Source organism: Manis pentadactyla, chromosome 2 (genome assembly GCF_030020395.1).
Source record: "Manis pentadactyla isolate mManPen7 chromosome 2, mManPen7.hap1, whole genome shotgun sequence".
NCBI lineage: Eukaryota > Metazoa > Chordata > Mammalia > Pholidota > Manidae > Manis > Manis pentadactyla.
The window spans coordinates 159,520,022-159,808,379 of NC_080020.1; the positions used below are offsets into that span (position 1 = coordinate 159,520,022).

At 38.0% G+C, this 288,358-nt stretch overlaps 4 protein-coding genes and 1 long non-coding RNA gene across 7 annotated transcripts; 3 read left to right on the forward strand and 2 right to left on the reverse strand.

The window, feature by feature from the left end:
- The first annotated feature begins 6,182 nt into the window (after positions 1–6,182).
- LOC130682555 (RNA/RNP complex-1-interacting phosphatase-like) lies at positions 6,183–19,030 on the forward strand. Its single transcript, XM_057497019.1, has 5 exons — positions 6,183–6,442; positions 7,864–7,939; positions 10,851–10,982; positions 16,068–16,128; positions 18,895–19,030. Exons 1-4 carry the CDS (start codon positions 6,342–6,344, stop codon positions 16,101–16,103), a joined length of 345 nt encoding a protein of 114 aa, XP_057353002.1. The 5' UTR covers positions 6,183–6,341; the 3' UTR covers positions 16,104–16,128; positions 18,895–19,030.
- LOC130682671 (uncharacterized protein C2orf78-like) lies at positions 17,187–25,705 on the reverse strand. The gene is made up of 4 exons (XM_057497530.1): positions 25,606–25,705; positions 23,353–23,478; positions 19,861–20,547; positions 17,187–19,053 (listed from the first exon to the last, which is right to left on the reverse strand). Exons 1-4 carry the CDS (start codon positions 25,703–25,705, stop codon positions 17,207–17,209), a joined length of 2,760 nt encoding a protein of 919 aa, XP_057353513.1. The 3' UTR covers positions 17,187–17,206.
- A 39,947-nt stretch (positions 25,706–65,652) lies between these two features.
- Positions 65,653–195,629, forward strand: LOC130682556 (uncharacterized). 3 transcript variants are annotated; one of them, XR_008995772.1, is made up of 9 exons: positions 65,653–65,675; positions 113,636–113,806; positions 125,210–125,320; positions 126,153–127,193; positions 145,270–145,330; positions 159,747–159,796; positions 189,426–189,463; positions 190,729–190,820; positions 193,661–195,629. It is a non-coding gene; the product is annotated as an uncharacterized LOC130682556 (long non-coding RNA). The 3 variants fall into 3 exon arrangements; XR_008995773.1 differs by lacking the exon at positions 145,270–145,330 and having other exon boundaries at positions 126,153–126,321; XR_008995774.1 differs by lacking the exons at positions 145,270–145,330; positions 189,426–189,463 and having other exon boundaries at positions 126,153–126,321.
- Positions 195,630–227,461: 31,832 nt separating this feature from the next.
- Positions 227,462–232,098, forward strand: LOC130682672 (RNA/RNP complex-1-interacting phosphatase-like). The gene is made up of 2 exons (XM_057497531.1): positions 227,462–227,659; positions 231,946–232,098. The coding sequence occupies exons 1-2, from the start codon at positions 227,540–227,542 to the stop codon at positions 232,096–232,098; spliced, it is 273 nt and encodes a 90-aa protein (XP_057353514.1). The 5' UTR covers positions 227,462–227,539.
- A 6,202-nt stretch (positions 232,099–238,300) lies between these two features.
- Positions 238,301–250,910, reverse strand: LOC130682673 (uncharacterized protein C2orf78-like). Its single transcript, XM_057497532.1, is given in 6 exon segments — positions 238,301–239,867; positions 239,940–240,205; positions 241,016–241,088; positions 241,090–241,703; positions 244,521–244,577; positions 250,391–250,910. Coding segments are annotated over 6 exon segments (3,045 nt in total). The 3' UTR covers positions 238,301–238,352.
- Positions 250,911–288,358: the final 37,448 nt, after the last annotated feature.

The following is a 288,358-nucleotide window of genomic DNA, read 5'->3' on the forward strand; positions in this document are numbered from 1 at the left end:
AGGCAGCTCAAAAATGGTCTGTGAAAGCGAGGAAAGGAGAGTGGCTTGGGGGCTTATGGTAGTTCCAGGGTGAGGCTGGGGCCTGAGTTCCTGCACACAGCCTGGGCCTTGCTTGGTTTGACCTTCTCACTGGCTCCAAGGGAAGAAGTACTCAGGCTTTCTTAGCAGATTACCCACGTGTAGTGCAGAAGGCACAAGAGAAGTGATGGGACCTCAAAGCTATTAGCAGTCAAATATCAAAGTGGAGTCAGTGTTTGTAATAGTTTTTCTGGACCTGATCTGGTTTGTTTCATCCTCATTATATAAACAATACAGTTCATCCTACTCTTTCTCAACATTTAAAAATGTATGTGTATGGGAAGGATTATGAATGTTATTAAGAAGTTGGACAAGTTAATTTCTGTGACCTGAGAAGTTTCCTTAGGTAAGCTTTAGATGTATATTGTTACATGTAAACAATATTTTGTTTACAAAATTGTTAGATGTAACAATATGTATATTGTTCCATATATATATTTAATGTTAAGAGGTAAAAGTTATGAAATGACTCAATCATTCTCTTTCTATGAGTCAAGGCCCTTGATTGCCCTTGGAGTAAATGACTTGCATGGAATGAATGTTAGAATGTATTCTGCAGCTAGGAAATTTTAAAGATCTATATGTAGACATGGTATCCTCACATTAATTTCAAAACATGAAAATTATACCATGGGTTTATTTTAGTCATTCACTTTCTAACAAATGTCAGTTGGACACCTACTATACACAAGGCTCCAGATCTTGGCAAGTCTGAAAACACTTGAGTAGTTCATAGGCAAGTTGAAATAAGTATCATTAGAAGTTCCCAGTCATTCAATATTTAATTTAGAGATTGGCAGGTTTGACAAATAATATGTTTTATTATATCTATCTCACCTACCATACCTCTATTCAAACTTAAAAACTGGTAGAAATTGAAAGGGAGAAAATGAACCACAGGATGTGTTTTTTCATCTCAAACACTGAAAGTCATCACACATTTTTGTGCTCTGGGAATATATATCATTTCACACTGTAATGGAAAAATGTACAGAATCCCAAAATCTCATAGTTAGAAGGAGATCAATGAGGCATCTAGTTCAAACTCCTAATATAAACTCCTTTGTTCACAATCCCTGCAGTTGGACAACAGATATCCATGTTCATGCTTCCAGTAACAAATTTTCACACTTTGCCAAGACAGGTCCTTCTGTTATTTTTCAGAGTTGGGAAATTCTCTCCTCCTTTGGCTTCAATGAAATCTACAAGTCTTATTATCCTGCTGTTCCTTCTGGTGAATCCTTTTGATTCTTCTTTCGTGCTACTTTTGCTGTTATTAAGGGTTTTGATATGGGCCCCCTTCCCTTCTCAATCTACACATAGTCCCTGATTAATTTCTTCAATTCCCATGGATTTGACACCAAATTCTAATATATGCTGCCCTATCATTACACTAAATTTCAGATCTCCCTCTCTCATTGGCCCCTGAATGGTATCTTCTGAAGGTTCTCAAGTTCTTAACAGCCAACATGTCCACAAGAGAATTCATTATTTTCTACCACAAACCATGCCATCCCTCCTATGTCTGCTATCTCCTAATAATATCAACATGTTCTTTGCTCAAACCAGAAATATAACCACTATCATCAGTACTTTATATTTCCACAAACCTTGCCTGTTTCTCTTTCCTAAATAATTCTCATGTGAAGTCCTAAGAAGCCACAGAGCATAGGTGCTAAAGATCCTTTCTCTAATGGAGACTTCCTGGCTTTAAATCTTGGTTCTTTGACTTAATACGTTAACTTTTTCATTCTTTGAATCTTATTCTATTAAATGGGGCTAAGAACACTAAGCATTCTTACTTCAAAGGATTGTAGTGGGTTGCTAAGTATAAAATTATTGGAACAGTACATGGTGCACAATGAGCACTTTATGAATTTTAACTATCCTTTTAATTATTTTCTGCTCTTAATTCCCATTGACATTTTCCTAGGTTAAATCCTACATCATCTCCCAAGTGCTATATTGGTCTCCTATGGTTTCTGATCTGTCTCCCTTCATACTGTCTATACTAAAGCCAAAAGATATGTTTACTACTATTGCTAGCATTCAACTATGACCCCCTGGTTCTTAATAGTAGAGATTCTAATCTCCCTAAGTTGAAGCTTAAATTCCTTAGCACATCTGCCTCTGCCTTGCATGACCTGATCTCTGATTACCTCTCGAACTTCACCTTATACCACCTCTTCCTTCGCTTACTGTCTTACAATTCCTTGAGCCATTCACCTTCTTCTTATGTTTTTGTTGACCACTGCAATTGTTGGAATACTCTTCCCATCCTACTGACCCTCAGTGTAGTACCTCCAACCTTTCAATTATGTCCCTCTAGCATGTGTTTCAGCACACTATCCAGTTCTTCCTTATCATAGCATTTTTGTCATGTCATACAATAACTAATTTTCTTGCCTGTAAAATATCCTTGGAGATACTATCATCTCTAATAGGACAAAATGAGTGGCTGGCATATAATACTATTTATTAAGTACGTATTTAATGAAGAATACATTTAACTAGGAGCTTCCATCCTGTACTATGCATCCTGCTTTTTTTTGCATCTGCAATACACACTCCACTTTTCATATTAATATCATCTCAATCATTGTAGTCAGGAATGTTTTGCCCTACTTGAATCTCTACTTTATGTTAAAGTTCTCCAGTTTATTGTACAATTCTGTTATGATTTCTGCCATCTCACTACTCCACAATACTCATAATACTCTAGATGAATCCAATTGTAAGTAAATCAAGTATCCCAGTTTTGCTCAAAACACGATAAACTATTGAGAACTGAGATACTTGGCTTATGTAGAAATTGTTGCTTCTACGCTTGTTTGTATAACATACTCTGACCAACCAAAAGCTCTATTTCCTTTTAATGAAAAATTAAATTCTTCTTTCTTAAAGTGGAGTATCTTTCAGAAAGTGACATTTGAAAGTATTAGAACTCTATACCCACCCTAAACATTCCTATTTTAATCCCTACGTGAGCTCTTCACTGGATAACACTTTATTAGACAATGTTGTCTTGCCAGTGGGTTTCAGCCCTGGGCAAGTTCACTATAGATTCAATGAGACTGAAAAAATGACAATGGAGCATTCTTGGGGTGAAAGCATTTATACCCAATTTTATTTCCATGGTGGCAGGTCAGTCACTAGAATCCCGTCCACCTAGAGCAAGCCTGCATGCAGCAAGCCGGTCTCTGCCGCTGGGCCTCTCTGCCCCTACAGCTGTCTCAGTCTTGGTCCTTGGCACCGCCACCAGTCCAGTCTCTGCTTTTTTACAGCCTTGCAGCCCTGCAGCCTTGCAACTGTCTAGAGCACTGGGCGGGGCTCTTTATATATAGTCAATAACAACATTTTGCCCACATGTGTGTAGTGAGCAAGACGACCAGGGTCAGGTGAGAATCCTGGCCACAGACACCTTCACTTTCTCCATGAAATATCAAAAGTATTCTATGGAAAAATAACTCCATAGGCTCTCAATTGCTGTTACTTCAATGAAGAATATTCCACAATCCTGACATTGGGAAATGCCAAATTCAAAAAGCTTCTTTACCATGGGAATTCTGAAAACTTTAAATATATTAATGAGCACAGAACATCTGAGAGGGTGGATAAATATGTGGCTTTCCCTTAGGATTACTTGACCTTGGAACCCTTTTGTGAGCAGCACATCATGGGATTAGTGTAAACTCCATTTGGGAAATGTATTTTTCTAAGTAATAGATCTCCTTAAAAACAATAAAATGCTGTGTAGAACTTTGTTAACTGACTTCCCTAATGACCTTATTAGGAGGTATTTTAATACTCGATGTGACTGAAACAAAGCATAGCATATAGTCTCTCCTTATAAACAGATTTAGAATTCAGACCCACTTATAATCCCAACTAATCTGTCTTTTACTTGGGCACTTTTCTGCTAGAATAAACTGGTTCTTTTACTTATGGATTTTTTTCCCCTCTATGTCTTATCAATGGGTTTCAGCCCTGGACAAGTTTACTATGGATTCAGTGAGACAGAGAAATGACAATGGAACATTCTTGGGGTAAAAGGGTTATTACACAGCTTATTCTTCCAGTGATAGGTCGAGCACTAGAATCATGTCTGCATCCAGCAGTCTGCAGATCTGTAATCATCCTTCATCTCTGCCTCCACCCAGAGCACTGGGTGGAGCTCTTTATATAGTGACTCAGTCAATAATAGCTTATTGCCTATGGGTGTGGAAGTATTAGTCTAGTAGTAGGCCAATTACATCATCAAATAGGTTAGGGTCAGGTGAAGATCCTGGTGATAGGAGCTTCCATTTTCCCCATAGGTAGCTTTCTTAATGCATACAGAGTTTGAATTATGTCCAAACTCATTTTTATGCATTTTTTTCTGACATCATTTTGTAAAACAAATAAAAATGATTACAGGGAGTCTAAAATCCCTTCCAACACTGTAATCAGTTGCATGGATCTTGTAAGTAAATTACTTAGACAGGATAAGCCAAAGTCCATGTTTGATCCTCTCTGTTCCCTTTCTCACCAGCATTCTTAATCCCTGTCTGAGAGGAACCTCTGGCCTAAAAAACACAGATGAATGAATGGTATCTCCTGAGGCCAGTGATTGACCAGGAACTTGTCTACTTAGATAATGAAGGCAGTCCATATTTATCTGTGCTCTTTGGTGATATATTTTTATTTCACAGTGCCATATATGGTGTGGGCAAAATTGCATTATTTCCAGAATCTCTCACCTGGCTTAGTGCATCTCCATATCAATAGGTGTTTCTAAGGGGTGGAGAGAAGTAGCCCATCTCTGTATCAACAGTAATTACAAGGGTGAGAGAGGGCATATCTGGATCAGAGAGGTTGAGTGGGGCCCCCTCTTCAGCAGCCAGGTCATGAGAGACACACGGGACAGCAGAAGTGGAAGACTGCTCATGAGCAATAAATGGGTTTCTCCCACTTTATTTCTCCCTTTGACTAAGTTCTATTTCAAAGTTATTTTGCCCCAGGACTTCCCTTCTGGAGTTACACATGGTAGAAGCAATGGGCCTAATTTCCTTCAAGGAAAGAGGAATGTCACATATGGAGAGATCTATTTTCCATTTATGACACCAAGTTCTTATCATTTTAATTATTCACTCTTATTTAATCCAGACAGATTCAACATCTGCTTTGCTATTAGAGAGATTAAAATATATTTGAGTCCTTGATTTAAAAAAAGTCTCATGCATCTCAGAAGAGTTCATTATGTCATTTGTAAATATGGAAGAATCTGTTTGCAAAGGTACATGTTTTTCTTGATGGGCAAAGGAAGAGCATTTTTAAAAGCAACATTTCCCCTGAGAGTTCTAGAGAGCATCAGTTCTGCAGGATTTAGTTAGGTAGTAAATTGAAAAGGCATTGTGTTTGAGCATTTCACAAACCCAGGATTAAACAAAGTGAGATAGGTTTCTTGACTATAGTTTCTGACAGCCTTTAATGTTCACGTGCCTTGTGAATTTCCAAAGTTGGCATGTCATATGCAACGTTTCCTGAATTTAATTTGATCCTAGAAACCTCTTTGGCTGTAGTGGTTGCTGGAGGCAAATTCTGGCGCGCTGAGACCTCCACCCCTTAAGATCCAATCACCACCGACCAGATGGTCGCCCACCCCTTAAGAGCCAATCACCAACGCAGAACACACTCTTACCCCTACTCCTTCCTCACCCAGGAGCTGCTGCTCCCTCTCTCCTGGGGCAGCCATTTTCACTAACAAATAATAAAATCTCTTGTGTGAGCCCCTGTCTCCTGAGTTGTTCTGGGGTAAGGAGGGTCCCGGCGAGATTCCCTTTCATATAGTATGGTGCTTTTACATAAAATAGAGGATACCCATGTATGTACAAATAGGTACTTAATATATTTAAATACATATACAGTAAATGTGAATGTAAGCCCTTGGAAAATGTCCGAAGAACCCCACGAGGAAATGGAGGAGTGGGACTTGACTTTGATCCCATGTCCTGTACTACTTGAATTCTGGCAGGTGTGCAAGCTCATCGACCTGCGCTACCCACCGCTGGCTAAGGAGGGCGCTGTGGGCTCCTGCATCCATTCGGCCTCCGCGGGGACGACATCACCTCGGGCGGTGCAAGCATGCGCAGTAGAAGGAGCGGAGGTGCTGTGGGTGTTGCTACCTAAACTCTTCCGGTCCGAAGTCTTGTTCTGGCCGAGAGGGAGCCGAACTGGCGGTTTTGGGGCTCTTGGCGTTGGGTGGATGGCGTCTTGGGGCCCAGATGAGCCAATGGGATCCTGCCCGCTACGGCTGGGGCCAGAGAGGCATCTTTTCCGGACGGCCCTCCGGCGAGAGGAAGGGTGGAAGCCACACCCGCGAAAGGTGAGCCGCCTCGTCCCGGTGCGGGCCCGTCCCGCTCGCAGCTCCAGGGCCTCGGTAGCTGCCTGAGCCCTGCCGCTGCGTGTGGCCCGCGCGCCTCTTCCTGGGAGGCTGTGACGCTTTCGCTGCTCTGCTCACAGTAGCTGATGTGGACAGTGTGATTTTTTTATTTCTCCGCGGGCCCTGGTTCCCCGGGTGAAATAGAGAGGAACTGCTCTTTAAGATGGGACTGTCAGTGTTGGGGCCACCCCTTACTTACCAAAATGGAGGCCCCCGCATTCCTCAAGCTGCGCTATTTGCCACAAAAAATATTAACAAGAGCAAAGGTCGAATGAAAAATCTACCAGTACAACCAAACTTTGACTGAAAAAAACGTGTGTTGTTTCCAGGAATCGCAAAGGGCATACTGTTGCTTTATAACAGGTCTCATTTGAGAACTCTCCCTCTGTATATTCAAATGGTTAATTTTGAGGCTTTGCTTTCAGTGAACTCTATTCCTTGAGATCTTGCTTTCCGCCATCTCATGGCTCATTAAATCCCCTTCGTTTTATGTCCTGAATATCTTTTCAATCTGTCCTCTCTCCTCCATCAGCATCCTAATACAGAACTTGCCTGATTATTGCTCTTAGGTCCTAATTAGTGTATATATTTATTGATTCTTGTTTCCGTTCACTCCGTTCTTCACATAAGACATCTTTTTAATATGCAGCTTGGAAAGTTCTCGTAAATATCGCACAAAAGCATTGCTTTAGGAATAAAAACAAACTCTTTTCCATGGCTTTCAAGACTGCGTGGTATAGAATCCCCTCTTTTTCCAGGCCCATCTTGTGTCACTTTTGCCCTGACTTTCTATACTTAAGATATGCTGAATTAACCTTAGTTAATTCTATATAAAATCCTACTGCAGGCAGCTCAAATACTACCTTTTACTTTTACCCCTAGCCTTATTAACTGAAGTTCACGGCCCCCTTGTCTATCAAATTTTCTTTTAAAATATGAACTTGAAGTTCACTACGGCTACATTTGATGGCATTGGTTGTATTAGGACTAAAAATAAAGTGTAAAGTGAAAGAGTTAAACTGTTTCAGTCAACATGTGTGTATTAATGGCACCTTAGTGTTCAGGATTGGGCTAGATTTTATTGGGGATACAGAAGTTCTGGCCGCCTCTGGTTTTAGATGTGTCTTATTTGTTGAACCCTTTGCACTGTTGTGTTGCCTTGTCTGTTTTCGAGATGGGGAAGCAGGAAGAAGGGGAGTATAGGTTGATACTGGGTGGGGTTGAATAGGTGGAGCAGTAAAATGCAGAGTAGAGAGAAGAGAGGCCCTACTTTTGGGTTCTGCTTTTCATTGTCAAGGAGATTTCATTCTATGCAGAGAGACTGGCTGACCTAAAAATTGGCTAATAAGAAAATGTATTGATAGGTGGAAAGTCTATATCACAGTTGGACAGTGGATTCCAGGGACCTGTTTCATTGCCTTCAAAGTTCCTTTGGAAAAGGTAAGCAGTATTCTTTAAGAAATCCAAATTCACCGTGTAGAACACTGGTTCTCAACCCTGTCACACCCCATTTTCCCTTTTTTGTAGCAAATACTTTGTAATACCCTTTGGTATACTGAAATGAAATTCATCTAAGTACAATCTACTTCCATTCTTAATTTTAAAGAAAGAAAACAATGTACTATAACATAAAGAATAAATAAGATAAAGGAATTCATAATAATGTAGTATGTGTTTACATTTAATAGGTAAATGGCCATAACTATGCTAGACATAAAGAAATAGTTACTTGTTCCGTGAAATCAAAAAACTAAATGTGGCCTGATAAAGGTGAGTTATTTTGCCTAAGTGGCCAGAGTTTCCATAAGAACAGCTCTTACTTAGCAGATTTCCAAATAAAGCAAAGCCTTCACTTGGTTGATAAGGTGATGACTGTCTTGGAAAATGGATTATACATTAAAACTGCAAAAAAAGAGCCTTCATGTGTATTCTTGAAGTTTGTTTCTAAGGCTTAACTTACGAACAGATTTTTCACCTACATGAATGTTGACTAGAACATTCAGAAGTCATTAGGGGGTAAGACACATTTGTAGGACTGTTATGAATTTGGCCAGATGCCTGGCATCTATGACCCTATGCACTAAATGCCATTGAGACACCTTTGTTACCACTGTCACAACCCAAAAAATAACCTGATCAGTATGGTCATGATTTCAGCATGGAAACTCTGAAAATTGAACTAAGAATGGAATAGGTGGGGAAAGCATTTGACTGTCATAAAAAAGGTGAGAAGAGGTTCATGTCACTAATTAAACTGCCCAGCATAGTGTGGATGTGTCTGTGGAAGAACTCAACTTCTAATGTATGGGGAATTGATGTAATTTGTGACTCATAGGTCAGGGTTCCTTTTTTTTTTTTTTTTTTTTTTTTTAGATATTTATTTTTTATTGAAGGGTAGTTGACACACAGTATTACATTACATTAGTTTCAGGTGTACAACACAGTGATTCAACATTTATATACATGATAATTCTAAGTATAGGGTTCCTTTTTTACTTGCTATGTCAGTTCTTTTGCATCTCTGTACTTAAAAACTTAGTCGTTTCATAAAGATAAACATATGGTTCTTATTTACATCCACCAACCCCAAGCATAGTGTTTTTTGACGTATAATAAATACTTAACAATTCTTGCTGAATGAATGGACTCCCCAGGTGCATTTGCAGTTCCTGAGGGGTTGCTCCTGTATTCCTCCTTTCTGTGTGATCGTCCCAACGCCTCAGTTGCCTATTCCATGGCCTCTAAAAGTGGATTCCTGGGGTTCCACAAGGGTCCCTGCTCAGTGCCTGTCTGGAAGTCCACCAGCAAGAGAAGCACAGGGAGACTCTTCAGTTCCCTTTCCTCCACGTGGCCCCAGGTGTCTTGCACACTGTCATTATGAAAAGCCTCTCCTGGCTCTGTGTACTCAAGTAGTTTTATTCAATGTTGGGATTAAGGTACCATAAAGGGGATAACAGGGCTGTAGAACCACTCCCAGTGCACCCCCTTTTCATACAGTAGAGTCAGGAAGATGAAATATCTCTGTGTGACAATGAAATGTAACATTGGTCTCCTGTGTGTTTTATGGAAGTCACCAAGGAAAAGCAGCCTCAGTACTTGCCAGTCTCTCCTCAAGCACACTGGAATACAAGGGAGAATATGTTAAATGTCAAATACTTGCCATGGCGAGAAATTTCTAGGAATTCAAAGGAGGGGAAAACCGTAAGAGGGTTATTCAAGGAAGGCTTCCTAAAGGATTAACACAAATTGGTTATCTGAAATTAGTTATTATTCAGATAGCTGAAGGTGGTATTTGATCCATCAGCTCCAACTTTGTGAGAAACTGGAGAGATAATATGCCTTGATGTAATTAATTTACTCTTCAAAACTTACAGTATTATGCAGAAGACTCAACACCATAAATCTGTCAAATCTTCTTGCATTAATTATAAATTTATCATCATCTCAAATAGGCTGATTCTAAAATTCATATAGAAGAATAGACTTAAGTAGCCAGGAAATTTCTGAAAAAGAAGAATAATGGTGGAAGGGGAACATCTAGCTGTACCAGATATTAAGCTATGTTAAAGTGTTGCTGGACTATAGGTGCTTTTTAGGGCAGTGAAACTATTCGTATGTCACTGTAAGGGTAAATACTTGTCATTATATACTGGTCAAAACCCATAGAATGTACAATACGTTGAGTGACTCATAACATAAACTAGGGACTTCAGTTGATAATGATAGGTCAGTGCCGGTTCATTGGTTCTAACAAACGGACCACACTGTTCTGGAATATTGACGGTAAGTCTTTGTCGGGTGAAGGAGAGAGGGTATAATTGGAAGCTCTCTGTGCTTTCCACTCAGTTTTTCTGTGAATCTGAAACTGCTCTAAAAACTAGTCTGTTAATTGATAAAAAAGTATGTTGCTGGCACTTGAATAACCAAACATAACAGTATGGAAAAGAGCACATAAGTAAGCCAAATACATAAAAAAATGTTTAGCAATAAAATCCACCCTTCACATACATAAATATTCTAGAAGTATTTATAAGTGCCTATTTATAGGCACTCCCCTTGGAGCTGGAGATGCAGTGGGGGGCAAAACTGATGTGGTCCTTCTGGAAGTTTACTGTCTGGCTGGGAGACCAACGTGAAACAAATAAACACAGAAATAAATTAAAGAAATGAGCTTATTTTCTTCCTCTAATCTTTCTGAAAGAAAGCATTATACAATAGTTTGTAACTTCCAGAAGAGTGGAAATTTTCCTTTGCATCTCATTGTTAGCATCACGGGGCTTGAATAAATGGGTAATAAAATAAAGGATATTAAGCACCCATCTGCTCTTTCTTATATCATTCTCTCTGCCAGAGTTTTGAAGAGAATCTTGCTCCAGAAGAATGTTTTTCCCCCTTGGATCTTTTTAACAAAGTCCAAGAACAGAATGAAGAACTTGGACTGATTATTGATTTAACATATACTCACCGCTATTATAAGCCAGAGGTAAGTGAAACCCTTAATTGAAAAGAACCTTTCAGATACTGTATTAGTTCATAGTAATTCAGTAGTTATCATCTTACATAGGTGAATTCAGTAAATATCATCTTACAGTAAGAGCTCCCAATTATACCCTCTCTCCTTCACCCGACAAAGATTACCATCAATATTCCAGAACAGTGTGGTCCATTTGTTAGAACCAATGAACCAACACTGATCTATCATTATCAACTGAAGTCCCTAGTGTATGTTATGAGTCACTCAACATACTGTACATTCTATGGGTTTTGACCAGTATATAATGACAAGTATTTACCCTTACAGTGACATACAGAATAGTTTCACTGCCCTAAAAAGGCCTTCTTTCAAGGATAATAGTTCAAAGAAGGAACCAAATGGTTTCCTTAATTATACATTTGGCAGTCAGCTTTGTATGTGCTTAAGAAATGCTGTAAGCTTTCGTGTTCTCTATTTTGAAAATGAAGTAAACCTGTAGTAAGAATAGCAGTAGTCTAATAGAAAGGAATACCTCGTATGTCCCTAGCACTTATTTTAAGCAGTTGCCTGAGCATGTGTGAGCATCAGAGGAAAAGACAGTTCTCTCAGTGGCATGCTTTCTATTCCTAATACCTTTTGCCATTGATACAGAAACCCGTATAATCTGTTGGCCCATGTAGCATATCAGTGGGAAAGAATTTTCCTTCTGACAGTTGCATGGACTTGGGAGACAATGACACCTAACGTTTGTTAGTATTTGCATAGCAGTTTGCCATGTAAAAACTGCTTGCACATACACTGACTTAGTTGATCCTTGTAACAGTCCTTTGCTGATGAGGTAGTAGTACTAATATCCCCTAGTGATTGTCTTTCTGTGATATTAGCAGTCAGTGATGATTGATAGTTTCGTCCATTAATTTGTTTGGGGCTGTGAGAAATGGTGAATTCTGTTGTTGTTTTCTTCATTTATTAGCTGGGTATATTTCCATCAAGAGAAGTTGCCCCTCATTATCTATTTGGTTGCCCAGTTGTAGTGTCATGATTCTTTCCTTTTATTTAACAGTTTTCAAAATAATGAGCTGATTCACTAGTATCCTGCAGTGGTGACCAATGGGATTTTGTTTTGTTTATTTATTTGTATCACTGTGGACTCCATTGCAGTTATTATTCTTAACTGAGGCCCCGTCTTTGGCCAGTTGGAGCTTCTCAGTTAGGCTCCTGAGTCCTTTTTTATCAGAGCTGGGTCAGAGCTAGGAAATGTGTCTCTGTGTTTGCTTTTAAAATAACATACATCAAAAGTTCACATTGATACTTTCCGTTTAAGTTCAGAACAACAGGATTTTCAGTTTAAGTTCAGAACAACAGGATTTTCAGTTAAGCTCTTCTGTCTTTTATCAGTACCTACTCTCTCCCACGCCAAGAATAGCAGTTCTCAACACTGAAATTTGCTTTGTCTCACAATTCAAATCCAAGTTCTTCTCTGACTCATTCTACTTAAATCACAGCTGCTTTGTGGCCCCTGAAATGTAAAATATTAGGTAGAACTATTTATGTAATTTCTGGTGACATATACATTCATTCACATGGACTTTGCTTGCAGTTTTATGTGCCTATTGACTATCCATCCTGCAGTTTTAATGAAAAGCAAGTGATACTTCCAGGTTGAAGCAGCTTTGGGGGAAAAAATGGCTCTTTTAGCAGAATTACTGACATGCCAAGTTTATTATAAGCTCTTGGTTTTATTCTGGCTCCTCTAATTCATTTTTAATTCTTTCCCTAGAGATGAAATAATACCCATTTTCATTGTTTTGCATTATAGGACTTACCAGAAACTGTTCCTTACTTAAAAATTTACACAATTGGGCATCAGGTACCTGATGATGACACTACTTTTAAATTCAAATATGCTGTTAATGGGTTTTTGAAAGAAAATAAAGATAATGTGAGGTTTTTTTTTCTTACCTGAACTTCAGTATGCATTGTGAATGGGGTTGGGAGTTTTTAATATTTTTAATAGTTTTGCCATTGGGCCTATTGTGTTTAATATTATTAAAGTGGAAATGTCAGGTGTCAGATGCTAATAGAGTGAGGTGTTACTTCTTCTTATGGGCACAAAGTTAGCTTGGAAAGTGATTTTAGTGAGAGATATGAACTGAACTAGCTTATTCATCTATTTTTTAAAAATTTGATTGGGAAATATAAAAATGTTCTTTTATATATTGGTTAAGAGGTGGGACTTAAAGGAAAAGATAAAGAATCTCAGGGTCTTAGAGTATATAAAAGAGACAACAAAAGGCGAAGTTTTGGAGTGAGACAGACCCCTAGAAGTGAAACAAATGGACCAGTGGAGTGGCATCCTCATCATGGGTATTTAAGATATTCCTGCTGTTTTTCCACTTTGGATTCAAGTGGGGAAGGACACTGCCACCTCTTACTGTCATTCTGCGGACAGAAAGAGCTTAAAAAGGCCAGTGTTTTCTTGTTCCTGCTTTAAAGTCTACCTTACTCTGTTGCAAATAGATCTTAATAGCTTCTGAATTTTAAGGATCCATGTGCCTTTTTCTGGCATCTCACTATCAGGAAGACTATTGCATCTGTCATATTTTAAAACTGAGGTCCCTTGTCTTTGGAAAGTGACTGGCCCACAGCGTGAAGTGTTCATTTGGCCATCTTTCTAAATTTAGCTTGAGAGATATACACTATTGAGCTGGACAGACAGTAATATTGCATATGTGTGTGTGTATATATATACACATATCAAAAGGGAGCAGGGGAAAAAGAATAGAGATGGCAGTGGGAAGTTAGGGGATGAAAGAGAGAGACAGGAGTTTTAAGATTAACTTTTAAACTACAACCTTGTCATTTAATGCGGGCACTGGCTCTTAAATATCATAAGCCCCATTCACATATCTTCCCTACACTTTGACTTTAGAACTTGAGAGGCTGAGCCTTGAGCAGGGCATCTATAGAGGAGGTAAATTTCCTAATTTGTATAAATTGTAGTTACAGAAACATCACCTCTTAAGATGTTAGGGAGCCGCTGCCAGCTTGCTCGCTTCTTCAGGCTCCTTTCCCTCGAACTACCGATGGCATCCCGTCTGTTCCATGAGAGCTAAAGGTCCCTGAGAGTGCCCGAGGACACATTGGTAAATCTCGGTCCCTCTCGGGTGTAGTCGTTGCCCAGGCTGGCCCCGTGTTGGTCGTCTGCCCCCATGGTGCTAACTTGACGGGGCTCTGCCGTAGCAGTCTCGGGGCCTTGCTTATCATCATCCTGGCCACCTCTGTGATAGGCCCCTCCACAGACACCAGCTCCCAGATGAAGAGGACTCGACATTTTCCACCGTAAAGACAGTGGGTTAATTATAATAAAAGAATTAAGTGCAATGGGAATATAGAGGAGAGACTGAGGAAGGCCTCACTGAGGCAGCATCTAGGCTAGGTGGTGAGAGAATTTCACTAAAATGAGGAAAGGACAGCCCAGGTATCAGGAAATGTACAAAAGCCACAGAGCTTGGACATGTGCCATGGAGAGGCAGCCTCTGCTGTGTGAGGGGGTAGTGTGAAAGGGCGTGGAATTCATATGTGCACTTCCAACAAATATTTATGTGATACCTGCTAAGTTGAAGGCACTGTTGTGGGAAGTAGGAGCAGAGGACAGTTCTTGCTCCTCCATCCTCTGCATTCTAGCCGGGGAGAGAGAATGAAGTGAGTACATGGAATTTCATGATAATAAGTGCTTTGGAAAGCACCAAACAGGATGGAGAAGGGAGGGAGTGTGCTGGGTGGTCAGGGAAGGTGTATGAAGATGTTGTTTGAGCACAGCCTTAAAGGAAATGAGGAACCAAGCCACTGGGTATTAGAGGGGTGGTGGAAAAGTGTCCTAAAGCAGAGGGAATAGTGGTACAAAGCCTCTGAGGCACAACTATGCTCAGCATGTTTGAGGACTAGTAAGGAAGTCAGTGTGGCTGGAGTAGGGAGGGAGCACTGAGTTTAGAGCAGTAGAAAATGGAATCAGAGAGGCTGGCAGTGGGCAGGAGGGAGGTGGGTCATGCAGGCCCTTGTAAGCCATAGTTTGGATCATTGTGGAATTACAGGTCAGTTGGAGACACAGATTGATATCTGTTTATAAGAGTTCTAAATGCTATGCTCAGAGTGTGGGCATTACTGTATGCTAAATGAAGATTTTTAGGCAACGGAGTAACCCAACCAAGTTTACATTTAGGAAAGATAACATCTTCCATATGGAGGAGCAATTGAAATAGTAGCGATTAGAAGTAGGGAGGTAGTAATCCAGACAGGAAAAAACAAGTCCTCTCTTATCAGACACCAGCTAGTCACAGACCTACGCTTTGCAGGCGTAAATGAAAAACTACAGTTTTAAATTTTAATTTCTTTATAATGCTTTTAAATGATGGACTAAGAAATTCTGTGGCACACTTGGAGAAATCTTAGACTTGATTCTAGACTTTGTTCTGTTTGCCTGCTGGGTAGCTTAGACTTACGTATTTCCAAGTCTTGCTTTTTCATCGTAAAATAGGGGCAGAGCTGTTCATCTGAGTACTTGCCAGGGTGCAGGGGCCCGTGGCCTGCGGGGAGCAGGCAGTGAGAGGAGGAGCTGAAGCACCTTGGGGCCTTGAAGGAGTGCTATAGGACCTGTTTTTTTAATAACTCCGCATCAGAAGTGAACCTCCCATTTGTGTCACTCAAAACCAGATTTCATTCTTCTTCTACCCTGTTTTGTTTTTTTCCCACTCCCTTTTCCTGTACTTAAATCAATCACTGATGGGCGCTCTCTAGGAAGACAGATGGGTTTATCTCAATATGGTTTAGCTGTTTGGACCTGAGCAGGCCTTCTCCCGTCTATACCCTTGCGTCTAACTGGGGGCTCTTCACAGTTTCCCAGAGAGTGAATTTTGACTTGGTATTAGATAATTCTTTATAGTATGTTCCTAAACACAAAATCACATTCCCCTTCAGAGTTACGCCTTTTCAGGGTAGTGGTAGTGTTGTGTGACTAAGAAATGTCACTCTCCAGAAAGGCGCATCACTTGTTGGTAGTGTGCCGTGACTTTAACCCTATTCCCTGTTTTACAGAGAAACTTATCGGCGTCCACTGTACCCATGGTGTAAACAGGACTGGCTACCTCATCTGCAGGTGAGTTGCCAACCTCGAGAGGCAGACCCTGTTCCAGTTGTTTGGTTTACAATAGTAATGTAAGCTGGTTGCAGAAAATCAGCGTAGAAGCTTATGAAGGAGAAAGCAGTCTTACCCTCACGCAGAGATACCACCGGCAATCGTGTAACCTGCTTTTTCACACTTTAAAAATGCAGACATAAGCATATACATGTACTTTAATGGTATGATATTTATTTACTTATTTATTTTGAGAAGGGATTTTATTTTTCATTTTTATTTATAAATTTTCAATTGAAGTATAGTTGACATACTAATTTCAGGTTAATGGTATAATATTTAGACATCCTCTTTTATAATTTAGTGTATGGCAGATGTCTTCGTATAAAAGTCTTTGGAGACCTCATTCTTTTTTAAGGTTGCTTTGCTCCTTCGCTTACTGATGACCATAAGAAAGTCATAAGTTGTTGATATTATAAAATATTGAAGTAATGAATATTCCTGTATGAACATCTTTGAATACATATATACTGTCTTCTCAGAGACCATTTCACTCAGAATGGAATTTCTGAATCAGAGCAACCCTTGTGTTTTTGTGGATGTTGCTGCACTGTGCCAGTTTATGTTCATTCAGAAAATATGTATTAGGCATCTTCTTTGTGTAAGCACTGTGCTGGGTGCTGGCAAAAAGACTTGTGTGACTTTGTGGGCAGAGAGACATGACCACCTTCTCTGAATCCTACCAGTCTAGAGAGGAAATAGATACTCGAGAATCACATAGTTGCCTGTAGAATTACAACCCAAACAAGTGTGGAGAGGTATATCTACATGTGAAAACTTATGTCTATGTGTGGAAACATATCTATCTATATCTATCTACTTGTGGAAACATATCTATCTGTCTATGTGTGGAAACTTAAATCTATCTATGTGTGTAAACTTATATCTATGTATATCTATCTACATGTGGAAACATATCTATCTATCTACGTGTGGAAACTTTTATCTATCCATATCTATCTATCTGTCTACATGTGGAAACTTATATCTATCTATCTGCATCTGGTATCAAAAGTGGCACCAACAATCCTATCATCTCTTACATTATTATATAGCCATAGGAGTCAGCAATTTCCATCTCCTTTTCCCTTTCAATGAAAAACTGTATTTTCCCCAAGGAGGTGTATTTGGCAGCATTCTCACGCTCTTGTTGAGCCTGCCTCTTCATAGCTTCCCGCTCTGGCCTCTGCTCTTCTGTGACGGGCTCTGACACTTCTGGCCCAAGGATGTCAGATATCCTCCATGGACGTGGTATGAAGAAGTAGACCTCTTGGTTTATATATGGGCTTTTAGGCTTGGGTGGAGGCTTGTTCTGGGGCACAGCAGTGGGAATGGGCTCCTGCTGGAGAGAAGTGCAAGGTAGTGTTCTGTAGGGTACAGGTCTAGAAGCAGCAGACTTGGTGACACTAGGCTGGGTAGACTTGGTCAGGTCTCGTTGGGTTGAGTTGGTCGAGACTGGACCCAGAGATGAGCAGGCAGGATCTGTTAAAGATGCAGGGGCTTGCTGGGATGAATTGACTGCAGTAGACAGAGCTGCATTTGTAGAGCCAGGCTGGGTAGAGGACGCCAAAGCTGGCTGGTCTGAGGCCGGAGACCGTCGCCTACAAGGAACTCGGCAAACTGGAGACCTTTCCTCCGTCAAAAAATACAAAGGCACAAATTTGAGCTTCCCAGGAGGTGGCAGTTCACTCTGAGATGGAGATGGACACTCTTTGTTGACACTGCCATCTGGTTTCTGGTCTTTGACATGAGTTCTCTGAAGTCTTTTCCCCTCACGTAGAATATTCAGCTGTGGTTTGGTGACCAGAGTTGGCTGGGGGTCTTTGGGGTTCCTTGAATTTCCCAAGTCCTGGGAAGAATAGAATAGAGGTTTCTTATCAATCCTCTTCCCCAGTGCATGAAAAACCTGCACAGACTCCAGCATGTGCATGCCTAGCCTGCTTAGAGGTGTTTCGAAGTTCTCTTGGCTGAGCTCAGGTTCATCTTTCTTCCGCTTCATCCGGGGAATGGTTGGCTCTTTTTGTGCTTTGACTTTGTTTCCAGACTGCTCACCCTCTTCAGCTTTCTTGGAGTTCCTTTTTCTGGTTCTTGTGGTCTTCTGTGCACTGCTCCTAGTTTTTCTGGTCCTCCTTGGTGCAGTGATTGGAGATTTGCATCTAGAACGCTTGGACTTGTTTGCAGGGGCCTCATCACCATCTGCAACATTGCAGATATTCATGTCTCCCTCCGGTGCCTCGGGAGCACCACTGAGAGGCTCAGAGGCTTCATGATTGTTCTTCATTGCTTGACCAGAAGACCTCTTTTTTGCACATGACCTTTTCTGCACCTGGTTTAATTCGGTGGCTCTGGTATCTTGGGTTTTGCTCATCTTGGGACCTTTGGACTGAATAAAGTTTTTCAAGGAACTGAAGAACTGAGGAAGGTGACTGTCTCCTGCCTGGTCAGCAACGTTTGCAAAACTGCTGTTCGATTCGTTCTCTTTTATAAGTGTGCCTTGGTCCTCAAGGCTCAGGCTGTTGTTCCCCAGATCAATGTTTTCAGAACGAGGCTGCTTCTCTAGGTTGAGGGGATCAGTGCAGGCCTGGAGATGGTGAGTATCAGGGATGTGTATAGGCAGTAGTACATCATCTTGGTTTTCTGCTGTGATCTGGGAGGCATCCAGAGGCTTCAGAAGCTTGTTTTTACTATCCTCCAAATTGTTATTCTGTGTTTGTTCCTGATTTTTAGCTGGAGGAAGTGTCGAGGGATTACCAGAACCGTGCACTGAAGCTCTCACTGAAATGCCTCCAACCTCAGGTGGTGGGTTATTCTCAAGTGTCTGGCTATGTGGATGTTGTGGCAGACAAAATATCTGGTGAGGCTGCAAACCCCGGGAAGTCTCCATCACTACAAAGGAACAAAGAAGAAGTCAGTCTTTGGTAAGTGAGATGCTTCTAGATGCAACACAGAAACCATGCACTGCTCAACATGGACAAGACTTTTCTACTAGTTCTTAAGAGTCATGGGCAGCACCCTGTGCTAGGAGATAGAGGAGGCAGCTGTTCTAGTTCTTACTGCTGATCATTTGATGTCACTTTGCTTGGTTTCCTTTGTACTTCATAGGACTTTTAGAAGACAAATAAAAGGTAAAAGTGATTTTTAAAATATGAAATGTTTTACAAGGCCAAGCAGTCTTATATGTAGTCTTCAATAATCCTATCTTCTTTCCTGAGAAGTTAAGAAAACCTCACCCATAGACTAAGAGAGAGAATGGAGTTCTTCCTCATGAAATATGTAAGCAATGACAGATTCATATCCTGCTTGTTTTGGACAAGATCCCTGAACAAAAGGTCTTAAATCCTGGTGTCAATTAAGAAAGTGAGGGAAAGTTAAACTGGTACTAGCACAATAAGTGAAATGCCTTCCAAAAATCAGGACTAGATCAGGAAAAGGGAGTTCCTTGCAGTGTGGGAGTGTGCAGGGGGAGTGATGAGCTAGGGCCGTGAAAAGCATGTTATCCCTTGGCATGCTCTCTGTGCTTGTGGCATAGATGACCATCACAGTGTCCTGCCTTCCCACCTCCATTAGGTCTGAAAATGAAGAGCACTGAGAGAGAGTGGTGGTTATTGAAGTCTCAGGACCTGAACTCTACCTATTTGACCTTTCTTTTGAATGCTAACCTTATTCCTCTCCATACGTGCTGTTTGCACTCACCTTGAAAACGTGTTTCTGTGATGGTTTGAGTAGACACGTAGTAGTGGATTCCAGATGTGGAGACTGGTGGTTGGGTACCTGCGGGCTGAATCTCCTGCAGTACCGTCATTTCTGGTCGAGGGGCAGAGGCCCTACTTCCTGTATTTGTCACAGAGCCATAGGATTGCCAGCAGGGGACAAGTTCTCCAGATCGCAGAGTCCCCGTTGTGCCTTGATTGTAATAATATATCTGGCTCCCTTGCTGGTAAGGATGTGACAGACTATGTCCCTGATTTAGCATCTGGGTTGGTATTCCCTGAACAAGCCTGCCAGGAAGTGATGGATACACAGGGACCATGTAGTTGGCATACGAAGTCTGAGCATAGTGAGTTGCCATACTCATGGCTCTGTTCTGGTTAGTGACAGTCATAGTGAAGTCTCCGACTGAAGTGGAGATCTGGCGCTGGCTGGTAACTGCAGACAACATAGTTGTGCTGGGATGTTGGTAAAGGTAGGCAGTACCCATGAGTGGCTGGAAAGAGGTGCCAGAGGCTGATGGCGGCAGCCATGTCGAACTGGCAGTGGGAGCAGAGACTCTGGAGAAATCGCAGACTCTTCCTGTTAAGGAAGAAGCTGCATGGCTCACCACAGGAGCAGGGAACTGCAGAGAATGTGAAGTTCCAAGTAAAGATGGATTTTGGAAATTTTCTGTAGGGAAAAAAATCAGTGAGGTTGAAAATTCTGTGTCAGAGTAGCAGCATTACCTTAAAGTTGCTGCTATCAGGAAGACTGTAACATCAACTCACTAGAATAGCAAGAATCAGTGCCTTTCTGCTGGTTCTCAGTGCTGGAGCAGTTTGGTATCCTTCAGTACTCACTGCCCATGCTCCCAGCTTGGGAAGATGTGCAGAAGACCCAGGAGAGGGGTTCCTAAAGGTTCTCTAGGCTAGAAGCAACCTTCTCCCTGCCCTTCTTCCCTATGAGCCTGCATTAGTATCTTCTCCTGTGCTATTTCCTAGAATTAAAGCATTTTAGAACTGGGAGGTCCCTCAAGAACTTCTAATACTCTTGTTTTACAAGTGAGGAAACTGAGGCTTAGAGAGGTCAGATGGGCTTGTTCGAGTTCTTCCAGTATGTTAGTGTCATTACCAGGTTAAAGGACCCTAAGTATCCTGCCTTCCTTGCCAGGACTCTACTCTGAGCATTACACTGCCCAATACCAGAAGAAATAAAACTTTTCATATGGGCACCCCCCTTTTTTTTGGTCCATTGGAAAATAGCACTTCTGCTCCCATTGTAATCCTCAGTGTCTCAAGAGCAGTTCACATGCTCTTACCCAGAGTTCACATATAGCTTAGTCCAGTTGGTAAATTTAAGCAGTCATTCTTACCCTCTTCAAGCCAGGTTTCTGATCCTCCCTCAAAATGACTAACTGAGAGTGAGTTTCTCAAAAAGTGCTTTTTGAGAGAAAAAAGTTATTTAAACTCTGTGAGCTTTAGGTTATTCTTCTATAAAGTGGTTATAATAGTAACAATAATGACAGTAAAAATTCATACATGGATAAAAGTGATATTACATATGATTTATATAGAGGAAAATATAAGTTCTGGAAAGATAATGAGAAAAATTATGAAAAACATATCACAAAACTAAAAAAGAAATATGGAGATACTAATGGAAACTGGGGTATGTATGGAGCAAGCATTAAGCATAAGTTTACTATTAAATGGAGTTCTGTATCGTATGTGCAATACTATGAAAGTGAATATTGCCTACTGTATGTTAGTGAGTACTACTGACCAACAAACAGCCCACAGTAGAAGGTGATTTTGAATGAATTCCTAGACAGTACATTCAGACAGAGAAGATAATATCAGTAAAAAGTTGCATAAACAGCAGCTAAATGCAATAAATGTGTAAGTACAGGTAGCTACAATTTTTGTAGAAAAATATTTCAGTAAAAACTGAGGCAAAGCAGAGAGCAAGATACTAAGTATAAAGGAATTCCATTATTGTGCTCTTTCATAGCTGTCTGAATATTAGCCAGCAAGTAACAGATATCAAGCCTAGTAGAAATCTATATATTTCAATTAATATAATCACATAAGAGAAGAGAAAAGAACACTTAACAAGTATCATGAAGGTTTTAATATTTATCTTAAAATCTACATCATAGTCTTCAACATCCAGGAAAATGTCCCCAAAGCCCAGAAAAACCATCATGGCTAGAATTAAATTAAATTTTTTTAATTTAGGAAAACACAAAGGACTGCACAAAATTTTATTAGATAAATGTGGAATTAAAGTTGTGGGGCTTGATTTTTCCTTCTTAGAATAGCTAATATCTAAAAGCAGATAATGGGTGTTTATTAGTGTGCTCTCTGTATTAGGAAGAAAATAACTAAAGATAGAAAGCAGTCTTGACTTGGAACTTACTTATCACAAAAGCAGTTAGTCCTGATTCAAGTGAGGAGATAACATTTTTTAAAAAGACTTAATTTTATTCTTAATAGGCAGAACATCTACATAGTTTAAAAATCAGAATGACATAAAATAGTGAAAATTCTGTTTCCTTCACTCTCCTAGATAACCATTTTAGTTTCTTGTTTATAGGAAGCATGATTTCTAAAACATACTTCTAAAATGTTTACATTCAAAACTGTAAGGTGTCATCTGTGGTTCACAGAGGCAACAGGAAAAAACGAACAAGCTCCTTGTTTCTGATGTGATACCCTGTCTGGCCTTACTGTCCTTAGTCTACTCATGGAAGCATTTGCTTAAGTCAACTGTGTTCTGCCCTGCTCTGAGCAGATTTCATTCTATGCTTCTGCTTTAATTTAAAATCTTTGATTCCTTCAACATTCCACTCAAACTGCTCCTTTTTGATGAGAGCTGCTCCATGCTTGCCTTCATTCTTATATTTTCTCTACCCTCTTGGTTCCTGTTGGCCTGTGCTGATGAAAACAATCTTCAACTTCCTTCCTTTTGAATAGCCCAGTACTCTCTATCCTCTCTCCTTACTTTCTCTTTTCACCTAGTTTAGATAGAACACTCCAAAATGTGTGGATAGTACTTTTTGAACATCATTAAATTAAAAATAGTTGATTTGAAACTTTAGTGGAGGGAGGCCACTACAGATGATACATCTCAACATATACTGCCAGTTTCCTACATCACCTTGTTTTCTCTGTTTCTGTTGAAGCACTTTCAAGATACCTCTGATTTCATTTTCTACATTGGTGCCCTTTAAAACTCAATATTGGAAAAGAAAGGGTCCAGAGAGAAGTAATCTGCCTTCCTAATGTAACAGATGAGCAAAAAACAGATTTTCTTGGAGAGTCAATGACTTTTCCAAAGTCACACAGCTAGTAAATGTCAAAGTCAAAACTGAAATTAGGTCTCCAGATTTCTAGTTTGACACTTTCCCCCATTATTTCATGCTATTTTAAGTCTGTACTACATTTAGGGGCAAAAAAAATGTAATGAAAATCTTTAAAAAGTTCCTTTCCTTACCAGACATGGTCAGAGAAGAAGAGGAAACAACAACTGTAGATATAAGAGATGAGGATAATATAGTAGATGATATCTCAGTGACTGAAGCCAAAGAGCACGTGTGTCCAGGATGAAGATCACTGGTCACTGGTCACTTGAGATGATCCAGGTTTGTTTATAAGCAGCTCCATGGAAACCCCAAGATTCCAGCAGGTGTGGTAGGTTGGTGGGAGAACGATGTCACAAGCAGGCAGTGTGAGGTAGCCAATATGGAGGTCAGATTCCCAACTAGAAGGCAGGATTTGATGGAGGGAGTAGTAGCAGAGCTGAAACAACATCTAAATGGCTGAATCTGTGAAGGTGAAATCCTAGAAGAAGGTGTGATAGCCTCACTTCCCCCCAGGATCTTATGTTAGAGAAATCATGTCATCATGTCAACATTTCTTATACATGTTCATTACTATAAAAAACTAATTATTTATAATATATTTTATAACATATATGACACATTTTAAATTATATGTACTGTTCATTCATATCCTTAGGAAGGAGCAACATTTAGGTTGAGCAGTTACACTTGTTCTGAAATCATATCAGTTGATGTGTTTAATGCACTTGCCCTTTTTTCGGAGCACAGGAAGGGATTAAGGAGCTCTTTCTGTAACTTGGTTCAAGAATTGGATGAATTTGTTGAGTGCACCTTGTGAGGAAAGATGTGGTCCAAGGATCTTTCCTTTTAGTTTCTTCTCCTTGAATCTGATCTTCCTTGGGCTGCGCTGGGGTAAGCCAGGTTGCACTTGCACCTCTATTCTGCTTTCCTTTTTTTCTTCGTTGTAGGCATTGTTTCTGGGACAAGCCTTGATCCGGCAGTCTCACGCTCATGGATGTTACTTTCTGTCAGCTTCCAGCAGCAGGGGTGCTGTTTTTAAGTGCCTGATCCTTCCCAATTTGAGCTCTGCTCATTAGATGCAAACACCAGAGAGCTAGAAGACATCACTGATTGCAAACCTTTCCTCTTCCAGCCTTTGGTTGCAGTTCTTTTGACCATAATTTGTTATCTCTGGCTTGTTAGGCTGCACAGGTATCCTGCCATCCCACTCTTTTATACACGAGAGACATTGCTGATATTTTCCCTTTCCCTTCTCACATAGTAAAACCAGTATTGCATTTAGAGTAGCCTCCTCCCCCCTTGCAAACAGGTAGGGTCTTGGAACCCTAGGATTCTCTGCCTGCCATGCTTGGGCCCAATGCAGGCAAGCTGAGGAGGAGAATAGTTAGAGAAAGAGACCATTCCTGGAGAGCAGGGAACAGGCAAGGTGAACAGACACAGAAAGAGAGATTAGTGTGGCTTTTTCAGTTTCTATAAGAATCAAGTTGACACATTTTGAGCCTCATGTTAACAGAACAGACAGTTCAAAATATATGTAATATATTTTAGGTAGCTAGATAGTGCAGCAATTGCTATGAATTCTGTACCCTGAAGAGAATAATCATAAATATATTTTCCCATCTTGTTTGATGTCAGAGTACCTCATTTCCTCACTCACTGGTATGTTTGTACACTATAGATGGTTTCTAAAAAGCTCTTGTTTTGTCTACACGGTTTCTCCTTCTCCCATTTTCAAGGAATCCAGCATTGTATGACATATTGCATGTTTTCCTGTTGATGATTGTTTATTTTGAAGCATCATGAGCTAACCTGACTTGATGGATTTAGTGGAGAGATTTAACAAGGAGCCTGTGAAAAGGTAATTTTGGTGAGTCACACTGTGCATGCAAACATAAGGACAGATGCCTGCCCTCAGTGGCTGGATTGCTTCTGTTTTTGCTCCCTGTTTAGTGGAACTCACTAAGGGCTCTCTGTAACTGTGATAAAGTGAATTAGGGCTGAGTACCTAGAGATCTATGTGGTGGAAGCTGGTTTGGTGGAGGAAATCTATGCATCTGTTCCTTGGTGGTACGCCTTTAGAGGTGCCTAGATTGATCTGTCTAGGGACTTTCCCAGTGTGATGAGCAGGAGGTATGTGATATGAGATGGCAAAAACCCACATGAAGATACAGCATAGATGGTTCTTCTTTTTCATTTATAGGTCACATATTCATTTTTAGACACATATTTCACTTATTGGCTTACTTTTCCTATTAGGAGATATGAGTCTTTTCAGTGATGGGGAGTGATGCTTATTTGAGAAGAGATTGTGAAGGGTATTGAAGTGTAGAGAGAGAACTTAAGCTTAGAAATTTTTCCCAAGATTTTCTCCCTGAGCTTCATACCTCTGAAGCCTCCTTCCATGATATTAGTATGTAACGTGAGGCTAATGGCATATGGTAAATACCTGCAAGCCACATCAGTCTCCCTTTTCTCCACTTCCATGGGAATCAAGGGCATTGAAAGGTAAGGCAGTTTAGTTAGGTGGTGTAAGATTGGGGTATGTGTGGTAAGACAAATTCTGGTAGCAGTACAATGTTTACGTATTGAAATATTCAGTTCCAACATTCAATTCTATTTAAGCAAATCCTTAATTAGGCCTTTCCTGGTTCTCAGCCTTTGTAACTATTTTCTTTCTATAGATCCAGCCTTTTGTTGTTAGCTGCAGGCTCAACATGTCTTAAGCTCTATAAGAATCTTAAATGTAGGAGGAAGAACCTATAGAGCTTTGGTCTAACACTCTGGAACTTAGCATTAAGCCCTAACCTGACCTAAAGACTTATTTTTATATTTAGGTATTGTCTTGTCCCCAGACCCACCTCCTGTATTTTGTACTCTTCGGGATAACTGGGACTGTCTTGGTTTAACATAACAAGTCCATCCACGCCTGAGGCTCTTCCTTACTGTCTCCATTGCCACTTTTTGATTTGATTTAAGACTGAAATCCCTTAAACCCCCAGGGTTTGGTACCTGGGGGCCCTACCAGATAGCAGTAGATTTTGTTAGTGTCAATTATTTGGTGGTTCAGTGCTCCAGATATCCCTCATTCCTATATTTTCCATTCCACTACATACCTATCAAGGCATTCTTTTACCTCATGTTGAATGCAGTCCCATCCAAAGACCCAATCTTTGTTAGTTCGCATGCTTTCTGGAAACCCTGTTATGCCTCAGTCTGGATTTTCTTGTGTCAGCTATAACTGAGTTTGTTTCCACTTCAAGCTTTATCTTTTAGCAAACTGGAAGTGCAGGGTCAGTACAGGTTTTCTAGTTTCTGATAGATTTATGTTACAGTTTGTATATTGTCATGTCTGTAGATAGTTGTACCATTTTTACTTTTTGGTCTCTACATGCCTATTGGTGATTTTTTTCATGAATTCTAATATTTTATGATTTTATTCTAAAAAGGTATTTTTTCATGAATTCTAAAAGAATATTCAGCACCAAATTTGAATTGCCTAATTGTAACTTTGCAAACTGTGCTGTGCTAATAATTTATGTCTTTTCTTTTTCCAAATAGCAATTTACTAATATTGACCCACTTTTGATTATTATAATTAAAATTGTAAATGCTTATGTATTTCAACTTGGTCAGAATATGACTGCTCCACCAATGTTAAAGCTAGTGATCTATTTACCCACTCATTCATTCAGTAACCCTGGCTTTTCTGACACTGTTTTCCGAGCTCTAAATATTTGCAAAGAATACTAACAGTATGTGAAAGGTACTTTCGGGAATTAGTAAAAAAATTCACTATTATAATTTTCTACAGTTTATCTGGGATTTAGTACTCTACTCTGCCTTCAGACGTACTGTAGGACATGCTGCCTTTGCTGTCCCACTGTGGCAAAATTCAGAATTTTTCTAACAAGTACAAATCCCTATGCCTGATACTGTGTGCAAATTTCAGACTCAAGCTTCATTCTTACCTCTCTGTTATTTCTTGGTGTTTTCTAACATGTAAATACATACTTATCCATGTCTAGCATGATACCTGGCACCTGACCGGAACCCAAAAGAAGGTTCACTAAGAGTGGGAATGTAGGTTGATACAATATTTGTAGAGAGTAGTTAGGCAGTATCTTGCAAAATTTTAAGTTTGCATATCCTTCATTCCAGCAATTCTACTAGGAATTTACATATAGTTGTATACATGTGTTAGGCAACAGCAAGCAACTAAAACCCCTAACTAGGCACTCCTCTCTCTGAGGTCGCCTGCACTTTTTCTCTAAGTAACTTTAAATAAACCTTTTACTCTGCTTCACTACTGTGTCTCTGCCCTTCAATTCTTTGTCGTGGCGGGACAAGAACTGAGGAAAGCACACAAGGCTCCCCGAACACATATATAAGGATGCTCACATTGCAGCCTATCTTTAAGGGGGACAAAAAGTTGAAAACAACTGAAAGTTACAATATTGGACAGGTTATGTAAATTGTGGTACTTATAATCAGAGGAGTACTTTGCAGCCTTTAGAAAGAATAGAAAGGATGTTTGCATAAACTGACCAGGAAAATAAGCATCTAAGATAAATAGAAGAAACTACATATAGTGAAGGCAAATTCTGGCGTGCTAAGACTCCCACCCCTTAAGATCCAATCACCACCGACCAGAAGGTCACCCACCCCTTAAGATCCAATCACCAACGCAGGACACACCCTACCCCTACTCCTTAAAAACGCGCTTCCTCACCCATGAGCTGCCGCTCCCTCCCTCTGGGGGCTGCCATTTTCTCTTTCAGACAATAAAGTCTTTTGTGTGGGCCTGTGTCTTCTGAGTTGTTCTGGGGTAAGGAGGGTCACGGTGAGATACCCTTTCACTAACCTAGATGGCTTTCCTATTGAATTGTTCAAATATTTAAGGAAGAAATGATATCAATTAAAACGTACTTTTCCATGGAGTAGAAAAAGCAAAAGGACTCCTCAGTTTATTCTATAAAGCTAAACTTACTATGATACTAAAATCAGACAGACATAATAAGAAACTCAGCCTACAGAGTGAGAACTCTTAAACTTAAATGCAAAAGTCCTCAACTAACATATGAGTGAGTACAATTGCACAATAAAAAAAGAAAATCTAATATATCCCTACAAAGTGAGGCTAGGCCCAGGAACGTAAAGCTGATATAACATTCAAAAATCAATCTAATTCACCACATCAACAGACCAAAAAAAAAAAAAAAAAGGGAAAACTACACAATTGTCTGAATAGATGCAGAAAAAAAATTTCAACAAAATTCAACGTCTTGTCTTGACAAAAATTCCCAGTAAACTAGGAATAGAAGGATACTTCTTCAACCTGCTAAAGAAGATATGTAAAATGCTTACAGCTGCAACCATACTAAACGCTAAAAGACCAAAAGATTTTACCAGAAGAATGGAAAGAGAAATTATTTCTTGTCTTAACCTCCTACTCACTCAAAACCTTAATGGAGCTCTTAGCCAGTGTAAGAAGGCAAGAAAAAGAAAGAAATGGATACTGATTGTGAGAGAATGAATAAAAGTCCCTCTAGTCATAGAAAAAATGATTGTCTACATAGAAAATCTAAAAGAATCTGCAAAAAAGCTCCTATCAAAATGTGAGCTTAGCTATGTCATGATATGTAAGGTCAACAACCAAAACTCAAGTGTATTTCTCTGTACAAGAAATGATTAATTGGAAATTGAAATAGAAAAACAGATTTAATAGAATAACATCAATAATGTAAAGTCTATCAAAATATTGACCATGACTGGATGCTGAAAATTACAAAACACTAATGGAAAATTGAAATAAGAGTTCTAAAAATGGAGAAATTATACTGTGCTCATTAATGGAAGGCAAGGCTATTAATATGTTAATTCTCCCCATATTGATCTATAAGTTCAAAAAAATTCTATCAAATTATCAGCAAGATATTTTGTAGGTAACAACAAGCTGATTATATGAGAAGACCAAAGAACTATAATAGCCAAAATAATTTGGGGCAAAAAGAATAAGAGTTATCTATAGAGCGCCCATATACCTTATCTACAGAGTACCCTCAGCTGGATGCCTCCTGCAAAAAGATTACTTACAGTAAATAACTTGAGAATTTATGAGGCATGACTCTCTTAAGAATGTCACATTGGCTATATAATTTATTTGACATAAAATAGAAATATTTAATAACTTAAATGCTCCCTGGAGGTAAGGACCCTGTGAAACCTCATGCACTCTTCTCTGCTGGAGAGTATTATATGTTACGGGGAAGAAGAATTGGAGAGCTCTCTTTTTGTCTCATCTGTGCTTAATTATCTCTATCCTAAACTATTAGTAAAGACTGATACTGGGTTCAGTTCTACCATTCCTGTGAATCTGATGTGATAATATGGTCCTTTGTGTGAGTTCACCCTGTGATTCTATTAAAATAATACAAAGGAATAAAATGCAGATAAAAAATAATAACAAAGTGAAGAAAGATAAGATGCCTTCAAATGAAAAACATAATAACATTTCTGAAAGACAGTAAACTTGCGGTAGAGTGGAGAGACAGCCAGGGATTCTGTTACTCTGTTCTGGTACTTGTAGAATAGCTTGTAATGAAGAAAGAAGGTAACTTCACTTGCTAAATATCAGGGAGACTGGTATCATGGAGGAAACTTAATCGAGAATTCTTATATGGCCAATTGATCCCTTCACTTTACTGTCCCTCAAACCATCCATAGGATTCTGAGAAGCCAGTGTCAATGACGGTGGAGCACCACGCCCTCTTCTAGTGCTCACCATGTCGCAGGCAATGTTCTGATGCTTTACGTATGTTAATCTTAACTTTCCCACCTTCTAAGGTAGGTATTATCAGTCTCACTCTACAGTGGAAAATTCAAGCACAGGGAAGTCACATAAAGCAGACAATAAGTATGTGAATCAGAATTCAACCCCAGGTAGGTTCTCCTCCAGAATCAAGTGCATGTGCTTCACCATTGTACTGTTTGTGTCTATCCTCTGTCCTCCTGCAGCAAAAGAGGCAGGTACCCTGTCTGACTACCAGTGATGGTGAATAGTTTCTTGTGTCAGCTTGACTAGGCTACAGTGGGTGTTGCTGGGCAGGTATTTTGTGGATATGATTAACATCTACAATCAATTGGTTGGAGACAAGATCATTCTTGATTACCTGGGTGGGCCTGTTTCAATCAATTGTAGGTTTTAAGAGCAGAACTCAGATTTCCCTGAGGAAGAAGAAATTCTACCGAGGGACTGTAGCTTCAGCTCCTGTTTGACAGTTTCTGTTGTGCCCTTCTTGATGTCCTGATGGCCTCCCCTACATATTTTGGACTTGCCTAGCCAGCCCCAACAATTGTGTATGTCAATTCCATACAATAAATCAGTCTCTCTCAATCTCTCCTTCTCTTTATCTATCTAGTCTGTTATGTGTGTGTGTGTGTGTGTGTGTGTGTGTATATATTCCATAGAGCTCTAGATATATATATATATATAAGTTTTCAAGTATTTTTGAAAAGGTGCTAATGCTAAATTTTAAATATTAATGGATATTCTAGAATCACAAGACATTTAAAGAAAACTCACAAACTAAAAATATAATTAAATAGGGCAAAAACATAAATATCACAGAATGCAGAAACAAAATTCAGAAATTGAGAAGTAATTTTAACATAAATATTAGTTCCCTTTATGTTAAAAGGGTGCTCAGAGAGTCAAAAGCATTAGTAACAATGTGATATTATGATTTATAAGAAATATATAATTGGTCTTCCTCTGTCTGGCATGGAGCTCTTAAAACCTTGTAATTTCCTGTGATAAGAAAATAAAGGTGCCTTCTGTTCTTTGTTGTGTTGATGAGGTATCTTGTTATGGAAAGCACCTAAGGTTGGGGTTGATACTGGAGCCAGCCTTGTGATCAGAGAGTAGGAAGTTTCAGTCCCAGCCTCTGACCTCTGGGGAGGGGAGAGCAGCTGGAGATTGAGTGCAGTCACTAATGGCCAGTGATTTAATCAATCATGCCTACATAATGAGCCTCCATAAAAATCCAAAAGGTGGTGTTGAAGAGCCCCTAGTCTGGTGAGCATGTGGAGGAGGTACAGGGAGAGTGATGTGCCTAGAGAGGGCATGGGAACTCTGCGACCCTAACCACATACTTTGCCCTATGGATGTCTTTCATCTGGCCCTTCTTGAGTTATATCCTTTTATAATAAACCAATAATCTAGCAAGTAAAATGATTCTGAGCTACTCTAGCAAATCACTCAAAACCGAGCAGGAGATCTTTGGAACCCCTGATCTGTAGCTCGTAGATCAGAAGCCTGGTAACAACTTGGACTTGTGATTGGCATGTGGAGTTAGGGGTTGGGGGCAGTCTTGTTGGACTGAGCCCTAAATCTGTTGGACTGAATGCTATCTCCAGATCGATAGTGTCAGGATTGAGTTAAATGGCAGGTCACCAAGTTAGTGTCATGAGAATTCCTTGAATGTGTGGAGAAATCACCCTCTACCCCACCACACATACACACACACACACACACACACACACACACACACACTGGAATTGATGACAGAATCGTTGAATAATAAAAGAACAAAGAAGAACTCTTAGAAATCGAAGAACAGTTATAGAATAAATATTCAGTAGAATGATTGGAAGATAAAGTTGAAAAAAAATTATATAGCAAAAGGAAAGGGCAGAAAAAATTAGAAAAAAAAGTGATAAACTTGAAATCAATCCATGAGGTCCAACTTTATACTGATGAGTTGCCAGAAAGAATTACATTGAACAACGAGGAGGGAAATTATAAAAGCTAAAGTACAAGAAATTTCTTAGAACTTAGTCTTAGAACATAGTCTTTCTTAAGAGTCGAAAGAGGTCACTGACTGTTTAGCCTCATGATTGAAAAAGACCGTTGTACACATCTAGTAGAGATAAAGAAAACAAGTATAGAAGAGTGGAAATAATCTTGAAAGAAGTGAGGGGGAAATAAAGCAGTTGCCACAAGATACTATAGTCACAAAGGGATTTTATTTTCTTCCCAGCAGCACAGTGTACATGCAAAGAATTGGAATCAAGCCTTCAAGACTTAAGAGACAGTTATTTCTCAATACAATTCCATACTTGGTCAACAAATTGTAAAGATATTCAGGCAAGTAAGAATTGAAAAAATAAGTAAATCTATAAAACCTCTTAAGTACTTTGTAGGAAGTTTATTAAGTGTGTGTCTAGTGAAATGAAGGAAGGAAGGGAGAAAGAAGATACGATTCTAGAAGGATGTCACCTAGCCTGACAGCAAAGAAGGATGATAGGGACACAGTCTACCCAGAGATTACTCAGTCCAGCTTGGGGAAGCTCTTGGTGCTTAGGCTCTGCCAGGTATAATCCACATGGGGGGAGATGTGCCTGGTACTGCTAAACCGTGGTCCATCCCATGAACATGCAGGAAGGACACGGGTACTTCTTTTTGGTTGCTTTTATTGCTCCAAGTTCTGTATACGATTGGGATCCTTGTCTTTCTCTCACCCAAACGTCTCACTGCCTCATATCCTTTTCTTTCCCTCAAGTCTGAGTGGGGTCTTGCTGGGGACTCTGCCTACTTATCTTCCAGAAAAATCTTTTTCTTTCTTTACTTTTATAGTCTTCATGTCCCCCAATCTGGTCTCATAATTTCTTACAGACAGTCCTCACATTGGTGATGCAGGCCTTTCCTGGTTTCTCATTTTGTTACAGACATTCCTTTCCCCCATTTCCTTAGTAAATTGAATGAAAAATTTAGAAGTGTATTTAAACAAATGAAGTCAATCATCAATGTAAGTGAGATTATTGGTGAGACATTCAAAGATAATTTATGAATGTGTGCTTTGATTGTTAGTTTTCTTGAGTTCTTTTACTTGTGGGTTAGTTGTTTTCTCATAAAAATATATGGATTACATTTTAAAAAGTGTTCTTCTGCCTTAATGGTGATCTCAGCACTTAGGACAGAATATGTAAACTGATAGCTTTGCACAGTGGTGCTTAAAAATACTTTCAGCCCAATCTCATTCAGTGAAGCCATTGGCATATTGTGTATGTTATTTTTGTTTTAAAATTTGTTCTCTTTATGGGTGCAAAGTTCTACATTCCCTGATTTCTATTGGTTCTTCTTCTTTTTATTTTGCTATAGTCACATATGTAAAATACAGGTTTTTTTAAAAGGGAAAACATATAAACCAGATGACAAGAACCAAAATCGAAGGAAAGAACTAGTTTTGAAATCAAGCACACATTCCAGTATAATGGACCATATAATTAATCTAAGAACAAAATGGCAAAGTCCCTAATCGTACATATATTCAGCTGGTTCTTTGTCAATTTGGTTACTAACTCAACTGTTTCATTTTGAGGGATCTCATATTCTAACAAGATGAACATTACAGGTTTTTTGCCTTAAGCCCAAGGTTCTCATAAGCCTGGATAGCAAGTACAAGTTGTGATTAGAGAAGTGTGTGTGTGTGTGTGTGTGTGTGAGTGAGATGTGTGTGCATATACATGTATGCACATACATATGATGGCCGTTTGTATATTTATATGAAAGTCTGCTATATACTGGTTATAAAAAATACTATGTAAAGGCAAAAACTGACACATTAGTTCTATGGTCAAAGTGACAATTTAGGGAATTGGATAGAATACAAAATGGCTAAGATAAGTGCTGGAGGGCAATAAAACTCTTAGAGAAGTATTGAAAGATTGCTTAAGGAAGAGAAGAGGAAGTGTGTTTAGACAAATGAACTCAAACCATCAGCTTAAATAAGGGAATTCGTGTTAGGGAGACATTCAAAGTGACAATGTTAATTTACAGATGTGTGTTTTGATTGTTAATTGATTTTTCTTGTGTTCTTTTACTGGTGGTTTAGTTGTTTTCTCTTAACAATGTACAGATTACAGGAAAAAAAAATGTTCATCTGTCTTAATGAGGACCTTACTGGTGATAAGTAGGATTTTCATAGGTAGAAGCTACGGTTAGGATATTCTTAATAGAAGATATGGGTATAATGATATGTCCATAGGAGTACTGAGTAAAAAAGTTTGCCTAGGTGTATGGCATAGTGAGATGTAAAGCTAGAAACTCAAACCTAAACCAGGGTCATAATTGTACTCATCTTAAATGTGAAATGATCAGGCAGTCATCTGAGGGTCACTGAAAGATTTTTTGCAGAGGAAGGTCACAAAGCAGTGCTAAAGGTCCCACAGTGCCAGATAGAGTGGGCGAGAGACTAGTGATAGGGAGGTCATTGGCAATGTTACAGTAGTCTAGAGATCCACAAATGAGAGCTTGGATTGAAATAGGTTGGCAGCTAGGAACAGGGAGAAAGGAAGTTTGTGAGAGACTGAGAAAGAAAAACTGACAAAAAGTGATTCGATGTTTGTCATGGGCCTGAGGAGAAAAGAGGATTCCTGATATCACTAGGCTTCAAAACTTGAAGGGGAGAGTGGCAGATTATTAAGAAAATATAGAAACCAGAAATAAAAGCTAGATTTGTTAAGCATGGAAAGAGAAAATGTAGGGAGGCAAGATGAATTGGAGAAGTAAATTACATATCATAATTTTAGAGAGAATTTACTTAAAATTATCATTCAGTTTTCTGCACTTATTTCTTGAATCCAGCAGTTGTGCAAAATTACTCTGTCATTGTTTCCAACATCTAAATATCAATGAGAATGCTTGTAGTTAAGAAATGAATCAGGGTGGAATGATATTGACAGCTGTCACTGTAGCATGTTATTATTTGACTATGTTCTACAACTTCATTAGTTGAATAGATATTTTGAAATGAAGTGATTTAATGGCACAGCTGAATATATAGCAATTTGCATAAATTATACAAAATCCATTTATGAACAGTGTACTGGAAATAGTAGAATAGTGTCTTTGTTAATTTATGTGTACTAGTGCCAACAAAATGTATTCCTGTGTCATGAGTTATGAAGGAATCTGTTTGGCTTGAAATAGTATAGTTTATTCTTATTTTCTCTTTGGAATATTCAAAGGGAGAACCTTGTCTCCCTTTGAAAACAATTCACATCACATAAGTTGACTGGTTTTCCACTTTGCATAAGGGACAGTCACAGTACATAGATAAGTGTATTACCACTGTCCATCTCTGTCACCTCAAATACATTCATGGGAGGTAACAGGAAATCAGTAAACACAAAAGAAAACAGTGGGAAATGCTTTTCCTCTTAGAAATATTATTGGATGATTTCCTACAATTTGTGCTAATATATTTATATAAATTTATGTATGTAATATATAAATAGAATGTGTGTGATAGATATCACTGATTTTGCCTATTATATTTTTCCTAGGACTTCATTGTTTTTTATTATTTATTAATCTGATACAATTACATTCTAAAATATCAACCTAAATCAATAAGTTTGACATACTGTTTAACTATTCCCCATTTATGAAATAATTGAGTTTCAGATCACTTGGAATTTCGGTATGTTTAAATTCATATTATGGGAAGATCACCAGGCTTATTGTGTCCCTGTAAATATCATTGTAAGTCAATATTTTATTATAGAAGAAAAAAGAAAAAGAAATTATTAACATTCCTAATTAGTTTTCCTAAAACAAAATTATATATAGATACGCAAAACTATAATTACTGAACTATTCAGGAAAAATAATAGTTAAAGCAGAAATTCTTTTCCATAGAGTCACTTTTATATTACCACTCTGGTGGGAAATGTCCCTTTTGTTTCCTTTAAACTATTCTTATTATGTATGTTCATATAGCTCTGAGGATATGTTCAATTCCTGCAACTGAATTATATTTAGTGCATTGTTTCAGAAATTCCCAACAAAGCACAGAGGAAAAAGGGAATTAAACTTTTCTGAGCATATGCAATGAAATGTACTGAATATTTTATATGTGGAAGTTCACCCAATCCTCTCAAAACCTGGGAGGTAACTCTTTTCATTACCGTTTAATAGATGAGAAAAATGTAAATAACTCTCTGTACCAGAGCTGAGATTCAACTGCAAGTAATATCCATTCTAATGTAAGGATCATTAGTTTAACATACTTCACCCCTGTATTTTAACCTATCTTCTACTCTTCTTATGATCATGATTTGTTGAACAATGGTTACCCTCCAGTGCCTGTATGTAATGACACCAGAATTCCCCCACTTTGTGTTCACTTGAAAGTGTATATCTTCACCACGTCGTTCCCTTTGAAATACTACAAAGAATATTTTTTAGAACATTGATTCATTGATCTTCATCCATCTCTTCACTTTGTTTTCACATTATAGTAACTAGGCCCTGTGTCCACAAAACTGACCAAACGAGTGGTACATGGGACTCTCACTCAGTTAGCAAATTCCTATGGATCTTGGAGATGAAGGGCATGCATACATCTTTTCTGTTTCTCGGTTTTTGCAATGACAGGTTCTCATTGCACTTAGAAATTAAACAAAACAATGTCAGTGAAGAAAAAAATTCTGTTTTTACTACACAAAATGTAACACGCATGATATTTAAAAGGCATCTCTTCCTAACAGAGTTTTTCTTCAGAAAGATACGTATGAACAGGGGACCAACCCCATAATCCTAGGCAGGTTAAGAAGAACACTTAAGAGGAATTTGGTCTCTTTTATTGCATTCCAAATGTCTTCTGGCTGGATGGAAAGGGACAGACGAATCCAGTGGCTTTCCAGTGCCTACTGTCATCATGACATGTATTGGGAGTAGCTTCTAAGAAGAAAGCTGGGAAGTAAAATGAATACACACAGTATTATTGATATTTAATCTGTGCTTTAGTCAGTGCGTCACCGTGGATGTGCCCAACAATCATGGAATCCAGAGGAGAGGCCCTAACTAGATGTCACCATTTGTAGGCATCCTTATATAGTTGATTATGAATGAATCAGAGAATATAAGATGAAAAGAGATAATGTGAAGTTTCTATCTAATCTGATCATTTGAACACCCAATTGCATATAAAATGAAGGCCAGTGTTGAAAACCTTTTGCACGATGCATAGGATCTCTCTTTTCTCCTTGTCTTCATGCTGATCTCTTGTTGCTCCTCCCCTCCTCATAATTTGCATTCTAGACAGAGAATTACTACTCGGTTTCCTAAAGAAGCATGTCCTTGCATATGATAGTCCCTTTATCTTTAGTAGTTATTCACTTATTTACACTTGGAATCACTTTACATCATTTTCAAAATGCAAGTCAGGCACCATCTTTCCCTTGACCCATCAGTTAGAAGTCATCTTTTCCATCTTTTGTCTTATTTGTTATACTTTTATAGAAACACATGCTATATTGTAAATACTTAATATACACAATATCTCTCATGACTAAGATGTGGACCTCCTCAGGGTAAATACTGTTCAAGGAATTTATACATAACTAAAATGAGAGATGGCAATCTATGGAGCATCAATCAATCTAAAAAGAACAGTTTCCTTAGTTTGTGTCATCTTTGAACTATGATCTAGCTTCCCAGATTTGAGCAAGTCACTTTCCTCTTTGAATTACAATTAAACTGATTTTGAAATCGAGGTGTGGTATAAAGTTTCTTAATTCTTTAACATTTTTAGTTCTTTAACATTAAAGGTTCTATAATTCCCCTGATAGTTTTCTTCTTAGATAATGAATCCACAAACAGGCAGCAGTCCTTTCATGTCCAGAAACAATTAGTAATAGAAAAGGCCAGCAATGATTAGAATCTTCCTTTGTGAGACAAAATCTTGAAAACTTTGACCCATGTTGTTGAAAGTATAGTTTTCTAATAAAAGCAGCAGAGTGAGATGAACATGTCTAGAACATTTATAAAGTCCAGCTAGGCAGAAATTATCATCATGTCAAACAACATACAGTTAGCATTTGTAAAAGAGAAACCAGGTAAAACAGTAGTTTCATAATTTTGCCCTAAACAAAAGAAATATTTGCTAAAAATGTTTTGAATCTTATGAGTCTAGAGAAAAGTCATAAAAATAACTTTATCTCTTCTCTCTGCTTGACTGAAGGCTAATAGTAATGTTTACTATTCTGGGTCTAAAGACAGGTTTTAGAAAAGGCAAGGAAAGAATCAGAATAGAGGGGAACGTTCTGACTCGACTAGGATAGGAAATAATCTCTGAGGAATAGTGAAAAGGTAAAGTTTTCAGTCTGATTCTCTCAATAAAGAAGCTTATATGTAAGAAAAGAAAAAATGTATTGAAAGCTTAATACAAATAGGAAGTAAGCCAACTATGTTCTCATTAATTAGGTATTAGAGGGGATCAAAAATACTCTGAACATGTTTTAAAGTACTATGTTGAAGGAAAACTTGTTTACCTTCACCTTAAAAAAAATTGTGTTATCCTGGTGTGGGAACAGTTATCTGGAAGACCATAGTACTGTTTTCAACATATTTCTCTATGGTTTCCATAATTATATTACTTGAGGTTTTTACAAGCAAATCCCATATACAGAGATCTGATTTTGAAAGTAGTAGATTTTGAGATATTCCAGATGTCTATTCTCATATTTTCAGAAAAAGATACACCTACTTTAGACATGTTCCCTAATTGTTTATAAATTAATATAACACAATTTTAGTCATATTCCTATCAAAACCATGCTCTTCTATCTTAACAAAAAAGGCAGTATGTGTTAGATTTGGTTCAGATGAATTCAACAATCTTAAGTGAGTATGAAAAATATTCCTTACACAGTTTCAAAGCCTCCTCTTTTTTCTTGTAAGGGCCCCAAATAAGAGTGAGTCCCTTCCAATCAATAAGAAAATAGCAGAAATTTCACAGTGCAATTTTCAGTGTTCCATAAAGGCTTAGTGTGGCTTATCACCACACTTGAACCAAAAGTTTCTAATTTCTGGAGTTTCCTCTCCTACAAAAGAAAGAGGGGATAAAACAATAGGTGCATAAGCCAGTTAAGTAATGCAAAAATCATTGCAAATCTCTTGGCACAATGAAAAGCAATGGCAAGCCCTTGATAAAGCATAGTAATTATTATTGTCATTATAGAACCCCAGTGAGAGTCTAATCATTATCATGTATTCAGTGTTAACAGTAAGCCTATTTAGTTTTTCTAAACTCAAGTATTTTGATCTGACATGTAAGGGTGACAAGTTTTGCCATATCTACTTTGCAGAATTGTGTCATCAGATAAAATGTAGGAGAGTCACTTGGAAGCTATTATGAACCTGAGGCAGAATTCAGGTGAGGTGGGCAGCTCTCAAAGTTTAGATATTCTGAAAGAGGGACGTGGACATTTCTTCCTGAAACAACTAAGGATAATCTGTCCCATTTTATTGAATCAGTCTTCCAAGTTTAAAGGCCAGGCATATGAAATTTGAAAAATCTGCATAGGTATGTCTGGAGCTCATGAAACTCACAGGACTTTTGCTCTCACTCAGTGACTGAGTGTTGGCTGCTCATTAGAATCCTCTGGGGAGCTTTACAAGCTATGGATGCCTACAATCTAGCTCAGAGCAATTTAATCAGAATCTTTGGCAGCAGAGCTGTGGATCAGTAGAGGTAAGGGTTCACAAGTAGCATGCTCAAGGAGACAGACTTAACACATGGTTAGGCAGTCATTTTTCTCTTGGCTCCAAAGCCCATTCTTTTCTGTGTTGCTTCTTCATTGGCCTTAAAATACCTGTCACCACAAGTCATTAAAAGGCATACAGTCTGAAAAGGTCAATTACTCTTTGCTCTGAAAATTCATGCTCAATTTACGTTTGTTTTCCTTTTCATAACTGGAGATGCGTTGGGGCTCTACAACTAATCTGTAATTATAAAAATTCAGACATATTCATTGACAGTTGTGATCCTTACATTCCAGAAAGAAACACAAGTTTTGAAGAAGTCACCAAAATAAACCTTCAAAACTTAAACCCTTTAGGAATATTGAAAATTATTCTAACAGCTTTAAAATAAGCAGATTCTCATCATATATTCAGCAATGCATATAAAAAGGTTACTTCTTGGGAACCTAATTAAAGCATTTAGACAGTGAATGATAAACCACTGTATTACCTAAGGGAAAAGAAAGTAAATTTTTTAACTTAATGGTCCCCCAAAGAGAACTCTTTATCTGATATTTCAAAAGGCACCACTACTTGAATGTCTTGAAAGTACAAAAAATTGTTACAAAGGTTTAATAATAGATCCCTGCAATTTTAAAAACATGAATAAAAAAAGCCAGTGGGAATGGGAATGGGAAGAGAAGGAAGTCAGTTTGAAAACCTGAGTGAAAGTTCACACTGTGAAGAGTTACAAAAAGTTTCACATACATTTTGCCATTTTTTTCAAACCAGTGGGTTCAGACTTCACATTAACACAGCTGCAATACTAGCGGCATGTCTGCTAATACTGTCTGCTGACCTCAGACTGCAGTTGCCAGCTTGAGCTGATACTTATAATGCAGGAAAATTGAAACCATAGAATTCGCACATTAAATTTCTGGAAAGGCAGTTCCCTAAGCAAAGTGTTAGAGGTTAGAGTCATCTCAGCTCTCTCCATATGTTGGTAACTACTTGGTGGTGCAGGCCAGGAAATATTTTCTGACTCCTGGGCAAAATAATTTAATGAAGAAAGTAGCTCTTTCAAAAGAAGACGATTGATATTAGAGGGCCATGGGGAAAAAAATTCAAACTATTGGTGGATATCAATTAGAAAAAAAATATACTAGAGTAGAGCTTATTTATATAAAGCAATGAGGTTTTGCTTGGCCTATAATTCTAGTATTGACAATTAGCATATCAGTTCTTGGGGTAATGCTTGCCAGTCATTAGCTTATCCTGGTAAGTATTGCTAATATATTCATTTTGTTCATAAGGAAATTGAGAATGGATGTTCTATATATGTAATGATTTTATCATGTGTGGCTGCCATGATGATTTTCTGGTGTATTTTAATTTTGGTCCAGAGAAAAGATTTATTAACATCTTCATAATAGCAATGATATAATATACATGTGTGGATCTCAAACTTGAGCATACATCAGAATAATTTTGAAGGCTTGTTAAATCATTGATTTCTGGGGCCCGCATCTGTAATGTTTGGTTTAGTCGGTCCAGGTTGGGGCCAGAGGATTTGCATTTCTAACAAACTCCCAGCTAATGTTGGTCCTTGGACTATACTTTGAGTAGCACTGCTATAAATAAAGGGACAGTTGAAGGAAAGCTAATAGAAACAATAGTGCTCCTTTGTTGGGCACTAACTCTACATCTAGTCAGAATCTCATTTAAACCTGATGAGGAAACTGAAACCCAAAGGGTCAAGAGACTATCTCAAAGATCTGTAACAAGTGGTCAAGACAGGATTTGAATACAGTTTGTCTTACTCCCAAATCTCAGAATTTAACAAAAGACCTATAATAATTGCTTTTCAATTTTCTGCATTAGCTTGTTAATACTGATTAATACCAATTTCTTTTTCCTCTCTAAAAATGGATTTGCTAAACATGGGAAGTATATAACATTGTATGTATATGACACATCAAATACTATTTCATTATGTATTTAATGTTAGATAATTCTCAACAATTGAATCAAGAAAGTACTTAGCACTGGCTCAAAATCACATATAGTAAACAGAACTTGATGTAATTTTGCTCATTCTTGCCATAACACTAAAAGAAATTATGGAAGGAATCATAAGTGATGAAAACTGACACTAAAGCTAAATCTAATAAACTAATTGAGTTTTCAATACTGGTATCTGGTGGAAGTGACATGAATAAGAAGGTAGAACTGGATGAGAAGAAATTAATAATCTGGGCTCTAGATCATATTATAGTATAGACTGATTTCAAGAAATAAGGGACTGAGAAAAAGAAGGTAGCAATTTCCTTTATGATTCCCTCACATGGATACAGAGGAAACTAATTTGAAAACTGATGGTGGCCATTCTCCAGCCCCTTGGTACCATCCTGTGAAAGAAACTGAAAATTTTTCTTTCTCCTTAAAAGTCCCAGGAGAATCTGAGGACAACACAGCTTAGATGTTTTAGTTTTCCTAAAATCCATGTCTTTAAAGTGTTGGAAGATCAAGATGTTAGGATGAAAGATGCCTTAATTGAAGCCTTTTGGATGGATGTTGTGCAAATTCACTTGAATATCTGAGGAAGGTAACTAGTTACCACATCAGGTACGAAGTGATCCCTACTAGTCCCCTTTCCCCCCTCCCCCACACTCCCATATCAGCTAAAAAAAAAACTGAACATGCCCTGATGGTACCTCATTTTAGGATGAAGGAAATTACAGACACACACAGTACAACTGAAATGGAGTAGAAGAGAATAACTTATGTTTATGTAATATATATTATGTTTGTAATATGGTTGGCAGTTCAAACCAGTATGTAAAATCTATATTATTTCATAAATAGTGTGGGGATCATTTCACTAAATACTTGGCAAAAGAATTAAGGTGGATTGTTGCTCACATGTCTAGGTTGTAGATTAATTAGATATTTGAATATTGTCAAATAAAAAACACAGTAAGAAAATAAAAGTTACAACTTAGGGATAGACAATCTTTAAAGCATGATATTAATGGAGATAAAATACAGGAACAGTTTGATAGACTTTTTTCTCTAAAGCCTCATGACTTTTAGATCAATAAATTAAAACCAGCAAAAATAGTAAAAATAAATTTGGGGAAATAATAAAAAATAGGAAGTTTAAGGTTGATATCTTTAACAGAGACCTTTGCTTATATTCATTTAGAATTATGAGAACAAACCAATAGAAATATGGACAAGGAATGTGGACAGACAATTCAAGTCCATCAATAAAAGAGACAAATGATTTATAAACATATGAAACTGTCCACAGCCTGTGCAGTTATCAAAGAAATGTCAATTAAGCAATGACTAAGCCTATTTAATTACTATGTATTGGTCCAGCTTGAAAATAATAAAATCCAGAAAATGGATAGTCTTTTCCATTTGTAATAGAAATATAAATTGTCACAACATGTTGGCTTTTGAATCTGCATGTCTATTCATTCAGTAATTTTAACTTATAGGCATTCACTACTAAGAATTTCATTACTGCCAAGGACAAAGATTTTACTACAAGGAAATGTATTGATCACTATTTAAAATGAGGAAAATGAAAAAATAATTTATTTCAAATAAACATATTAATTTGTATGCATTCCTAAACTGTTATTTCATACAACTGTTAAAATGTCATTATGGGAGAGCCTTTAATGAATAGGAACATTTTTATATCTATTTAACTGAAAAGGAAAATTTCAAGGCAGTATGTACAGTATTACTCTGTGTGTATGCAAACAAATAGGCAGTTCATTTAAGATGGCAGACAGTCCATGAATTAATCATCTCACCCTGCTAAAGTCCTTTAAAATTGTGGTAAAAAATAAAAGGCCTGGATCAACAACACCTATTAAATGCTTTATTGAAAGAAGGGAAGGAAAGAAAAACACTAGCAAGACTTTGTGTAAGAATAGTGAGCTTATCATATGCATGGACTGGGCAGTTGTGGAGGAGAGATTGAAAGGTTTAGAATGACTAGCCCAGAACTATGAAGCATGGGTAGGATATAGATTTGTGCTCACCATGGAGGTAATAAAAGGTCCACATATAGTATAAACAATCCACACTTTCCTCCCACCTCCCATCATCCAGTGACCCACAATCAGGCATTTTCTCCAAAGTAAAAATTAGACTGTTTCTGCTCTAAAAATTGAGTAAATGATCTACGGTTTGTTTCGGTTTTAATAATTACTATGTACATATATAATTTAAAAGTAAAGCAACAGAAAACATCGTTTAGATTTGGTTTTGACGAATTCAGTCCCAAGGCTAGTAGGAGATTCTTCCACAGCTGTAGCCCCAATACTTGGTTTTCTCTGTGACTCTTGAGCTCAAAATTCAGGGCCCTGAACTTGCCTTTTTTACTTCAAATCTCCAATAAGGTCAACAGTTGCCAGCCTAATCCACAATCCATGTACTCTGTATTTTCATTCTGCAACATTTAGAAAAACTTATAAAGACTTGCCTTTCATAGACACTTGTTCGGTATAGGGAAAGGGGGGATTTAAATTATAGGGAACAAAAATGTAGTCCTTAAAAATGACTTTTTCTGTAGCAATAGTTATACAGTGGGCAGTGCTGAATTGATTATAGAATCTAGTCTCCCTTCTGCCATAGTAATAGAGCTGCAGCTGAAGACAGCTGCTCAGAGCAGCTAGAAATTATATTTCCCAGCTTTCCTTGCAACTACATTCCCCAAGTGCAAGTAACTTGTCACCTTCAGGCCTGGGCTTTAAGTCACGGAATGAACATTTGGATTCCCCTGCTAGAATTTGTGGTTGATGGTTGAATATTTTTCTCCTGGCCTTGTTTTATATTTTATAGAATGCCCTTATATTTTCTGGAACAAAGATGGAAACCATCACTGGCTTTCAGTGATAATATAGCTTTTTCTCCAATATAACCTAACCATCTTTTGACCATTTCAGAGGAAAGTACAGGAGAGAAACATTGAAAAGAATGTACTCAAATCAATATATTTTAACTTCAGGTTTCAGGAATGTATTTAAATTATCAAACAGAGATATGACCCATAATAATTGAAAATATGCCAAGTTCAATTATAAGTTATTTATGTTTATATATCACATCATTTATTAAATTAGTTTAAAATTAAGTTTTAAAAAATAGTGTTGTGTATGTGAAATATATACATTTATATATACATATGCACTATGAGATATATATATGTGTGTATATACATATATGTGTGTGTGCATATAATCTGAAGGAAAGAACATAAAATTCATTTTACATAAAGAGCAATTTTAGGTCATTTTTATTTTCTTTTGTATGCTTTTCTATATTTTGCAAGCTGATTTCAATTATTTGGTATTTATGTGAATAGAAAAAAAAAAGTAATTTGAACTTTATTAGCCTGTTTGGGTTAATTAAGAAAATATGACGTATCAATATCCGTAGATTTGCTTCTCAGAGAATCTAACTTTAGCGAAGGATACAGTGAAAAACAGTTTAAATTAAGCTATTTAGCTCAGAGCAACAGATTGATTAACCTGTATTTGAAAATTAAAACTCTTCTTAAGTTAAGGTATTTTCATGAGTAATACAAAAACAAATTTAAAAACTCAGAGGAGTGAAAAAAGATACTTTGAAAAGCCACAGTTAAAATACTGTTAATGTTATTGGACTTAAAGTCATAAATTACTGGCATTATTTGAATTACACCTTGCTTTTATTTGTTCACTAATCTCCAGACTCTTACAAACAGACACTATTAATCTGCTTTTCTTTTTACACAAGTCATATTTGGGAAATGAAGCCTTGTCTCTTTGAGGCAAAGTTAACCAACCAAGCGAAGTCAGTAAACCCTGAAGAGCAAATTACAATGAACAGTGTGTTAATGGGGAGCGATGATTGAGTCACACACTTTGCCCTGTGCGAGAAGTCAATTACAACATCTAAATATAGCAGGCGGAATATAAAAGCCAGATGCAAGTAGCCCATGCAAAAAGGACACATAGCTGAAAAAAAGATGAAAATGTTTAGGAAGTAAACAGGAAGCACCTTTGGAAAGATATTTTGTTCAACCAATATTTTTGGGGGAGGGGGGGCACATTTTTTTTCATTCACACTTTCTGTCTACTTTGAAAATGTAAACTAATTTGTTTCTATAACAATTCCAAGTGATAAAATGTAGATTTTTCTACACGGCACTTCTTTAAACCTTCACTGGCTCCATCCTAGCCCAGATGTCCCTGATGCCCACACATAACCTCACTTCTCTAAACTGCCCTGTCCTGGATCCACATAGAAAGACTGAAATATTAGTAACTACTCTTCTCATGTGATTTGGTCTGGAAACCATCTTATTCATAATTGCCTTTCTTTGATACTTGACTACTAGTCCATGCATAGTACATGATAGGGATTTGATGATAGTGTTACCTGTCTCCCTCCTCATACATTCTTCCATACATGGCTGGTAAGCTTAGTTAGCCATGCTGAACAGGTTCATAAGAGACAGATAAAGATGGATAAAAGGCAGTAGAGACATGAGACCTCACTGCGTGTCTATCTTGTTACCATAGGCTCTATCTGTCGCCTAAGCTCATGGATCTGTCCTCAACACATGCATGAATTACCAAGAGGCCATGCTTGATATGTGTTTACTTAAGGTCTGTTTAGTTTTCATCTAGTGCTTTTGCTCATTGTTTCTAGATTTCTGACCCTGACCTTACATGTCAACTCTGGATACATAGCTCAAGCCTTCATTGAATTAACTCATGTAGGAGATTTTTGCTTTTCATTCCAAACCCCAAGCACACTCTTTTTCTCTTGTTCTAAATGACTGGATCCATGAAATCACAGTTGCAAATAAAAGATGTTCCTACTATCTTTGATCGGCTAGCCCAGTCTGCTTAGGCTCCCTGCCATGAAAGAGAATAGGATGCTCTCCTAATTTCAGTTTCTCCTTCCTTATTAATGAACTGGGCATCATTCAATATCAGACAAAAAAATGATGGTTGCTTACAAATCCTCACACAGAATTCCATACAATTCCCTGCTGTGAATCCCCTCTTGGATACAGGTTGTAGTCCAGAACATAACTAGTTGGGATATCACACATGGCCTTATTTAGTCATTTCCCCCATTTCTCTCTGATGATACCTGACTGTAAATACTGATCCATTCTCACGTAGGCTGCCATCCATGCTTTGAAAATTACTTTAAAGATAATTTCATGTGATTTTTGTGCCTTAAATACTTCTACCCAGCAGTTGTAGTAACTCAAATTTCAAGATTTTAACTCTTCTGAGATTCACAGAATAATGAGATCTTTGTCTTCATATATTCCTGAAACCCATCCTTCTTAGATATTCCATACCATCTCCCTTTTCAAGGACTCTGTATATGAGTCAAGCTCTTTATTACTTTGAGCCAAAGCAGCTTCACTTTCACCTAAACATGAGATAGAAAGCTCAGTGTTTAGAGTTGGAAAGAACATATGATGGTTTTAAAGCATGTGTGAACTACGCCCTCATCCCTTGGACCTGGGTGGGCTCTTTGACGGCTTTAAATGATAGATTGTGCAGAAGTGTCACTCTGATTTCCAAGGCTGATTAGAAGAGGCCAGGAAGTTTCCCCGAGTATTCACTCCTGGAGCCCAGAGCTGTCATGTTGGAAGTGTGGCCACTGTGCTGGGGAGGCTACATACAGCTGCCATCAAGACAGTACAGCTGAGTCTGCGTTTTTGGCATCTCAGCCCAAGTGCCAGACCTATTAGCAAATAAATTTTCTTGGAAGGGGCTCTGTTGGCCCACTGGTGTTCTATCAGTCAAGCATTCGAGGCACCTTGAGCTATTTAGTCATCTGTTACGGACTGAATGTTTGTGTCCCCACAAAATGTGTATGTTGAAATCTAATGCCCAGTGTGGTGGTATGTGGAACTGGGGAATCTTTGGGAGGTTATTAAGTCATAGGGTGGAACCCTCACAAATGAGACTGGTGAGCCCTTATAAGAAGAGGCCAGAGAGCTAGTCCTGCTTTCCACAGTGTGAAGCTACAACGAGACATCAGCCATCCGCCACCTAAAAGAGGGCTCTCCCCAGAACTTGACCCTGCCGGCACCCTGATGTCTGCCTTCCAGCCTCCAGAACTATGAGAAATAAATTTCTGTTGTTGAGAAGCCACCCAGTTTATGGGTTTTTTTTTTCCTGTTGAACCTGAAATAAGACACTATCTCAGCTAACATTATGGAGAAGAGAAGGGCCATTCCTATTGTGCTTTCTCCAAATCCCGACCTACAGAATCAAGGAGCATAATAAAATGTTCGTTGCCTTAGACAGCTAAGCTTTGGGGTGGCTTGTTGTGCTGTAATTGAAAACTGGAACAGAAGAGTAGAGCATATCTTGTTCCTCCATTTCATTTCACAGAAGATAAAATTAATGTTTGTCTTAAGCTTCCACGATTCTTTGACTTAAAGATATTCATTACCAAACCAACCAGTCTTTGTGCTAATTCTTCCTTTTCCTGTGCATGAATGCTCTGATGTGTGACAAGTACAATGATGGTCAGTCATCTTCTTTGCTTTCCACCATGAATGATGCAGATTAGGACTGAATTTCCTTTCTAGGCAGCAATACTATTGTTCAATCAGCTGATCTAAAAACCCCAAGGCCTCTTATAACACCTGGCAACTTCCACTTTTTATCCTAATAAATGTCTTATTATTTCCACATCACTATTTCAGCCTGTTGAAATTGTTTTCTGAATTTTCATCTTTTAGGAAATAGATTCTACAAACTCACTGTTACCTTAACATTGAAAAATAATAAATCTCCATGTCTTCATTTTAGTGGCTCTCTGCTGTTTACAGTTAGTCATGAATTTTCCATCTTATTTATATAAGGAAACAATTTTTGAAGGCAAGCATATGCAGCAAATTGAACCAGCATGTAAGCACATAATTGGAAATCTATAGCAGAAAGTTCCTCTTACATTATTTCATTTCTTCCTAGCACCAACATGATGAGGAAGATATCATTAAAGAAGAAACTGAAGCGTGGAGCTAAAGTGAATACAACAAGGTGGGATTTAAGCAAAAGGCCTGCCTTCCTGTCTCCTGCGCACCACAGCCCCAGAGTAGGACACTCAGAAGGGAGCAGTGATGACCGTGTCCAACACCTGTGTCCCTAAGTCAAGACCCACCCAAGGTAACTGACTGGAGTTTGGCTGTGCATTTTTTCTGGGAAACTGCTAAGAAGGTTGGGAACAAAAGTTATTTTCAGTCATGGCAACAAAGCTAAACACATTTTATATAAATAACGCAGAAGAACTTGTTCCAGGAAAATATAGTGGGCAAGGAAAATAACTCACACTAAGAGTAACGTACAACTTAGTTAATTATGAAAGAATGACTTTGAAGAGAGGTTAAGGATAAGAAGTTAATGCAAAAACAATTTACATCGAGCTGGTGATATGCGGCCGTGTGTGGTGAGGCAGAAATGTTACTCAGGCCATGAATGTAAGCATAGTTCTGGAAATAAGACATAAAGCCACCAAGTGATAAAAGTCTTATCTCTGTTCTCCCAACTTGCTTCTTCCTTTGCATCTTGACACTGATTAATTGCATCCCTCCCTCACAGAGTCACCTGGAAAGAGACACAGGCATAAACCTCAATTTCTCCCTTTCCACTCTTTACTTCTTTAACTAGATAGAAAGCATTTTGATTCTGCTGACTGAAATATTCAAATATATTGCCTTCTTTCCAGCCTAACTACCACCGCCAGCTTTCTCTCTCCACTCCTCAATAATAGTAATCCCAAATGTTCTTCTGTCAGCGTCTCCCCACTTCAGTCCAGGTGCCAAGCTGCCACAGTAATTTTCTGAAACAAAAATCCACTCAGTCATTCTAATGCCGATTAACACTTCACAGTGTGGTACACAACATGCCACACGCTAGTATAAAAGTGAACAAGACCCATTCCCCACCTTCAGAAACCTAAAAGTCTAATGGTTGTTCAGAAGAGTGTATCACTGCAAAATGAAAGTCAATAATGTCGAGGAAGGTATGATGACACGGAAACACATCGAAATGAAATGAAATCTACTTTTGGGATAGTTACTCCCTGTTGAAATGATAAATGTTGCTCTAACACCAACTTTAACCTTAAGATACAGTCCAGATTACTTAATAGTATTTGCATTTATTTTCATAGATAAGTTGTAACCCATCAAACCTGTATTTGAGATCTAGTTCTAGTCAATAAAACACAGTGCTGGTTTTTTCGGGATATTCTTTCACCAGCAGTGATTTAAATTAAAGATGTCAGTTCCACTAAAAGCAGCATCCAGCTATTTCACTTAATTTTTAAACTTCTCAATTTTGATTGTTAGAGGTAAAGTCTTAGTCTCACAGTTTTGGAAAGCGAAAGCCTGAAGTTTGCACACTACTTGCTCATTCTCCCCAAGTGAATGATCTGAGGGTGGTTCAGTTATTGTACATGACATTCATAGACAAGACCTTTAATGTCCCCAAGACAAGAAATTGCCTCTATTTTTAAACATTCTATAGCATTCCTTTTCATTCTGAATTTTCCTTTAGGTCTCTTTTAATTCATTTCCACTTTGGGGTTGTTTTTCTGCTCCTTTTGACAATTTTGTTATAAAATAAATCTCTTCTCTGGTTAAAAAAAACTTTAAAAATTAAAAAAACATCATATAAGAGAAGAGGCCTTAGGAAGAAAGATTGTTTCTTGCCCATCTCCAGCTCAGCTGAAGCTCACAGCAGTACAAAAAAGATACAGACTGTGGAGCCAGACATGCTTCCGGCCTCTGTTTGCTGTCTAGCCCCTCACATGCTCTCTCCTTGTTCTAAGCTATTGTTTCCTCATCTGAAAAATGGGAATAATAGTGCAGTCTGGCCCTGACAGTCTTGGGGCTTCCTTGAAATTTAACATTCTGTTAAGACTCATAGGGCATATACATACCAATATAAAATGGCATAGACATAAAGGAAAATACGTAAATACTACCTTATCTTATGTTTTCATACGTAAGTAACTAATGTCCTACTAGATTTTTTCAAAGCCATTTTCAAAGAGGAATGATGTTCCTGTTTTATTTCCCTCAATTTCGGTTTGTTAACCACTTGAGAGTGGCTCACAGGAGCAGGAGAGGAGAGCAGTGATTTGGGGTGAGATGTTAATGCTCAATCAGCAACAGAAGACCTCAGTATATCCTGGATATTGACTGCAAAGCACTATTGAATCAGAAAAGTGTCATAGTAAAATTAAGTGTTTTTGTAACTTAGGGAGATTTCCTGCAGATGGTGTTATCTTCTAGTTGTGGATTAGGTAATAAGGCACTGAATTTCTAGTTCATATGGTTGAAAAAATTGAAGACACTGTATGTCAACTACCTACCATAAGCAATAAAGGTTTGTTTTCCCTGGTTTGTTGGCCAGAAAACTGGTATTTGTCTTTTTATCAACAACTTTGCTCAGGCCAATATGGAATGTTTCAGACACCATTAAAATATTCTTGTAGCTCAAGGATAGATTCACATGTAATTGGCCCACAACTCACTTCAGGTTTATAAAAACTACCTTGCTCAAATCTCCCTCAGTTTTTTTTTTTTTTTATTCAAATGTGCTTTAATTAGCCAATATTAAGAACAAATTTATAATAACTTTTTATTGCACAGTTCTTTTCCAATAAATATTCATTTTAATCAAAGCCTTAAAAATATTTGAAAATTTAGTACAGTTAAAAGTAGCTATTATATTTAATAAATATGAAACGTCATACTATATATATATTATTTTCCAGTGACTTTTTAATTAATTTGAATAAAACATGAAATGTTTTACATAATGAGTATTTCATTCAGTATTTTCATTGACACTGTTATGAATGATATATATCAATATCTTGATAGTGAGTATGCAGTCATCTTTTAATTTGAGGGCTAACAAAAATGTTGACTGGGCCTCCTAAAAAGAACAAAACTACAACATTACATATAAGATGTAAAAACCAACTGAAAATATTTTAGAAAGTATGCTAATAAAATAAGAAAGTGAAAGTCACAACATTTTTGAAAAGATAAAATATATGTTATGTGATTTGTACATGTATATCAGGGGTGCAATAGCAATATTCATATAACAAAGAATACTGATTAAAATAGAACTATTTTATATCAAGTAATAAGTCTCTTTCATATTAGCTTATAACTGATTCTGTGTAGAAACAGAATCAAAAGTCAGGGCTTTTTTTTTTTTTTTTTTGGTGAGGGCATCTCTCATATTTATTGATCAAATGGTTGTTAACAACAATAAAATTCTGTATAGGGGAGTCAATGCTCAATGCACAATCATTAATCCGCCCCAAGCCTAATTCTCGTCAGTCTCCAATCTTCTGAAGCATAATGAACAAGTTCTTACATGGTGAAAAAATAACACCTCTTTTGATAATTATTATGTCTCTCAATTTCAACATCAATAATAAGAAAGACTAATAATGTATATTTCTATTGCTTTTATCTTCTAGGAGCACAAAGATTTTTAATAATTGTGATTTTACCAAGTGTGATGTTGTTCATCTTTGTAACAACCACACAAAGCAAATAAGTGGTAGGAGTTAGAATCACTGTAATCACAGTTAAAATCTTTTTTTTAAAGGGCCAAATAAGAATTCCAGAATAATTTATGAAATAATGTAGGATTTTCAGTTCTAGTTAGTTAGAGAGGCAGAAGCCTAGGGAACAAGCAAGGTAGAAACAAACCCAAAGAAAAAGAAAAGATTAAACACACACACACACACATGCACATCCAAGGACATTTTTAGGTTTTCCTCTATAACTAAGCATGTTATTTTTATCTTTTTAAAATATTTTTTATATTAAACATGTCCAGCATAGTAATATCAATAACAAATCAAGTAAATCACAATGAATTTTACATATTTAAATCATCAAAGAGTTTTGGCTATATAGAAATCTGTAAGTAATGGTATTACTCTGTTACATATTTTCTTAACTGGTCATTCTTGGGAAATTTTAGTATTTTTGAGGCTCTCAAAATTTATGGGTTCCTACATTTTTGCTATTATTCCTCTGAATGCCGTTTTCTGAAACTTGCCTTTGCAAAAAATTTCATCTAGTGATACAAGGGTAGCCATCATTTGTTGTATTAAATGCTTAATATTCATTGTGCATTCACAAAATGAAAAATACTTCATACTCATTTCAGAAATAGTTTGTAGGTAAATATTAATCGATACCAGAGAACTCTATGAAAAATATATATTAAGCACCCATTGTGATTATCTACCTTTGTTTAGGTTGAAATCCTCAAAGCCCATATTTGGGCTAAATAAGTGTGACATTTCTGCCTTTTTAACACAATAAAATAACATAACAACACGTTTACAGTTCAGATGTTAAACTGGTATAAAATATGATCTTGCCTAAGGTAATTATGTGCTGGTTAGCTTAATCTAAATATTAAAATCTTTGCATTTCTTATATGGTCAAAACTTGCCTCCCTAAATTTAAGTCATTGAGCCAGCCCCTCCCTGCTCCAGCTGGATATTAGGAGGAAATAAGTTATTAAAGAAAGGTACTCCACGTTTAATGTGATGGCCGAGTCAAAGCCACATGGAGAGCTAGCCCTACTCAGAACAACAGCAGTGTTGGGACTTGTGAGAGAAGTACTATCTGTCAAGGGCTGGGGGTGCTGCAGAGCACATCTCCCTCTGCCAAAGACCCATTAAGAGCCACCAAGGAATCCTTGGCATTTTCCCCGTAAAATTAGCCAAGTATCAGGCAGTAGAAGCCCACCATAGCCAAGGCCCATTGAGGTGTTACTATTATTTGTGACTGAGAGAAAAAAAAAACAACCCAGTTTATGAGACTCATGTACTTTGGGGTTATGTGTGGGCATTACAAGAAGAAGTAATGAGTGCCATTTCTATTATTTAATTTTCCCTTTATATGTCCTTTTAAATGCCTGGTATTTAAAAAAAATAACTAGATTGTTTATAAATCAGGTTTGTCTAGAAACCATTTTGTAATCAGGGTCATATTCAGTATTTATCAATTACAAATATCAACATATATCATTCTGACTCAGCAGCAGTCCTTCCTATGAAATATAAAATGTGTGAAATACAAATGCACTCATAAGAATTCAAATACACTTTTACTAACTAATGTCTTTGTAAGCACCAACACAGCATAAATAGCCTAGATATTGTAATTATAGCAGTTTGATATTACTAGCTGCAAATATAAACTAACTTTTTATCTCTGGCCATCAAGTACAGACTTTATGATGAATGCCTGCTAAGTGTTTATATGTTGAGAAAATATATTGAAGACAGTTTCTTTCGTTTCGTACCATTTTACTTTTCTTACCCAAACACTCCTGATTTTGCCATATTTTAACCCACAGCAGCCTAATCTGAAAGGTAGAAAAACCTGTTTGGCTCATGGAGTTTCAGTCTCTTTCTCCTGTGTTTCCACAGCACTGTGGCTTCCATTTCTTATATTCCAGCTATTTTCTCTAATGCCTGATTTTACATCATTGGCCAGTTTCTAAAGGCCTGGGTTTCTTTCTTTCTTTCTTTGCTTTTTCTTACTCATTGTCAGATGAATCCTAGAAGCTGGCTCAGTACACAGCAAACATTGGCTCTCAAACATATTTGAAGAATAGATAAATTAATTAGTTTAGAAAGATCCTTAAATGTCTAACTCATACTTTAAAAAGACACGTTCAAGACACCACTGTCAGGCAAAGAAACTTACTTAATTAACTATTGCAGTGTGGGGCACAGTCCTAATTTATGCACCTCCAGTGGTTTCCCTTCAGAAATAGTTACAAAAATCATTTTCTATGTCATTTTTCTGAGACTCCATTCAAATATAAATCTCTGACATAGAAGAACAGAAATAAAGATGCAGCGTGCTGATGAACATTTGTTTAATGCTGCAGACTAGTAAACATGCCTGCTCATAATGAATGCATCCATTTTATATTTTATCTCAGTGGCCTTTCCAAAACCCATGTATCAAATTTTTGTTTTGTGTCTTATGAGCATCTTCTAAAGGGAGGGAGGGGATCATATCTTATTTTCGCACTGTTTTTCTCATTGCATAATAAAGTTACATCTTATTATTGATATTTTATTGTCCCCAGGGTGAATAATTAAAAATGATAAAGGCATGTGAAACCAGGGAGCAGGTGTATGTCTCACAGTGTTCTGCAGTGTTCTTTCCATCTGTCCGAGTTTTTTGAGTTCAACTTGACAGAAATTAAATATGCTTTATTTCCTGTGAGGAATAAAGTTCTCCTGGCAGTCACCTCCAACCAGAAGGGGGAACAAATGAATGTAAGAATGAAAGTCAGTTTTTCACTTCTGCTTCCCCTGGAAATCTCATCTTCGTAAGGCCAAAAACACAGTTCTGAGGAAGCCTCAAAGAAAATGAGGTTTTCCTTGGTGCCATGGACCCAAAGTAGATGTACATTGATCTTCCGTATCTGTTTACACATACTGTCTTTAAAGATAATGAGAAACATAAACTCTCTCTATTCTAAAATATTTCACTGCTTGCCAAGGAGGAATTTTACTCAGATCTATTGCCACAGAGAGGAAGCTGAATGTTTTCAAGAGACTGTTGTTTGGATTTGGCATCTGACTTTTCCTTTCAATAAAATGGTTAAATAATACCCGCCTTACCAGAGCCTGTGAAGGCTTCATGAGAAACTAAATACTGAGTCAATGTGATAGATTAAAAATGCCTAGAATAGTTCTTCAAAAAGAGAAATTGCCCCACAAATACTAATCTCATTACTCCAGCTTTTTAAATTTTTATTTCATGCATTTTCATTTTTTAAAATTTTGATTTCATTTTTATTGTTTTGTTGCCCCCCGACCCCACTCCTTCCTTTGGGAAACTGAAAAAAATGAGAGAAAACACTCAACTGTATGTCTGATGATGGGGAAGAGGATCTCTTACTAGTGCTGATCTGATGGGTGAGAGGGTATCGGACAATAGCCAGCCTGCCAGGAACAGTCAAGCCTTTCTCCACTTCCTGTGACAGTGTGATTAAGAGAGGAAAATAAGCACCAGCTTTCTCGTGTTTCGCTTTCCTCATGGACCCACCCTGGTGGAGGGTCAGATGACAGGCAGTGTAGGTGCAGGAGCAGCCCTGCCATCCAGATGCGCTAAACAAAAGGCTCCTGTCTTTTTTTATGAGTCCAGGACATGGTGACTGGTGGGCCAAAGAAGGAACAGGAGTGAAGAAGGTATCAGAGTGGACTGCAGAGGAGGAGTATTGTCCTGTAGTGCCATTCCCTCCAGAGAACTTTAATAAAACTGTCCATGCACCCAGTCTGGTATGGGGATGGCAGGCTTCCCTAAGGGATCTGCCAGGCAAAACCTGATAACTGCCAATGGTCAGGCCTGAAAAACCACACATGGGATGCTTGTCTGGAGTTGGACTCTTCAGTTACTTTTGTGAATGTAAAATTGGAAAGCAATTTACCCTTATTAGAAAGAAAAGTACATACTAGAGAAAAGGTCCTTGCAATTCTGAATGACAGAGTAGATATAAATGACCTCAGGGAAAAAATGAACGTATCCAGTATTGGGGCATCAGCTAAGGAGGTTGGGGTACATGTACATGATGACACAGTAAGTAGCAGCCATACACGATGCACTCAAGAAATACTAATAGTGTGAGAAAATATGTGCAGTATAGCATGAAGTAAAGAATATAGAGTGCCACATTTAACATAGAGCAAGATAACTCAGTTTATAGATTTATAGATATATCTGTGTAAGTGTGTGTGTGTGTGTGTGTGTGTGCAACCTTAGATGCATTACCTGATGTTAAGTGGAGCATTTCTATTCAATTTGAGTTTGGAAAAGACTTTGTAACTTTATGAGATTTGACAGATTCTCAACCATGAGCATGGATAACTTTTACAATTATTAAATATACAATTATGCAGGGAAGTAAAACAGCTGTAAAGATGTAGTGTCTGAGCAAAAGGTGACGGAGGTGTGTGAAGCCTGCTCAGGTGTACTGTCTGTAGTACTGCTCTGCAGATGGTGCGGAGGAAAGGCAGGGCAGTCCCAGAGGAGAAGCGGAGAATTCCCTGGAACATGCCTCTCTGGGAAACCTAAATTTGCTTCTTTCTTGGGTTTTCAGCTTTCCCTTTTTTGTGTGTGACATATTATACATACAAATAATAAAGTAGTAAACCTAATGTTAATTAACTGACAGCAAATGAGCAGGGATGTTTGTAAGGACCTGGGAGGAAAAAACACTTTCTGTGATAAGAAGTGGGATTACGACCGTTCCTGACGAACCAAACCCTTCTTTAGCCCCTCCTCGTTTCCTCCTGAGCCCTGCTGTGCCTTGACTCCTCAGCCAGGCCGCTGCAGCTGAGCAGCCTCCCATCTCTCCAAGGGCCCTCCAGAGACTCGCTCACACTGCCTCTCTGTAAATGCCACCTCCGCCCCTTCAGTTGTGATGCATGCTTTTGACAAGCCAGGGGATTGGAGAGCATCACTGCACTTTTTCTACTTTATATCATCTTGACAACTTAAAACCTGCCCAAACAACACAATCCTTTCAGAATTCTAGGTTACTTTCTGATTTTATAGGGATTTGTTTTAGAGGATTAAAGGCTCTTCACCTTGGCCTTACCTCCTCCAATTCACTGGTCTTGATCCTGACATCAAACTTTATTTCCTTCAAAAAATTCAAAGGCTGAATTTACTGCCCTCTTGCAAAGCAAGAGGAGCAGATCCTGAAATGACAAGAGGACAAAGCATGCTTTTCCTGAGGTATTGATACAGAACTGATGCCATTAATTCTTGTGTTTCCTTCCAGAATGATTCTTTGTTTACAGGGCTGTTTCCTTCCTGTTCAAAATAATCCAAAGCAGAAGCAAGTAAGTTTCAGATTTACTGGAAAGCTCAGCCTATAATCACTGAGCAAGTTAATCAAGAGAACACATTTATATCGAAATGAATTTGAATTTTTAACAAATTCTACGTGTAATGAATGTAGACAACCAGGTACTCACTGACAAAGGCCAGAAGGTTGGATATTTTCTTTCCTTTTTTTTTTTAATTGCCTTTACTCTTACTAGCCATTGTCTTCACATTTGGATGGATACACAATAATGGAACTTTTAATATGTTAATAGCTTTGATGACATATCTAATTTCACTCAGCCAAGGGGAGAAATTGGTGCCTACCTTAGAGACATTTTAAAGGAATAATCCATCTCATAGGCATAAAGAAAAAATGGAGTCCCAGACTATCGGTGGAGTGTAATATTTTCAGTGAAAGAAATAAAGGGTTTATACACAGACATGAAGTAAGCAACCTGTGTCCTTTGGTTTTTCTCTGGGATTTATCTCAAGCCCATTTCATTCTCTCCTGTAGACTGTGGTAGGTCATATTTGGAGCAATGCTTTCCTGTGGCTGAGGACTGCCTGCCTTTGGAAAGTGCCAGGAGCCAGGACGGAGAGTGATGGAGGCAAGAACCTGCCCATCCATCCTGACTCCACTCTAAGCCAGGAGGAAAGAATATTTCTTAGACCCTCTGCGATGTGACGAAGCTCTTGTACCTTGGAACTGAGTCAGAAGCCCAGCTATCATTGGGTCCATTTCTTACCTTCCTGATTCATCTTCTCTAGAGGACAAGTGAGTTCAGATCCTGGGTCTACCCCTCAGTAATGGTGTGATGCAGGCAAGCTTTCAGCCATGCGCGCCATTGGTTTCTCATCTGCAAAATCAGGCTCCTACTCCATACTTCCTCTAGGTTGTTGAGATGATCAATGAGGCAATGCATGCCAAGTGGAGGCTGACACCTCCTGAGCACTGGATGTGTGTTAATCTTTTATTTGCCCCTTTTTCTCTTTAGTTCATTGAATACTATGAGTCCGGACCATTTCTTCACTTAGAATAATGATCAGTAATTTCAATATGTCAAGCTGATTGTCTCATTTCACTCTCTGTTTTACCTTCAGCTGGGTCTAGTCGTTGGCTAATAGAAATGCCATGGTATCACGGACATACTATGGATTTATCAAAATGCAGAGCATTTGTTTCTCTGATCTCCCACAGATCAAATTGAAAGCAATAAGCATTATGGTAGATTGGCTAATTTGAAAACTTGTGTCATGTTTTCATTTCATTAATCTTATTTTTATTATTTTCAATAATGTCGTTGTTTTGTTTTAGTTTATTCAGATACACAAAGTTGCTTAGTTCATGGTGCACTGGTAGCCTGGCAGACAAAGCCTTATCCCTCACTTAAGTATTATTATTTCAGTCTCCATATCTATATCCTTTGTCTCCCTCTCCTGGAAAGGCCCTGGGCTAGTCATTGCCTTGATGCTCAGATACAGCTGGTATGCTTTTTAACACAAAAAACTGACCCTCCATGAAATGCCTGTCCAGTCTCCCTTACCCTTTTGACATCCAGTTAGGCTGGCTCAATGGGAGGCACAATTGAGCAAACACAGAAAGGAGGGGAGGGGAAAGCCAGATGATTCCCCTTCTGTCATGCTCCACTTTCACCTGGGTTGACTGTGACTCCAGATCCTCTAGGCAGCCCCCTTTCCGTGAATCTAGTTCCCACCAGGCACCTCCATCTTCTCCAAGGGTCCAGCTATGCCAGCTTCACAGGTGTGAGACCCATGCAGTTGCCTCACCCACAGAAGGGCCCACACTCGGTTTAATGCTCTGTTGTCACCTTCATGAAATGCTCACATTTTGAACAAGGGGCCACAGGTTTTCATTTTGCACTGAGCCCTGCAAATTATGTAGCCAGTCTTGGTCCCAGCACCATCCAGGGAGCTCTTGCTTCACATTCCAGCTCCCAGATCATGGCTCTATGAGAGGGCCTTTGAGTGCCTCTTCTGAGGTTGTAGCTTCCCTCTGTGACCTGGCTCTGTGGTCCCAGAACACCATCCTAGGAGTGGTGGGTAGCTTCTGAACTTACTACACTTTGTCCAGTCCCTCCCTCTAACAATTATTTTACTACTTCTTTGAAATGTATTTCCTATATTAAACTACCTGGCATGGATTCCCTTTTCTTGACTAGAGTCTGCTTTATGTACACCAGAGCTAGAGTATTTAAAATACATTCTTCATTATGCGTGCATTCCTATAAAGTATATTCTGATATGTGGTTATTTAAATTCATATTAGTAACTTTGTACTGTAGATCTTTATTAATTGCTTCCTTTAAACTCATTACTGTTTTTAAAATCTAATCATGGTGCTGTATAGGTTTTACCTTTTTTACTTTTGACTGCTTTATAATATTTCACCCTTTTCAAAGATAAAATTTCTATGATCATTTTCCCATAGTAATAGATACTGAAGTTATCTTCAACTCCCCACTATGCAGTCGGATAGCAGGAGATTCCCTGTTCCTCATCCTAAGGTAATACATCAAGAGTTTTACTATTTTCAGTTTTACTATTTTACTCCTTAGTTTCTGGGGTTTTGTATCAGAGATTAGAATTAAACCTTATCAAAAGTCTTTCTGCATCAACTGAAATGACCATGCCATTCTTCTTTAGTCCATTAATAGGGTAATTTATGTTTACAAATTTTCTGATATTTTCATCTAACCATTCCAGAGATAAAACCCACCTAACTATGCATTATGTGCTTTGTGTATTATTATGTACTTCTAGAGTTGATCAACGAATAAACGTACTCCTTATTGGGTAAATCTATTTTTTTCTTGGCTTTAGATAGCCGATTCAGAGTAAATCTTGATTTTGTACTCTTACCCTTATTAATTAATTGTTCCTTAATATTTCTATCCTTCCTGTTTCTTTGAATTTACTTTGCTGTTTCTCTTACTGTTTCTTAACTTGCACACATATTTTTCTCAAAGCCTATGCTGTATGGCACATTTTTTATTTGAATTTCTTCTTTTTATTCATTATTTAATTAAGTATTTCTTCTTCAGTAGAGAGTTACTTAACTTAATTTTTTCAATGTGTATGTAGAATTTTTTAGTTATATTTGCTTTATGTTTGTTGATTTCTAATATTACTGTTTTATGGTACAGAAATATATGTATATAAAGACCTTAAACACATTAAATGTTTGAAAATGTTCCACCTTATTTTTACATATTTTAGATAGTTTGCTTTTTATCTTTTTGATATATTAGCTTCAAAGTATTAAAAGATGATACTAAAATCTCTGAATTCTAACAGATATTATCTTATTTATGATTTTACAGTTAGGTTTGCATACATTCATATCTTTTGATAATCTCTTTTCTATTATCCTTCTAGCTAATATAGCACTCCCCTCATTTTCTCTTTTGACATTTATCACCAAAAATTTTATTTTTTGTCTAATTTTAAAGTTGTTATCATCGCTGACATGTATATGGTTTATATAATCAGAGGGACTTTATTTTCTTATTTTGTAGTCTAATCCTTTTACATTTATTATAACTACTGTTACATTAGGACTTCCTTCTGCCTTTGTGTATCAGGTTTCTATATATCATATTGATTTCATACTCTCATTACTATATGCTTTTTCTTCTTTCCTAACGCATTAAATGACTTAAATTTTCTTCCTCTGATTTGAAAGTTTGTTCATTGGATATTTACTCTTGGTGACTCACACACATGTATCGTTTTATGTATGTATGTTTATGTGTATTTCTTCTTATCTCTTTCTTAAGGCATCAATATTCATTTCTTTCTTCCCTGTTTTCTGTTTGGTAAACCCCCAACCTCACCAGCTCCATTTCCTGCTCTTCTCTTCATTTGAGGACATTGTTTGTTTATACCACAGTAAGGCTTTGTCAACTTACTTATTCAGTGTTGCCTCCTAAATTGTGCTTCTTTTTAAATGCATTTCTATTTCTGTTTGAGTACCTCCTCCAAGAGCGCTTTGAAAGAACATTTTGTGTAGTAAATTGTATGAAGTCTCATATGCCTGAGAATAATATTTTGCCATCAAATTTAAATTATAGCTTTACTGGATAAAATATATGCCCACATTTCTCTTCCATCAACACATAAACATTAGTCCATTACCTTCTGGCATTGCAGTGTAGCTGTTGAGAAATCTGATTATAATCTGGTACTTATGCTATTGTGGGCTATCTGCATTTTTCTCTCTGGAAGCTTTTAGAATGTTCTCTGTATTAGATGATCTCAAATATTACAGTAAGCCTACAAGTACATGATTTTTACTTTTCTGTTCAACACAATACATGCATTTTTCATTTTCTTACAAACTGAGAGATTTTTTTATTGTTTCAAATGTCTCTTCCTTCCAGTTTATTTTCTTATCTCTTTCTGGTATATATGTGGGTGATGACACTTCTGTTTTTATAGTCCCTATATCTAGATATCCCTTTTTTTGCCAACCATTTAATTCTTTTGTGTGCCTTCTGTGAAATATCACTTGATCTGATATTCCAGTTACAAATTTTTTTCTTTGTTCTATTTTTAGGTCCTTATTTCATATTTACATTATTCACACCAGTATCTCCAATTAGTTCCTCTTCATGGTTTATGTGTCTCTTATCAATGTATGCTTTATCTGTAAAAATATATATGCTGTGCTTGGTGTACATTCAAAATTTGCATGGTTCATTATTTTTCTGATGAGTATGAAGTCTCATAAGACTGAGAATTAGGCATTCTCTTATTCTTACTTCTTTTTTTTTCTTTTATATATTTTGAGTTCCCAAGTGTCTTGGTCATTTCCCCTGTGATTTCTTACTCTCTTGGGATGTCAGCTATTTTGGCTTTATTGTAAACCCAGAGAAAAGGTGAAAAGGTGAAACCCATGGTCCTAAGAAAAGCCACCTAAAAAAAGCCTTTGGGTTAAGACTTCAGAGCCAAGACCTTCTAGCGTTCTCATCTGGTCTCAAGTCCATTTTCATCAGGTGACTGTGCCCACTGGAGAACACAGTACCTGTAGTCCTATTTTTTTTTAGACAACATTTTTTAGCATGCACAAATGTTTTCCTTATTACTTCAAGTAGTTTTTCTGTTTTATACTGGCCTGTTTTTTTTTTTTTTTTTTTGGTATCATTAATCTACAATTACATGAGGAACATTATGTTTACTAGACCCCCCTCTTCACCGAGTCCCCCCGACATACCCCATTAGTCACTGTCCATCAGCGTAGTGAGATGCTGTAAAATCACTACTTGTCTTCTGTGTGTTGCACAGCCCTCCCCGCGCTTCCCCCTCCACATTATACGTGCTAATTGTAAGGCCCCCTTTCTTCTCCCCCTTCTTCTCCCTCCCTTGCCACCCATCCTCCCCAGTCCCTTTCCCTTTGGTAACTGTTAGTCCATTCTTGGGTTCTGTGATTCTGCTGCTGCTGTTTTGTTCCTTCAGTTTTTTCTTTGTTCTTATACTCCACAGATGAGTGAAATCATTTGGTACTTGTCTTTCTCTGCCTGGCTTATTTCACTGAGCATAATACCCTCTAGCTCCATCCATGTTGTTGCAAAAGGTAGGATTTGTTTTCTTCTTATGGCTGAATAATATTCCATTGTGTATATGTACCACATCTTCTTTATCCATTCATCTACTGATGGACACTTAGGTTGCTTCCATTTGTCGACTATTATAAATAGCCTGCACTCCTATTTTTAAAGTGCCCCTTCCTTGTGTGGACATTAGGTGGCTCCTGCAGTTGGGCTATAATGGAGGCAGGCCCACTCAAAGCAGGCTGCCTTGTTCTCCCACCCTAGCTGGGCTGCATTAACTTAACGCTGCCACTCCTCCATGCGCAGTTGTTATTGTTTTCCTGCCATCAAGGAGCTAGGTAGCTTGTGTGGAGGATGGAGAGGAGCACACCAGAAAGCTGTCTGCAGCCTATCTCATCTGGCTCTTGACCCTGCTCCACATTAGGTCCCTGTTTTCTTCCCTCATAAAGAAGCTACCAACTTCTGTTTCCCCAAAGTCTTTCACATTTTGCTTTATGTTCTAGTTTCTGTCAACTCCCTTCTAACTTGTATGGTATATTTAAGTTAGTTTTATCAGCATCTTAAATAAAGACATGATCTTGTTTCCTATTTTGTTTAAAGATGCAGAAATTGTGCACATAACATATTAATAATATTTAGTAATGTACCATGTTCACTCTCTAGCAACCTGGGCTTATACTAATGCACACAAGAGCTCTGAAACAGAAGTGGTTTGTATTTGTATGAGGTTCAGATTTATATTTAAAGTTGATTGAATCTGTGGTATCGTTCAGTGATTTCTTTCTGTCTCTTTTTTTTACGTTCTGAGTGTCTTACAATTTGGAAGCTATTCAGGTGAACCTTCAGAGCTGTTTTCCATTGTTGTTGGTAATTTATTGATAATAGCTCATGACTGTGCTTGGTAGAGGAAAGTATACCAAGAAATTCTGACATTCTAAAAATAACTAATATTTGTTTAGCATTTTACAAAGCATTATCTCAGTGACTGATAAAACAAAACTGTAAAGCAAGCTTTATTATAATTCTCATTTTATGGATGAGGTATCCAAGGTTAAGAAATGTTCCTTGACTTTTTCAAAATTCCTCAGCCAATAATGGAAGTCAGGTAAAGAGCAATCAAGTCACAAGTTCTAGGATGCCCCCAATACAGTAATAAACAAGCACAGGTAGCAGGTATACTAGCAGAAGCCAAACCAGCAAAGGGGAGAAGATGCAAGGAATAAATAGCTACATATGGGTGCAAAACCTAAAAGTGTGGTCTGGCTGCCAGAATGCAGCCCCACCTATTACACTGTAAAAATACATGTAAATATAAGAAAAAGAACTAAAGACATCACATGCTTAGTTTACACTTATCTTAGCCATGGGGAAGCAGTGGGTGGGAGGATAGGGGCAGAGGGAGGAGACACACCTCAGATGCTTGCGCTACAACTTGCCATAGAGTAGAGTGTTGCGGTTTTCTACAATTATTTAAAAAGTATGTCAAAATAATGACAGTCTCCTTCTCTTCACACAACCCAGATTTCTGTTTCTCCATCGTCTCTTTCCTTCACTGTTTCTCTGTACGTCTTCCCTTCTTCCTCTCTACTTCTTTAACCCAGCAATGTCATTACATAGATGCTTCTCTTATTTACCTCTATCTTGTCTCGCCTCATTCTCCTTCCCTTTCTATCCCTAATACAGCATCAGGACCATAATTATTATGCAATGATCCATCAGGGTCACCAAAACAGTGTGTATGCCTTAAAAAAGTAAGCTTCATAGTTTTTGAGCTAATTTGACTTTATTGTTGTTTTTCTTTCTAGTATCTAGAAATTTGCATTTTCTAATTATTATTATTTCATTATCAGAGATTCTGAATGAATGTGATAAAAGTGGACATCTTTATCATTACCCTTAGGGTAACAAAAATGGTACATATTGGTTCTAGGTTTGTCATAAATAGATAAGATTTAAGAATTTTAGGTCCTTTTATCCTTACCATAAAAAGTCTTTTGAATTTATTTTGCTTTTAAACTAGAAACAAGTATTTAAAATAATACAAATTATTTTTTGATGATGTATTAAAATAATTGCTCTTAGTTTAAAATCTTTTAAGTCGGGCATAGTAATGCAGGTAAACAGTTGTTTTATTGTTGAAAAAGCCTGCCTGGTACTATATGGAACTATCATGACTCAAGTTTTGCTTCTATGTTCATAATTTAGATTGATCTGTGGATTTTCCTTTCTGTCCACTACTTGTTCAGATTGCATTTCACATTTGCTTTAGCCTTGTGGAATAAGTTGAGTAATTACTTTATAAATTTATTTTTCTTAATTTTGTTTCTAGTATTAACACTAACTTCATTGAAGTTTTGGTGAAACTTGATTACAAACTCTCTAGATCTGACATCCATTTTAGACGTAAGTTCTTTTCTTGTGTTTTCTTCAAATTCTATGATTATTGGAGTATTTTAATTGTGTTTGCATTTCCTTGTTAATGTATATTGTTTAAAAATACTAATTTAATTGAAATTTAGTGATATAAATTTGCCTGTAGCATTTTTTAATTATTTTATAACTATTTTTATTTTTGTAACAATTCTGTATTTATATGTACTCTTTTACTTCACTTCCAATTTTGTTGTTCATTTGTTTGTTTCGGTCTTCTTCCATTTTTTCTTGATAAGATTTCCTCAAGGCTAGCCTATTTTATTAATCGTATAAAATAAGTTTATTTGTATTAACCAAGGAAAATTTTTTGTTATATTATTTCACATTTTACAAATTATCCTGTTCTTTCTATCTTAAAATGTATTTTATTTTTATTCTATTTTCTTAAATCAAAATCTTAGCTGATGTGTTTTCAATCTTTCTTGTTTTCTATTACATATATTGAAGTCTGGACATTTTCTCTGCGTACTGTTGTGGAGTCTGCTAGGTTTAAATATACAGCGATTTCATTGCCATTCACTTCAAAGACTTTTCTAATTTTAATTTCATTTCTTCCTTAACCCAAGAAAATTTTAGTAGCATTTCTCTTTTTTTTTTTTTTTTTTTTTTTAAATAATTATTTTTTATTGAAGGGTAGTTGACACACAGTATTACATTACATGAGTTTCAAGTGTACAACACAGTGGTAGAACATTTATATACATAATTCTAGGTTCCAGCTATCACCCTACCAGGCTGTTACAATATCTTGACTATATTCCTTATGCTATACATTACATCCCGGTTACTAATTTATTTTACCATTGGAAGTCTGTCCTTTTTTTTTTTTTGTTGTTGTTGTTTTGTTTTGTTTTGTTTTGTTTTTTTGTTTTTTTGTTTTTTGTTTTTTGTTTTTTTGTTTTTTTTTTGTGAGGGCATCTCTCATATTTATTGATCAAATGGTTGTTAACGACAATAAAATTCTGTATAGGGGACTCAATGCTCAATGCACAATCATTAATCCACCCCAAGCCTAATTTTCATCAGTCTCCAATCTTCTGAGGCATAACAAACAAGTTTTTACATGTAGAACAAATTCTTACATAATGAATAAGTTACATAGTGAACAGTACAAGGGCAGTCATCACAGAAACTTTCGGTTTTGCTCATGCATTATGAACTCTAAACAGTCAGTTCAAATATGAATATTCATTTGGTTTTTATACTTGATTTATATGTGGATACCACATTTCTCTCTTTATTATTATTATTTTTAATAAAATGCTGAAGTGGTAGGTAGATACAAGATAAAGGTAGAAAACATAGTTTAGTGTTGTAAGAGAGCACATGTAGATGATCAGGTGTGTGCCTGTAGACTATGTGTTAATCCAAGCTAGACCAGGGCAATAAAACATCCACATATGCAGAAGATTTCTCTCAGAACGGGGGGGTGAGGTTCTAAGCCTCACCTCTGTTGATCCCCAATTTCTCACCTGATGGCCCCCCTGCGACTGTGCCTGTCTTAGGTTGTTCCTCCCTTGAGGAATCTTACCCGTCTCTGGCTAACCAGTCATCTTCCGGGGCCATACAGGGAAATGTGAAGTTGGTAAGTGAGAGAGAAGCCTTATTGTTTGAAAAAGTTAGCTTTTTACTTCTTTGCATATTTAAGCCCTGTGGCTTCTATGCCCAGCATTTGTCTTGAGGTATCTTTACCACTTGGAAGAATTATGATACTCCGTAAATTTGATATGAGTCACGAGTTCTATTTAAGGGTTGTAATTAGGAAGGAAGAAGAAAAGCTATAGAAGTAGCAGGCGGAAGAAAACATGGGAAGATTGATTATTTCTTTGATATATCTTCTTGTAGAGTAACTTCAGCATGTATAGGTTTTAAGCTACTACTTAAATTGCACACACACATTAACATAATAGGAGTATAGTTACATAACCAAAGCATATCTGTAATAACCAGCCATCTGCAGTGAAACCAAGAAAACCAGTTAGGCACCTTAGGCATTTGTGAAAACTTATCTATGATATGGTGGATATTGTCCAACTGAACTTAACAGTCTGAGAGAAATCAGACAAATTAAAACAACCCATTCCTAGGGACTGTTCACATCCCATATGTTCTTTTAACAGTAAATAGTTTGTAGTTGTAAGACTTTGGAGCGCTACAATTTGCACTTCTCCAAATTCTTGGTTGAGTTCCAACAGTATAGATCCAGTCCAATTTTGTTGTTTTACTGTATGCACAGGCCAGCTTAGATATCTCCTTCCTCATTCCCATGGCAAGTCCAGGAACTGGTGGGATGAGTGCATCTACAGCTGTGGCAGTGCGTGGATCTTTGTTGGGGTTTTTTGATGATCATCTTCTGGCATGAGTCTTCCAGAGAGTGCAGATGTTGGAAGTTCTTTTTCATATCGTATCTTAGTTCATTTTCGGGGTAGCCCAATTAGGCTTTGATCCTCTGTATAAACACAAACAGACCCTTTGCCTACACTTTTATATGCCCTTTATACCCTTGTGTAGAACTCGTTGGAGGTTACCACACAGGAACTGCCCTTTTTTTTTTTTTTGCTATCACTAATCTACACTTACATGACGAATTTTATGTTTACTAGGCTCTCCCCTATACCAGGTCTCCCCTATAAACCCCTTTACAGTCACTGTCCATCAGCATAGCAAAATGTTGTAGAATCTCTACTTGCCTTCTCTGTGTTGTACAGCCCTCCCTTTTCTCCTACCCCACCCATGAATGTTAATCTTAATACCCCCCTACTCCTCCTCCCCTTATCCCTCCCTACCAACCCATCCTCCCCAGTCCCTTTCCCTTTGGTACCTGTTAGTCCATTCTTGAGTTCTGTGATTCTGCTGCTGTTTTGTTCCTTCAGTTTTTCCTTTGTTCTTATATTCCACAGATAAGTGAAATCATTTTGTATTTCTCTTTCTCCGCTTGGCTTGTTTCACTGAGCATAATACCCTCCAGCTCCATCCATGTTGCTGCAAATGATTGGATTTGCCCTTTTCTTATGGCTGAGTAGTATTCCATTGTGTATATGTACCACCTCTTCTTTGTCCATTCATCTATTGATGGACATTTAGGTTGCTTCCAATTCTTGGCTATTGTAAATAGTGCTGCAATAAACATAGGGGTGCATCTGTCTTTCTAAAACTTGATTGCTGCGTTCTTAGGGTAAATTCCTAGGAGTGGAATTCCTGGGTCAAATGGTAAGTCTGTTTTGAGCATTTTGATGTACCTCCATACTGCTTTCCACAATGGTTGAACTAACTTACATTCCCACCAGCAGTGTAGGAGGGTTCCCCTTTCTCCACAGCCTCGCCAACATTTGTTGTTGTTTGTCTTTTGGATGGCAGCCATCCTTACTGGTGTGAGGTGATACCTCATTGTAGTTTTAATTTGCATTTCTCTGATAATTAGCGATGTGGAGCATCTTTTCATGTGTCTGTTGGCCATCTGTATTTCTTTTTTGGAGAACTGTCTGTTCAGTTCCTCTGCCCATTTTTTAATTGGGTTATTTGTTTTTTGTTTGTTGAGGCGTGAGAGCTCCTTATATATTCTGGACGTCAAGCCTTTATCGGATGTGTCATTTTCAAATATATTCTCCCATACTGTAGGGATCCTTCTTGTTCTATTGATGGTGTCTTTTGCTGTACAGAAGCTTTTCAGCTTAATATAGTCCCACTTACTCATTTTTGCTGTTGTTTTCCTTGCCCGGGGAGATATGTTCAAGAAGAGGTCACTCATGTTTATGTCTAAGAGGTTTTTGCCTATGTTTTCTTCCAAGAGTTTAATGGTTTCATGGCTTACATTCAGGTCTTTGATCCATTTTGAGTTTACTTTTGTATATGGGGTTAGACAATGGTCCAGTTTCATTCTCCTACATGTAGCTGTCCAGTTTTGCCAGCACCACCTGTTGAAGAGACTGTCATTTCGCCATTGTATGTCCATGGCTCCTTTATCAAATATTAATTGACCATATATGTCTGGGTTAATGTCTGGATTCTCTAGTCTGTTCCATTGGTCTGTGGCTCTGCTCTTGTGCCAGTACCAAATTGTCTTGATTACTATGGCTTTATAGTAGAGCTTGAAGTTGGGGAGTGAGATCCCCCCTACTTTATTCTCTTTCTCAGGATTGCTTTGGCTATTCGGGGTCTTTGGTGTTTCCATATGAATTTTTGAATTATTTGTTCCAGTTCATTGAAGAATGTTGCTGGTAGTTTCATAGGGATTGCATCAAATCTGTATATTGCTTTGGGCATGATGGCCATTTTGACGATATTAATTCTTCCTAGCCACGAGCATGGGATGAGTTTCCATCTGTTAGTGTCCCCTTTAATTTCTCTTAAGAGTGACTTGTAGTTTTCAGAGTATAAGTCTTTCACTTCTTTGGTTAGGTTTATTCCTAGGTATTTTATTTTTTTTGATGCAATTGTGAATGGAGTTGTTTTCCTGATTTCTCTTTCTGTTGGTTCATTGTTAGTATATAGGAAAGCCACAGATTTCTGTGTGTTGATATTGTATCCTGCAACTTTGCTGTATTCCAATATCAGTTCTAGTAGTTTTGGGGTGGAGTCTTTAGGGTTTTTTATGTACAGTATCATGTCATCTGCAAAGAGTGACAGTTTAACTTCTTCTTTACCAATCTGGATTCCTTGTATTTCTTTATTTTGTCTGATTGCCGTGGCTAGGACCTCCAGTACTATGTTAAATAACAGTGGAGAGAGTGGGCATCCCTGTCTAGTTCCCGATCTCAGAGGAAATGCTTTCAGCTTCTCGCTGTTCAATATAATGTTGGCTGTGGGTTTATCATAGATGGCCTTTATTATGTTGAGGTACTTGCCCTCTATTCCCATTTTGCTGAGAGTTTTTATCATGAATGGATGCTGAATTTTGTCAAATGCTTTTTCAGCATCTATGGAGGTGATCATGTGGTTTTTGTCTTTCTTTTTGTTGATGTGGTGGATGATATTGATGGACTTTCGAATGTTGTACCATCCTTGCATCCCTGGGATGAATCCCACTTGGTCATGGTGTATGATCCTTTTGATGTATTTTTGAATTCGGTTTGCTAATATTTTGTTGAGTATTTTTGCATCTACGTTCATCAGGAATATTGGTCTGTAGTTTTCTTTTTTGGTGGGGTCTTTGCCTGGTTTTGGTATTAGGGTGATGTTAGCTTCATAGAATGAGTTTGGGAGTATCCCCTCCTCCTCTATTTTTTGGAAAACTCTAAGGAAAATGGGTATTATGTCTTCCCTGTATGTCTGATAAAATTCTGAGGTAAATCCATCTAGCCCGGGGGTTTTGTTCTTTGGTAATTTTTTGATTACCTCTTCAATTTCGTTGCTGGTAATTGGTCTGTTTAGATTTTCTGTTTCTTCCTGGGTCAATCTTGGAAGGTTATATTTTTCTAGGAAGTTTTCCATTTCTCCTAGGTTTCCCAGTTTGTTAGCATATAGGTTTTCTTAGTATTCTCTAATAATTCTTTGTATTTCTGTGGGGTCCGTCGTGATTTTTCCTTTCTCGTTTCTGATACTGTTGATTTGTGTTGACTCTCTTTTCTTCTTAATAAGTCTGGCTAGAGGCTTATCTATTTTGTTTATTTTCTCGAAGAACCATCTCTTGGTTTCATTGATTTTTGCTATTGTTTTATTCTTCTCAATTTTATTTATTTCTTCTCTGATCTTTATTATGTCGCTCCTTCTGCTGACCTTAGGCCTCATCTGTTCTTCTTTTTCCAATTTCGATAATTGTGACATTAGACCATTCATTTGCGATTGCTCTTCCTCTTTTAAGTACGCTTGGATTGCTATATACTTTCCTCTTAAGACTGCTTTTGCTGTGTCCCACAGAAGTTGGGGCTTAGTGTTGTTGTTGTCATTTGTTTCCATATATTGCTGGATCTCCATTTTGATTTGGTCATTGATCCATTGATTATTTAGGAGCGTGTTGTTAAGCCTCCATGTGTTTGTGAGCCTCTTTGCTTTCTTTGTACAGTTTATTTCTAGTTTTATGCCTTTGTGGTCTGAAAAGTTGGTTGGTAGGATTTCAATCTTTTGGAATTTTCTGAGGCTCTTTTTGTGGCCTAGTATATGGTCTATTCTGCAGAATGTTCCATGTGCACTTGAGAAGAATGTATATCCCGCTGCTTTTGGATGTAGAGTTCTATAGATGTCTATTAGGTCCATCTGCTCTACTGTGTTGTTCAGTGCTTCCGTGTCCTTACTTATTTTCTGCCCGGTGGATCTATCCTTTGGGGTGAGTGGTGTGTTGAAGTCTCCTAGAATGAATGCATTGCAGTCTATATCCCCCTTTAGTTCTGTTAGTATTTGTTTCACATATGCTGGTGCTCCTGTGTTGGGTGCATATATATTTAGAATGGTTATATCCTCTTGTTTGACTGAGCCCTTTATCATTATGTAGTGTCCTTCTTTATCTCTTGTTACTTTCTTTGTTTTGAAGTCTATTTTGTCTGATATTAGTACTGCAACCCCTGCTTTCTTCTCACTGTTGTTTGCTTGAAATATGTTTTTCCATCCCTTGACTTTTAGTCTGTACATGTCTTTGGGTTTGAGGTGAGTTTCTTGTAAGCAGCATATAGATGGGTCTTGCTTTTTTATCCATTCTGTTACTCTGTGTCTTTTGATTGGTGCATTCAACCCATTAACATTTAGGGTGACTATTGAAAGATATGTACTTATTGCCATTGCAGGCTTTAAATTCGTGGTTCCAAAGTTCAAGGTTAGCCTCTTTAGTATCCTACTGCCTAACTTAGCTCGCTTATTGAGCTGTTATATACACTGTCTGGAGATTCTTTTCTTCTCTCCCTTCTAGTTCCTCCTCATCGATTCTTCATATGTTGGGTGTTTTGTGCTGTGCTCCTTCTAGGAGTGCTCCCATCTAGAGCAGTCCCTGTAAGATGTTCTGTAGAGGTGGTTTGTGGAAAGCAAATTCCCTCAGCTTTTGTTTGTCTGGGAATTGTTTAATCCCACCGTCATATTTGAATGATAGTCGTGCTGGATACAGTATCCTTGGTTCAAGGCCCTTCTGTTTCATTGTATTAAATATATCATGCCATTCTCTTCTGGCCTGTAGGGTTTCTGTTGAGAAATCTGACGTTAGCCTGATGGGTTTCCCTTTATAGGTGACCTTTTTCTCTCTAGCTGCCTTTAACACTCTTTCCTTGTCCTTGATCTTTGCCATTTTAATTATTATGTGTCTTGGTGTTGCCCTTCTTGGATCCTTTCTGTTGGGGGTTCTGTGTATTTCCATGGTCTGTTTGATTACTTCCTCCCCCAGTGTGGGGAAGTTTTCAGCAATTATTTCTTCTAAGATACTTTCCATCTCTTTTCCTCTCTCTTCTTCTTCTGGGACCCCTATAATACGGATATTGTTCCTTTTAGATTGGTCACACAGTTCTCTTAATATTGTTTCATTCCTGGAGATCCTTTTGTCTCTCTCTGTGTCAGCTTCTATGCATTCCTGTTCTCTGATTTCAATTCCATCAATGGCCTCTTGCATTCTATCCATTCTGCTTATAAACCCTTCCAGAGTTTGTTTCATTTCTGCGATCTCCTTTCTGGCATCTGTGATCTCTTTCCGGACTTCATCCCATTTTTCTTGCGTATTTCTCTGCATCTCTGTCAGCATGTTTATGATTCTTATTTTGAATTCTTTGTCAGGAAGACTGGTTAGGTCTGTCTCCTTCTCTGGTGTTGTCTCTGTGATCTTTGTCTGCCTGTAGCTTTGCCTTTTCATGGTGATAGGAATAGTCTGCAGAAATGGGACGAGTGACGCCTGGAAGGACTTCCTTTCTTGTTGGTTTGTGGCCCTCCTCTCCTGGGAGAACAGCGGCCTCTAGTGGCTTGTGCTGCGCAGCTGCGCGCAGACAGGTTTCTGCTTCCTGCCCGGCTGCTATGGAGTTTATCTCCGCTGTTGCTGTGGGCGTGGCCTGGCTCGGGCAGCTACTCCAAAATGGTGGAGTCGCGTTGGAGCAGGAGCTGCTGGGAGGCTATTTATCTCCGTAAGGGGCCTCCCTCCTCCCTGCAGCCCAGGGGTTAGGGTGCCCAGAGATCCCAGATTCCCTACCTCTGGATTAAGTGACCCGCCCTGCCCCTTTAAGACTTCCAAAAAGCACCCGCCAAAGAAAACAACGACCACAAAAAAAAACAAGAAAAAAAATTTTTTTAATTAAAAAAAAAAAAAAATTTTTTTAATAAAAAAAACAAAGGTGGTCGTTCGTTTTTCTTTATTCTCCGGTGCCAGCCTCAGGCCTCTGCTCACCGGTCTGTCTGCCCTGTTTCTCTAGTATTGGGGTCCCTGTCCCTTTAAGACTTCCAAAAAGCGCTCACCAAAACAAAGCAGCAAAAAAGCAAAAAAAAAAAAATGGTCGCGCGCTTTTCTTATGTCCTCTGTCGCCCAGCCTCCAGTGCCTGCTCACTGTTCTTGCTGCCCTGTTTTCCCAGTATCGAGGGCCCTGCACTCTGGCCCGGATGGCTGGGGCTGGGTGCTCGGCAGCCCTGGGCTCCGTCTCCCTCCCGCTCTGCCTGCTCTTCTCCCGCCGGGAGCTGGGGGGAGGGGCGCTCGGCTCCCGCGGGGCCGGGGCTTGTATCTTACCCCCTTCGCGAGGTGCTGGGTTCTCTCAGGTGTGGATGTGGTCTGGATATTGTCCTGTGTCCTCTGGTCTTTATTCTAGGAAGGGTTGTCTTTGTTATATTTTCATAGATATATGTTGTTTTGGGAGGAGATTTCCGCTGCTCTACTCACGCCGCCATCTTCCGCCCCTTCCAGTAGCATGTCTCTTATCATCCATATATATAAAATTGGCGGGTGGGGAAGAAGTGCTATTCTTTTGTTGTGAATTTCCCATTTTTCTCCTAATGTTCAGAAAAAGAGCCTACATGTTTTCTGCTTTGGGAAAACTGTTGAGTTTCTTTAATTCCCAATATATGATCTGGTTTATTGAGTGTTCTAGATTTATTTGAATACAAATTTACTTCCAGGTTTTGGTTACTGTAATTATATTTACCTCTGAGCATAAGATGGTTAATTGCTTTATTAAAATTCCCATTGTAATTTTTTTAAACTGTGTTTTCTCTCAGTTTCAAAGGGTGGTGCATAAAAGGACTCATTACAATAATAAATTTGACAACTATCTTGGACAGCTATCAAATATTTTTTAATATATTGCAACCTATTTTGATAGTCCCAGAGAGACTTACCATTACTATGCAGCTTGATAAATTAAACTTTTGATAAACACTAAATAATAATGAATATTTATTAAGCTTCCTACACAGCAGGCAGTGTTTAAGTACACATTGCAACTCTACTTGGTCAATAGTGTTATTGTTATTATTCTTCCAGTTTTACAGAGGAGATAACTGATGTAAACCATGAATACCCAAAGTCCAGTTAGTCTCAGCTAGTGAGCAAAGGAGCTGGCTTGGACTCAGACCCACAAAGAATGGCTCCAGAGGCATGCTTGTTAACTACTGCACCATGTGGCTCATTATCAATACTATTCACAGTTTTGCTTTTCCCGTGAGTTCTAATTTGTCTTTCCTTCACATAGTGTTTTTCTGGCCTACATTTTCCCATTCTTTTGTTTTCAAGCACTTAGTGCCATTTTGTTGTAGGTCTAATCCTTGTTAACATCATACAGCTAGAGTTTTAAAACCAATTTGATACTCTTTCCTTTAATAAACAACATAAGCCTCCATTCACATATTTTAACTTTGGGTATTTTGACATAATGCTACTTTGTTTTTCTATTTACTATATTCTTATTAACTCTTCTTATTTATTTTTCTTCTCAAAATTTTCCTTTCTAAGTCTCTTAGTTTTTCCCTTGTCCTAATTTTTTTCATGCCTCTATTTTCTAGGGAGTCATACACTCGCTCCTCAGTTGTCTAATTTTGTGCCAGAGTTATAACTTTTTAAATAGTGAATATTATTAATAATTTGTATATGACTTAAAATATTACTTACTTCTCCCCAAGGTTTCTTGTAATCAATTCTACTTTTTGGCTTTGTTTGCATACTGTCAGTTTAAAAATTGAACAATTTGTGCATGACCAACTTTCTCACCTTTAATTATGAAGATTACTTATCTTTCTGCCTGTATAATTATTGGATAATATTTTCACATTAAAATTTTAAACTTTCATAAGCTTATATGTTACTGTATCTCTCTCTTTAAGTTAGATATAAGACTAGAATGTTCATATTATTAATAAAATTTTCTTTAATCATTTCTTTGATTACTGTTTCTCTTCTCTCTGCACTGTTCTGTTCTGGAATCTGTTATATGAATACTAAATTTCTTTTATTAGTCCTCCCACTTTGTCATCTTAAGAGCACCCTTTTTTTATCCTTAGTAAAATTCTTCTAAACTCCTGGAAAAGAATATTGACTTGATCATATCTATCTATGTTTCCAAATTGTTGCTCAGTTTCTCCATGGCATTTAAAATTTCTCTCTTTAGTCTCCAAATAACCCACGTGGTCTTTTATGACTTCTAACCCTATGTCATAGATAAATCTTTTTCTATTATACAGACTTCCAAATTTTTATTTGTTTCAGTAAGTTTTATTTCTAAAGGAATCTTTCTTCCAATTGACCTCCTCTAACTTGATGTCTTTTTATATGTCCACTGTTCATTGGTGTGTTTGCTTTCATTGTATTATATGGAGATATGTATACAGCTCATCTATACATATATGAAAAAACATATATATGCAGTTGACCCTTGAACAATGTGAGGGCTAGGAGCACTGCCCCCCACTTGATAGAAAATCCACGTTTAACTACTAACTCCCCCAAAACTTAATTACTAATAGCCTACCATTGACTGGAAAGCTTAACGATAACGTAAACTGTTGATTAACACATTATGTATGTTATATGTATTATATACTGTATTCTTACAATAAAGCAAGCTAGAGAAAAGAAAATGCTTTCTTTAATAGTAGCAAATTTCCAAGAAATTTTCCAATATATGTGTCGTGGATCTCTGCAGTTCAAACTTGAGTTGTTCAAAGGTCAGCTGTATATGATTTTGTGAATATGAAGACTGATCTGACTACAGGTAGTGTGAGCCTTTGACTCTTCCGTGTGCAGATCACACACATGTTCGGGAAAAGTGAGATTTTTTTTGATGACTGGGAATGGGAATTAGAGAATGGTGAGCTAGGGAGGAGAGAGAGGAAGAGGTCTTAATTACTCTGCATATAATGAGAGGGGTTACTTTGCACCTCTGGTGACGTCATTGTGTCTAGGAACATTTTGGTTGCCACAACTGTGGGGAGCTACTGGTATCAGTGGATAGACAAAACAGCTCTCCACAACAAAGAATTACCCAGTCTAAAATGTCAGCAGTGTTGAATTTGAGAAACTCTGGTTCATAGGAATGCAGAGGAACTCATAGTTTAGAAAGGATGGGCAGTAATAGTGAACAGAGATACTATCATTGGCACAAGAAGAATAATGGAAATGACATGTACAGGCAGTTTTAAAGTCCTCCCATATAAAGTAAAAAACAATCCTATTTCTCACCTCCCCAAGAACATTTAGCAAAAATCTGCATTGTTCAATTTACTTTGGTGCATTTCTGATACTGTGTCTATTTGGTTGTTTCAACAATACACTAAGAATGACGGCCCAGCAGTTGAAGCAGAAATTAACAAGGAATACCTGTAACATTGTTGTTACAGATAGGATTATTGTAGTTCCCCTTAGTTGTATCAAAAGTTTCCTAGGCTGTGAGAAATGAGTGGTGAAAGCTAAAAAATATGGCAAATAAACTAAATTCCCAAGTCTTAATACAAAATAAGTGAATTTCTATTTAAGGCCAAAATAAGTGGGCAACTTTCCTCTTATGACAATTTAGGGACTTAGGATCCTTTTTTTTTAATATATTCCAAAAAGTTTTAATGCATTTTTTAGTCCTTTGACTAAAATATAAATATATTGTATAAACAAATAAAAAGATAAAATGCAACACCTTCCAGTTAGTTCAAAAAGCAACAAATTGACATCAGGGAAGATGGAAACTTACTCATCAAATTTCAGCAAAACTTCTGTAAAATTGGTGAATGGGACTGAAAACAAATACTGTGATTTAGTAAGTACATAATATGTTTTCTTTCATTCAATCTATGCTTCTCTGTGCAATAGCTTAAATATTTTTTAAAGTATTGTTGATATACAATCTTACACTGGTTTCAAATATACAACACAGTGGTTCAATAGTTACCCACATTATTAAAATCCTCACCCCCTCTAGTGCAGTTACCGTCTGTCAACAAAAAGATGTTATAGAATAATTGACTATATTCCCCGTGATGTACTTCCATCCCCATAACCAATTTATGATTGAGAATATTTGTTCCCCTTTATCTCCTTCATCCTTCCCACCCACCCACCCCAACCTCTCCCCTGCGATTTAGTCACTTCTCAGTGTCTGTGAGCCTACTACTGTTTTGCTCATTCTGTTTTGCTTTGTTTTTATATTCCATTCATTTTTTTATTGGGCCATACCAGAGTCAACTTCATCTGGCCAGCAGATGGGAGATGAAAGAGTTAAGAAGGAACAGAGCATTGTTAAGTACCTAGTCCCAGAGTAGAGACACTTTACATTTTATCACATTTTGCTGTAGAGCACCAGTCACATGATGCCACCTAGGTACAGTAAAGGTGGGAAATTCTTGATGGGGCTGCCACTAACCAGCAAGAACTCTATATTAAAAGTAGGGAGTGTGCATTTTGGTAGACAATTGGCAGTTTTTGACACATCACAAGGAGATTATTCATGTCTTTGAATTTATTTCTTATGTTAGCTGTGATAGCTGGTTACTTAGCTAGGGAGATTCAATTATTCTCTTATTGACATAAATACTGACCTTATTTGGAAAAAACATGGCGATATTTTTACTTCACTTAACATACTCTGTTCCTAGCAATTAGAGCATGGTCTAGGTCCCTCAGTGAGAATTTGGAAGAACAAGCATGAGTGAATGCACACAAAGCACATACTGATCACTGAAAGCACTACTGCCTCTAAAGCCTGGCTCTTCTTAGTCCCCAAAATGAAAATGAGTGTCAGCCATCTTGGCATGTGTAAATACAGGGATTCTGAAGTAAAATCTGGAAAATTCTAGATTGCATTAAGATAGGTATTGATTTCCTCATGGTTCCTATTGGAAATGAAGTGAATTTAGTTGTAAAAAAAGGGCACATTCTAATTGGGGGCAACAGTTTTAACTTGTGAAAAACACAGAAGCAGTGGCTTACAATGAGCAAGATGTTTAATGCAGTCTGGTTTCTTGTAACTGCTGTTGTATGCGTTTTCAATAGAAAGTGCATTTGGAAAACTATAAGCATGCACATAGCACTATCACAAAGAGAAATTATCTGAAGGAAATTACTATTGCCTGCCTCCCTAGCATCCCTGTGACTTAAAACAATGTAGTTAGGATCATTAGATCATGCAGAAAATATGTAAGAAATGTACTTCAAATTTTTTCACTGAGGATGTGGGAAGTATTTGTACATCTCCCAGGCCATCACATCAACTTGTGGGGCACAAAACGCATAGGGCTGGCCAGGCCTAGAAATACAGCGGGGCACAGTTAGGTTTTATTTTGTTTTGTTTTACTGTTATTAGCAAATATATGTTAGGCTTAAGGTAAGTAAGAGAAACAGAAGAATAGGCAGAAGTATAATTTTAGGGAGAAAGAGGGCAGAGTCTTAGAGATCACAAAGTTAGACTATGGCATTATCAAGCAGAATTGGTCCATTTTAATACAGTGAAGTTTCCTCTGGGTTATACTCTTTCCTGGGATTTGACTTCTTTGTGTCCAAAGATGATAATTGCTGCCAAACAGAAATTAGGGTGACCCTCCTCATTATTGGGTAAGTGGAAGAAATGCAATTTGATTTCATATAAATGAATATGAAAAAGGCAACAAGTTTTCTCGAGGAGCATTAGATCTAGGTTCTACATATAGAAAACATGTTTATTAAGCACTTGGTTAAGACCATGGAAAGATGGAAAGGAAACAATGACCTACAACAGAAGCATGTACAAACTTCCAGAAACTTATAGACGAGAACAGAATAGATATAGTATCCACAACAATAGCTACACTCTATGGTAGAAATTAATAACTGTCATAAGATATGTGAAGATGAAATAATTTCAGGAACTCAAAAAACAGACGCTGCATATGGTATCAAAAGCATCATGGAAAAGGGCATATTTGAAAAGAGCTCAAGATAATGGTAGGATTTGGACATATAGTGGCTTATAAGAGCATTTTAGGTAATTTTTTTTTGGTATGACAATTGGTAAGTATATAGTGTGGAGGACGTAAAGGGGAAATAAATTTGGAGAACTGTACTCAGTGTTGTTAATAGAGATCCTTATATGCTGGACTAAAGAATTGAGACTCTAGTGCCCAACCAACAACCTTGGCTGATGTTCTGAGAAGACAGGTATGGAGGCCAGCTTTAGGGAGGTGCATTTAGTAGCACTGCAGTTGAAATTAGAGGAAAAGAGACTAAGGAATTAGGAAGGGCTGTTCGTAGGTTATTGCAGCTATCAAGGTGGTGAATGTCTGATTGAAGTGGCTATGGTAGAATGGGCAAATGGGTGATGATAATGTAACAGGACGTGTTGCCAGGATGTGAGTGTCACTGTGGGTGTGTACTGGAGAATGAAGCACTTATGTTTCAAATCTGGTTATAAAGAAGGACAGGAACATTGCCTGTTTGTTTAAACAAGGAATAGTGCCTGTTGTTTAAATAAGAGATACGAAGAAGATATGGTTAGAAGTAAAAGTAAGTATAAATACTAAATAAGCACTGCAAATATTAAATAGTTACTTTGATATTTTAATACATAAAAATAAAGTTTTAACACAACTTTCTAAGGATTAAAATAATATAACAATGACCAACTCACATTTTTAAAAAACTGATTGATGTAACTTCCAATTCCACCCAGTATGTATTTTAAGCTCCTGAAAATGTTTAAATTAATCGTCTCATTCCTGTATTCTGTATTTTACCTGATGAAGCAGATTTATCATTATGAGGGCCAAAAGACTCCAGTTATTTGAATATTAATGGATAAGTTGGCTTATTATTTTTGCAAAATTACCTTTGGCTTGTAATAATCATTAACAGTAAAAACAGTGGCTGTACATTTTGCAGATTATCACAGAGACTTTTTTGTCAATTTCTCCTGGGGAACAAGAATAAAATAAACTAAGGGAAATTAGCATGTGTGATTAAAAGGTCTTTTGGGTGCAAAGGAAGGCAATCATGTTGTCTGTGTCAGTTTGAGAACAAAGTTTTCAGCCAAAAATCCTTAATGCCAGAGAGGAGTTAAACATAGAAGGAAATAGGATGTGGAAGCTAAAGAGGATTATTCTAAGAATTAATTGGAATTGTTTTTCCTGTAAAAGTAATAAAGAGAACTTGAAGTAAAAACAAAGAAACACACTTGCAGAAATAATGTCTATACCATTAGCATTTCAGTGCCCATCATTCCAATATTTTCTTGGGACATATATGCAGATATATGTCACTCATTTACTAAAAAATCTGTCATACTTTTATTCAACATAGTAGTAGAGGTCCTAGCCATAGCAATTAGACAATGCAAAGAGGTAAAAAGTCATCCAAATTGATAAGAAGTTAAACTCTCAGTATTTGCAGGTGACATGAATTTATAAATAGAAAACCCTAAAGAATCTACCCCAAAATTACTAGAACTAATAAATGAATTCAGCAAAGTTGCAAGCTACAAAATTAATATACAGAAATCTGTTACATTCCTATATACTAACAATGCACTAGCAGAAGGAGACTTCAGGAAAACAACTCCATTTATAATTGCATCAAAAAGAATAAAATACCTAGGAATAAAACTAACCAAGGAGGTGAAAGAACTATATCTGAAAACTACAGGACACTCCTGAGAGAAATTAAAGAAGACACCAAAAAATGGAAATATATCCCATGCTCATGGATAGGAAGAATTAATATTGTCAAAATGGCCATCCTACCCAAAGCAATTTACAGATTCAATGCAATCCCTATCAAAATACTAATAGCATTCTTCAACGAACTGGAACAAATAGTTCTAAAACTCACATGGAACCACAGAAGACTCCGAACAACCAAAGCAATCTTGAGACAGAAGAACAAAGCTAGGGTTATTACACTCCCTGGCTTCAAGCTCCACTGCAAAAATACAGTAATCAGAACAATTTGATACTGACACAAGAAAAGACCTATAAATCAATAGAACAGAATAGAGAGCCCAGATATAAACCCAAGCATATATGGCCAAATTAGTATATGATAAAGGAGCCATGGATATACAATGGGAAAATGACAGCCTCTTCAACAGCTGGTGTTGGCAAAACTGGACATCTACATGTGAGAGAATGAACTTGGATTATTGTCTAACTCCATGCACAAAAGTAACTCAAAATTGATCAAAGACCTGAATGTAAGTCATGAAACCATAAAACTCTTAGAAAACATTAGCAAAAATCTCTTGAATATAAACATGAGCAACTTTTTCCTGAACACATCTCCTTGGGCAAGGGAAACAAAAAATGAACAAGTGGGACTATATCAAACTAAAAAGCTTCTGGACAGCAAAGGATACCATCATCAGAACAGAAAAGCATCCTACAGTATGGGAAAATATATTTGTAAATGACTCATCTGATAAAGGATTAACATCCAAAATATATAAAGAGCTCACATGCCTCAAAATCCAAGAAACAAATAACCTGATCAAAAAATGGGTGGAGGATCTGAACAGACACTTCTCCAAAGAAGAAATACAAATGGCCAACAGGCACATGAAAAGATACTCCACATTGCTAATCATCAAGGGAAATGCAAATCAGAATCACAAAGAGATATCACCTCACACGGGTTAGAATGGCCACTATCCAAAAGACAAGAAATAGCAAATGCTGGCGAGGGTGTGGAGAAATGTGAACCCTCCTACACTGTTGGTGGGACTGAAAATTGGTGCAACTGCTGTGAAATGCAGGATGGAAGTTCCTCAAAAAACTAAGAATAGAAATACCATTTGATCCAGTAATTCCACTCCTAGGAATTTACCCAAAGAAAACAAAATCCCTGATTCAAAAAGATATACCTATGTTTATCGCCACACCATTTGCAATATCCAAATATGGAAGCAACCTAAGTGTCTATCGGTAGATGAATGGATAAAGAAGAGGTGGTACATATACACAATGGAATATTATTCAGCCATAAAAAGAAAAGAAATCCTGCCATTTGCAACCACATGGATAGATTTAGAGGATATGTTGAGTGAAATAAACAAGGCAAAGACAAATACCATATGATTTCACTTACTTATGGAATATAAAAACAAAGCAAAACAGAAGGAAAAAACAGCATTAGACTCAAAGACACTGAGAAGTGACTAGTGGTTGCTAGGGGGAGGGGAGTAGATAGGATGGGGGTGGGGGAAGGGGGAAAGGGACTGTTGTACCACTGTGATGTACATTTGATAAAACTTTTTAAAAAAAGAAACATTCCCATGGAAACAAAAGAAAAATAAAGGACAATGTTTGGAACAAATTCTAAGTAAAAGCATTTGACTCTGTAGTAACTGATCTTGATCCATGGCTCTCAACCGGAGGCAATTTTTCCCTCCAAAGGTTATTTGCATTGTCTGGAAATATTTTTGGGTTGTCATAATTTGGGGTAGAAGTATGACTGACACCTGCTGGGTAAAGGCCGTGGATGCTGTTGAACACCCTATAATGCTAAGACAGCTCCCCAAGTCAAAGAATTATCCAGCCCCAAAAGTCAATAGTGCTGAGTTTGAGAAACTCTAAATCTAGATGTGAGGGATTCAGTAGGTTGTAAGGCAGAGTTCTTGTTTACATGAAGATTCCCCTTATTTGTTGTAGTAACAAACAAATATACACAAGAGAGAGACAAAATAACTTATAAAAGGTATTGGAGAGTGATGGTAGGTGTTGTCATTTATTGGTAGGGTGGTCATGGAAGTTTCCCTAAAATAGGTTGTTATCTGAGCAGACTGCATGAGCAAAGGAGCTAATCCTATGGGTGTCCTGGCAAAGAGCCCAGTGCACAGAGGATAAGTAGGCACAAGTATCCTGAGAAGGAAAATGGGTCTAATGTGTTTAAAGACAAACAAGGAGACCAGTATGCCTAGAACATAGGAGGTGATGGGCAGAAAATGAGGTCAAGATAACTGATTGCCAATTGCACAAGGCCTTGTTAAGCATGACACAGATTTGTGGTTTTTTATTTTGAGAAGTCATTAGAAGGTATTAAGTAAAGGAGAGACATGATCCGATTTGCATTTCTCAAAATCACTATCTGCCATGTGAATAGAATAGAAGGGAGATTGGGCAGGTTTTTGAAATTGTTCAACCAAGAAATTATTGTGGTTTGGGCTACCATTACAGTAATAGAGATAGTAAGAGATCATTGAATTCTGGATATATTTTGAAAATAGAGCTAAAACATTCTGCCCTTGGAGACTAAGAAGTCCAAATCAACAGAGCTCAAAGTTGCCAGGATGGGAACAAAAAATCCTTGGAGTGGGTTACTGAGTGCATCAGGGAAAGGAGTCATTTCCACTCTGACCCGGTGATTCATGGGTCCATTTATTCTGACTATAGAAGAGAAAGTATATAATGTATCTAAATGGAAAACATATATATTCCATTATATAAGCCCAGATTTTCAGGGTGTTGTCTCCCATTTGTAGCTGTAACTGAGTCTTCAGTAAACCGTTTCACCTTTCATCAGCTTAGCTGCTTCCTGGTGGTGAGGCGTCACTCCAGTTAATTCTCTGGATATGAACCCACTGCTGAACTTCCTTTGTTGTAAACTGAGTTCTTTATTAAATGCAACGTGATGGGGCATATTCTGTGAGTCCACAAACAGTGGTGGTGTGGCAGAAGCATAGGGGCAGGGTAGGCAAATCCATTTCTAGAATGTATGCCTATTCCAGTGAGCTTTAATTTCTACTCCATTGTAATCAATGTGCTGCCAGATAGCTGGTTACTTTGCCCCAGTAAATGGTGACGTATCAAGACCAGCTGATCACTGCTGTTGACAGGTTAGGCACTTAGTAGCATTGCTAGCCAGCTCATCCTTGGTGGGAAGATCATGTTGTTAAGCCCAAGGCATAGCTTCTGACCTTGCCACCAGTGGTCACTTTGTTCAGGCATCCCTTGAGCGAACAGTAGGCTGGTTAGAGAAAGAGGCTGATTGATACCTTTGCACAGAGTGTATATGTATATATGCCATTTTGCTTACCTGATTAGTAAGTCTCCCATGTAGTGGATGCCTTTTGATGGGCATTCATATGGACAGAAATATCTTCACAGTCTGTGCCCATTCTAAGAGGTACATCCTCATACTTCTTTACAGACTTTATTAGGACAGCCTGGCACTGGCGGCCCTTGGGTATGAGCATCAGTTTAAAGCCAGTACCTCTGAAAAGTCTGGGTATTTCCTTTTCTCTAGTGTATAGTCATTCTAGTAAATGGGCTTTTCTTGGGAAAGACTTGAAGGAAGATTTATTATGGTGGGTACTTTTGGCAATAGTGCATGTTCCTTCCTCAGAGGGACCCAACATTCAATAAAAGGTCTGTGAATTCACTTAGGACAGGAAACTGGATAAGAGGCTGGGGCTTTCCGCTGTGATTATTCAAGTCAGATTTTTGGTACCAGGCTTAGACTTTTCCCTGTTATAATGATCAAGCAGTACTTCAGTGGGCTCCCCAACTATTTCATTACTAAACACTTCATGATCAAATAGCCACTGCCAAAGCCCTCTGGAGGCCAAGGTTTTCCGATAACTGGTATACCCTGCTGCCTTTTTCAATAGGTATATTCTTCTGTGATTAAGTGCTGCCAGGTAGCTACCGCTACTCTCAGATTTCATCATCCGCTTTGAAATCACGAAGCCCACCTCAATGATGGGACTTTTGATCACACCTGAGCTGCTGGAAATCCACACTTTAGGGTGCCTGGGAGGCTATTGGCCACTGGGCCCTGCCAGCTACAGATCATTGCAAGAGCCTGGCCAGAGGCTCAAACTGGAACCAGAAGTCTCTTCCTCTTCAAATGTCCCTCTGGTGCTCTCTGCTGACTATGTTAACATTGCACTGACTGACAACTATTTACAGGTCCAAATCCTTTATCACAAGAGTGATTTGAAGCTAAGTGGCAATACATTGATAACTAGCCCAACTTCTTGGGCAAAGGCCAAGCATAAGACTTTGGGGGCTTATCTGAAAGCTATTCTTAGTTGTTGGGCACTTCCATACCATTTAGCCTCTAGGTAGTCCTGGCTGGGAGTTGTGGGGCAAAACCACCCAGACGCCCTCTCAAAGCAGCCCATCAGCCAGGATGGGAGGAGCGTAGCCTCTCTTTTATACACCTGTTTATTTTAGATGAGTGTATTTCTGTGGAAGAGTGTAACTCGGGGGGGTAAATCTGTTCCCAGCCCAGGGCAAATTACCTTTGAAGGCCAAAATCGGTGTAAGGGAGAAGGAGAGTGGGAGAAATCCATTTGTTGCCACAAGCACTTGTCCACTTCTGTTCACCTGTGTCTCTCCTGACCCAGTTGCAAAAAGGGACGTCACCAAACCTCTCCAGTCCAGATATGCCCTCTCTCCTGCCACCCTTGTAATTACCTACTGATATGGAGATGGACTACTTCTCTCCACCCCTTGGAAACACCTACTGATATGGAGACACACTAAGGCCAAGTGAGAGATTCTAGAAATATTGCAATTTTGCCCAAAAAGAGCAATTGTGTATTGCTCTTTTTAAGCCTCTGGAGTGTTGTGTATGGTTTCTCTTCACATTCCAGCCTCCCCATGGGTGTTTACAGGAAGACGGGATTTCTCAGAAAAGGAGAGAGAATCCCCTAGAGCAGGGGTGGGGCAGTACCTGCCAGCTGTTGTCCTTCCTGAGATTATAAATATCTTCTAAAAACAATGTATTTTAAGACCATATCCAAATACCCAGACGCAAGATGGGGGAAGACAGAGAAGCATATCTCCTTCCTTTAAAGCAGTGACCTGAAATTTGCACACATCTCTTTCACATACATACCAATGTCCAGAACTTAGTCACAGGACAAATCTAGTTTACAAGAGAGACTGGATGATGCAGCCTTTAGGCGGGCCGACTGTAGCCCGCTAAAATGCAAGCGCTCAATTCCTATCAGAAGAAAGGAGAATGGATATGGGGAGTCAACTCCTTTACCCCCTCAGATGAGTTTGGAATGCCTATTTGATGTCCAAATACCTGCATCATGTCCCATTCCTGAACTAAAATCACACAGTCCCTGTTTTGTAACCTAATCTTTCTGCTTAAAATGTGTCATCATATTTCCATAGTAATAAGCATTCTTCTGCAGTCTGAGATCTAATGTTGCATCATGTTTCATGTTACTAAAACCCTATAGTGTACTTGATCTGTCCCATATACTTAGACATTTTTGCTGTTTCCAGTTCTCACTAGTAAACATAAAGTTCCATGTAAATAAGACCCTGCACACATGCCTAGTTTTGTGTAAAAAATACATTATAAAAAACTATTATCTAGTCAATAAGTACATGATTTTTTTTAAAATTTATGTGTTGACAAATTACTTCTCAGAACAATGTACACAACCTAAATTGGCATGTGTGATTGCCCATTTCATCATACGCTCAATACACAATTTTTATTTTGTTTTTATTACTTGTCCATTTGTTTGAATTTTGTGCAGTTCTTCTTATCTATATCTTCTTAAAGTTCTTAATAAAACTTATCTTAATCAGAGATTTATACATATAGGTATGGTATGTCTCCAGTATATTTTTGAATGGGACATTTTTAGTACATGGGAAATACTGATTTTAATACATTCACTTTTTTTCTAGACAAATTATTTGCCTCTGTATGGTTCTCTTTTGTTTTCCAGACAATATAATTGCTAAAAAATAATAATCAGGTTTTCATCACTGTAATACTTCAATTGTTTTTCCTTTTCTGCTTCCTCAGTTAAAACTTCTAAAATGCTATTAAATAAAAGTGGTGATACCAGTTGGCCTTGTCTAGTTTCCCAGTATAGTTAGAATGGCCATTTTATTTCACCACGAAGCAGGATAGAAGGCTACTGGTTAAAACTGTAACTGTTTGTCATAATCAACAGGCATCTTTCTTGTCCACTTATCAAGAGTTACTGGCCAAATGTGTATACAGGGCAGTCCTGTCACAGCACTGCAGATAAGATCAGGCTGCATACATAAAATGTTCTCCAAAGTTGTGGAGATGGCTGAGTGGGTTAGCAAAGCTTACCGACAAGTGGAGGAATTAAAGGTAACTCATAACCTGGTTATTTGGACTTTTAAATTTGGAGGCACTGACCTAACACAGGCATACCTAAACTGATAGAGGCATTGTTGAGAATAAAGGTAGACCTGGAATTACAAGCCAATCTCAACTACATGAATTCAAGACACTTCACTTTCCATTGCCCTAATATTTGTCTTACATATCTGTTTTAACTTGAATATCCAAGTAAGAGCTTTGCACATAGCAGGCACTCAATACACATAGCTGACAGTATTTAGAGATTACATTTTTTAAGAATGCTGTCTAAGGCAGAGTGCAAAACGTATTTGTAACATTAAAGAGAGAATTGAACTCAGAGCTGTTCTCAGATTAAGTGTGGTTAAACAACAAGCCTGATCTATCCTGTCTTCAAACTAACACAGAATAGAAAAAAAGAGTAAAATACTCAAAGAAGACTCGAAGACTCAAAGTGCTGAAAACCTGATTATTATTTTTTAGCAAGAGGGAGCAGTTTAGAGCCAATTTATTTTTTTTCTGCACCCAGAGCCAGGCCATGTTCCAAGTATGACTCATGGGTAAGTTCTTTGACCCTTTAATTAATTTTTGGTGTGAGGATTAAGACTTTTCTGAATGCTCTTTATGCCTTAATTTCACTTATTTATTGGGTGAATAGATAAAGCTTGATGTCTGAACTGCACTTGAATAAGTTCCAGATAGTATAAAAGTGTATTATTTATGTATGAGAGTGTTTTGTCTTCAGTAATTTTGAAGAAAGTAAAATTCATAACTCTTATATCTCTGAACCATGAGCACTGTTTTCTATATCAAAGCTTTAAATGCTTGCACATACAAGTAAGCTCCTTTGAGAGACAGCCTTTTTGAACATAGTCAAAAAGTTTGACACCTCACAGGCATTTTGCTATCTCCACCATCTGTGACCAGATGGAAAGTCCATGCCCTTATCTGCTAATAATCTTTTGACATGGATAACAATAGCTAAAGAGAAGCAGACTTCACACACAAGCCACACGTTAATAGAGATTAAATTAACTGAGCTAATTTTAGACACTTTAACATACACCTGATGTTCCAGGTAAGTGATAATAAGTGTCTTCTGTGGTGCTGGGTGAATAGATAAAGCTTGATGTCTGAACTGCACTTGAATAAGTTCCAGATAGTATAAAAGTATGAATGATTTCAACTGTGATCAAGGTCCAGACCACAGCATGGGAGTAACCCAAAGGACATTAGCACTGATATAAATATAATATTCAGAAGAGAACCATTTCAGGCTAATTTGTCAACTATTTTTTTATTAAATATGTGAAAATGTACTTGTTTTATATCATTACTAGTCCCAAATATAAATAACGTATAACTGTATTTTACATGACTATTAAATGGGTTTCAATACAAATGGCAAAAAAAAGAAACAATAAATCAGGAAGAAATATGAATATTTTCAAAGCAATAAAAGGTTTAAGTGAGCCTCCCAATATAAAAGTATTATAAGGCTGGAATATTGACTCACAAAAAAGGAAATACATATTGTTAAAGGATATTTTGGGGAAAAAATAGTTTAACTTTAATCGAAGAAATGCCTTTTTTTAAAGGTGCAATTTTTCTCAACTTACAGAATAGCACAGTTTTTAAAAATGGTCATATTCAATGAACTGAGAATTCTCACACAATACAGATAAGTGAGATAACATTCTGGAAGATAATTAAGATACATATTCAATTTAATATTTTGCATGGTAATTTCATTTGTAAAATTAGAAAGTTGTTAGTATTGAATATTAATACTAATAATGTATATATATATAAAACTAGAGAGATAATCATAGAAGTGTTGAATCATCATTAAATTGAAAATACCCTAAATGCCCAATAATGAGAAAATAGTTATTCATTCATTTGATAGATATTTAATTTGACAGCATATCCAGACATTTCATTAGGGGTTCTAAGAAAGATAACATTTTTTAGTAATTATTCTCTGCCAGATTGCTAAATGAACTCTGTATGTGTTTATATTTGTTTTTCCTCCTTAAGTTCTCACAAATGATATATGATACTATTTCAAGGAGAAACTGAGATATAAGTTTAAGTAACTTATCCAAAAGAATATGGTATGTACATGGGAAAATCTTAAGCTCAAGTCTATATACTTAAGCATAAACTTTCATTATAAGAACAAAGTAAGGTGCACTTGCTATTTTTATATTTATATTACTCTGAGGCCTTCACATATGTAATTTCATTTATGGAGATAGCTTAGTAAGATAGATACTAATATTATACTAATTCATCAGGTAAGAAAACCATAGTACAAAACCATGAGTAACTCACCCAAGTTCTCCATATAGAAGGTGGATAATACCACGCTTAAAAATAGGCAATCTTATTTTGAAGAATAAACTCTTAAATTTTAAGTTCAGGAGCAGTGCTTAATTAAAATCCCTTAATTGAAAATGATTTAAAACTTTATACACTTATTTCTCATCTCATTGTATTGCCCAAAATATGTCAGTAATAATGCCTCTTTTTCACTAAAATGCATAACACCAAGTGATTATACCAACTATTATAAAAACATAGAAATCTATAAAACTGGAACCCAGCAAATACAAGGAAGAAATAATAAAATAAATATATTAAAAGAAAAGTTCCTTGGAAAGATCAGTGTCTTCAACTTAAAAGAGCCCATCAAATACCCAGTAAAATGAATTAAAAGACACACTAACCTAGGTGAATGTGATTTTATTTCTAAATTTCAAAAATAAAAACAAAGACATTTAAATTTATTTAGATAGAAAAAATACAGTTTAAATGTAAATAAAGAAAATATGCATTTAAATTTTACTTTCCCAAATACTTACTGTTAAAAATCATAGAGCAATATTTTAAGGATCTAGCATAAATTTATACTCAGCCAAACTATAGTTCATTTGTGAACTTTATGGGAAGATATGGGCCTCTTGTTGAACAAAAAAGTTGGCCACAAAATATACTATCTTTTATGGAAAGTAAATTATCAACAAAATACTCCACCTAATCAAGAAATTAAAACACACCCACACATCAAATATAGGAAAGACATGATATAGAAAAAATAATGAAAATGACAAAATGAACATTTGAATCTAAAGAATTACTGAGGACCTTTACTAGACAATAAAATAGATGAGGAAATTTTTTAAAGAAAATGTGTAAAACAATGATTTGGGTTTAAACTCACAAATCAATAGATTTGTTACTCAGGATTGTTCAAAAAAATTAAGACTTACTAAGTATCCTAACCCACTCAGATATATCTTGTAGAACTTTATACCTTTCCTATCTAATGGAGAATCATATTCACTCACAATTCAACAGAAAAAAATTCATAAAGACAAAATGGCAGAAATATATTAAAAGAAAATAGCAAGAACTTGCAACATATAGAAAGCATGGCACAGAGAAATTAAAAAACAAAATGATAGGGAGACACATTACATACATGAAAATAGGAAATATGGAGGGAGTGGTGGTAATATTAGACAAAATAAACTTTAAAAGAAAGAATATGTAATTAAGGCCTAAAAGCTCTTTATAGTAATATATTAATATGTCACATATTTATAAATGTATATATTAAATATATATTTATAGACAAGTATGTCTGCATTCATAAAATACAAAATTCACAGTTAAGTTATACAACTTCTGAACATATATATGTACATATGCACACATACATAAATATATATATATATATCTCACACAAAGGGCATCAAAACAAAAAATTTAGCTGCAGTGCAAAAGACCATTTCATATACCATAACATCAGTATCAGTGGGGGACATGAATGTATATTTAAGATTTTGACCACCCTTGTAACAAACATACATACACACATACACAAATTCAGATTGATAGGTGGATATAGAAAATTGACTGATGGAAAATTTGTGCCAGATAATCAAAGATTTAGACATTCATATCTAATATACATATATATGTATATAGATAGATAATTATATCATATATAAACCTATTTATATCAAACATTTCACCTATAAATAATGCATATGCTTTTGCTTTACACAAATCCCTGGAAGAAGAATAAAACTTGATAATGTATTAGGGACTAAGAATATTGCAGGATATTTTCGATTTGGAAATTCTATCAACCATATTCTTCAACTTCAATCAGTAGAGTATACTTTAACTGCAGTAATTATTTATTGAACACATATTATCTTCAACACAATGCAATTACTCAGAAACTGGTAGACTTTTTGGATAAACAATAACTAAGAGAATCTAACCACTTTGAAGGTAATAAAATAATGTGTCCTTGGATCAAAGAATTAATCAAAACTATAAATTATACTTCAAAGTAACTGTAAATTATTACCAAGGAGAATAACATTTACCAAAACTATTAAGATATTGGAAAAGCTGTACTGACAAGAAGAATATCTAATAGGATCTTTTTTTTTTAATTTTGAAACAAGAAAAAATAAAAAGAATCAAGTACAGTATGATAGAATAAATGTAGTAGGAGGTAATTAATGATGATAAAGATAAAATCAGCATGTAATTTATTCAATAACAGAAAAAAATAATTGACAAAGTGAAGACCTAATTTTGCTAAAATCAATAAAATAGACAAACTCAGATAATATCACACAGAATGAAGGCAAAAGCTTAACATGTTATGTAAGAGAAAAATAACACTGATATGGAGGTGATTTTAAAAATATAATTCTAAAATGCTAATTGAAAATTACAGTGAAATAGACCTTTTTGAAGGAAATTATCATTTAAAAATATTCAGAAACAGGTAAAATAACTTAATAATTAATACTAATAGTTGAATAATAATGTAAGACACTGACAGAGTTGTCAAAGAACAAGGTAGAAAAGTGGCATCTCATGCAAATGGTTTTAATACTAGGTTTATAAAAATTCACTTCTAACTGCTCAGGGCATTTAAAAAATCTTATGAAAAAATATTCGTTCTTTGGAAACACTTGAAATGATCTAAGATTATATATCAACTATACTTCAATAAAAATACTCATTAAAAAAATTACAAAAAATTTAAGTTATGTATATGGGGTCCAAAATCTTAAATATATTAGCAATCAAAGGCAACTATATAATCAAGTAAGATCTATTCTAGAAATGGAAAGGTGGTGGTATATTAGGAAATACATTAATAGAAATTATTATATTAAATTATATTGCATAGGAGAAGAGACAGCTTGTCTGTTTTTGTATACTACTTTAACCCCAGAGACTATAATGATGTTTATTTTATATTAACTGTTCTATAAATACTATCTGAATGACTCTTCATCATCCATAATTGAAGGAGAAAAAGTAAATGTATAACAGTACTAGCTAGCATTTTATCAATTGCTTACTTTTTACCAGGTACTGTTCTAATTGCTGTGTTTACTTGAATTAATTTCCACACCTACCTACGAAGTGAGTGCAAACAATACTTAAGTAAAGGGAGGTATAGAGCAAGTAAGTTACAAAGTGTTGGAGCTGGGATTCAGTGAAGTTAGTCTGGCTATAAATTTCCAGAAACTCTACTGTATTGTTCATATGATTAACATGCCGGAAGGGCAATTAATGAAATTCAATATTCATTATTAACAAAACAAATTTTATAGAACCTCATCCATTGACATAATACTAATTCTAGAAGAAGGATTTTTCTTAAGACCAAAAAAAAAAAAAAAAGAGGTAGCTACAGATGATGGATGGATAGATGACAGAGGATATAGATAAATAAATATAGACAGATAGATTAGATAGATAGACATATACACCAGCATTATGGTGAACCATCTATGAAAGGTACAATAAAAGGAGTCACTTACGTCAAGGGATTTTTCAATGGAGCTAGCAAGCCATTAATGAGATGGGCCTTGTGCATGTCCTCACTGATAGAATCATGAACTTGAGAACTGGGCCCAATCATAAATATTCTGAACACATGCAACTTGCTACATAAGAGACTCTACTTAGTGATAGCCTTAGCAAACAATTATATTCAGTCATGATAATTTTTCTTCCTGCAATACCAATAAAAGATTTTTGTAAACAACATATACAAGCATTCCTTTTTATTTTTAAAACCCCTGACTTTTGTTCCCTAGTGGGACATAATTTGGCTTGCTCATAGAATCTGTGCTCCCCAAATTGCAATTCAGTGACCCCCAAATAAGTAATTTTAATTTCAGTTCTGCCTTTTTCTTAGTCAACACATAATGCTGATCATGAAACACCAGAAGCATTCTTTCTAAAATTAAGAAATAATACAGAATTATTGCAACATTCTTTAGGACTGTATTGTAGTTCTCTATGCATCAATAACTAAGAACTCAAACATTGTAAAGCAGATCATCTTACTTTGGTTTTATTTTTAAACTGTTTTTATAAGACATTCAAAACATAAATAAAAATGCAACACCATCATATCCACTGCCAAAATGAAAATGATACGAAAGTTTTGCCAGGTATTTATCTCATCTCTTCTATTAAAAAGAAATTGAATGGGATGTTACAGATAAAACTGAAGCTTCACTCCTGACATACACTGGACACTGCCCCACACCGCATTTCCAAGTTTCTATTACTATCTTTAAATTGGTATGAGAATTTCCCAACCAAGCTTTTAATATGTTTTTACATAGATGTGTATTTTATCAACAATACATGATATGATTTATATTTGTTTTATAATTTACATGAGTGGATTTCTTGTTTTCTTATATATGTCCCTTTCACAGTAATGTATTTTTGAAGATTTAGGAATCAATTCATTCATTTTAAGAGCTAAAACAATATTTTACCATGTGAATACACCACAAAAGATTTATCATTCTTTTATGAAGGGACATAAACAATGAACACCACTGTGCAGGTCTCTTTGTGCATATATACAAAAATACTTCTGGAGTTGCCCACTGGAAATGAACTGTCAGAATTTGACAATACATGCAACTCCAGTATAACCAGACTTTGCCAAATTGTTATACAAATTTACTCTTCTGCCTACAGTGTTACAGCTTGGTCATCCCTACCAATACTTAGTTTCCTATTCTGATAGGGGTGGAAAGTCTCATTGACATGGACATTTGTATTTGCCTGTTTTGAAATAAAGTTCTACTTCCAACATGGAGCCCCTCCTGCCCAGGTGCCATGTCAGCAAACCGAAATTTACATAACATTTTTGTTCCTGTAAATTCTCTGCTTGATCTGGAATGCAGTTTATCAGGTGAGCCAATCCCTAAATGTCAGCTGGATACTTACTTCTTTGTTCCTTATTCATTTTCTGTTTGTTTGTTTGTTTTCCCTTCGTTATTCTTTATTTTTTATCCTAAGAAAGCTTCCCACCTTCTACCCTATTTTGCAGTTCTCTGGACACTTTGGAGCAGAGACTGCCTGCTTCGTGAAGTGTTAAATAAAGCTTATTTGTACTGCCTGTCAAATGACAGAACTAAAGCAATTTAGCAAGGACTTTTATGTCCTTCATTCAAGGGGAAGCAATCCATGGAATGGGGGAGCATAGGACCTCCCATTCAGTGGAGCACTCACCTGAGGAATTTTGAGCAAAAGCAAGTTTTACAGAGCCTTAGGAGAGGCAATGTGGATTACTAGGAGGCCAGGGATTTCCTGTTAAGGCAGGCAGGTCCTAAGGTGAGCTGGCTAACGCTGAGTTTGGAGGACTGAAACTAGTATATGTTGGTTTCTTGACAGACATTTCCATAAGCACAGGCTGATTTAGGTTTAGATTTGTGATGTGAGCCAGGCCGCTGGAGTGGCCTCCATTTTGTGGGTCCCAACATGTGATTTTACTTTATGATACCTAACTGGCTTCTTTAATCATTTTAAATACTGGTATAATGTATAGACAGCAAAATGCATTCATTTTGAATATAACTGTGGAATGATTTTTGACAGTCGTGGTGTACAAATGTCCATCATCCCATGAAATCCCATGTAAACCTTCCTAATGAATCTCTCTTCTCCTCAACAGCAGGCTGTGAAAAATTGACATGACTGGAGCCTTTTTAAAATGGAGTTGGAATGGCCTTTGGAGAGAAACCTCCTTACCTGCCCTTGCTTGGACTGGGCCAGAAACTTTGGACTGGGCAAAACAGTCATTGTTTTAAGTAATTGTTTGAAAAGTCAGCAGGAGAATGGACATTCTGATCCCATGTTTGATGGTTGTGGACTTTCTGAAGACAGAATCAGTAGTCAATGTATAACCCAGAGTAGTTTTAGCTTGTTAGAAAAAAAACATAAACCTTTTTCTCTTCAGCTCATGTAATTGCCTATCTTCCTTTTCCTTATAAAAAACTCATGTTTTCACCCTATAAGGACACTTTCATGTTTACTCTGAAATCTGTGATCCCCAAATTGCAATTCTGAAACCTTGAAGAAAAGGCCATTGTTCTTTTTCAGTTTTGCCTCCTTTTCTTGGTTGGCAAGGATTGCTGTCATTATAGATGAGATTTACATCCAACAACTTTTTGGTCTGTTGGTAATTCCTTTTTTTTTCTAGGTGCTTTTACAATTTTCTTGGGTCTGCACGTTCACTATTATGTATCTAAGTTGGGATATATTCTAAATTCTATTTATTTTTCTTGAAACTTTCTCCAATCCTGGAGAATTCTCAGCCATTATCAATTCTACTGTTCTTTTGCCCAATGTCTTCAATATCTCTTTCTCTAAATCCTAATGTTCATGTGTAGTATGTTCTCACTTTATCCTTAAATCTGTTTTATAGCATTTTTAATACTTCATTCTTCATAATTTCCTCAGCTGTAACTTGAAATTGATGAGTTCTATGGCTACACTTGTCCAATCTATTATGCAATCCATCCACAGGGTGTTTTAATTAATTTCTGTGTTTAAAATTTTTAGACATTCTGTTTAGCTATTTTTTAAATCTAACTACTTTTTTTAGAGTTTTGGTTCAATAATTTATGCCCTTAATCATTGTAAAAAAAACATTTCCTATTTTCTTTCTGATATTTTTCATATAATCTGAAATACATGCTTTTTATTATTGCTGTTATTTCTTACTACTTTTTATGTTTACTCTGTTTATTCTTGCCTTGTATATTTCGTTATTTCTGATAGTTCATATTTACCTTCAATTTTTTCATTTTGAATTCTTATGCCTTAGATTTTCAAAGTGTCTTTGAGTCCTGCGAGGAACAAAACACATATAATTGGTTCAATACCACTATCCATATTCATTTCTCAAATTAAACATTGCAGGATCACTCAGGCAGCATAAATTGAAATGAGACAGGGATGGGACGGTGGGTGTAGTCAGAGTAGGGTGAGATCCTCTGTGAAAAGCAGGGTGGAATATTTACAGTCAGAGCAATGTAACAATGGGCAAAGAAGTCCCCATTGAAACTGTTAAGCATTATGCAAAGTCAAGGTCACACTAATTCTCTAGGGGAAGATAACTAAGAATATAGACATCTTCAGTGAGATCAGTTAAAGGTCAAAAGGCCAGAAGCAACTTCGCCTGGAATGTTTGAGTGTTCTGCAAGGGTATCAGCTTAACCTGTGACTCCTCTGTCAGCCCCAGCAATCAGACTATGACCCAGCCCACCTTGAGGACAGGGCAGGTGATGCAAGTCCACACCCCTAAGTGTTTTCATGTTCTCGAAAAATCCTCAACTGCCTATAAAACTCCCTAGACAACACACCACTACGGGCTGTCTTGTCCCCTCCTGGCATGAGCCAGGAGCTCTATTCTCTCACTTTATTTCTAAATAAAAGCCTGTACCTTGCTCTCCTACCTTGACTGTTTGGGAAGCTCATTCTTTGGCTCCGCAAACAAGAACGCCGGCATCAGAAACAGCAAACTTAGGGAAATTGCATACTAATGGCTTTAAATTCTAAGGGCAGACTCTTCCACACTAGACCTCAAGCAAAGATACGCACCATTTTTGCCATCTTGTTATCAGAGATGGATCCTTGGTCTGGTTTCAAGAAAGAACTCAAGAATGGATGCAAAAGCAGTTGAGCATTAATAGTTTATTTGGGAAATAAAAGTTCCAAGAAAGACAGAAGTACACATCTGAGAATTGGGGTGCAGGCAGACCCTGAAGGAGGTAAGCCGAGGAAACAGAAGAGGAGCCCTTTTTGTATGAAGGGAGATGAATATTCACCAAGTGGGGTCAGGTTTCAGAGGGACCAGGTGGATTATTTTTTGGAGTCCATTCTTGCTCCACCCTCACAGTGGAAGGGGAAAGTTTTGACTCTTATTTGTTTCCCATCAGAACTGTCATGGCAGCAGGGAGGTGTGATTTTTACTATGCTAATGATGGAGGGGGGTGATTTTTACCATCTCAATGAATTTTGGGGTGAAGTTTGGGTCAACGTCCCCTGCATGTTGGAAACAGGTGGTGTGGTTTTGGCCAGTCTGTTATCTGTATTCTCACTCCCCCATCCCAGAGAACAGTTTATATGGAATGTGTAGAATATAAGGATCTAGCCAAATATAAACACTTGCCAAAGTCCCTTGCCCTCTCCCTGTTTAGGTTTAGCTATCTACCTACTCTAAGAATCTCTGAAAACATTTTTAATATTTATATTTATTTATGAAAGTGAACAAAATTTCTGGATCAAGGGAGATTATCATTATTACAGAGAAAACATTTGCTCCCTTTTCCCAATTCTTCCATCTTCTAAAGTTATGCTCTGTAGGAGAGGGATCTTGAACCTGGAATTCAGTTTTTCTAAGACAGCTTGCACAGGATCCCCTCTTCCACTCCAAGAGAAAAGAATACTTGATGTTAGAGTACACAAATCCTTTGTAATGTAAATGATAGCCCCAGGTATAATCCCCCTTTGATATGGTAAACATACCTACAGGGAGGTAAATCTCTGCTCCAGAGAGATGTAAATCATCTTTTAATTTCCAAGGCCTGTCCCTTAATCCAGGTTTCTGGTTTCTTTGTTTAGAAAGCCCTAACCTTAAAGAAACAATGAAGTATTTTCTCAACAGTCCCACAGTCTATCAGTGTGGGTAGGTGAGCTTTTTGAATATTAACATCTGAGTTTTAATACCCAGTTTAAATATCCTGGCAATATTTATTCTTTCTGCCTTATTAATTCATAGTCTAGAAATTTATTCTAAGAAAATTATGAAGAACTGTGCAAAGATGTCCGTGAAAAGATGTTCATGAAAGTGTTTTATATAGATAAGTAGATATAATTGATAAAATGGAAAAAATCTAAATACTCAACTGAGTGTTAGTTTTGAATATTGTCTTTTCATGGAGGTTGTATGCAGGCTTTTGAACAGTCCTGACCAAATATGGGGCCTTTATTCCAACTCCACAGCTCACTCAGTATGAAGGCATCATTTGCCTTACCTGCCTGGGTATTAAAACTCAGATGTTAATATGCCAGAATGGATAATCACCTCAAATTCCACTCTAATGCAATCATAGTAATTTTCAGTTCTTTATTTCTAGCACCTGAGAATATTCCATTGTTTCTTGTAAGTTCTATGCATCACTTGCTCATTTATTTATTTTTAAAAATCTCCTACAGTATTTATGTTTGTACCTGAAAGATATTCCGGTTATGTTTTTCACATTGTCAGAAATGAGCAACTGATGACAATAATAACCATTTAATGAAGTATCTTGATAAAACATTAATTCAACAAATGTTCTATATGCCAACAATAATCAGATAATAGTAGTGGATGTAATTCAAAATATTAGCAAGCATATGCCCAGGGTTATCCGGTGTTTTATAGGAAAATTAGAGAAAGGTACTCTTGATGAGAGTACAAATTTGGCAGTTCCCTGAAGAAATTTGCCAAGGTCAATAAATATCCTGGCAATATTTATACTTTCTGCCTTATTAATTCATAGTCTAGAAATTTATTCTAAGAAAATTATGAAGAACTGTGCAAAGATGTCCATGAAAAGATGTTCATGAAAGTGTTTTATATAGATAAGTAGATATAATTGATAAAATGGAAAAAATCTAAATAACAACCGAGTGTTAGGCAAATTATAGTATGTAGTATTAAAATAGAATGCAGAATCAAAAATTATGTTGTAAAAGAATACTAACATGAAGAAAAAATATTTATATAACAGTTCATAGAAAAGCAAGTGTGGGCAAAATTGCAATATTCCCAGAATATCTTGCCTGGCCATAGTCCATCTCCGTATCAATAGGTAATTATAAAGGGGAGTGAAGGCATATCTGGACCAGAGAGGTTGGGTGGGGTCCCTTTTGCAGCTGGGTTGTGAGAGACACAGGTGAGCAGATGTGGACAACAGCTTGTAAGCAATAAACGGGTTTCTCCTACTTTATTTCTCCGTTTGACTGATTTTGGTTTCAAAGATATTTTTCCCTGAGATTCCTTCCCCAACCCCCCTGGAGTTACAGCAAGGCACTAAAATATAGGTGGAATTCAACATGATTTTTAATAAAATAAATGAGAATTCTTAGAAAATTTACTTGAAATACATACACAGAGTTTTAAAAGTACTTATGTCTGAGTGATTGTTATGGGTTGAGTTCATTCTCCTGGGCCCTTGTCCCCACCACAACAAAGAACTGAAAGGCAGGGACTCAGCAGCAAAGCAGAATCAGTTTTATTTGAATGCACTCCAAGTGAGGAGTGGGCCAGAGTCAAGGTAGGCAAAGGCAGACTGCTTACTGTGAGGCTTTTTTTCTGTGGTTTTTGACAGGACAGAGAAGTCCTTGACTGACCATCTTTGACTAGGAGGCCTGGTCTAACTGGTAAAAAGATGACATGGGCTGTGTTCTGATGTTTGCTGTGACTATCCTCTGGTATTTTCTTTATCTGGGGAGTGTCTGATAATTCCAAGTCACTCCTGGTCCTTGAAACTTTAACTAATTAACTCTGTGAGTCTTTTCTGACTCTCTGGTTTTATCTGGTAACTTTTGAGTCCCTTTTAATGGGCTCTACTGGCCTTATCTCCCTCCACCCTCTTATGTCTGTCTTTCTACCTAACATAATGGATTTCTACTGACTATTTTACATTTATAAATTTTGTTTCTTTTCTTTTGTTATTCATAAGATATATGTGATTTTTATGTTAAAATATTAATTTTAATGGCCTAATAATTCTGTTTTAAGAAAATATCAAAACAATATTTGTAATAGTGAATCACCAGCAACTAAATGTCCAACTTCATCATATGGTGAAATAAATTATGATCTCTCCTGTAAAGAAATAATATGCAACAATTAACAAAACATTCTTAAAGAATATGTAAGGGCTTGAGAAACATGCAAATGTATATATATATATATATATATATATATATATATATATATATATACACACACAGTTAGGTTAAAAAAATACATGTTTAAAGATCATAACAATCTTAATTTATATTTATTTTCTTGGATAAAAGTTTATAAGCAATTTTTAAGATATTAAATAATAGCTTAGGTTATGACTATGCTCCTTTTTGTATAAAATACTTATCTATATTATTGAGATTTCATAGGACTATTAATATTCTAGATGCAATCACTGGGATCTTTTATCTCTTTAGGTGATATTTTATCTGCTTGATAGAACATACCTTTGTAAGTCTTTGAAATTTCATCACCCAGTCAACTGCATAGCTTGTGATGGACAACATTGCCACTGGCCACATGTGGCTATGTAAATTAAGATTAATTAAAATTTATGTTCTTTAGTCACTCTAGCCACATTTCAACTGGTCAGTAGCCACATTTGACTGACCAGTGGTTTTCATAAGAACAGTTAATGAAACAGCATAGGTGCTGTTAAAGAATATTTTTACCATCTCATAAAGTTTGACTAGAGAGTGCTATATAGAGTTTTCAAAATAATTCCCAAATCTCTACAAAAATCAAAGGAAAGACAAAATTAGGGCTTCACATCTAAGGGAATGAAATTCATTGGGTTTTTTTATAATGCTGGTTAGATGCTGACTCCATCAGAACACAGAAAAATACAAACCACCCTAGACATTTCAGCAAGAGGTTGTGTACAGGAAATTGGTGTGGAGATGTCAAAGGTTTGAATAGACAAAAGAGTTACTGCAAGAAGCACATATTATTCATAAGACTATGGTAACCCAGCTGATAATAACTAGGGAGCTGAGAGCTGGAAGTGGTGTTATCTAAAGCTAGGAGCTCTTAGGAGGGGCTCCGATTGCCGTGTCTTAGACCTCTGAGGGATGCATTGCATGATTTGTACATGAATGGCTGAGGGAAGCATGGCCAGGGCTGGTATCTCTGGGACTGGAAGGATGACATTGTAACTGTCATCTGAAGTGATACTAACATGAACTGTAAACAGAAGGTGATGTCTGTTCTGCTGTCATCCTGCTTTCCTAGCTTCCTCTAGTAGAGCCTCTCATAGAGCTGAGAATACCATCAGTAGTAAAGGGATCTGAAAAGTATAGTTTATATAAATGTATGTATACATATGTATACTATTTAATTTAAACATATTTCATATAGTAGCTTCAGTGTCATTTCTATTGGTAGTGTTTAGGATTTTATATTTAGTATTAATGGTAAATCATTAATATTTGTTAATTATTAATAGCATTATCTATGTATCAGATACTCTGCATGTATTATCTCATTTATTTGTAACAAAAATTCTATAGAGTATTGTTTAACCGTTTAATATGTGTGCAAACTGAAGCTCAGTAACATGCCCAAGGATTCACACTCTTGAAGAAGGCTGATATAAGCACCAAGCAATTAGCCCCATGGCCACCTGACAATAAGGGAATAACTAGTTTGAGGCTGCATATTCTTGTCACTCCTTTGATATGTGATATTTTGACTATTGCTTAAGAAATGATGGCAAATAAATACAGTTTTTCAAGTAGTAACATAGTAGTAACACTTAACAAAGATTCATGTAACTGCATACTAATTCTGACTTTTCTTATGTAAGGCCTTGGAACATTTTAGGGCACTCTATGGTCAAGCTATGAAAGCAGTTTCCCCTGTCATTTTTATTTTCTATAATTTATCTGTTTACTTATAAAGATAGAATCATTCTCTCATGAGCCATCCAGGGAAATCATTTTCGAGATCATTATGACTGATTTTTATCATTATATTTTTTGGCTAGAGATTAGGCATGTGTCAACAAGGACAAAGGAAAAAATATTAAAAGGGAAAAACAAATTTCCAAGTGCCACACTGTTACTGCATCTAGAAACATACATATTTTTAGGACCATGAATATTTGTATAGAATTGAAGTTGAGAATCTTAGAGAAGAATAGGAAAATGGATGAGAATTACATTTTACTGGATTATTACTGTCTGGCAAGCGTTCTAAATATGTGTATTCAATTAATCATCAAAGTAAGCCTTTGAGAAAAATTTATCACTTTACTTTCGATAGGTGAGGAAACTGAGGTTCATGGGGTGGGGTGGGTTCTTCTGGCAAAGCTAGAGCCAGTGTGACCCCTGGCAATATGCTTTCCTCAAAATTAAGGAGGGTTCTAGCTATTCAACTGGTACAGGGTTCTCTCTCATTCACCGATTGAACGTAATTTTAAGAACTTAAGATATTTGGTACATACTCTGCTAGCAACTAGAAATGCTGAAAGAAATACAACAGTGGCCTCAACAAGGGAGGACTCTGGGAGCTAGAGGACAGAAATCAGCCATGCAATCAGACAGATGCATCCCAGGAAGATAATTACTGATGAGAGGGTGCTCCAAATCCTGTAAGGGAGGACAAGGAGGCTCAGCTTTGCTTTGTGTTTGGGAAGGCTTTCTTGAGAAGGTGGTAGGGATTTAAGCGTGGCAGAGCTGTTGGTAGGAGCGGAAGGTTTCTCATCCAGCAGGTTCCTGAAGGCAGCTGCAAGTGCCAGCAACATTCCTCTGTACCAGGCCCTTTTAAGTCTTGCAGGAGTCCCCACATGGGAATAATGCAAATTTCGAGAAATGTATTTGAACTTCAGAACATCATATACCCCTTGGAGATTTCACCATTATCATTATCCCTGGTAATATTAAAGATTTCGGAGAAATATGAAATATAGCTTATGTTTCCTCTCTCACTCCTGACCTGATACAAAACCCTATTAATAAAGCTCTCTTTGCTCTCATTCTTTTTTCAACACTCAAAATATTAAAATGTGGATATACACTGATATAAAATACATATAGTACAGTTTCCAATTACATGATGAATAAGAAAATAGAAAAATTCACAAATGTCTTTTTAAGTGTTTTAGGATATCCTAGGATAAGCTACTTTATAACTTAATAACTGTATGTTATTTAACCTCAAGTATGTTTCCAAATAAGATCCACCTTTTTACAGCCAAACTCATATTAAAACAAAACTAAATTCAATGCCTTTTCTTCTTTGTACTCCAGGACTTGGTCTTTTTGTATCAACATTTATTCAAGCCATAAAAATGGAGGAAAGATACCTTCTTCAATTGTACCCAATGGATCACCTTACCAAGCAATTGCATTTCTTCCTCTACATTTCCAGAACAATTACCATCATTTGAATCTTCATCATTTATTCTATATTTACTCACTAATGGGTCACTATGATTGATCCTACCTATCCATACTTAGTTCAAATCTTCATCATTTCTCATCTGAATTTTTATAATCTCTCCTCCATTGGGCTCCATGTTTAGACCCCCCCTTGTTACCAATGCAAATCTAATCCCATCATTTATCTACTAAATCAGTCATATATGTGGCTTTTATTTATGAAATTAGTTCTATGTGATTTAGCACAATATGCAAAGTTCCTGATAATCTATCCTATTTCTTTGCCATCCATGATCCCACCCTTTACATTTTCCATCCATGAACATCACCTCCAGGTTTCCAAACTCTAACTCATACTGAATTTCCCCGTATCTCAAGAAGTGCACCCCTCTTATGTCTCTGTCTTTTCCTTTGACGTACTGTTTCTCTCATTGGAATTCTTTTCCCATTCCTCAGTTGATCAGTACTGCAAATGTTACCTTCAGTAGTTTCTCCTCTGGTCAAACCATCTACTTCCCTGTTCAAGTCATGTATGTCTTGTTCTTTGTGTGAGGGTTCTGGCCCATATTTGTTTATGTGAGTCCTGCTTAACTTTTCCCCTACAGCTCAGTATTTTAAGCAGGGTCACATTAATAATAATTCCTACTATTTTTTATTCCCAACGTTTATTTCAGGAACTCCACCAAATTGCTGATCTCTTATCATTCTGGTTGTCCTCCGTTATGTCACATCTTCCTTAGCAAATGAGGTCCTTCAGCTAAAATATACTTAAAAATAAAAAACTCCTATGACCTGTATGATTTATTGAGGATGATAGCAGAGGCAAGACTATTGTCAAATCCTCCTTCTCCCTTTACACAGCTGGGTCCACTGTTGTTTTCCATTCCAGCTAAGGACCCCCTCAGTTTCCAAGTAAATCTTTACTCAAGTGGTCAGCATATAAACACATGCAGGAGAGCTTAACATTCAGTTCTGCAACTAGATAAGGATTTAGATTTCTTAGCTTGAATGTCCAGATTGTACATTGCTCCTAAGAACTCCCTTGCTTTATAGTTAAACTTTAGGTGCAGTGTACCCAGGAAAATCTCCATGCCCACAGTCACTAAACACCACTGCACACCACCTGTGGGTTCACATGTTGCAGGTCTTTTCCTGGTTTAGGCTTCTGAGGTACAAGAATAAATCAGATAAATGTTTGCTTAAAGATAAATCATGGAGATATCAATTTTTTTTTGGTGCAAACAGTGCTATGTAGCCACATCAGTAAAATTAGCCTTACTCTTCTGATTTCTCATCTATAGCCAACTTGGCTGATTCCCCAGGCTTGATCTTCCCCTGTCTCCCCTTCTCAGAAATATATACCCAAATTTATGGCATCTCCCATTAACATCAGGATATCCCGACTTTGGGGATCATTCAACCTCTACTTCCATCATCACAAACTGAGCCCATTGTCTTGTTATCAGCTGATACTGACCATTAACAACCGTCCTTCAATTTTCACTCCCAGCCTTCTGTCTGTCTACTTTACAGTCAACTTGGAGAGAGGAAAGTATTGCAAAAGAAGTGCTAAGTAGATTATTTTATAACTGGAAGACATAGTTTGCAGTTGTAAAAAAATAGATGGCTTATAGATGATCTATCCTGGTCTCAACTCATTACAATCAAAGCTCTCTCCTCTCTTTTGGAAGCTGCCAAGATATTATGAAAATCAGTGTGGGTGGTGGGGAGAGTGAGGAACCAATATATTATCAAAATTAACTGTAGTTTGTTTTATTACTTTATTTAGTTTATATTATAAAACTATTAATTTAGTTTTAGCATTATGGTTCTTATGTAAAGGCACATATTCATTTCATTAAAAAGAAGTCCTTTAGTATACCATGTAATTAAGAATCCTGCAAGTATAAATACAGTTTAGAAATTATTACTTTCTAATACAGTCCAGTAGAGTTTTGGTTGTAATGAGTTAAGACTGGTACAGATGATCTATAAGCTATCCATTCTTTCATAATGGCAAACTGTGTCATTTGAAGTAGTTTTCCTTTGAAGTACTTTCCTGTCTCCAAGTTTATTGTAATTTAGAACATAGGCAGAAGGCTGAATGAAAATTAAAGGAAGGTTGTTAACGGTCCATATCAGCCAATAACAAGAAGACAATGGGCTCAGTTTGTATGGAAACACAGATTGAAAGGTCCGCAAAAGTTTGAACATCCGAGAGTTAACAGGGCATGCCATGAATCTGGGTATAAGATTATATATATATTCATATTACCATCTGTAATGCTCCATGTTTGTAGCTTAGGAAAATTAGCACTAGATCCAAAATACATGTGGAGAATGAACTCTACTTGCAACGAAATCTCTTAAACTGTCACCCACCACTACCCCAGATCACTTCCCTTCAAAGTCGTCAAGTGAACTGTCAGGTACTGGTGCATCTCACTGGCCTCAGGAGAGTTTGAAATGTCACTGAACACACCAGCTACCTTCTAGAAGAGCACGTTTTGAACTGCTTTCTTTCTTTTAGACGACTTGTACATATAAATTGACAGCAAAAGACAAACCATTTGTCCTAATACTAAATATTCTAGTTAGAACAGTTTTCTTTTCCTTGAACTAGTCTCCAGACAGAGACTTTTGCTTTAATAGTGGACTACAGCATCTAACACAGAGCCACAAAAAATATTTCATAGAGTTATTGCCATCACTACTTGGCTCTCTTGTCAGCTACTCATTTTAAAGTATGGGGATTTTATATTTGTCAACTTTGCAGTCTTTATTTATCAAGTTGTGCTTGGTGGGTTGTGGGAGAAGCTTGCCAGTTTATAGGATTTCCACGATACATTCCATGCTTAACAGTTACATCAAATTAAAAATAGTTATTGAATAGCTTATGAAACATCTGATAAGGTACAAATAGGTTAATTTTATTTTACTAACATATGATCTTTAATCCAGTTTTCAAGGCTACTTGTGTACTAAACATATATTTTAGGCTTACTAGAGATTGGTAAAAAAGAGAATCTCAAATTTTGACTCTTGTGCATCGAACTGAGGCTCTTTGAATTTTCCCATGACTTTATATGTTATGAGACACAGAAACACGATTATGTTGAAAGGTCACAATTTGCTTGTGCCCCAGACTTAATGAAGGCTCAGTCACTGCCTTTCAAAATGCTACTGGAGCGGAGAATGCAGAAAAGGGTTCTCTTCATTTGCTTATTTTTCCCTTTACATCAAGTGGAAATTTGTCACACATGTCACACCCATCAATCAACTGATTGCTTATTTTAGGATCATTTCAAGATCAGTGCTCAAAATTGTTGATGATCAAGAAAAAAAGTCAGGTTTTCCTCAGTGAGCTCAAAATCTAAGCAGAGATGAAAATCAGGTTTTGAAAATGAATAAGTGGTGGAAGCTAAGGACTATATTAGGTGGAAGGATGTTGATCAGCAAAAATTTTAGAATGTACGTGATGAGAGAGGTAATAGATCAAGAGAAGAATTCCTGAACAAACTAGAAATTAGAACGAGCTATGAAGAACAAATGAAAGGAGAGCTCTTTCAGTGGGAACACAGTAGGTGATTCCTATTCTTATAGTCAAGTCAAACAGGCTCTTAGAACCTCTCAAGACCTTGATAGCTCCCTTGTGTCAGTTCAAGGCACCGTGCTGGATATTCAGCTGTGAGAGAATTGCGCTCTCATTATGCTTCCTATATGAATATGTGTCTTTTAGTTTTAATAATGGAAATAAAAGTATATGTATTTATGCTGTTCTATCACACACACACACACACACAGATATATTTAGTTTTTAAATATATATACATTTTTCTTTTCTTTCTGTCATTTGCTATTTAGATTTTTTGCTTTTGCTATTGTCTCAAGTTCTTTGATTAAGGAGGCCCCAGGCATAAACTGGTTACAGATGTGTTTTCCTTATCCATTGATATTTTTAGAAATTGGATATAATTCCTTTAGATAGAACATCCTCTCTTCAGTTAGTAAATCCCCTAGTAGTTATTGTTTTATAGCAGCCACTCTGTTGAGAAAATCTATTCTCATGCGACATGTGTCTTTAAATTCTATCAGAAATTAATTTTAAGGGTTTGAAAATTTTATGGGTCTTTATCCAATTTTAGAATTAAAGTTGAAATATCATTTAGCAACCATTCCTCTAAAAAATGACTAAACAAAATTTCTATCCTAATTTCTACCTTTAGACTTTTTTTTTGTTTTGAAAACCTAATATATTGGGGCATTTTTTACATACAGTATATTTACACACAAAAACTGCACATTTTTTCCTATCCATATTTAGGTTTAGTCTATACTGTGTTTAAGAATTTAGTTTCCTATTAATGTATCATTTAATTTTATTTATCTCTTGGTTGATGTTAGTACTTATTTAAGCATATAATTGCCTACTTCTGTTTCTGTTGCCCTTGTTACTTCTTAAGAATTGCCATCATCAATACACTCTTTATCCATTGTCTGTCCCCTTTTGTCATGTTGTATTTTAACGAGCCTTTTTTCCCTTTTTCTCAGTTTCCTCTGTCTTCTGGTAGAGTCTGTCATTTGCCCTCCCTGTCTCTGAGTCAGTTCTTTTCTTTGTTAATTTCCATTTACTGCTTCAAATAAAATGTTTGATTTTATTAACTTCGCTTTACATCACTTAAAATCTTTCTCTTCCTCCAAATAGTTCTTTTGTATTTCCATTCTTTTTCTGCTTTCTCATCATATTCTTTCCATGTTTTAGCTCATATTTTATCTACTGCTTCATAGACTATATATATAGTTTTGTTGAGTTTTATTGTGGGCAAAAAAGATGCTTTTTTCTGCCTCTCAAATGTGCTATTTATCTCTTTCTTGTGGGGGTGGCCAAATATTTTGCAGGTTCAGGTTTGGTTTTGTTTCTAGGTTCCAAAGACTTTATTCTTCATTTGAGGGAGCTCTATTATGGTTTTTTTTGTTCTACATTAGGGGACAGTGCATTCTTCTTGATTTCTCCAATAATAATAGAATTCTCCTCATATATACTAAACCAGAAAGGTGGTAGATAGATCAATTATGAATAAGAAAAAAAAATACTTTATTTGACCATTATTTTTCCTTTTCTAATGCTTTCGCTTTCTTTATGTAGGTCTGAGTTACGGACCTATATCATTTTCTTTTTTTTTAAGAATTCATTTGACCACTTCTTGCAAAGTTGATCTACTGGTAACAAATTTTCTCATTTTTTTTTTCCTGAAGACATTTTTATTTATCCTTTTCTTGTGAAGGATAATTTCACTGGATATAGAATTTTAGGTTGTTGGGTTTTTTCTTTCAACACTCTAAATATTTCAGTCCACTGTTTCCTTGCTTGCATATAGAAGAGAACTCCAAGTAATTCTTATCTATACTCCTCTATAAGTAAAGTGTGTCTGTGTTGTTTTTTACTCTAGTCTCTTTTGAAATTTTGTCTTTTTTTTCCTGCAGTTCAAATATGGTACGCCCAGTTACAGTTTTTTTTTTTCTTTTTTAGCATTTATCCTATTTGGTATTTTCTGAGCTTCCCAGATTTGTGCTTTAGTGTCTATCATTAGTTTTGGGAAATTTTCAGTCTTTATTGCTTCAAATACTTCTGTGCCTTGCTCCCTTCTCCTTGTGGTATACAGTTATGCACATGTTAAATGTTTTATAGTTCTCCCACATTTCTTGGATATTCTGGGGATTTTTAGAGTCTTTTTTCTCTTTGTTTCTCAGTTTTTGAAGTTTCTATTGACATATCCTCCAGTTCACTGTTTTTTTTTTCAGGTCTGTCCAGTCTACTAATGAGCCCATCAAAGACATTCTTTGTTTCTGTTACAGTGTTTTTGATTTCTTGTATTTCCTTTTGATTTGTTCTTAGAATTTCCATCTGTCTGCTTATGTTATCCATCTGTTCTTTCATGTTGTCCATTTTTTTCCATTACAGCGCTTAACATATTCACCATAGTTGCTTTAAATTTCTTGTCTGATAATTCCAGTATCTCTGCTATATCTGTGTCAGGATCTGACGTGTGTTCTATCTCTTTAAACTGAGTTTTTGTCTTTTACCATGCTTTGAAGTTTTTTGAAAGCTATGTATGATGACCTTGGTAAAAGGATCTGAGGTAAACAGGCCTTTAATGCTACATTTTATGATTATCTGACAAGGAGTTTGGCTGTGTTTGCTGTGGCTATGCTGTAGGTGACAGGCTAAAGTTTCCTCTGGTGTCCTTATTTTTATCTCCCCTGTTGTCTTTGGAGTTCCCTAGAGACTCATTCTTGAATAAAATTATATGTGCCATTCTTCTAGTTAGTGTATTCTCCTGTTATTACACAGTAGCCCTACAGATGTGATGGTAAGAAGAGGGGAGAGAAGCAAGATATACTCCTATGATTAGTTTCAGTCTTTCAGTGAGTCTGTATCCTTGGGCTGTGAGCTTCTCAGGTGCTTGCCAGTTCCCCACCACCCGCTTAGTGGAGGCAGAAAGGCTGTAGGGCCTGGAGTTAGCTATTTCCCTTCCCCCAAGTGGAAGGCTACTGGGGAAGGAGATGGGTATTTTTCTTCCCTCATATACATGGCTGGAGCAGGCTGTGGGTGGGTATCCCCTTTCCCTCAGGTTGGTGAGGCTTGGATAAAATCCCAGCTATTTAGACTTGCAAATTTTTTTTCTTTTGAAGTCAGGCCTTGTTAAGACCAGAATTCTCTGGGAGTATTTCAGATTGATCATTTTCCCCCTCCCTGGCAGCAAGCAGGAAGGCATTTTTCTCTGATCTTCACTGTGAGAACCTGGTAGCAATCCTGGAGGTAAAACTCATAAAAGTGGGGTGGCCCCCCTATGACAAGGAAACCCCCTCACCTTATAGTTTCAAACTCTCAGACTTGTCCAAATTCAATCCCCAGCAATTTTCTAAGTACAATTCAGGATTTCCTACCCAGGCACTGATTGCTGTGGAGATGTCTGCTCTCACTAGATATGATTCTCTGTATCTACCTATCTGTCTCTCCAATATTTGATGTAACAGTTTGACCTGTGACTTCAATTAAAAATCACATCTAGGGCAACCATCTCACTGGAGACATTTTTGTTTATTGGTATTCTTTTTCATGTCCTTTAGCATCCTAAGTCATCTATTTCTGAATAATATTTAGTCTCAGCCAACTTAATGATAAGTTGGGTACTCCCTCTGTGTTCCTTTGGGTAATACTTTCAATTACAGTCTTCATTTGGTATTCTTTCAGCATTTCTTCTAATTATTTTCTGTAACTCTGTACCACTTTCTTGGTACAGAGTTATAGAAAATTTGTAATTTTAGGGATATTAGAAAATGTAGGGATTTATAAATCAACCTTCATATTTCCTCAATATCACTACTCTAGAGCTCATCAAAACGATTTCACTTTGTTTCATTTAGTTAACACCATTTTTGAATTTTCATTGCTAAGGAAGTCCATCTTATCAACCCAGACTGTAAATGTCTATATATATGTATATCCCTATATGCAAACATATAGATGTATTTATTCACACACACAGAGATATATATAGATATGCATACATATGCATATGTATTTCCATAAATTTTAGTTGTATAATGGAAAGGAGGGTATATGGAAAGGTAAATACCTGTGCTCAAGTCAACATCTTTTCTTGGTGTCCTCTAAGTATTTTCCACAGCATTAAGTAGCTGACCAGGAGTCCCCAGAATACCCTGAGAAAATTAGTCATCCAGAAGAGGATCTCCCAGTATGGCAGCATTTACTAGAGGATGGCCTAGTCCCACTGGGCCATGCCTCAGGGAAAAATCACAGAGTGAAGAACATTTTTTTGAGTTAAGACAACACTGCCAAGATATAGGACAAAAGACAAGTTTACTCACTGAGTCATCTCAGGGCACTCATCCACAGCACAATATGGCACACCTACTTGGTAGAAATAATTATGGTAAAAGTTGGCAGGAGAGAGGGGTTTGTTAGATGAGTTGTGTGTTCTTTTTAATGGAGCAGAGGAAAATAGGTTTAAATAATAACTTGTGTACAAAAGAAGAAAAGATAATGTTTATTTGGGGTGTGCTGGTAACCAGCACACTTGAACCCAAGAATAAAGGAAGAATTGCATGATCTGGAGTTAAGCCTGCAATCACTTTTATTACCATAATCTCCCAAGAGGCTCAACACTAACAACAGGTTGCAAACAGATCTTGTCATCTGGTGTGAACACAGACCCATCATTTTAAGTGGTATAATGTATTTTCAAACAGGTTGGAGTAATGCTTAACAGACATTCGTTAGCAGCTCAACTTCCTAAACACTGAAAAAAAGACAATTACGGGCAAGACTGGCAGTTGAACACTTGAGTCCATGTTATGATATTTATTGGACAACTCCTGAAGGTGTTAGCTGTGCACATTTGGTTGATTACATAAATAGTTGCTGTTTTCTGACTATAACCAGATTTGGTGTTTTTAAGGCTTTATTAAATATTATAGTCATCTGGTCTTGCTGAGCAACAGGTGGGGCATATGGTTCCAATGCTTACTGAACCACCAACTGAAAGGAACTTACGGGTTCAATTTTATGTGAGATACATATTCTTACTAGTTATTTGGATCAAGTACTTAACACAAGGGATTTGCTGGCAGTATAAAACACATTAGTCTGAGAAAAAGGTTCCATACAGTACTTGTATCTCTAACTATGGGACTCTGCTTAATTGGATCTTGTGTTCTTACTTGAAAGTAAGAAGTAGCACTAGATAAGTTGGTAAAAAACTTCTTTCAGTCTTGTAGCTCAGCAAAAATATTTGACAAGCTTTTGATAAAACTAGAGATACTTAATTTTCATCTAGACCTCTGGGAGCAAGATGATCCATCTAGAAATTAATCCATTCATTTACATATTGTTTTGAGTTCTTATTTTTCCCCTCATTTTTTTTAATTTTCCTTTTTTATTCTGCAGATTATTCTGATGCGTAACCAACATTGAGAACCTCTTCCATAAGTATCTTCTAACTCCTAAATGGATTAGTGCCCAACTGGGCATTTGTGTCCATCAGAGTCTCCTAGCCACATGGTTCATCTCAAGAAAATAAGTGCTAAACTTAGGAAGAACCTAGAGCAACTACCTAAGGTAAAGATGATGACAAAGAACAACAATGAAAACTTCAGTAGGAAAATGGATATGGGTAATGTAAGGCAATTTCAGACATCTTAGATGTCTGAAGTGGTTATGATTTAAAAACTAGGACTGAGGTATATTTTACAGTATTGAAGTTAGGATCTGATGCAGTCCAGCTAATTAATTAAGATCATCAATTTATGCAAGATAAGGGAAGGCCATGGGGAGTATACAACTCAGGTATAGATCTGGAAGTTTTCAAGAAAATAGGACAGGTTCTAATCAGAGGGCTGGTCGACCTCGACCTGGCTTGGCGTCTCTGAAGCATTGATAGTAAGTCTCCATTAGAGTTCTCCTCCGTTAAAAGCACAGTAGATGGGAAACTATGTGTGTAGGGGTGAGGAGGAGGAACCATTAGATTTGGGAAAACATTTTCTAAATTAGTTCTAAAATGCCAGAGGGAGGACCTTAATTAGGTTTTGTTGTTTCAGCCCTAGAGCAAGAAAGTTTCTAAACTCTATTATTTAACACAACAATTTATTTCTTTTGAACCTTTCACATCATCAAGTCTAGCTGAATATTTTTCATTTATCTCCCCTCATCTGGAATCCTCACTTGCTTGTCCTAGTTCAGAGCCTTATTATCTCCAGTCTGAATTATAACTCCAGCTTTCTCATTGGGTCTGCTTTGTCTATTCTCTTCCTCATGAAGCCCAGTTCACTAGATGCAAATATGAGATATGGCTTGAAACTTTCAGCTTCTTTCTGTCTACCTACAGGGCAGATATCTTCTGTAATGTGTGGCTGGTCATTACCATCTTGCTGCTTTTTTATTTTTTTATTAAAGTGTCATTGATATACACTCTTACGAAGGTTTCAAATGAAAAATATTGTAGTTACTACATTCACCCATATTATCAAGTCCTTCCCATACCCCATTGAAGTCACTGTCCATCAGTGTAGTAGGATGCCACAAAATCACTAACTGTCTTCTATGTGCTTCACTGTCTTCCCTGTGAACCCAAACGCACCATATGCACCCCTATGTTTACTGCAGCACATAATACCACTCAATCCCCTTCTCTCTCCCTCCACAACCACCCTCCCCCACACCTCCCCTTTTGTAATGGCCAGTCCCTTCTTGGAGTCTGTGAGTCTGTTGTTTTGTTCCTTTAGTTTTGTTTCATTGTTATACTCCACAAATGAGGAAAATCATATGGTACTTGTTTTTTTGCCTAGCTTATTTCACTGAACATAATACCTTCTAGCTCCATCCATGTTGTTGCAAATGGTAGGATTTGTTTTCTTCTCATGGCTGAATAGTAATGCATTGTGTATATGTACCACATCTTCTTTATCCATTCATCTACTGATGGACACTTAGGTCGCTTCCATGTCTTGGCTATTGTAAATAGTGCTGCAGTAAACATAGGGGTGCATATGTCTTTTTGAATCTGAGATCTTGCTTTCTTTGGGTAAATTCCTCAGGTAGAAATTCCAGGTCAAATGGTATTTCTATTTATAGTTTTTTGAGGAGCCTCCATATTGCATTCCACAATGGTTGAACTAATTTACATTCCCACCAGCAGTGTAGGAGGGTTCCCCTTTCTCCAGTTCCTTGCCACCATTTGTTGTTCCTAGTCTTTTCAATGTTGGCCATCCTAACTGGTGTGGGGTGGTATTTCATTCTGGTTGTAATTTGCATTTCCCTGATAATCAGCAGTGTGGAGCATCTTCTTATGTGCCTCTTGGCCATATGAGTTTCTTTGGAGAGGTGTCTGGTCAGACCCTCTGTCAGTATTTTAATTGGGTTATTTGCTTTTTGGGTGTTGAAGTGTGTGAATTATTTATGTATTTTGGATGTTAACCCCTTGTCGGATAACTCATTTACAAACATATTCTCCCATACTGTAGAATACCTTTTTGTTCTATTGATGGTGTCCTTTGCTGTACAGAACCTCTTTAGTTTGATGTAGTCCCATTTGTTCATTTTTACTTTTGCTCCCTTGCCCAAGGAGATGCGTTCAGGAAAAAAGTTGCTCATGTTCATATTCAAGATAATTTTGCCTATATTTTCTTCCAATAGTTTTATGGTCTCATGACTTACATTCAGATCTTTGATGCATTTTGAGTTTAGTTTTGTGTATGCAGTTAGACAATAATCCTGATTCATTCTCTTACATGTAGCTGTCCAGTTTTGCCAACACCAGTTGTTGAAGGGGCTGTTATTTCCCTATTGTATATCCAGGGCTCCTTCATCATATATTAATTGACCATATATGCTTGGGTTTATATCTGAGCTCTCTATTCTTTTCCATTGATCTATGGGTCTGTTCTTGTGCCAGTGCCAAATTGTCTTGACTACTAAGGCTTTGTAGTAGAGCTTGAGGTTGGGAAGCATAATCCCCCCAGCTTTATTCTTCCTTCTCAGAATTGCTTGGCTATTTGGAGCCTTTTGTGGTTCCATATGAATTTTGGAACTATTTGCTCTAGTTTGTTTAAGAATGCTATTGGTATTTTGATAGGGATTGCATTGAATCTATAGATAGCTTTAGACAGGATGGCCATTTTGACAATATTAATTCTTTGTATCCATGAGCACAGGATGTATTTCCATTTATTTTTATCTTATTTAATTTCTCTCAGTGTCTTGCAGTTTTCAGAATATAGGTATTTCATGTCCTTGGTTAGGTTATTCCTAAGTATTTTATTCTTTTTGATGCAATTGTGAATGGAACTATTTTCCTGATTTCTCTTCTGTTAGTTCATCATTAGTATATAGGAATGCAACATATTTCTGTGTATTGATTTTGTATCCTGCAACTTTGCTGAACTCTGTTATTAGTTCTAGTTGTTTGGGGTGGATTCTTTAGGGACTTTTTATGTACAATATCATGTCATCTGCAAACAGTGACAGTTTAACTTTTTCCTTACCAATCTGGATGCCTTTTATTTCTTTGTGTTGTCTGATCGCCATGGCTTGGACCTCCGGTAGTAAGTTGAATAAAAGCAGGGAGAGTGGGCATCCTTGTCTTGTTCCCTATCTTAAAGGAAAAGCTTTCAGCTTCTCACTGTTAAGTATGATATTGGCTGTGGGTTTGTCATATATGGCCTTTATTATGTTGAGGTACTTGCCCTCTAAACTCATTGTGTTGAGAGTTTTTATCAGGAATGGGTGTTGAATTTTGTTGAATGTTTTTCAGCATCTTTGGAGATGATCATGTGGTTTTTGTCCTTCTTTTTGTGTATATGATATATACTGTTGATGGAATTTCAAGTATTGTACCATCCTTCTATATGTGGAATAAATCCTACTTGATCATATTGATGACCTTATTGATGTGTTTTTGAATTTGAATTGCTAATATTTTGTTGAGAATTTTTACATCTATGTTCATCAGGGATATTGTTCTGTAATTTCTTTTTTTTGTGATGTCTTTGTTTTTGATATTAGAGTGATGCTGGCATTATAAGATGAGTTTGGAAGTATTCCCTCCTCCTGTACTTTTTGGGTAACTTTAAGGAGGATGAGTATTAGATCTTCACTAAATGTTTGTTTAAATTTAGCTGTGAAGCCATCTGGTACAGGGATTTTGTTCTTAGGTAGTTGTTTAATTACCAATTCAATTTTGTTGCTGGTAATTGTTCTGTTCATATTTTCTGTTTCTTCCTGGATAAGCCTTGGAGGACTATACTTTTCTAGAAAGTTGTCCATTTCTTCTAGGTTATCCAGTTTGTTAGCATATAATTTTTCATAGTATTCTCTAATAATTCTTTGTATTTCTATGGTGTCCGTCGTGATTTTTCCATTCTCATTTCTGATTCTGCTTATGTGTGTGGACAGTCTTCTTTTCTTGGTAAGTCTGGATAGGAGTGTATCTATTTCATTTATTTTCTCAAAGAACCAGCTCCTGTTTTCATTGATTCTTTGTATTGTTTTATTCTTCTCAATTTTATTTATTTCTGCTCTGACCTTTATTATGTCACTCCTTCTCCTGACTTTGGGTCTCATTTGTTCTTCTTTTTCTAATTTCATTAGCTGTGAGTTTAGACTGTTCGTATGGGATTGTTCTTCTTTCCTGAAGTAAATCTGTATTACAATATACTTCTCTCTTAGCTCAGCCTTCGCTGCTTCCCACAGATTTTGCGGTGTTGAGTTATTGTTGTCATTTGTTTACATATATTGTTTGATCTCTGTTTTTATTAGATCATTGATTCATTGATTACTTTGGAGCCTTTTGTTAAGCCTCCATGTATTTGTGGGTTTTTTCTTTTCTTTGCATAATTTATTTCTAGTTTTATAACTTTGTGGTCTTAGAATCTGGTTGGTACAAATTCAATCTTTTTGAATTTACTGAGGCTCTTTTTGTGGCCTAGTATATGATCTATTCTGTGCCCTTGAGAAGAAAGTGTATCTTGCTGCTTTTGGATGGAGAGTCCTGTAGCTGTCTGTTATGTCCATCTGTTCTAATGTGTTGTTCAGTGCATCTATCTCCTTACTTATTTTCTGTCTGGTTGATTTGTCCTTTGGAGTGAGTGATGTGTTGAAGTCTCCTGAAATGAATGCATTGCATTCTATTTCAACCTTTAATTATTTTAGTATTTGTTTCACATATGTAGGTACTCCTTTGTTGGGTGGATGGGTAATTATAATGGTTATATCCTCTTGTTGGACTGACCCCTTTATCATTATATAACATCATTCTTTGTCTCTTGTTACTTTCTTTGTTTTGAAGTCTATTTTGTCTGATTCAAGTACTGCAACTCTGGCTTTTTTTTCTCCCTCTTATGCATGAAATATCTTTTTCCATCCCTTCACTTTTAGTCTGTTTATGTCTTTGGATTTAACATGAGTCTCCTGTAGGCAGCATAAAGACAGGTCTTGTTTTTTATCCATTCAGGGCCTCTATGTCTTTTGATTGGTGCATTCAGACCATTTACATTTAGGGTGATTATTGATAGGTATGTACTTATTGCCATTCCAGGCTTTAAATTCGTGGTTACAAAATGTTCAATGGTAACTTCTTTTCTATCTAACAGTCTAACTCAACTCTCTTATTATGCTATTAGAAACAGAATCTAAAGGTCCTTTTTTTAGCCTCCTTTTTCTTCCTCCTCCATTCTTTGTATATTAGGTGTCATCTGTACTCTTTGTTTAACCCTTGACTGATTTTGTGGGTTGTTGATTTGAGTTTGCATCTGATCAGTAATTAATTGGTCTACTTTCTTTACTGTGATTTAATTTTCTCTAGTGACATCTCTTTAGACTTACGAACACTTCCATCTATAGCAGTCCCTCCAAAATACACTGTAGAGATGGTTTGGGGAGGTAAATTCTCTCAGCTTTTGCTTATCTGGAAATTGTTTAATCCCTCCTTCTAATTGAAATGATAATCTTGGCAGGTTCAGTATTCTTGGTTTGAACCCTTCTGCTTCATTGTATTAAATACATCATGCCAATCCCTTCTGCCGTGTAAAGTTTCTGCTGAGAAGTCTGATGATAGCCTGATGGGTTTTCCTTTATATGTGATCTATTTTCCCTTCTGGCTCCTTTTAATACTTTGTCCATGTCCTTTATCTTTTCCATTTTAATTACTATATGTCTTGGTGTTGTCTTCCTTGGGTCCCTGGTGTTGGGAGATTTGTGCACCTCTGTGGCCTGAGAGACTATCTCCTTCCCCAGATTGGGGAATTTCTTAGCAATTACCTCCTCGAAGACACTTTCTATCTCTTTTTCTCTCTCTTCTTCTTCTGGTACCCCTATAATGCAAATATTGTTATGTTTGGGTTGGTCACACAGTCCTCTCAATATTCTTTCATTCCTAGAGACCCTTTTTACTCTCTGTGCCTCAGCTTCTTTGTATTTCTGTTCTCTAATTTCGATTTCATTTACCATATCCTCTGCTTAATCTATTGTGTTTTTATGTCCTTCCATTTTATGTTTTTCATTTCAGATACTGAATTCTTCAATATTTATATCTCATTCCTGAATTCCTACCTGGGCAGAGTGCACCTGGACAATTTTGTCCACCTGTCCCTTCTCCTGAGCTGCAAGGCCTGTGCAATCCTTGCCCCTTTAGCAGCCCTCTTGCTGTTAGGAAGTCTCTCAGACTGCCTGCATTTCTTTTGTCCCAGAGTGGATGGTTGTGGATATGCCTTCGTTTTTTCTGTAGCTCGATGAGCATGTTTATAATTTTTATTTTGAAATCTCTTTTAATAAGATTGATGAGTTCAGTTTCACTTGGCCCTCTTTCTGGTGTTTGTGGGATTTTGAGTTGAACCAGGTTCCTTTGACATTTCATATTTGTGGGTGACACCCTCTAGTACCCAGAAGTTATACCCTCTATTGCTGTTCATCCCCTGGAGCGATGGTGGCGGTCACAGGTGAGTGGCACTGGTGCCTGTCAGCAGGAAAGAGCTTTTTCCTGCCTCCTGGCTGCAGTGCCTGCCTCCAATGCCAGGGTCAATGGGCTGAGCATGCTGGGAGAAGTCTCTGTGCTTTGCACTTGTAGCTGCTATAGGTGGGGCCTCCCTCTAGCTGGCCTGGTAAAATGGTGGGGCAGCTGTTTCGCGAGCTGGTGCCAGTGGGAAGAAGGTGCAGCAGGCTGCATATCATGGTGGGGGGCCTGGAGCTGCAGAGCTAGCAAGGGGGATGGAGCGCCTGCAGCTCCTGAAAGTTCCCAACCTGTTGGACAGACTGTGCCCAGACAATTTTGTTCACCTATCCTTTCTCCTGAGCAGCTTGCTCTGTGTAATCCTTGCCCCTTTAGCAGCCCTCTAGCTGTTAGGAAGTCTCTCAGGCTGCCTACCTTTCTTTTATCCCAGAGCTGCCAGTTGTGGATATGCATTTCCACAAGCAGCTGAAATCTCAATCTCTCCAAGTACTCAAACCTCTTAGCTTTCCAACCCCACTAATACCAAGAGCATGATGTAATGCAGCTTTTTGTTCCCAGAGAAGGTCTCCAGGGTTGTGTGTTCAGGAGTCCTAGGCCTCCACCCCTTCCCCACTCCATTTCTCTTCCTCCTCTTGGTGAGCTTGGGTCGGGGAAGGACTTTGAGGACTACTCCTTTCCCCAGGTGTAGGCAGTCTGCTGCAGCCTTCTTTCCTGTTGCTTTTTCAGGATTAGATGTATTTGCTATATTTTCATATTATATGTGGTTTTGGGAGGAGGTTTCCGTCTCACCTCTCACACCACCATCCCATCTGGCTGCTTTTTAAAACTCTCTTGCCTGTGCCCTGTTTAAAGTGCCCATTGCAATCAGGTACATCCACTTGATTATTTCCTCTTAATAATCCATGTTGACATGGCAACTGAAGGCTGAAAAAGGTAATACCCCAAATTGGAATGGGGAAACCAAGGCCTCTGGAGATTAAGACTAGTGCTTCCAGCTATAGATGGGTCAGCCCCTTCTTGTGTCACAGCAATAGGCCTTTGCAAGTCATCCATGAACCCCTCAGGGCCAGGGAGGCTACTGCCCTTCAAGCCCATTTGGGTCATTTTTAATGAATAGTTGCAGCACCTGTAACTCAGCCCATTTTCTCTAAGGAGGTGAAGAAGGGATATTGTTAAATTCACCAAGTTTAGGAGGGATGAGCCTAGATGCCTTTTGGGACTGATCCCCAACTTATAGAAAAAACACTTTCATCAAACCCCCACTTCATGAAAGGTTAATTACTTACATTGAATCAATAGAAAATGCAGGATTCTTTGAGTTACTGAAGAAGAGATAAATCTCTATTGATACTGACTCAAAAAGACAACCCAAAAGAATTCTGCTCCCTGCAGGAGGAGACATTGGGTGTCAGCCATGCTGCCTCACTACACAGGGACACGGAGTTGTTCATGGAAAGGTATAAAGAAATAGTCAATGAAAAAATTTAATGTTAATACCTACTCTATCTACTTTATATTTCATGGGTGCTAGTCTACTTTCCTAGTAGTCTTATGAAGCAAACTGAAATTGACTACTATATTGATCATCTTTTCTCCCCTCATCACATTGCTCTATATGTTTGTATCACCATCTGACACCATTGAATAGCTCTTGTTGAATCAAAACTCAGAAGTAGAGACAAAATTATACTTTATTCATCTCCCAAATTCAGACACCTGAGGAAAACTTACAAAGTATACCAAAATTTGTACACTGACTGATTACATATTTTGTTTCAAATAGGAAAATAAAATTCCCTTCTGATTAGGTCATCCTTCCTTTCACCCTATCTGTGGAAAGAATATGCTATCTAGGAGACCCTAGTATGTATTTTGATTCACTAATTTTTTTCATATTACATTAACAAATGGCAATCTGGTTGTATACATTATTTTCTATATGTGTTAATCTGATCATACCCCAACCTCTACTGCAACCATCTTTCAGATTTCCTCTCAAATTCACTTATATTTTGAATAGTTTTAAGAGAATTTAGTAGTTTAATGAAGGTAAAAACTAAACTGACATGCTTTCTTGACTCTTAAGAGCTGCATTATTTGGATGTTGTAGGCTTCCTATTATTTGAATACCGAAGTACAACATCTGTGTTTCTTTCCAATGATGATTGTTTATATATGTGCAGATATTCCCAATTTGATCCTCAAATGGATGTTATGAAAGTAGCAGAGCAGATGTCAGTCTTATTTTCCAGACAAGCAAACCAAGACTTAGATGAACTTGAAAGATTTGCCTGAAGTCACTAAGTAGTGAAAAACCAGTCTTACAAGACCAGGGTTAGGCCATCAAAGTACCCCTGTGTATTAGTAGGGCTTTCGGTTTACAAGTTCTAAGGGGGGCTTTTTAGGCAGTAGACATGAATTTGACATTTAATATGAATGAACTGGAGAAGTGTCACAGGACTCTGATGAGTGAAATTACACGATTTTACATTTTGAAAGGATCATTCTGGCTGCTTTTGTGAGAATAGAATGCAGAGGGTGCAAAATGGGGACCTGTTAGCCGACCATTGCAATAACCTAGCTGAGTGATGAAGAGAGCTTGGACAAGGGAACTAAGCAGTAATGATGGTGAGAAGTGATCTGACTGAATATATTTTAAAGAAATAAAGATTCACTGATAATCATGGGTCATGAGATAAAAGAAGAGTAAAGCATGACACTATTTCATGTGTGAGATGCACAAAGTATATAGTTACAGTAAGTGAAATGGGGGATAATGCAGGTGGAAAACCTTTGGAAAGGCAGATTGGAATTTCAGGCTTAGACATGTGTTAGAAACATTTTTTGGCCTCTCAGTCAGGATGTTAAGTAGACAGCTGTCTATGTACAACCTAGAGTTCAGAGGAGAGGTGCATGTGGAAATATACATTTAAGAGTCATATTTGCTTTGCTCTTTTATCTCTGAAGAACTTCCTCTGCTCCTCAGTTCACAGAGGGACTGTGTACCTCTTCCACTTGAGGCAGCACAGACAGAGAGTACAATCATTTGGTCCCAATCCCAATTTCCTGAACAGAAAACCTGATCAGCCCAGTGTTCTTCAGGGTCTATACCCTGGCCTACTAGCTACAGGCAGGGAGTGATGCTGTGAGGCTGACACATGGTCTAGCCCTGCAGGAGTGGTGGGTGGTTCCTGGACAAGATCACCCTGTGGGTGACCACAACACACAACTGAGAACTTTTCAGGACAGGAAGCTTAATATATTTCTGAGTTATAAAAAACCTAAATGCAAGCAACTTTGATGGATAGAAGGAAATATCTGTTAAAGGACTATAACAAAGTACAGACTTGTATGTTAATCCTTGAATTACATTGTCAAGAAATGTAAGGAAAATAAATTGTAGACAAAATAATCCAATCAACCATCACTAATATTGGCACAGGCAAAATAGTATCCTAATAGGAGATACTTTGTTATATTCAAATTTGATAACCAAATTAATATTAAAATTTGATCTGGTGATAATATTGAGACACATTAATGTTCGCTATGTTCCAATTTGATAGCTAAGTAATGAGTCTCAATATTGTCACCAGACCATTAAATTCTCACTAAATTTTACTTAAAATTAACTTCCAGTATACTTATTAAAATAAATTTTAAAATTTCTTTCTTATTTTGTTATGCCCTACACCCCCCCTTTCTTGATTTTAGTCATGATTCGTGGAAAAGATGCACCTAATATTTATAAAAAATAAAATGATAAATCATTATGTGTACAGAATTAATTATTAAAATTCCTTATTTCCTTCTATTAAAGGACTGAATATTTATTCCATGTTAATGATGACCAAGGCTTATTTTTAATGTGAACCCAACAACTATTTTGTGGATCAAACCCTCAGTGGTTTGGAAAATTATGTACCATAATTAATGAATAAAATCACCTGATGGTGTTGGTAATCATCAGAGATCTAGTTGGTTAATAATAAGATATGTGTTAAAGTTGCTATAAAAAATGAGAGTGCACTTTATTAGGACAGTGTGTCAATAATACCTCCAGTCCCCTTCTGAAAGTGGATAGACAGATTTCTGTACAACATCTCTTTTACCATTTGGCCCCAACCATGTACCTGTTCTACAAGTGCACATTCCTTTGTCTCATCCAGATCTCTGAGTCTGAGGTGAGAACTAATAGGAAATATGTATTTTTAATAGGCTTCCCAAGGGAACTGTTTTGTACATTCTAGTTCAAAAATCATTTGCTGAGAGTCGACATATAGAATTTATTTACAAATTCAGTATAAGCCACAAAACAAAAAAAACAAAACAAAGGTGCCAAATGGTAAATGAGATGACAGGTTGCATTTCACAACCTTAAAAATGTTAGTGTGGAAAGAAGTGCAGGCATTACAATTGGAATGGGCAAAAAGCCAAGCTCATTAAAATTCTCCTGGCGCCCTGCCCAATTTCCCATGACTTGGTCATATTTTAAGCAATTCATCAATCAAGAATAAATATTTAGTGAGAGTGTGCAGCATGCTCAAGGTGTGGTGTGGTTTCTTCTGGTCCCTGGACATATGGGCATATGTTGTATTTGCATGATTGATTGTGCATAGATATCTCAGTATTTCACCATCCTTTGGCAGGACGTGACCATCGTTACACCCAAATTGTCCTCAACAGGCTACTTATGAAGGAAAGAAAATATCCAAACTAAATAAATGAGTCAGGTTTAGATATTAGGCAAATCCAATAGGCCCACTTTGAATATAGCTGAGGCTTCAAATGAGTTCTGTGATGAACACTGAGAGCCTGGGCTTTGAGAGCATTCTATGAATATTTTTGTCACATTGACAGAAAACATCTACTTGAAACTATATTTATTTATTTTTTTAATTACTCCATGGGCCAGTTGAAGTTTAAAAAGCAAAACATTTGCAATCCAATGATCTGGCTTCAAGTTTGAGTGGTTCTAACCTGTCATCTTTAAAATGTAGACAATTCTGGGTTCCTTACAGGACTGCTGGGACAATGAGATGCTAATGTGTTATTGGATCAAATAGTGAAAGCATCTTGATGCTGTAAAAGCTGTACAAATATTATTTCAAATAATCGACTACTTATTTCAGGTAAGCCCATGACAAGACTTAAATATTAAAGCTTGTCGCTTGCCCTGGGGTTTTGATCACATGCCCTGTGCAAACCATGGGAAGTCAGAAAATTGGCAGGACTTTTGGCTCAACGTGTAGGAATTTTCTGATGAGAACCATAGGGCTGAGATCCAATTAGAGTAGAAAACATCGAGCAAACAACAGGCGAGTGTGATGCTAGGAATTTATTGTGGAGTTTCACACCTTTGACGGCAGTGTGTCCATGACCATTCATTACAGTGATTTCATCCATCCTTGGGGTATTCTCTTGGTTTCTCTACATTTATCTATAATTCACTACCAGTTACCACCCTGAGTGATTTACCAGCAGTCATTTATTTAATCTTCACAGCACCAATCTGAGAAACACTAGAACCGGCCCCATTTTCATTAATGTGGAAAGTGAACTCCAGTAACAAGGAGTTGCTTGTCGATGGTTTCACAGAAAGGAAAAGATGAAACTTGAGTTTAAAATAAGACCATCTTTGCTCTAGAACTCATACCGCGAAGTACCTCATAATAATTCCTCCTAGGGTTTTTAATTATTTTGAATGACATATTAAAAGACATGTTAATTATGCTCTTTGTTTACATTTTCACAAATGTCAAGTACTTTAAAAATTTTTATATTGAAGTATTTTCAACAATTTAAATCAGATTCCTTATCTATTGGGTTCTTAGCTCTAGAATTGGTTCTCAGAAATAACTCATTCTACCCTTAGGGTAGGATAAATGGATAATGTATTTTGCATTTAATAATACTGACTTTTTAACATTTAAGAAATTTTAGTATGTCTGCATCTACTTCCAGGGCCAAAGACTCCAGAGGCTACCCTTCCCTCTGAGCCTTATACTTGTCCCCCAAAATAGTATACAGGAGAGAAAATGTGGCAAGAAATCTGTTTCTCTGGAAAGTCGAGAGAAATGAGTGATCCAAGATGAGAAAAGGGACAGGCAGCGAAAGACAAGGAAGCAACTGGGTGAGTCCTGCTTGTCACAACATATAAACTCTGGTGTAAGTAGGCTAGAGGTAGTCCTGGCCTCCTAGCACTGGGAGTGCATGCCCAGCCTGCAGGGTCTCAGCCACTTCCTCACAGCCTTTCAGTGGGATGAACCAATACAATCCAGTGTGCCGTGAAAGAAATGATGCAATCCTTCAAACAAACCAATATATTCTAAATATATTCTAAATATTCTTCCTACAGTTGGATGTTGACCTGAGTCCTGGTTCTGTCATTTAAATATTGAATTTTCTTAAAAAAGCTATTTAAAGTGTTTATACCTAAGTGTCCTCATGAATGAAATAGGGGCTCATAATAATGCCTACATCATTAGGCTATTGAGAAGAGCAATTGAGTTAATACCTGAAAAATGCATAAACGAACCAAAAGATGCTTGGCCCATAGTAAGTACTCAGTAATTTCTCTCTACTATTTTTATTACCTATTTTTGTCTGTTCTAGAATGATGAACCTGGCACAATGCTTGGCACACAGATGATGCTCAGTAAAGATCATTGAATTAAACAATATAGTTGAACTTTCCCCTGTGAAATTACTTAACTGTTTCATAAAAATATTACATTACCTCTGCCATAAGAAATTTGTGTGGTTAAAAAGAATTTGCATATAATCCTATCCTTGTTGGGAACTGCTAGAAATGTTTTCTTTGTTAAACTCAAAGCTTAAACTGACTGTTACATGTTTTCAGAAAAATAGCATATCTGATGGTCTCCAAGATATATGAATGTTTAGATGGCCAGTAAAAGAGCTCTGATACGGAAAGATTTCACTCTGGACTGCTTTCCTCTAAAAGAATTCTGAGCTACTTTCTGGAAAAATTATGACTAACAGGTACCTGGTGAGGACACGATTTGTTGTCAGTATTAGGACTGTCATTCAAAGTAGGTCTTGTAGATTTTAAAGCACTCAATCAAGCTCAAGAAAAACCTTGTGTTTAATTATATTCTCTCTCTCTTTTTTTCCCTTCTCTCACAAATTGCATCCTCCTATATTACTATACTAGAAGGACACAGATGAAATCACTAAGAACTAAGAGTCTAAGCAAACTTGATGTCATAATATCCACTCCAATTTTCCAGAAGTTCAGGCATAAAGGGACACATTTGGAGTGGTCTGTACCTCATGCTCTAAACCTTGAGAAAGGCACCCAGCACCTCTCTTTGTTATGTAAATATCCTCCCCCTCTACCTGGAAGAGACAGCTTAAGTTTACTTAAATCTGCCAGCCCTCCTCTAAGTGATAAGGCACAGCACAAGGCTTGCATATGCTCCGTACATATACTCCGTACCGTTCAGCAGGGCTGCAAACACTGACGGGCTCCTCCGCCCCCTCCTGCCCCTCTGTTGCCAGCAGAGCCGCCGCCAGTGTCTGTTGCTGTTTCACACGTCTTCCTTAAGATCCATCTTGTTCCAGAAAAGCTTTATATTTCACGAAAGGAGCCCGGTCTGGCAGCCAGGGACAGGAAAGTGGAAGGAGAAAATAATAGTGTTCTAGCTTATTAGAAATACACTAATGAGAACAGAGGTGCAGCAGTGGTGGTAGGAAGCGTTCTCTAGCCCAGGAGGGAGCTGCGCAGCTTCCTCTGCTATTAAATTTCCAGTCTTTGTTCTAAGGCAAGACCTCGTCTATTAAGTTAGGATATTAGATTAGGTGACTCCTTAAGTCTTTTCCCATTCAAAAATAACACCAATTTAGAAATTAACTCAAACATTGGCGTTTTCAGTGAGAAAAGTAGTTTGATATGTCCAGAGTCCTACTCAAAATTTAGTGGCTAGGCCAGCATATGAAAAATTTCATCAAATAACTTCATTTTACAAAGAGTAAAACTAAAATCCAAAGAGGTTAAGTAGGATAGACTCAGAATTGGAATTCACATTATCGAATTTCCAACCTAGTGTTCTTTCCATAAAACCTCATCACAATTTCCAATGGAATATTTCCAGGCATTATCCAATAGCTTGCGGAAGGTATAATATAAGATTAAAAAAAGAAAAGACCTTTTTCAGAAGTCACTGAAATCAGCTTTATTGACTTTCTGTTTGTGCAACTCGTGCTGTATTCAGGTCTTAAATTCCCAATGGGCTTTTGGATGGCTGGTTTATTTCACTTTATATAGGGATTCTTAGATGAGAGAGGATAGAGAGATATCCAGTCCCACAGAATACAAGTATAATACATGCCTCTTAAGGTAAAGTCTGGATAAATTTTACCTCTAGATAATACTTTAAGTAAAGGTAGCAACTAAGGATTATATTTGGAAATAGATTTCCTGTCCTTTTGCCTCCCAAAATTTAAGAACCTAGTTAAGATATATACTCTACATGATTTTATTCCACAATATGTTCACTTCAACAATTTTAGCAGTCAGAAATTTTTCTCCAGTTTCCCTAAATTTCCTCAAATTTAGAAAATCTAAAATGAAACTTTCCTTCCAAACTCCTATCCTGGGCAAGGAACTAAACAAAAATCTCTAATATGAATGGAAACACTGGAGATAATCATGGTTTCCCATGGTAGTCAAGATATCCCTTTCCAAGTTTTTCTATGTATAGATCATTATTAGGTCTAGAAAGGAAGCTAGTCTTTAAGAAGTGTACCCAATTTAGAGGTATAGATCATTACTAGGTAGGGCCTTTTATCCTTAGCTGTGCATATATGAAGAATGGATATGGGATACGTAATTGAAATAGAACCGGTCAAGAATACGGAGACAATACCAAATAAATGAAGACAGTGTCAAATAAGGGGTAATACTCAAACCTATTTTTATTCTTCCAGCAGGGGGCAAACTATTCCCTGCTGTCAGTTTTGACTAAGTTATGACACTGTAACAAACACCACCAAGATCTCAGTGACTCACAACAAAATTGTGTTTCTATCTGAAATTGTATGTTTATCATCCTTTGGCTCTGACTCTGTTTCATGTTGTTTTCTCCACTATCCAGGCTTACTGAGGGTCTCTATCTAGAACATTATCAGTCTCATGTAGAAAATGTAAGTCAGAGGCAATACAGAATTTGTGGGAAATGAGTATGGGCATTTTCTCTTAAATCTCCCTAGCAAATGACTGGCCATAGTCAAATATGTGTTGATGTTTGACACCAAAAGACCTGGGGTTATATTGCAAAGAGGGCCACTAAAAGAGGGTGTTTAAGAAGGGGCAATGAGTATGTATGATGAACCATAATGCAGCTTACTACATTGGCCTCTATGTCAGAAAAGGGATGACTTGCAGTTGAAAATGTCATGCAGCCTCATATCACTTCCCCACAAAAATAACTATTAAAATACCACCATTTCTTCAAAAAAAAAATCAAGACTGACTGCAAACTAAATGAGAGACTCTTGATGAATGCAGCAGGGGAGACTAGACAGACAACCAAATAACAGTTGGTATGTAGTGTGATCATATATCTCACTTTGCCAGAGATAATCTCCTTTTACTTTTTTAAAAAGGATCCTGAGGTTGTATATAACATTTTTATAATGAAATGTTAAAGCAGTGGTGGCCAAATATGTGGGTACTCCTAGGAGTATGTAATGCCTCTCTCTACATGTTTATGTCTCAGAAATATTAGGTCCTGAAAAGCATGAGGAATTTGGTTGCCACCGGCTTTCCCTGGGGTGATGTCTGTGACAGTCTGGAAAGGCTCTTCGCCCTCCCCAACCCCCACAGATTCTCTAGTATCTTTCTGCTTTTGGGTAGAAACACCTCAGCAGAACTGAACTGTCACTATTAAAACAAGCAGAAGCAGGGGAGAAGTGGTCTAAAATGATCCTGTAAGTCTGAGTGAGGACAGGGAGAATCTGTGGAAACTGTCATTTTGTATGTCTTCTCTCAGTGTGAGTACAGCAGAGCCAGCTGGTGGGATGGCAAGACAGCAGAAAATGAGACCTGTTCACAAAAGATGAGTAAAGTGGCACAACAACTTGTTGATAGTAATTCAAATTATAAACAATGTACATGCCATTTATTCCAGGGGCTTTTCTTCTAGAAACTCACGCTAAGGAAATAATCATAGCTACAAGCAAAGAAGAATTGAGGCAATTGCCTTCTATACTATTTTTAGAACACTACAATACACTAAGTACAGTGCTAAGCACTTTGCACGCATTTTTTATTTAATAATGGCAACAATGGTAAGAACTCTGGATGATCATCCTCTTTTCCCAAGAAACAAACTGTGGTCTTAAGGTTTTTTAAGTAACTTACCCCATAAGCAGAAATGGAAAAGTAAACATTTCAATACAGATGTCAGTCTAGATATGTCAGAACAGCTTCCCTATGCTGTTCTCAAAAAATTTGAAATGACCTAAATAAAATTACCCAAATCTCAAAAAATTTGAAATTACCTAAGTTAACCATCTGTTATCTACATTATAGTTCAAATATTCAAAAACAAGACAATTGCAGTTATTGAAAATAATATTTTAGATGAAAGAGGACATTGGGCAGAGAGGGTAGCTCCAGGAATACATCCATCCACATGAACATTGAAAAATCTAGCAAAAACTATTCTAATTAACTGTGTCAGAACTTGGATGGCAGCCAAAGGCTTACAGCAATCAAGTCAATGCTGATTCAAGAAAAGGGTAACTTAGAAACAGTAGAAACGCTTGGTGTTTTTGCTTCCATTCGCCCCACTCCCTCCTTGGCTTGCCAGCAGTCTTGAAGATGGCAGACTATTTCCCAGCATGGGACCCTTGTCCCTAGTTCCACAGCGAACAGAATAAACCTTATTCTCAAAAAATACTGTGTTTACTTGTTTTAACATGACTGGGGGCCACCTGAAGACTAGTGCAAGGTGCGTGACTTTGGTTTGCCTACTACAGAATTCCCATAGTGTGGAAAAGTAGTAGTCCTTCCAAAAAAAGTATTGTAAGGCAAGTGAGTAACTTGCTGTGGCCTTTGGCCTAAGATTATAGCAAACAACAAAATATCTAAATATTTTATTTAGAAAGGGAAAGAGAGTTTTTTTCTTTTTTTGAAGTTAAGGAAGTGCCCATGTGTACTTGAGAATTTAAAAGTAGGTGCATTCCAGGATACAAGTCTGTGAAAGACACGAGTATATCTGTAAGCTTTCATGTTTCACTGATTTGAAGTGAAAAATGTGAATGCAGACTTTATAAATATATTATGGGAAAATAACTAAATAAATAGCTACAATACAAAGCAAAACAAACCCTGAAGAGGGGGTATCTGATTTACAGAGTTTTCACATTTTATCACCCAAATATCCATTTTTTACCAAAAAGTGCGCAATGCTTGAAAAGAAATAAAGTATAGCCCATTCACAGAGAAATTACCAGAAACTATCTCTGAGGGAGCATAGGCAAAATTTTGAATAAACTATCTTAAATATGTTCAAAGAACTTAGCACAATAAATGAGCTTTATCTAATAAACATATAGCAATTAGTATATTCAGCCTTAAAAAGGAAGGAAGTTCTAACATATGCTACAACATGGCTTCACATAGAGGACATTACCCTAAGTGAAATAATCCAGTCACAAAAAGACAATCCCTGTATGATTCCACTTAAATGAGGTACTTAACGTCTTCAACATCATAGAGAAAGAAAGTAGAATGGTGGTCTCCAGGGGCTGTAGGAAAGAGAAGGAAGAGAGAAAGGGGCAGAAAGAATATTTGGAGGAATAACGGCTGGATACTACCCATATTTGATCAAAGACATGAATCTACACATCAAAAAATCTCAATAAATTCCAACAAGGATAAACAAAAAAAGATCAACGCAAAGACACATTAAAATCAGATTGTCAAAACCAAAGATAAAAAGAGAATTCTGCAAGCAGCAAGAGAAGTGACTCACACACAAGGGGTCCTCCATAAGATGATCAGCCAATTTCACAGAGGCCAGAAGGAAGTGGGACAGCAGTTTTAATGTTGAAAGAAAAAACTGCCAACCAAAATTTCTGTATCCGGAAAAATTCTCCTTCATGAGATGAAGAGGATATTAAGATTTTCCCAGATATATAAGAATGAAGTTGGATTCCTACCTTACAATGAAGAAACCATGGGGTAAATCTTCATGTCCTTGAACTTGGCAGTGGATTTTTATGTTACATGACACCAAAAGCATGAGCAACAAAAGAAAAAAATAGAAAACTGGACTTCCTCTAATAAAAAAATTTAATGTATCAAAGGATATTATCAAGGGCATTAAAAGATAACCTACAGAGTGGGAGGAAATATTTGCAAATCATATATTTAATGAGGGTCTAATATCTGGAATACATGAATATCTCTAGTAACAACAAAAGCAACTCAAAAAATAGGCAAAGGACTTATATAGAAATTTCTCTAAAAAAGATATATCAATAGCCAATAGCACATGAAAAATGTTCAGTATTAGTAGTCAAATCAAATCATAATGAGATTCACACATGCTAGATGACTATCATTTTTTTAAATTGAAAATAAATGTTCACCAGGATACAGAGAGATTAAAACCTTTGTAGATTGCTACTGGGTATGTAAAATAATGCAGCCACTAACAAAAAAGTTGGGTAATTCCTCAAAAAGTTAAATATATAATTACTATATGACCCAGCAGTTCTAGATATATATATACCTAAAATTTAAAATAGGAATTCGGGCAATTAATTGCACATAAATGTTCATAGCAGTATTATTCATGATGGCTAAATGGTGTAAATAACCCAAATTTCCATCATCTGTTGAATAGAAAAACAAAATGTGGTAAATGCATACCATGGAATAATTTCAGCCATTAAGAAGAAAAAGATAAAGTAATGATATGTGTTAATACATGGATGTACCTCAAAAGCATTGTGCTAAGTGAAAGAGAAAGAAGACAGACACAAAACGTCACAAATTGTATATAATTGCATTTATATGAAATATTAAGAATATTCAGAAATATTGAGACAGAAAACCAGCTAGTGTTTTCCAGGACTGAAGGGGTGAGGGAACAGGAAATGACTGCTTCATTGATCTGAGAGTTTCCTTTTGAGGTGATGAAAGAGTTTTGGAACTAGATGGAGGTGGTGATTGCACCATGTGAATGTACCAAGTGCCATGGAAATGTACATTTTTAAATGATTGATTTTATGTTACTTGTATCCCACTTCAATTTTAAAAACACAATGTTTTAAATATTTTATGACATGAAAATTGTTGGGCATGCATGTTACTAACAGAATATGTATTGTGTTGTTGTGTGGGTGTGAATGTGTGCATTTGTTTATCTGCCTCACATAGATTTACACCTTCAAAGGGCAGTTTTTTGAGAATTCTATTTTGTTCACAATTGTATTGCCAGGACTGAACCTAGCATTAGGATGCACTCAAAAAACATTTGTTGAATGAATGAATAAATCTATGAGCAGATGAAGGATCCAGAGATAGATTACTAAAGATAAATGCCAAAATGTTACCTCTTGCTATCACTCAGGGAATTATGGATGATTTTTGTATTCTTCAATTTGCATATTTACACTTCTCTGAAAATGTAGCTGTTTAAATAAGTCTGTGTCATTTTGTAATGAAAACTAATGACAAAAAAAGTATTTTAAAAGGAATGGAATGGTTTTTAAATTAAAGATACCTGCAGAATTGCTCCCTTGCCTATTCCAGTTAAAAAAAAATTTTTTTAATCTAGGTAGATATTTTATCAGAGCATGAACCAAGCCTGCCACTAAATCCTTGGGAAAAGACATTGAAAATAATTGTCTTAGGACACTAGTAAAAATGTCTTAGTGCTCCAGATATTAAGCAGGCATTTTTCTTTTTGGGAGAATGGGAAAACAATGATGAATAGCAAACATTTTCTAGTAAAGAGATCTCTGATATAAAAACAAGAAGAATTTGATGACTATTTCATTATTGGAGATGCACATTGCTGAAAATATTCAACAGGAAAGGCAAGGTTAATGGAAATTAACATATAGTTTTTCAGAGCCCCAAGCAGGCAGATTAATGGTCTACTTAATAAAGTGCAAGTCTCTCAGAGGTGGCTGTTTAATGAACAATTAGAGCACCCCAGATGTTAGAGGAAGAGTTGAAGACAGCATTGTATTTTGGAACTCATAATGAGTCTGGATATAATGAAATCTACTTCGATAATGAGATGGCAATAGCCCTGAAACATGGATCTCTGAAGCAGTGATGAGTTAACCTTTAAAAATCATTGTGAGATCTAGTTAAGAGAAAGAGGTGAAAGCTCAGATTATTTAATCTCATTAGTTGGAAACTTCCACAGCACTCACTAAAAATCAGGCTCATTATAATAGAATGATAGTGGAGGCCTCCACTATATAGGAATAAACATTGTTTTCACCGGGATATTGTTTGAGACTAAATCAGGGAATTTAAATTAGGGAGGCAAAAGCCTTAAACATTTATAGTTACTGAGAGAAAAAAAAAACAGAATAAAGCAGGCATCTGCACTGGTTTCATTTTATCAGAATTGACTTTTCAACTTTAGCTGGAGGCTGTCATATTTCTCTAGAGAATTCATTAATGATGCATTTGGAATTTCAATAAAAATCCAAAGTGAGAAAATAACAGGAGCTCCCTGTCCACGAAGGAAATCAGAATCTGTGTGTTTAATATGACATCATCTTGCCACATCTGCACTGAAATAACCAAATGCAACAGGAAAATCCAACATACTGTCTAGAGTTTTTAATTGCAAGCAATAGTAAAACCTGGAATTTTCTGAAAGGATAAGTCACACACAGAGTCACCAAGCATCCTTGAGATCATATTTGGGAAATAGCTGGACTCAAGGGCAACTGTACACTGAGATCTGTTCCCTGCCACTGTCACTCCACTGATACTGATGCAGAGGATTCAAGATGCCACTGTGTACGCTGTTGCATCTGGAAAACTGTTACTGTTGACCCACCACCGTCACCAAAACTGAGTCTGCGGTGCTCTCCCTTCCATGTGTTACAGACTCCATTACAAAGTCAGCGTGTGTGTCTAAATTTTAAGGCTTAAATCCTTTGCCTGTCAGCTTGCTGAAAGGGAGGCTGGTTTCTCAGTTTCTGTAGGGGGCAGAGGGTTCTGTTTGCTATGAAGACTTAAACACAGAGGATGTCCCAATGATAGACTGGTAGCAGTGATTAACATTAACCACAGTGTAAATCTTTGGTTGCTCATATATCAATATATATGTTTCTTATACTTCATATATCAATATATATCAATACATATGTTTCTTATACTTCAAAACTTTGGTCTTGCCTATTCTAAAGCAACTACCCTGTATTGCAAGCAAAACATCTCATCTTGTTCCCAAGAGGGGATATTCAAAGTCGTGTTTTGTACTATGTCATCATAATCTGTGGGTATCGGTGTTCCCTTACCATCTGTATATAGGCGAAGTATTAAGTCATAAAGGTAGCCAGACCCCTTATTCTCAACTGTGGGTAAAATGAGAGAAAATAAAAGACATATTCTGCTTTCCAACACACACACATGAACACAAATACATGTACACGCACACACACACACATGGGAAGGAAAAAAACACATGCATAGCACATTAGTTCTGCAACTTAATTCTGTGACTAGTCATAAGAGATGGATTTATGATTTTCTGTCTGTTGTAACAACTGAAGGTTACTTTTATCCTCACCCAGCACCTCAACTGCTCAGCAATCTGTCCACAGTGGGATGTCCCAAGCCTTCAGTCCTAACAGATCTGAACCCTCCGTGGTTCTCCCAGTATAGGGTTGCAGCAGTCCTACACTACTTGTTATTCTTGAACCTAGTAGTAAAACCATGTACCCTAGGGATCCATGGTGTCACCTATACTCCACAACATAGCAGCATAGCAGCCACCAATTACCTCTTGATATTTAAGATCTTTTACCTGGATAACATCATAACACTTTTTTAGGGAGGGGGCGGAGCAGAATACTCATCAATTAACATTAAAAGAACTAAGTGGCCTGATAACAATCTTATTCAGCTTCCAATTTAGTGGAAATACTGTTGTGTCCTTACCACAAATATTTCTCCAGTTAGCACTAAAATCTCTAAACAAGAGTTCAGAATGTAAACAAATATTTTGCCAATAGATCTTGAGGGCTTATCGTGAAGAAATCAGCATTCCCCAGAAAGTCTTTTCTAAATCCAGTAGATATCAGGGTAGTAAAAATATTTTGTTGTTCCTTTTATGTCAGATGGAAAAGAATATATAGATGCCCCAAAAGTACCCACATAACTTCTAATATCAGAGAAACAAAGTCCTAGTTGACAGTATAGGTGATCAAATCAGACAGTCCTAGATTACTTTTACTCAAGCCAGTTATTGACATGGGCTCTTGGGCAAGTCACTTAATATCTCTCGAGCCTCAGTTTTCCCATCTGTAAAACAGAGTTAACAGCAACTACACGAGGATGTTAACTTTATTTTTTCTTGTAATAAGATAATAAAGTGCTTACATAGCACATTGCCTGCTAATGTGACTGCTTGATTCACTGAAGCAGGAGTCATAGTTAAAGTACTCTGGAACCAGTACGCCATAGTCACCTGTCAGCTACAGCAGATTCGGGCTTTGATGCAAGAGCAGGGTCTTGGGGCCCAGACATCAGCCCTTACAATGGCAGATATTGAGGAGGTTCAGAGATCCATGATGATCAGGGTCCATGTGGGGAGCTGTGTTTTCCCAGACCGTATAGGAGTATTTCTGTAGTATAACACCTGGAGCTGGTATGTGATAGCTGATCAACAGCTCATGAAACAGTAGAAACCCGTGGTAGTGATGAGAATGGTGAGCGAGATGACGGCAGCTGTGATGAAACAGCTCCTTAGTAAGGATAAGCAGAAAGAGAGAAATTATCCAGCGCACGCAAAGGCTACTAAAATGAGAACAAAAAAACACCCCATCCATAATGGGAGTAGGGTTAAAAAAAGGAAAATCATAAATTGAATGCAAATGATGTTCTTGAGATTTCAAAACACTACAGTTGTTCAATAGCTTTTAACGGAATAAAAATGTGACTCATTATTCTTGGAAATAGGAACACTCCATAATGTTTGGGTTTTTCCTAATGAAACAATTAATTTTTAAGGGAAATTTAATTTTGCCTGTCAGTGTTTTCTTCCAGCCAAATGAAAAACTCTTATCGTGAGTTAATTATATTTCATTTTCTAAGATCAGTGAGAAAAGAAAACAGGAGAATAGTCAGCTTCTAAGCCATATGTTTTGTCACACAGAAGAAAATAATACAGTTGACTTTGTTTTAGTTTTCATATATTTATATTTTAAAACAATAGCTCTAATTAAAGATCTGTTCTCTTTTTGAGAAACTATATTAATTTCAAGTCACATTGATTGAGCATCTACTACCTATTTGGCAGACAGCAGGGTACTGTGACTGGTAGGGCATGGTGTCTGTGAAGGAAGGCAACATTTAAGCTCAGTTCTCTCCTGCATGACAGATAAGTCCCCTGGCTATCTCTCTGAGCTCCTGTCTATTCCTCCCTGTTAACTGCTCCAGAAAGACAGGCTTATTTTGCAGTCCCTGGAGGAGGTCCAGCATCCATCTGCCTCAGGATCTTTGTAGTTACTCTGTCCTCTCTCTATAGTACTCTTGGCATGACTGTCTTCTTAACATTTACCTTAAAAGCCACCCTCTCAGAGAGGCCTCCTGTGATATTCTTAAAGTAGCAACAATCTCCCACCTGTCCCTCCCTTACTCATTTGTTTTATTATTTTAGAGATAGTTACCATTACCCAAAATATTTATGCATTTATGTACTTATGATCTACCCTCTAAATATAAACTCAACTAGACCAAGATCTCGGTGTGCTCACCGTGATGTCCTTAGGAATATGAACAGTTCTTGGCACATAGAGAGGATTCAATCATTATTTAAAGCAAAACTGAATCACTTGATTTCCAACTACATAGGTTCTGGAATTGCTCGAATTTTACAGTACCCTTGAAAATGGCTGTCATTCTATAGATCATGCACTTGGGGAAGTAAACATGCAGCTACCCTTGGGAATGGTTTGTGAGTTCTTTGGCTATATTATTATATCACAGTAGTAGATGGGGTGGAGTTTTGTATTAAAACAATATAATTTAAGCCTGAATTATGTGTCTTCAAATCTTCAACATTTTAGAGACCTGTTCCTAAGTCCTTGAACTAATTGGCACTCATCTATTAAATGTGGTGCCACTTCATCCAGTCCCATACTGTGAGGTTGTGCTAATTACGGTCTATCTAATTTTTAAACCCAATGTTCAAAGCAGAAACAAGAATTTTTCCTCTGGCTCCTTGTGCAGAGATCAAATAGCTCTAGGACTAAAAGAACAATAGGTCAAATGTGAAACCACACATCTGAAGTTAGAGGAAAAGGGAAGGAAAGGAGATAGCCAGATAAGAACTTTTAAGGGAAGAGATGTTCATATTGGAGAAAGATAAAAGAAACAAAAGGAGGAAAAAGGCTCCTGCTCTATAAAGTTTTCCAGAGCTCACAAAAATACGAAAAATCCACCCATGTAAATATTTAGCTAGCATATCATGATCATCTAATTGCTGACAGATAATTTGCAAAGATTGTGCACACAATAGATATTTACATAAAAGATAACTAATAGAAGATTAAATATTCCCAGCATAATAACAAGAAATGTAAAAATGCATGGGAAAATTATAAGAACAAATAAGAAATGTATGTTGAAAAAATAACAATACTTAATTTCAATAAATAAGGATATTGTTTGATTGTATTGTTGAATAGAAAGATTGAATAATGCAAATATGAAAATGATTCCTAAGCTGAGTTCAAGTCAAAATCCTAATTATTCATTTTTTAGAAAATTTTACAAAATTATTCTGAAATTCCTCCAAATTTAGTATAAAAATGTACAGTAATTCTCTCAAATAATTTTGTGTAATTTATTCATTCCAGGGGAAAACATAGTTATGTTGGAATTTGAAAAAAAGAATTGGAAAATTTTAAAGTGGTAGAGAAGTATAAAGATTACTTGGAGTTTAACATTAAAGAATATCACAATTATGTATATAGACAATATAATTTTTTTTATTTTGCTATCATTAATCTATTACATGAACAACACTGTGGTTACTAGATTCCCCCCATTATCAAGTCCCCCCCGAAACGCCATTTCAGTCACTGTCCGTCAGTATAGTAAGGTGCTGTAGAATCACTACTTGTCTTCTCTGTGCTGTATAGCCCTCCCTGTGCACCCACCCAAATTATACATGCTAATAAAAATGTCCCCTTTCTCCCCCCCACCCCCTTATCCCTCCCTTCCCACCCATCCTAACCAGTCTTTTTCCCTTTTGTAACTGTTAGTCCATTCTTGGGTTCTGTGAGTCTGCTGCTGTTTTCTTCCTTCAGTTTTTCCTTTGTTCTTATACTCCACAGATGAGTGAAATCATTTGGTATTTGTCTTTCTCCGCCTGGCTTATTTCATTGAGTATAATACCCTCTAGCTCCATCTATGTTGTTGCAAATGGTAGGATTTTGTTTTCTTCTTATGGCTGAATAATATTCCATTGTGTATATGTACCACCTCTTTATCCATTCATCTACTGATGGACACTTAGGTTGCTTCCATTTCTTGGCTACTGTAAATAGTGATGTGATAAACATAGGGGTGCATCTGTCTTTTTCTAACTGGGCTGCTGCATTCTTAGGGTAAATTCCTAGGAGTGGAATTCCTGGGTCAAATGGTATTTCTATTTTTAGTTTTTTGAGGAACCTCTGTACTGCTTTCCACAATGGTTGAACTAAATTACATTCCCACCAGCAGTGTAGGAAGGTTCCCCTTTCTCCACATTCTCGCCAACATTTGTTTTATTTGTCTTTTGGATGGTGTCCATCGTAACTGGTGTGAGTAGACAATATAATTTAAATAATATGATACTGGCCACTGACTAGACAAGCAGATAAATATATTAGATAGAAAGCCCTAGAAATAAACCACAGAGTATGTAACTATTCAATGTATGAATGATATGATGTTCTAAGTTAGCATTAAATACTCAAGTTACTCCATAAATGGTGTCAAAATAATTAGCCAATTCTTTGGGTGAAGGTGTTTAACTCTATGTATCAAAATAAAATTTCAAAATGATCAAGGAATTAATAGTAAAACATGAAACCAAAAATAGAGCTAGAGTATAAGTGCTAATATAGTATTTATTCTGGAGAAGGTCTTTCTATACATGACACCAAAGGGAGAAATTATAAAGGCATTGATAAATTAAAATCTTTCATCATCAAAACACAGCTAAAAGACAAAAGTTCCATTCAGAATTGACTAACATTTATTCTTTTGTAGAACTCATAAGGTTTACTCTAAAGTATTAAAATAATTCAGGAAAGTACAAAGAATATAAGAAGAGTGACTTCTAAGCTTTCCTGCAGAGATTATTATATAGTGAGCATAAATTTTGGTGAATTTCATTCCAAATATTATCTTCTCTTCATTGATACTCCTAAAATTGTAAGAATATAATTTTACTTATTATGTATGTTCTGATAACCTGCTTTTCTCCAAATAGTATGTTCTGAAAATGTTTTCATTGGAAATAATATAGGTATAGGTCATCATGTTAAGTAACTGTATATTATTCCATCATACAGCTTATACTAAAATTCAATTAATCAGTCTTTTTTCCTGATTGGCATAGCATTGTTGTAATATTGTGTAATTATTTGTTGAAATCTTTCTCCCATGCAGCGTAGTAAGTGCCCTGACATCAGAGATCGTCTGCCATTTTGCCTACTGTAATCCCAGGGCTCAGTTTGGGATATGGCTAAAGTGGGTTCTGTAAAAGTAGTTATTGGGTAAAAGACTGAAGTGTACTAGATACTCAAGGGTAACTCATTTTGAAAACAAAACGGATACTGTATATAGCCTGTGGGGGTCAGTCCCAGGATTTGTAATCCATATTTGTTAAGAATCTGAGTGGCAAAGCCAATGGATGTTACAAAATTTATGGGAACTGATTCTCATTAAACCATGTGATCATGAACCTGCCATCACTATACCTTTGATGAAATTAAGGACCATAGTAACTTGGGGAATAATATTACTAATATGGGAAATTACATATTGGTCCTTAACTGGGATCAGCCATGTTGGTAAAGGAACTTACACAAGAACTTCACATTTTTTTACAAAATCTGTTTTGAGTTCCACAGAATGGACTAAGTAAGAAGGAGAAGGGGCTCACATTGGAGTCACTGGCTGACAAAATGACATTTCTCTATAGAAATTTCAAGGTACCCAAGCATAAATGGACAAAGATTATAGAACACAGCAACAAATAGTAGAAAAGTGATGGGCAAAGTCTGCATGAACAGTGAGAATTGAATGGTTCAATCAAGTCTGATTGATTGGCAATGTCTAATTATGAGGAGAGAATCCTCATAATCATGCACTTGAGGAAGTAAACATGCAGCTATCCTTGGGAATGGTATGTGAGTTCTTTGACTATATTATTATATCACAGTAGTAGATGGGGTGGAGGTTTGTATTAAAACAATATAATTTGTTTTAATAATAGTGACTAGTTTGCCATCTGTAGAGCAGGTATTTCTTAAACTATCTGCGGAGTAGAGACCTTTTTTTCAATTTCTCATTTATTTCAGACTTATGTCATACAAAATACAATAAAAAATTTTTCAGCAGTATGAAATTGTTTTAAAATTTCTAAGCACTTCTCCTTGATTTTCTATACTTTCCTGTTTGAGAACCGAAGATAAACCATTCAGAACCTGGCATCAGCCTGTGGAGGGTGCTTTGTGTAGTACAGTTTTACACAGCTTTTGTAAACACATTCATTAATTTAAAATTGAAATGTCTTTTAAAAAATGTGGATCCCAAATATATCAGATATATACATACTTAGGGTTACTTGAAGAGCTCTCCACTGTGGTATATTCATCTCAAAGTAAAATGTGTGTGTGTAACATTGACCACACTGCAGAATATGGGAACTGTTTGTGCCATAAATATCAAACCTGGAAACTTTGTTGTCATTCTAAGTTTTGTACAGCAAACACTAAGTTGATATTTAATATATTTCACAGTATAGGAACTACTCTTCCGTAGACAAAAATCTCTTGACATTTTCTTTTATCTGTCCATTTTCCCCTCTATAAATAAAACTATCCTCTAAGTCCATTCTTGGGGAAAATATTATCTGGAGTTCATGTGCATCAGGAAAGAAAAGAAAGGAAGAAAAATATATCCAGGAATCCTTTCCAAAGAGCTAATTAGCTTTAAGTATTGGAAGCCAACAGGATGGCCTGCACTCACCCTAGAGGGCAGATAGGCCTTATTTCCCTGTAATACACTCACAGCCTCTCTTAATAGTTGAAGTCTAGCAGTAGAAACCCAGCGGTTGAGTTTTCAATGCTGTTAGATTATCCCAGGGCAGCATCAATTTCTGGCAGCAGTAATGCATGCAGTGGCTTTCCGGCAGGACACAGCCACAAGGTTCCTGGCAGAGCCACTAAGCAAGGTTTTTGTAAGCAGATCCGTATCACCTTTGAAAGGACGAACATATGGCTTTGAATTTCTGGCCAATGCCTCCTTCATGGTTCCTGTGAGAAGAGACCCCTACACGATCTCTGGCAACACTGCCATGCAACGTAAAGGATTTAATTCCTGGAAGTACATAGCCACAATGATTTGCTACAGAACAAATTCCAAAGTTGGTTTCCTGCCAACATAAAATTCTATAGGTCATGTCAAGGCCAACGCCACAGTGAGTTAGTGAGTTTTCAGCAAGAAGATATTGAGCTGATCTTTTAATAGCCTTCATACTCACACTTTGCCCTATTCTTAAGTGTTTCCATCAACACTGAGTGCAAATGAATTGTTTTCTACGTAAAAGAATATCACAATTGTTTATACAGAAGATCAAAGCCTAATTGGGCTACCCTGAAAATGAACTAAGATATGATATGAAAAAGAACTTCCAACATCAGCACTCTCTGGAAGACTCATGCCAGAAGATGATCATCAAAAAACCCCAACAAAGATCCACGCACTGCTACAGCTGGAGATGCACTCATCCCACCAGTTCCTGGACTTGCCATGGGAATACAGAAGGAGATATCTAAGCTGGCCTGTGCATACAGTAAAACAACAAATTTGACTGGATCTATACTGTTGGAACTCAACCAAGAATTAGGAGAAGTGCAAATTGTAGCACTCCAAAATCTTACAACTACAGACTATTTACTGTTAAAAGAACATAAGGGATGTGAACATTCCCCAGGAATGGGTTGTTTTAATTTGTCTGATTTCTCTCAGACTGTTCAAGTTCAGTTGGACAATATCCACCATATCATAGATACGTTTTCACAAATGCCTAAGGTGCCTAACTGGTTTTCTTGGTTTCACTGGAGATGGCTGGTAATTACAGGTATGCTTTGGTTAGGTAACTATACTCCTATTATGTTAATGTGTGTGCGCAATTTAAGTAGTAGCTTAAAACCTATACATGCTGAAGTTACTCTATAAGAAGATATGTCAAAGAAATAATCAATCTTCCCATGTTTTCTTCCGCCTGCTACTTCTATAGCTTTTCTTCTTCCTTCCTAATTACAACCCTTAAATAGAATTCGTGCCTCATATCAAATTTACGGAGTATCATAATTCTTCCAAGTGGTAAAGATACCTCAAGACAAATGCTGGGCATAGAAGCTACAGGGCATAAATATGCAAAGAAATAAAAAGCTAACCATTTCAAACAATAAGGCTTCTCTCTCACTTACCAATTCTACATTTCCCTGTATGGCCCCGGAAGATGACTGGTTAGCCAGAGACCTGTAAGATTCCTCAAGGGAGGAACAACCTAAGACAGGCACAGTCGCAGGGGGGTCATCAGGTGAGAAATTGGGGATCAACAGAGGTGAGGCTTAGAACCTCACCCCCCCTGTTCTGAGAGAAATCTTCTGCATACGTGGATGTTTTATTGCCCTTGTCTAGCTTGGATTAACACATAGTCTACAGGCACACACCTGATCATCTACATTTGCTCTCCTACAACACTAAACTATGTTTTCTACCTTTATCTTGAATCTATCTACCACTTCAACATATTATTAAAAATAATAATAATAAAGAGAGAAATGTGGTATCTACATATAAATCAAGTATAAAAACCAAATGAGTATTCATATTTGAACTGTTTATAGTTCATAATGCATGAGCAAAACCGAAAGTTTCTGTGATGACTGCCCTTGTACTGTTCACTATGTAACTTATTCATTATGTAAGAATTTGTTCTCCATGTAAGAACTTGTTTGTTATGCCTCAGAAGATTGGAGACTGACGAAAATTAGGCTTGGGGTGGATTAATGATTGTGCATTGCGCATTGACTCCCCTATACAGAATTTTATTGTTGTTAACAACCATTTGATCAATAAATATGAGAGATGCCCTCACAAAAAAAAAAAAAAACAGTACAGACTTCCAATGGTAAAATAAATAAGTAACCTGGATGTAATGTATAGCATAAGGAATATAGTCAAGATATTGTAACAGCTTGGTAGGGTGATAGCTGGAACCTAGAATTGTCATGTATATAAATGTTTTATCACTGTGTTGTACACCTGAAACTAATGTAATGTAATACTGTGTGTCAACTACCCTTCAATAAAAAATAATTATCTACAAAAAAAAAAAAGAATATCACAATCGTGTGATGTGTTTTGTGCATGCACATATGTGAGCATTTTCCAGCACCTCTCACTTGTCCATCTAATGTAATGAATCACAATTAGTTCAAAATTTCACTTTAATTTGCAAAAGCCAATGCACATTACTGGCATTAATGAGTATGGAAAGAACAATACATCCCACAGTTCAAAATGCGATTTAATTCTTTCACCTTTTTATTCTGACCACAGATTAATTCAGCAGCAAATTGACTGCAGATATCTGAAGAGAAGAAGCTCTGGCTTTTGAAAGGTGATTAAAGTTCAAGGTGAAGGGCAGGAAGTAATATATCCTTCACTGGCGGTGATGCATCATTGCATTTTCCTAAACCAGCACTATGTACAATGCATGTATTTACTACACTGCTCTAATACTGCTTTTGTTAGGAATGTTAGATAGAAAGACAGACATGAGCAGCCCGAAAAGGCGAAGATAACACTCAAGGAAGAAGCTGCCCAAACCTGGCCCAGGTTGGGGGTCCCAGGTGGAGACCACAAAGGCTTTGCAGGGAGGTAACTTCCTCCCCAACCAGATCCTGACTGAGGGATCTAAGAAGAACCCACACCACCCCTCGGCATGTGGAAAGGACGTGCTCCCTAAGAGGGACAGCTCTGTGAATGGACCTATAAATCAAATAACCCCACCTGTCAGTCAAAGAGGCACCTCCTAACCAGGATGCAGCACACAGGCCTCCTGCCTAGCAGATTGGAGGCCTTTGTCTACCTGGACGCTGGCCCGTACCTCCCTTGGGGTGTATTCAAATAGAACTTTCCCTCTGCCTCGCTACTGTTGTCTCTGTCTTCCAGTTCTCTATTGCAGCGGGGACCAAGGACTGAGAAAAACTCACCCCTTAGCACTTCCATGCCACCAAACTCGACAATGTCACATCACATTGTCCTAATATTTCTGTCATAATGGGGTTGCTCTGCTCAGGGTGATCTCAATACATACTGATTCAGATAAGAGATTTCTCAAATTAAAGATCACAGAATCACTAAATTTTATTTGATTTATATAAAATACTCAGCTGACCAAAAAGCAAGCATTCAGCTTAAAATAAAACAAAATGCTTTTTAAAGATGGTTATTATTCAACAAAAGTAAACAAAAAAATCATTCAAGATCACTCCCTGCCTGTTTCTTGGTGCCTCTGGAATCTCATTATAGCAATTAATTCAATGTAGCTTTTTTAATTTGTTAATTTTTATCCTTATAAAAATACTGTCCTCAAACTGAAGGCTATTCAAACTTGAATAACCCTTAAGATATATGCAGATTCATATATAAAATGATTCAGTGAAAAAATGTCTCTGTGAAATGCAGAACTACAGAATTTACTGGCAAATGAAGATTATGTGTGTGAGGCTTGTTTCCTTTTGTTCATTTTGGCATGCCTAAGAGATAGAAAGTAAAGTAAAGCTTAGAAACAATCAGAAAGAACATTTTCTGAGTGGCCTTTGGGACTAGAGCACTGTGTTCATGGATATACTTAGCTGTAATTCCAAATCAGCTCTTACCTCCAAATCCCTTCTCCAAAGCCTGAAAAAGGGCCCTTAAGCTGGTTTCTGTCTTTCTTTTTCTTCAATAGCTGCAAAGGCATCCTCAAGTAGGTGAAACTTGTTTTTCTCCCATAATCATTTAATAATTTTAGAATTGTCTTACTCTATCTATTGCAAAGTTTAAGAAATTATTGTCATGGACTTTCAATATTTCATCCATTTACTTGTTCAATCAACAAATAATGATTGAAGCAAATATGTGCCAGTTACTGAAATACAATGTTTGGGTGTGGAACCCTTATATGGTTCAAAAACTCTGAACCTCCTCCTTGAACCATAATAAGGGAAGCCTTGTCAATTATATCATTTTTGTCTCCTAAAAGAAATAAGTCAAAGAAAAGGAATGGAAATATAAAACCTACAGTTCAATGAAGTTGAAAGATCTCAAAATATTCAAGGGAACCATGGCTTAATTTGAAAAACAGCATGTCATACTACTCTACTACATGCATGAATAATGTAATTTAGTGCAAATAAAATACAGGAATGAGACACCAGGAAAAAACAACAACTTTTAACTCACCAACATTTTGTTTTGCAATTTTGTGTTAATGCAGGACCATCTCACACTGATGCTGGGGTTCTTGTTTGTGGAGCTGAAGAATGAGCTTCACAAACAGTCAAGGTAGGAGAGCAAGGTACAGGCTTTTATTTAGAAATAAAGTGAGAGAATGGAACTCCTGGCTCACGCCAGGAGGGGACAAGAGAGCTCGTAGTGGTGTGTTGTCTAGGGAGTTTTATAGGCAGTTGAGGATTTTTCGAGAACATGAAAACACTTAGGGGTGTGGACTTGCATCACCTGCCCTGTCCTCAAGGTGGGCTTGGTCATAGTCTGATTGCTGGGGCTGACAGCGGAGTCACAGGTTATGCTGATACCCTTGCAGAACACTCAAAATATTCCAGGCCAAGTTGCTCTTGGCCTTTTGACCTTTAACTGATCTCACTGAAGATGTCTGTATTTTTAGCTATCTTTCTCTAGAGAATTAGTGTGACCTTGACTTTGCATAATGCTTAACAGAGTTTCAATGGGGACTTCTTTGCCCATTGTTTCATTGCTCTGACTTTAAATATTCCACCTTGCTGTTCTCCGGAGGCCCTCACCCTACTCTGACTACACTCACCGTCCCTGTCTCAACAGTACCTCACTAAGTGCCAATGTTTCGAGCCAACGAGCTTGAGCATCATTGATTTGGCTGGTCCTAACAACTTGGTTCAAACCCAAGAGACAGGTAGAACACAGGGGAGAAATAAATTTGGCTTGGTAGAATCAGTGAGAATGACGCCAGCTCTCAGCTAATTGGAAAAGACCCTTGGTCTTTGGCTTTTCTTTGACTTTTTATGTTGTGACATGGGAACCTGAGTTTCATGGCTGGTAATTATAGCAGAAGTAGGTCAGTAAGGGGCAGGTTCATCCTGAGATATCAACAGAGATGTCTGGCTCTCTCCCAGCTTGGGCAGGGCGACAGGAAGGGACCACCAGGTGAACTGCTCAGCGTTCACTGAACTACTCCGAGAGCGATGAATATATTCCTAAGCAAGAACAGTGACTGAGCTTTTGGGTTTCAAATGGAAATATGCCCCCCTTGTCCCCTGAGAAAAGGCCATTACTGCCTTTTTTAAAGCACTTATTAGGCACTAAAGAAAATTTTCTGATAACATTATGCTATATAAGGAACAAGGAAAGGTTCCTTGAAAGTTAAATAAACAACCCAAGAATGCAGATCACCTGGCAGATGCAAATTGGGAGAGCAGGTTGGTCTTCTGGACAGTCAGCTGCTCCCCGGCGCCCACCGCTCGACTCTCCCTGAGCTTGGGGTTCCGCCTTCCCAGTAAAATTGAATGACCAAGGCACCATTTTCCCAGTCATTTGAGAGCACAGATCTTGCAAACTACGTTTTTCATATCCATGCCCACAAACCTCCCAGGCTGCCTTTATATGAGGTCAGCAATATAAGATTTCATCGTGAAGTACCGAGTTCTTAAACCCATAATGCCTACTCTCGTTTTTCCATGATTTAAAAGAATAACAGTCATAGGAGAAGAAAACATAACAAATATACTAATTAAGGCATTTTTCCTCCCAAGGAAAATAATTTTAGATCAACTGTTCAGCCTTCATTAAAGCCATTATCATTTTATGGACTAAAAAATACATTTGAGTTTCCAAATGCTGTGTTCACAGCTGGATTGCCTCCTACTCCACATTTTATCAAACTATGGTATAATCAGGGTACAGGTTAAGGTAACACATTATTAGGTCATCCAAGAGAAGTGTAAATGAACTCCGCCTTGTGAATCGGCTAATTATGTTTTGTGTCACATCATTAGCTATAGAAAGTCTTTACACTTGAATGTATTTTTGACCCCAAAATTCAAGCCTATCATTTATAAAAAGCACAATAGCATTATTCAAAGACATGTTATAACTGAGCTATGAAAGAAGGATTTCTTCAATTCTTCTCAATTTAAAATTATTTCCTGACTATAAATCTATTCACTGTTCATTGTAGAAAATTTAGGAAGATATTAAAAACCACTAAGAAAAAATAAAAATTGCTTGAATCCCTCAAGCCAGAGATAACTACTATTAATATTTGACATAGTCAGTCTTTAAACATATATATATGAAAAAATATAATGTGAAAATATACTTATATGTTCACAAAATAGAAGCAGTAGTATACTACTCATTTATGGCCTAAAATTATTTTCTTAATAAGCTAGGAGCAGATCTCTATGTTATGGAAGTATTTTATATAAAGTTATATTTATGGGTATAAAAACTCATAATGTACCAACACTTATTAGTCTATACTGTATTACCAATTATTTGTTCAAGTTTTTACACTATTATAAACAATCCCAGCAGGAATATACTTATAGCAAAAACAATGATATCAGCCTCTGTGATGGTTTACTAAGTGAATTAATAGAAAGAGTCAAAGAATACATATTATTAAATTCTTTTTCCTAAAAAAATTATACCAACTTAATACCTAGCAGCAGTGAGAAAAAACTGTTTATCTCTTTCATTGTCAAGAGTGGTTATTATCAAGATTTTTGAACTTGCCAATTTAATATATTAAAGATTTTATCTCATTTTTATTTAACTCAAGGTCTTTGATTACTACTTACGTGGACAAATTTTCAGTGAAGTCATTGGTCATTTGTATATTCTACTTTTTTATTGGATTCATTAATTCATTGATTCTTAAGTACCTACTGTGCTACAGGCAGCATCATTCCAATTGCTGGGAATACAGTGCGGAGCACTACAGACCCCAGCTCTCAGGCGACGCACCTGCTTTTGAAGGGAGTCAGACAGGCAGAACCTAGGAAATAAACAAATTAATTTTCAGACTGTGTATTAGCTCCTTGGGCTGCTGTAACAAATTACCTCAAACTAGGCGCTCAGACAACAGGAACTCACTCTGTTACAGTTCGAAAGGCTGGAACCTGGAGCGCAAGGTGTCCGCAGGCTCCTGCTTCCTGTAAGACTCTCAAGGGGAGAGCCTTCCTTTCCTAGTCCAGCTTCTAGTGGCCCCAGGCCTTCCTTGATTTATGGCCTCATTACTCTGATCTTTTCCTCCATCTTCTTCTCCCTGTGTGTATCCTCTACGTCTCTTTGTCCAAATCTCTCTCTCTTTTCTCACAAAGACATCAGTCATTGGATTTTAGAGCTCACCGTGATTCAGTGTGGCCGCCTCTTAATTTGATTATATCTGCAAAGAACTTATTGCCAGAAAACATTGTATTCATGGGCTCTGGGGCTTAGGACTTGAACCCCTCTTTTTACTAATATAGGACTACCTATCTATGTACTTAGCTTTGCATTTATTTATATAACTAGGTATCCATTGTTTTGTTTTATGAACTCTGTCTTGCCTGTGTGATCAGGAAAACAAAAAGAAAAAACTCACCTTCAGAGTTTAACACTGTGGCTTGTCGTTTTATGATTTCTTCTTGCTCCTGTTTTGTGTGTGTGTGTTTCATTTATTTTACACATACTGCTTTCATCCATCTGGAAAATATTTTTGAACTAAAACTCATTTTGGTTTTTCTCACCATTTCATCAGAACAAAGTGGTGTCATGATGAAGGCCTCTCTGTCCATTGGCCCTAAACTCTGCACAGAACTGCAACCCCAAACTTCAATCCTCATGGCAACAATGATTTCCTTTACCAGGGTCTGGTATGTCCTTGTTTTAGTCAGTGTGGGCTGCTGTAACAAAAATACTACAGCCCTGATGGCTTAAACATTTATTTCTCCCCATTCTGGAGGCTGGGAAGTCCAAGATCAAGGTACTAGCACAGCTGGTGCTCATCGATAGTCTTTTTGCTGGTTTGAAGATGGCTATATTTTCTTTGTTACCTTATATAGCACAGCTAGAGAGAAGCAGCTCTGGTGTATCTTCTGAGAGCACTAATCCCATCACGAGGGCTCTACCCGCATGGCCTCATCTAAAACGAATTACTTCCCAAAGGCTCCCTCACTAAATGCTATCACATCGGGGATTAGGGTTTCAATAGGGGAGTTTGGAGGAACGCAAACATTCAGTCCATAGCAAATCTCTAGTTCTTGACGTTTCAAATTACAGAGCATTAATGTGGCTTTGCAAGAATCATCTCCACTAGCTTTCTGCAATGCCACATTTCTTTACAGGGGAAAGTTGCTGGGAGTCTGCTTTTGGTATTCTCTTTTGTTTGTTTTTATTTTGTCCCAAGTCTATCCTCTGTAACAGGTTTGCTCTAATCTAATCACTTTTTACCTGAATTCCAAAAATGATTCAGGACCTCCCCTGCTTTTCCCTGTGGTCATTTCAGTAAGATTTAAGGAAAAAAGGGTGGAAGTTGTGTTCTTGTGCTGATATTATTAGATGTTTAAAATTTAAAATATTCCAATATGTGGACACATAAAACATAGTTTCTAATGAACTTCTGATTTCTCATCAGAATGACAATTTTATGTAATTTTCTCTTAATTTTCAGAGTTAAAGTTTTACCATAGATGCCACTGGCTTTAGTAAAGGGTCTTACTGTTTTCTGAGCCCATCATTTACTATATTTGCAAGAGTGTCAGATCTCCTAGTTGTTAGGTCTTGGTCAGATTGCTAGACCTTCTAACAGGATCGAATATCAGATAATATCAGAAAGAAGGACCAATGAAATTGAAGTTTTTAATTGGTTTGGTGACTGAATTGCCAGAAAATTATTGTTAAAAATCTGGATGCTGTAAGTTATATACAATAACTGACAAAATTTAAATTGTACACACAGAATAAGGAGACAGATAATGTTGGGTCAATAAGAACACCAAGAATCACAGATCTTTAAGACAGAAAATGGGACAGTCTCTTCAGATACTTGATTCTTCACCACTTATATATGACAAGCTATATCTCAATTTGGTAGGTTTCATGCACTGTATCAACTCCAAGCCCCAAAGAAAAAAGGAAGATGTGATTCTTGGCATAAAATGCAATACAGAAATCATACAGAGAAACAAGAAAAGCCTACTGGTTTTCTCACATAGAAGCAGCTCTGTTCAAGCAACTATATCAGATCCGTTTATATAATTGTAAATATGGATGGTTCACTTTAAGTTAGAGATTCTGAAAACTATGCTCAGAATTTTGTAGGAGCTCAATTATTTATTCTATGCTGTTTTGATTCTATTTTCCCTCTAAATAGTGACTGTATATACAAATTCCTCAAAACATGATAAGTAAAATTAAAATCACCCTATTATAACCACCAATGTGAACAGGGAGGTTAAAATGAATTGTTTTTGTATGGGTTACCCCTATTCTTTTTCTTGATTATGACACTTTAGGAGCTGGAATCTTTTTTTTTATTTTTATCCCTTATCTTTTTTTTTCCCTCCTCCTATGCCATCTGGGTAGGCAAACCCAATTAGCACATGTTGAAAGCTAGCAACACCTTTTCCAACATTTCAAAGTTTTGGCAAGCTTTAAAAGTTAACTGTGTCTCATAAAAGCTCATTTGGCACGTTACAAGGGTTTGCAGTATGAATTTATCATATGGAATGATCATTTTCCAAGTGCATTGAGAACATACAGCACAATTGGACTTGGAAAGATCAGTTGATCAGTTGAAACAAACTTCATCATTGTAGTTTTAGGATCAATCCACTCAATCTACTTAATGGAGCTCTTCACCTTCTTTACTTATAAAAGAGAAAGGAGTATGGGCCAGAAAGGCTCTGGCCTTGTTTTGAGACAGTCTTATTTGTGGCACTATATCAACTCACTAAGGGAATCTTGGAAAGGATGGATATGAAGGTTCCAGATTTGCACTACAGATTTTATGAAATCCCCCAATTCTTATATCTTTCTCATTATGCTAATAGTTTGCTAGGCTGTTCAGAGCTCAGCAATCACTGCTTTCCTCAATAAATATGTACCTGAAACTGGCTATAAATTGCCCACCAGCTTCTCTCTTCTACTTCAGAAACATGCATTAGAGAAATTCTCTTGTGTATTATGCTTGTCTGAGGTGGTGTGTATGCTATATCGCCTTGTGTACCACCTGTTCCAAACTCCTTTAAGGGTGCCTTCATTTACTGAAGAGGCTGGACACCAAAATATCACATTTCCCAGACTTCCTTGCATCTGAACTTCCAGATGTAATTTAGGACCCACCATTTAGATACACTTGCTTGAGCGTTCAGTCTGTAATTAAGTAAAATTAAAGTAAAATGATAAGTAAAATTAAAATCACCCTATTACAGGGCTTAACTTAATTAATCACCTAATTAAGTTAAGTAGGGAGATAGGCAATAACCCTTGAAACACACATTTCACTGGTGCATCACGCCACTGGAACAGGGCTCCGGGGCCAACAGTTCTGATGGCAGCACCCTATTCCCAGATCCGGACTCAAGCAGCTGAGTCAACAGCTTGCTTTAAGATTCTGCATTGTGGCAAAACTGGCATTTCTTTTGGTGGGCCAGTTCTATGGATTTTCTATGTGGGGTCCTTCTATGAATCTCCACCCAGACCCTACATTGGCAGCTCTTCCAGTGATATGTATGAGCTTCTATTCCCAAGATTAAGTACCTTCATGTTTAAAAGAACTAGTGAACTGAGTTCTCACAGTCATACTGTACTGTTTTGAGATTAGCATGTCCTTGATAGAAAACTACATTTATGAAATGATTTTAGCTATACCACACCTTCTCTTTTATCTCCTTCTTGCTCATAGAGATGAGAACATGAAGACTTATTTTGGAATTAAAAATATCACAGCAGTTCAAGATGGTTTATTCTATAACTCTGGGCAACAGAGCATGTCAGTCTAAAACTATTTTTTTAGGCTCCTATTAGCATAAAGAACCATATTAAGAGCATGCAACACATACCTCCATGCTTGTGCCCCCACATACTGTAGCTGCTCAATCCACACATCTGTTTGGATGCTCCATTGTCAATCAGCTTCCTCCTCCAAATCTAAATCCAAAAGCTTGCTAATAAAAACAAAAGCACAACTGACTCTGACACTAATATGTATTATCATTTCTTTATGTCATATGTTATTCTTACTTTAAAATCATTCCTAATAACAAAAAAGACTGTCTTATTCTTCTCTCACAACTATATTTCATCAAGAGAAACATGGTACATTGGGGCCAAACAGGTCCTACTCTGCTGCATTCCAGTTCTCTGTAAAAGCCTTTCACTGTCCTTAGTCTCCTCTTCTGAATAATAGGCACATTAATGTGCCTACTCTGTAATGTTGGGAGACAATTCAGTGAGCACATTCATTCATCAGTGGTGAGTGGCATGATAGGTGCTCAAATATTGTGGCTTCCTGTCTGCTGTCATCATTCTTATTCCAGCCACTGACTTCATATCATGTATTTCAATGACCTCTGAATGGTTCTGGCTGGGGCAGAAGATATTTGGATAGAGAGACCATCCTTGAAGAAGCCTCTAGGTGGGAAGGGCAAGGTGTCTACAGGAAAACATGTGGTTGTAGGTTTGCTCCATAGGCTCCTCCCATATTCCATCAAAGTGGCTTTAAGCCATTACTGATAAGACAAACCACGGGCAACAACCTCTTCCCGTTCAAAGATTTGTAATCTTTAACTCTTATGGAACCATTACATTTTTCACATTTATATGTTTTCCTAATTACATATAAGGTGGGCGGGGACCTTCTGCCATTCCTTGCTGCATACCACACTATAGATATCCGTTAAAAAGCCTTACTGACCTAACCTGACATCTAGAGTTTTAGAATAAGCCACATGCTTGAATCACTGTAATATTTCTAAATTCCAAAATTAATCCCTCCTATCTAATCTCTGTCTTTCTGTCTTTTTATTTATTTTATTCTTTGGTATACTCTTCAAATATAACATTTTTTTTTACACAAATAGGTAACATGTTATTCAAACCTCTTGCTACCAGAAGTGAAATCTGTCCAGTCTTAGAAAAAGAGCTGTTTCTTTAGTTGCACTCAGTCTCAAAAATTCTGATTTCCTGGTGCTAAAAGGCCAGTCTTAGAATTACCACCTTGCCAGAGGCAACCAAAGGCAACAGTGAGGGTAATCAGCTTATAACTAGAACACATCAGACTGTCCCAAAGTTATCTTTTAAGTTTGACACATCTCAAATGTCTCAATAAAAAGTATTTCTGAAGCTTAAATGAGAAGAAGATTCTTAAAAGCACAAAGCTAGCAATAGAGAAAATTTTGTGTTGTACTTTAAAGTAGAACTAATGATGTTCCAGTATTGTTTAGGCAAATACCATGTCTCATTTGCTTAGTGTGTTTTATAAGGTTATTCATACAGTATTTACTGTTAGAGCTCAATAAAATACTAAGTGTCATATATTAGCTCCATTGCTGTGAAGAGGCACATACAGAGGCAACTTTGATGTGTAAAAGTTGCCTAAATATTTAGCTGGAATTAGCCATCTGTTGGCTGAAATGATGATGTACCAACTCCACCAGTGGCTTAAGTAGTTAAGTAGTTAAGTAATTAAGCATGTCAACAGGACTATCAACTTATAAGGAGTCCTTGTTTTCTCAAACATCTTGAAAATACTTACGTAATGTGGACCCTGTTCAAGAAGCTCATTCCTACACGGAAAAGAAGAAAGCCAAAATCTGAGTGCCCAAACTGAATGAAAATGTGTTCATTCCTCCCACTTCATGGAGGTGTCAAAAGACTGTCAGTTTCACAATTTTGCCTCTTGAGCAGATGGGTGGTTAAGGCATTCTATGACATTTGAGAGGAAAATAATTTTAAAATCCTAAAAATAATAATGAACTTCTAAATAAAGTGCATGCTCCAACACACAAGTAAAATATCTTACAGTAGGGATTTCTTTTTAAAATGACTAGAGACCCATTTGTTAGCTAGACCTTTCTTGTTTACAGTACACACACCATCAGGTTTTACAGCAGGTCATAACAAAAGATGACCCTGCAGAATGTTCCAGAATAGCTACATAAGTTGTAGCCAATGAATTTATGTAGTATGAATCCACAGTTTGCTCCCACATTGAATCAACCACAGAAAACAGCTGATGCAGTGAAAAGGTTAAAATTACATTATGAAGCAAGGTTGGGGGAGGTGTAGTTAATTCCTAGCTTTTGTTCCATTCATTCAAAAAGGGCAAATAAAAACATAACACAGGGAGGAAACTCACAACTCATATTTTTACCAGCACCTGAAGGCTACCTGGCTCCCTGAGCTGCCTTTTGATAGAGGATAAAGATTTCCATTCCTTGAATCATCACGCCCATTCAGAGCGCTGTATTTTCCTAACAGTGTTTCTTTGGGTCCACTGGGTAGATAAACACTGCAGCTTAAGGTGTGAACAGTCTATCTAAAAAAGCATGAAAAAGAATATTTACAAGACATTTGTTCCTTCTATCTTTGGTGTCAGATTCAGAAAACCAAGGGCAAAAGAAAAACTCAAAAAGATTTCAAAGCCCACATCAAATTCTGGTTGATGTAACAACACAACTAAGTTCTATAACTACCAGGACTGTTCTAATCAGCAGGTGGCCTTCAGTTTTTAAATGTACTACATATTAATTACACCAGTAATAATGTTCTAAAAAAGAAAATAAAGATAAGGAAAAAAACAAGGATAAAATTTAAATTTCCCTGAAGTCCATTACCTAGTGGTCAGGACTATAATAAACATTTGGCACTAGCCTTCGTGGTGTTTTTCTATACACACATAGTGACATTTGCAAAACTAAGATCATTTTTTACATACTCTTGTGGGCTGCTTTTCCATGTATATTTCTTGACAACTTTCACTGTCATTAGACTTATAATTTTAATGGCTATTAATGCTCATGTGTATATATAGTAGCATAATATAGATACATAGTTCCTACCACATTATATATGCTGTTAAAAGATAAACTGAGGCATATTACAATTTTTAAGCATTTATTTGAGCATACATTGATTCAGATCAGGCAGTGCCAAACTCGAAGTGGTTAGGAGCCAGGGGAAAGACATAGAGAAAGTGAGGAAATAAAGGAAATTACTTGATTGTTACAGCTTAAAGCCAATTGGCTGTTGTGATTGGTTGTCTTTAGCTTTTTGATTTTGTAAGTTTGAAGGACTTGTAGCAAAAAAAGCCTCAGGCTTTGGTTTGCTCACATAGGCTACTTTGGCACAAGAGCCACCTCAGTCTAATGGCCATCTTATTTAGTTAAAATGACAATGCATATAATGTATGTTCCTACTACATTCCAGACAGTATTAGTATTTCACTTGGGTTGTTTCTAATGTTTTGATTTAAATACTGCTCTGATGAATTTTCTTGTATATACAGCATTTTAAATAAGCTAGCTAACTATTTGAAATTGTTTCCTTAAAATTCTTAGAAGTAGAGTTGCCTGGTCAAAAAGGATTTAGGTGCACATTTTTAAAGGTTTTGATATATATTACCAAGTTTTCTTCCAGAAAAGCTTTACCTAATTTAAGTTACCACTAGCAATTATTAGAATGTTCAGTTCTTTTCAAATTGTCAAACCTCAGCTTCATCTTTTCTAACCTTTCCTAATCATATAGGGGAAATGTCATTCATCAGTTTTTCTCTAATTTACACTATTTAGTTATCAGTGAAGCCAAACAACTGTTAATCATTTTGTTGGCAATTTCTACTTCTTGTTTCACGAATCCTTGTTCAAGGCTTTCTTAGCCAGGGTTTAGTTGCACATAACAGAAACCACTACGTCTCTTTTGAGCAATAGGAATTAGAAACTACATGCTTAAAACCCAGAAACACAAACTAAAGGCTGAACGTGTATAACAGAGTAGATGCCAGTGATGACCCACCAGGTTCCCCTTACCAGCCAAGCCACCATCCTCAGCTGCTTTGAGAATTCGCTCACAGCTGCCCACTCCTCCCTAGAATTTTCTTTGGCTGAGTGGAAACTGCTTCTCCCTGGAGGTTAGGCCCCCTCCTCCCCAGAAGAAGCTAGTCAATAAATGACTAACATAAGGTACAAAAAGACAGATCCCTTACCTCAAGGTGGTACAATTGGTGATCCTGAGTTACCTCCAGAGTTACCACTCCCCTCAGATACTGGCCACATTCTTGCTTAGTCTCTCCATATCCCATTCTGCTTCCCCAAGTCCTCTTTTCCTAAGAGCATTCCATCAACAAACCCCTCACACAAAAATCCCCATCTTGCTTCTGCTCAGAGGGATACTGCTGAACATAATGACTATGAGGCCAATACAGCAAAACTGGCCCACCTTGGAGACTTGGGAGTCAGGAGGGCTGCTTCCCCAGTGCTGCTCAAGTTCCAATACATGTGAGCCTAAGAGATGCCCCAGGTGCTTCACCTTAACGTCTATAAGCTGTGCAGCACCCACAGTGCCACCAGTACTGCTGCCACCACAGAAACAACCCACACAGCTGAACTTGCCTGCAGAACCAGCAAGAACAGCAAAACATGGCCTCCACCTCACTGGTTCACTGGTCGCATTTACGTTTTCAAAACATTCCATAACTTCTTCATGGGAGCTTGAACCCAAGTCTTGAGGGAGTCTGACCAAGGTGGTCTCTGGCTTCCCAGTTCCTCTCAGACTGGAAGCCTGTCTGCAGGGCTTTGGAAGGATTTGAGTGGCCAGGGGGCCATGTTCACCACAAGGACCTTTGCTCATTTTCTGTGACGGACTCCTTTCCTCCCACACCATCCCTATAATTCTCAGCTTGCCATTTGTGTCTTAATATTGCTTATGATCATTTTTAACATTCAGGATACATTTTTTTTAATTGCCTTTTTTTGTATAGTTTCTTTTAGTTACCCTTTGAATGGCTTTCCGTATGATGGTTATAAACAAAAATATTTCCTATATTCTAATCTAGTCCTTCCATGGTTTTATTATGTACATTTAACTATTTGAAATTAGATTGGCATATGTAGTGAGTTGAAGACCCTATTTAATATTTTCTTCCAGTGTAGGAATAATTAATTCTTTAATTTCTAACTTGAATCAATACTTTCTGATGTTTTAAGATTTGCACTCAGCTTCCTTGCTTGCCCATCTGCCTGGCACCAGTGCTGCTTGGTTTAAATTGCTGTTGCTGTAGGATACACTGGAACAGCCGATAAAATAAAGCAACCTCGGTCACTCTTCCCAGTTCACTGCCGCATTCCTCAAGATGAACTCATGAATCACTTCATCATGTCCTAGAACGAATCATCTGGGCGTTTCAAGTGCAATTGCATTAAAAGTATAACTAGAAGTGGTAACACACTTATGAGATTAGATCTTGTTTGAGATAATTGGATATTTCTGTATCTTTTTGGTGGGGAGGCACAGTGGTTGACTTTTGCGTTTTTCTCACATAGGTGCCAAAACACTTGTTGTTGTAAATTTTACCTGAATACTTTTTTTTTGTTGTTAATCATTAGGATGGAATATTTATCTCCCCATTTATTTGAGTAAATGGATATTCAAGGAATAGCAAAAGCTTTCAATTTTTACATATCTATATCTTTATCATGGTTTTTTTTTTGTTCTGATGAGGGTGTGGCGAGTCATATTTAGACCTTCTGCTTTCTGTCCACTTTTTCCATGAAAACTTTGTTCTTATGTTTCAGGTTTTTAAAAAAATAAACTTAATGACAGTTCCAGGTGTCACATGCTCGATGTAAGTATCATAAAAATTTTGTTGTCGTTGTTTCAAATACTGATTTTAAATTTAAGCGTTATTTTTTATTTGAATATTGTACCCACTACTTTGATTTTGCTTGTCCATGCTCTTTGCATTTTTTGAAGTTTTCTCTTTTTAAAACATTTTACTGAGGTAATGACTGACATACAAAAAGCTACATGTACTTAACGTATAGAACTTGAAAAGTGTGCAGATAAGTATCTGTCCATGAAAACACCACCATAATTGATGCTCTGAACATATCATCTCCAAAAGTGATGTATTTTGTACAGCCTTTGTATGTTCTTCGGTTTTTAACTTTTCTCAGTTACTTTATTTTAAATGATGTCATGGAGTGCTTTTTGTTTTGTTTTGTTTTGTTTTGTTTTTTAGCATTATCTGAGATATGTAGAAAAAAACTAGCATAGTTCCCATAACATGGGCAAAAATCACAAAGGAGGGAGGGATAAGGTGGGAGCAGTTTGACAGCTGTAGAGGAAAAAAACCCCTCATTTTACACAGAAGGAAGTCCATAGGTGGATTGTGAATAAAGTTGGAACATCTAGAAGTAACAGTATAGAAGCACATTATTGAGAAATTCCAAAATGGATTGCCAGAAGAATCAGGTAAAATATTTAAGCTTTTAAAAATGAATACATCTGGAGACAAGAAGGTCTGCATACTGCTATTTTTTATTAAAAGCCTTGTAAATAATCTGACTTTAAGTATATAAATGTTTTCCTTTGATTAACATAAATTTAAAGCAAACAAAAGAAAAATAAGTTTATACATTGATAATAAAACCATCATAATGGCAGCCTCTTTAAGACTAAAAGGCAAAATCTGTTAAAAATGTTAGCCTTTGAGACAAAGCAGTGTGAGAGGAAGGGGCTAGAAAAATTTATATTTTCCAACTTCCTACACTATTTGATCTTTTTGCACCATGTACACCATTCCCTTCATTATAAAGATGTTAGATATTTGTCTTTTAAAGGGTTTTTAAAAAAGAAAATATAGGAAATATTTTTTAATGAGGAATTTTGTTGAGCTAGAGTAAATAAGCCAATTAGAGACTTGTACTTTATGTTGTGAATGTATGATTAAAATTTATTCATGAGTGGAATTACTTTCAACAAATTAAGGGATCTGAATACTTTAAAAAATTTGTCATTAAATAGGAAATATATATCTCATTTGTGTGATATATTGCAACTAAAAATTATAAATAGCAGGTACCTTTGTTACATATATACACATACATATAAAATGTGTATATATATATATACACCTACATATATATATGTGTGTGTGCGTATATATATATATATACACACACACACATATATATATAAAATGTGTATACACTCACACACACACGTATAATACTTATCTTAGTACAAGTAAATTTAAATCTTACCTTAATTCCAGTTAAAACATTATGTGTCTGTCCTTAGGAGCTTGGGATTTTTCATTCACTGTTTAGCTATTATGCTTCAAATAATGTTGAAAGAGGGTTAGAAAGTGAAAAATATCCCGATATTTTGTGGTGTATGTGTTAGAGAATGTTTTTATTACCTTTATACTTAAGCAAAAGCTTGGCCTTCAGAATCTGCCCCCTTAGCACTCCACTGGGAGGAAGCCAGATAAAGACAGGGTTGATTTCTAGTTGCTAGATCTGTCGGCCATTTGGGGATATTTGGAGAGACGAAGGTCACCTGCATTAAGCTACCTCATTGCTGGGAATATTAGTTTCTTTATTCACAGCACTGGCGGTAGCCACCATCTTTTCTGGTGCTACCACAGACCTACATCCTCAGGAAGCGCCCCTGTGCGTCCTGCTTCTGGCCCATTTCTTTCGTTACAGGCCTAAGGATTGTGAGGCTCCAGCTTTCTCAACTTCTTCCTGCCCAGTGGGCAAAGGTCCTCCAAGTGGACTGTTGACCGTGGGTCTCCCATACATGGATCACTGTTCTACACCCAGGAAACCCACAGTAACAGTCCAGAGTCATTTTGTAGGTAATCCTGCTTCTTAACAGGACCCCCCAAACTTTTTGGTATTTAACATGGTGCATTGCTCAGTATGAGAAAAATTGGTATTTAGAATTCCATATAAATATTTGTTCTACCGTGCAACATAGGACCTCAGCCACATCCGGAGAACTGTGATGGGGTTGAACATACCATGGTTCTTCGACAGACATACCCTCTTAGGCCGAAGGAGTCCTGGGAGTTTCATGAGCTCCCCTATTAGATACAGTGGCTCACACACGCATGATGATCAGCTGACTCCAGAGTGCATGCCCCCGTTTCAGTGGTTGGGATTACATTTCTTCCACAAGCACCTTTCCATTTGGCGGCCAGGTGGAGAAGAGTGTCTCCCTTTCTTAAAGCCCTCTCTGGATGATTAGCCCCTCTCCCATTCCTCCCTCTGAAGCGCTGGGGAAGCTGAAGGGCGCACATGCCTTCCAAGCCTTTCCTTATCATGCTGTCTTTGCTTCCATCTTCCAACCCTTGACTCACGTGTCCAGCGTCAGGCAGATGTGTTCGTTCTGCTGCCTGCTTATTTTTCCTGAAGTGGTTTGCACAGCAGATGCTCCAGTAAGTGTTTTCACCTTAGTCTTTTTACAATTCTGCTTCAAAATAGCAACTGTACACTGCTGTTGCCCTTCAGATTTTCAAAGAACATTCTTCACAGCTCCCTTTCCACCTCGGTGGAGACTGTCCTTTTTTCTCCTGGACACGCGTGCACTTCTCAGGAGCGTCTGTCCCATCATGCTTTTTCATTGCTCCTTTCTTCACATGTAGATACCTTTCTCTAGGTCTGATTACTACATACTTTCTTTTCTAATCTCAGACGTTTTCTAATTCCTAACTGTTAACAGAACAGTTTTGTCGTTTGTCCTTCTCTTCGTAGTGCTATTCTTAGTCCTGGAGGTGGATCATCCAGCTTTTGAAAATGGTATTACAAGGTCAGATACCATCAAAAAGGAAAACCTCATTACATTAAGTATGCATCTCTATTAATTCTATTATAGTAATATCAGCAGTAATTGTGGTTTAAATGATCATATGTGTACCTTTTATAAGCCTAATATGTTATTTTAATAATATCAAATCCATTAAGTGTTAAGTTATTGAAATGCACTTGCTCATTCATGCTACCAATATTTTATGAGCACCTAATTCATGCCAGCTTTGTGCTTGGCACGGCGGTGGATACCACCGAGACTTTTCATGTGTTTACATAGCCTAATACCCTGCCCAGCAAAGGAACAATGTTCACTGAATGTGTGTAGAATATTCTTTGGTAACCAAAACAGCTGCTAAATAAGAGCTCTTCTCTTTGTCATTAAAGAATAATAGGCTACAGCTGTGTTTGTCATGACTTCCAGATGCAGACAACCTGAGATCACATTCAGACTGACACTTACCAGCTATAGGTCCATGGGAGAAATTATTTAACATTAAATCTCAGTTTTCTCACCTATTAATTTTTTGGGAAGATCCAACAAGGCAATGTCTGTAAAATCCTTCTGACAGTGCCTGGCATAGAGTGTGCCTGGCATGTGGGCATATGTTTTAGTTCTTGAGCCATTAGTTTTATTATTACTGCCATGGTGGGTGCAAGATTGGAGGGTCAGGGAAGCCGACTGCTCTAGCATAGAGAAGGGACTATGACACAGGCTTCCCAATATGAAAGTCAGAAAAGATCCTTCTTTACAAGTGGGTGAAGTTCTCAAATTAAAATGTTGTTGAAAAGAGCTGAGGATGTGCTTCTCATGCCAAGTGTGGCTTGTGTTCGAGTTAGGCAGAGATGGGCTCGGTCAGACACCGAGGGTAACCGACCACATACACAAACCCTTTGCACATAGGCTGTTCTGTGCAGTGGGACCTGGATTCCAAGATGGTTTATGGAAACCTATGTAATTATGTCTGTGTTGCTGTGTTCAGATTCAGGGCCAGAATACATGCTGGGTTCCAGGTGTACTTTAATTAAAACCATGTTTGACTCATAAAATATTGAGTAGAGAAAGCCAGTAACTACTTCTGCTCTAATGTTAACGGCAGCCGACTCACTCAGCCGGACACAGCAGGTCCTTTTCTTGGGATGTTCTCTTTTCATACACTGAGGGTGGGATTTTCAATAAAATATAGGATTACCAGGTGAACTTCATCTACACAATCAATAAGGTTTTTTGTAGTCCCAAATCCATCTCAAATATTGTATAGAACATACTTATGCTTATATGTTGTTTATTTGAAACTCAGATTTAACTGGGAACCCTATTTTTCAATTTGTTTTGTTTTGTTTGTTGCTGAATCTGGAACCCTAGATGACAGAGATTCTCCTAGACCATTTACTTTTTTACACTAGAAGAGGCATTAATGAAGTCCCTTTCAAACCATACTTACTAACAGAAAACAAGAATCTGGATCTTTGAAAAAGGCCTCATGAAAACCACTTGGTTCACATGCAAGTTTTATAAAGAAAGTTCCTGAAGTGATTCTTGCGCATGCAGACTTTGGAAAATTATCTAGCATGTGAATGAACATAAATATTTTGAAGTTTATTATCTCCATTATCCTTCACTAGAAACCTATGTGATAAATACAAATATAATCTCACTTTACAGATGAGAAAATTGAGGCAGAGATATTTTAAATCACTTGACTTTACTAGGCTGGGATTCAAGCCCAGTTTTAATGATCAGGATATGTGCTTATTCATAAACACCATGCTATTCTGTCTTCAATTAATGTAATAAGATATAATATCCAAAATTATATTCATAGGCAAGAAATCATGCCTCTTTCTGCTATTTCAAAAAATACTTGGCTAAATTATCAAAGTTCATTAACCAATAAGAGCTAGATGGCATGATATCCCAAATATTATAATAAACACACTGGAAAATGTTTCAAATTGGTCTTTACTTTATCAAGCAAAGATTTTGTTTGCACAGGTAAATTAAACTTGTAATGTCCAAATTAATCTCTACTTGTATTTCCTTTTATGTCACCAATTCCCATGGAGAGGGCCCATACTGAGTCTTGTTTGGACCATATCCAATGGGACCATTGTTGCTCCTTCAGAAATGAATAATCACTCAAATACGAAATAGCTCATGTCCCCCACATTTTAGATGTTTCAATGAATCAAGCAAATACACAAATCTCAGGGCATGAGCTCTGTGTTCACAGGAATCCTGTATGTTCAAATCTCAGACTAGTTTGCTAATAGTTCTACTGAGGATATATCATTCGTTATTTTGTTCCTCTGTCTTATTTAAAAGCTTCTGTTTCCCCCTTTGGCTTTCATCTTTCTGGCATTTCAGTGCTGGCTTGAGGTGGGCTCTGTATAACGGAAGCAGCCTTCATTCTTTTATTGTCAGAGATCTCTACAATTTGAATAGGCAACCCCTCCCTGCTCCAATATTCTTGCTTTGAGAAGTCCCAAAACTTGGTACCCCAGGGCTGTTCCTCATGATTCTTCTTCAAGCTGTGACCTTTAATCAAATGCCTTTCTAAAACCATGCCTATTCTTGGCTTTGGAAATGTGCCAGTCCAAAGACAGGGCAATGTATTATTCCAACCTCATTTTTCTACTCCTCTGTATTTTCTGGGTTGCCATGTCAATCACTCACCCTAAAAGGAAAAGAGAATTTTGAATTCTAAAACAGTGTCACCTACTGGTACCTGGATCCACTAAGCCAGATCTTTCCACTGCAGTCTTATAGGTAATACTTCCCTGTTCCTGGAAATAAAGTTTACTTCCCTCCAGGCTTTCTCTCCATGTAGGACTCTGCCTGCATCCGTTCAGCTGCCTTGAAATTCGAGACCCTAAATAAGTCTGCCTCAAATCCTAAAATGAAATCTTCTTCCTGCCCAGATGAGATTCTATCTTTAATTTCTTCCACTCCATGAGATTGTGTCTACAAGAAAGGCAGTTGAAATAGCAGTTTGAATACTAGAAGAAACTTCCCTAGCATCAAAACAAACGTTCCATCCTCATCAGAGCAAAATCCTTTGAGGGAAATGTAAGCTATTTCCCATAGCATTTCCCAGAATGCTATGTCAGCAGATTGAGATGCTATTATCAGTTATTCAGGTAGAGATTAGCCTCCCAATTCTCAGTCCAGTGCATATTTTTCTTAATCTGCTGAGCCATGCAAGACTGCATTTGGTTGGGGAGATAATTGTATTACAACTGAAGCTGAAAATACAATTAATTATAATATTATGGCCTATTATATCTTAATGTTATTAATAGTAAATATGGAATTGGGGCTTTATGAAAAACTATTGCAGAATTATGAAGAATTTCTGTATTTGTTTATAAAAAATGATGGATGAAACACTCATATTAGCTTTGAGTCTCTCCTGAATCTCCGTATGATATCAGTAAAGGAATTTTTTAAAGTCATAAACTCATAAAGGAAAGGGAAAGGAATGAATAACATTTTAGAAGCTAAGACAAAAGAGTGAGTTATCCCATATAGAACCCATGTGGAAAAAGCTTAAAAATCACCAAAAGAACTCCAGAAATTGTTAACAATAGGTCCCCTGGAAGTCAAAGTGCAGATGGGGCTAAAATCAGGGTCCCCTTCTGGAGCAAAGCTAAAAGGAAAACAAGATATTAGAGCAGGTGATGGAAGTTGGCTATTATAAATATGGGTCCTCTAAAAAAAGTTTAACAGACCATTCCCAACCCTGTACAGCATTGGAACTGCCCCTTCCTCATCCTCAAACAAGAGCATGACTATAGAAAGTACAGGTGGCTGCAAATACCTGTACATGAAATGAGGGAATTAAGTGGATATACTTGAAATTGTAAGACACCCAGCCCTCTGCTCCTCAGGTCCATACTACAGCTTCCTGGCAGGATTTGGAAAGGTCCTCCTGAGGAATGTTCGTGGCCCAGAAAAAAACGCCTATGGAAAACGCTATCAGAAAGTCTCAACAGCCCAAAGAGACAATTTTTTTTTTGGAGAAACTCCTATCTCAATCCATATTTATAGCACTTTAATGAGCTTTCTAGATTAAAAGCGAAACACCCAGGAATCCACAGCAAACAAGGAAAACTTCTAACGTGAAATTTGAAGGTCAAAACAGTCAAAGAGGAGAGAGAAATTGGAGGAAACAATGAAGGGAGAAGAAAATTTCACAATTTACTCTAGGTAAATATCATATACATTTATAACATATCTATATGCCTATATATAATACAAATATACAAATCTGAACATATGAAATGCTTTTATAAAAGAGAAGACTAACAAATGGAAAATCGCTATGAAGAATTTAGAGCTCAAATTTAGAGTTTACACATTACAGGGCCTTTGAATAAGCACAGTTCAACTTCTCCTAATCATTGCTTGAGATCAGGAGATCAGCAGAGTTCATTTCCTCCTTTTGGGTCCTTCATTTGTAACATGGGGTAGTGATTATACCTCTTATCATTGTTTTGTTTTGTGGAATAAATGAACAATGAATATAAAATTCTGAGTATGGCCTTTGTCACATATGAGATTGTATTGACAGATATTATGATGATGATTAGCATTAGTTCTATAGCAAAAGTAAAATGCAACATTGTATCATTACAAGTATAAAAATCCATGTTTTCTCCACATACATGTTCATTTCTGACCACAAATGAGAAATCATGGACTCCCCTAGAAGAATGGAGTGTGGGGGCTCTGAGACCAGGAGAAATCTTGCTCACTGCCTTCTCTCTATTGCTCCATGGGTGGTGTTGGGCTGAATTATAAATCTTCAGAGCAGGAATGACTGGACAACAGCAGGAATGAAGGACTGAGGACTAAAGAACAGACAGAAATGCAGGAGGACTCCACGGCACTGCAGAGAGCCCCCGTTTGTCCCCACTGACCCTGCTTTCCCTCTGAACTCATCTTCAGAGCATAGCAGACTTGCAGGAGTGTGTGTTCATGGGATATTCGGCCCCTCACTGGTGTCTTCTATCCCACCTGCCTCCCCCAGATGTTTTGCGGCATAGTTGCAGGTAAACCGAATGAGACAATAAGGATGAAGCATGCCAAACCTGATCAGTGTTGAGGACAACAAAACACCCAAGAAACAAAACTCAAAAGAAGCGTTCCAGTGCAGCAATCAGAAATTACCACCTAGAGCACAGCTGCAGCTACAGCCAAATGAATTCTTGAGTTGAGGTGATTTTTTTCCCTGCTGGCATTGTTACAGGGTTTGGCTGACCCTGTGCTTATTCCATGCTGTTCCAGTGCATTAGCCCGCTGCTCCTGGCTCCTGCACGCCAGAGGTAGCAGCCTTTGAGAAGTAAAGCTACTCCACACAATTTGATAAAACAAAGCCAACTGTTCCCTTTCTCAGTGTTTCAGGACGTGAATCAAGAAGGTTCTAAACAAACTGATCTGTTCTAGAATGTGGTCCCTTTCCTACTCTCTGTCCGTAAGCATTCAAGGAAGTATGCTATGTCATCAAAAATATATTTAAGACTGGGGCGGAAGATGGCGGCGTGAGTAGAGCAGCGGAAATCTCCTCCCAAAACAACATATATCTATGAAAATATAACAAAGACAACCCTTCCTAGAATAAAGACCAGAGGACACAGGACAATATCCAGACCACATCCACACCTGAGAGAACCCAGCGCCTCGCGAAGGGGGTAAGATACAAGCCCCGGCCCCGCGGGAGCCGAGCGCCCCTCCCCCCAGCTCCCGGCGGGAGAAGAGCAGGCAGAGCGGGAGGGAGACGGAGCCCAGGGCTGCCGAACACCCAGCCCCAGCCATCCGGGCCAGAGTGCAGGGCCCTCGATACTGGGAAAACAGGGCAGCAAGAACAGTGAGCAGGCACTGGAGGCTGGGCGACAGAGGACATAAGAAAAGCGCGCGACCATTTTTTTTTTGCTTTTTTGCTGTTTTGTTTTGGCGAGCGCTTTTTGGAAGTCTTAAAGGGACAGGGACCCCAATAATAGGGAAACAGGGCAGAAAGACCGGTGAGCAGAGGCCTGAGGCTGGCACCGGAGAATAAAGAAAAACGAACGACTACCCTTTTTTTTTTTAATTAAAATTTTTTTTTTTTTTAATTAAAAAAATTTTTTTTCTTGTTTTTTTTTGTGGTCGTTGTTTTGTTTTGGCGGGTGCTTTTTGGAAGTCTTAAAGGGGCAGGGCGGGCCACTTAATCCAGAGGTAGGGAATCCGGGATCTCTGGGCACCCTAACCCCTGGGCTGCAGGGAGCAGGGAGGCCCCTTACGGAGATAAATAGCCTCCCAGCAGCTCCTGCTCCAACGCGACTCCACCATTTTGGAGTAGCTGCCCGAGCCAGGCCACGCCCACAACAACAGCGGAGATTAACTCCATAGCAGCCGGGCAGGAAGCAGAAACCCTGTCTGCGCGCAGCTGCGCAGCACAAGCCACTAGAGGCCGCTGTTCTCCCAGGAGAGGAGGGCCACAAACCAACAAGAAAGGAAGTCCTTCCAGCCGTCACTCGTCCCAGTTCTGAAGACTATTCCTATCACCATGAAAAGGCAAAGCTACAGGCAGACAAAGATCACAGAGACAACACCAGAGAAGGAGACAGACCTAACCAGTCTTCCTGACAAAGAATTCAAAATAAGAATCATAAACATGCTGACAGAGATGCAGAGAAATACGCAAGAAAAATGGGATGAAGTCCGGAAAGAGATCACAGATGCCAGAAAGGAGATCGCAGAAATGAAACAAACTCTGGAAGGGTTTATAAACAGAATGGATAGAATGCAAGAGGCCATTGATGGAATTGAAATCAGAGAACAGGAACGCATAGAAGCTGACATAGAGAGAGACAAAAGGATCTCCAGGAATGAAACAATATTAAGAGAACTGTGTGACCAATCTAAAAGGAGCAATATCCATATTATAGGGGTCCCAGAAGAAGAAGAGAGAGGCAAAGAGATGGAAAGTATCTTAGAAGAAATAATTGCTGAAAACTTCCCCACACTGGGGGAGGAAGTAATCAAACAGACCACGGAAATACACAGAACCCCCAAAAGAAAGGATCCAAGAAGGGCAACACCAAGACACATAATAATTAAAATGGCAAAGATCAAGGACAAGGAAAGAGTTTTAAAGGCAGCTAGAGAGAAAAAGGTCACCTATAAAGGGAAACCCATCAGGCTAACGTCAGATTTCTCAACAGAAACCCTACAGGCCAGAAGAGAATGGCATGATATATTTAATACAATGAAACAGAAGGGCCTTGAACCAAGGATACTGTATCCAGCACGACTATCATTCAAATATGATGGTGGGATTAAACAATTCCCAGACAAACAAAAGCTGAGGGAATTTGCTTTCCACAAACCACCTCTACAGAACATCTTACAGGGACTGCTCTAGATGGGAGCACTCCTAGAAAGAGCACAGCACAAAACACCCAACATATGAAGAATCGAGGAGGAGGAACAAGAAGGGAGAGAAGAAAAGAATCTCCAGACAGTGTATATAACAGCTCAATAAGCGAGCTAAGTTAGGCAGTAAGATACTAAAGAGGCTAACCTTGAACCTTTGGTAACCACGAATTTAAAGCCTGCAATGGCAATAAGTACATATCTTTCAATAGTCACCCTAAATGTTAATGGGTTGAATGCACCAATCAAAAGACACAGAGTAACAGAATGGATAAAAAAGCAAGACCCATCTATATGCTGCTTACAAGAAACTCACCTCAAACCCAAAGACATGTACAGACTAAAAGTCAAGGGATGGAAAAACATATTTCAAGCAAACAACAGAAGAAAGCAGGGGTTGCAGTACTAATATCAGACAAAATAGACTTCAAAACAAAGAAAGTAACAAGAGATAAAGAAGGACACTACATAATGATAAAGGGCTCAGTCCAACAAGAGGATATAACCATTCTAAATATATATGCACCCAACACAGGAGCACCAGCATATGTGAAACAAATACTAACAGAACTAAAGGGGGATATAGACTGCAATGCATTCATTCTAGGAGACTTCAACACACCACTCACCCCAAAGGATAGATCCACTGGGCAGAAAATAAGTAAGGACACGGAAGCACTGAACAACACAGTAGAGCAGATGGACCTAATAGACATCTATAGAACTCTACATCCAAAAGCAGCGGGATATACATTCTTCTCAAGTGCACATGGAACATTCTCCAGAATAGACCACATACTAGGCCACAAAAAGAGCCTCAGAAAATTCCAAAAGATTGAAATCCTACCAACCAACTTTTCAGACCACAAAGGCATAAAACTAGAAATAAACTGTACAAAGAAAGCAAAGAGGCTCACGAACACATGGAGGCTTAACAACACGCTCCTAAATAATCAATGGATCAATGACCAAATCAAAATGGAGATCCAGCAATATATGGAAACAAATGACAACAACAACACTAAGCCCCAACTTCTGTGGGACACAGCAAAAGCAGTCTTAAGAGGAAAGTATATAGCAATCCAAGCATATTTAAAAAAGGAAGAGCAATCCCAAATGAATGGTCTAATGTCACAATTATCGAAATTGGAAAAAGAAGAACAGATGAGGCTTAAGGTCAGCAGAAGGAGGGACATAATAAAGATCAGAGAAGAAATAAATAAAATTGAGAAGAATAAAACAATAGCAAAAATCAATGAAACCAAGAGCTGGTTCTTCGAGAAAATAAACAAAATAGATATGCCTCTAGCCAGACTTATTAAGAAGAAAAGAGAGTCAACACAAATCAACAGTATCAGAAACGAGAAAGGAAAAATCACGACGGACCCCACGGAAATGCAAAGAATTATTGGAGAATACTATGAAAACCTATATGCTAACAAGCTGGGAAACGTAGGAGAAATGGACAACTTCCTAGAAAAATATAACCTTCCAAGATTGACCCAGGAAGAAACAGAAAATCTAAACAGACCAATTACCAGCAACGAAATTGAAGAGGTAATCAAAAAACTACCAAAGAACAAAACCCCCGGGCCAGATGGATTTACCTCGGAATTTTATCAGACATACAGGGAAGACATAATACCCATTCTCCTTAAAGTTTTCCAAAAAATAGAGGAGGAGGGGATACTCCCAAACTCATTCTATGAAGCTAACATCACCCTAATACCAAAACCAGGCAAAGACACCACCAAAAAAGAAAACTACAGACCAATATCCCTGATGAACGTAGATGCAAAAATACTCAACAAAATATTAGCAAACCGAATTCAAAAATACATCAAAAGGATCATACACCATGACAAAGTGGGATTCATTCCAGGGATGCAAGGATGGTACAACATTCGAAAGTCCATCAACATCATCCACCACATCAACAAAAAGAAAGACAAAAACCACATGATCATCTCCATAGATGCTGAAAAAGCATTTGACAAAGTTCAACATCCATTCATGTTAAAAACTCTCAGCAAAGTGGGAATAGAGGGCAAGTACCTCAACATAATAAAGGCCATCTATGATAAACCAACAGCCAACATTATATTGAACAGTAAGAAGCTGAAAGCATTTCCTCTGAGATCGGGAACTAGACAGGGATGCCCACTCTCTCCACTGTTATTTAACATAGTACTGGAGGTCCTAGCCACGGCAATCAGACAAAATAAAGAAATACAAGGAATCCAGATTGGTAAAGAAGAAGTTAAACTGTCACTATTTGCAGATGACATGATACTGTACATAAAAAACCCTAAAGACTCCACCCCAAAACTACTAGAACTGATATCGGAATACAGCAAAGTTGCAGGATACAAAATCAACACACAGAAATCTGTGGCTTTCCTATATACTAACAATGAACCAACAGAGAGAGAAATCAGGAAAACAACTCCATTCACAATTGCATCAAAAAAAATAAAATACCTAGGAATAAACCTAACCAAAGAAGTGAAAGACTTATACTCTGAAAACTACAAGTCACTCTTAATTGAAATTAAAGGGGACACTAACAGATGGAAACTCATCCCATGCTCGTGGCTAGGAAGAATTAATATCGTTAAAATGGCCATCCTGCCCAAAGCAATATACAGATTTGATGCAATCCCTATGAAACTACCAGCAACATTCTTCAATGAACTGGAACAAATAATTCAAAAATTCATATGGAAACACCAAAGACCCCGAATAGCCAAAGCAATCCTGAGAAAGAAGAATAAAGTAGGGGGGATCTCACTCCCCAACTTCAAGCTCTACTATAAAGCCATAGTAATCAAGACAATTTGGTACTGGCACAAGAGCAGAGCCACAGACCAATGGAACAGACTAGAGAATCCAGACATTAACCCAGACATATATGGTCAATTAATATTTGATAAAGGAGCCATGGACATACAATGGCGAAATGACAGTCTCTTCAACAAGTGGTGCTGGCAAAACTGGACAGCTACATGTAGGAGAATGAAACTGGACCATTGTCTAACCCCATATACAAAAGTAAACTCAAAATGGATCAAAGACCTGAATGTAAGCCATGAAACCATTAAACTCTTGGAAGAAAACATAGGCGAAAACCTCTTAGACATAAACATGAGTGACCTCTTCTTGAACATATCTCCCCGGGCAAGGAAAACAACAGCAAAAATGAGTAAGTGGGACTATATTAAGCTGAAAAGCTTCTGTACAGCAAAAGACACCATCAATAGAACAAGAAGGATCCCTACAGTATGGGAGAATATATTTGAAAATGACACATCCGATAAAGGCTTGACGTCCAGAATATATAAGGAGCTCTCAGGCCTCAACAAACAAAAAACAAATAACCCAATTAAAAAATGGGCAGAGAAACTGAACAGACAGTTCTCCAAAAAAGAAATACAGATGGCCAACAGACACATGAAAAGATGCTCCACATCGCTAATTATCAGAGAAATGCAAATTAAAACTACAATGAGGTATCACCTCACACCAGTAAGGATGGCTGCCATCCAAAAGACAAACAACAACAAATGTTGGCGAGGCTGTGGAGAAAGGGGAACCCTCCTACACTGCTGGTGGGAATGTAAGTTAGTTCAACCATTGTGGAAAGCAGTATGGAGGTACATCAAAATGCTCAAAACAGACTTACCATTTGACCCAGGAATTCCACTCCTAGGAATTTACCCTAAGAATGCAGCAATCAAGTTTGAGAAAGACAGATGCACCCCTATGTTTATTGCAGCACTATTTACAATAGCCAAGAATTGGAAGCAACCTAAATGTCCATCAATAGATGAATGGATAAAGAAGATGTGGTACATATACACAATGGAATACTACTCAGCTATAAGAAAAGGGCAAATCCAATCATTTGCAGCAACATGGATGGAGCTGGAGGGTATTATGCTCAGTGAAACAAGCCAAGCGGAGAAAGAGAAATACCAAATGATTTCACTTATCTGTGGAATATAAGAACAAAGGAAAAACTGAAGGAACAAAACAGCAGCAGAATCACAGAACTCAAGAATGGACTAACAGGTACCAAAGGGAAAGGGACTGGGGAGGATGGGTGGGTAGGGAGGGATAAGGGGGGGAGAAGTAGGGGGGTATTAAGATTAACATGCATGGGGGGGTAGGAGAAAAGGGAGGGCTGTACAACACAGAGAAGGCAAGTAGTGATTCTACAACATTTTGCTATGCTGATGGACAGTGACTGTAAAGGGGTTTATAGTGGAGACCTGGTATAGGGGAGAGCCTAGTAAACATAATATTCGTCATGTAAGTGTAGATTAGTGAAACAAAAAAAAAAAAAAAGGGCAGTTCCTGTGTGGTAACCTCCAACGAGTTCTACACAAGGGTATAAAGGGCATATAAAAGTGTAGGCAAAGGGTCTGTTTGTGTTTATACAGAGGATCAAAGCCTAATTGGGCTACCCCGAAAATGAACTAAGATACGATATGAAAAAGAACTTCCAACATCAGCACTGTCGGGAAGACTCATGCCAGAAGATGATCATCAAAAAACCCCAACAAAGATCCACGCACTGCTACAGCTGTAGATGCACTCATCCCACCAGTTCCTGGACTTGCCATGGGAATGAGGAAGGAGATATCTAAGCTGGCCTGTGCATACAGTAAAACAACAAATTTGACTGGATCTATACTGTCGGAACTCAACCAAGAATTTGGAGAAGTGCAAATTGTAGCGCTACAAAGTCTTACAACTACAAACTATTTACTGTTAAAAGAACATATGGCATGTGAACAGTCCCCAGGAATGGGTTGTTTTAATTTGTCTGATTTCTCTCAGACTGTTCAAGTTCAGTTGGACAATATCCACCATATCATAGATAAGTTTTCACAAATGCCTAAGGTGCCTAACTGGTTTTCTTGGTTTCACTGCAGATGGCTGGTAATTACAGATATGCTTTGGTTATGTAACTATACTCCTATTATGTTAATGTGTGTGTGCAATTTAAGTAGTAGCTTAAAACCTATACATGCTGAAGTTACTCTACAAGAAGATATATCAAAGAGATAATCAATCTTCCCATGTTTTCTTCCGCCTGCTACTTCTATAGCTTTTCTTCTTCCTTCCTAATTACAACCCTTAAATAGAATTCGTGCCTCATATCAAATTTACCGAGTATCATAATTCTTCCAAGTGGTAAAGATACCTCAAGACAAATGCTGGGCATAGAAGCCACAGGGCATAAATATGCAAAGAAGTAAAAAGCTAACCTTTTCAAACAATAAGGCTTCTCTCTCACTTACCAACTTAACATTTCCCTGTATGGCCCCGGAAGATGACTGGTTAGCCAGAGACGGGTAAGATTCCTCAAGGGAGGAACAACTTAAGACAGGCACAGTCGCAGGAGGGCCATCAGGTGAGAAATTGGGGATCAACAGAGGTGAGGCTTAGAACCTCACCCCCCCGTTCTGAGAGAAATCTTCTGCATACGTGGATGTTTTATTGCCCTGGTCTAGCTTGGATTAACACATAGTCTACAGGCACACACCTGATCATCTACATGTGCTCTCTTACAACACTAAACTATGTTTTCTACCTTTATCTTGTATCTACCTACCACTTCAGCATTTTATTAAAAATAATAATAATAAAGAGAGAAATGTGGTATCCACATATAAATCAAGTATAAAAACCAAATGAGTATTCATATTTGAACTGACTGTTTATAGTTCATAATGCATGAGCAAAACCGAAAGTTTCTGTGATGACTGCCCTTGTACTGTTCACTATGTCACTTATTCATTATGTAAGAATTTGTTCTACATGTAAAAACTTGTTTGTTATGCCTCAGAAGATTGGAGACTGACAAAAATTAGGCTTGGGGTGGAATAATGATTGTGCATTGAGCATTGACTCCCCTATACAGAATTTTATTGTCGTTAACAACCATTTGATCAATAAATATGAGAGATGCCCTCACAAAAAAAAAAAAAAAAAAAAAAAGGACAGACTTCCAATGGTAAAATAAATTAGTAACCGGGATGTAATGTATAGCATAAGGAATATAGTCAAGATATTGTAACAGCCTGGTAGGGTGATAGCTGGAACCTAGAATTATGTATATAAATGTTCTACCACTGTGTTGTACACTTGAAACTCATGTAATGTAATACTGTGTGTCAACTACCCTTCAATAAAAAATAATTATTAAAAAAAAATATATATATATATATATATATTTATATCCATTCAAACACAGGAAAACATCCATGTTACAGAATATGGTTAAAATAGATGCAAGTTCTGTTGCAGACTAAGAAATAGAATTAGTAGGTGGCTGTTTAACATTTCAAAGGGCTTTTTTTTCCCCCTAAACAGGTGTGTCCACACTAAGATTTGCTGTTTTGTTAAGTGATAAGCTTTTCATCAGTACAGGTAAAGGCAGAGATATTATGGAGGAAAATGGTGCAATTAGAAGAGAGTTTAGACACTATATATTTTTTTCCATTCTAAGGGTTTCTTGTGTAAATAAATACCAATTTGAGAAATAAAAGGTACATTGGCATTTCGAATGTGATTAATACTCATGTAAATCACCACACTGAGTACTTTTATAATTTGTTTTCAAGATGAATTATATTGTTAAGGTTACATCTTCCACTGCTCCAAACAAATGTAATGCTACGCTTCCTGAATGCCAAAGAAGAAAAAACACTGAGCTTTATTCCCTCTAGATTGCCCACTCATTCTTCCCAAGGCACTGATTTAATCTTGTATATTTCCCAAAATTAAAGTATGGTTCCAAACTCCTTTGCCACAGAGACTTTTCAGCATTTGATCGTGTCTTCTTACCCAGCCACGTGTACCCACCTTCCTCAGTCCCCCTCAACTATCTTTTTATCTTGTCTTGCCTCTGTATGTTTTAACCACTGAGCTAGGTAGGTATTTTATATAATGATAATACAAAGCCTTACAAAATACACATTTTAATCTTAAATTTCAACTCAGATTTGCCCAGATTTTTTGTAGGTACTATCGTGTGTCCGTCTGACCGTTTATAGTTTGTAAGCGATTTTAGATTTTTCCACTTTTATGGAGTTAGCGCATAGGGTGAGGATATTAAAAGTAAAAGAAAAATGACTATAGGAAAATCACAGTTATTGGCAAATATTTAAAATAATAGATGCTCATTTGGAAATGAGGAAGAAAACCACAGATGAACTTAAAGGCTATTAGTGATCTGGTCTCAAATGATGTCACCCACAGGCACGTGGCAGCCCTTAATGATAAAGCCTTAAAAGCTCTCTGCTAAGCATTTACCTGTCACATAACATCCCAGAACCAAGGCAGTCAAGGTTTTCTATTAATGGACAAGGGCAATTCAGTGTTAAGATAATGTTAGAACTGTTGAGGCTAATGTAGTATTTTGAGGAATAAACCTGAAAAAGCCTTGGTTATATATCTTTGCATTGCTCCAGGGACTACACAGAGAGAAAAACAGCCAGGCCACAGGCCCAGACACAATCTGCAGTTGTGCCCATTAACTCTTGGAGAGAAGACAGACATGCCACCTAATGATAGCAATTTCCAGTCAGTCTAGCAAAAGATGTGACCTGTTCTGGGTTTTCTGGAGGTTACAAGAACATTGACTCATTTATTGAGCCACTATAATAAGACAACCAGATGGAGAAGCTAATGGGCTGAGACAACAACAGTTAAACACTATTTGCTAGCACTGGTATAGAGGAGAGTGGAGTGCATTATAGGCCAGTGCTTACCTTTTAATTAAAATAATACTGTTTTCAGCAGTGTTTTAATACAGTAGTCAGGCAGCATGGATTCAGACTACCAGCCTTATTTTCATTTTCTTTTTTAGCTTCTTTTGGGATGACTACTCGAACAAAGTCAGATAACCTGAATATCACAGTATTTTAATTCAGCTGTTTAAAATCTATTTATTGCTTGTTTGACCCTACCATGTTAATATTTAAAAGAATAAGAGGCAGTATAGCACTATTCACAAAATCAAAAACATCAGAATTGAAAATAAAATCTTTAAGTATCATTCAAGTACAAAGATCTTTAAGTATCATTCACTACAATCTCTACATCCAATCTTTGAATAACTTCTAAGAGTTATTCTATAAATAACTAAAATTTAAAATATCTCCTTCAGGTCTCTGCTTTTAAGTACTTCTCAGTTGTTTATTATAAGACATGAAGACACTCCTTCAAGAAAATCTGTTCCCATCACCTGATGCTTTTATACACCCAGTTCGATAATGAATATTATAAAGTCTTGAAAATGTTCTTATCATCTTATGCTCAGCCTGATCAAATACTACTGACCACATGTGTCTTTGGGATTCTCTTATACCACAAAGCCTTAAAGGTATCTTTATATATATATCCCCCTTAATGTCATTTTTCTTTAATTTTTACAGATGATCTTGTTTTGAACTCTTAATTTGAACAAATGAAACGGTATCCCAATTTGGCCGAATTATTCCATCTACCATCATTTTTGCTGGGTCCACACCATTCACACTTATTTACAACTCATTCTCTCTCTCTGCCCCTGCTTGTAACTATTTTTTCTTCTCCTTCAATTATCCCTTCATGTCTCCCTGGTCCCATCTTTCTGTCTTCTTTTCATCTTTCTTTTTATTTCTAGGCTTCTGAGTTAACCGTTTGCTCACTCATCCCAGTACTTCCACATGTTCTGAGCCATCACACTGATTTTAACTTTGCAGGCTTTAAGCTTTGAAAGACACACACACACTAGCAAAACCAGTGACAATAAATACACACACGCATGCATGCAAGCATGCAAATAAAAAACCTGGATCCCTGTTTTTTTCTCCTTCACAGAAGTAGATGGAAAGTTGTAATAGCCAATTTGGATTAACTGAAAGTTTGGCCCACTAAGCAGTATCTGTAAGAATAAAATTACAGATGAAGAAAAGTGCTTTTGGAGGCTTCTTTTAAAGTGGCTGTCTTCTTTGTTCACTCAGCCAGTATGGGAGATAATATTTCACTACAGGTAGTCTAAACAACAGAAGTGTATCCAGCTCTAGGGTGTGGTCTATGCTTCCACTACTGTACTGATTTTCCCTCCACAACATCTTTGTAAGGAATCTGCCTCAAGTCACTTTGCATCACTGGAGATTTTTAAACCTGAGTTGAAGTCCCCTCCACTCTTAGTTCTGCTGGCCATTTGTAACTCCCTGACTTTGAAGAAGGTACTCATCCTCTCTGTGACTAGGTTTCTCCATCTATAAATGGAAAAAACCAAGAGTACTTACCTCATAGGCTTTCTGAATAAGATTTATGAACAGAATAGGTCATTGGAACCAACATTTCCTATGAGGATACTATAGAGGCTATACAAAGTATTTAAAAAATCTACATGAGGGTGTCAGAAAACCAACAAGTTGGTGAATTATCCTTGAATGGAGATTCAGGAGTGGCAGACAGAAGTGCAGGGAATTGATCCCATTGGTCTGCCTCCTCCCTTTGGAGGCATTTGCTGATATCAAGGAAGATGCTCTCAACATTTTGTCACTAATACTGTGGTTTTTGCCTTTTTTCAGAATTCATACGGTATACATTTTCATACCTAGATCACTCATTTCATTATATTGCTGGGTAATATTCCACTGTAGGCATGTACCACCATTTGTTTACCCATTTATTCTTTAAAGGGCATCTGGGTTGATTTCAGTTCTTGGAGACTATGAATGAAGTTGCTATAAATACTCACATGCAGGTTTTTATGAGGAGATGCATTTTCAAATCAGTTAGTTAAGTACCTAGGAGCATATTTGCCACATCTTCTGATATAACTTCCTTTACCTTTGTTAGAAACTGTCAAATTCTCTTCCAAAGTACCTGTACCATTTTGCACTCCTACTGGCAATCAGTAAGAATTTTTTTTTTTTTGCTTGAATTTTTTTTGTTTTATAATTATTTATTATTGAAGGGTAGTTGACACACAGTATTACATTACATTAGTTTCAGGTGTACAACACAGTGATTCAACATTTATATACATGATAATTCTAGGTACCAGCTATCACCATACTAAGGTGTTACAATATTTTGACTATATTACTTACGCTATACATTACATCCAGGTTACTTATTTATTTTACAATTGGAAGTGTGTACTTTTTTTTTTTTTTGAGGGCATCTCTCATTTATTGATCAAATGGTTGTTAACAACAATAAAATTCTGTATAGGGGAGTCAATGCTCAATGAACAATCATTAATCCACCCTAAGCCTAATTTTCGTCACTCTCCAATCTTCTGAAGCATAACGAACAAGTTCTTATATGGAGAAAAAATTCTTACATAGTGAATAAGTTACATGATGAACAGTACAAGGGCAGTCATCACAGAAACTTCTGGTTTTGCTCATGCATTATGAACTATAAACAGTCAGTTCTAATATGGATACTCATTTGATTTTTATACTTGATTTATATGTGGATACCACATTTCTCTATTATTATTATTTTTAATAAAATGCTGAAGTGGTAGGTAGATACAAGATAAAGGTAGAAAACATAGTTTACTGTTGTAAGAGAGCAAATGTAGATGATCAGGTGTGTGCCTGTAGACTATGTGTTAATCCAAGCTAGACAAGGGCAATAAAACATTCACGTATGCAGAAGATTTCTCTCAGAACAGGGGGCGTGAGGTTCTAAGCCTCACCTCTGTTGATCCCCAATTTGTCACCTGATGGCCCCACTGCGACTGTGCCTGTCTTAGGTTGTTCCTCCCTTGAGGAATCTTACCCGTCTCTGGCTAACCAGTCATCTTCCGGGGCCATACAGGGAAATGTTAAGTTGGTAAGTGAGAGAGAAACCTTATTGTTTGAAAAGGTTAGCTTTTTACTTCTTTGCATATTTATACCCTGTAGCTTCTATGCCCAGCATTTGTCTTGAGGTATCTTTACCACTTCGAAGAATTATGATACTCGGTAAATTTGATATGAGGCACGAATGCTATTTAAGGGTTGCCATTAGGAAGGAAGAAGAAAAGCTATAGAAGTAGCAGGCAGCAGAAAACATGGGAAGATTAATTATTTCTTTAACATGTCTTCTTGTAGAGTATCTTCAACATGCATAGGTTTTAAACTACTAATTAAATTGCGCACAAACAATAACATAATAGGAGAATAGTTACATAACCACAGCATACCTGTAATTACCAGCCATCTCCAGTGAAACCAAGAAAACCAGTTAGGCAGCTTAGGCATTTGTGAAAACTTATCTATGATATGGTGGATATTGTCCAACTGAACTTGAACAGTCTGAGAGAAATCAGACAAATTAAAACAACCCATTCCTGGGGGCTGTTCACATCCCATATGTTCTTTTAACAGTAAATAGTCTGTAGTTGTAAGATTTTGGAGCGCTACAATTTGCACTTCTCCTAATTCTTGATTGAGTTCCAGCAGTATAGATCCAGTCAAATTTGTTGTTTTACTGTATGCATAAGCCAGCTTAGATATCTCCTTCCTCATTCCCATGGCAAGTCCAGGAACTGGTGGGATGAGTGCATCTACAGCTGTAGCAGTGCGTGGATCTTTGTTGGGGTTTTTTGATGATCATCTTCTGGCATGAGTCTTCCAGAGAGTGCTGATGTTGGAAGTTCTTTTTCATATCGTGTCTTAGTTCATTTTCGGGGTAGCCCAATTAGGCTTTGATCCTCTGTATAAATACAAACAAACCCTTTGCCTACACTTTTATATGCTCTTTATACCCTTGTGTAGGACTCATTGGAGGTCTCCACACATGAACTGCCTTTTTTTTTTTTTGGTATCATTAATCTACAATTACATGACGAATATTATGTTTACTAGGCTCTCCCCTATACCAGGTCCCCCCTATAAAACCCTTTACAGTCACTGTCCATCAGCATAGCAAATGTTGTAGAATCACTACTTGCCTTCTCTGTGTTGTACAGCCCTCCCCTTTCTCCCACCGCCCATGCATGCTAATCTTAATACCCTCCTTCTTCTCCTCCCCCCTTATCCCTCCCTACTCACCCATCCTCCCCAGTCCCTTTCCCTTTGGTACCTGTTAGTCCATTCTTGAGTTCTGTGATTCTGCTGCTGTTTTGTTCCTTCAGTTTTTCCTTTGTTCTTATATTCCACAGATGAATGAAATCATTTGGTATTTCTCTTTCTCCGCTTGGCTTGTTTTACTGAGCATAATACCCTTCAGCTCCATCCATGTTGCTGCAAATGGTAGGATTTGCCCTTTTCTTATGGCTGAGTAGTATTCCATTGTGTATATGTACCACCTCTTCTTCATCCATTCATCTATCGATGGACATTTAGGTTGCTTCCAATTCTTGGCTATTGTAAATAGTGCTGCGATAAACATAGGGGTGCACTGATCTTTCTCATACTTCATTCCTGCATTCTTAGGGTAAATTCCTAGGAGTGGAATTCCTGGGTCAAATGGTAAGTCTGTTTTGAGCATTCTGATGTACCTCCATACTGCTTTCCACAATGGTTGAACTAATTTACATTCCCACCAGCAGTGTAGGAGGGTTCCCCTTTCTCCACAGCCTCACCAACATTTGTGGTTGTTTGTCTTTTGGATGGCAGCCATCCTTACTGGTGTGAGGTGATACCTCATTGTAGTTTTAATTTGCATTTCTCTGATAATTAGCGATGTGGAGCATCTTTTCATGTGTCTGTTGGCCATCTGTATTTCTGTTTTGGAGAACTGTCTGTTCAGTTCCTCTGCCCATTTCTTAATTGGGTTATTTGATTTTTGTTTGTTGAGGTGTGTGAGCTCTTTATATATTCTGGACGTCAAGCCTTTATCGGATGTGTCATTTTCAAATATATTCTCCCATACTGTAGGGTTCCTTTTTGTTCTATAGATGGTGTCTTTTGCTGTACAGAAGCTTTTCAGATTAATATAGTCCCACTTGTTCATTTTTGCTTTTGTTTTCCTTGCCCGGGGAGATATGTTCAAGAAGAGGTCACTCATGTTTATGTCTAAGAGGTTTTTGCCTGTTTTCTTCCAAGAGTTTAATGGTTTCATGACTTACATTCAGGTCTTTGATCCATTTTGAGTTTACTTTTGTATATGGGGTTAGACAATGGTCCAGTTTCATTCTCCTACATGTAGCTGTCCAGTTTTGCCATCTCCATCTGTTGAAAAGACTGTCATTTCGCCATTGTATGTCCATGGCTCCTTTATCAAATGTTAATTGACCATATATGTCTGGGTTAATGTCTGGATTCTCTAGTCTGTTCCATTGGTCTGTGGCTCTCTTCTTGTGCCAGTACCAAATTGTCGTGATTACTATGGCTTTATAGTAGAGCTTGAAGTTGGGGAGTGAGATCCCCCCTACTTTATTCTTCTTTCTCAGGATTGCTTTGGCTATTCGGGGTCTTTGGTGTTTCCATGTGAATTTTTGAATTATTTGTTCCAGTTTATTGAAGAACGTTGCTGGTAGTTTCATAGGGATTGCATCAAGTCTGTATATTGCTTTGGGCAGGATGGCCATTTTGACGATATTAATTCTTCCTAGCCATGAGCATGGGATGAGTTTCCATCTGTTAGTGTCCCCTTTAATTTCTCTTAAGAGTGACTTGTAGTTTTCAGAGTATAAGTCTCTCACTTCTTTGGTTAGGTTTATTGCTAGATATTTTTTTTTTATGCAATTGTGAATGGAGTTGTTTTCCTGATTTCTCTTTCTTTTGGTTCTTTGTTAGTGTATAGGAAAGCCACAGATTTCTGTGTGTTGATTTTGTATCCTGCAACTTTGCTGTATTCCGATATCAGTTCTAGTACTTTTGGGGTGGAGTCTTTAGGGTTTTTTATGTACAGTATCATGTCATTTGCAAATAGTGACAGTTTAACTTCTTCTTTACCAATCTGGATTCCTTGTATGTTTTTGTTTTGTCTAATTGCTGTGGCTAGGACCTCCAGTACTATGTTAAATAACAGTGGGGAGAGTGGGCATCCCTGTCTAGTTCCCGATCTCAGAGGAAATGCTTTTAGCTTCTCGCTGTTCAGTATAATGTTGGCTGTGGGTTTATCATAGGTGGCCTTTATTATGTAGGGGTACTTGCCCTCTATTCCTATTTTGCTGAGAGTTTTTATCATGAATGGATGTTGAGCTTTGTCAAATGGTTTTTCAGCATCTATGGAGATGATCATGTGGTTTTTGTCTTTCTTTTTGTTGATGTGGTGGATGATGTTGATGGACTTTCGAATGTTGTACCATCCTTGCATCCCTGGGATGAATCCCACTTGGTCATGGTGTATGATCCTTTTGATGTATTTTTGAATTCGGTTTGCTAATATTTTGTTGAGTATTTTTGCATCTACGTTCATCAGGGATATTGGTTTGTAGTTTTCTTTTTTGGTGGGGTCTTTGCCTGGTTTTGGTATTAGGGTGATGTTAGCTTCATAGAATGAGTTTGGGAGTATCCCCTCCTCTTCTATTTTTTGGAAAACTTTAAGGAGAATGGGTATTATGTCTTCCCTGTATGTCTGATAAAATTCCGAGGTAAATCCATCTGGCCCGGGGGTTTTGTTCTTTGGTACTTTTTTGATTACTGCTTTAATTTCGTTGCTGGTAATTGGTCTGTTTAGATTTTCTGTTTCTTTCTGGGTCAGTCTTGGAAGGTTGTATTTTTTTGGAAGCTGTCCATTTCTCCTAGGTTTCCCAGCTTGTTAGCATATAGGTTTTCATAGTGTTCTCTAATAATTCTTTCTATTTCTGTGGGGTCCGTCATGATTTTTCCTTTCTCGTTTCTGATACTGTTGATTTGTGTTGACTCTCTTTTCCTCTTAATAAGTCTGGCTAGAGGCTTATCTATTTTGTTTATTTTCTCGAAGAACCAGCTCTTGGTTTCATTGATTTTTGCTCTTGTTTTATTCTTCTCAATTTTATTTATTTCTTCTCTGATCTTTATTATGTCCCTCCTTCTGCTGACCTTAGGCCTCATCTGTTCTTCTTTTTCCAATTTTTATAGTTGTGACATTAGACCATTCATTTGGGATTGTTCTTTCTTTTTTAAATATGCGTTAATTGCTATATGCTTTCCTCTTAAGACTGCTTTTGCTGTGTCCCACAGAAGTTGGGGCTTAGTGTTGTTGTTGTCATTTGTTTCCATATATTGCTGGATCTCCATTTTGATTTGGTCATTGATCCATTGATTATTTAGGAGCGTGTTGTTAAGCCTCCATGTGTTTGTGAGCCTTTTTGCTTTCTTTGTACAGTTTATTTCTAGTTTTATTCCTTTGTGGTCTGAAAAGTTGGTTGGTAGGATTTCAATCTTTTGGTATTTACTGAGGCTCTTTTTGTGGCCTAGTATGTGGTGTGTTCTGGAGAATGTGCCATGTGCACTTGAGAAGAATGTATATTCTGTTGCTTTTGGATGTAGAGTTCTATAGATGTCTATTAGGTCCATCTGCTCTACTGTGTTGTTCAGTGCTTCCATGTCCTTACTTATTTTCTGCCCGGTGGATCTATCCTTTGGGGTGAGTGGTGTGTTGAAGTCTCCTAGAATGAATGCATTGCAGTCTATTTCCCCCTTTAGTTCTGTTAGTATTTGTTTCACATATGCTGGTGCTCCTGTGTTGGGTGCATATATATTTAGAATGGTTATATCCTCTTGTTGGAGTGAGCCCTTTATCATTATGTAGTGTCCTTCTTTATCTCTTGTTACTTTCTTTGTTTTGAAGTCTATTTTGTCTGATGTTAGTACTGCAACCCCTGCTTTCTTCTCGCTGTTGTTTGCCTGAAATATGTTTTTCCATCTCTTGACTTTTCGTCTGTACATGTCTTTGGTTTTGAGGTGAGTTTCTTGTAAGCAGCATATAGATGGGTCTTCCTTTTTTATCCATTCTGTTACTTTGTGTCTTTTGTTTGGTGCCTTCAATCTATTAACATTTAGGGTGACTATTGAAAGATATGTACTTATTGCCATTGCAGGCTTTAAATTCGTGGTTACCAAAGGTTCAAGGTTAGCCTCTTTAGTATCTTACTGCCTAACTTAGTTCGCTTATTGAGCTGTTCTATACACTGTCTGGAGATTCTTTTCTTCTCTCCCTTCTTATTCCTCCTCCTCGATTCTTCATATGTTGGGTGTTTTGTACTGTGCTCTTTCTAGGTGTGTTCCCATCTAGAGCTGTCCCTGTAAGATGTCCTGTAGAGGTGGTTTGTGGGAAGCAAATTCCCTCAGCTTTTGTTTTTCTGGGAATTGTTTAATCCCACCATCATATTTGAATGATAGTCGTGCTGGATACAGTGTCCTTGGTTCAAGGCCCTTCTGTTTCATTGCATTTAATATATCATGCCATTCTCTTCTGGCCTGTTGGGTTTCTATCGAGAAGTCTGATGTTAGCCTGATGGGTTTTCCTTTATAGGTGACCATTTTCTCTCTAGCTGCTTTTAAAACTCTTTCCTTGTCCTTGATCTTTGCCATTTTAATTTTTATGTGTCTTGTTGTTGTCCTCCTTGGATCCTTTCTGTTGGGGGTTCTGTGTATTTCCGTGGTCTGTTCGATTATTTCCTCCCCCAGTTTGGGGAAGTTTTCAGCAATTATTTCTTCTAAGATACTTTCCATCCCTTTTCCTCTCTCTTCTTCTTCTGGGACCCCTATAATACGGATATTGTTCCTTTTGGATTGGTCACACAGTTCTCTTAACATTGTTTCATTCCTGTAGATCCTTTTATCTCTCTCTATGTCAGCTTCTATGTGTTCCTGTTCTCTGGTTTCAATTCCATCAATGGCCTCTTGCATCCTATCCATTCTGCTTATAAACCCTTCCAGAGTTTGTTTCATTTCTGCGATCTCCTTTCTGGCATCTGTGATCTCCCTCTGGACTTCATCCCATAGCTCTTGCGTATTTCTCTGCATCTCTGTCAGCATGTTTATGATTATTATTTTGAATTCTTTGTCAGGAAGCTGGTTAGGTCTGTCTCCTCTGTTGTTGTCTCTGTGATCTTTGTCTGCCTGTTGTTTTGCCTTTTCATGGTTTTAGGAATAGTTTACAGAGCTGGGAGGAGTGACGGCTGGAAGAACTTCCCTTCTTGTTTGTTTGTGGCCCTCCTCTCCTTGGAGAACAGCGACCTCTAGTGGCTTGTGCTGGGCAGCTGAGCACAGACAGGGCTTCTGCTTCCTGCCCTGCTGCTATGGAGTTTATCTCCGCTGTTGCTGTGGGCGTGGCCTGGCTCGGGCCACTCCTTCAAAATGGTGGAGTCGCGTTGGAGAGGGAGCGGCCTGGATGCTATTTATCTCCATAAGGGGCCTTCGAGCCCCCTGCAGTCCAGGGGATTTGTGTGCCCAGAGATCCCCAGATTCTCTACCTCTGGATTAAGTGTCCCGCCCTGCCCCTTTAAGACTTCCAAAAAGCACCCGCCAAAACAAAACGACCACAAAAAAAAAAAAAATTTTAAATTAAAAAAAAATAAAAATAAAAAATGGCCGCTCGTTTTTCTTTATTCTTTGGCGCCAGCCTCAGGCATCTGCTCACCGGTCTTGCTGCCCTGTTTCCCTAGTATTCGGGTCCCTATCCCTTTAAGACTTCCAAAAAGCGCTTTCCAAAACAAAACAGAAAAAACAAATATGGTCGCTCGTTTTTCTTATGTCCTCCAGCACCAGGCCTCCAGTACCCGCTCACTGTTCTTGCTGCCCTGTTTCCCTAGTATCCAGGGTCCCTCACTCATGCACTGTGTCTGCACTCTGGCCCAGATGGCTGGGGCTGGGTGTTCGGCAGTCCTTGGCTCCCTCTCCCTCCCGCTCTGCCTGCTCTTCTCGCGCCGGGAGCTGGGGGGAGGGGCGCTCGGCTCCCGCGGGGCCGGGGCTTGTATCTTACCCCCTTTATGAGGCACTGGGTTCTCACAGGTGTGGATGTGGTCTGGATGTTGTCCTGTGTCCTCTGGTCTTTATTCTAGGAAGAGTTGTCTTTGTTATATTTTCATAGATATATGTGGTTTTGGGAGGAGATTTCCGCTGCTCTACTCACGCCGCCATCTTGGCTCCAATCATTCAGTAAGAATTTATATGTACCCTTGACAAGAAAGGTCTTACCAGATTTTTAGATTTTAGCCATTCTAATCAATATAAATGGCCACCCATTCTTGTGTTAACTCTCAGTTACCTGATAAATACAATGTTGAGCGTTTTTTTCATATGCTTATATGTTCTCTGATGGGGTGTCTGTGGAGAATTTTTGCCCACTTTTTAGTTGAATTATTCATTTTCTTATCATTTGGTTTTAAGAGATTTTGCATATTTTGGATGCAAGTTGTTTATCAGCTGTGTGTTTTGCACATTTGTTTTCCCTTATGTCACTTGTCTTTTCATATTCTTAGACATGTCTTTGCAGAACAGAAGTTTTTAATTTTAACAGAGTCTAACTAATCAATTTTTTCTTTTATGGATCATGGTTAGTGTTTTATCTAAACTCATTGCCAAACCCAAGTTCACCTAGGTTTTCCTCTATAATTTCTTCAAGAAGTTTATGGTTTTGCAGGTTACCTTTAGATCTATAAACTAGCTTCAGTTAATTTTTGTACAAACTGTAACATTGGCTTAAAAAATAGAAACAAGCCAATCACATTTATTTTAAAAGTAAATTTCCAATAATTTTATTCCTGTCACCATTCTGAGGTCATGTTTCACTTACTAGAAAAGCCCCAAAAGAGAGTAATTTATTATGTTTGGGTGAAAATGCTTATACTATAAAAAGAGATCCCTCCTTTCCCCAATTTTGCATTTCTTGGTAAAGATAAGGAAGTTCAAGATTTAAAGGAAACATTTAATTAACTAAATTGTCTTTTGTCTAAATTACTCTAAGAAGCATTTTATGATTATTAAACACTAAACCTGGGAATTGCTTATTAACAAGTTTGTTTTTAAAGACTAATGTACCGAGGTAAGTACCCAAGTTCATATCAGGCTGGGTGAAACAAATATAACTCTGTGTTCTCAATTTTGAGTTTCTCCTTGTACTGGAAAGACTACTGGTTCTTGTTTTTAAGAACTGTTTGACCAGAGATTAACAAGAATGTTTAAAAAAGATTAAGTCAATCAAAAGTATTGCAGTGAAAACAGACTATTTCTGTCTATACTTATACATTTGCCAAAGTAAATAAGTAAGACTCTGATGAACAAATTTTTATTTCCCAAGGTTTTGGTTGTTTCTAACAATCGTTTAGAAGGTGAGGATGAAACTCTCTTTTGTTACAGAAGGGCCACGCTTGGAATGAGACTTCCTGTTGAAAATGGTATGTAACCTGAACTCTTACTGTCTACTCGCTTAATTTCTCATTAAATTACTCATGGAGAGGGCCAAAGGAGCCATAGCAACCTCACGAATGAAGACCAGCAGGCATCCCAATGTCACCTTCTAGGAGGAAAGTAGCAGGAAGTACACAACTGATGGAATTGTATTAGGATTGTACTTATGAAAATGACACATATTGAATCTCTTCATGAAATAAGGTAGCAGGCATTTGTCATCTCTCCCACCATCTGCTGTCAGTCTCAGAGATACAGGACGTCTGTAATCCAAAAACAAAACAAAACAAAACAAGCCAGGCAGCTGTTTCTCTGTTGTTTTTAATTTTTTTGCCCAGATGTTTTGTGATGAAGGGGTCAGAATACTATTTCTACACATAGGGTCTTAATCCCGCTTTCTCTTGTCTACCTATAAATCAGTAGGAACCTCAAATTCCAGAAAACATTGGTTAGGATATGACTTAGGTGAAGTTGGGAGCAGGACTGTGGCAGGATGAGAATGAAATATGTTTTTAGCATCATTTGGAACTTGTTAGAAATGTAAATCTTCAGGCTCCTTACAGACTTTCTGAATAAGAAAATCTAGGGCTAAACCTAGTATTCACTGTTACTAAATCCTCAAGGGGATTCTGACACGTATATATGTGCTGTGTGTAGTCAGCCATACTAATTAAAACAACATGGAAATGGCAGTGGAGCAGAAAGACATTCATAGAAAGACAGAGGAAGTCCAGAAGAGATTTAAAAATATTGATAAGGTGAAGTTGGAGCCTTACCTAAAACTGTATTGAAAAGTTAGCTCAAAATAGATCAAAGCCTAAACTTAAGAACTAACACTCTAAAACTCTTAAAAGTGAACATAGGGGAAAACCTTAATGACATTGGATCTGGCAATGATTTCTCAGATACTACACCAAAGCACAGTGCGATGGTTAATTTTATATGTCAACTTACTGATCTAAGAGATGCCTAGATAGTTGGCAAAACTTTATTTCTGGGTATGTCTGTGAGAATGTTTCCAGAAGAGACTAGTATTTGATTCAGTAGACTGAGCAAAGAGATCCACCTCCCTCAACTGGGTGGGGATCATCAGTTCCACCGGGAACACAAATGGAGCAAAAATGGTGAAGGAAGGGCAAACTCTCTCCTCTTGTGCTGGAAAGTCCATATTTTCCTGTCTTCTGACATTGGAATTCCTGAGTCTAAGTACTTTAGACTCTGCGACCTATACCAGGGGCCTTCTGTATTGCAGGTCTTGGGACTAGGACTGAATCATAACACTGGCTTCCCTGGTTCTCCAGCTTGCAACGCATAGTTGTGGGACTTCTCAACCTTCAAAACCAAGTGAGCCAATCCTAATAATAAGTCTCCTCTTAAGTATCTATCTATCATCTATCTATCTATCTATCTATCTATCTATCTATCTATCTATCTATCTACTATCTATCATCATCATCATCTGTCTAACTATATCTATCTATCTGTATCTATCATCTATTTAACAAATATCCATCTATCTATTCATTGGTTTTCCTTCTCTGAAGAACCCTAACTAATACACACATGCAACAATAAAAACAGAATTGATAAATTGAACTACATCATAATTTAAAAGTGGCATCAAAGAACACTGTGATATAATAAGTCATAATAAATGCATATTTGGTCATTCCATGCTTGGGAAACCAGAAAGCTTCCATGTGCCACTGAGCCAGTACACAAGCTCCACAAGGACAGAGGCTTTTTTATTTGGAACCTTGCCTTATGTATCTCTTCATCTGGCTGGTGACTTCTGTCCTTTATGGTATACTTTATTAAACTTCTCTGTGAGCCACTCTATAATCAAATCTAAGGAGGAAGTCATTGGAATCTCCAATCTGTAGCTGGTTGATCAGAAGCACAGGTAACTGCTTGCAACTAGCATCTGAGTTGGGGGTGGAGAGCAGCCTTGTAGGTGGAGCCCTTAACCTGGGAGTCTGGTGCTTTCCCCAGGCAGATAGCATCAGAGCTGAGTTGAAATCTCAGATACACTGCTGGCATTTGAGAATTGTTTGATCTTGTGCATGAGAAGATCCCCTACCCCCTGACACACACACATGCTGGAATCAGATCTGGGAACCTGAAAAGAGCTGTATTTGGCAGTGTAAATAAAAACACAGACACAATAAACAGAGTAAAAAGGTAACCCACAGAATGGGAGAAATTGTTTGCAAATTGTATGTCTGATAAAGGATTTTATCCAGAATATATAACTCCTACCAGTCAACAAAAACAAAAACAAAACCAATCAGATTTTTTTAAATGGTCAAAGGACTAGAATAAACATTTCTCCAAAGGTGATATACAAATGACCAATCACCACAAGAAAAGTTGCTCAATATCACTAGTCATTAAGGAAATGCAAATCAAAACTACAATGAAATACTACCTCACACTGATTAAGATGGTTATTTAAAAAAGAACAAAACAGAAAATAACAGACGTTAGTGTAGAGAAATTGGAATTCTTGTGTACTGTTGGTGGGAATGTAAACTGATATGGAAAACAGCTTGGTGGTCTCTCAAAAAATTAAAAATAGCATCCAGTAATTATACTTCTGGGTATACACCCTAAAGAACTGACAGAATTTCAAGGATATATTCGTACATACCTGATTATAACAGCACTATTCACAATAGGTGGAAGCAACCCAAGTGTACATTGACAGATGAACGGATAAGCAAAAGGTGGCACATACATACAGTGGAATATTAGTCAGCCTTAAAAAGGAAGGAAAGTCTGTCATATGCTACAGAGTTGCTGAACCTTAAGGACATTATGCTAAGTGAAATAGGCCAATCACTAAAAGACAAACACTATGATTTCATTTATGATATATTTTGAGTAGTCAAAGTAATAGTGATAGAAACTAGAATTATGGTTACCTGGAGTGGAAGAGAGAGAAAATGAGGAGTTATTGTTGAATGGGTTTTAAGTTTCAGTTTTACAAGGTGAAAGAGTTATGGAGATGGATGGTGGTGGTGATTGTACAACATTATGAATACACTAATATCACTGAACTGCATACTTAAAAAAGGTTAAGATGGTAAATGTTATGTGTATTGTACCACAATTTTTAAAATATTGATAAAATTAGAACACAGTAAAGGTGGTAGTTTGCATCAGTAACAATTATCATATGTTACTTGAAAAACTTGACTCTGCATTTGTGAAAACAAGGTAATATCTCTAATTTGATCTATCCCCACAAAGAATTCTAGATACATAACAATGAAAGGTGAGAAGAAATGAAACTATAAACATGTTAGTAGAAAAGTTTATGAATATTTATATAAGCTTCAAGTGAGGTAGGTTATTTAAAATCTGACAGTAGAAGAAACTACAAAGGAAAAAGGAAATATGTCTGAGTAGACAAGTTACATTAAAAGAACTAAGGAAAGAGAACTGCCTTCCTGGCAGAAGTCTGGATAGCTTGGTGTGGGTGCTCCTCCAAGATGCTCAGGAACCAGTCCATGGTGTACAGCAAACTTCCTAAGGGATCGCAGTCCCTATTCCATGAAACACCTTCTCTAAGCTTCTAAGACCTGAAAACCCAAACCTATTCCTTTTGTTCCTTCAAACCTATGAGTTTGAAGCTACTTCCTGTAATTATTAACTTTTCGAATTCACTATCCCTTTTTCCTTTTTTTAAATTTCTTCAAAATCTGCTTTACCAATTCCTTACATTATCTGTTAAAATACCTGATAAAGTTTTTTTCCCCATGGACATTTAAAGTAATTTTTATATTTATTTAAAATTTTTAAATACAGTCTTATATTTATGAAACATTTCATAATAATTCTGTATTCTATATTATAATTTAAATAATAAAGATTATGTCCATTAAATCTCAAAACTGTATGAAGGGAAGAGATAAAGATTTGTTATGCAAGAAAAAGTCCTTTTGTAGTTGCCAGGTCTCATGTTTGGAACAAATTCCACCAATCCTATTGCATGAGATAAGGAGTAAGCTTTGTTCAGAAATCTTATAAAGCTGGGGTCACCAAGAATAGAAGGAATAGCTTCAGAAAGCCCTCATTTTGTACAGAGAGAGGCATGCAGGGCCAGAGCATTCTGCAGGACATGCAGTCTGGGTTTGAAATTCAGGGCAGATTGTCACATCCCTGTTTCTGTTCCTTTGTAGGACAAGCAAGGAAACAACTGAGTCACTGGAGGATATGCAGATTTCTGGGATGACAGGGAGATGGGTCTAGAAAGCTGCTCCACAGGAATCGGCTAACAAAGCCACTTCCGCAGCACCTGGAGACTTTGGGACCCTTGAGAGTTGTAGACCTTCCTTACGGGAGGAAGAACTGCGAGAAGCTGGATTCAGATCCAATCCCTCCTGCAGGAAGAGTTCAAGAGTCTAGTCCAAGCTGCCCCGTTATCCAGAATGAATGTATTTGTTGAGCCATAGCTCCTTACTCTGTTCTACATTTTTTCAACACAGAACTTTTTTTTCCTTGTTAACATGCTATATAATTTGCTTACTTATCATGTCTATTGTTTTTTTTTTTGTCTGCACTAGAATGTAAAGTACACTAGAGCACAACTTTTGGTTTGTTCAGGGGTGTTTCCCAGTGTCTAGGTCCAGTCTGCATTCTAGTAGGTATTCAGTAAATACTGAATGAATGAATGAATGAATGAAGAGCAAGATTTTCTCTTCCAAGTCTTGCTACCTTTCATCATTTTTATTTTCCATTTGTTTTCTTATCTAGACCATGAGCTGAGGTCATCAGCTCTAGGAAGTATTTTCAAGCTCTGTTCTCTAAGTCAGGGTTCAGCTTTTCCTATCAAGCACCAGGGTCTTTTCTAAACTTAGGAATATTTTCTCCAAATTCACTTGTTTCTCTTTTGAATTCATTTAAGGAAAATGAATGAGTCAATTTAAAGAAATAAAATGGCAAGTGGTAGTATAAAGAAATGGGAACAATTTGAATGTGTAATTAGGATGATCCACGTTTATAAAACAAAATGATAGAATTAGACAAGGACCAAAAAAGAAGAATGTTTTCCATGAGTCTAAAAATACAGGACTGATGAGGGCACAGGAGTTAGAACTGTGGTGAGGTGGATGACAGCAGTCAGAATTGCGTGTCTAAATGAAAGATTTTTTTAAATCTTTGGAGAGAGAGGCAAAAGGTGACAAAGTTTCTACTGCTGCTACAGGTGTGGGTGCTACCATGAGGAAGGGGTACACATTCCTGAGGGAAGACTCCAGGCTTCCTGAGTCCAGTGTGTTGGGGATAGACCACTAACATGTGGATGTGAGTCACAGATATGATCTCAAAGTTGACCCCAAATGTAATGGAAATATCTGCAGGTGACAGCTGCCAGGATAATAACTGAAGGGTGTCAGAAAGGGACATCATTTATCTTCCATCCTTTCTTTCTTTTTTTTTTAGATGAAAGATTATAAAACCATTGTAGAGAAGCTGAGGAGAGAGCCCAAGTGTGTACTTTCTCCTTTGTCACGTCCCTTAGTTAGAGGGAGGAAGACGTTTCAGCTGGAGAAGTTAGTGTGGCCATACCAACCAAATTCCATTGATAGAAACTTCAGGAAAAATCTAAGGTGAAGGAAAAGTCTTCCCACCTGCTCCTCATGGCCAAAGCTTGGTTAATTTTAGAGTGTATATCTGTCACGGATGAATCAGGTTGTTTTCTCTAGACCAGGATTTGGCTCAAAGATGTCAATGAATGCTTTTTGAATATGATGTTGATTTAGAGGTATTTCATTTGTGTGAGAGAAACATGTCCTCACAGTAATGGAGTTAATACCCATAAATATGTCCGCACAGTGTTCAATCCCTTAGGATGCCTTTGGCAACTTAGGCAAAATTTGAAGTTGAATGTCACCTTGTTTCCCATTTTGATATTCTTATTGAATATTAATATACTTGTTTTCAAAATTCAAAATCAAACTAATTTTATTCATATTTGACTTCCCTTTTTTAACATCATAGTGATGTTTTATATGCAACTTACTAAAACATTTTCTGCCTTTGTCTTGTCTATTAATTGGCATGATATTTGAACTTAGGAAGCATCAAGCTTAAGCCCCTCACCTAGATATAGAAATAGAATGACAAAGTATGACAGCAGGAATTGTATATGAAATGCCCCTGTACTCAAATCATGTGCAGCATGTCACTTCTCATTCAACTTATCATGAGAGCCATTGAATGTATCTGACAGGACATGTATTTGACTGCTGGAATGATGGACGTCTCTGAATGTGTAGACCTGACATGGTGGGAGAAGATTATGCATGTGTGCCATCGAGGGCAGGTTCTCAGCAGTGAAAACTAAATCTCTCCCTGACGCAGCACCAAGGTTCTGGGGTATTTGCCCTCTTATGATGGCTGACAGTGTGTGTGTGTTTTAACTCTGGCAATCAGTCAACCTGCTCTTGATGGGTAATCTCCAGCAGGAACCTAATTTTTCCACATCAGTTGTCACACATGTCTCTAATGTTCTTATTCACCATTACCTAGATTGATGATGTTGTTTCAGACAAGAAAAGGAGAAGGAAGGAAGAGTTCCCCTTTCTTCCTAGAAAGACACAGTAATTCAGCTAAAGTATATAAGTAAAAGTATACAACAAATCTTTGGAGCTGATACTTAAGATTAAAATAAATGGTAATGTCCAGTGTCACAGTCATGCATTGATCAGTATGTATAGAATTGCTTATAATATATTATGTTGTTATATACAAAGTAAGTCAAGTTATTTTAGCTTGTGGAGCAGAGAGCCATGAATGCAGTTTGAAAATATGTGCTTTTAGTGACCACTTGATATGGATATATATTCTATCTTTAAATTTTACATATATTTTAAAGTACATTTCTTATTTTTTGTAGTCCTAAAAATAATATATATATCATGAAGGAAAGTCTGGAAACAAGTTGAAAATAGATATAATGAAGAAAATAAAAATTACTAATGATTCTAACCACAAAATAACTTTTGACATATTATTTTCAGATATATATACACATATATTATTATGATATATTCTCATGGTAATGGATGTTTAATATTGCACATTTGATTTTTTTGTAATTTTTAACTTTCACAAATTATGCTTTAACATATAACCTTGAGATTACATATATGAAGACACCTTTTTTATTTCTTTATGATAAATGACAAGAAAGGAATTGCTGGGATATTTTAGAGTTTTATGTCTGATTTCTAATTTCTCAGAATTTAAACTTATAGTAATAGAGTATATGAATTTCCACTTTCTCACACCAAAGTATATTTTTTCTTTGACAGATTAAGAAAAACAAGATTACCTCTGCTGTTGTATTATTATTAGACTTAATTTGATTGCAAGCAGCTATAACATGCTTATGGGGCATTTTTGTCGTGTGTGTGTGTGTGTGTGTGTGTGTGTGTATTCTCTATGTTGTATGTGAGTATGTATATGAAAAGTTTATTTACAAACCCTTAACCATTTTTCTCAGTTTTCCATGTAATTTACTTTTTTAGGCTTTTATTTTGAGATAATTATAGATTCATGAGAAGTTGCAGAAATAATGCAGAGTTCTTATGTGAACTTCACCTTTTTTTTCACAGTATCTCTAGCTACATAATAACCATAGCACAATATTGAAACCAGGAAATTGACATTGGAACAATGTATGTCTATAGTTATATGCCCTTTTTATCATTTTTGTAACCACCCTTACAATAAAGGTACAAAACTATTTAATCACCTCAAAAACTTCTGGTCTAAGCCTTTATAGTCATTCCCAACTCTCTCAACGCAACGTCCTTGAGCCCTAAACACCACTAATCTGTCCTCCATCCTTGTAATTTTGCCATTTCAGTAATGCTACAGAAATAGAATCACTAACTTACCTTCTTAGGACTAGGTGGATTAAAGATATTACACACTTGCAATTGTTTCTTTGTGTTGCAAATTCTTTAAAAGGACCATTTTGCTTTAAATTTTCTTTGAGATATCCCTTCTACAGAGTTTCACATTTTATTAAATGATAATATTTATGGTTTCTGCTAAAGACCATTTTCCTAATACCCATTTATCCTTATTATTCTTTTGCACTTAATATGTGTATTTTTATATTCATTCCATTATTTAAATTTTCACATTTAAATATTTCCGCATTGGTTTTAATTTTGATGTGTGCTGTAAATTGGAAACTCTAACTTTATTTTGTTGTTGAAGCAATTTTCCTGCTATAAATACTAGAATGATATATCTACGTCTCCAATTTGAAAAAAGATGACTTTGTAGGACATTAACACACACAGACACATGTATACGTATAAACTTTACACACTTAGAATATTCTGTTGGGTCTATTCTGGGATTTTTAAGTTTTCTGTGAACCATTTTTCTGTTCTGGAAACAGTGTAGTCTTAACTATTGTGCTTAATTATATTTTTAATTTCTGAAGATGTCATTTTCCCTTTGTTAATGCTATTTTTTCAGTATTATTTCTATTCTCACACATGATTGAATCCTTGTGTGGTATTTAAAAAGTATAAAAGTCTTATTGGGGTTGTAAATACAGCATTATTCAGTTTGTAACTTAGAGTTTGGAGAAAATTGGCATCATCACAATATTAATTCCAATCACTTAGTAACCTCCAGTGCTCCTCCTTTGATTCAAATCTCTTGTCCTGCAAGGTATGTGTGGACAGATGTTCATACAAGGCCTCCTCTGTTTATCGCTGGGGAAATTCCTAGGCATTCTGTAAGTTGCACTCTCTCACCTCCCCCTAATGGTCCCTTGCCAGATAATACCACCAGACGGGTCCCTAGTCACTTGCACCAAATCAAGTCTGATGAGAAGGAATGTACCCATGGTGGGAGCTAGACAGCCTCCCCAGGCAGCAGGCACTAGGGGAGCTCAGCAGACTTTTCTCTGCCTTCACAGAGCACCCGCCTCTCAAGGGACCTTTAAAGGCACAGCTGGCAAAAACAATGGCCCTGCGGAGAATCTGGCTCTTACCCAACCCTGGGCTACTGTCCCCTGCTTCTCGGGTCGCTGCTCAGCAACTAGGCGGTGTTTCCCTAGGAAGCTCTTAGTCCAAACTCTTCACAGAAGCTATTTATAACCTCCACTTCTATTCTCAAACCCCCATCCTGTCATTTCCCCGTTCACTCTCACTATCCCTGTTACCTACCCCATAAGGGAAACAGAGGCTCTCTTAACTCCCTTAGCTTCCTGCCATGTCTTCTACCAAATCACCTGAATCTGCACCTGCCTTTTTACAATTTCTGGTACAATAAAAGAGCTGCCCAGTTTCTTTGTTTTCTGTTTTTTGTTTTGTTTCTCGACCTATGCTTTTGCTTTCCTGGAGACCCTGCCCTATTGATTTCCCCTCTCATATTTATTCGATAAATTTCTACTCACTGCCTCTTTCCCTCAAGTTTTCTAAGTTTCTCCCATCTTAAAAAAATTCCAATTTTCACATCATCTCGAGTTGTATTTCTCCATGGTTATATAATGTTCCTCATTATTCATCCTATTTATTGGTTCTTTCTAACTAGCCTTGTCAAATGACTCTCCAATATATTAATATTTTCAAATAACCAGTGCCAGGATTTCATCAATTCTTTAATTCTTTTATTTTCCAATGTATTCATTTTGTTTTTATTCTCCCTTCTACTTTAAAACCCTTTTTCCCTATTTTTAATTGTAGTCTTTAGGAATATAGAGCTTGTTCTTTCTTCTCACTTATTTAATTAAATGCAGAATCCATTAGTGATTTTGTTTCATAATGAAAGTATATGTTGGTAATGTTTTTCATCTGATTTTTCCTAGAGTTGCATTTCATACGCTTTGATATATAGTCTTGTCATCTTCATTTTTTCTTTAAAGCCTGTAATTGTGGTTTTGATTTTTTCTTTGACCAAAGAGTTATTAAGGATAGTGCTTTTGGTTTTCAAGTACTTTATTTTAGTTTATTTCATTATTACTTTCTGGAATCATCTAGTGGAAGTCAAATAATGTGATCTCTATAAGATATTCTTCATTACCTCACAATTGAGAAACATTCTCAGATATTTACAAATAGTATGTATTCTTCAGGGCATAGCATTTAATATGAAACTAATAAAGCAATATTATTATAGATAATATTCCATCCTTGGTTTTTCATATTTGGTTTTTCTCTTTTTAATTTGTCAAAAGAGCTAAGTCAAAGTGTTCCACTAAAAATTGGTTTTCGGTCAATATCTTCTTGCATGGGGAGGCTATGTATCTCATTGCATAAATGCTTATGACAAAACATCTTCACTCTGGATTGAAATTCTAATCAAAATAATATAATCCTCTTTATCTATTTTCTTCACCTGGATTATTAACTTGCCTATCAATATTGATTTGCTAATATGGATTGTTTGATATGTTTTTCCTAATCCCTTTATGGTTATTTTTTGATGGATTGCATCAAAAAATATATGGATGCATATATTTAATGCAGTATGTGTTTTGACCTCTTTTTTGAGAATTGTATTTTAACAAAAATTTACTTATGCATGTATTTATTAAATTGATAACCTGTTTGGAATGTTGCAAAATCCAAAAGCTACACATCTATATAAGTAAAAATAAATCTGTGTCCCTCCCCTCTCTTCTAGGTACCTATTTACTGTTCCCAGGGGTGAAACTATTACCTCCTAATTTTGTGTCAGATCTGAGATGGTCCATGCATTTACATACATTCGTAAATGTGTTTTTCTTTCTCTTTTTTGTCAAACAAATTGTAGCATGTGTTTGCATTGCTTGTGTTTCCTATGTATTTTATTTAGCTGTATGGTTATACCTAGTCCTTATCTCTTAATTTGCAGCCATGCTATTCTTTTAAGTGACTACAAGATATGCCATTGGTTTCCCATATCATAATTTCTGTCAGTCTTCTTTCCTTCACTTCACTTGTCTAGCTTCCACTAAGATTCTTTGTTTTTGCCTTTATATGAATTTTGGTAGATCAATATCTGAAGACAATAATTCAAATTAATCTAAAACTATGTCAGGCACGGGAACAATCTAAATTCATTTTAAAATTGGCACTCTGTTGTACTGAGCTACCTAATTGTGTAATCAAATTACTCTTATACTACATTAATTGACTGTATCTACCTTTTTGAGCAATGGGCAGAAAGAGTTCTCACAGCCACATTCATTCCTTCTGGCTCTGTTGCTACAGAGGATGGAACTGCAGCAAAATGTGTGTCTATAATTATATGTTAAAAATATTTAAGATGTATTTTCAAGTATATTCTGATAAAAGCAATCTTCTGTTTTAATTAGGCTCCATGAGATCTGAATCTTGGGCATACAGTTTTACAAATCTGACAATTAGAAGAGTTTTTGGCTCCATATTTTTCAAAACTTTTCTCTATTGTGCACACCGTTCTAAGGCCAGGTCCTATAAGACATGTTCAGTTTGTGATTTCACCACTGGCCCTACACATTCATCGGTGAGTCAGCAGAGTGAGTGGCAGGAATATCCCTGGAAGCCATTCCTACTTTGGGGCAGAGAGCTGTAACTTAATTATACGCTGAAGTGACTGTGAAACATGTAAATACTTCCCTCTAGACCTAAACTATGTGCATTCACTACAAAATGTCCTCTTAACCTAAGTATTCTAAATTTTTGGAATCATAGGCCTCTTTGGCAATCTGAAGCCTGTGAATTTTTCAGAATAATAAATGCATGCAATAATAACAGTATAAAAAAATCAATGGTATTGAAATAGATATATAAGATAAGGATGTAATATATTAATATTGGTATGTGTATTATTAAACTAAATAAAAAGATGTAACTTTGATTTTAAATAATAAACTAATGATATGCTGTGTTAGCTATTATGATGATAAATGTTTCTCTGATGATATAAAATATATGTAATGTCAATTAGGGAAAAACAATCACAGGTATTTTTAATTTATTATAGTTTAATGCTTTCACTCATGAGTAATGGAAATGCTATGTCACTGAACAAAAAGAAGTATCTTTTTTATCCAAATCCACACATATATCCTGAATTCTACTCATTGTATAGAACTGTAAGTTGAGACCTCATGGCCAATCCAAATTGTCCATAGCCACTCCAATACCACTAGAAAAAGATGAAGGCTTATCCGGAGAAAGTCGTAATGGAACAACACAGTGATTTATTCAATCACAGTTAAAATATCTTATTTTCATAAATTTTACAGAATTCAGTGAACACTGAATACATTATTGAAGTATTGTCTAGCTGAGGTCCATAATAATGTGGAACCCAGAAGCTTAAGTTCCAGTTAGCTTCTGGGTAAATTCACCTGTGCATTCTCTCTCTCTCTCTCAATCTCTCTCTCTCTCTGTCTCTCTCTCTATATATATATACACATATGATTTCCAGAAACTTTTCTCCCTTAGTCTTACCTTTTAAAACTCTGTATCTTCATATTTCTTAGCGGGAAAATGGCTCTAATTCAAGTTGTTCCATTTCTTTGAACCTAATGGCATTTTCTGTTTGATCATTCTCACTGAGGTATATATATATATATATCTGTCCTATGAGAAGCTGAAGTGAGCCAAAGATTAAGTGAGTTAAAATCTGTATCTTTTAATGCAGAATAAGGAGCACGAGAATAGTGCAGAATATTTGTAATGTTATTTTGCCGGTGAGAAAATTAGCAATGTACATGATCTTGACGAGGGCTCCAAGTGGAAATTGTCAAGGCAGGGAGTATACTTTTTCCACTAAGTAAAGCTTTCCCGTATTTGTGGGGGTAGCCAAAGCTAGATAGGGCCAAGCATCACCCTCTAACTCATGCAGTTAACAACATAAGTGGACTCCTGTGATAAACAGAATTACTACTTATTTATAATTGGTGACTTTCAATGCAATGCCCTTCCCAAGAGGAAGATTATATATACTCATAGTGTTGAAATCAGGTCTTGCCATGTGACTTGCTTAGACCAGTGTTTCTCAACCAGGAGCAGTTTTGCCACCAAAGGAACATTTGTCAATATCTGGAGACATTTTTGGTTGTCACAGCTACGGTAGGGGTTGTTCTTGGCATGGACTGGATAGAGGCCATGGATGCAGTTCAAACCTTCACAGTGCACAGGAGAACTCCCCACAGAGAAGAATTATCTAGCCCAAAATAGTGCCAATGTTGAAAATAAATTATATTTCTTCTTTCAGGAAGATTTGAGAGTAATTTCATTAGTTATTATGTTCTTTGAGAATATTTTAAATAGAGGTTCCTCCATCGACCTGGTTCCTAGAGTTAAAAACAATATGGAGCCGTCAGCAGGTATGAAGGGTCTGAGATTTTACCCTGCTTACAAACAAAAAGTTTAGAGTTGAAGACATGAGACTCCTGGCACAGAGAAAAAATAGTCACTCACAGCCCAGGAAAGCATCATGAGCACCATGTTCCGTGTCAATTCCCCTGGTCTCCAAACTACCATGAGAGTGATAAGGAGATGGTGATGTCAAATAGAAAAATATGGGAACCGTCCGAACTAGGGAACTCAAATCTTTTAGTATGGACTGGAACAAACGTGCACAACCCTTGCCTTCCTGAAAGAAATTAACTTGATTATACTGGACAGTAAACAAGCATTCCTTTTGGTTCAGAGGAAGACACTGTCTCTATCTTCCAAGGGTGTTCACCGTACAAACTATCTGAACAGACAGTCCAGACACTTATAAACGGGAGTGGACCATGGAGGGTTTTCTCCCCAAAGGAGCAGAATCCCTGCAAAGCTACACTGAATCAATAGTATAAGCTCGAAATAAACTTGTGATATTGGAATCCACTGTGATTTGGACCACTCACTCCCTTTGCTGGAAATTGTATGACTTCTTACTCTTGGTCCATTTACCCAATTGTCAACAAACTGATTCCCACAAGTTAATGATCCTTCTATGCACCAAATTTATAACAATGCTGTCTTCCACAGAAAAATGAAGGAAGATCTACAAAGAGCATTGTCTAATGCTTTCTTAAGATATATTTGTATCAAGCCCTAAAGCTTCATCTGCCTGGCTGACAACTAACTTGTAAACCACTTGCCAATTACTTGAAGTAATGAGTAGACTAATTAATATTAGTACAACTGATACATTGTAAATATTTTACAAGAGATTTATTTGTTACTTGTCATAATTTTATGTATTCTGTTACATGATAAATCATTTCAAAAAGTTAGTGTGCCTTGTGGATAGTTTACAAATATTTGCAAACAATTAATCTCATATATTGGCCAATAAATAACTTGTGATTTATACATAACCACATACTTATGATCTTCTGTTTACCATAAATATTTGAATTCCTGGAAGTTCATTTAAAGGTACTGAGCTCTGCAACAATCTATTGCAGTTTGCTGTGGTAGGGACGAATAGCAATAAGGCTTTGGGAGGTGTTGTTTTCATTTTAGCAATTCGGGGTATATTTATTTCTCTAAGTTTTTAGATGATGTGATTATTGATGATGAGATTGCAGATTCTTAACCATAAGAAATAATTGACAAAATTAAATGAACATTTATTTTTAAAATAATGTTTTTGGAGACCTGGATATATTATCGAAAATGTTTGTTTCAAAATTCACACCTGAAATCCTCTTTGGAGTTGTCTTCTTTATAAACTTGAACTATTTCTGGAGTTAGTCTATGAATCTACAGAGTTTATTTAAAAATAAACCCCCCAAATTTCCCTAGTTTCCCCTCCATGTGCTACTCTTTCACTTTCAGACAACTTATTTCCTTATTACATTCACTCTTAAACCCACTAAGACCTATGTTCCCCATCAGTCTTCCATCAAAAATTGTTCTTAATTGAAAGATTTTTCAGTATATGTATGTGAATGTGGTTTCTGATTAGTAAAGTAACACAAATTCACTATAGAACATTTGAACAAGCAGACAAATTAAAATAAGCAAATATTACCATCAGGGAAATGTACCATTATTACTTAGGTGGATCGCCTATATTCTTGTAGTCGTTCTGTTTTTTCTAAGTATAAATATCTATTCTTACACAAATTTGAATATAGTACCAAATTTTATTTTTACTTGTGAGTTATGAAGATCAGGTCTTTGACTGAGGACAAATATTGATTCATAAAGTGGTAACGCTGAGGAAACTATCAAATCATGAAAGAAATTTTTGAGCATTTTTAGCTGTGACCCATACTGAGAAATACATTTTCCATTGTGATCAATTATACACACATTTTTTTAAAGTCTCATAAAACATTCCCATGATAATGACATCTATCTTGCCAACAGGTTTCAGTCCTGGGAAGTTCACTCTTTATTCGGAGAGACCAAAAAATTACAACGGAACATTCTTGGGGTGGAAGGGTTTACACCCAATTTTATTCCCACAATGGTAAGTCAATCACTAGAATCCCGTCCACTCAGAACGAGTCTGCATGCAGCAAGCCGGTCTCTGCCTCTGGGCCTCTCTGCCCCTGCAGCCATCTCAGTCTTTGTCCTCATTGCTGCCACCATGTCAGTCTCTGCTCTCCTGCAGCTGTGCAGCCCAGGGCATCTGGCAGAACCCTTAATATAGAGACAGTAACAATGCATTGCCCACACGTGTGCAGTGAGCAAGCCTACCAGGGTGGGGTGAGAATCCTGGCCACAGGAATTTCCATTTTCACCACAACATCACTTTTAATATTTTCTACTCTCTTTTCTATTTCATTTTTTTTTTAATGTGGCAAGCAGTTTCATTAGTGGGTCATAGACAATGGTCAAGATCTGCAGTTTGGAAAATAATGATCGATGAGGTGCCTTTATTGGCAGATCTGATAATAAATCCCTGAGAACTAATTCGCTGACCTCGTGGTGCTTGTGGCTCCCTTCAGTCTCTTTGCTATAGGAGTTGCCAGACCTCTGTGGCTGCCTGGAGTGAATCACCACTGATGTAATCTCCGTCCCAGAGCGGAACTTCCCAGTATCTGTTTCAGCTTTCATAGATTTATGTACTGACCTCACTAATCCATAGGTGTTTGATCAAATCAAAATACTATATATCAAAATTCTCAACAGTGGCCCTACTGACATTTTGGGCTGAATAAATTTTTGTTATGGAGGGTTGACTAGTTCACAGAATAATTAGCAGCATCCTTGACATCTACCCACTAGATGCTAGCAATAACGCTCCACATATATCATTCATGACAATTAAAAGTGTTCCATAGACATATCAAATATACCCTGGTGGGGTACATTTAGTCAGGATAAGCTTAGAGGCGACAAAAAAAGAAATTTAAAGTGATCTGCATAGTAGGTCATTCTATCATCTCCCCACTGTATCTCCACCTTCCTACCACCATCATTGCTCAGCTCACCAGTGCCAGGAAACAATATGTTCACATTGGTCTTTGCCATGTGATTCTGGTGTGGAAGAGAAAAAGGCATTTTTGATTAAGGTACCATTGATCCCTCCCCACCCACCTTCCCCAAGACCTTCCCTTTGGTAACCGCTAGTCCCTTCTTGGAGTCTGAGTCTGCTGCTTCTCAGTTTTGCTTTGTTTTATACTCCACAAATGAGTGTAATCATTTGGTACTCATCTTTCTCTGTCTGGCTGATTTCACTGAGCATAATAGCCTCTAGTCCCATCCATGTTGTTGCAAATGGTGGGACTTCTTTTCTTTTTTATGGATGAATAATATTCCATTGTGTATATTTACCACCTCTTCTTCATCCATTCATCTACTGATGGATGCTTTCGTTACTTCCATATTGTAAATAATGGTAAGACAGACATCGGGCTGCATAGGTCTTTTTGAATCAGCTAACTTCCTTTCTTTGGATAAATTCCTAGGAATGGAATTACTGGGTCAAACAATGTTTCTATGCTTAGTTTTTTGAGGAACCTCTATGTTACTTTCCACAATGGTAGAACTAATTTACATTCCAAACAACAGTGTAGGAGGATTCCCCTTTCTCTGGATCCTCGCCAGCATTTGTTGTTGTCTGTCTTTTGGATGTTGGCCATCCTTACTGGTGTGAGGTGATATCTCATTGTGGTTTTAATTTGCATTTTCCTGATAATGATGTGGAAGATCTTTTCATGTGCCTGTTGGCCATCTGAATTTTTCCTTGGAGAAGTGTCTGTTCATATCCTCCACCCATTTTTTAAACGGGTTATTTGTTTTTTGGGTATTGAGGCATGTGGGCTATTTATATATTTGGATATTAACCTCTAATCAGGTAAGTTGTTTATGAATATATTCTCCTATACTGTAGGATGCCTTTTGTTCTGCTGATGGTGTTCTTTGTTGCACAGAAGCTTTTTAGTTTGATATAGTCCAACTTGTTCATTTTTGCTTTTGTTTCCCTTGCCCAAGGAGATGTGTTTAGGAAAAAGTTCATGTTCATATTCAAGATATTTTTGCCTATTTTTTTTTCTGAGAGTTTTATGGTTTCATGACTTACATTCAAGTCTTTGATCCATTTCGAGTTTACTTTTGTGTACGGAGTTAGACAATAATCCAGTTTTACACCCTTACATGTAGCTATTCAGTTTTGCCAACACCAGTTGTTGAAGAGGTTGTCATTTCCTCCATTGTATGTACATGGCTCCTGTATCATATATGAATTAGCCATATATGTGCGGGTTTATATCTGGGCTCTCTATTCTGTTCCATTGATCTATGGGTCTGTTCTTGTGCCAGTACCAAATTGTTTTGATTACTGTGGCTTGTAGTATAGCTTGAAGTTAGGGAGCATAATCCCCCCAGCTTTATTCTTGCTTCTCAGGATTGCTTTGGCTATTTGGGGTCTTTTGTGGTTCCATATGAATTTTAGATCAATTTACTCTAGTTCATGGAAGAATACCATTGATATTTTGATAGAGATTGCATTGAATCTGTAGTTTGCTTTAGGCAGGATGGCCATTTTGACAATATTAATTCTTCCTATCATGAGCATGGGATGTATTTCTATTTTTGTGTCTTTAATTTCTCTCAGGAGTGTCTTGTAGTTTTCAGAGTATAGGTCTTTCACCACCTCAGTTAGGTTTATTCCTAAGTATTTTATTCTTCTTGATGCAATTGTAAATGGAATTGTTTTCCTTATTTCTCTATCTGCTAGTTCATTGGTAGTATATAGGAGTGCAACAGATTTCTGTGTTTTAATTTTGCATCCTGCAACTCTGCCAAATTCAGTTATTAGTTATAGTAGTTTGGGATGCATTCTTTAGGGTTTTTATAGGTACAATAACATGTCATCTGCAAACAGGGACAGTTTAACTTCTTCATTACCAACCTGGATGCCTTTTATCTCTTGTGTTGTCTGCTTGTCATGGCTAGGACCTCCAGTGCTATGTTGAATAAAAGCAGAGAGAATGGGCATCCTTGTTTTGTTCCTGATCTTGAAGGAAAAGCTTTCAGCTTCTCACTGTTAAATATGATGTTGGCTGTGGGTTTGTCATATATGGCCTTTATTATGTTGAGGTATTTGCCCTCTACACCCATTTTGTTGAGAAGTTTAACATTAAATAAATGTTGAATTTTGTCAAATGCGTTTTCAGCATCTATGGCATGGGATTTTTGTTCTTATTTGTTGATATGGTATAAAATGTTGATGGAATTTTGAATATTGTACCATTCTTCCATCTCTGGAATACATCCCACTTGATCATGATACATGATCTTTTTGATGTATTTTGATTTTGGTTTGCTGATATTTTGTTGAGTATTTTTGCATCTGCTCATTGGGGATATTGGATTGTAGTTTTCTTTTTTTGTGTGGTGTCTTTGCCTGATTTTGGTATTAGAGTGATGCTGGCCCCATAGAATGAGTTTGGGACTATTCCCTCCTCTTCTACTTTTTGGAAAATTTTAAGGAGGATTCGTATTAGGTCTTCATTAAATGTTTGATAAAATTCAGCAGTGAAACCATCTGGTATGGGATTTGTTCTTGGGTAGTTTTTTGATTACCAGTTCAATTTCATTGCTAGTAATTCATCTGTTGAGATTTTATGTTTCTTCCCAGGTCAGTTTTGGAAGGTTTTATTTTTCTAGAGAGTTGTCTATTTCTTCTAGGTCATCCAATTTGTTAGCATATACTTTTTCATAGTATTCTCTCATAATTCTTTGTATTTCTGTGATGTCTATAGTGATTTTTCTTTTCTCATTTCTGAATCTGTTTGTATGTAGACTCTCTTTTTTCTTGATAAGTCTGGCTAGGGGTTTATCTATTGTGTTTATTTTCTCAAAGAACAAGCCCCCAGTTTCATTGATTCTTTCTATTGTTTTATTTTTCTCAGTTTTATTTATTTTTGCTCTGATCTTTATTATGTCCCTCCTTGTACTGACTCTGGGCTGCATCTGTTCTTCTTTTTCTATTTCCACTTATTGTTAATTTAGACTGTTCATTTCGGATTATTCTTCTTTCTTGAGGTAAGCCTATATTGCAATATACTTTCCTCTTAGGACTGCTTTTGCTGCACCCACAGGTTCTGGGGTGTTGAGGTGATGTTTTCATTTGTCTCCAAAAATTGCTTGATCTCTGCTTTTATTTGGTCATTGATCCATTGATTATGTAGGAGCATGTTGTTAAGCTTCATGTATTTCTAGGATTTTTTGGGTGGTTTTGCATAATTTATTTCTAGTTTCATACCTTTGTGGTCTGAGAAGCTGTTTGCACAATTTCAGTCCTTCTGAATTTATTGAGGCTCTTTTTATGGCCTAGTATGTGATATCTTCTGGAAAACATTCCATATACATGAGAAGAATGTGTATCCTGCTTCTTTGGGTAGAGTGTTCTGCAGATATCTGTTAGGTCCATCTGTTCTAATGCTTTGTTCAGTGCCTCTGTCTCCTTACTTATTTTCTGTCTGGTTGATCTGTCCTTTGGAGTAAGTGGTGTGTTGAAGTCTCCTAAAATGAATACACTGCATTCAGTTTCCCCCTTTTATTCTGTTGTATTTATTTCACATATTTAGGTGCTCCTATATTGGTGCATAGATATTTATAATGGTTATATCCTCTTGTTGGATTGACCTCTTTATCATTATATATTCTCTTTATTTGTCTCATTATTTTCTTTGTTTTGAAATCTATTTTGTCTGATATAAGTCCTGCTACTCGTTCTTTTTTCCTACCTATAATTTGCATGAAATATCTTTATCAATTCCTTCACTTTTAGTCTGTGTAGGTCTTTGGGTTTGACGTGAGTCTCCTGTAGGCAGCATATAGATCATATAGATGGGTCTTGCTTTTCTTTGCATTCTGAATCTCTATTTTTTTTATTGTGCGTTCAGACCATTTACATTTACGGTGATTATCGGTAGATATGTACTTATTGCCATTGCATGCTTTAGATTCATGGTTACCAAAGGTTCATGGGTAGCTTCTTTACTATCTAACAGTCTAACTTAACTCACTTAGTATGCTATTTCAAACACAATCAAAAGGTATTTTTTCTCCATTCTTCTTCCTCCTCCACTCTGTATGTATTAGGTGTCATGTTCTGTACTCTTTGTGTAAACTTTGACTTCGTGGGTAGTTGATTTAATTTTGCATTTGCTTAGTAATTAATTGGTCTAATTCCTTTATTGTGTTTTTATTTTCTCTGGTGACAGCTATTTAGTCTTTTGAGCACTTCCATTTTTAGTGGTCCCTTTAAAATACACCGTAAAGATGGTTTGTGGGAGGCAAATTACTTCAACTTCTGCTTATCTAGAAATTGTTTAATCCCTGCTTCAAATGTAAATGATAATCGTGCTGGGTAGACTATTCTTGGTTGGAGGACATTCTGTTTTATTGCATTAAATATATCATGCCATCCCCCTCTGAGCTGTAAGGTCTCTGATGATAGCCTGATGAACTTCCCTTTATATGGGATCTTTTTTCTTTCTCTTGCTGCTTTAAATACTCTCTACTTGTCCTTATCTTTGCCATCTTAATTTTTATATGTCTTAGTGTTGCCTTCCTAGCTCCCCTTGTGTTGGGATATCTTTGTACTTCCAGGGTGTGAGAGACTATTTCCTTCCCTAGATTGGGGACGATTTCAGCAATTATTTCCTCAAAGAGACTTTCTATCCTTTTTTCTCTCTTCTTCTTCTTCTGGTACCCCTATAATGCAAATAGTGTTCCATTTGGATTGGTCACATGGTTCTCCTATCATTCTTTCATTCCTAGGGATAAGTTTTTCTCTGTGTGCCTCAGCTTCTTTGTTTTCCTTTTCTCTAATTTCTATTTAATTTACTGTCTCCTCAACTTCATCTAATCCACTTTTAAATCCCTTCATTGTATGTTCATTTCAGATACTTTATTTTTCAATGTTTCTATCTCTTTCTGGGAGTCCTCACTGAGTTCATGAATATTTTTCTGTATCTCTGTGAGCATGTTTATGATTTTTATTTTGAAATCTTTATCAGGAAGAATGGTGATTTCAGTTTCACTTAGCCCTTTTTCTGGCATCTTTTTCTGCATTTTGTTTCTACAAAATTTTTTTGCCGTTTCAGTTTTCTAGTGGTTCCTAACTTCATGTAGGTGGCACCCTCTAGTGCACAGAAGCTCTACTCTCTGGAGCTGCTGAGCACCTGTAGCCATGGTGGGGGTTGCAGGCAAGCAGAACTGGCACCTGCCTAGAAGAGCTGTTTCCTGTTTCTTGGCTGTAATGCCTGCCTCTTCTGCCAGATTCTGTGTGATGGGCATGTAGGGAGGAGCCTCTTTGTTATGCTCCTATTGATGCCATAGCCAGGGCAACCCTCCAGCTGTCTGGCATGATGGGTGGAGCCTCAGTTGTGAGAGACTAGTGCCTATTGCAAGGAAGGAGTGGCAGGCTGCATATGTTAGTGGGGTGTCTTGGGGCTGTATTGCCAGCCAGGGGATGGAGCATCTGAAGCTCCTGAAAGTTCCCAACCTGCTTAGCTGAGTGTGCTGGGACAATTTTGTCTTCCTGTCCTTTCTCCCGAGCAGTGAACTCTGTGGAATCTTTGCCCCTTTAGCACCCCTCTCACTGTTAGTAAGTCTTTTAAAGTGCTCACCTTTCTTTTGTCCTGGAGGGGCCAGTTGTGCATACCTATTCTCCACAGCAGCTTGAATCTCATTCTCTCTGAGTATTTTGCCCATCTTTACTTTCCAAACCCACTAATCTCCAGAACACCATGTAATGTGGATTTCTCCTCCCAGAGCAGGTCTCCAGGGCAGGGTGTTTAGTATTACTGGATTTCTACTCCCTCTCTGCTCAACTTCTCTTCTTCCCACCTGCGAGCTGGGGTGTGTGGAGGGCTTGGGTCTTGCTGGATCATGGCTTTGTTACTTTACCCTTTTCTGTGAGGTCTTCTCTTTTCCCCTTGCAACTCTGTGGGGAAAATCCTGGGGCAAAATACCACTAAAACCAAAATCAGTCAGAGGGTAAATAAAATTAAGAAACCTGTTTATTTCTTACAAGCAGTCATCCCGTCTCTTTCTTGACCAGGCTGCAACAGAAGGGAGCTTCACCTAACCTCTCTGGTCCAGATAAACCACTTTATGCCCTGGTAATTACCTATTGATATGTAGATGGACTAATTTTCTCCACCCCTTGGAAACACCTATCAATGTGCAGATGCCCTAAAGCCAGGTGAGAGATTCTGGAAATATTGTAATTTTATCCACAGCCTGATGTAGGCCATCTGTTCTGCAGTCTTTGGGTCCCTCTTTCAGGATTAGTTGTATTTGCTGTATTTTCATGTTACATGTAATTTTGGGCAGTGGTTTCTGCCTCACTTCTCATGCCTTTATCTTTTTCCCATCCTTGAGAATAACAATATTAATAATATGTAGTTATTATGTAACAGACTTTGCTTTAGATAACAACCCCATCCATGGCTCAGAAGGGCAGAGGGCACTCATACCATGCTCGATAGGCCAGTAATGATGCAGCCAAGATTTGAACCCTAGTAGGATGGTTGCAAAGTTCATACATTTAATCACCTTACCATAATTGTTCTCAAGAATTCAGTACCTGTAATTTGATAATTTACCAATTAGTTTCCAGACATATGTGTTTTCAAACCACCAATCTCTGCAGAGTAGGACTCCTACCAAAGGGATACACAATCCTTCCACGGCCATCTAACTATACACTGAATTGTCCCTTTAGCACAATTCTTAACTAAGGCCTTAGAGAATAATTAATTCAGTGCACTCTATCCATATTTTACTTTAGAGTTTGCCTTCAGTGGGTCTGGTTTTCTAAAGAATATGTGCAATGTAAAATTCTCTCTTGGGATGGTAGACTCCCCTTTTCAGCCTCATTTCCCCAGTCAATTCTTGGGGGACTTCCATATATTATTGAAGGATTGTGTCATCCACATTTTCTGCCTGATTTCCAATATTTGTTTGTTTGTTTTTCTGGATAACATTAAAGTCTTCTCTACTATGAAAATTATTATTGAGTTTCAAACTTTTAGAAATAGAGTAGAAACAATTCAAGATTCAATCCCAAGATAAAGAATCAAAGAGCTGATTATAATTTGTTTCCCTCCTTCTAATTTGCCCTTCACAACATTTCCCAACACTCTACCATGAAGTATGTACTTTTACCTTAACATATGTCTTGCCTTTGAGTGTGTTATCTGTCTCATCCTAGTCCCCCCTATCTAAACCAAGTCTCTGAAATGCCATTTTTATTAAGTGTTTTGTCCAGACAAGAAAGCCAAGTGGTAATTGCACATGACATTTAATGAATTTGGAGCATATCCCACAATGGAATATTTGGAGTATTTGTAAATGTGTGTGTGTGTGTGTGTGTGTGTGTGTGTGTGTGTGTGTGTGTGTGGGTATGGTGGGTATGTTTGGATTACTTAGTAACTGGGTGAAAGTATCAGAAAAAGTTCAAATCAGAGCTCATGCTGCCGATCTAGGAACCACACTTTGAGGACCTCTGGCCTGAAATGTATTTCAAAAGAACATTAATGGTGGTGAAAATGCACATATTTTGTCATATAATAAAGCTGCAATGATTCAAGTAGGCTGGTTCTCTGATATCAATAAGGGGATAATTTAATGAGATTGACTAGAAGGCCCAGCACCAGGTATAGCAATATATGTATATGTTTTACCATTTTGATCTAAACATGAAATGGTTTTAATTTTTCTAAAACTGCTATCAACTGAAAATTAGAATTCCCACTATATCCTTTTATCCTGGGTCACAGGGTTTTATGCCATATGAGAAGCTTAGAAGCTGATGCCAAGGGGACTGATTCAATGGATGGCCAGGTCTGGCCTGTTTTATCGATATTGGCAAGGATCTAAAGCCCACTAGTAACTAATTACTCTGTAGTAGCATGTCTATAAATGTACATGCTGCAAAATTAGAAATATGGCTAGAAGTGAATTATGGAATTATGGTTAAATTTCAGCGCCAAAAGCAATAAATCTGCCATAACACTTCCGTTTGAGAATCATGATGCCACACTGAGGAATCTGTGATAAACAAGACTTGGAAGCATAATACTATATTGGGTTCTGTAGACACATACATATTGAATAGATGGTTGCTTTGAGCTATACTGCAGATAGAAAGGCAGGCATATTATTTGTTCTAAGAGCTCTACTCACATGAAGATCCACCTCTTCTTATTATGACTGTCTTGATCTCTTTCCATTCTGTGGAGTTACTGAAGCTGTTGGATTTTTAGATCTGCCAAGACAACCAACAAAACCAGAGATCATAGGTTCTCCAACACTCTAGGTCTCTATGTCCCTAATGATTAGCAGGTCCCCTTCCAGTCCCCAGTGAGCAGGAAGCTTGAAGAAGAAATAAACCTGAGCTATTTTAAGCCACTGACACTTGAGGCTTATTTGTTATTGCAGTATAATCCAGCCTCTCCTAAGATAATACAAAATGGTATTATCATTAATACAAATGCAAATGAATAAACAAATAGGAAACAGCCAAAACAAGCAGAAAAATAGCCTAGAACAGTGATCCTCTTAACCGAGTGGGCATCAGAATCTCCTGGAGGGCATGACAAAGCACAGATTGCGAAGTACCACTCCCAGAATTTCTATTTCAGCAGGTGTGGGAGGCAGGACACAAGAATTTGCATTTCTAACACATTCCCAGGTAAAGCTGATGCTGCTGATCTAAGAACCACACTTTGAGGTCCTCTGGCCTGAAATGTATTTCAAAAGAACATTAATGGTGGTGAAAATGCACATATTTTGTCACATAATAAAGCTACAATGATTCAAGTAGGCTGGTTCTCTGATATCAATAAAGGGATAATTTAATGAGATTGACTAGAAGTCCCAGAAACAGGTATAGCAATATATGTATACATTTTACTATTCTGATCTAAACATGAAATGATTTTAATTTTTCCAAAACTGCTATCAACTGAAAACATGTTTTCTTCTGAGCCATTTTAATGATATCTTGGTACAACCACATAATTTTACCTATGATTATTTAAAGAAAGTCCAGTCCATTAAAAAATTCAATTGTGCACATAATTCAAGGTTTCCTCTGTCTCCACAAGATGAACTTGTGGAGAGGAGGCCAGGGGAATAGTGAGGACATCTCAGCAGTAGCCAACCTGCTTCCTGATTTGTGCTACTCAAGAGTTGGGTGGGGTCAGAAATGGGGTAGTTTTGTGAGCCCAGTATGTTAGCTGATCCTTTCTTGTATGTTTGTAATTGTGATGTGAGCAGTTGCACCTCTATGGTGGTGATGATCCTGATCAAGATGGTATCTATAAGGCATTATGTTTTGAGTATTGATGGAAGCCCCCTGAGGGGTGATCATTGATGGGGAATCTAATTCCAGCCTGCTTAGCTGGCACTGTGGCCCTTTGCAGGACTCAGTCACCTTCAGACTCACCCATTCATTCCTGTGAAGTGTGCCATCTGCTCTGGAGCTGTCCAGCATGCCTGTAGGACCACGTTCCAGTGCTCTGTGCTTTCTCAGCTGGCAGCAAGATAATGTTGGGGTCCTCTTTGATGTTTTCTTATGTTTCAAGTGCAAAGATGGTCCCTTTATTCCCCTTAATTAAGTCTTACTTAAGCTTTTTTTTTGAAATATTATAGAATGATGTAGGGACAAGCAGTAATTTTTTCTGCTGGGTGTTCCTACTCCAAAGAGACACTTCACAAGCTTCCTGCCTTCAGAAATATTCAGAAAGCATTCAGAAAATGGCACTAATGTCTATGTTTAAGAATAGCCAACATTCAGTGGACATCATTCAGCATCGATGTTTATCACTGACCTGGACAGACCGAGGGGGTGCTATGGAAGATAAAAAGGCAACATTGAGTGAGTACAAAACTTCTATGCTCACAGAGGGTCTGTCCTGGCTCTGCCCTTTTCTCTTAATGTCTCCCTTTACTTTTCCTAACATGCTTTATTCTGTGCCTGTCGGGTAATGGGAGTCATATGCCAAGAACCAGGCATACTTTGAGCTTGGCCTAGGAGAATTTGATAATTTTATTTCAATGGGCTGATTTTCTCCAGGATGATCCCTATTGTACTCGGTAAACTCCAGGTCAAGAAAGAATATCAGTCAGTACTGCATAACCATAACCTAGAGAAAAAGTTGGTATCTCTGCCTTCATACTGTATTTGTCTCCTTTGCTGCCTTAAGTTTGCGGTCAAAAAGTTTCTGTTCAGCCCTACAGCCCTGCACACAGTCTTGTAAATCATCAAAATGAATTTCACTCATGACTTAAGACTGATGCAACCAGATCCCTTCCTGAAACTCATCTCCCACAAGGACACAAAGAAGTATGTACAGAAAAGATGATGGGATTGTCAAGGACTTAGAGGGACATTGTGGCCAGACCCATGTCAACAAAATGACTGGAGTCAGCTACCCAAGGGCACGTAGTGTCACCTCCCTCTTCAGACCCTTGCTGAGGTCCAGATGTCTGATTCAGCTGTCACCTCCTGACCTCAACCCCTCTGCCCCACCTCTGCATTCTCTTACATGCAAGAAGCTTGAAATCAACCCTAAGTGAAATGGGTCTTTTGGACATGTGTCTGCCATCTTCTTGGTCTGTTGGCTTTCTGAATAAAGTCACTTTCCTTGTACCAACATCTTGTCTCTCAACTTATGGGCATGTGTGCAGCAAGTGGCATGAGCTTGGACTCAGTAGCACACCCTCATGTTGTATGACTGCACATTACATGGTAAATGTGGTGTTCTTAATCAGTGAGGAAACAATCAGTTATTTCACACTGGGTCCTGGAATAATTAATTAACACTCTGAAGACAAAAATATATTGAAAGATGCTAACATTTATTGGAAGTTTACTATGCTCTGTGCTAAACCTGATATTTCAATATCTCATTTATTCCTCACATTAATCCCAAGTGGGGAGTCATAATCATTCCCTACTTTGCAAATAGAGAACCTGAGGTTTGAAGAGGCTAAGAAAATCATCAAACTCTGGCTTTGTCTGATTGCAGAATGAGAATTCTTAACCAGGTGGTTATAAGCCAAAGTAATTTCTAGATCAATTTTAGATGCAAAAAACCAAAACCTTAATAAAAACAGATGTGATGATATGTGAAGATAGTCATATTGCTTAGATGGAAAATAAACCAGATCAAATTATCTACATAAAAATTAAATATTAACAAAAACAAAAACACTCCTGCATTTCTGCTTTGGCATAGATCTGGCTATACCTGAAATAGGTTGTGAAAACCCAAACAAACAAAAACACTCTTTTGATTCCAGGTTTGCAGTCAGCATCTGTGGAGCTTATGAAATAGTCATTCTTGACATGTGCTCTTTGAAATAGTGATCAGAATGATTACAGGTGAGTTAATGGAACTCCCTGTGATGAACTGTAACATAAAAGAATATTAAGGATGATTATTTGTGACATGGAAAATATTAATAATATATTAGAAACAAGCCCAAGTCCGTATACAAACCATTATGAGGTTTTAAAAATTGATTTGTATACTTTACATATAGATATGTATTATATATATACACAAATCTCAAAAGTATATAGTAGTTGTTTTCTGGACTATTGAGATTATAATGCATTTTTCTTCGCTCTTACACTAGTATTCTACATTTCAGTAATACTCTAATAATTAGGGAAAAATCATTTAGAAAAATCTACTATATTTTTTCCACAATCTGTTATTTAACCTTTAGGTGAGACTCTTAAAGATAATGTGGATAAACTGGCAAATAGGGAACATGTAGGGGAGAAATTGTGAGGAAGATAGGCTATGTGCTGATTACTTACTGTGACTATTTTTCCAACACCAGTTCTCAGATGCCTACTGGGTGTCCCACTACAATTCAATTCACTTCAATTTGGAACTACTTACAGCTAACAACTACCTACCTAGCCCAGGCCCCACAGGGTAAGGACTCAGTTCCATAAGACTGCCCCTCCTTTAGCCGCTGGTCTCAAGCGGGGTCCCCAGGTCACCTGTTTGACTCAGCCACCATTTCATGAATTCCCATAACATTCCTGCAGCTTAATAATTTTTTAGAGTGACATAAAACTCAGGAAAGCACTATATTTATCATTATAGCTTTATTACAAAAGGTATAACTCAAAAACAACCAAATAGTAGAGGTGTATAGGGCGAGATCTGGGGGTGATAGAGCACCCATCTGTGGATAAAATGAGAGTTCCTGTGGCCAGGATTCTCACCTGGCCCTGGTTGACTAGCTCACTGCACACCTGTGGGCAATACATGGCTGTTGACTCTATATAAAGAGCTCTGCCCAGTGCTCTGGGTGCGACACGGTGGCAGGGCTGCAAGGCTGCAGGAGAGCAGAGGCTGGAGTGGTGGCAGCACTGAGGATAGAGGCCCAGAGGATGGCTGTGTGGGATGACTGTGCAGAGAGGCCCAGAGGACAGCTGCGCGGACAGAGGGGCCCAGAGGCAGAGACTGGCTTGCTGCATGCAGACTCGCTCTGAGTGAATGGGATTCTAGTGGCTGACCTGCCACCTGGAAATAAAGGTGGGTATAAACCTTTCACCCCACAGAGTGTTCTGCTGTCAATTTTCTTTGGTCATATTGAATCCATAGCGAGTTTGCCCAGAGCTGAAACCCACTGGCAAGACACATGCCCTCTGCAGGACTCCATCCCCCAAAAGCATTGATGCTTTCTCCAACCATGAAGGTCCTGAATGATGCCGTTCAAGAGTTTTTGCACAGACTTTATTAGATAGGTATGGTGCATTAATTTGTTGGCCATTGCTGTCATCACCTGCTTTGGTCCAAAAATTCCAAAATTTTAGATAATTTCCTTGGCATCACTACCTAGCTGTGATCAATATGTATATAGGCATGTGGGTATGTACATTACATGTGCCACCTATGCTCTGGGTGGAAGCTTCTATATAATAGGTTTCTAGAACCATATAAAATAGGGGAGTGTGATCAGCTATATATTTCATGAGACAACTTTTAGGGACATTTTGTTGTGCAACAGGCCTTATGTGGTATAGAGATCTTGCTCTCTAGGAGTTTAAATTTTAGAGAGTCAAGAGTTACAAATAAATAATGCTAAATAACACTATAGAATTAGTGAAAATCTAAGACAGTAATAAAAGAAGTCTATAAACTGGTATCTGATTAAATCCCTAGTGAGCAGGAAGCCCACAAATAAACAGTGCAAACAAACAACAGGAGTTTACAGGAAGCAAAGAGCACTTAATGTGAATCTATCTGAGCACTCAGAATCTCAATTTAAATAAATATAACATTGATCGACAGAAAGACTATCACTGATTTGTGATTCGATATAAAAAGGTATAGGAGAAGTCATGTCTTTAAAAATTATTTCCAGATTTGCAGCACCCAAGTGTATCTGTCTCAATAAACACCACGATTTACAAAGTGTCCATAATACTAGCTTTGAGAGGTAACTATTTACAACCAAATTAAAGACAATTTAAGTAGCTACCACATATGACTTAACAGAGCATTATATTTCATTATTTGCTTGTCCACACCTTCAAGAAATCACATTAATATCTGGGTTGATGCTTCTTTTTTTTTAAAATGTATTTGTGCTATTCTCTAGTAAAAAGACATTGAAATTGTAAGGTTATAAATGCCTTATAATATATTTTCACAAAATATACTTGAATAGGAAAACTACTTCATCCATATAGCAGCTAGTCAGTAATTCCGAAATTTCTACACAGAACAGGATAAAGTCACACTTAGCCAGTGAGAGTACTTCAAATCCTGAGTAATCCAACAGTACTGATTATAAAGAAGTTATGATTTCAAACAGCTAGTTCATTAGCGTACATGCAGATAATTTACCTTGCTGTTTGAAGTAAGTAATGAGATCTTGAGAAAAGACATACACAAATTAAAGACATACTCCAGGCAAAGTAATTTATCTTGCTTTGAGGATATATTATTAAACAAGTCTATGATTGCTCTGGGGACAATTTCTAGTGGCCAAGACAAGGGTACCTGTGTCCTGCCCCTCTTGACCCCTCTTGATATGCTCACATTAAAAAGGTCAATTCCAAAAGGCAAGATATTCTTTGAAAAGTAACATAGAAGATAGAGAAAAAAAGACAAAGAGCTTAAAAAAGAACAGAAAAATTGAGAAAAAAATTAATGTGACCTTGGGATGAATGAGAGCTATCAAGAGATTTTGAGGGTTAAAAAAATCAAAAGGGATTGTTATGAAGAAGGATATTTAAAAACACTACATCAGTGGATACAAAAATTTAGGATTTGTCACATTTGATACTAAGGTAATAGGCTAAAGACCTCCTTGCATTTACTTGCTAAAAAGAATCATTGTTTATGGATATTTTGATATTGGCATTAGTCATAGTAAACTAAGATTGCAGTAGTCACAGAACCTATGAAATTTCAGTGGCTTTGCATAAGATTCCAATCACCAGTATTGTTGGATGCAGTGTGCTAGGTGTATTTAGAACATTTTCCTTAACAGTAACTCAGGAAGCCAGGATCTCTCCACCATTTACTTCAACAGGAAAGAGAGAGAGAATGGAGAATGCATATCTGTTGTTAACTGTTACAGGCTGCAGATAACAGATTAGTTCCACTCACTTTTATACTGGTCAAGACCCAAGCCTTGGGGCACCTCTTCTATCAGGAGTCCCAGGCACTGCAGTCTTTCAGTGTTCTGTAGGGGAGGAAAGTGATGCTGTGAGTACTGCAGAGTCCTGACACAGTACTTTGGGGAACTTACGAAGAGCTAGGTGCGGTACCAAAGGCTTTTAAAAAGTACATGCTTGAAAAGGAAAATTACTTCATCTGAAGCAGCTAGTCAACATTTCATAAATTTCTGCACAGAGAGTAGAATATTTTGTTCGGTTAGCTGGTAGAGCATTGCAAATTGGCAAAGGCAGCCTTCCCTAGTCCATGTATATGTTCATTAATTTGTTTTCCCTACCAGGAGAAAGAATACTTGAATATGTTAGTACAGACATAAAGGATTGCCAATGAAGAATGAAGAGGACAGTCAGATAAGAATCATTCTTCTGAAAAGAGAAAAATATCAATTATGCAACATATAATAAAAAAGAGCAGGACTACTACTAAGTGCTATTGTCACAGAAATGTGGGTTAAATATTAATCAGATAGCATGTAAGTCCCACGAGGGGCCCAGAAATCTTAGTAACCTGCAGTCAATGCTCATTCAGTATGGGTCTTTGCGTTGGTTTGGATGTTGAAACTGGTAACACCTCACCGGCATCAAGAAGGTATGAAAAGGTTTATTACTCATATAATGAGGCTTTCTGGAAAGAATAGGGCAGGCTCGCAAGGCAGCTCAAAAATGGTCTGTGAAAGCGAGGAAAGGAGAGTGGCTTGGGGGCTTATGGTAGTTCCAGGGTGAGGCTGGGGCCTGAGTTCCTGCACACAGCCTGGGCCTTGCTTGGTTTGACCTTCTCACTGGCTCCAAGGGAAGAAGTACTCAGGCTTTCTTACCAGATTACCCACGTGTAGTGCAGAAGGCACAAGAGAAGTGATGGGACCTCAAAGCTATTAGCAGTCAAATATCAAAGTGGAGTCAGTGTTTGTAATAGTTTTTCTGGACCTGATCTGGTTTGTTTCATCCTCATTATATAAACAATACAGTTCATCCTACTCTTTCTCAACATTTAAAAATGTATGTGTATGGGAAGGATTATGAATGTTATTAAGAAGTTGGACAAGTTAATTTCTGTGACCTGAGAAGTTTCCTTAGGTAAGCTTTAGAACTTGTTACATACATATATATTTAATGTTAAGAGGTAAAAGTTATGAAACGACTCAATCATTCTCTTTCTATGAGTCAAGGCCCTTGATTGCCCTTGGAGTAAATGACTTGCATGGTATGAATATTAGAATGTATTCTGCAGCTAGGAAATTTTAAAGATCTATATGTAGACATGGTATCCTCACATTAATTTCAAAACATGAAAATTATACCATGGGTTTATTTTAGTCATTCACTTTCTAACAAATGTCAGTTGGACACCTACTATACACAAGGCTCCAGATCTTGGCAAGTCTGAAAACACTTGAGTAGTTCATAGGCAAGTTGAAATAAGTATCATTAGAAGTTCCCAGTCATTCAATATTTAATTTAGAGATTGGCAGGTTTGACAAATAATATGCGTTTTATTATATCTATCTCACCTACCATACCTCTATTCAAACTTAAAAACTGGTAGAAATTGAAAGGGAGAAAATGAACCACAGGATGTGTTTTTTCATCTCAAACACTGAAAGTCATCACACATTTTTGTGCTCTGGGAATATATATCATTTCACACTGTAATGGAAAAATGTACAGAATCCCAAAATCTCATAGTTAGAAGGAGATCAATGAGGCATCTAGTTCAAACTCCTAATATAAACTCCTTTGTTCACAATCCCTGCAGTTGGACAACAGATATCCATGTTCATGCTTCCAGTAACAAATTTTCACACTTTGCCAAGACAGGTCCTTCTGTTATTTTTCAGAGTTGGGAAATTCTCTCCTCCTTTGGCTTCAATGAAATCTACAAGTCTTATTATCCTGCTGTTTCTTCTGGTGAATCCTTTTGATTCTTCTTTCGTGCTTCTTTTGCTGTTATTAAGGGTTTTGATATGGGCCCCCTTCCCTTCTCAATCTACACATAGTCCCTGATTAATTTCTTTAAATCCCATGGATTTGACACCAAATTCTAATATATGCAGCCCTATCATTACACTAAATTTCAGATCTCCCTCTCTCACTGGCCCCTGAATGGTATCTTCTGAAGGTTCTCAAGTTCTTAACAGTCAACATGTCCACAAGAGAATTCATTATTTTCTACCACAAACCATGCCATCCCTCCTATGTCTGCTATCTCCTAATAATATCAACATGTTCTTTTCTCAAACCAGAAATATAACCACTATCATCAGTACTTTATATTTCCACAAACCTTGCCTGTTTCTCCTTCCTAAATAATTCTCATGTGAAGTCCTAAGAAGCCACAGAGCATAGGTGCTAAAGATCCTTTCTCTAATGGAGACTTCCTGGCTTTAAATCTTGGTTCTTTGACTTAATACGTTAACTTTTTCATTCTTTGAATCTTATTCTATTAAATGGGGCTAAGAACACTAAGCATTCTTACTTCAAAGGATTGTAGTGGGTTGCTAAGTATAAAATTATTGGAACAGTACATGGTGCACAATGAGCACTTTATGAATTTTAACTATCCTTTTAATTATTTTCTGCTCTTAATTCCCATTGACATTTTCCTAGGTTAAATCCTACATCATCTCTCAAGTGCTATATTGGTCTACTATGGTTTCTGGTCTGTCTCCCTTCATACTGTCTATACCAAAGCCAAAAGATACGTTTACTACTATTGCTAGCATTCAACTATGACCCCCTGGTTCTTAATAGTAGAGATTCTAATCTCCCTAAGTTGAAGCTTAAATTCCTTAGCACATCTGCCTCTGCCTTGCATGACCTGATCTCTGATTACCTCTCCAACTTCACCTTATACCACCTCTTCCTTCGCTTACTGTCTTCCAGTTCCTTGAGCCATTCACCTTCTTCTTATGTTTGGGTTGACCGTTGCAATTGTTGGAATACTCTTCCCATCCTACTGACCCTCAGTGTAGTACCTCCACCCTTTCAATTATGCCCCTCTAGCATGTGTTTCAGCACACTATCCAGTTCTTCCTTATCACAGCATTTTTGTCATGTCATACAATAACTAATTTTCTTGCCTGTAAAATATCCTTGGAGATACTATCATCTCTAATAGGACAAAATGAGTGGCTGGCATATAATACTGTTTATTAAGTACGTATTGAATGAAGAATGCATTTAACTAGGAGCTTCCATCCTGTACTATGCATCCTGCTTTTTTTTGCATCTGCAAAACACACTCCACTTTTCATATTACCATCATCTCAATCATTGAAGTCAGGAATGTTTTGCCCTACTTGAATCTCTTCTTTATGTTAAAGTTCTCCAGTTTATTGTACAATTCTGTTATGATTTCTGCCATCTCACTACTCCACAATACTCATAATACTCTAGATGAATCCAATTGTAAGTAAATCAAGTATCCCAGTTTTGCTCAAAACACGATAAACTATTGAGAACTGAGATACTTGGCTTATGTAGAAATTGTTGCTTCTACGCTTGTTTGTATAACATACTCTGACCAACCAAAAGCTCTATTTCCTTTTAATGAAAAATTAAATTCTTCTTTCTTAAAGTGGAGTATCTTTCAGAAAGTGACGTTTGAAAGTATTAGAACTCTATACCCATCCTAAACATTCCTATTTTAATCCCTAGGTGAGCTCTTCACTGGATAACACTTTATTAGACAATGTTGTCTTGCCAGTGGGTTTCAGCCCTGGGCAAGTTCACTATAGATTCAATGAGACTGAAAAAATGAAAATGGAGCATTCTTGGGGTGAAAGCGTTTATACCCAACTTTATTTCCATGGTGGCAGGTCAGTCACTAGAATCCCGTCCACCTAGTGCAAGCCTGCATGCAGCAAGCCGGTCTCTGCCGCTGGGCCTCTCTGCCCCTACAGCTGTCTCAGTCTTGGTCCTTGGCACCACCACCAGTCCAGTCTCTGCTTTCCTGCAGCCTTGCAGCCCTGCAGCCTTGCAACTGTCTAGAGCACTGGGCGGGGCTCTTTATATAGAGTCAATAACAACATATTGTCCACACATGTGTAGTGAGCAAGACGACCAGGGTCAGGTGAGAATCCTGGCCACAGACACCTTCACTTTCTCCACGAAATATCAAAAGTATTCTATGGAAAAATAACTCCATAGGCTCTCAATTGCTGTTACTTCATTGAAGAATATTCCACAGTCCTAACATTGGGAAATGCCAAATTCAAAAAGCTTCTTTACCATGGGAATTCTGAAAACTTTAAATATATTAATGAGCACAGAACATCTGAGAGGGTGGATAAATATGTGGCTTTTCCTTAGGATTACTTGACCTTGGAACCCTTTTGTGAACAGCACATCATGGGATTAGTGTAAACTCCATTTGGGAAATGTATTTTTCTAAGTAATAGGTCTCCTTAAAAACAATAAAATGCCGTGTAGAACTTTGTTAACTAACTTCCCTAATGACCTTATTAGGAGGTATTTTAATACTCCATGTGACTGAAACAAAGCAAAGCATATAGTCTCTCCTTATAAACAGATTTAGAATTCAGACCCACTTATAATCCCAACTAATCTGTCTTTTCCTTGGGCACTTTTCTGCTAGAATAAACTGGTTCTTTTACTTATGGATTTTTTTTCCCTCTATGTCTTGTCAATGGATTTCAGCCCTGGACAAGTTTACTATGGATTCAGTGAGACAGAGAAATGACAATGGAACATTCTTGGGGTAAAAGGGTTATTACCCAGTTTATTCTCCCAGCGATAGGTCGAGCACTAGAATCATGTCTGCATCCAGCAGTCTGCAGATCTGTAATCCTCCTTCATCTCTGCCTCCACGCAGAGCACTGGGTGGAGCTCTTTATATAGTGACTCAGTCAATAATAGCTTATTGCCTATGGGTGTTTAAGTATTAGTCTAGTAGTAGGCCAATTACATCATCAAATAGGTTAGGGTCAGGTGAGGATCCTGGTGATAGGAGCTTCCATTTTCCCCACAGGTAGCTTTCTTAATGCATACAGAGTTTGAATTATGTCCAAACTCATTTTTATGCATTCTTTTCTGACATCATTTTGTAAAACAAATAAAAATGATTACAGGGAGTCTAAAATCCCTTCCAACACTGTAATCAGTTGCATGGATCTTGTAAGTAAATTACTTAGACAGGATAAGCCAAAGTCCATGTTTGATCCTCTCTGTTCCCTTTCTCACCAGCATTCTTAATCCCTGTCTGAGAGGAACCTCTGGCCTAAAAAACACAGATGAATGAATGGTATCTCCTGAGGCCAGTGATTGACCAGGAACTTGTCCACTTAGATAATGAAGGCAGTCCATATTTATCTGTGCTCTTTGGTGATATATTTTTATTTCACAGTGCCATATATGGTGTGGGCAAAATTGCAGTATTTCCAGAATCTCTCACCTGGCTTAGTTTATCTCCATATCAATAGGTGTTTCTAAGGGGTGGAGAGAAGTAGCCCATCTCTGTATCAACAGTAATTACAAGGGCGAGAGAGGGCATATCTGTATCGGAGAGGTTGAGTGGGGCCCCCTCTTCAGCAGCCAGGTCATGAGAGACACATGGGACAGCAGAAGTGGAAGACTGCTCATGAGCAATAAATGGGTTTCTCCCACTTTATTTCTCCCTTTGACTAAGTTCTATTTCAATGTTATTTTGCCCCAGGACTTCCCTTCTGGAGTTACACATGGTAGAAGCAATGGGCCTAATTTCCTTCAAGGAAAGAGGAATGTCACATATGGAGAGATCTATTTTCCATTTATGACACCAAGTTCTTATCATTTTAATTATTCACTCTTATTTAATCCAGACAGATTCAACATCTGCTTTGCTATTAGAGAGATTAAAATATATTTGAGTCCTTGATTTAAAAAAAGTCTCATGCATCTCAGAAGAGTTCATTATGTCATTTGTAAATATGGAAGAATCTGTTTGCAAAGGTACATGTTTTTCTTGATGGGCAAAGGAAGAGCATTTTTAAAAGCAATATTTCCCCTGAGAGTTCTAGAGAGCATCAGTTCTGCAGGATTTAGTTAGGTAGTAAATTGAGGAAAGGCATTGTGTTTGAGCATTTCAAAAACCCAGGATTAAACAAAGTGAGATAGGTTTCTTGACTGTAGTTTCTGACAGCCTTTAATGTTCACGTGCCTTGTGAATTTCCAAAGGTGGCATGTCATATGCAATGTTTCCTGAATTTAATTTGATCCTAGAAACCTCTTTGGCTGTAGTGGTTGCTGGAGGCAAATTCTGGCGCGCTGAGACCTCCACCCCTTAAGATCCAATCACCACCGACCAGATGGTCGCCCGCCCCTTAAGAGCCAATCACCAACGCAGAACACACTCTACCCCTACTCCTTAAAAACGCGCTTCCTCACCCAGGAGCTGCTGCTCCCTCTCTCTGGGGGCAGCCATTTTCACTAACAGATAATAAAATCTCTTGTGTGAGCCCCTGTCTCCTGAGTTGTTCTGGAGTAAGGAGGGTCCCGGCGAGATTCCCTTTCATATAGTATGGTGCTTTTACTTAAAATAGAGGATACCCATGTATGTACAAATAGGTACTTAATATATTTAAATAACTATACAGTAAATGTGAATGTAAGCCATTGGAAAATGTCGGAAGAACCCCACAAGGAAATGGAGGAGTGGGACTTGACTTTGATCCCATGTCCTGTACTACTTGAATTCTGGCAGGTGTGCAAGCTCATCGACCTGCGCTACCCACCGCCGGCTAAGGAGGGCGCTGTGGGCTCCTGCATCCATTCGGCCTCCGCGGGGACGACATCACCTCGGGCGGTGCCGCATGCGCAGTAGAAGGAGCCGAGGTGCTGTGGGTGTTGCTGCCTAAACTCTTCCGGTCCGAAGTCTTGTTCTGGCCGAGAGGGAGCCGAACTGGGGCTTTGGGGCTCTTGGCGTTGGGTGGATGGCGTCTTGGGGCCCAGATGAGCCAATGGCATCCTGCCCGCTACGGCTGGGGCCAGAGAGGCATCTTTTCCGGACCGCCCTCCGGCGAGAGGAAGGGTGGAAGCCACGCCCCCGAAAGGTGAGCTGCCTCGACCAGGTGCGGGCCCGTCCCGCTCGCAGCTCCAGGGCCTCGTAGCTGCCTGAGCTCTGCCGCTGCGTGTGGCTGGCGCGCCTCTTCCTGGGAGGCCGTAACGCTTTCACTGCTCTGCTCACGGTAGCTGACATGGACAGTGTGATTTTTTTATTTCTCCAAGGGCCTTATAAAAGCGAGGCATGGGCCATGGTTCCCCGGGTGTAATAGAGAGGGACCGCTCTTTAAGATGGGACTGTCAGTATTGGGGCCACCCCTTACTTACCAAAAGGGAGGCCCCCGCATTCCTCAAGCTGCGCTATTTGCCACAAAAAATATTAACAAGAGCAAAGGTCAAATGAAAAATCTACCAGTACAACCAAACTTTCACTGAAAAAATGTGTGTTGTTTCCAGGAATCGCAAAGGGCATGCTGTTGCTTTCTAACAGGTCTCATTTGAGAACTCGCCCTCTGTATATTCAAATGGTTAATTTTGAGGCTTTGCTTTCAGTTAACTCTACTCCTTGAGATCTTGCTTTATGCCATCTCATAGCTCATTAAGTCCCCTTCCTTTTATGTCCTGAATATCTTTTCAATCTGTCCTCTCTCCTCCATCAGCATCCTAATACAGAACTTGCCTGATCTATTGCTTTTAGGTCCTAATTAGTGTATATATTTATTGATTCTTGTTTCCGTTCACTCAGTTCTTCACATAAGACATCTTTTTAATATGCAGCTTGGAAAGTTCTTATAAATATCGCACAAAAGCATTGCTTTAGGAATAAAACAAACTCGTTTCCATGACCTTCAAGACTGCGTGGTATAGAATCCCCTCTTTCCCAAGACCCATCTTGTGTCGCTTTTGCCCTAACTTTCTATACTTAAGATATGATGAATTAACCTTAGTTAATTCTATATAAAATCTTACTGCAGGCAGCTCAAATACTACCTTTTACTTTTACCCCTAGCCTTATTAAGTGAAGTTCACGGCCCCCTTGTCTATCAAATTTTCTTTTAAAATATGAACTTGAAGTTCACTACGCTTGCATTTGATGGCATTGGTTGTATTAGGACTAAAAATAAAGTGTAAAGTGAAAGAGTTAAACTGTTTCAGTCAACATGTGTGTATTAATGGCACCTTAGTGTTCAGGATTGGGCTAGATTTTATTGGGGATACAGAAGTTCTGGCCGCCTCTGGTTTTAGATGTGTCTTATTTGTTGAACCCTTTGCACTGTTGTGTTGCCTTGTCTGTTTTCGAGATGGGGAAGCAGGAAGAAGGGGAGTATAGGTTGATACTGGGTGGGGTTGAATAGGTGGAGCAGTAAAATGCAGAGTAGAGAGAAGAGAGGCCCTACTTTTGGGTTCTGCTTTTCATTTTCAAGGAGATTTCATTCTATGCAGAGAGACTGGCTGACCTAAAAATTGGCTAATAAGAAAATGTATTGATAGGTGGAAAGACTATATCACAGTTGGACAGTGGATTCCAGGGACCTGTTTCATTGCCTTCAAAGTTCCTTTGGAAAAGGTAAGCAGTATTCTTTAAGAAATCCAAATTCACCGTGTAGAACACTGGTTCTCAACCCTGTCACACCCCATTTTCCCTTTTTTGTAGCAAATACTTTGTATTACCCATTTGGTATCCTGAAATGAAATTCATCTAAGTACAATCTACTTCCATTCTTAATTTTAAAGAAAGAAAACAATGTACTATAACATAAAGAATAAATAAGATAAAGGAATTCATAATAATGTAGTATGTATTTACATTTAATAGGTAAATGGCCATAACTATGCTAGACATAAATAAATAGTTACTTGTTCCGTGTAATCAGAAAACTAAATGAGGCCTGATGTAGGTGAGTTATTTTGCCTAAGTGGCCAGAGTTTCCATAATAATGAACAGCTCTTACTTAGCAGATTTCCAAATAAAGCAAAGCCTTCACTTGGTTGATAAGGTGACAACTGTCTTAATGGATTATACATTAAAACTGCAAAAAAACAGCCTTCATGTTTATTCTTGAAGTTTGTTTCTAAGGCTTAACTTACGAACAGATTTTTCACCTACATGAATGTTGACTAGAACATTCAGAAGTCATTAGGGGGTAAGACACATTTGTAGGACTGTTATGAATTTGGCCAGATGCCTGGCATCTATGACCCTATGCACTAAATGCCATTGAGACACCTTTGTTACCACTGTCACAACCCAAAAAATAACCTGATCAGTATGGTCATGATTTCAGCATGGAAACTCTGAAAATTGAACTAAAATGGAATAGGTGGGGAAAGCATTTGACTGTCATAAAAAAGGTGAGAAGAGGTTCATGTCACTAATTAAACTGCCCAGCATAGTGTGGATGTGTCTGTGGAAGAACTCAACTTCTAATGTATGGGGAATTGATGTAATTTGTGACTCATAGGTCAGGGTTCCTTTTTTACTTGCTATGTCAGTTCTTTTGCATCTCTGTACTTAAAAACTTAGTCGCTTCATAAAGATAAACATATGGTTCTTCTTTACATCCACCAACCCCAAGCATAGTGTTTTTTGACGTATAATAAATACTTAACAATTCTTGCTGAATGAATGGACTCCCCACCCGCATTTGCAGTTCCTGAGAGGTTGCTCCTGTATTCCTCCTTTCTGTGTGATTGGCCCATCTCCTCTCCTATTCCATGGCCTCTAAAAGTGAATTCCTGAGGTTCCACGAGGGTCCCTGCTCAGTGCCTGTCTGAAAGTCCACCAGCAAGAGAAGCACAGGGAGACTCTTCAGTTCCCTTTCCTCCACGTGGCCCCAGGTGTCTTGCACACTGTCATTATGAAAAGCCTCTCCTGGCTCTGTGTGCTCAAGTAGTTTTATTCAATGTTGGGATTAAGGTACCATAAAGGGGATAACAGGGCTGTAGAACCACTCCCAGTGCACCCCCTTTTCATACAGTAGAGTCAGGAAGATGAAATATCTCTGTGTGACAATGAAATGTAACATTGGTCTCCTGTGTGTTTTATGGAAGTCACCAAGGAAAAGCAGCCTCAGTACTTGCCAGTGTCTCCTCAAGCACACTGGAATACAAAGGAGAATATGTTAAATGTCAAATATTTGCCATGGCGAGAAATTTCTAGGAATTCAAAGGAGGGGAAAACCGTAATAGGGTTAATCAAGGAAGGCTTCCTAAAGGATTAACACAAATTGGTTATCTGAAATTAGTTATTATTCAGATAGCTGAAGGTGGTATTTGATCCATCAGCTCCAACTTTGTGAGAAACTGGAGAGATAATATGCCTTGATGTAATTAATTTACTCTTCAAAACTTACAATATTATGCAGAAGACTCAACACCATAAATCTGTCAAATCTTCTTGCATTAATTATAAATTTATCATTATCTCAAATAGGCTGATTCTAAAATTCATATAGAAGAATAGACTTAAGTAGCCAGGAAATTTCTGAAAAAGAAGAATAATGGTGGAAGGGGAACATCTAGCTGTACCAGATATTAAGCTATGTTAAAGTGTTGCTGGACTATAGGTGCTTTTTAGGGCAGTGAAACTATTCGTATGTCACTGTAAGGGTAAATACTTGTCATTATATACTGGTCAAAACCCATAGAATGTACAATACGTTGAGTGACTCATAACATAAACTAGGGACTTCAGTTGATAATGATAGATCAGTGCCGGTTCATTGGTTCTAACAAACGGACCACACTGTTCTGGAATATTGACGGTAAGTCTTTGTCGGGTGAAGGAGAGAGGGTATAATTGGAAGCTCTCTGTGCTTTCCACTCAGTTTTTCTGTGAACCTGAAACTGCTCTAAAAACTAGTCTGTTAATTGATAAAAAAAAAAGTATGTTGCTGGCACTTGAATAACCAAACATAACAGTGTGGAAAAGAGCACATAAGTAAGGCAAATACATAAAAAAATGTTTAGCAATAAAATCCACCCTTCACATACATAAATATTCTAGAAGTATTTATAAGTGCCTATTTATAGGCACTCCCTTTGGAGCTGGAGATGCAGTGGGGGGCAAAACTGATGTGGTCCTTCTGGAAGTTTACTGTCTGGCTGGGAGACCAACGTGAAACAAATAAACACATAAATAAATTAAAGAAATGAGCTTATTTTCTTCCTCTAATCTTTCTGAAAGAAAGCATTATACAATAGTTTGTAACTTCCAGAAGAGTGGAAATTTTCCTTTGCATCTCATTGTTAGCATCACGCGGCTTGAATAAATGGGTAATAAAATAAAGGATATTAAGCACCCATCTGCTCTTTCTTATATCATTCTCTCTGCCAGAGTTTTGAAGAGAATCTTGCTCCAGAAGAATGTTTTTCCCCCTTGGATCTTTTTAACAAAGTCCAAGAACAGAATGAAGAACTTGGACTGATTATTGATTTAACATATACTCACCGCTATTATAAGCCAGAGATAAGTGAAACCCTTAATTGAAAAGAACCTTTCAGATACTGTATTAGTTCATAGTCATTCAGTAGTTATCATCTTACATAGGTGAATTCAGTAAATATCATCTTACATTAAGAGCTCCCAATTATACCCTCTCTCCTTCACCCGACAAAGATTACCATCAATATTCCAGAACAGTGTGGTCCATTTGTTAGAACCAATGAACCAACACTGATCTATCATTATCAACTGAAGTCCCTAGTGTGTGTTATGAGTCACTCAACATATTGTACATTCTATGGGTTTTGACCAGTATATAATGACAAGTATTTACCCTTACAGTGACATACAGAATAGTTTCACTGCCCTAAAAAGGCCTTCTTTCAAGGATAATAGTTCAAAGAAGGAACCAAATGGTTTCCTTAATTATACATTTGGCAGTAAGCTTTGTATGTGCTTAAGAAATGCTGTAAGCTTTCGTGTTCTCTATTTTGAAAATGAAGTAAACCTGTAGTAAGAATAGCAGTAGTCTAATAGAAAGGAATACCTCGTATGTCCCTAGCACTTATTTTAAGCAGTTGCCTGAGCATGTGTGAGCATCAGAGGAAAAGACAGTTCTCTCAGTTGCATGCTTTCTATTCCTAATACCTTTTGCCATTGATACAGAAACCCATATAATCTGTTGGCCCATGTAGCATATCAGTGGGGAAGAATTTTCCTTCTGACAGTTGCATGGCCTTGGGAGACAATGACACCTAACGTTTGTTAGTATTTGCATAGCAGTTTGCCATGTAAAAACTGCTTGCACGTACACTGACTTAGTTGATCCTTGTAACAGTCCTTTGCTGATGAGGTAGTAGTACTAATATCCCCTAGTGATTGTCTTTCTGTGACATTAGCAGTCACTGATGATTGATAGTTACGTCCATTAATTTGTTCGGGGCTGTGAGAAATGGTGAATTCTGTTGTTGTTTTCTTCATTTATTAGCTGGGTATACTTCCATCAAGAGAAGTTGCCCCTCATTATCTATTTGGTTGCCCGGTTGTAGTGTCATGATTCTTTCCTTTTATTTAACAGTTTTCAAAATAATGAGCTGATTCACTAGTATCCTGCAGTGGTGACCAATGGGATTTTGTTTTGTTTATTTATTTGTATCACTGTGGACTCCATTGCAGTTATTATTCTTAACTGAGGCCCCGTCTTCGGCCAGTTGGAGCTTCTCAGTTAGGCTCCTGAGTCCTTTTTTATCAGAGCTGGGTCAGAGCTAGGAAATGTGTTTCTGTGTTTGCTTTTAAAATAACATACATCAAAAGTTCACATTGATACTTTCCGTTTAAGTTCAGAACAACAGGATTTTCAGTTTAAGTTCAGAACAACAGGATTTTCAGTTAAGCTCTTCTGTCTTTTATCAGTACCTACTCTCTCCCACGCCAAGAATAGCAGTTCTCAACACTGAAATTTGCTTTGTCTCACAATTCAAATCCAAGTTCTTCTCTGACTCATTCTACTTAAATCACAGCTGCTTTGTGGCCCCTGAAATGTAAAATATTAGGTAGAACTATTTATGTAATTTCTGGTGACATATACATTCATTCACATGGACTTTCCTTGCAGTTTTATGTGCCTATTGACTATGCATCCTGCAGTTTTAATGAAAAGCAAGTGATACTTCCAGGTTGAAGCAGCTTTCGGGGAAAAAATGGCTCTTTTAGCAGAATTACTGACATGCCAAGTTTATTATAAGCTCTTGGTTTTATTCTGGCTCCTCTAATTCATTTTTAATTCTTTCCCTAGAGATGAAATAATACCCATTTTCATTGTTTTGCATTATAGGACTTACCAGAAACTGTCCTTACTTAAAAATTTACACAATTGGGCATCAGGTACCTGATGATGACACTATTTTTAAATTCAAATATGCTGTTAATGGGTTTTTGAAAGAAAATAAAGATAATGTGAGGTTTTTTTTTCTTACCTGAACTTCAGTATGCATTGTGAATGGGGTTGGGAGTTTTTAATATTTTTAATAGTTTTCCCATTGGGCCTATTGTGTTTAATATTATTAAAGTGGAAATGTCAGGTGTCAGATGCTAATAGAGTGAGGTGTTACTTCTTCTTACGGCCACAAAGTTAGCTTGGAAAGTGATTTTAGTGAGAGATATGAACTGAACTAGCTTATTCATCTATTTTTTAAAAATTTGATTGGGAAATATAAAAACGTTCTTTTATATATTGGTTAAGAGGTGGGACATAAAGGAAAAGATAAAGAATCTCAGGGTCTTAGAGTATATAAAAGAGACAACAAAAGGCGAAGTTTTGGAGTGAGACAGACCCCTAGAAGTGAAACAAATGGACCAGTGGAGTGGCATCCTCATTATGGGTATTTAAGATATTCCTGTCATTTTTCCACTTTGGGTTCAAGTGGGGAAGGACACTGCCACCTCTTACTGTCATTCTGCAGACAGAAAGAGCTTAAAAAGTCCAGTGTTTTCTTGTTCCTGCTTTAAAGTCTACCTTACTCTGTTGTAAATAGATCTTAATAGCTTCTGAATTTTAAGGATCCATGTGCCTTTTTCTGGCATCTCAGTATCAGCAAGACTATTGTACTTGTCATATTTTAAAACAGAGGTCCCTTGTCTTTGGAAAGTGACTGGCCCACAGCGTGAAGTGTTCATTTGGCCATCTTTCTAAATTTAGCTTGAGAAATATACACTATTGAGCTGGACAGACAGTAATATTGCATATGTGTGTGCATATATATATATACACATATCAACAGGGAGCAGGGGAAAAAGAATAGAGATGGCAGTGGGAAGTTAGGGGATGAAAGAGAGAGACAGGAGTTTTAAGATTAACTTTTAAACTACAACCTTGTCATTTAATGCGGGCACTGGATCTTAAATATCATAAGCCCCATTCACATATCTTCCCTACACTTTGACTTTAGAACTTGAGAGGCTGAGCCTTGAGCAGGGCATCTATAGAGGAGGTAAATTTCCTAATTTGTATAAATTGTAGTTACAGAAACATCACCTCTTAAGATGTTAGGGAGCCGCTGCCAGCTTGCTCACTCCTCCAGGCTCCTTTCCCTAGAACTACCGATGGCATCCCGTCTGTTCCATGAGGGCTAAAGGTCCCTGAGAGTGCCCGAGGACCCATTGGTAAATCTCGGTCCCTCTCGGGTGTAGTCGTTGCACAGGCTGGCCCCGTGTTGGTCGTCTGCCCCCATGGTGCTAACTTGACGGGGCTCTGCCGTAGCAGTCTCGGGGCCTTGCTTATCATCATTCTGGCCACCTCTGTGATAGGCCCCTCCACAGACACCAGCTCCCAGATGAAGAGGACACGTTTTCCACCGTAAAGACAGTGAGTTAATTATAATAAAAGAATTAAGTGCAACGGGAATATAGAGGAGAGACTGAGGAAGGCCTCACTGAGGAGACAGCATCTGGGCTAGGTGGTGAGAGAATTTCACTAAAGTGAGGAAAGGACAGCCCAGGTATCAGGAAATGTACAAAAGCCACAGAGCTTGGACATGTGCCATGGAGAGGCAGCCTCTGCTGTGTGAGGGGGTAGTGTGAAAGGGCGTGGAATTCATATGTGCACTTCCAACAAATATTTATGTGATACCTGCTAAGTTGAAGGCACTGTTGTGGGAAGTAGGAGCAGAGGACAGTTCTTGCTCCTCCATCCTCTGCATTCTAGCCGGGGAGAGAGAATGAAGTGAGTACATGGAATGTCGTGACGATAAGTGCTTTGGAGAGCACCAAACAGGACGGAGAAGGGAGGGAGTGTGCTGGGTGGTCAGGGAAGGCGTATGAAGATGTTGTTTGAGCACAGCCTTAAAGGAAATGAGGAACCAAGCCACTGGGTATTAGAGGGGTGGTGGAAAAGTGTCCTAAAGCAGAGGGAATAGTGGTACAAAGCCTCTGAGGCACGACTACGCTCAGCAGGTTTGAGGACTAGTAAGGAAGTCAGTGTGGCTGGAGTAGGGAGGGAGCACTGAGTTTAGAGCAGTAGAAAATGGAATCAGAGAGGCTGGCAGTGGGCAGGAGGGAGGTGGGTCATGCAGGCCCTTGTAAGCCATAGTTTGGATCATTGTGGAATTACAGGTCAGTTGGAGACACAGATTGATATCTGTTTATAAGAGTTCTAAATGCTATGCTCAGAGTGTGGGCATTACCGTATGCTAACTGAAGATTTTTAGGCAACGGAGTAACCCAACCAAGTTTACATTTAGGAAAGATAACATCTTCCATATGGAGGAGCAATTGAAATAGTAGCGATTAGAAGTAGGAAGGTAGTAATCCAGACAGTAAAAAACAAGTCCTCTCTTATCAGACACCAGCTAGTCACAGACCTACGCTTTGCAGGCGTAAATGAAAAACTACAGTTTTAAATTTTAATTTCTTTATAATGCTTTTAAATGATGGACTAAGAAATTCTGTGGCACACTTGGAGAAATCTTAGACTTGATTCTAGACTTTGTTCTGTTTGCCTGCTGGGTAGCTTAGACTTACATATTTCCAAGTCTTGCTTTTTCATCATAAAATAGGGGCAGAGCTGTTCATCTGGGTACTTGCCAGGGTGCAGGGGCCCGTGGCCTGCGTGGAGCAGGCAGTGAGAGGAGGAGCTGAAGCACCTTGGGGCCTTGAAGGAGTGCTATAGGACCTGTTTTTTTAATAACTCCGCATCAGAAGTGAACCTCCCATTTGTGTCACTCAAAACCAGATTTCATTCTTCTTCTATCCTGTTTTGTTTTTTTTCCCACTCCCTTTTCCTGTACTTAAATCAATCACTGATGGGCGCTCTCTAGGAAGACAGATGGGTTTATCTCAATATGGTTTAGCTGTTTGGACCTGACCAGGCCTTCTCCCGTCTATACCCTTGCGTCTAACTGGGGGCTCTTCACAGTTTCCCAGAGAGTGAATTTTGACTTGGTATTAGATAATTCTTTATAGTATGTTCCTAAACACAAAATCACATTCCTCTTCAGAGTTACGCCTTTTCAGGGTAGTGGTAGTGTTGTGTGACTAAGAAATGTCACTCTCCAGAAAGGCGCATCACTTGTTGGTAGTGTGCCGTGACTTTAACCCTATTCCCTGTTTTACAGACAAACTTATCGGCGTCCACTGTACCCATGGTGTAAACAGGACTGGCTACCTCATCTGCAGGCGAGTTGCCAACCTCGAGAGGCAGACCCTGTTCCAGTTGTTTGGTTTACAATAGTAATGTAAGCTGGTTGCAGAAAATCAGCGTAGAAGCTTATGAAGGAGAAAGCAGTCTTACCCTCACGCAGAGATACCACCGGCAATCGTTTAACCTGCTTTTTCACACTTTAAAAATGCAGACATAAGCATATACATGTACTTCAATGGTATATTTATTTACTTATTTATTTTGAGAAGGGATTTTATTTTTCATTTTTATTTATAAATTTTCAATTGAAGTATAGATGACATACTAATTTCAGGTTAATGGTATAATATTTAGACATCCTGTTTTATAATTTAGTGTATGGCAGATGTCTTCGTATGAAAGTCTTTGGAGACCTCATTCTTTTTTAAGGTTGCATTGCTCCTTCGCTTACTGATGACCATAAGAAAGTCATAAGTTGTTGATATTATAAAATATTGAAGTAATGTATATTCCTGTATGAACGTCTTTGAATACATATATACTATCTTCTCAGAGACAATTTCACTCAGAATGGAATTTCTGAATCAGAGCAACCCTTGTGTTTTTGTGGATGTTGCTCCACTGTGCCAATTTATGTTCATTCAGAAAATATATATTAGGCATCTTCTTTGTGTAAGCACTGTGCTGGGTGCTGGCAAAAAGACTTGTGTGACTTTGTGGGCAGAGAGACTTGACCAGCCTTCTCTGAATCCTACCAGTCTAGAGAGGAAATAGATACTCGAGAATCACATAGTTGCCTATAGAATTACAACCCAAACAAATGTGGACAGGTATATCTACATGTGAAAACTTATATCCATGTGTGGAAACATATCTATCTCTATCTATCTACTTGTGGAAACATATCTATCTGTCTATTTTTCGTAAACTTAAATCTATCTATGCGTGTAAACATATCTATCTATATCTATCTACATGAGGAAATATATCTATCTACATGTGGAAACTTCTATCTATCTATATCTATCTATCTACATGTGGAAACATATCTATCTATCTACGTGTGGAAACTTTTATCTATCTATATGTATCTACATGTGGAAACTTATATCTGTCTTTCTGCATCTGGTAACTAAAGTGGCACCAACAATCCTATCATCTCTTACATTATTATATAGCCATAGGAGTCAGCAATTTCCATTTCCTTCTCCCTTTCAATGAAAAACTGTATTTTCCCCAAGGAGGTGTATTTGGCAGCATTCTCACGCTCTTGTTGAGCCTGCCTCTTCATAGCTTCCCGCTCTGGCCTCTGCTCTTCTGTGACGGGCTCTGACACTTCTGGCCCAAGGATGTCAGATATCCTCCATGGACGTGGTATGAAGAAGTAGACCTCTTGGTTTATATATGGGCTTTTAGGCTTGGGTGGAGGCTGGTTCTGGGGCACAGCAGTGGGAATGGGCTCCTGCTGGGGAGAATTGGAAGGTGATGTTCTGTAGGGTACAGGTCTAGAAGCAGCAGACTGGGTGACATTAGGCTGGGTAGACTTGGTCAGGTCTGGTTGGGTTGAGTTGGTCGAGACTGGACCCAGAGATGAGCAGGCAGGATCTGTTAAAGATGCAGGAGCTTGCTGGGATGAATCGACTGCAGTAGACTGAGCTGCATTTGTAGAGCCAGGCTCGGTAGAGGACACCAAAGCTGGCTGTTCTGAGCCCGGAGACCGTCGCCTACGAGGAACTTGGCAAACTGGAGACCTTTCCTCCGTCAGAAAAGTCAAAAGCACAAATTTGAGCTTCCCAGGAGGTGGCAGTTCATTCTGAGATGGAGATGGAAACTCTTTTTTGACACTGCCATCTGGCTTCTGGGCGTTGGCATGAGTTTTCTGAGGCCTTTTCCCCTCACATAGAGTTCTCAGCCGTGGTTTGGTGGCTGGGGGTGGCTGGGGGTCTTTGGGGTTCCTTGAATTTCCCAAGTCCTGGGAAGAAGAGAATCGAGGTTTCTTATCAATCCTCTTCCCCAGTGCATGAAAATCCTGCACAGACTCCAGCATGTGCATGCCTAGCCTGCTTAGAGGTGTTTCAAAGTTCTCTTGGCTGAGCTCAGGTTCATCTTTCTTCCGCTTCATCCTGGGAATGGTTGGCTTTTTTTGCGCTTTGACTTTGTTTCCAGACTGCTCACCCTCTTCAGCTTTCTTGGAGTTCCTTTTTCTGGTTCTTGTGGTCTTCTCCTGTGCACAGCTCCTAGTTTTTCTGGTCCTCCTTGGTGCAGTTATTGGAGATTTGCGTCTAGAGTGCTTGGAATTCTTCACAGGAGCCTCATCACCATCTGCAACATTGCAGATACTCATGTCTCCCTCCAGTGCCTCGGGACCTCCACTGAGAGGCTCAGAGGCTTCATGACTGTTCTTCCTTGCCTGACCAGAAGACCTCTTTTTTGCACATGACCTTTTCTGCACCTGGTTTAATTCGGTGGCTCTGGTATCTTGGGTTTTGCTCACCTTGGGACCTTTGGACTGAATAAAGTTTTTCAAGGAACTGAAGAACTGAGGAAGGTGACTGTCTCCTGCCTGGTCAGCAATGTTTGCAAAACTGCTGTTCGATTCGTTCTCATTTACAAGTGTGCCTTTGTCCTCAAGGCTCAGGCTGTTCTTCCCCAGATCAGTGTTTTCAGAACAAGGCTGCTTCTCTCAGTTGAGGGTATCAGTGCAGGCCTGGAGATGGTGAGTATCAGGGATGTGTATAGGCAGTAGTACATCATCTTGGTTTTCTGCTGGGATCTGGGAGGCATCCAGAGGCTTGGAAAGCTTGTTTTTACTATATTCCAAATTGTTGTTCTCTGTTAGTTCCTGATTTTTAGCTGGAGGAAGTGCCAAGGGATTACCAGAACTGTGTACTGAAGCTCTCACTGAAATGCCCCCAACCTCAGGTGGTGGGTTACTCTCAAGTGTCTGGCTATTTGGAGGTTGAGGCAGACAAAATGTCTGGCTTGGAGGCTGCAAACCCCAGGAAGTCTGCATCCCTACAAAGGAACAAGGAAGAAGTCAGTCTTTAGTAAGTTAGATGCTTCTAGGCGCAACACAGACACCATGCACTGCTCAACATTGACAACACTTTTCTACTAGTTCTTAAGAGTCATGGGCAGCACCCTGTGCTAGGAGATAGAGGAGGCAGCTGTTCTAGTTCTTACTGCTGATCATTTGATGTCACTGTTGCTTGGTTTCCTTTGTACTTCATAGGATTTTTATAAGTCAAATAAAACATTAAAAATGATTTTTAAAATATGAAATGTTTTACAAGGCCTAGCAGTCTTATATGTAGTCTTCAATAATCCTCTCTGCTTTCCTGAGAAGTTAAGAACACCTCACCCCATAGACTAAGAGAGAGAATGGAGTTCTTCCTCATGAAATATATAAGCAAGGACAGATTCATACCCTGCTTGTTTTGGACAAGATCCCAGAACAAAAGGTCTTAAATCCTGGTGTCAATTAAGAAAGTGAGGGAAAGTTAAACTGATACTAGCACAATAAGTGAGATGCCTTCCAAAAATCAAGACTAGATCAGGAAACGGGAGTTCCTTGCAGTGTGGGAGTGTGCATGGAGACCGATGAGCTAGGGCCGTGAAAAGCATGGTATCCCTTGGCACGCTTTGTGTGCATGTGGCATAGATGGCCGTCACAGTGTCCTGCCTTCCCACCTCCATTAGGTCTGAAAATGAAGATCACTGAGAGAGAGTGGTGGTTATTAAAGTCTCAGGACTTGAACTCTACCTATTTGACCTTTCTTTTGAATGCTGACCTTATTCCTCTCCATACTTGCTGTTTGCACTCACCTTGAAAACGTGTTTCTGTGATGGTTTGAGTAGACACGTAGTAGTAGATTCCAGATGTGGAGACTGGTGGTTGGGATACCTGCGGGCTGAATCTCCTGCAGTACCGTCATTTCTGGTCGAAGGGCAGAGGCCCTACTTCCTGTATTTGTCACAGAGCCATAGGATTGCCAGCAGGGGACAAGTTCTCCAGATCACAGAGTTCCCATTGTGCCTTGATTGTAATAATGTATCTGGCTCCCTTGCTGGTAAGGATGTGACAGACTATGTCCCTGATTTAGCATCTGGGATGGTGTTCACTGAACAAGCCTGCCAGGAAGTGATGGATACACAGGGACCATGTAGTTGGCATACGAAGTCTGAGCATACTGAGTTGCCATACTCATGGCTCTGTTCTGGTTAGTGACAGTCATAGTGAAGTCTCCGACTGAAGTGGAGATCTGGCGCTGGCTGGTAACTGCAGACAACATAGTTGTGCTGGGATGTTGGTAAAGGTTGGCAGTACCCATGAGTGGCTGGAAAGAGGTGCCAGAGGCTGATGGCGGCAGCCATGTCGAACTGGCAGTGGGAGCAGAGACTCTGGAGAAATCGCAGACTCTTCCTGTTAAGGAAGAAGCTGCATGGCTCACCACAGGAGCAGGGAGCTGCAGAGAATGTGAAGTTCCAAGTAAAGATGGATTTTGGAAATTTTCTGTAGGGAAAAAAATCAGTGAGGTTGAAAATTCTCTGTCAGAGTAGCAGCATTACCTTAAAGTTGCTGCTATCAGGAAGACTGTAACATCAACTCACTAGACCTGGCAAGAATCAGTGCCTTTCTGCTGGTTCTCAGTGCTGGAGCAGTTTGGTATCCTTCAGTACTCACTGCCCATGCTCCCAGCTTGGTCAGATGTGCAGAAGACCCAGGAGAGGGGTTCCTAAAGGTTCTCTAGGCTAGAAGCAACCTTCTCCCTGCCCTTCTTCCCTATGAGCCTGCATTAGTATCTTCTCCTGTGCTATTTCCTAGAACTGAAGCATTTTAGAACTGGGAGGTCCCTCAAGAACTTCTAATACTCTTGTTTTACAAGTGAGGAAACTGAGGTTTAGAGAGGTCAGATGGGCTTGTTTGAGTTCTTCCATTATGTTAGTGTCATTACCAGGTTACAGGCCCCTAAGTATCCTGCCTTCCTTGCCAGGACTCTACTCTGAGCATTACACTGCCCAACACCAGGAGAAATAGAACTTTTCATATGGCCCCCCCGCCTTTTTTTTGGTCCATTGTAAAATAGCACAGCATCTCCCATTGTAATCCTCAGTGTCTCATTTTGCTTGTGCAGTTCACATGCTCTTACCCAGAGTTCACATATAGCTTAGTCCAGTTGGTAAATTTAAGCGGTCATTCTTACCCTCTTCAAGCCAGGTTTCTGATCCTCCCTCAAAATGACTACCTGAGAGTGAGTTTCTCAAAAAGTGCTTTTTGAGAGAAAAAAGTTATTTAAACTCTGTGAGCTTTAGGTTATTCTTCTATAAAGTGGTTATAATAGTAACAATAATGACAGTAAAAATTCATACATGGATAAAAGTGATATTACATATGATTTATATAGAGTGAAATATAAGTTCTGGAAAGATAATGAGAAAAATTATGAAAAACATATCACAAAACTAAAAAAGAAATATGGAGATACTAATGGAAACTGGGGTATGTATGGAGCAAGCATTAAGCATAAGTTTACTGTTAAATGTAGTTCTGTATCATATGTGCAAAACTATGAAAGTGAATATTGCCTACTGTATGTTAGTGAGTACTACTGACCAAAAAACAGCCCACAGTAGAAGGTGATTTTGAATGAATTCCTAGACAGTACATTCAGACAGAGAAGATAATATCAGTAAAAAGTTGCATAAACAGCAGCAAAATGCAATGTGTGCAGGTACAGGTACCTGCAATTTTTGTAGAAAAATATTTCAGTAAAAACTGAGGCAAAGCAGAGAGCAAGATACTAAGTATAAAGGAATTCCATTATTGTGCTCTTTCACAGCTGTCTGAATATTAGCCAGCAAGTTACAGATATCAAGCCTAGTAGAAATATATATATTTCAATTAATATAATCACATAAAAGAACACTTAACAAGTATCATGAAGGTTTTAATATTTATCTTAAAACCTACATCATAATCTTCAACAACCAGGAAAATGTCCCCAAAGCCCAGAAAAACCATCATGGCTAGAATTAAATTTAATTTTTTAAATTTGGAAAACCCAAAATTTTATTAGATTTATCCACAAAATTTTATTAGATAAATGTGGAATTAAAGTTGTGGGGCTTGATTTTTCCTTCTTAGAATAGCTAATAACTAAAAGCAGATAATGGGTGTTTATTAGTGTGCTCTCTGTATTAGGAAGAAAATAACTAAAGATAGAAAGCAGTCTTGACTTGGAACTTACTTATCACAAAAGCAGTTAGTCCTGATTCAAGTGAGGAGATAAAATTTTTTAATTTTATTCTTAATAGGCAGAACATCTACATAGTTTAAAAATCAGAATGACATAAAATAGTGAAAATTCTGTTTCCTTCACTCTCCTAGATAAGCATTTTAGTTTCTTGTTTATAGGAAGCATGATTTCTAAAATGTTTATATTCAAAACTGTAAGGTGTCGTCTGTGGTTCAGAGAGGGAACAGGAAAAAAACAAACAATTGTGTGTGCCTTCTGACAAGCTCCTTGTTTCTGATGTGTGATCCCCTATCTGGCCTTACTTTCCTTCTTAGTCTACTCCTGGAAGCATTTGCTTAAGTCAACTGTGTTCTGCCCTGCTCTGAGCAGATTTCAGTCTATGCTTCAGCTTTAATTTAAAATCTTTGATTCCTTCAACATTCCACTCAAACTGCTACTTTTTCTTGAGAACTGCTCCATGCTTGCCTTCATTCTTGTATTTTCTCTACCCTCTTGGTTCCTGTTGGCCTGTGCTGATGAAAGCAATCTTCAACTTCCTTCTTTTTGAATAGCCTAGTACTCTCTGTCCTCTCTCCTTACTTTCTCTTTGCACCTAGTTTAGATAGAACACTCCAAAATGTGTGGATAGTACTTTTTGAACATCATTAAATTGAAAGTAGTGGATTTGAAACATTAGTTGGAGGGAGGCCACTACAGATGATACATCTCAACATATACTGCCAGTTTCCTACGTCACCTTGTTTTCTCTGTTTCTGTTGAAGCACATTCAAGATACCTCTGATTTCATTTTCTACATGGGTGCCCTTTAAAACTCAATATTGGAAAAGAAAGGGACCGGAGAGAAGTAATCTGCCATCCTAATGTAACAGATGAGCAAAAAACAGATTTTCTTGGAGAGTCAATGACTTTTCCAAAGTCACACAGCTAGTAAATGTCAAAGTCAAAACTGAAATTAGGTCTCCAGATTTCTAGTTTGACACTTTCCCCCAGTATTTCATGCTATTTTGAAATCTGTACTACATTTAGCGGCAAAAAAAATCTAGTGAAAATCTTTAAAAAGTTTCTTTCCTTACCAGACATGGTCAGAGAAGAAGAGGAAACAACACCTGTAGATACGAGAGATGAGGATACTACAATAAAGTCTCAGTGGCTGAAGCCAAAGAGCAGGTGTGTCCAGGATGAAGATCACTGGACACTGGTCACTTGAGATGATGCAGGTTTATTTATAAGCAGCTCCATGGAAACCCCAAGATTCCAGCAGGTGTGGTAGGTTGGTGGGAGAACGATGTCACAAGCAGGCAGTGTGAGGTAGCCAATATGGAGGTCGGATTCCCAACTAGAAGGCAGGATTTGATGGAGGGAGTAGTAGCAGAGCTAAAACAACACCTAAATGGCTGAGTGTGTGAAGGTGGAATCCTACAAGACAGGTGTGATAGCCTCACTTCCCCCCAGGATCTTATGTTAGAGAAATCATCTCAACATTTCTTATACATGTTCATTACTATAAAAAACTAATTATTTACAATATATTTTATAACATATATGACACATTTTAAATTATATGTACTGTTCATTCATATCCTTAGGAAGGAGCAACATTTAGGTTGAGCAGTTACAATTGTTCTGAAATCATATCAGTTGATCTGTTTAATGCACTTGCCCTTTTTTCGGAGCACAGGAAGGGATCAGGAGCTCTTTCTGTAACTTGGTTCAAGAATTGGATGAATTTGTTGAGTGCACCTTGTGAGGAAAGATGTTGTCTAAGGATCTTTCCTTTTAGTTTCTTCTCCTTGAATCTGATCTTCCTTGGGCTGCGCTGGGGTTAGCCAGGTTGCACTTGCACCTCTATTCTGCTTTTTTTCTTCATTATAGGCATTGTTCCTGGGACAAGCCTTGATCCGGCATTCTCATACTCATGGATGTTACTGTCAGCTTCCAGCAGCAGGGGTGCTGTTTTTAAGTGCCTGATCCTTCCCCAAATGAGCTCTGCCCATTAGATGCAAACACTAGAGAGCTAGAAGACATTACTGATTGCAAACTTTTCCTCTTCCAGCCTTTGGTTGCAGTTCTTTTGACCATAATTTGTTATCTCTGGCTTCTTAGGCTGCACAGGTATCCTGCCATCCCACTTTTTTATATACGAGAGGCATTGCTGATATTCCCTTTTCCTTCTCACATAGTGTGCCCAGTGTGGCAGTTAGAGTAGCCTCCTCCCCACTTGCAAACAGGTAGAGTCTTGGAACCCTAGGATTCTCTGCCTGCTATGCTTGGGCGCAATGCAGGCAAGCTGAGGAGGAGAATAGTTAGAGAAAGAGACCATTAATGGAGAACAGGGAACAGGCAAGGTGAACAGATACAGGAAGAGACTCGTGTGGATTTTTCAGTTTCTGTGAGAATCAAGTTGTCACATTTTTAGCCTCATATTAACAGAACAGACAATTCAATATATATTACATATGTTTTAGGTAGCTAGGAGGGTCACAGCAAGATACCCTTTCAGTTGCTGCTGTTTATTTTTTGCCTCTTTGCTTCCACAGAAAGCATTTTCCGTCAGTGTCACAGAGTACATTTTTCAAATACTCTTTACATAAAGGTATGGACCTCTCATATAATGCCTCCACTTGTTTTTAATTAATTATTTTAAAGATTCACTGAACATTAAATCCTAAACAAACACCAAATACAAAGTTTGAGTCCCCATTCAGAGTCATCTATCTACAGGGATGTAAATCTCTCTGCTCTAGGGCAGTTGTTCCCAAAATGTGGTCCCCACACCAGTATCGGCATGTCCTGAGGATTTATTGGAAGTGAACATCCTCAGACCCCACCCTCTGCCTACTGCATCAGACGTGCTGGGGGCAGAGTCCACCATTCTGTTTTAAAAAGCTTTTAAGCTAACTGTCATATACATGCTAACATTTGAGAACTTGAGCACCACTGATCTTGCCTGTTAGAATCAGAAAGAAGACTCAGATCTCATCTGAGTAGCATAGGCATGTTTTTGAAACTATATTGTACTCCTGGAGTAGTGCAAGCTCCACAGTAGAGGATGGGAAGCTGGGTAGTGAGAGCTATGAGAGTTAACATATCCAGGGGATAAAGCATCTGTTCAAGAGGTGCCACAAGTGGAAGCAAAGGTTGACCTAGCTGGGCACATTGGGTGTTTGAGTACAGAGGTCATTAGGCATCAGCAAAGCAAGGTTGGTAACAAATGACTGGGATGCATAAGCTGAAATCAGGTGCCTGGTCATATGGGCAAGAGAAAGACAGTGCTCAGCCTTGGAGGATACAGGATCCTAGAGATGTATCTAAGCAGGAGGAACTCAGAACTCCAGGGAACAGAACAGGAATCAGTTACAGGATTTTGTTATAGGAACAATGCTGAGGCCATGTCACTGCAGGAGTGCACTTGGACTGAGTGAAATTAAAACTTAGTTCCAGTGATAAATGACCTGAGTGTATTCAAAGTTGTTACACTCTTCTGAATTACAGGCAGTGAAAGGTTCTGTAATGTGGGATGTGGCAAACAGGCCTTCATGCTTGGCCAGGTGGCTTCAGAAGGTATAGATATGCAGATATGCGGACCTTGACAAGGACCTAGACAAGATTGCCACAAAACCTTAGCTTCTTTATTTAAATAACCAATTACTAACACTGTGTGGCTATCATGGGCCTATAGAGCACAGTGAATCTGTTTCTTTTTGCTTCTCCTCACTATTTGATTATCTGTAATGCCTAATAACTTCATCGAATGAAGGATCCTGCTTTTAGTTCTTCATTAAGCAAGGGCATAGATATGTCCTTTTAATATTCTGGCTTCTATACTTATACATGTTACCTTGGAGATGTGACATCAGTACTAAATCCCAGGTGTGGTTTGACCAGTAAAGCTTAGATTCAAACAATAGCATTCCTTGTTTTGGACATTTCTATGATTTGTTTCTCTTTGGTGGTCCTGTTACATTACTGAGCAATGTTAGTTATCTATCAACCAAAATTCCCAAATTTAATTCAAATGTATTGATTGCTCATAAAATGCAAATTTTACACATTGAGATGCTGTGTTTTCTCTCCTTACTCAGTGTGATGACATGGATCACTTTGAAGTGTAGATCTGTCATATCTGCACTCAAGTTGTTGATAAAAATGTGGCATGAAGTGCAATGAAAATTTAACCACAGTTATACTTATACCAATCAAGCTTCTGATTTTAGGTTTCTCCTTACTGCATGGTACAGTAAGTCAAAGCAACCACAGCATCACTACAAGTATTTATAAAAAAAAAAAGTTAATCAGAATGTTTGAATAATCGACTGCTCTAATCTGTATGTGTCACTTTCACAATCCCTCTTTGGTATAGTTTTAATGTCCTTGGTTTATAAATATTCATGATACTTCTCAACATCTCTCAGAGTTCAATACAAATTATAGTATAAAATCTAATGATGAATTAAGATAGTCCTGAAATAAAGCACAAGATTGATAGGGCTCTTTAACATTTCAACCCGAAAAATAAGTAGAGTCAAAATAATTCCTGACTTTTAGAAGACAATGAACAATCTTTATATTAGCTACCTCCAGAATAACCAAAATTTCAAAATGTCCATGGAGGTGTGATAATATTTCTTCCTTGCACTCTAGGAGAACACCATGTGTGCTATGTGATTCACTGGATGGCAGCTATTCTCAGGGCCACAATTCAAAATCATAACTCTTTTTTTATATTGATGGAGAAGGGGTGTCCCGTCCAGCGGGACCTAGTTATTTGTGGGGACGAGGGGGATCCGACCTGAAAGAAAATGGGGGCGAGAGAAGAGCGAAGGCAAGACAGTATTCTGATCAAGCCCTCAAATTTTATTGTAAGACGGGGGTAGATATACACCAGTGTTCAGGGGCAGAGTGGGCCATAGGATACTTGTAAGCAGGGGATTGGCTGCATAGCAGGGATGGCGCAGCGAGTTACATTCTGATTGGCATATGATAATGGGGAAGGAGGGGGAGAAGAGTATCTCTTGGCGCGCGCGGGCTTTCTTGTTGGCGCGCGCGGGCTCGCAGCTAATCTCCAGGAAGTGAAGCAGGAACCTCATGAACTGTGGCCGTCTTGTTGTTTCAGTGGCCATCTTGTTGCCTTTGTGTGGCTCCCAACATCTCCTCCCTTTCTATTTATTTCAGAAAGGTGGGCCTTAATCGAGTGAGGGAATAGAGGCCTGGCTCCTCCAGCAGGGTAGCATACCACAAATGCTCATCCTGATGCTCTCGGTATCTTTTAGGGAGGAGAGGCAGAGCTGAAAGCCAAATTGATCTTAATATATCAAGGCTTTATGTACATATGGATACCAACCTCTATGCAAGCCAGGCGTATTCTCAGGGAGGACCAGAGAGGTTCTAGGAAGAACCCTCCCTTGCGGTACTTTGTCTCGCACTCATCTCGATGCCCATACCCTCACAGTTAGGGGTATGCTTGGTTCTGGCCGACCAGCATATGGGCCACATTAATTACGGTGCCAGAATCGATGGTACCATGGTTGAGGCGCCTGTAAAGTTGAGAACCGGAGACCGGGAGCATTGGTTGGCTCGGTGTAAGACTCTTCATCACAGGCTGTAAGTCTGTGATAATGAACAGCAACCGCTGGCTTGACGAGCTGGTCAACCTGCTCTCGAATAAAAACTGTCAGTTTTCTTAAGGCCCAAGGGCCAAAAGACACTAAAAGGAGGAGTCCTGCTAAGGGTCCAAGGATGGTGGGGATCAGAGTTGTGAGCCATGGGGACTTAGTGAACTAGGACTCAAAGGGACCTTGGCTAGCTTCTCGCTCTCTCTTTCTCTGGTCTAGCCTTTCTCTAAGCTTTGACATTGAATCTCTTATTATTCCGGAGTGGTCTGCATAAAAACAGCATTCTTCTCTTAAAGCTGCACACAGTCCTCCATCTTTTAGGAGCAGTAGATCTAGCCCCCGTCTATTCTGCAAGACGACCTCAGAAAGGGAAGTCAGAGATTCTTCAAGTTTGGTAATAGATTGTTCTATGGTTTTTAGATCGTCGTCAATGGCGGTTCTCAGCCCTTCATAGTTTTGGTTCCCCTGGATGATGGCAGCTGTCCCTGTTCCTACTCCTGCTGCAATTCCTACTCCCACTAATGTGGCTAGGGTCAACGAGACTAATTCTCTCTTGTACCTATTTTTAGGGTCGAACTCAGTGACAAATGAGGGATCATCATGATATATAAGTCTCGGCACTAGTTGAACCATAACACAGAAATCATGGGAGAAATTGAAAACAGAGGTGGAAACACACGGTGTTAGTCCAGTGTTACAAGCCCACCATCCTTGACGGGGAGGGACTAGATATCTAGATTCACTCGAGGTAACTATGGGTATGGTGTTATTACACAGACTCTTATGGGTTGAGGGAATTGTTCCTAAACATGTAGCTTTTCCAGTTACCTCAGTCAGGGTTAACTTCTGCATGCCCCAGCTACAGGCTTCGTGGCTGGTCGTATTGTTAAAATTGCCTAACAATCCTAGTCCTTCATAGTAAGGAGGTGAAGAGGAAAAGCATAACCAACAGGATTTGGTAGTATTTGGGTTGGTGGTATTTAGAACTCGGAAAGCTCCTTCAAGGAGGTTGAGAAGGCGCTGTCCGGTGCTAGGAAGGAAGGTGGGTCGGTTAAAAGTGGAGGCGAAGGAAGGGGTGGCAGCGTCTGCAGGTGGGGCTAGGGTCGGCGCGGGTGGGGCTGGGAGACGCGGCTGGTCTCGCAAGACAGCGTTGGGTCCTACTGGGGCAGCTGGAAGGGTCTCGACTTTGAGCTTGATAGTAAATACGAGGCCTTTATCATATCCAGATTTATAGTATCTGAGCCCCCACTGTCGTCCGGTGACCCAATCATATTGGCGCCCTTTATCACTGAAAGTGATATTTAAGGGGTTACATAGCCCTGTCTGCTCACAGTTGGGGGATGTGCGGTTCCGGACTACGGTAAGGAGGTCCCAACTGGACACGGGGTTCCAATAAACATTACCCGTAGTTTCACAGCCCCAAGAGCTACAGTAAAAGGATTCTAAGCCCCCACACTGCCGGGCTTGCTGATGGGTTCGTCCGTCACGGGGGCAGACATAGAAGGAAGTGGTTTTTAATCTGTGGCGTGCTCTAGGATAACTACACCCGCTGTCACCATAGGAAACTTGGCTCTGGGCTGCAGAATAATCGTGGTCGGGTGGTCGAATTATGTGGGCCTGTCTCCAAGGTATATTAGGTATGTCCCAGGTCTCTAATCCAGCAACTAGGGCGCAAACATCAGGGTGCAGGGACGGCCACCAGGTCTTGGGGGGGGCAGTCTTAGAAACAGACCACACTGCTTCTCCTGTCTGAGAAAAAACTTGCCATGTCAGCACTTTGGGTTCATGGGGGTTAGGGTTCTGGAAGGTGGGACGTAACTGGGTCAGGAGAATGAGAATTGTTAGTGACATGATCAATACTATACAAGCGAACCTTTAAGAGGATTATTAGTCTGAGTTAATCGCCAGTCTGCGTCTGACGGGGGGTTTTTCCTCTAGATGTGGAGCGTATCTCTAGGAAGAGATGTCGTTTTCTTCTATATCTGTGGGAGTGGTCAGGAGGATAGTGAAAGGTCTCTTCTACTGTGGCTCAAGGTTTCTTGCCTGGTGCTTCTTCACAGAGACTAGGTCTCTTGCTTGGAACTGGTGAGACACTGAGAGGTCTTTTGGCCTTGCTTCCTGAAATTAAACAGAAAGGGAAGGCTTCTCAGGGGTTAACATGCCCTGGACTGGAATTATTATTGTTTTTGCCTCTATTTGTGTCTAGGAGTTTAATGAGCCTATCTGGGAGCCATCGGGCATTTTGTGCCTTAGCATCATATATACAAGCATGTCCTTTCCCCCATATGAGCACAGGGTCAGGCCCGTGCCATGTGTTGGTCATCGGATCTCTCCACATAGCCTGTGCATAATTATCTGCCATGGAGGGATGCCAAAGGCGATCAGCAGCGGTTTTACCCGCGGAGTCATAAGTAAGGAAATTAAGAACAAACAGTGCATGATTTAGGAGTGTCTTTGCATTACCTGTTTTCGGATAGAGTACTTCTCCCCCCGACTGAAGTTTGAATAACATGTTTTTAAGGGTTAAGTGGGCTCTTTCAACAATGCCTTGGCCTTGGGGATTATAGGGAATTCCTGTTATGTGCTTAATACCTAACTGCGCACAGAACTGTTTAAAGCTAGAGCTGGCGTATCCAGGCCCATTGTCAGTTTTTAAGATTTTAGGTGGTGGTAAATATGCCAGGCATGAGAGAACATGGGTAATAACATTTTTAGTTGCCTCTCCCGTTTGCAAGGATGCACATAGGAAACCACTACATGTGTCAATAGACACATGGATATATTTTAATTTACCAAAGGGAGGGTAATGAGTGACATCCATTTGCCATATCTCTCCTGGAACCAACCCCCGGGGGTTGATTCCGTTATGAGGCTCTGGGAGGAGAGTTAGACATCCTTGACATTGCCGAACTATTTGGCGGGCCTGTTCTCGGGTGATTGAAAATTTGAGTCTAAGAGTATGAGCATTGAGATGATGTAGTTCATGAGCCCGTTGGGCTGCAGCCAAGGGTGAGTCTGACGTGACAGAGGCTACTAATTGAGTCGCCAGATCAACTCTGTCATTGCCTTTGGCAAGCGGCCCTGGAAGGCCAGTGTGAGCGCGTATGTGCCCGATGAAAAAAGGGGCATCGCGGTTTAGAATTAATTTTTGCAATTTTGCGAATAGGGGGGAAGCATTTGTAGAGGGACGTATGTAAGGCACTGTCTCTAATAGGGGAACAGAGGTTGCTACATAGGCACTGTCAGTGTAAAGGTTAAAGGGGGCATCTATTAAAAGCTCAAAAACTTTGATTATTGCAGTTAGTTCAACAAGTTGTGCAGAAGAGAGGTCTGTCTGTATTCGAGTAACTTGCCCATTAATACTGAAAGCGGCTATACCGGAGGAGGACCCATCAGAGAACACCATTACGGCCCCAGCAATTGGCGTGGTTTTAGTCCTCTTGGGAAAGACAACTGGGGTCTTTTGAAGGAACTGGACTAATCTGTCTGCAGGGTAATGATTGTCTATTGTCCCTTGGAAGGAGGTGCAGCTAATTGCCCAATCATCATCATGTTGAATAAGCCATTGTAATTGAGATGTATTGTATGGGAGGGTTATAACTTCAGGGTCTCTCCCAAACAACTTGAGAGCTGCCTCTCGGCCTAAACGTAAGAGGGCAGCGACTAATTGAGGATAGGTAGCTAAGACTCTAGGGGGGGAGGCTGGCAAATGAACCCAAAATAGTGGATGGTTTTGCCAAAGGACTCCTGTAGGGGAGAAGGGGGTAGGGAAAATGAGCAGCCACAAACTTAGATGTGGAGAGAAGTAGCTAATGGTCTGTTCAGAAATAGCCCGCTCTACAATGATTAATGCCCTTTGTGCTTCTGATGAAAGCGAGCGGGGGGAGGAAGGATCAGGGTCTCCACGTAGGACATCAAACAAGGGCTTTAACTCTCCGGTGGTCAGCTTTAAATAAGGCCTGAGCCAGTTGATGTCTCCTAGCAGACGCTGAAAATCATTAAGAGTGTTTAAGGAGCTTCTCTTTAACTGAATTTTTTGAGTGAGGATTTTATTAGAAAATAATTCAAAGCCTAAAAAAAGTTGGGGGGGGGTGGACCTGGACTTTTTCTGGGGAAATTTGTAGTCCTCGATCTCGGAGGGCAGTGACTAGCTGTTGACTGGCCGCATAGAGCTGTTGCTGGTCAGGACCGGCAAGAAGAATATCATCTATATAATGGATAATATACAAAGTGGGGAAGAGCAACCTAAAGGGGTCTATAGTCTGGGCTACAAACTTTTGGCAAAGAGTGGGGCTGTTGGCCATTCCTTGTGGGAGAACTCTCCACTGAAACCGAGGAGAAGGCCCTACACAATTGGTAATGGGTATACTAAAGGCAAAACGTTTGCAATCATCAGGATGCAAAGGTATGGAGAAAAAGCAATCTTTTAGATCAATTACTAATTTGACATACCCTTTAGGGATGGCTATTGGAGAGGGAATTCCCGGTTGTAATGCGCCCATAGAGACCATAGTCTTATTAACCGCCCTGAGGTCTTGTAGGAGCCTCCACTTGCCTGATTTCTTTTGGATTACAAAGATTGGGGTGTTCCAAGGGGATGTAGAAGGTTCAATATGTCCAGCAGCCAGCTGTTCTTGCACTAACTCTATGGCTGCATTTAATTTTATAGTGGTAAGGGGCCATTGATCGATCCAGACAGGAACATCACTTTTCCAAGTAATCTTGTCTGCCTGGAGTGCAGGAGGAGCAACGGCCCTTACGAAAAATGTTTTTCAAACCCTAAACCTGAGCGGTCTATCTTAGGCGTGGCCAGTATCGGGTTGGGATCTCCCTGTTTTAGTTTGCCCAACCCCTGACCAGGGAGGTAACCCTGTGAAAGCATCTGCTGTGTTACAACTTCATTAGGGCTACACATGATGACCTTCATTTGAGAAAGGATATCTCTTCCCCAAAGATTTACCGGCAACCCAGGAACTACGAAGGGTTGAATGAATCCGGTATTTCCTTCTTCATCTTCCCAGTTTAATAACTGTGAGCTCTGTAAGGTGTTTCTTGACTGCCCAATTCCTTGTAGATGGGTCAAGGAAGCGTGTAAGGGCCAGCTGGAGGGCCATGAAGCCTGAGATATGACCGTAGAGTCGGCCCCCGAATCTAAAATTCCTTCAAATACTTTTCCTTGGATCTTAAGTTTAAGAGTGGGGCGTTCTTTAGTAATAGCTTGGATCCAATATAAGTCTGAAGAACCTGGGGTAGAGGAGCCTCGCTGCTTATGAATAGCAGGGTGAGATGTACTTAAAGGGAGGGGGAGCGCCTGCGCAAGGCGCTGACCTTTCATAATGCTGACAGGGCACTGGGGGGCACTAGCAAGAATTTTTATTTCTCCAGTATAGTCATTGTCAACTAAGGAAGGGTGGACAATAAGGCCGTTTATTGTGGTGGAAGCTCGCCCTAAAATTAGAAAATAAGTATCTTTGGGAGGTGGGCCATAAATTCCTGTGGAAATAATTGTAATTCCCTCTTCAGGCGTTAATATTGTTGAGGAGGAGGCACAGAGGTCAAGTCCTGCACTCCCGGGTGTGGCCCGATAGAGGGCGGGAGTGCTACAGCTAGGCTGTTCCCCGAGGCCGGCTGAAATGGAATTGGCTGGGGGGCCCGGGGCTGGCCCCTCAGCCCGTTTCCCTGAAAAGGGGGGGTGAAAGGATTTGTGGTACTGTAAAAAGGATTTGTTGGATTGTTACGGCACTCTTTGGCCCAGTGCCGCCCCTTATGGCAGCGAGGGCAAATACCGGGGACTGACCCAACTCTAGGAGGAGGAGCTGTGGTAGGGCATTGGCGAGCGAAATGGCCTGGCTGTCCACATTTAAAGCAGTTACGCATAGGCGGTGCGCCCCTGGGGAAGGAAGGAGGATAAGAAGCCGGGGGAGTTTGAACAGCGGCACCTACAGCTAAAAGGGCTTGGACTTTGGATGTAAAAGGATCGACATCTCTACACATTCTCAGCATTTCATCAAGAGTTTTGTCTCGAGTCTTACCGCGGAGGACGGCTCGACATGCCGAATTGGCGTTTTCATAGGCTAGCTGTTTTACAATCTTATCATTGGCAGCCGCGGAACCAAGGGTCCTTTCGGCGGCCTCTAACAGTCTGCTAACAAATTCGCTATAGTCTTCTTGCGAGCTTTGAGTGATCTTAGTTAGAGGAGTGTTAGCAGTCCCGGAAGCAGGGAGTGATATCCAAGCGCCCAAAGCGGCATCTTTCACTTGAGATAAAAGACCAAGGGGAAGGCGCTGCTGCCTGGTTTCAGAGATATATCTGCCCTGTCCCGTAAGCTTATCAAAAGTCCAGGACGCTGTTGGGGAATGAGGGTCTTTTACATTGGCAGCAGCGATGGTCTGACAGCGGTCAGCAAAATCTGCCTTCCAAGTTAAAAACTGACCACGGGTAAGCACAGCCTGGACTATACGCAGCCATTCACCTGGGAGTAAATGTCCTCCTCGAGACAGCGAATCAAGAACAGAAAGGGTAAAAGGGGCATTGGGGCCATAAGCTTTAACGGCCGCGTTCAGCTCTTTTAAGCTTTTGAAATGGATTTTGTGAAATTCTCTAGGGCCATCAGCAGGCTCGGCCGGCTCTGGCTCAGCCTGCTCCTCTCCCTCACTTTCTATTTCCTGAGCAGCAGGGGCGTCTTCGCCGTCGCTTTCAAGATCGCCCTCTTCCGGACTATGTGTTGTGGAGGTGGGGCCAGAGCGGGCGGAGGCCCGGGTAAGAACAGGAAAGAGCAGTTTTTTAGGTTGTTTTTTAGGTTTTGTGGCTGTAAGCGGTTTCTTAGAGAGGCCCCTTTGCGAATATAATGCGGGACGAACTGGTTGGGAGACAACTAATTTTTGGAGATGGCAAGTTATTCTTTGTTCTACTATCTGTGCTATTAGGTCTTCAGTGCTGGTAGGGGGGCTAACAGGACCGGGAGCCGGAGGGGGTAGCGGAGGGGCCGACGGGGGCAAAAAGGCCGGGGCGCAAACATTGGGAGGCTGAATAGAGGGAGTGTAAGAGGCTCTTTTCAAAACTGGGGGTGTGTAAGAAGGGGGGTTAAGCGACGGGGCGGCAAGGGGCCAATCTGGGTTGTGATACTTGGCCGCTTCGTCTTCTAGTTCAGCCGCGTCTCCCGGATCTAAAGGCTCGCCATTTTGGCTCTTAGTCACGACTGGAAAAACCTTTTGTGTATCGACAAAGTCCGAATCTCGAGGGAGAGGCGGATAAATGCAACATTTGGGAGGGGTATCATGGAGGGCACCGAGCAAAGATGGTGTCGGGCTAGGGGAGGGGGATTTAGCTGATTTTGGGGCAGGGGGATCACTCGAAAGAGACGATTTTGAGGCCGCCCGAGATAGGGGGCGGAGGCAATATTCTGCCACTGACAAGAGTTGACGTTTATCAGGGTCAGTATTTTCAACAATATCTCTGATAAGACCCCAATAGGAAAATACTGAAACAGGAACAGAGTCAGGGCCGTTTTTGATAAGATAATCATTTAAATCTCTACCTACTTTCTGCCATTTTTTAGGATGAATTTCGGGGCCATTAATGATAAACCACGGACAGACTTCATCAACAAAAATAAAAAACTTTACCAAGTCTTTCTTTTTAACTCGAACTCCTCTCTCCCTAAGTGAACTTTTTAGGTCTCTTATGAAGACCGCTTCTTTACTTAATTTAGTTCCCATTTTCTTGTAAGGCGGCCGGTACTCACCAGGGACGACGACCTCCGTGAGCGGCGAAAGGCGTCTCCTATTGTTTCATCAAGAAGGGGTCTGGCCAGACGATATCTTACTCGGGGGTCCGCCTGCGAAGGATCCGCGCCTCGAGCCCCACGTTGGGCGCCACTTGTCCCGTCCAGCGGGACCTAGTTATTTGTGGGGACGAGGGGGATCCGACCTGAAAGAAAATGGGGGCGAGAGAAGAGCGAAGGCAAGACAGTATTCTGATCAAGCCCTCAAATTTTATTGTAAGACGGGGGTAGATATACACCAGTGTTCAGGGGCAGAGTGGGCCATAGGATACTTGTAAGCAGGGGATTGGCTGCATAGCAGGGATGGCGCAGCGAGTTACATTCTGATTGGTATATGATAATGGGGAAGGAGGGGGAGAAGAGTATCTCTTGGCGCGCGCGGGCTTTCTTGTTGGCGCGCGCGGGCTCGCAGCTAATCTCCAGGAAGTGAAGCAGGAACCTCATGAACTGTGGCCGTCTTGTTGTTTCAGTGGCCATCTTGTTGCCTTTGTGTGGCTCCCAACAAAGGGGGACTGTTGGGGCAATCAGTTTGCATTGCAAAGCCCTTGAATGAACCAAAAATGGTGATGAAAGTGACCTGCATAGACAAGCTTGCACCATATGTTTGCAAAGCCCAGACAATAATTTAGCCTGAATGATGACTAATAGACGCCTTTTGTCCTCCTTAGTTAGACCAGGCTTTCAGCACAGACATGACTGATTTGGGGACTTATAAGATCAATAATTCAATAGTTGGTTCCCAAGTCCTCTGTTGAAATATCGCTGTCTCTTTTTCAAGATGCTGTTTTCTCTGAAAACCTACTTGATTCTTCACACAACATCAAGCCTGAATTTTTCTATAAAGGACTTTTCCAAGCCTCCTCAAACAAACTTGTTTTTGTTTGTTTTTGCTTAATAGATTTCCAAAGCTCTATCTAAACTTCTTCTAACATATGTAATAGTATTTTTAAAAGTTCTTTGAAAGTTTTCATATTCAGAGGGTGTGGCGTTTCTTCAATACTACCTGCTTTGCTAGCAGTTCACTTAACTATTTCATGGTTAGTCTTGAGGCAATTGGTGGCCAAATTTGGCAGTTTTAATAATGAAGAACATTATCAATTCAGGGCTCTTTTTTGCTTATAAGAAACAGAAATAAACAGAAGCCAGCTGATGCCAACTTTGGTCAAGATTCTTCAGGTACGGCCTCTAGTAAATCATCTTGAGCAGGGTTGGCAAGGTAGATGGTGTATATGGGTGATGCTGGATAGACTGAGGGAATGGGAAGGGAGAACAAAATCCTTATAATTTGGGCACACACTATAAAATGTTCTGCTACAATCTACTGAATAACTCTTAAAAGTCACAATGCCAAGAAATTACCTTTAATTTTTGAACTCTTAGTCAATTCATTACACTTGGTGATGAAACATATCCAGATAAAACATAATCCAGGTTATAAATGTTAACAGGAAAGTTACCTGAATCTGATAGCAATAACCCTGTATTCCATTATGAAAAAAATTTTTCTTTGATTGCATTTTCTTTAATGACATATTTTTATCAATTCAGATAGAATTTAACTTCAAGTGTAATTTCAAGTGATAGTAAAACAGAATGATTTCGAAAGAAACAGCTGAGTATTCTATGCTGCTTTACTTTGATGTGCAAGTAGTCATAAGGCTTTTTATTATTGTTTTAGTGAAATTTGTAATTAAATGAATGGTTATCAATTCAGATCTCCAGAAAACCAACTAGTATCAATATATAGTAGCACCTCTCAAAATGGAAAACTTGACCAAGAACCTTTACACCTTTGGAATGTAAAACCTGACTAGTAAAGAATGACATACATTTTTATAATTGCATTTTGCTTTAAAAATTGAACTAGGCAAATAAAATCAGGTAATGTCCATACTGAATCAGAGGATAGATGAGTTATAGCACCACGGCCCTAAGGAAGTCAGTGAATGGTTGAGCTGATGTGTGTATGGTTATCTCCTTTGTTTAAAAAATGATTGATCAATCAATAGAACAAAAAGGAACCCTACAGTATGGGAGAATATATTTGAAAATGACAGATCCGATAAAGGCTTGACGTCCAGAATATATAAAGAGCTAACACACCTCAACAAACAAAAAACAAATAACCCAATTAGAAAATGGGCAGAGGAACTGAACAGACAGTTCTCCAAAAAAGAAATACAGATGGCCAACAGACACATGAAAAGATGCTCCACATCGCTAATTATCAGAGAAATGCAAATTTAAACTACAATGACGTATCACCTCACACCAGTAAGGATGGCTGCCATCCAAAAGACAAACAACAACAGATGTTGGCGAGGCTGTGGAGAAAGGGGAACCCTCCTACACTGCTGGTGAGAATGTAAATTAGTTCAACCATTGTGGAAAGCAGTATGGAGGTTCATCAAAATGCTCAAAACAGACTTACCATTTGACCCAGGAATTGCACTCCTAGGAATTTACCCTAAGAATGCAGCAATCAAGTTTGAGAAAGACCAATGCACCCCTATGTTTATTGAAACACTATTTACAATAGCCAAGAATTGGAAGCAACCAAAATATCCATCAATAGATGAATGGATAAAGAAGAGGTGGTACATATACACAATGGAATACTACTCAGCCATAAAAAGAGGGCAAATCCTACCATTTACAGCAACATGGATGGAGCTGGAGGGTATTATGCTCAGTGAAACAAGCCAAGTGGAGAAAGAGAAATACCAAATGATTTCACTCATCTGTGGAGTATAAGAACAAAGGAAAAACTGAAGGAACAAAACAGCAGCAGAATCACAGAACTCAAGAATGGACTAACAGGTACCAAAGGGAAAGGGACTGGGGAAGATGGGTGGGTAGGGAGGGATATGGGGGGGAAGAAGAAGGGGGGTACTAAGATTAGCATGCATGGGGGGGTGGGAGAAAGGGGAGGGCTGTGCAACACAGAGAAGACAAGTAGTGATTCTACAACATTTTGCTATGCTGATGGACAGTGACTGTAAAGGGGTTTATAGGGGGTACCTGGTATAGGGGAGAGCCTAGTAAACATAATATTCGTCATGTAAGTGTAGACTAATGATAACAAACAAAATAAAGCAGTTCCTCTGTGCTGACCGCCAATGAATTCTACACAATGGTATAAAGGGCATATAAAAGTGTAGGCAAAGGGTCTGTTTGGCTACCCCGAAAACGAACTAAGATACGATATGAAAAAGAACTTCCAACATCAGCACTCTCTGGAAGACTCATGCCAGAAGATGATCATCAAAAACCCCAACAAAGATCCACGCACTGCTACAGGTGTAGATGCACTCATCCCACCAGTTCCTGGACTTGCCATGGGAATGAAGGAGGAGATATCTAAGCTGGCCTGTGCATACAGTAAAACAACAAATTTGACTGGATCTATATTGTTGGAAGTCAACCAAGAATTAGGAGAAGTGCAAATTGTAGCACTCCAAAATCTTACAACTACAGACTATTTACTGTTAAAAGAACATATGGGATGTGAACAGCCCCCAGGAATGGGTTGTTTTAATTTGTCTGATTTCTCACAGACTGTTCAACTTCAGTTGGACAATATCCACCATATCATAGATAAGTTTTCACAAATGCCTAAGGTGCCTAACTGGTTTTCTTGGTTTCACTGGAGATGGCTGGTAATTACAGATATGCTTTGGTTATGTAACTGTACTCCTATTATGTTAATGTGTGTGCACAATTTAATTAGTAGTTTAAAACCTATTCATGCAGAAGTTACTCTACAAGAAGATATGCCAGAGAAATAATCAATCTTCCCATGTTTTCTTCCACCTGCTACTTTTATAGCTTTTCTTCTTCCTTCCTAATTACAACCCTTAAATAGAATTCGTGCCTCATATCGAATTTACCGAGTATCATAATTCTTCCAAGTGGTAAAGATACCTCAAGACAAATGCTGGGCATAGAAGACACAGGGCATAAATATGCAAAGAAGTAAAAAGCTAACCTTTTCAAACAATAAGGCTTCTCTCTCACTTACCAACTTTACATTTCCCTGTATGGCCCCGGAAGATGACTGGTTAGCCAGAGATGGGTAAGATTCCTCAAGGGAGGAACAACCTAAGACAGGCACAGTCGCAGGGGGGCCATCAGGTGAGAAATTGGGGATCAACAGAGATGAAGCTTAGAACCTCACCCCCCCTGTTCTGTGAGAAATCTTCTGCATACTTGGATGTTTTATTGCCCTTGTCTAGCTTGGATTAACACATAGTCTACAGGCACACACCTGATCATCTACATTTGCTCTCTTACAACACTAAACTATGTTTTCTACCTTTATCTTGTATCTACCTACCACTTCAGCATTTTATTAAAAATAATAATAATAAAGAGAGAAATGTGGTATCCACATATAAATCAAGTATAAAAATCAAATGAATATTCATATTTGAACTGACTGTTTATAGTTCATAATGCATGAGCAAAACCGAAAGTTTCTTTGATGACTGCCCTTGTACTGTTCACCATGTAACTTACTCACCATGTAAGAACTTGTTTGTTAGGCTTCAGAAGATTGGAGACTGACAAAAATTAGGTTTGGGGTGGATTAATGATTGTGCATTGAGCATTGACTCCCCTGTACAGAATTTTATTGTTGTTAACAACCATTTGATCAATAAATATGAGAGATGCCCTCACAAAAACAAAAAACAAAACAAAACAAACAAACAAAAAGTACACACTTCCAATTGTAAAATAAATAAGTAACTGGGATGTAATGTATAGCATAAGGAATATAGTCAAAATATTGTAACAAGTTGGTATGGTGATAGCTGGTAACTAGAATTATCATGTATATAAATGTTGAATCACTGTGTTGTACACCTGAAACTAATGTAATACTGTGTGTCAACTACCCTTCAATTAAAAATAATTATCTACAAAAAAAAAAATTTATTGATTTTGTAGAAAGAAAAACAACAGCAATACTTTTAACTTATAATGTAATCATTGGGCCTAAAAAATTAAAATAAACAATTTGGTTAAAGATATCTAAAGAAATATTTTAATAAAACAATCCATGGAAATATGTAGAGAAACAGACAGATGACTAAAAAATCCAATTTGTTACCTCTCAATAAATGTTTTGATTGAAAAAAAAAATGGGTGATCATTCTGCTTCCTCCAGGCAGTAATTAATTTCCACATTCTGTCTCTCCTAAAAGACTGTACAACCTTTAATTTTCAATGGATACTTACTTTTTTTTATCATATTGCTATATAATTTCGAGTTATATCATTTGTCTCTAAATAATTGTGAAACAAGTTAGCGCATAAGCCTCATCTCCCAAGTCTTTTATACACCGTGGGTAGGGCCCCCCTACCAGATGGTAGAACACACAGAAGGCACTTGGTAGATACCTAAGGTTTCTTACTGAATTGCCCTGATCTATGCTTGGAGGATTTCTAATGTAGAGATAAAGCACTCAACATTATGTGGGCTGTGGTATAGCAACCACAAAATAATATATTTATTTTTCCAACATTTTTCTTTTATTGATAAAAACTACACAAAAGTGAATTGATAATTAATTTAAAAGGCAATGTTACACATTATCTTGCGTTTAGAAATTTGTCAGCTTGGCAGTTTCATTCATTGACCACATGGCCATTGTTCTTCATATAGGCCTCGTCCATGTGAGAATATTTCCGCAGGTCTTTCCAATTGGAGGTCCTCACAGGTCTCTTTTCAGACTTCCTACACAATGAAAGCTCACAGAGAGGCATGCCAGGGGGAAAACACAACTCCTCACCCTGCATCTTGAAGGATCATCTCCCAGAATCTTAATGGATTTTCATTCCAATAGTTTTCACAAATTTTGTGGTCAGCTACTGTTTCACTGCGGTCTGTGTTAAAGCACATTTTGTTTTGGTACAACGTAAGTGCTAATGCCCGTGTTCAGCACTGGAACAGAATCACGCGACCAGGAAAAAAATAAAAATAAAAGTAAAACAAAGCAAACAAGAACAAACAGCATTTTAAAAAGGAAAAGTGAAATAAAGCAATTGAAATAAAGTGCCAGAATTCCACACACCTAACAAGGAAAACTGGATTGTCTCCCGGACTTCCCAGCCACCCCAGGTTTTTTCCCCGCCTTGTGTTTCTCCAGCCCAGGAACCATGCAGTGTAGAAAAAGTAAATATACAAACAAACCTCTATGTAGCTGGGTGAAATCTACTTTTTTTTTTTTTTGTAGATAATTATTTTTTTATTGAAGGGTAGTTGACACACGGTATTACATTACATTAGTTTCAGGTGTACAACATAGTCATTCAACATTTATATACATGACAATTCTAGGTACCAGCTATCACCATACCAAGCTGTTACAATATCTTGACTATATTAATTACATCCCGGTTACTTATTATTTTACCATTGGAAGTGTATACATTTTCATTTTTTTTTTTTTTGTGAGGGCATCTCTCATATTTATTGATCAAATGGTTCTTAACAACAATAAAATTCTGTATAGGGGAGTCAATGCTCAATGCACAATCATTAATCCACCCCAAGCCTAATTTTCGTCATTCTCCAATCTTCTGAGGCATAACAAACAAGTTCTTACATGGAGAACAAATTCTGACATAGTGAATAAGTTCTTACATGGTGAACAGTACAAGGGCAGCCATCACAGAAACCTTCAGTTTTGCTCATGCATTATGAACTATAAACAGTTCAAATATGAATACTCATTTGATTTTTATACTTGATTTATATGTGGATACCACATTTCTCTCTTTATTATTATTATTTTTAATAAAATGCTGAAGTGGTAGGTAGATACAAGATAAAGGTAGAAAACATAGTTTAGTGTTGTAAGAGAGCACATGTAGATGATCAGGTGTGTGCCTGTAGACTATGTGTTAATCCAAGCTAGACCAGGGCAATAAAACATCCACGTATGCAGAAGATTTCTCTCAGAACGGGGGGGTGAGGTTCTAAGCCTCACCTCTGTTGATCCCCAATTTCTCACCTGATGGCCCCCCTGCGACTGTGCCTGTCTTAGGTTGTTCCTCCCTTGAGGAATCTTACCCATCTCTGGCTAACCAGTCATCTTCCGGGGCCATACAGGGAAATGTAAAGTTGGTAAGTGAGAGAGAAGCCTTATTGTTTGAAAAGGTTAGCTTTTTACTTCTTTGCATATTTATGCCCTGTGTCTTCTATGCCCAGCATTTGTCTTGAGGTATCTTTACCACTTGGAAGAATTATGATACTCGGTAAATTCGATATGAGGCACGAATTCTATTTAAGGGTTGTAATTAGGAAGGAAGAAGAAAAGCTATAGAAGTAGTAGGCGGAAGAAAACATGGGAAGATTGATTATTGCTTTGACATATCTTCTTGTAGAGTAACTTCAGCATGTATAGGTTTTAAGCTACTACTTAAATTGTGCACACACATTAACATAATAGGAGTATAGTTACATAACCAAAGCATACCTGTAATTACCAGCCATCTCCAGTGAAACCAAGAAAACCAGTTAGGCACCTTAGGCATTTGTGAAAACTTATCTATGATATATATGGTGGATATTGTCCAACTGAACTTGAACAGTCTGAGAGAAATCAGACAAATTTAAACAACCCATTCCTGGGGGCTGTTCACATCCCATATGTTCTTTTAACAGTAAATAGTCTGTAGTTGTAAGATTTTGGAGCGCTACAATTTGCACTTCTCCTAATTCTTGATTGAGTTCCAGCAGTATAGATCCAGTCAAATTTGTTGTTTTACTGCATGCACAGGCCAGCTTAGATATCTCCTTCCTCATTCCCATGGCAAGTCCAGGAACTGGTGGGTTGAGTGCATCTAAAGCTGTAGCTGTGCGTGGATCTTTGTTGGGGTTTTTTGATGATCATCTTCTGGCATGAGTCTTCCAGAGAGTGCTGATGTTGGAAGTTCTTTTTCATATCGTACCTTAGTTCATTTTCGGGGTAGCCCAATTAGGCTTTGATCCTCTGTATAAACACATACAGACCCTTTGCCTACACTTTTATATGCCCTTTATACTCTTGTGTACAACACATTGGAGGTTACCACACAGGAAGTGCCATGGCTTTTTTTGTTTGTTTGTTTTTTTGGTAACACTAATCTACACTTACATGATGAATATTATGTTTACTAGGCTCTACCCTATACCAGGTACCCCCTATAAACCCTTTACAGTCACTGTCCATCAGCAGAGCAAAATGTTGTAGAATCCCTACTTGCCTTCTCTGTGTTGTACAGCCCTCCCTTTTCTCCTACCCCCCCATGCATGCTAATCTTAATACCCCCTTACTTCTCCCCCCCTTATCCCTCCCTACCCACCCATCCTCCCCAGTCCCTTTCCCTTTGGTACCTGTTAGTCCATTCTTGAGTTCTGTGAGTCTGCTGCTGTTTTGTTCCTTCAGTTTTTCCTTTGTTCTTATATTCCATAGATAAGTGAAATCATTTGATATTTCTCTTTCGCCGCTTGGCTTGTTTCACTGAGCATAATACCCTCCAGCTCCATCCATGTTGCTGCAAATGGTTGGATTTGCCCTTTTCTTGTGGCTGAGTAGTATTCCATTGTGTATATGTACCACATCTTCTTTGTCCATTCATCTATCGATGGACATTTAGGTTGCTTCCAATTCTTGGCTATTGTAAATAGTGCTGCGATAAACATAGGGGTACATTGGTCTTTCTCATACTTGATTGCTGCATTCTTAGGGTAAATTCCTAGGAGTGCAATTCCTGGGTCAAATGGTAAGTCTGTTTTGAGTATTTTGATGAACCTCCATACTGCTTTCCAAAATGGTTGAACTAACTTACATTCCCACCAGCAGTGTAGGAGGGTTCCCCTTTCTCCACAGCCTTGCCAACATTTGTTGTTCTCTGTCTTTTGGATGGCAGCCATCCTTACTGGTGTGAGGTGATACGTCATTGTAGTTTTAATTTGCATTTCTCTGATAATTAGCGATGTGGAGCATCTTTTCATGTTTCTGTTGTCCATCTGCATTTCTTTTTTGGAAAACTGTCTGTTCAGTTCCTCTGCCCATTTTTTAATTGGGTTATTTGTTTTTTGTTTGTTGAGGCGTGTGAGCTCTTTATATATTCTGGACGTCAAGCCTTTATTGGATCTGTCATTTTCATATATATTCTCCCATATTGTAGGTTTCCTTTTTGTTCTATTGATGGTGTCTTATGCTGTACAGAAGCTTTTCAGCTTAATATAGTCCCACTTGTTCATTTTTGCTGTTGTTTTCCTTGCCCGGGGAGATATGATCAAGAAGAGGTCACTCATGTTTATGTCTAAGAGGTTTTTGCCTATGTTTTCTTCCAAGAGTTTAATGGTTTCATGACTTACATTCAGGTCTTTCATCCATTTTGAGTTTACTTTTGTATATGGGGGTAGACAATGGTCCAGTTTCATTCTCCTACATGTAGCTGTCCAGTTTTGCCAGCACCATCTGTTGAAGAGACTGTCATTTCGCCATTGTATGTCCATGGCTCCTTTATCAAATACTAATTGACCATATATGTCTGGGTTAATGTCTGGATTCTCTAGTCTGTTCCATTGGTCTGTGGCTCTGCTCTTGTGCCAGTACCAAATTGCCTTGATTACTATGGCTTTATAATAGAGCTTGAAGTTGGGGAGTGAGATCCCCCCTACTTTATTCTTCTTTCTCATGATTGCTTTGGCTATTCGGGGTATTTGGTGCTTCCATATGAATTTTTGAATTATTTGTTCCAGTTCATTGAAGAATGTTGCTGGTAGTTTCATAGGGATTGCATCAAATCTGTATATTGCTTTGGGCAGGATGGCCATTTTGACGATATTAATTCTTCCTAGCCACGAGCATGGGATGAGTTTCCATCTGTTAGTGTCCCCTTTAATTTCTCTTAAGAGTGACTTGTAGTTTTCAGAGTATAAGTCTTTCACTTCTTTGGTTAGATTTATTCCTAGGTATTTTATTTTTTTTGATGCAATTGTGAATGGAGTTGTTTTCCTGATTTCTCTTTCTGTTGGTTTATTGTTAGTGTATAGGAAAGCCACAGATTTCTGTGTGTTGATTTTGTGTCCTGCGACTTTGCTGTATTCCGATATCAGTTCTAGTACTTTTGGGGTGGAGACTTTAGGGATTTTTACGTACAGTATCATGTCATCTGCAAATAGTGACAGTTTAACTTCTTCTTTACCAATCTGGATTCCTTGTATTTCTTTGTTTTGTCTGATTGCCATGGCTTGGACCTCCAGTACTATGTTGAATAACAGTGTAGAGACTGGGCATCCCTGTCTAGTTCCCGATCTCAGAGGAAATGCTTTCAGCTTCTCGCTGTTCAATATAATGTTGGCTGTGTGTATATCATAAATGGCCTTTATTATGTTGAGGTACTTGCACTCTATACCCATTTTGCTGAGAGTTTTTATCATGAATGGATGTTGAACTTTGTCAAATGCTTTTTCAGCATCTATGGAGATGATCATGTGGTTTTTGTCTTTCTTTTTGTTGATGTGATGGATGATGTTGATGGACTTTCGAATGTTGTACCATCCTTGCATCCCTGGGATGAATCCCATTTGGTCCTGGTGTATGATCCTTTTGATGTATTTTTGAATTCGGTTTGCTAATATTTTGTTTAGTATTTTTGCATCCCTCATCAGGGATATTGGCCTGTAGTTTTCTTTTTTGGTGGGGTCTTTGCCTGGTTTTGGTATTAGGGTGATGTTAGCTTCATAGAATGAGTTTGGGAGTATCCTCTCCTCCTCTATTTTTTGGAAATCTTTAAGGAGAATGGGTATTATGTCTTCCCTGTATGTCTGATAAAATTCCGAGGTAAATCCGTCTGGCCCGGGGGTTTTGTTCTTTGGCAGTTTTTTATTACCGCTTCAATTTCGTTGCTGGTAATTGGTCTGTTTAGATTTTCTGTTTCTTTCTGGGTCTATCTTGGAAGGTTGTATTTTTCTAGGAAGTTGTCCATTTCTCCTAGGTTTTCCAGTTTGTTAGCATATAGGTTTTCATAGTATTCTCTAATAATTCTTTGTATTTCTGTGGGGTCCGTCGTGATTTTTCCTTTCTCGTTTCTGATACTGTTGATTTGTGTTGACTCTCTTTTCTTCTTAATAAGTCTGGCTAGAGGCTTATCTATTTTGTTTGTTTTTGTCGAAGAACCAGCTCTTGGTTTCATTGCTTTTTGCTATTGTTTTATTCTTCTCAATTTTATTTATTTCTTCTCTGATCTTCATTATGTCCCTCCTTCTGCTGACCTTAGGCCTCATTTGTTCTTCTTATTCCAATTTTGATAATTGTGACATTAGATCATTCATTTGGGATTGTTCTCCCTTTTTTAAATATGCTTGGATTGCTATATACTTTCCTCTTAAGACTGCTTTTGCTGCATTCCACAGAAGTTGGGGCTTAGTGTTGTTGTTGTCATTTGTTTCCATATATTGCTGGATCTCCATTTTGATTTGGTCATTGATCCATTGATTATTTAGGAGTGTGTTGTTAAGCCTCCATGAGTTTGTGAGCCTCTTTGCTTTATTTGTACAGTTTATTTCTAGTTTTATTCCTTTGTGGTCTGAAAAGTTGGTTGGTAGGATTTCAATCTTTTTGAATTTTCTGAGGCTCTTTTTGTGGCCTAGTATGTGGTCTATTCTGGAGAATGTTCCATGTGCACTTGAGAAGATATATACATATCCTGTTGCTTTTGGATGTAGAGTTCTATAGATGTCTATTAGGTCCATCTGCTCTACTGTGTTGTTCAGTGCTTCCGTGTCCTTACTTATTTTCTGCCCAGTGGATCTATCCTTTGGGGTGAGTGGTGTGTTGAAGTCTCCTAGAATGAATGCATTGCAGTCTATATCCCCCTTTCGTTCTGTTAGTATTTGTTTCACATATGCTGGTGCTCCTGTGTTGGGTGCATATATATTTAGAATGGTTATATCCTCTTTTTGGACTGAGCCCTTTATCATTATGTAGTGTCCTTCTTTATGTCTTGTTACTTTCTTTGTTTTGAAGTCTATTTTGTCTGGTATTAGTACTGCAACCCCTGCTTTCTTCTCACTGTTGTTCGCTTGAAATATGTTTTACCATCCCTTGACTTTTAGTCTGTACATGTCTTTGGGTTTGAGGTGAGTTTCTTGTAAGCAGCATATAGATGGGTCTTGCTTTTTTATCCATTCTATTACTCTGTGTCTTTTGATTGGTGCATTCAGTTCATTTACATTTAGGGTGACTATTGAAAGATATGTACTTATTGCCATTGCAGGCTTTAAATTTGTGGTTACCAAAGGTTCAAGGTTAGCCTCTTTAGTATCTTACTGCCTAACTTAGCTCGCTTATTGAGCCGTTAAATACACTGTCTGGAGATTCTTTTCTTCTCTCCCTTCTTATTCCTCCTCCTCGATTCTTCATATGTTGGGTGTTTTGTGCTGTGCTCTTTCTAGGAGTGCTCCCATCTAGAGCAGTCCCTGTAAGATGTTCTGTAGAGGTGGTTTGTGGGAAGCAAATTCCCTCAGCTTTTGTTTGTCTGGGAATTGTTTAATCCCACCGTCATATTTGAATGATAGTTGTGCTGGATACAGTATCCTTGGTTCAACGCCTTTCTGTTTCATTGTATTAAATATATCATGCCATTCTCTTCTGGCCTGTAGAGTTTCTGTCGAGAAGTCTGATGTTAGCCTGATGGGTTTTCCTTTATAGGTGACCTTTTTCTCTCTAGCTGCCTTTAAAACTCTTTCCTTGTCCTTGCTCTTTGCCATTTTAATTATTATGTGTCTTGGTGTTGTCCTTCTTGGATCCTTTCTGTTGGGGGTTCTGTGTATTTCCGTGGTCTGTTCGATTATTTCCTCCCCCAGTTTGGGGAAGTTTTCAGCAATTATTTCTTCTAAGATACTTTCCATCCCTTTTCCTCTCCCTTCTTCTTCTGGTACCCCTATAATACAGATATTGTTCCTTTTGGATTGGTCACACAGTTCTCTTAACATTGTTTCATTCCTGGAGATCCTTTTGTCTCTCTCTCTGTCAGCTTCTATGCGTTCCTGTTCTCTGGTTTCAATTCGATCAATGGCCTCTTGCATCCTATCCATTCTGCTTACTAACCCTTCCAGAGTTTGTTTCATTTCTGCGATCTCCTTTCTGGCATCTGTGATCTCCCTCCGGACTTCATCCCATTTCTCTTGCGTATTTCTCTGCATCTCTGTCAGCATGTTTATGATTCTTATTTTGAATTCTTTTTCAGGAAGACTGGTTAGGTCTGTCTCCTTCTCTGGTGTTGTCTCTGTGATCTTTGTCTGCCTGTAGCTTTGCCTTTTCATGGTGATAGGAATAGTTTGCAGAGCTGGGACGAGTGACGGCTGGAAGAACTTCCCTTCTTGTTGGTTTGTGGCCCTCCTCTCCTGGGAGAACAGCGACCTCTAGTGGCTTGTGCTGGGCAGCTGCGCGCAGACAGGGCTTCTGCTTCCTGCCCGGCTGCTATGGAGTTTATCTCCGCTGTAGCTGTGGGCGTGGCCTGGTTGGGGCAGCTTCTCCAAAATGGTGGAGTTGCGTTGGAGGGGGAGCAGCCTGGAGGCTATTTATCTCCGTAAGGTGCCTCCGAGTTCCCTGCAGCCCAGGGGATTAGGGTGCCCAGAGATCCCTGGATTCTCTACCTCTGGATTATGTGTCCCACCCTTCCACTTTAAGACTTCTAAAAAGCACCTGCGAAAACAAAACAATGACCACACAAAAAAAAAAAAAAAATTTTTTTTTAATTAAAAAAATAAAAATAAAAATAAAAAATGGCTCCTCGTTTTTCTTTATTCTCCGGTGCCAGCCTCATGCATCTGCTCATTGTTCTTGCTGCCCTGTTTTCCCAGTATCGAGGGCCCTGCACTCTGGCCCGGATGGCTGGGGCTGGGTGTTCGGCAGTCCTGGGCTCCGTCTCCCTCCCGCTCTGCCTGCTCTTCTCCCGCCGGGAGCTGGGGGGAGGGGCGCTCGGCTCCCGCGGGGCCGGGGCTTGTATCTTACCCCCTTCGCGAGGCGCTGGGTTCTCTCAGGTGCGGATGTGGTCTGGATGTTGTCCTGTGTCCTCTGGTCTTTATTCTAGGAAGAGTTGTCTTTGTTATATTTTCAGAGATATATGTAGTTTTGGGAGTAGATTTCCACTGCTCTACTCACGCCGCCATCTTGGCTTGACCCCCAGAAAAAGTATTTTTTAAACTAATTTTATTTATCACTTTATTAAAAAAAATAACATTGTCATGTATTTCAAAACCCAAAAAGTAAAAAAAAAAAAGGAGGTGGTGGCATATAGGTTCTTCCTCATCTCTGTTCCCTCCTCTAATCCTCACTCTTCCCTCCTTCCTGCTGACCAGTGGACCACTGTCATTCATTTCTTACCCAAATGCATATTTGTTTCCAATTTTCTTTTACAAATGGTTGCATAATAAACCCTCACTTTTGTACTTTGTCTTGATTTTTTTCACTTAACATGTTATCTTGAATTTTTTCTTAGAGATTATAGAGAGCTTCCTTATTTTTAAAATGTCTTTCTTTTAATCTGTTTTATGGATGTACCATAATGTATTTAGCCCAACTCCCCTTGTGGAGATTCAAGCTGATTAACATCTTCTGCTGATATAAAAAAATGCTACAGTGAAGAATCCTATACATTAGTCATTTTTGCACATATTATATTTCTGTGGGATTAATTCACAGAAGCAAAATTACTGGGTCAAAAGGAATATGGATTTTGATAGGTGGGGAGGCCATGCATATATAGGGGCAAGAGCTGTAAGGGATGTCACTGCATTTTCCACTGAATTTTCTGTGAATCTAAAACTGCCCCAAAATGTCTACTTTTTTAATTTTAAAAAATGTATATAAGAAAGGTGTATGAACAAGAATTATTTATTGAGCTTCTACTATACACTATATTGTCAGGATCTGTGCTCAGTACTGGGATACAATGGCAAATGCATGTATATGTGTGAAGACTTGAAGAGGTATTTACAAGATTAATCCCACAGAACTAAAACACACCTGTGGTTCATTTTCTAGGTTTCATTTGTGAGATGAAAGGAAAAGCCCTTTTTTAATTCCACATTGTCTCATCCTCTCATGTCTAAAATTACACAATTAATGATTCATTTGAAATAAACATTTTCATCTTGGTAGCATTTAAAACAATAAAACAACATAAATCCCACAGGTAAAAATGAAATCATAGGGAAACAGACCTACAACTGATCACACTGAATCTTAATTTGTATGTATGTTCCTCACTTGCTAGACTGTGCTAGTTTCTAGATGCCCAGGTTTAGCCTAGAATTGCGACTCCATAAATGTCTGCCAAATGGAATTGTGTTAAGTAGCAAGTCAAAGCATTCGGTGATTTACTGTGTGCTCTTTTATTTGTTTTATGAGATGCTTTCTCTGTGAAAGGTAGGGTCAAATTGGCAGCCAGAAATCACTGACTGCCCTGGGGTGAGGAGATTTCTACTGAAATGGGAGAAAAAAGAAGCAGGAAAGAAGAGGAAGGAGGTGCTTTCAAAGCCACTTTACCATTGTATCTGCTGCTAACTCATGCCCTGAAAACCACTTGGTGACATGATGTCAAGGCCAGAGGTTGCCTACCTCTCACTCAGAGACTGTGTACATTTTAAGTATTGCTCATTCCTAATTTGTCTTCTTTTTACTTACAAAGTAAATACACTGTTTTTCTGCAGCTAGGGATCTATGGACAAGTACTAGAATCTGTTAGAATTCTCCTAATCAGTGAGAGAGTATTTTCTCACAGTATTCTCATTACTTCTGGAGAAACATGAAATAATTGGGTACTAGGTAAAGATGCTACCTTTTGATCATTGCTTGGAGAGCATTTAACACTGATGAGAGTAGATGTAAAGAGTGAGTAGGGGTGGTGACTGCCCTTATATGGTGAACATTTTGTAGTGTATGTATTATCTAATCACTATGTTATACTCCTGAAACTAATATAATATTGTATACCAATTATATTTCAAGTTTTAAAAAAGAGTGAGCAGGATTTGAGATATATCCTCTTCACCATAACCTCTGCTCGACCTTTGACCAGATGGCTGATAATGTATTTTTTCAAATTCTATAGTCTTTGCAGCATTTCTGTGGCAATTATATTATTACAAATTAGATATTCATGTCAAAAAAAAAAGATACAAAGTGCCAACTGAAGAGCTCCCAATGTCCAAAGCTGACACAATTTGAACAATGAAATTATTATCCTAGACTGTAATGCACAGTATCAAATAAACATCCATGAGCCACAGTAATCTTAATGCAAGATTGAGTAAGAAAAGAAAACAGGGGGAATGGAGAATTGTCAAGTGCAGAATTCCAAATGATAGATATAGATTCTCCCCCTCAAGAAAGAGGATGGTAATTCCTTACCCCATAAGTGTGGGCTGTGCATGGTAATTTCTTTTCAAACAGTGAAGTATAGAAAGGTGGGGGGAGAGTAACTCTACATGGATAGATCTGACAAATACTCCCTCATACAGGTGATCAAGGTTAACATCATCAGTGGTAAGTTGCCAGATGGGATGTACCCTTGATAAATTTGGTGAGAATGGCACTTTTCCTCTGTGATCTTCCTCCTGTAAAACGGTAATCCCAGTCCAATCATGAGGAAAACATCAGATAAATCCCAGTTTAGCACATGCTACAAAATACCTGACAGGTACTCCTCAAAACTGTCAAGGTCATCAAAAATAAGCATACTGAGACCCTGTTACCATCCAGAGGAGTTTAAGAAGATACAAAGACAAAATGTAACATGAGGTCCTGGAACAGGAAAAAGACAATAGGTGAACACTGAGGAAATCTGAATGGACTTTGGTTAACTATGGTGTACTAATTTGGCACATAATTGTGACAATGTAATACCAACTCTTTACTAATATAAAATGTTACAAACAAGGGAAACTGAGCGTGCACTATATGGGAACCCTCGGTACTGTTTTTGTGGTAAAAGCTCTTCTAAGCCTTTGTTGTAAATCTAAAAATATTATTTTAAAAGTTTATTAAGAGAATACTACCCTCTCTATCCTCCTCATCGATCCCATCCCACAGCTGCAGAGTAATAAATCCTAAAGCCTATCAAATAGCCCTACTCTGAAATTCAGAAGACAAGAAATGTACCAAAAATAAAAACAACTTGGGCCACTTAATCATTTTTTTGCTACCTGGGAATTATTCATTTTACTGCTCAAATGAATGAGCAGTGTACATCTAAAATACATGAATTATGTACTTTTTAAAATGGGAAAAAATATGAGAAATTGTAAAGAACAAAGTAGCAATAGGTATTTTCATATTCTGTGTCTTGGGGATTTCATGTCTGGAGACTGTCTGCAGCCCCAGGGTTTTCGTATTTCTCTGACGCCAGCCGAAGCCAAAGCAAGCCTAGGGTTGAAGAAAAACATCTCAGGAAACATCTGATGAGAGATGGTCCTTGTCTGACAGAAGCAAGATTATACCACCCATGATGATTTAAGCAAAGAAAAATTGTTCCTATAAACAATGCCCGAGTGGAGTGATTTCCTGTGTACACGGTTCCAGGTGAAATATGTACACATAGTCCTCCTTTAGTGAATCTGAGGTGTTTTTTTTGTTTTGCTTTGTGTTTTAGCAGAAACATAAGCAAACTTTCTCTAAATTTGACCTTGGGGGAAAAAAAAACCTGTTCAAATGCAGAAATTCAGTGAAGGCACCAGTTCAGATTTAAATAGCTACCCCATCTTCAACCTAGGCACAAAAGGGCTGCCTTATGGGCAAAATAGCTTCTTCATTTATAGTCTCCTGCATGGGAAAGGGTTGGGAGGGAGGCGACCCCTCTTTAATGGAAAGCCAATAATTACATTGAATTAAGGGTCTCTTGGTGATACAGGCTCTAATCAAGCTCACACTGAACCTAATAAATCTCATTTCAAGCCTAACATGTATCCCCAGTTAATTTAACCACAGCTTAGCAAGCTGCCACTCTCAGGCCTTCCCAACAGCCTCTCCAGAATTTACTGCTCGGCCAGGCACTTGATAGCCACCGTCCCCCCATAGAGCATTTCATCGGTTAGCAGCCAGAAAAACACTCGGCGATGTTTTCATTCTGTTGGTCTTTCTATAGTACCAAGCATATACATAACATAAATAAATGTCACAGAAGTTTATGTGGCATTTAAGTGACTAGAATGGCTCTGAGATCTGAAAATTGGATTAGATACAGGAGACAGGGAAGCACGCAGTGTTTCATTCCTCCTTCCAGACCTCGAAGGTTTCTGCTAGCTGTGTTTACAATTCAGTTATACTATACATTTTTTCCCAGTGCTTTATGAAGTTCAAATAACTCCATTTATCAAAAGGAGTGTAAGTTATTTTAATGTTTTATTGCTACAGGAAAAAAAAAAGCTCAGTGTTTGGAATACAATGCTTATGAAACATATTTAGTACAATGGGAATAAGGAAAACAGGAAATTAACATAAGGAAAGAAAATGAGTAAACTTATTATATAACAAAAAGTCAATGAGTGAGACCCAGAAAGACAGATGCGCAGTGTTCTGTGTTCTCTCCATTCTGTGTCCCCCTCGCTTCCTGCCTTCCCGTTCAAATGAAGGCTGACTTTCCACCGCTGAGGAACTTGGTAGTCATCTGCTGCCTCCTTGGTGTTCAAGATCATTAAAATTGAAAATGTGAGGACTATGTTCAAAAATTATTTCAAAGAGCAAGCAGGAGCCCTTTCTAAAAATGGGGTGCACCGGTTAGACATCCACGACGTTAGTCCAGTTAGTGTTCACAGATTCTCACATAGACACGTAACATAAACAAATCTGTCTACCAGATACAAACGTTTCAGAAACAAAGACAGACAATCCTAACTAAAATGACAGCCAAAAAGGGATAGGTTTTCCTTTCGAATGGAAGGCCTGAGGGAAACCCACCGTGTAGGGGAGATTCGACAGCATGGCGGTGCCCTCTGAGTCCTCAGGCGGCGTGCTGCCCTCCCTTCCAGTCTGCAGCAGCTACTGGCTGCCTTCGGATGCTCAGGGGCCCCCACCCCTGTGTTCTCCTCGCCTGCTTCCTTCAAGATGTTGATTCACCTACCAGTAGGTCTCCAAGCCTCTGCAAACTGCTTTGCGACAACTGAGAAACTGGATAAACTACATAGGCTAAAGGGCTCTGGGCTAATACGCCAATGTTTGTTTATGGGGTTTTTTTTTTTGGCAACATGAATATTAAAAAAAAATGGGGAGATGCCTATAAGCTGTTAGGAACTCTGCATTTAACCATGCTGTCAATAGCCTTTTGCATCACAACCTTAACTGAAAGAAATGCCTCTAAGTGTGGAATTTTCAAGGCTCGTGGTTGGTACATCAAGATCTGGACAGGGCTACGGTAAGGATGTGGTGGCTGGAGGATTTCATCCCAGCAAGAAGCAGGACCTTCCATTTCCATCTTTCTTTCAATTGAGTCACCTCCAGATATCCCCTGAATTTTTTCAGATCTAGTTACTGACATTTTTGATCAATGATTACAATGTTATCACACTACTAAATTCTGTGGTATTTTATGAAGAAGGAAAGCCATATGGACTGTGGATTTACGTCTTTTGGCGAAGGGTAAGAATTTTGATGAGAGATGTCCTGGAACTGCTGTGAACAGTCAGGTTAATATATAGAATTGCTGTGCTCATGGAATTAGATCCCTTTCAGAATTTTCAAAGAGTAAAAATCTTGAGTTATTTTGATATTTTAAAAAATAGTGTCTTATTTCCCAAAACAACCCAAAGTATGGTAAGTGAGGGTTTGTAAAAATCACTAAACGTTGATTTTAGTTCCTTGAGAAAACACATCCACACCTAGTCAGCTGGCTTTTGTGATGTGGTTTATCCATTGATCTGAAAGCACCATTTTCATTAAAAGGCCAGTAATCCTACTGAAAGAGGGACTTTAGTATTATAGTGAAAAGAAAGAGAAACCCAGTAAGCAAGATGTTACAGCAGGCTGATACAGTCTTTTATATTTGGATGCAATTTCTTCTCAGGAAAACAACACATAGAGATTTTTTTAAATCACCAACCTGTATTGATAGCTCATTATGAACAGGCTGTTCACAATATAAATGACCTCAAAGCAGTAATATTAGTTATACATAAAATGTGGAAACAAGCATCTTCCCTCACAAGCAAATGGAAAATATAAGAGAAAAAATGATAAAACTCATTGTACATAAGATAATAGGAAAATAGGTATTCTGTTATGCTATACGTGGAAGAATAAATTAAGAAAACCTGTTATTGAGAACCGTTTGGCAGACTCCTCAAATTTTTTAAATGATACAATTTACTTCTTACAGTTTACTCTTAAGTTACAATCAAGAATGAGAAGTGGTGTTTGTAAGAGAAAATAAAGGCTGTGTAGTTAAAGGAAAATAGGCAAATCAATTAATGAGCTGTATGTCACTCACTTTGAAGGTGTTGGGAATATAGTGATTAACAAAAACTGACAACGTCCCTGTCTTCATTCAGCTTACATTTTTTTTCTAGTGAGGAAATAAAAAATAAATGAAGTGAATACATAAATATATTACATAGTATCAGCTGGTGATAAGGGCTATGAAGAAATACAACGCAAAATGTAGAACAGCAAGTCTCAGGTGATGAAAGTGTTTACAGGTTGGTTGGAGCAGGAGGCTCTGAGGAGGTGACATATGTACAGGAACTGCATGAGGCGGGATAAGGCGCCATGAGAGTGTCTGGGGAAGGATCTTACAGCCAGAGCACACAGAAAGGACAAAGGCCCCCAGCAGGAAGCTTCACATGTTCAAGGATCGTTAAGGAAGCAACTCGTGCTGGAGCCACATGAGAGAGGAGAGAAAACAACAGGTCAACGAGGCAGCCACAGGCCAGCTGTTCAGGTTCTTTAGACCAAGGCCTGTGTTTGGTTTCTATTTTCACTGTGATGGGAAGGCATTGGTAGGTTCTAAACAGGGGAGTACGTAATCTGAATTATATTTAACCAATGGTAGGTGTAGCAAAGTGGAGGCTTCTGTTGTAGACTGAGAATTGTAGACAATGATTTCCTGGCTAAGTGCTAGCAGAGGAATCTTGTGGATTATGGATTCTTTTTTTTGAGGGAAAATTACTAGAATTTTGCTGATGAGTGGATGTGGGTTCTGAAAGAAGAGATTCATGGAAGAATCCATGTTTTAGGCCTGAGCACATTGCTGATGGAGCCGGCACAGCTGATAGGGGGTCACCGGGGAGGGACTGGTTGGAGGTGGTGAGATGGTAGCAGTGATTGCAAACATCAGTGTTCGTCATTTAGAAGAGTACCTAATAAAACTTGACATATAGTCTTAAAACTATATGTCAAGGTATAAAGTGCACAAAATTGGACGTAGAATAGGATTGTATGTGGGCATGTAGAGAAAAATAACTAGTGGTAAAGATCACTGGTTAAGTGTGGTTATAGCTGACTGGTTTTCTTCATCATTTCATTCTCTATTTTCCAACTTTTTTTACTATAAACGTGTGTATTGGATCAGGGGGAAATCATTTGAAATAGCTTTGAAGATCATGGAGAAAGATAATTGGGGTAAAATATGGTTGAGAAAGCCCAGCTGTTTGGAAATCACTTGGAGCATCTGCCAAGCACAAAACACAGCTGGCGTTGGGGACAGAGACATTATATAATCTGAATTCTTTTACTGTCTTTGCTAAAATGGGAAAGAAATGGAGGAAAACATCCCTTTAAAATAAGAAGATTGCCATCTATTTTCTAAGTTGAACTAAAAAAAAAAGCAATCCCAGTAGAAAATTCTCAGAAATCCATAGCGTTTTTGAGTGCCTGACTAAATGTGTTGCAGTAAAGTGCACTGGCCCCGTGACACTGTCTGTCCCTGGGGCACGGAACGGCGTGTCCCCAAATCATTCAGCACCAGTTCTAGGACATAGGAAGTGGCCTTCACAATACAGGGTTTTACTTTCCAGGAATATGTAAAAGTGCGCCAAACAATGTCAACAGCAATTTTGCAAATTTTAAAAATAGCATAAAGTATGTGGATGCATCAAGATATAAAGGAAAGGGCAACAGACACCCCAAAGGGGCGATGATGTTTGTTTCAGAGTGATTGGGTTTTAGGTGATTCTTTTCTCTTCTCTATAAGGTTAAATATTGTCTTTTCAAATCAATGTACATATATTATTTATGTAGAACAGAAAATGTTTTATTTTGAAAAAGCAGTGAATGAGCACTATAGATAATTTAGAAAAATATAATACAAGAATAAGAAACTATGAAAATAAAAATAGATGGAGAACCAAGATTTGACACACAGAAGGCATCCACCATGATCAAGATTTTATTTTGTAGTTTTGCATATATGTGTACACCTCTATGAAAGTTCATAATGCACATTTTGGGAACATATTTACAAATAATCATCTATTCTTTAACTCTAAAGTGCTCAGTATTTGCACAGTATTAAAGTAGGTATACCACATTTCATTTAAGTTCTCCTTATAGTCAATAACTTGCTGTGCATTGTAACAAACAACATTTTAGTAAGCATTTCCACAGCCAAGCAGTGTCTTTCCTTGTGTCAATTCTTTGAAGTAGAACTGCTAAAAGACTAAGTAGAAAGAGTGTTTACTTCCATATCGTAAGAAGATTTGTGTAAGTATACACACTCCCACAGTGCAGAAACAATCTAACTGCACTTTACTTCATCTTTAACATATTTTATTAATGTTTAAAACTTTTTCTTCATTGATAAATTTTTAAGTCCCACTATATTTTTAGTTACATTTCTGTGTTTACCAGTGAATTTGTACATTATCATGCTTATAATCCACTTGCATTTTTTTAAATTTATGAAATGCATCTTCAGTTTCTTTGCCCATTTTTCTATTGAAATGTTTATCTTTCCTAAAGACCATTATATATTAAAGATACCAAAGTGTTTTATTTCATAATAATAACAAATGTGTTGATATTGATGTCATTCATTTTCTTTGAATTGTTAGAGTATTTTATCACCTTACAGAAATTAAGATGTCAAATTTTATCTACATATTCCATTTTCTTTCTAACTTCTGTCTTTAGAGTCATTTTGGAAAATTCTTTATGCCAAATTCATGTGAATGTTCAACTATGTTGTCTTTTTATATGGTTTTATTTTCACACATGCTTCTCGTTTAAGGGAGGTCTTTTTTTTTCCTAGCTTCAGGTGGTTTCTACTATTTCTTTTCTCCAAGAATCCAATCAGTTGTTAAACTCACTTGAGATACTGACCTCGTTGAATGCTAGCTATTTAGATACACTTAAACTTGTTTCTAGACGTTGTGTCCTGCTCCCAGTTGTCTTCCTTGCCCTGTACCAACACCGCAAGTTTGTTTATTATAGCTGTAGTAGGATATATAATGACCCACAAAGATATCAGGTCCCAATCTTGGAACCTATAAATGTTATCTTATATGGGAAAATAGCCTTTGTATATGTGATGAAGTTAAGGATCTTGAGATGAAGAAATAATCTTGGATTTTTCTGGCTGGGCCCTAAGTGCAGTCACAAGTGTCCCTTTGAAAGAGGCACAGGGAGATTTGAGACACACAGAAGAGAAGGTGATGCAAGGGCAGAGAGGGATTTGAATACACAGGCCCCAAAGATGGCAGTGATGTGGCTAAAACCAATGCTGGCAGCCACCGAAAGCTGGAGGACACAGAGAACATTCTCCCCTAGAGAGTCTGTAAGAACACAGTCCTGTGGGCACTTGCATTCAGCCCTGTGATACTGATTTTGAGCTTCTGGCCTCCAGAACTGTGAAAATTCATTTCTGTTGTTTTAAGTCACATGCCACAGATAGCCAACAGTGAAGCATTGTTATATAATTCATTTTTCAGTAAGCACAGACTCATTTGGGACTTGTTTTACTAAATTTTCATAACCATTCTTACGCATTCCATTACTATCAAGAGTCTATTCTATGACCAGCACTGGTTTAATGTATTTTTCTATAACACTTGATCATTATTTATCAAGTTTTAGGGAAAAATGGTATTTGTAGTATTTTCCACAAACTGTACTGAATATTTGGACTTATTTTTTAATAAATGGGGACAGCATAAATACTAAATATGTTTTCCTATTCAGGAATCTCCATTTTATATGAGTCTTATTTTATGTTCTTAGTTGAAATTGCATTTTTCTGTCTTCTTATAGATTTGCATGATATTTCTTACTGAATTTATTTCAGTATTTTTAAATAGTTTTATTGATACTATACATGGGAGCAAGCCAAAAAGTCACTTCTGGCTTAGACAATTTTTTTGTTTTGTTTTGTTTTTACTCTCCAAACTAGCAGAAAGAAAGAACACTATAGCCACAGAAATAGCTTGTCTGAATTTTGAGATTTTTTGATAACCAACTTTCTATTTCCCTACAATTAATTCATGTGTTGTCAATGACAAATTGATACTATAGAAATGCAACTCAGTGTCATAAATGGTGAGCCACAGATAAATGAAAACAATGATAGATATAAAGAAGAGAACTGGGAAAATCCAGTCACCAGGATAATGGAAGTAAGAACCGGAATAAAGAACCAAGATCAGTATTTAAAATATAATAATAGGAGGTATTCTTGAACTAGAAAAGACCTGCATGTTAATAGTGAAAGAGTTCATTATGCTTTACATAAAACTAACAGATATAACCTTCCTTTATAAAGATCCTGCAATTACTTTTTTAGTTGAATATATAATGAATAAAACCCACAAACATCCAGATGGAGAGGATGGGGGACAGACAGTTTTGCTGATGATGGGACCAAATTGTGTTGCCTTTAAATTTAATTCCTCTGCCCCAACTAATGAGAACAAAAGGAAATGGAAGAAAACTACTGGTTTTTAAAGAAAAGTATTTTATCCAAACAAGTTGTCTCTTATATAAAGGTCACAAAAATTCTTCTGAAATATGCAAAGTCTCAGAAAATATATATTTAAACATACTGAAGATTTACTCAAAGTGTCAAAAAGACTTAGGAAAATCACAAGTTTAGGATATAGATTACATGAAACAAATGTACTGAAAATACATTGCGCTCCACCTCTCCCTGTGGCAACAAGCAGGGTTGTGTCTAACTGGGCCGTAACTTTAGTCCAATTAGGGCTCTTTCCCACAAGTGGAATTTGGTCAGGGTACTCTCTGCCCACAGAGATTATAGAACATTGAACCTTAAAAGGAAGGTGTTGGGACCTTAATTCCTTATTTTATTTAAAATTTTACCTGGCTCTTTAGAGGGGTTTTAGGAAAGACAGCCTTTTTCACATAAAAAAAAAAAAAAGAGGTCATGGTAAGGCTTGTCCCTATCATGACAGGTACCTATTCACTTTTGTTAGCATAAGTGACCAGCCATTCAAATATTTAGGAAATTATCTAAGTTCTGCTCTTGATGATGTGTTTTTCTGCATTTGCCTAGATTATCTAGTGGTAGCTTAAAAATCTGTTCTGATTTACCAAATTATAAGCAGTTTGTGAAGTGATGCTCTATCTATATTTTTTTTCACAGCATATGGCATAGCATATATAGTATGTATAGTATCTTGCACAGATATATCCAGTGAAAATGATCAAATATTCTAACGAGGCTTCAAAAAGGTATTGACCGATCAGATAGGTTCCTCACAAATCAAAGCCGAACATAGCTGATACATGGATATGCCATGACTTACTTACTTAGTCCTCTATTCATGAATAGTCTCTAAGTTTTCAAATTTATGAATAATACGGAAAAAGTATGTGTGTGTTTCTCATGTTCTTAGGTAAAATTTCAAGTAATGCAAACACTAAGTCAAAGTACACACATAATAAATTTTGATAACATATTTCCAAATAATTCTCCAGAAATAATGAACCAATTAGAATTCTCACAATAGGGTGGCTGGCTGTACATAATAAAGGGATTATCACCTTGTGTCAGGAGTATGCAGGACCACCTCCAGGTTCACTAGGACAATGTGGACAACTCACCATGTGGTTATACTCCCAGCTACAAATTATTGCAGCAAGATGTTACAACGCAAAATCAGAAATGGGGAAAAGGCATAGGAAACAAAGCCCAAGGAAAACAGGGCAAGCTTCCAAGAGTCTTCTCTCAGTGGATTCACACAGGACGCTCTTAATTCCTCAAGCAAGGAGTTGTGACAACATGTGTAGAATGTTGTCTAGGAGGAAAGCTCATTAGAGACTCATGTCCAGTCTCTTTTTTTTGAGATTTGGTTATGTAGGCACCTGCCTGTCACATACCAAATTCCAGACTCCCAGGGAGAAAGCAGGTGTTCAGAATAAAACATATTGTATCTAAGCACTCTGACCATGGGAAGGATCAAGGAAAGATGAATATGAAGCCTACCAAGGCAAGAGTGATTTTTCTAAAAACTAGAATAAATGACATAAGCCATTTCACCTCATTCCAGGAGTCCCTGGGCCCCATTTGCCCAAATATTTGAGTGTGAATGCTAATTCATGTTTTGTGTGAAAGTCCACCTTCCATGTGGCTGTAAGCTCTTCGAGGATGGATATACATCTTCCTTACCTTTGGATCATCCATGGCTCCTGGCACTGTTTTACACAGAGTATATGCCAAATAAGTGTTTCCTGGAGTTGAACATTAGTATTCTATAACCACTTGGCCCGATTTCTATAGATTCCTGACTTCTGGGGGTTAATATTTAATTTAATGTGTAAAGTGACAGTCTATGACTACCTACTTGTACAGTGAAAGGACATGATTATTTTGCTTATCTGTTTCTAAGCTGACATAGTATGCTTTTTTTAAAACATCGAAACATAATTATACTGTAGGTGGAGTGTTGTACAAAAAAAAAAACCATCTATGGTCTTCTTTTCCTACTCTGCAATCACTTTTTTTTATGACTAGAACTCTGCTTCTCTAAATATGGGCATTTGTGTTTTAAATATTCTGCCTGCCCCAGGTTTGTGTGCTTAGATAAACAAGAGATGAGTTTCTTTCTGAAATAGAACAATATAAAAAAGAAAACTGGAATGTAATGAAATTTGTGACCCAGATCTGATACGGAAACATGAGTGGGTGAAAGCCTAAGCTAGTTAAGAATTTGTTGTTTGGTTTTTGCTTTTTGCTTTTCCCCCAAGAATTCTCTGGAGTTTGAAAGTCTATTTTATACTGGAAACTACCTTATTACAATGTTTTGACTTGATTTTCTATGACAAACATTGTTGGCAAAATAAATATGTATACCTGTGAAGCCTGCAGTGTCCATCTGCTGTGTCTCTGTAGAATGTGTAGCTCTACATAGCTTATTCTTTTACTAATTTTCAGGATGACATTTTTCCATGACAACATAATAGGCACTGAAACTGCATCTTTATATGGTCCTCATAGTTTAAGAAAGCTTTGTATACAATTCAGAAGCACCCACTGTGTTTTTCTCTTGTCCTATTGTGTTTTCCCATATATCTGGCAGATTGGATTTATGGCTCTATCAATATTTAAGCTATTGTACATGCCGTAAGTTCCTGAGCCTTTTGTGCCTTATGGCATGTTGGTGTCCCTATGATATTCTCATTCATTTTTTTCCAAATTATCTGGTAAGTCATATAATCACTAGCTGTAAGACATGTATTCCAGTTCTGCAGTCAAATGGCTTCTGCTGAGTTTGAAATCTACTGAAGAAGATGGGAAGATAGACTTCGAGGGACTTAGTTCCTTCAAACTGATGATGCCTCCTAGCACAGACTCCCAGATTTGCTGAAATGCTCACAGTAGAGGTTGGGAAGGTGCTCTCTGAAGCCCTCTCCTTGTCTTTTAGTCGGTCACGGTTTGGGCAAAATACTTCCTTAGCCCTCTTGCAGCTCTAATGGACTGTGGTTCTATCATTCTCTGACTTCAGTTTTGATCTGACGAGAAGTAGCCCTGAATCACACTCATCAGGGACATGGGAGATGCAAGGGAGTATCGATTCTGAATCCTCTGAGACCATCAGAGTAACAGCCAGTAAGTCATGTTCCACAAATTATCACTTCATCACTGTAACATCAAACTGACTGATCAAACAGTTGAGAAAAGACCCATGGAGTGTGTTTTTTCTGTATTTAGAGTAAAATACAGAAACATGCTCCGCCATTATAGCAGCTCAGTATTCATTGGTTAATACAACTCTCCCAGGATCCAACAGACAGCATTGTTGCCCAGATCAATAACTTTGCCCAATCTACCTTTCCAAGTAGAGGAGCACCTTGAGTCTAACATTAGGCTGTATCTATGGCAGAAAGTGTAGAATTATATCAAGTCATATCAAAGAGTATATTTATGCTAATAAAAAAGATACTGACATTGTGCTTATTAGATTTCCCTGGGGGGGGGGGGTCTAATTAATCAACAATCCAATAAATTGGTCCCCAAATCTGATTCTGTTCTCATCTGTTCTAATGAGAACATGTAATGGGAATTATTTAATTAATAATTAATAATTATTAATACTTAGTTAATTATCGATAAGTTAATGCTTATTGTGTCCCACTGTCGTCAGGTGCTGTGTTAGGACTTTTTAGTTGTTTAACTTGGAATAAGATAATTTATTTCTCTAAGATTTAGAGAATCTAAACCTATAAATTTGAAAATTAAAACCCCTTTTTCAATAGTGGCTGGAGAATTAAAAGAAATACTATATATGGAAATTAGTTTTGAAACTATAAATTCCATAGACAAAAGCATTTGTCATTATTATCACAGATCTTAATATAGAAACCTCTCTACGTTTAAGAGTTCTCAACTATAAAACAGTGTTAGTATTCTTTTCCTCAAATGAATTCACAGGGTTGCCTTTCTGAGGTACAGGGTAGAACAGGTATAAAAGGAGACTGAACAGAGACACATGCTTCAGGTTGGTATTACTACGTTTCCTTCTTCAGTGATTTCCCTCTCTGGCGATTACCTTAAAACAAAAGTTGGCATTAAATTTCTATTTAAGCTCAACCTCGCTTTCTAAACTTCCTTGAACTCATTTTGAAATTAGCTCTTTACTTTTCCTTGGCTGTCACTAGCCACCGCTAAATGTACACAGGCTAAATAGAGGACATTACACTTTGTATCTTTGCTGACTTCCTAGCTCTAGTAAGTGTGACCTTGTATTCAAGCTCATTTTAATTCTGATTGAGTAAAAGAGAGCTTATTCACTCACTGCCTTCATTCTGATTCTGTTTAATATTACAGTGTCTGATTATTGTTATTCATCGGGCATAGCAAGGGACAGTATTGTGGTTGGTTAACTCTTGTGCTAATCTAACTCTTAAGTGTTGCCCCCACCCACACACGCATTTTTCTCTTGACCCTAAGGCAGCCAAATGCTATTGTATCCACGTATTATAGGACCTTGTACTTCCCTCAATTACGTTTCTTAACACGTTATACTGGAACTATTTATTTTCTTGATTCTCCTGCTACACTCTGACCTTCCTTAGTTTTAATCACGACTGTGTTCCAGCTCTTAGAATCAAGAATGATGGCTCATAGCACTAGCAACAGCTACATTTACTCATCTCTCACTATACCAGGTAAGTATTGTTTTTACACATATTAACTTTGCTAAAGAATATTTTTTAAATGGTAAAATCGTGAATCTCAGAAAGACACAAATGAACATGTGTTAAAGATTTTACTTTACTCTGAATGAAGGTTCCAGACAGATGTTAAAACTTATTCAAAAAGAGAAGTCAAAGAAACAGAAATGTATATAAAAGGCTGGTGAGATGAAGTCACAAATAGACAGAACTGGTTTTTTCCATGGAGAGAAAGGGAAATCATCTGAACCTCCATCAGACAGAATATGTTTGTTGTCTATAGATAATTACTTTACACAGTTGTAAACCAACTCCCATGGGATCAGAATCAGATCACCTGGAAAAGAAAGTTCTAGAAAATTCATAGTTTTCCACTAAAGCAGAGTTTTCCCTCTAGTTCTTCATCCTCACAAAATAGGCAATATTTGTTAAATTTAACAAAAACACTAAATTTTCCTATGAATTGTGTAGAAGATTTCTTTTCTCTGTTCTAACCCTTACTCTCCATTTTCATTCAACACCTAACCATAAAATATTTTGTATTGACCTTTATAGACTACAGGCTTCCTGCCTGTTAATCTTGAACTCTGGAAATGTAAAAAATGATGGAACTTAAAAGACTATGTAGGGCAGGTTGCATATATCAATACAGAAGACAAGAAAAAAGATAAAGATCAGGATGGGCTGAAAGTTGCCAGTAATGGCAAGCTATGTATTTTGGGTGCAAATTCAAATCTCCTCATGCCAATTGCACATTCTTTGTCTCTGGAATGATCTTTCTGCACTCAAGCATCACGTTTGCCAAATCATTTTTATTTTCCACATCCTTCCTTTTATTCTGTTAGAAAATCATCTTGCTGACAGACAACTGCTTCCCTTAGAGCATGGATGCCACCCTTCCATTTCCCTTGCCACAGATCGTCTTTCTCCAGCTGTGCACAACCAAGTGGGAATTCTCCCTAGAATGCTCCTAAGTATTTTCCTTAGCTAATGTCTTTGGGTTCCCAAAGTTGCCTGGTCATGGATGGAAATAGAAAAAAGGTGACAGTTAAAATTACTCCCCAGTAAGTTTTCACTGTGTATCAGGAACTTGCTGACTGGAATGGCTTTGACTTTGATGTTATCAGCCTGAAGAAAAGAAATAGCAAGGGAAGCAATATGAAAATCCTGTTCCCTCTGCATTCTTTAATCAAATTATTTTTAGTTTGTCAACCAAGAAAATGATGTATTCCTTTGCAGAAATCTTATAGCCTGTTGACACCAGATAAAGAAATTGAAAGGGCCCACTTAGCAGGGATCAAAGAAGTGGGATAAACTGTCTGAATTCATCTGTACCTCCTCCAGATATTTTTAAAATATTATTCTCTGCTCTTAGGGCTCTAATTATTTTGCTCCTCTGTAGGTTAAGATGGAGAAATCCTAAAGGAAAATTGAATCAGACCACTCCCTCAAGGATTAAAACAGCTACATGACAAAAATTCAAAGTTTTCATTAAACTTCATTATAACCACTTCTATTTTTAGAATATTATGACACTGACAGAATTGAAAATATTATTATACAGTACTGCCGAATAAGGGCTAGAAATGTTGGTGGACCAATTGATATACTTATCATTTGTGTTCTTGTGACTTCTTTCTATATAAGTATTTTCATTTGATACAATCTCCGCCATTTTCAAACTCATAATCTAAGGAAAACCAACCACTTGGAAAAGATTGTTTTAAGTGTGACTTACATTTAATGGTTCATGGTTCATTTGGGAAGATAGGCTAGGAAACTCTCTTTATTGCTCTATGAATAAGAAAGAATATGTACTTCTTTTCCAATCAATTACGGCAGGTTTCCCCGATGAAGCTGAATTTGAGGTGAGATACAGCTTGCAGAGATACTC

Bases quoted from the DNA above. Each gene is read 5' to 3' on its own strand.
- LOC130682672 (XM_057497531.1), top strand. From the start codon at position 227,540: ATGGCGTCTTGGGGCCCAGATGAGCCAATGGCATCCTGCCCGCTACGG. The intron at 227,660-231,945 runs GTGAGCTGCCTC...TCTCTCTGCCAG, and splicing joins GGAAGCCACGCCCCCGAAAG to AGTTTTGAAGAGAATCTTGC.
- LOC130682555 (XM_057497019.1), top strand. From the start codon at position 6,342: ATGAGCCAATGGGATCCTGCCCGCTACGGCTGGGGCCAGAGAGGCATC. The intron at 6,443-7,863 runs GTGAGCCGCCTC...ATGTATTGATAG, and splicing joins GGAAGCCACACCCGCGAAAG to GTGGAAAGTCTATATCACAG. The intron at 7,940-10,850 runs GTAAGCAGTATT...TCTCTCTGCCAG, and splicing joins TCAAAGTTCCTTTGGAAAAG to AGTTTTGAAGAGAATCTTGC.
- LOC130682671 (XM_057497530.1), bottom strand. From the start codon at position 25,705: ATGGAAGTGGAGAAAAGGGAGACTGATGTGGCTTGCAGGTATTTACCA. The intron at 20,548-23,352 runs GTAAGGAAAGGA...TTTTCCCTACAG, and splicing joins TTCTTCTCTGACCATGTCTG to AAAATTTCCAAAATCCATCT. The intron at 19,054-19,860 runs GTGAGTGCAAAC...GTTCCTTTGTAG, and splicing joins CACAGAAACACGTTTTCAAG to TGATGGAGACTTCCCGGGGT.